The sequence below is a fragment of the Canis lupus genome, chromosome 23 (genome assembly GCF_003254725.2).
Source record: "Canis lupus dingo isolate Sandy chromosome 23, ASM325472v2, whole genome shotgun sequence".
In the NCBI taxonomy this organism is placed as follows: domain Eukaryota; kingdom Metazoa; phylum Chordata; class Mammalia; order Carnivora; family Canidae; genus Canis; species Canis lupus.
In genome coordinates this window covers 5,732,273-6,020,630 of record NC_064265.1, presented here as the reverse complement: position 1 = coordinate 6,020,630, position 288,358 = coordinate 5,732,273, and the positions used below count along the sequence as shown (strand labels likewise).

The 288,358-nt window shown below is 37.9% G+C and overlaps 1 protein-coding gene and 1 long non-coding RNA gene across 29 annotated transcripts; one reads left to right on the top strand and one right to left on the bottom strand.

Annotated features, from left to right (window-relative positions):
- Positions 1-71,435: 71,435 nt before the first annotated feature.
- ARPP21 (cAMP regulated phosphoprotein 21) lies at positions 71,436-226,439 on the bottom strand. 28 transcript variants are annotated; one of them, XM_025461382.3, is made up of 21 exons: positions 226,301-226,439; positions 184,070-184,243; positions 182,117-182,283; positions 180,854-180,895; positions 180,005-180,094; positions 175,898-176,042; positions 174,364-174,442; positions 173,657-173,716; positions 172,790-172,930; positions 158,471-158,579; positions 156,507-156,608; positions 149,967-150,004; positions 148,006-148,065; positions 143,516-143,748; positions 136,149-136,379; positions 128,253-128,434; positions 127,264-127,368; positions 126,079-126,339; positions 121,774-121,900; positions 73,382-73,530; positions 71,436-72,240 (listed from the first exon to the last, which is right to left on the bottom strand). In XM_025461382.3, exons 3-21 carry the CDS (start codon positions 182,243-182,245, stop codon positions 71,983-71,985), a joined length of 2,541 nt encoding a protein of 846 aa, XP_025317167.1. In that variant the 5' UTR covers positions 182,246-182,283; positions 184,070-184,243; positions 226,301-226,439; the 3' UTR covers positions 71,436-71,982. The 28 variants fall into 28 exon arrangements, with proteins under 28 accessions (XP_025317167.1, XP_025317169.1, XP_035561215.1 ...); XM_025461384.3 differs by having other exon boundaries at positions 226,231-226,354; XM_035705322.2 differs by lacking the exon at positions 226,301-226,439 and adding an exon at positions 226,262-226,285.
- LOC112668790 (uncharacterized) lies at positions 109,067-125,231 on the top strand. Its single transcript, XR_003141872.3, has 5 exons — positions 109,067-109,438; positions 110,152-110,293; positions 120,309-120,356; positions 124,042-124,231; positions 125,072-125,231. It is a non-coding gene; the product is annotated as an uncharacterized LOC112668790 (long non-coding RNA).
- Positions 226,440-288,358: the final 61,919 nt, after the last annotated feature.

The window sequence follows — 288,358 nt, the reverse complement described above, 5'->3', positions numbered from 1 at the left end:
CTAGTATTTTTTAATGATTTTTCATCTATGTTCATCAGGGATATTGGCCTGCAGTTCTCATTTTTAGTGGTGTCTTTATCTCATTTTGGTATCAGGGTAATCCTGGCCTCATAGAATGAATTTGGAAGTTTTCCTTCTTTTCTATTCTTTGGAATAGTTTGAGAAGAATAGATATTAATTCTTCTTTAAATGTTTAGTAGAATTTACCCATGAAGCCACCTGGTCCTGAAACTTTATTGGGAGTTTTTTGATCTGCTTCAATTTCTTTGCAGATTATTGGTCTGTCCAATTTCTCTATTTTTTTTCCAGTTTTAGTTTTGAAGGCTTATATCTGTATAGAAATTGGTTTATCTATTTCTTCCAGGTAGCCCGGTTTTATTTATAGGCATATATTTTTTCATAATATTGTTTTGTAATTATTTGTATTTCTGTGGTGTTGGTTGTTATTTCTCCTCTCTCACTTGTCACTTTATTTTTTTGAAATTTTTTCTTGATGATTTGGACTAGAGGTTTATCAATTTTATTGATTTTTTTTCAAAGAACCACCTCCTGGTTTCATTTGTTCTATTTCTTTTTTGTTTGTTTCTGTATCATTTATTTTTAATCTAATCTTCATCATTTGCTCCCTTCTGCTGGTTTTTGGTTTTGTTTATTGTTCTTTTTCCAACTCCATTAAGGTAAGGTAAGGTTGTTTATTTGAGAGTTTTCTTGCTTCTTGAAGCAGGCTTTTACTGCTATAAACTTCTGTCTTTGGACCACTTTTGCTTCATCCCAAAGATATTTGACTGTTTTGCTTTCATTTTCACTTGTTTCATGTACTTTTTAACTTCTTCTTTGATTTCTTAGTTGAAGTAGTCATAGTTTAGTCATGTTATTGAGCCTCCATGTATTTGTGATCTTTCCAGGTTTTTTCTTCTGGTTGACTTCTAGCTTCATAGTGTTGTGGTTGGAAGAGATGCATGGTTTGACTTTGATCTGAATTTTTTGAGGCCCCTTTTGTGGGCTAATATGTTATCTATTCTGGAGAATGTACTGTGTGCACTTCAAAAGAATGGCATTCTGCTATTGTAGGATAGAATGTGCTGAATATATTTGTTACATCCATCTGTTCCAGTTGTCATTCAAAGCAATTATTTCTTGTTTATTTTTTGTTTAGATTATCTTTCCATTGATGTAAGTGGGGTATTAAGTTCCTCTACTAGTATTGTATTATCATCAATTAGTTCCTTTATGTTTGTTATTAGCTGTTTATGTACATGGGTGCTCCTATATTAGGTGCATAAATATTTACAATTGTTATATGTTCTTGTTGGACCATCTCCTTTATTATGATACAATGTCCTTCTTTGTCTATTGTTACAAACTTTGTTATAAAGTCCATTTTGTCCAAAATAGCTATAGCTATGGAACTTCATTTTGACCTCCATTGATTGATAGCTATTTATCCATGCCCTCACTCTCAATCTGTAGGTCTCTTTAGGTTCAAAATGAGTCTCTTGTAAGAAGCATATGGCTTGGTCTTGTTTGTTGTTGTTGTTGTTGTTATTGTTTTTAATCCATTCTCTTACCTTCTGTCTTTTGTTTAGAGTATGTAGCTCATTTACATTCAGATTATTTATTGATAGATATGTATTTATTGCCACTTTATTTTTGCTTTGGGTTGTTTCTGAAGATTTTCTCTGATCTTTCCTTGTCTTTCTTTCATGTTTTACAGATTTCCTGTAGTGATATATTTAGATTTCTTTCTCTTTACTCTTTACATGTTTATTGGTAGTTTTTGACATGTGGTTACCATTAGGTTTGTATATAACCTGCCTCTGTGCATAGCAGTCTATATTAAGTTGGTGATTGTCCAAATTTAACCCCATTCCTTACTTCTTTCCTCCCCACACCTATGTATATGTTGTTATATATTATATACTTTGAGAGTTCCCTGTTTTTTTTACAGAAATATTCATTTTTATTGCTTTTGTGTTTCCCACCTTATACTGTCACTTTTGATGTCTCCTCCTCTCTCAACGAGTACCTTTCATCTTTCTTGCAGGGCTGGTTTAGTGGTCATGAACTGAAGTTTTTATTTCTTTGGGAAACTCTTTGTCTCCTTGTATTCTGAATGACAGCCTTGCACAGAGAGTGTTCTTGGCTGCAGATTTTTCCTACTTAGGCAGTCTGAATAAAACATACCCCTCCCTTCTGTCTTTCAAAGTTTCTGTTGAAAACTCTCCTACTGGCCTTATGGATTTTCCCTTGTAAGTTCCTGTCCTTTTTTGTCTTGTTGCTATTAAACATTTTCTTTTTTTCCAGCTTATTTGCACTATGTCTTGGTGTGAATCTGCTTTTGTTGATTTTGATGGGACGTCTCTGTGCCTCCTGGATCTGGGTGTTTGTTTCCTTCTCTAGATTAGGGAAGTTTTCAGCTATAATCTCTTGAAATACATTTTCTGCCCCTTTCCTCTCTGCTCTCCCTCTGAGACTCCTGTAATAGAAATGCTATTATGTTTGATGGAGTCACTGAGTTCCCTAAATCTACTCTCATTTTGCATAATTCATTTTCTTTCCTTTGTTCAGTTTGAATACTTTCCATTATTCTGTCTTCTAGGTCACTAATTCATCCCTCTGCTCTTCCATCCTGCTGCTCATTCCATCAAGTATGTTTCTCCTTTCATTTATTGGCCCCTTTATCTCCACTATGTTATTGCTTATGTCTGTGGTAAGGGTCTCACTCATGTCTTCTACTCTTTTCTCAAGTCCTTGTGATCATTGCTTTAAATTCTCTATCAGGCATGTTGTTTATGCCAGCTTTTCTTAGATCTCTGGCAGTGGCTTTGTCCTGTTCTTTCATTTGGGACAGATTTCTCTGTTTCCTCATTTTGTCTGCCTGTCTGTGCCTGTTCCTCTGTGTTAAGAAAGTCAGCTGTGTCTTCTGCTCTTGACCGTAGTGACTTTAGGAAGAAGAGTTCCTGGAGTGCCCTGTAGTTCAGTGTCCCCTGTTCTCTAGAACCTGGCACTCCAGGAGAGCTTGCCATGTGTGTTGCTTATGCCCTGCTGTTGTGTCTGAGTCATCTTTCCTTTCAGTGTAGTTGTCTGCACTGACTCTCTGCCTGTTATGGTCTTTGCTTGGTCTCTGTGGTGTGAGTGGGGCCCAGACAGGCCAGCTCTGAGGGGGAGTGCTGAAGTAGTTTGATGTAGGGTGGCAAGGTTAGCAAAATTTGTGCTGAGTCACTGGTTCTATGAGAGATCCCCTGAAGTGCCATGGTGGCTAGGGACTGCACTGGGGTTGGCTGGGGATGTGAGGCAGGCATGGAGCAACAGTGGCTGTGTATGTTAGCTGAGCATGGCTCAGTGGCTAGATGTAGCATGGTGATAGCTGTGTACTCAGTGGCTAGGCAGGGCCTGTACATGCCTTTAATAAAATTTTCCCTAGACCCAGGGCAAAGACTAGGGGACTGGAGTGGGAGTCCACAGGAAAACTCATAGGCATTGTGTACTCTTAGTGCATTATGTAAGAAATGTCTTTGCAGTGTAGCCTCCAATAGATGACCCTGTGTTTAGGCTGGGTGGGAGGGAATGGCATCTACCAGCTCCCTCCTTTTCAGAGAAGTCCCCCCAACAAGGTCTGAAATCAGTATGAACAGATCTGTCTCTTGTTTGCCCCCTGGCAATGTGTAAACTGCCATTTTTATATTGCCTCTCTACACAAGCCATTTACTGTCTCTTTAAGGGCAGTTACCCAGCTATCACTTATTCTCCTGGCTTGCCCAGTGCTGAGCCTGCTGCCTTATAATGCTCCAGGCTCCAAATTAAACTTGCTTTACAAACTCATTGAATTCTGGTATTAGTGAGTATTAGTCTTCCTGGTGTGAGCTCCCTGATCTGAGGGCCTATTTCTCTGCCCTCTCTGTGTGCACAGACTACCTCATGCCCACCCCCTCACCTCCTGTGGGTAGTCTCTCTGTCTTTCAGACTTTTTATAATTTTTCAGATGCAGCTTTTTCTCTCATTTTAGTTTTAGAATTTGTCTTTCCAATATTCAGATCACTCTCCGATTCATGTACTCTGGATATGGATGATGTCTTATTGAATATGTGGGATGGTGTGAGCTCAGGGTCCTCCTATTATCCCATCTTCCCAAGTTCCCACACTTTGAACATATTGTGCCACTATCTTCTGACCTCCAAAAGTTTCTTCTGAAAAATCTGATAGTCTTAGGGAGTTTCCTTGTAGGTAACAAGATGCTTTCCTCTTGCTGCTTTGAAGGTTATCTCTTTTAACTTTTCAAAATTTAATTATAATGGGTCTTGGTGTGAGTTTCTTTGTATTTATCTTTTTTGAAATTCTCTGGGTTCTTGAATCCTGATATTTGTTTCTTTCTCCCAGTTAGGGAAATGTTTAGTCATTACTTCTTCATATAAGCTTTCTGTTTCTTTGTCTTCTCTTTCTGAGACCTCTATAACATAAATGTTAGTTCTCTTGATGTCTTTAGGCTGTCTTCACTTTTTTTCATTTTGCATTCTGCGGATGAATTCCATTGCCCATAGTACACAGCTATCATGTCTTGGAGTTCACCAATCCTTTCTTCCACTTTATCTAGACTTATGTTGAACCTTTCTGATGAATTTTTCAATTCAATTTTCTTCATCTCTGTATTCTGTTTGGTATTTTCTTATATTTTCTATCTGTTGAAACTCTCACTTTGTTAATACATTGTTTTCTAATTTTGTTGAATGTCTTTATGACCATTAGTTTGAACTCTTCATTATTAGATCCTTAAGATCTTTTTCTGGGATTTTATGTTATTCTTTTGTTTGGAGCATATTTTTCTGTTTCTTCATTTTCCTTGGCTCCGTGTTAGTTTTGTGCATTTGATAAACAGCATCTCTCCCAGTCTTGAAGAAGTGGTCTTCTGTAAGCTTATCTTTCAAACTTGTCCTCTCCCTCGGTTGTTTCACAAAACTTTGTGATTTCCAAACAGCCTTCTTTGTTCTTACTGGCTCCTGGTAGTTGAGGGTGTGACAAAATGTGTCACTGTCCAAAAGGGGAGGGTCTCAGTCAGTACCTAGATGCAGGCTGATTGGAAGCTGGACCCTTGGACAGCAGCTTTTAAAGTATGCAAATATATCTTTTAGGAAATGACTTGGAGATGGACATTTCTATCTTTCCCCTCTGTTCTGAGCCCTGTGGGGATAGTCAGTAAAGAACATTTTTATTTGCTGCAATTCCACTGAACCTGTGAACACATGCCCTACTGGTCACCAGAGTCAGGCTATCAAGAGATGTGTCTTCTGGGTACAAGTCCTTTCTGTCCTTTCACAGAGTACACTAGTGATTTGGAGTAAGGCAGAGGAAAAATGTGAAGATGGCTTCTGCTGGCCTCCCTTGTTTCTGGAGAGAATTAGAGTTGGCTACTAGATATGAGTTAACTTAGAAGCCTGTCCCTCAGGCTGTAGCTTTTAAAATCTACAGATAAGCCTCTTTCATAGGAAGATTGGACATTTCAGTCTGCTGCCTCTGCACTGAGCCCTAGGAAGATAGCCATGGTGAGTCCTTGTGAGCCCACTAGGAAATGTTTCTTTAGTTGCTATAGCCTTGTCTCATGGACAGAAGCCCTACTGGCTTTCAGAGTGAAATGTTTTGGAGGCCCATCTCTCAGGTGGAAATCATAAAATTTGGTACACTAGATGTTAGGTACAAACCCTTGGCTCCTCAAGAAGTGGCTGGGAGTGGTGAATTCCTTCCCAATTGTGTGTTACTGTTCTAGGGGTTAGGGTCTATGGCAAGATGGTGTCTTAGCTTCTTTTACCTGCACTTGATGTGCAGGGATCACTCAATGAGGTTCCAGATTTCTTGGTCTTGAGCATTACTCTGTTCCAACCCATGCTGGAAACTAAAGAAAATTAAAAGAAAAATTTGACTAAAACACTAAGTTGAAGAATGAAGAAAACATTTCTCCCCTCCTACTCATCTTCATTCCTTCAGGTAAACTTAGACCTCTGTGCTGTCAAGGTAGAAGGATCTGTCATATTTTCCCCCCCAACCAAAGACAGGGGTTCCTCCGAGGTTGCTTCTTAGAAGTAGTGGTTTCAGGTTCCAGCTCTAAGCCAAAGAAGATTTTTAAAAATATTTTGCTTATTTATGCTATCCACAGCCTTGTCAGTGGAAGATATAATGTGCTATATTCTTTGCTTTTGATTCCCCCTTGCATCTCCTACTTTTCATCTCAGATTATATCCTTTCTGCACTGTCAATGAGTATTTAATTTCAATTATTTTATTTCACTAATTCTAGAGATATTTACAAATTTATAATATGTCTGTGCTTCTTATTCATATTTTCAAGCCTCAGTGAATTTCTTAAAAAAGACTAAGCATTTTATTTTTGAATTGTATAATTCCAGTATCTGTAATTTTTAGGTTCTGATCATGATGTGTTTTGTTTCTGATGACTATATTATGAGCTTTGTTTTTCTGTGCATTCTGTGATCCACTGCCACCTCCACTGCTACTATATGAGCTGCTACTATAAGCACAAAAATTCTTTGAGGCTTGAGATAATGTGGGTTTTTCAACAGAGAATTTTCATCTGCTTCTGCAAGGTGTCTTTAAGGACTCTGAATCAAAAGTGACTGTAAATTAAGTTCTTGGTTTCATTACTTTTGGACAACTCTGGAAGTTCATTTGAGTTTCCTGTTCTGTGAAGTTGCTGCTTAAGTCATTTAAATCAATTTTCTACTGGATTTCTTGTCTTTTTTCATACTGAGAATCTATTTTAGATAAGAATACTATTTTAGTTGAACATGGCACAAATATCTTTTTTCCCAGTACGTATCTTCTCATTTTCTTGATGATAGTTTTTCAGAAATAAGGGTCGTTCATTTAAATATACTCACATTTATTGAGGATGTCTCCATTTTGTTTAATGACTGCTTCATTACTCTTATAAATATAATTCATACTTTTTCCAAGTATTGTATAGTTGCCCTGCATATTTAAGCAGCCCTTCCCACAAAAAAAAAAAAAAAAAAAAAAAAGGGATCTCTGGGTGGCGCAGCGGTTTAGCACCAGCCATTGGCCCAGGGCACGATCCTGGAGACCCGGGATCGAATCCCACATCAGGCTCCCGGTGCATGGAGCCTGCTTCTCCCTCTGCCTATGTCTCTGCCTCTCTCTCTCTCTCTCTCTGTGACTATCATAAAAGAAAATTCTACAAAAGTTAGGAATTGCAATTTTTCCTCACATGTATAACTGATGGAGATAACACTATTTTTTGAGTACTCCATCTTCTCCCCATTAAGCTACAATACCAGAATTGACAATCACTAAGTTTCTATATTGTCATTAGACTCTTTCTGGACTTTTTCTCTGTTTCATTTGGCATTAGGTAAAAATCACACTGCTTGTTTTGGTTTTTTTTTTTAGATTTATTGATTGATTGATATATGTATTTACTTACGCATGAAAGACACAGAGAGAAAGAGGCAGAGACACAGGCAGAGGGAGAAGCAGGCTCCATGCTTCTCTCCCTCATCAGGGATCCTGATGTGGGACTCGATCCCAGGTCTCCAGGATCACACCGTGGGCTAAAGGTGGCGCTAAAGCACTGAGCCACCAGGGCTGCCCAGATTCACACTATTTTAATCAAGAAGTCTTTCTATCTTTTTATTCTTTTTCTTATTCCCCCATATTATTATTTTGTAAACAAATTTAAACTCAAATTGTCAAGTTCTATTAGTCATCTGTTGGCTTTCCTATTAGAATTAAAAAACCAAATCTTGGGTTAATTTTTGGAGTGCCTATATCTTTACTTGAGTCTTCTTATCATTAACATAGTGTATTTCCTCCTTTTTAGGTCTACACTACTGTTTTCCAAAATATATAAACTTATTTCATAAAGCATTATATACCTTGTATTAGTTTTATCCATAGACATCTCACATTGCCTGGTTTTATTTGTAACAACTTTTGTCCCTAATATTTAAGATATAACCACATTCCTTTGCTTATCATTTGTCAAGTTGTTAATAGCTTTGATCTTATTATCTATTATTGAAGACTTATGGCATTTTAATTTCTAATGATTTCATGTACTTTTTACCCAAAGACTTAGACTTTTTTCTACAGAATATTTCAGGAATTAGGCCGAATAGGATAGTAACTTAGATAACCATGGAATAAAAACATGGTTTTTTGAATAGTAGGGCAAGAGAATCTTATAGTCCAACAAATCTGAATACCCCTTCTTCAGTGATGTTTAAAACACCAATTGTTCTATGACAGTCCCTATGAAGAAATAGGAGAAACCTGGATCTGAAACTTACTATAGAAAAATTCTAAACCCAGAGTGAAAACAAATACTTAAAAATTCAACCATTTTTTCGTCTTAGCCTCGTGATTCTATATCATCCATTGGCTATCTATGTAGTAAAATCAAACATAGAAAGAAACCGAAAGATAGATATCCATATTGTAGAGTTGTCTACTTTTTGTTCAATTGTGTGAAGTTGGTGCCTTTGGAACCCAGGATGCAGAACCAGTATAATATTGTGCTATTTTCTTCAGCACTTTCCAAAATTGTACATTTGGGAATTTAAAAGAGTTAATACAAAGCTATCTTTTTTTGGCACATGTTTTTTCATTCTCATTTTAAAATACAAAATAAAATTAAACCATATACCAGGAATTTCACATAATGTCTTTACTTACTTTTCCATCATGTTTTCCTTTCCTGTCTCTAGTTCTTGGTCCTTCCATGTACCAATGGCATTCATGAATATAATTCTCCTGGATCAGGAGTTTCTATTTGTCTATAAGTAGATGCTCTTAACTGATAATTCTGTCTTCTCCTTCCTTCCTATACCTGATCTTAAATTATTGACATTTATGGCTAAAACATTTAAGTCCATTTAATGTTGAGGACCCTTATCAGCAAGGACTTAAGAATAAAACTTTATATGAGGATGGAAATTAGATTATGTGACTGGCTTGCATTAAAGGAGTCTTCCCTAGGAATATTGAGGGAACCTACCACTTCTCTGAGACTGAATCTTGCTAAAAAAATGAACCCCAATTTATTATTCCCAGACTTGGTTTCCTGGATGCTAAGTTGAGTTACTAGATAGCTAAGAATAGCAATACATCAAAAACCTAAAGCCAATCTCACAGTTTCTATTTCAGGAATTTAGAGTAGAGGGAAACTAGTATAAGGATATACAGCAAATATTCAATCTCTTAGGGAATTAAAGGAAGCATTTTTACCAAAAACAGCTTAACTTTAAGTTGAAAATTTTAAACTTATTTCAGTAGCTCAGTTCATCTTAGAACACTGATTCATCCCTCACACCCCTTCTATTTGTAGTATTATAAATACTAAATTTTTTAAAGTCAAATGTAATGACTCAATTTTATAAAATGGTACCCGGTTTAATCCTCTAATCCTACCCATATTTTCAACCAATATTTAGAGTGCCTCTTCTGCATCAGGCCCCTCTATAGGTGCCAACCTTAAAGAATTCAGACATAATTTCAGACTCTTAAGAGGATGTAGCCTAATAGATGAAGAAAGGGAGACAGAACATGAGAGACTCCTAACTCTGGGAAACGAACAAGGGGTGGTGGAAAGGGAGGTGGACGGGGGGTGGGGGTGATTGGGTGACAGGCACTGAGGGGGGCACTTGATGGGATGAGCACTGGGTGTTATGCTATATGTTGGCAAATTGAACTCCAATTAAAAAAAATATGTAAAGAAAAATTAAAAAATCAAGCTGTGGTCCTTACATATTCAGAATTTATTTTGTGAGGAAAAATTGTCTTGACATCATAAAACAATGACCAGCATCTGAGATATTGAATTCAGTGTGCACCTAAAATTATTTTAAATATTCTTCAGAAATGAACCTTTTCCACAGTTCCAGGTTCTGAAGAAATTCTGAAATTTCAGTGGAAATTCAGTTATGATCCCAAAGTATACTGGGAGGGATGAATATCTAAACAGATTGTTATAGCATATGGTAAAGGGATGCCCTTAACAGCTTAGGATGGACCAAGTAAGATTTCAGAGTACGTATCATCTGAACTGACAGAATGAGAGTATATAGTGAGTTCAGCAAATGTGAACATTTGGACAGGGGGGAAGGTGGGATATCAACTGGTAAGGTCACATGAGCCAAACCAAAGTTTTCTAATGAGTTGCATTAGAGTCTACTGAATGATGTAGAGTGAATGTTTATAGTAGGTATTTCTTTTTTTTTTTAAATAAAAATATGTTCCTCTCCACAGATGAATACCTCAAACAGTACTTGAATCACAGAAACATACTGGAACGTTCTGTCTCTGATGAAGGAGAAACTAACTTTTAAACCACTTAAAATGTCAAGTAACATAGTGAAACTCTCTACTAGTGTGTATGAACTGTCAACACTCATTCATGTTTCCTTGAACCTTGGAGTCTCTCTTTTTTTAGGTACTATAATCCTACAATCAGTGGACTCATCCTGAGGGATATGAAGATCATGTGCCAACTGAAGAATGCTTAAATCCCTTTGCTGTCAATTTCCTGTTGATTTTATTTAAATAAAAGCTTCCTAGTAAAAGGTAGAAAGTTTTGGTCACTTAAGTCCCCAGAAAGACTAAAAATGGCACTGGAGTTGTTTTTATGTGAAGATAATAAATGTAATTGGCCCAGTCGTGAAGAGTATGCCTATGATAGTAGAGCACCTGGTTAGCTATGCAGAGATCCAGCTGACCCTCATACCCCACTTTATGAATTAACTTTTTATGAAAAAAGAAATGAGAGTGACAAGAAAAGCCAATAAATCAAAAAGTAATGAGCAAAAACAGAGAGATTTAGAAGATACTTACCAAAATTACAGCTGGAGGAAGAATCAAATTTAGTATGGGTCAATTGACAAGTCTAAATAGAACCAATTTGTATCAAGACTTTTACACCCTAGATTTACTCTTTTTTTTCCTGTGCCAATTATTGACATGTTTTGCACAACAGTCAAGAATAGCAATTATTAATATACTGATCAAGCAAAAACTCAGCATTTTAAAATGATTAACTCATTCAATACAGAGAATCTCCTACATCCCATTAATTACAGATAAATAAAGCAAGTCCCATACTTCAATAGGCATAAGGGATACTCATTCATTTATTTGGCAAGCATTTTTATACCTAAAGACTCTTTTAAGTAGGGAGAATATAGCAGGGAATAAAAACAATAGGTTTTCTGCATGTAAGGAATTTTAATTTAAGGCATCTCTATATTCTTTCATAGCAGCTGTGCCAACTTACATTCCCACTAACAGTGCACCAGGGTTTCCTTTTCTCCACATCCTTACCAGCATTTATGTCCTATGCCTTGTTTATAATAACTATTCTAACAGGTGTGCAGTGATACCAGTTTTCCCTACTATCCAAAAGTTGGCTTTATGTCTCTGCTTTTATAAAAGACTTACATTAATACCTGTTTTCACTAACTGAAAGAAATCCAAAGAGGATTTTGCCCTCACAAAATAATTGCTTATTTGCTTTATGCCTTTTTGGCTTATGAAACACTTCATAGGAATGCTCTACTTTTGGATACTGCAGGAAATCTCTATCTCAGTTTGGTTTTGATTTGAATTTCCTTGATGACTAGTGAGGTGGAGCACCATTTCATGTACTTTTTGGCCATTTGTATGTTTTCTTTGAAGAAATGTCTGTTCAAGGCCCCTACTCATTTTAAAATTATGTTGTTTTGTTCTTTGCTTTTATGTTGTAGAGGTTCCTTATATGTTGTGGATATTAATCCCTTATTACATATATGATTTGCAAATACTTTCTCCCATTCTATAACTTGGTTTTTCACTTTGTTTATTTCCCTTTTGTTGTGCAGAAGCTTTTTAGTTTGATATAGTTCCACATGTTGACTTCTGTTTTTATTTCTTTTGCTTTAGGTGTCATATCCAAAAAATTATTACAGAACCTGATGTCAAGGATTGATTTATTTTTTCTAGGAGTTTAATTTTAGGTCTTAAATTTAAGTCTATTCCATTTCAAGTTAATTTTTCTGAGTAGTGTAAGATAAGGGTCTAATTTCATTTTTCTGCATGCAGTTATCAAATTTTCCCAACATCATTTATTAAAAAATTATTCTCTCTCTACTGAGTATTCTGTGAAATACTAGTTGACCTGAAATAAAGGGGTTTATTTTTGGCCTCTCAATTATGCTTCATATTGGTCTATGTGTCTGATTTTAGTGCTAGTATTATAATGTTTGATTCTTCTAGCTTTGTACTATAGCTTAAAAATCAGAAAGTGGAATTCCTCCGCTTTGTTTTCAAGATTGCTTTGGCAATCTTGGGGGGCTTTTATGACTCCATATGTATTTTAGCATTATTTTTATATTTCTGTGAAAAATATCATTGGAATTTTTATAAAGATTGCAAAGAATCTATAAATGTCTTTGGTAGTATTGACACTTTAATAATGTTAACTCTTCTGATTCGTAAACACGGGATAAACTTCCATTTATTTGTATCTTCAATTTCTTTCATTTTATAATTTTTGGTGTATAGATTTTTCCTTTTCTTGGTTAAATTTATTTCTAAGTATTGTGTTTAGTGTTATCGTAAATGAGATTGTTTTATTTCTCTTTTTTCATATAGTTGATTGTTAGTGTATTGAAACACAACTTATTTATTTATTATATATTTTAAATATTTTATTTATTTATTTGAGAGAGAAAGAGAACAAGCAGGAGGTGGGGTGGGGTAGAGGGAGAATCAGACTCCCCACCGGGCAAGGGCCCATCTCAGGGCTTGATCCCAAGACCTGAGCCAAAGAAAATTGTTCAACTGAGCCATCCAGGCTTATTTATGTATGTATGTATGGGTATGTATGTATGTAGAAGTGGGCTCTATGACCAATGTTGTACTTGAAGTCAAGACCCCAAGATCAAGAGTCATATGCTATACTGACTGATAGGAGCCTAGAAAACACAACTAACTTTGCACATTGATTTTGTTTCCTGAAGCTTTACTAAATTTATTTATTCTAACAGGGTTTTTTGTAGATTATTTAGGATTACTTTTGCATTTTTGTGAAAAATGTCATTCGAATTTTTGTAGAGACTACATTGAATCTATAGATGCAGTAGGTTTTGGTGGAAACTTTAGGCCTCATATAGTTGTGTTTTATTATTTTTTTATCCACTTATCCATTCTGTGCCTTTGGGGGGGTATTTAATCCATTTACATTTAAAGTAAATACTGATAGGTAAGTACTTGTAATTGACATCTTGTTGTTTTCTGGCAGTTTTGTAGTTCTTTTGTTTCTATCATTCTTTCTTGCTATCTTTCATTGTGAACTGATGATTTCCCAAAGTAGTATACTTTGTTACCCTTATTTTTCTCTTATGTGTATATACTGTATGTTTTTGTTTTGTGATTACCCATTTTATTGATATTTAATTTTAAGCTGATAACAACTTACCTTGGATCACTTTTATGAACTTTAACATTTTACTCCCCGCCCCATCTTAGCATTTTATGCATTGATGTCATGATTTACAATATTTTGCAAATGTACCCATTAACAGATTAATGTACATATAGCTATTTTAATATTTTGACTTTTTACCTTTATATTAAAGTTAAGTGGTTAACAAACCATAGTATTATAGTATTACTCTAAATCTGATTTACCTTTACTCTTTTATGTTTTCATATTGTGTGATGCTACTATTAATTTGTATCTTTTCCTTTCATCTTGAGCTCTTTAAAAAAAAGAGATTGACTTATTTATTTGAGAGAGAGAGAGAGCGTGCATAAAAGGAGGGGTAGGGCAGAGGGGGAGAATCATAAGCAGACCTTTACCCCTCCCACTGCTGAGCACAGAACCTGATGCAGGGCTTGATCCCACTACCCAAGATCATGACCTGACCTGAAACCAAGAGTTGACATTCAACCTATGATGCCAGGCAGGGAGCAGCCCTGGTGGCTCAGTGGTTTGGCCCTGCCTTCAGCCCAGGGTGTGATCCTAGAGACCTGGGATTGAGTCCCATGTTGGGCTCCCTGCATGGAGTCTGCTTCTCCCTCTGCCTGTGTCTCTGCCTCTTCCTCTCAATCTCTCTCTCACTCTGTGCCTCTCATGAATAAATAAATAAAATCTTTTTTAAAAAAAAAATGATGCCAGGTAGGCACCCTGAGCTTGAACTCTTTAAGCTTTTTTTTTTTTTTTTTTTTTTTTTGTACATCAGAACTTATGGTGATGAATTCCCTCAGGTTTTATTTGTTTGAGGAAAGTTTTTATCTCCTTGAATTCTGAAGACAGCTTTCTTAGGTAAAGTATTATTGGTTGGCAGGTTGTTGTTGTTTTTTTTCTTTCAGCCTTTTGAATAGATCATGCTATTCTCTACTGGCTTGCAAATTTTTGCTGAGAAATCTGCTCATAGCCTTATGGGGGGGTCTCTTATTTGAGATAATTTTTTTTCCTCTCACCACTTTTAAAATTTCTCATGCTTAAATTTTAGATCGTTTTATTATAATGTGTATTAGAGAAGACAATTTTAGATTGAAATTATTTGGTGAACTATTGGCTTCTTAAATGTGAATGTACAAATATCTCCCCAGGGTTGGTAAGTTCTCATTAATTATTTCTTAAACTTTTATCCTCTTTTCCTCTCTCTTCTTGTGAGACTCCAAACATGTATAGATTGTTTTCCTAAATGGTGTTACACAGGCATTCTTCATTTTTCTTCATTCCTTTCTCTTTTTGTTCTTCTGGATGATTTCTAATGATCTGTCTTCAAAGTCACTGATTCTTTCTACTGCTTAATCCAGTCTGTTGTTGAAGTTCACTATTGAATTATTTAGTCATTGTCTTATTTTGTTGGCAGCAGACTTAAAAATAGGGTAATAATTACTATTGAAATTAGATTTCATAGCAAAGAAAATTATTAGTGACAAAGTAGGATATTATAAAGTGATAAAAGGATCAATCCACCAGAAAGGTGTGATAATCTTACACATGTACACAAAAACAACAAAGCTTCATAATACATGACACAAAGTCTAACAGAGCTGAAAGAAATAGTCTCACAATTATGGCTAAAGATCTCAACGACTTACAATCAGTAATTTATAGAAATATGAGAGCATTAGCAATAATATAGAACTAAAACCATCAACTGAAGGGTCTAATGAATTTATGCAGAACATTTCACCCAGCACCAACCAAATATATATTCTGTTCAAGTACCTATGGAATATTCACCAATACATACCATATCCTGAGTGATAAAACAAATCTTAAATTTCAAAAATTTGAAATCATGTATAGTACATATTTTCATTATAATGGAATCAAACTAGAAATTAATAACACAACTACAATAGGAAAATGTCTAAACACTTGGAAATTAAATAAGATACTTCTAAGTAATCCACGGATGAAAGAAATTATTGAAGGGAATAAATATAATAAATAAAATTTTGAAACAGGTCAAAATTATGTGAGATGCAGCTAAGTCAGGGTTGCAAGGGAAACTTACAGCACTGAGTAATTATATTAGAAAGAACTTAACCCAATAATCTAGGGTTTTATCTCAAGAAACTAGAAAAAAGAACAAAATAAACCAAAAGTGAATAGAAAGAAGGAGATAGCATAGAGCAGAACTCAATAAAACTGAAAACAAGAAAATAATAGTGAAAAATAATAAAACAAAAACTGGCTTCTCTATAACAATAAAATCAAAACCTTTAGTAAGACTGAGAAAAATGAAAAGCAAAGATACATCAGGAATAAAACAGACGATATCACGACAGATCCCGAAATCACTGAGAAGATAGTAAGTGAAGACTACAAACTACTTTATGTTCCTAAATTTGACAATTTTGAAGAATCTGATTAATTCTTCAAAAACTACCGACTATGAGAAGTCAGCCAAATGAAATTGATAACCCAAATTATTCTATAACTATTAAAGAAACTAAATTTGCAACTAAAATGTCCAAAAAATGATGTATCCAGGCCCAGTTTCATTGGAGCATAATTTTACCAAGCATTTAAATAATAATTAATGCCATTCTACACAATTTCTTCCAGAAAATTGAAGAGGATAGAGTACTTCCTAACTGATACCATGAGGGCAGAATTTTTCTTATATCAAAACCAAAACAGCATAAAAAAAGAAAACTACACATGAATATATCTAATGACCTTAGATGTACAAATCCTCAAAAAACATTAGCAAATCAAGTTCAATAATGTATACCCCAAGGCCAAGTGGGATTTATGCCAGTTATGCAAGGCTGGCTCAAAATTCAAAAATCATGCAAGGGTTAGGGAGAGGGATGGAAGGGCAAATGAGGCTATAAAAGAATATCAAAGGAGCCTTATAATAGTACATGCAAGGATCTTGCTTGTGGTGATGCTTATAGGAAGCTACACATGAAATTGTACAGACACACATAGGAATGCATATAAAACTGATGAATTTGGAGGGGCACCTGGTAGTTCAGTCAGTTAGGTGTCTGCCTTCTGCTCAGGTCATGATTTCAGGGTCCTGGGATCGAGCCCCACATTGGGCTCCCTGCTTAGCCAGGAACCTACTTCTCCCTCTATTTCTGCCCCTCCCCCTACTTAGGCTTTCTCACTTATTTGCTCTTTCTCTCAAATTAAATTCTTAAACCTAATGAAATTAGAATAAGCTGTATTTGATCAGCAAATTATAATAGAATACAACAGGTAATATATTAAGAGAGTAGCAAAGATTGTTCAAAAATTGAAGCCAAAAATTTCATATTAAGAAAGCATAAGAAATCTCAACCATGATAAAGAAGAAATCCACACGTAGACACAATAGTAAACTGTGTGCAACAAGGGAAAAAGAGAAAAAAATTCTCAGCAGTCAGTTAAAAGATTGTCTAAAGAGAAATAAAAACAGAACTCAAAAGTTAAGTCAGTAGTATCATAAAAGTGCTGAAAGAATCTAAAGTTGTTTCAAGAGGATAATATAAAGAAGTGTCAGAGAAAAAAAAATTTTTTTAAATTTTTTTATCCAGAGAACTTCATTGACAGGATTTCAAAATAAAGGAAAATAATTCTAAACTTACTCTGTGATGCATCAGGAATAGTAAGCAAAGAAAACCATGGGCTAAATTTTAGCAATTTCTGAAAATATAGAATGTTTTTAATGTCTGACTTACAAAGTTACAAAAATACATATTCTTAAAGTCTAATTCCTAGGTAACCAAAAATAACACAAAATTAAAAATGCAAGGCAACGTTTGAAGTTAAAACTGCCTAAGTTTCTTGTATATTTAAGAAGAATATATGTACACTGATTTGGTTTTTTTTTAGTTATGTATGTTAAAAATTTTAAAGTAACTACTAAAGAAATTTAGGATGAATTTAAAATTTTAAAACCAGTGAAGAAGAAAAAGTGGAAAAAGAATTAAAACCTCAATAAATTAAAGGAAAGAAAAATATAAAAATTGAAGGGAAAAAGGAAAATTATAGAAGAAAATGTAAATGTCACATTAATAAAAGATCATTAAAATATCAAATTAAAAGTCATAGATTATCAGACTAGGTAACAAAAGATGTATAGCAATATGCAATATAGAGATGTGTGTAAAACATAAGGACAATGAAAGAACCATCCCAAAAGGGGAGAAGGGGTATAAAGATGGTCTGGGCACACCATCAAAGAGATGATGATTGGAAAAGTTTGGAAGACTTCTGATTTCTGGCATGATGGAGTGAGAAGGATGAAAAGTCACTTCCCCAGAATGCAACTAAAGACCTGGAAAAAGTAGTCCAGAACAACCATTATAATGCTCAGAAATTTAACCAAGAAGCATACAGCAAACTGATATAGTTAGTAGTTAAAAACTACTGAAGGTGGATACAAAGCGTATGAGTATGCTATTCTTTGGGAGAGTTGCCTCCAAGCTCAATGAAATGGTTTTCAGCTAAGGTGGGGCAGGCTGTGTAACAATAAGCTTCACTGCCACTACCAGATGAGGTACATTTGAATCAAAGCATTGTCAATTAAAGGGACAATATAAGCAGCAAGTGGGCAGGAGGCCAGATGCTCATCTTTTGGGAGCAAACAACAGACAAGTGGACTAACTAGGGATTTTACCAGGAGTTCCTGTATATGAAAAACCCAAAGGGGACTTGATATTCTCATCCCATTTCCTGGGATGACTGGAGGCTGTGTCAGAGCCCATCACCTGCATTTTCCTGATTGATAGAGCCCAAGCTTGTACAGAGTAGATGTGAGAGTCTAGTACACAGTAAAAGCCATAGAAGCCTTGGGGATAACCTGAATTTTTTTTAAATTTTATTTACTTATTCATGAGAGACACAGAGACACAGGCAGAGGAAGAAGCAGGCTCCATGCAGGGAGCCTGATGTGGGACTCGATCCTGGGTCTCCAGGACCCAGGCTGGGCTGAAGGCAGCGCTAAACCACTGAGCCACCCTGCCACGCTGCCCTGGATTTTGAATGTACCTTCTAGCTTACAAACAAATCCATTAACAGAGGGTGGGAGCCTTAGTGACTTGAAATATTTGAATGCAACTTCTGACCAAAGTTTGAGCACTAAACTATGTGGCCACAGGGCCAATGATTAGAAAGCCAGAGTTAAACATGAAGAGAAGAAATTTTTAAAAATGAGCAAATATGTTAGCAGCCACACATTGTGAGGGAGACAGACATTACAAATTCTATCTGAGCAAGTTACTACAATATCAAAACAGCAAACACCCTCAGACAGGGGAAGAACCCAGAATTGGTACAACATTTTATCTAAAATGCCTAATATTTAAGAAAATATTGCAAGACATTCAAAAATATATATGACTCATACTTAGGAAAAAAACAAGAGTTGGTTGGAACTATATCTGCACATTCTCAGATGTTAGATTTTACAGATGAATAATTCAAAGAAGACATAAATTAGACATATTAATGAGGCAAAATAAACTACTTTTAAAATAAAGTGTAATCACATTCAATCAGCAAATAGAAAATCTCAGGGCAGCCCAGGTGGCTCAGTGGTTTAGTGCCACCTTTAGCCCAGGGCCTGATCCTGGAGTCCCGGGATAGAGTCCCATGTCAGGCTCCCTGCATGGAGCCTGCTTTTCTCTCTGCCTGTGTCTCTGCCTCTCTCTCTCTCTCTCTCTCTCTCTCTCTCTCTGTCTTTTATGAATAAATAAATAAAATCTTTTAAAAAAAATAGAAAATCTCAAAATGAGGTAAGTCCTAGAATTGCAAATAAAAAGGTTGAAATGTGATAACTGAGATGAGAAATTTAATACAGGGGCTCACCAGCAGATTGGAAATGGCAAGGGAATCAGTGAATTTTAAGATAGATTTAACAGAAATCATCTAATCTGACAAATTCATAGGAAAAAAGATTGAAGTATGGACAGAGCCCTAAAGACTGTTGGGGCAAAATCAAACATGCCAACATATGGGGAATGGGAGTCCTAGAAACACAGGAGGGAGGAAAAGAGGCAAATAAATCTTCAAAAATAACTAAAAACTTCTCAAATTTATGATAAATATTTGGCCATAATGCTAAGAATATAAATGAACCCCAAGCAGAATAAAATTTAAAAAAAATTATACTTAGACCAATCAAACTGTTGAAAACCAAAGATGAGATCATTTTGAAGGTAGCAAGAGAGAAATGACTCATCAGATGGAAAAACAGATGATTAATGGCTGACTTTTTATCAAAGACAATGGCGTTCATAAGACCAAGTAATAAGATATTCAGTTTTGAAAGAAAAAAAACATACTTCAATAATGAAGACAAAATGAAGACATATTCTAAAAATGGAATTAATTGTTACTAGAAGACCTGCACCCCACCTCCATCCTCCAAAAATGTAGAAATGGTCCTTTAGTCCTTTCTCTATAACCTTAGATGGTAACTTGTATCCATAGGAAGTAATGAAGAAAGCTGAAAAATTGAATATATGTGGATAATTATAATGCTATATATTTTCTTATAATTCTTCTACTTTCCTTAAAAGATATAAGATGGTATAAAGCAAAAATTATAATATTGCATTATTGTTGTTATATAACTTATAGATTTAAAACACATGACAGCAAAAGGACAAAATGTGGGGAAGAAAAAATGCCTTGGAGTGAAATTTCTAATATTACAGCTGGATTGTAACTGTAATTCTGAAGTCAATTGTAATAGATAAAAATGTACATTTTCACCTAGAACAACCATTAAGAAAATAGATGAAAATAATATAGTAAAAACAGAATAAAAGTGTCATGAAAAAAAGTTTATGAAAAATGGATGGTAAGAGAGGAACACAAAAGACAGGAGACAAATAGAAAACAAATTGCAAGATGGTAAATACAACCACAGTAACAAATACATTCAGTGTCCATGTAATCCTCTGCAAAAGGGATTGTTACTGAGGATGAAAAAATAAGTTGCAACTGTATGCTGTCCAAAAGACACACACCCTAGACTTAAAAACATGAATAGATTGCAAGAAAAAGGATGGAAAAAGATATGTCATGAAATGTGTTAACCGTTAGACAAAACAAAAAACAAAAAAAAACTGTTATACAGCTGGAGTGTCTATGCTATCACCTTTCCAACGTATAGAAACAGCAAAAATGCATGCATATCTTCACACACATATACTAAATGTTCACAGCAACTTTATTTGTAACAACAAAAAAAGAAATAATGAAAACAGAAACAGAAAAAAGACACATCGATCAACAAAAGAATGGGTGAGCAATTGTAGAATGGTCAATCAAATAATATATAATGTAAAGCAAATGAACCACAACTACTTGCTACAATGCTAATAATCCTATAAACATAATCTTAGCTTATAAAGGAAATGGGCACAAAGGACATATCTAATGATTCCATTTATGAAATTTCAGGAAACACAAAATTAAGTTACTGTTAAATTTTGATAGTGTTAACCTTTGGATATCGGTGGGAAGCATGATGGAAATATGGAAGACTGAAATGTTCTTTTTCTTGATCAGGATGGTGCTTGGTATATGTGTATGTGTACATGTATGTGTGTTTTATGATTACCTACTAAACTTTACAATATACTGTATATATTTTATGTATCTACAATATACTGTAAAAATATATAGTAACAACATTTAACAGTGCTTAAAAACCTAAAAGGCTTTATGGTTTGCTTTTATATTTTCATCCATAAGTATTCTAAGTACATTTGTTCAAACACATATACAATTATACATCATATATATATAATTATATATCACACAACTGTAAATCTTTATAAAACACAACTGTAAATCTTTTTTGTCTTCCCACAAAACTAATAATCAAGTTGTAGTTCTTTGGTCAAGGCTCTCTGTAGTTCAAAATACAGAAAACCAATTTTTAATTTAATTTATGCAAAATAGGGAATTTACTATGCAAGTGTGGTATGTGAAAAAAGAGAATGGTGAAATATTTTTGCTGTGTCAAGGACAGGGGTACAGATGGGGCTCAGGAACAACTGTTTGTGGGTTACTATATTAAGTCAGTCTGGGTCAGGTAGATTAATATACTTTGTCTAAGTGAAGTGTCATGTTCCCACTGGAGTCATGAAAGAATGTGGTACGAGTGAGGAGTTCCCTAGTGAATGTGGAAATGGGAGGGCTCTGAAAATTGTGGAAACCCACAAGAAGGAAAGAGAGAAAGAGAATACACCTCCCCCCCCACCAGCTTTATTGAGATATAATTGATAAATCAAAATTGTAATATATTTAAGTATAAATGTGTTAATCCAATTGATGTATACATTATGAAATGATTACCATCCCTCATCTCAGATAGTTACTGTTTTTGTGTGTATGTATGAACACCTAAGATCTCTCTTAGCAAATTTCAGTATACAATAAAATTAACTATAATCAGTTAATATTTTTTTAAAGATTTTTTTTAATTTAATTTATTCAGAAGAGACAGAGAGAGAGGCAGAGACACAGGCAGAGGGAGAAGCAGGCTCCATGCAGGAAGCCTGACATGGGACATGATCCTGGCTCTCCAGGATCACATCCTGGGCCAAAGGTGGCGCTAAACCGCTGAGCCACCTGGGCTGCCCTAATCAGTTAATATTATTATAACAATTAATTATAATCACCACACTGTACATTACATTCTCAGAACATAACTCATAACTGAAAGTTGGAACTATGTTGTGCCCAACATGTCCCTATTTTTCCCATCCCTCCTGTAGCCCCTCTCTGATACTGTGAGTTTGACTTTTTATTGATTCCATATCTAAGTGAGATCATATAGTATTTGTTTGTCTCTGTCTGGCTTATTTCAATTAGTGTAACATTCATCCATGTTGTCACAAATTGTAAGATTTCCTTTTGATGGCTGAATAATATTTTAATACATATACTAAATTTTCCTTATCCGTTCATCTGTCAACAGATATGTAGGTTGTTTCCATATCTTGGTTATTCTGAATAATGTTGCAATGAACATAATAGTGAAGATATCTCTTTGAGACACTGATTTCATTTCCTTTGAATATATACCCAGAAGTGCTGGATCATATGGTACTTTTATTTTTTTTTATTTTTATTTTTTTTCATATGGTACTTTTAATTTTTAATTTTGTAAAGATACTCCTTACCACTTTCCATAATGGCTGCACCAATTTATATTCCCATTAACAGTGCACAAGAATTCCATTTGTCCACATGTATGCCAGCATTTCTTATCTTTTGTATTTTTGACTGAAGCCATTATAACAGGTGTGAAGTGATCTCTCATGGTTTTGATTAGCATTTCCCTGATGATTAGTGATGTTAAGCATCTTTTCACATATTGTTAGCTAGCTGTATGTTGTCTTTGAAAAAATATATCTATTCAGGTCCTTTGCCCATTTTTAAAACTGGGTGTTTTGTTTTGTATTGAGTTGTAGGAGTTCTTTATAGTTTTGATATTAAACCTTATTTGAAGCATAGTTTGCAAATATTTCCTCCCGTTTTATAGGCTGCCTTTTCATTTTGTTGATTATTCCTTTCTGTGCAGAAACTTTTTAGTCTCATGTAGTCCGATTCATTCATTTTTGCTTTTTGTTGTCTATGCTTTGGTGTCAGATAAAACAAAAACAAAAACAAAAACAAAAAACATTGCCAAGACCAATATCAAGGAACTTTCATTCTTATGTTTTCTTCTAGGAGCTTTATGATTTCTGATATTACATTTAAATTTTTTATCTATACTGAGTTGGTTTTTGTCTTTGGTATGAGAGAAGGGTCCAATTTCATTATATTTGTATGTGGATATCCAATTTCCCAGAACCATTTATTGACAAGACTACTATTTCCTGCTTGTATATTCCTGGTATCTTTGTTGAAAATTAGATGACCATATATGTATAGGCTCTTTGTTCAGTTTGATTTGATCAATTTCTTTTAGCAATATTTTACAGTTTGCAGTGTTTGAATGTGTTCCTAAGCAGTATCTTTTATGCTATTATAAATGGGATAATTTTTAAATCAATTTTTTTGGTTAGAAATGTATACAAGGGCCATTAGAATCATGGAAGGGCATAAGGAAAATATGACCTATATTTTCCAAGCGTGTCTAGTAGAGGAGCAGAAGTTTAAATCAAACTTAAAATGAAGACCAGAATTAGATCACTGAGTGGGAAGATAGTTGTATTTGGCAAGGAAGGGAGCACAATTCTTTTGGAGAGAGCTCCCTAACTAAAGAGAAGAGGGAAAAAAAATTCCTTGCATGACTGTAGCAAGAGCTGCATTTTGAGAAGGAATAAAGACATGTAAGATGAGGTTTAATTTCCAAATTAAAATATTACATCAATGCAAAGCATTCATTTCTTTCATACTGATTCTTAGAGAGGAGGAAGAAGTACATGCCAGAAGGAACTTTCCACCAACTGGAGACTTTTGGAAACTTTTTATGTTTCACAACTTGTAGAAGTATCAGCAAATATGAGATTCTTCCTTCTACATCTAGCTTAGCTGGAAGGAGATGGCAAAGTTTCAAAGAAACATTTGTCTTCTAGTGGAAAATATACTGCTATATCAAATTGCAATTGGAAGAGTGGAAGATGGCTGCACCCAGGGCAATGAGCCTCCTGGACCCTTTGCTAGGTTAAAAGAGTTCCTGGTAGGTGCTTTTGCACTAGTTAAATGAAGAAACTAATGCAAAAACTTGACAAATATCTCCCTGTGGGAAAGACTTCCAGTTGAATATCAGGTTTTTGTTTTGTTTTGTTTCTTTGTTTTTGTTTTTGTTTTTTTTTTGCCAAGTTCACATTATAAGAGAATAGCATCAGCTTGGAGTCCAAGGAGGCAAGTTGGGGTTTTGTTTTATGTTTACATTTTTTGAAGTTTTAGAAAGTCTAAGTTTAAAGAACTGAGTTAAACATATGCCATGTTCAGTGGGAAAAAAAAAAAAAACTAAATTATAATCAGTGACCTGTGCAGAGCTCCTCTCCTTTAATATTTTTTTCCTATATCCTATTGATCATTCCTTGTATCCTCCCTACATAGGTGACCCATTCTAATATATCCTTACATAAAAATGCATTTGTATAATGCATTGCATTTTGCTGTAAGTTTTAATTTACAAAAACCTTATTCTTATACTTTATTCTGTTCTTATTTTTCTGCTCAATGTGTATTTAATTTATGTTTATATATAGAATACGAATTTATCCACTGCATTTTAATCTATTTTTTATCTTAATGATGAACTCCTAATTTGCCTCCATTTCTAAGGAGGGCACTTGTGATGAGCACTGGGTGTTGTATGTAAAGTGATGAATCACTAAATTCTACTTCTGAATCTAATGTTACATTATATGTTAACTAACTAGAATTTAAATAAAAACTTGAAGCATTAATTAGTTAATTAAAAATATCAATGGAAAAAACAAATGCTTTCTTTTTAAAATATCTTCATTCTTGTAACATATGCTTGGGTCACAGGATGTACAAATATGCTAGGCTGATTTTTTTTTAAGATTTTATTTATTTATTTGAGATAGAGCACAAAGAGGAGGGAGGGGCAGAAGAGAGGGATAAGCAGACTCCCTGTTGAGAAGGGAGCCCACTGTGGGACTCAATCCCAGGACCCTGAGATAATGACCTGAGCTGAAGGAAGATGCTTAACCGACTGAGCCACCAGGCACCCTTAAATGATTTTTGATAAAGATGCAAAAACAATTCAATGAAGGAAAGACAATCTTTTCAACAAATGGTCCTAGCACAATTTGATATCCATAGACAAAAACAACAACAACAACAAAAAAAAAAACGACAACAAGAACAAAAAAACAACCTTGACCTAACTTGCTTACCTTATACAAAAATTTACTCAAAATGATCACAGAGTGAATGTAAAATGTAATTTTACATTAACTTTAAATCTTTCAGAAAAATGGTCAGGAGAAAATCTTTAGGGCCCAGAAAAAAAGTTCTTAGACTGGAGGTAAAAAGCAAGTTCTATAAGAGGAGAATAAATAATAAATTGTACCAAATCAACTTTTAAAATGTTGTTCTGAGAAAGACTTCATGAGGAGGATGAGAAAAAAATGCTATAGGGATGCCTGGGTGGCTCAGCAGTTGAGCATCTGCCTTTGGCTCAGGGCGTGATCCTGGAACCCTGGGATCAAGTCCTGCATCCAGCTCCCTACATGGAGCCTGTTTCTCCCTCTGCCTATGTCTCTGCCTCTCTATTTGTGTCTCTCATGAATAAATAAATAAAATCTTTCAAAAAAAAAAAAAGAAAAAAAACAAGCTGTAGATTGGAAGAAAATATTTGCAGACTATATCTCCAACAAAGAACTAATATCTAGAATATATAAAGAGCCCTCAAAATTTGACAGTAAAAGTAACAAGCTTTCCAGTTGGAAATGGGCAAGAGATATGAACAGATACCTACTGAAGAGCCTATCCTCTCACAAATGAGAAGCACCTGAAATGATGCTAAATATTATTAGTCATTAGGGGAATACAAATAGAAACTAAAGGGGGGGCACTGCATACTAATCAGAATTACAAAATTAAGCACAGTAAAAAAAAATTGGTGAGTTTATGGAGAAACTGGATCATTCAGACATTAGGAATATATATTTGATATAACCACTTTGGAAAAGATATGGCAATTTCTTACTAAAACTAACAAAATGTGTTTCTTAAAGCCAAACAGGTGCTTACCACAAACTTAGCAATTGCACTATTCAGTGTATATCACAGACAAATAAAAGTTTATGCTTACACAAAGACATTCAAAAGTGTTCATAGCAGCTTCATTTGTAATAGTCTCAAGCTGTAAACAATCAAGTATCTTTCAACAGGTGAATAGTTAGAAAACTATAGTATATTCATACTAATAAATACTACTCATCAAAACAAAAAAAGAACAGATTATTGATCATAAAACAATTTGGATGGCTCTCAATGTCACTATGTTACATGAAAAAGTCAAAAGATTACTGTTATGGGCTGAATTATATCCTCGAAATTCATGTGTTAAAGTTTCAACTCTGTACTTCAGAATTTAGCTGCATTTGGAAATAAGGTATTTACAGATATGATTAAGTTAAATGGGGCTATTGGAGTGGGGCTTTCATCCAATGTGACTGGTGTTCTTATAAGAATTGGAAGAGAGAACAAAAGTTTGTGAGCACAGAGGGATGACCAGATGAGGACACAGTGAGAAGGTGACATCTACAAGCCAAGGAGAGAGGCCTCAGGAAGAACTAAACCTGCCCACACCTTGGCATTGAATTTCTAGCCTCCAGAAGTGTGATCAAATACATTTCTGTTATTTTAGTCACTCTGTCTACAGTATTTTGTTATGGCAGAGCGAGCAAACTCATATAATTATATGCTATATAATTCTACTCATACAACATTTTTGAAATGACAAAATTGTAGAGCTGGAGAACATATTAGTGATTGCCAGAAATTAAGGAAGGGTGAGAGAATGAGTAGGTTTTGCCCACAAAAGCCTAACATGGGGTATCCTTGTGAAGGAACTTTTCTGTGTCTTGACTACGGTGGTGGCCACATGTGTCTGCACATGTGATAAAGTTGCAGTGAGCTACATATACACACACAATAAATGCATGTAAAACTGACAAAATATCAATAAGATGGATGGATTCTATCAATTTCACTTTCCTGGGTGTGATATTTATTGTACTATAATGTGTAAGATGTTACTGGGGGAGAAATTATAATCTATTATTTCTTACACTACATATGAATATACAGCTATTTCAATATAGAGAGTTTAAAAAGTATAGAAATATGCTAAAGCCTTGCACAATGTTATCTTTCTCTAGAGATAGTTTGAATTTGTTTCTGGAAGGTGCCTAGGATCATTGTAATCCATGATTGCCTTAGTCTAAATGTAGGAATTGATCTCAGTTCAGGTGGAGATATAGCCTACGTGAAAGCTCTTCTATTTCCAGTTCACCTTTCCGAGAGTATATAATCAGGGATTGGCAAGAAGCCTCAGTGCCTGGTTTTGTAATCAAGTTTTACTGAGACACAGACACACTCATTTAAGAATTGTCTGCAGCCACTTTCATGCTACAACAGCAGAGCTGAGTGCTTACAACATAAATGGTATGGCCAATAAAGCTAAAAATATTTGCTATCTGGTCTTTGCTGAGAAAGTCTGCCTGCTTCCAGTCTAACAATCTTTCTCTCTCTCTCTTCTCACTTTTTTTTTTTTAATTTTTATTTATTTATGATAGTCACAGAGAGAGAGAGAGAGGCAGAGACACAGGCAGAGGGAGAAGCAGGCTCCATGCACCGGGAGCCTGACGTGGGATTCGATCCCGGGTCTCCAGGATCGCGCCCTGGGCCAAAGGCAGGCGCTAAACCGCTGCGCCACCCAGGGATCCCTCTCTCTCTCTTCTGAATCCAGCAGAGGACTTTGGAGGAAAAGCAGCCTCAAATGACAGTCTTACCTTTTTGCATTTTTTCCTAGATTTCTTTTCCTAGTAATGCTTCACAGCTTTGTTATCAATCCAATGTCTTTAAGCAGGCTTTATTTGCAATGATTCTAATTGTTCCCAGCAGGAGGGTTGGTCTACTTTGCCTAGTCTGCCATCACCAGAAGCCAAAGTCTCAAATGCCCCCAGCTACTATTTTCAGAACATCTGATCAAAATGAAACTTCTCTATTAACCACACAAGCATGACTTTTCAAGATCAGAACATTTGGGTCATATCCATCTGAAACATCAAATTGTGAGTTTCACCATTTACTTGGGTTTCAGTCATCTTCATGGTGAGTCCCTAGTGAATTCATAAGACTGCCTGGCCATGTGAATAATTTGAGAATCATTAAACTAGAAATAGTCATTGGAATATCTATTATCTACAGGAACCACTTCAGAGTAACTAGAAAGAACAAGGTCAGGAACCTTCAGGTTTGGAGGCTATTTAAGAGGGTACAACTTAAAAGGCTGTGAGAGAAGTGGCTTTGATAAGCTTCAAAGAGGCACTTGAAAGAAATGGAAGCATGCTGAATACTGGGTGAGTAGAGATGTCATGGTCACGAAGGGCAGCAGTGAGAAAATTCAGGAATATGTAACTCCAGCAGAGAGACAGGAGTAAAAGGAGCAAAGGTATCCAATGGGATGCATAGAATTTGTTATATATATATATATATATATATATATATATATATATATATATATTTCCTTCCATTGACTGGTGGTCAAACACTGACCTCTTTGTAATAGCACCTTCAGATGTTTTTCACTCTTTTGGGATAGGCTTTCGTGTCAGAATGTGTTGCCATGAGAACATGAATTCAGACAGACTTTTTTTTGTATTTACAATGAGATGAAAGTATTTTCCATTCAGAACATGTGATAAAACCCTCAAAATCCCCCCACTGTGAAGTTCCAACCCCTGATTCATTTATAGTTTGAAAACAGTAGCAAAGATTTTGTAGATACAGAGATCAGACATAACAGTGTGACATTGTTGTTAATCATTAGGAATGTGATAGCATCTACAATAACAAGCATCACTCTGCCCATTGATATTGTTCAGTCTTATCCAATCCATTGTGCCTCAAAAACCTCCAAAAGGCAAATTATTTAGAAATAATGAAGAAAATTCTAATCATATTCTTAAATTCCTATACTTGAAATGTATTTTTATTATTACCTAGAATGTTAATTTCAAAAAGGTAATCTCAGGTAGATTGCAGTACTGACTGTACTTCATTCGAGAATGGCAGGTCCAGAGTCCACAGTGGAGAATCCAAAACAGCTGTGGTCATCACTAGCCCACATGGCACCTCTGTGAGAGTTTGAAATAACATTCTTTCCCTTTAGGGAGACACAGGTGCATTGATGTATGGCTTGGGTGAATGGACAGAGGATGTTTGTAGATTAGAAAAAGGAGCTATGGTTGGTAAGGGGAGATTGGACTTGATTTCATCTGTTCCTTACCATCTTGGCCAGATGTCTTTTTGTGAAGTGAATTAAGTCCATGATGTCCCTGAAAGCAATCTTATATAAATTTTAGGAGTTGCGCACATCACTTACCTGGCATCTGGCTCTAGCAAAGTCATTTATCTTTGCTGCTATAAAATCATTTGAGGTCCAATTATGGGCTAAATGATTACATTTCAGAAGAATTGGTAATTTTCACTATGTATGTGTAATTTTATACATTAGTATTAATATACTAGTATTAGAATGCCTACTATTAATACAACTGCCATTGTTACTACTAATGATAATAGCTAACATTTATTTATCATAATAATTGCTCAGACCAGAGTGGAAAGCACATGATGTATCAACACTCCAGGCAAAATATGATAACAGAAATTTGATTTTCTTAGTTGAAGCATTCTGAACAAAATAACTTACCCACATATATGTTTTCAGTAATTGTTGCTGCATGAATGAATGAGTGAGCGAATACCAGAGCAGGACAAGTACCTCTGCCACATGGCCAACATAATACTCACTGTCTTTGGCCAAATTATTAAAATCACAACTGCTTTGAGGTCAGGCAAATCTGAGTTTGGAATCTGAAATGATCCTTTTTAATTAGATGATTTCAGAACCGTTGACCAGTCTTGCTAAGCTCTAGTGTCTTTCCCTGTAAAATTAGTAAAGAAATGACCCCCCACAAGGTTGTTCAAGAATTAAATAAAATTAGGTATGTAAAATGCATTACATACTGTCTGATACCCAACACTCTCTTTGATCTTTGGTATAATTTTTATTTTTAACTTTAAAAAAAATTAGGTTTTCCCTCTTTATTGATGGAGTAATCATGCATTCACTGTTGAAGGCCAGAAATCTAGAATCCATTACCATGCTTTTCTCCATATTCAACCCAAATCAACCCCTCAAAAATGTTACACAGACCAATATAGACATCTTCCTGAATTCTATCTTAACCATACCACTCTTCTGTTTGTATCTTTAAGCTGCCTCCTATCCCAATCCATTTCCAGATATGTGAGCTGGAGGTCCAGATGTTGGCCATCTTTAGTTGCAACACAGTGCTTCTGACAGCAAGAATACTGCCCCTTTAGGCAGCCCAGGTGGCTCAGCAGTTTAGTGCCACCTTCAGCCCAGGGTGTGATCCTGGAGACCCGGGATTGAGTCCCACGTCGGGCTCCCTACATGGAGCCTGCTTCTCCCTCTGCCTGGGTCTCTGCCTCTCTCTCTCTCTCTGTCTCTCATGAATAAATAAATAAAAATCTTTAAAAAAAAGAATACTGTCCCTTCCACATGTGGGCTAAATCTGAGCATGTATCTTGCACTGCTTACATTGAGTGAGATACCAGTCCAAGACTGCAATGGGTTTTTCCAGTCTTTCCAGACATTTCACAACTGTATCTATGTCTTCGCATTTCTAGGAAAGAATTTTTCTACAGAGTAGCTGCTTTTTACCTTTCAGAAGGCATGAAGTTAGGAATGTTTGAGAAGCCAGGTCCGGGCTCTTTCAGTCTACCATTTTGGCCTCCCAGACATATTGGCAACATCAAGACATTAGGGTTCTGAGGTGCTTTATTTGAATCCATGCATGCCTTCCTAAGTGGGTTAATTTTGCATATTTTTCTGTCTCCTAGGCAAGATGGATTCTGTTGGGTACAATGCCAAGCAGGGCATAAAGATTTGGTGATGTGTCATTTCTAGACCTCGGCAAAAAACATATTTCATGGTAATGTGGCTCCTTTAAATGAGAACTCTCGGGAAGAACCAGTAGTTTTACACATTGCTGCTGAGCATCCTAATCAATGAATATGTTACTTTCTCACATCCTTATTTGAATGCTCACTTCATCCACACAGCCCACAAATTAAGAAAACTGGTTGTTCCTCCTGATCAAAGTATAACTATCCTCTTACAGTTTCTGTCATCCACCTGTAATTTCTGTAGAGCATTATGTCAGGTGGTGAACAAATATGCTTGTATTATTTTTTCTGATCACAACCCAAAGATCCAGAATGAGTGGAATCAAGAAGGCCTCCATTGAAAATAGTGGAGTTGGCATTTGAATTTATCTCCGTACCAAGATCCATCTAAAATGACAGTGAAATATTATATCAACTCTGCAGAGCAAAGATGGGCACCCACCCAAAGTTTGATTCAGGTGTTGACACTGATGATGTCATACACACACACACACACACCAGGAGGAAATGAAAAAAAATTTTTTTACCCACATAATGAGACATTCTGAGGAGGTCAAGGTGGCTCTCAAGTGATTTGCAAATGGCTTGAGAAGTCAAGAAAAAGAAACAGCCTTTGAGTTTTCATTATGGTCTTTGAGTGCAGCTGAGTCAAGATTTCTGCATATGACTTGAACTCCTCCCCAGTGGTAAAGAAGGGAGCACCCAGGCTTTCTCATCAGCTTCCCGGATTGGGGCAGAAGAGAAAGAGAGAAGACTGAACCTTACAAGCTGCCAGGAAACAATTTTTAAAATTGAGTCTTTATTTCATTAAATTTAAAAGGTATAGCATGTATGTATAAAAATAACCCAAGTGGGAACATCAGTGGGTGAAAATTTCAATGAGATGTTGAAAAATAAAAGCAGTGGAGATGCTGGCTAGAGGGTAGGGACAGAGGCTAAAGGATGTATACAAGTGGGCAAGGATGTGGAGAGAGTCCGTTTACCCTTCAGAATCCCAGTGTACCACTTTTCTAAGGCTCCCAATGCCAGAAATGGGAGATAAGGTTCAAGGATGGAAATGGACATTGGTTGAATTATTAAGTGCTGATGTCCCTTAGGGAAACTGCTCTTCTCATAGACTTTTTTTTTGCTTGAACCACCTGAGGACATTTTTATGACTTCAAGTGTCAATTACGTGTTGACAACTCACAGTCTTATAGCTTCAGTTCTGATTCTCTCCTGACCTCCAACCTAGACTGTGATTGTGCTATCCATCTCGTCAGAAAATGACTCCTCCCATCTCATACACACATTTGACAGTGACAAAATCCTGCTGCTTCCATGTAGCTCTCCCTTTTTTCTTACTGCCACTGTTTTGTTTCAGGCTCTCATCATATATTACCTCAACTATTATTATGACCCAAATTCCCATTTTCTGAATTCCCTTTTCTGAACTCATCAAAATTGATCTTCCTAAATTTAAATTCTGATCACTTCTAGGCTTAAAATCTTAAATAGCTCCCTGTACATTCTAGGTATTTTAATATAGCAGTTAAGTTCACTAAAATTTGCTATTATTTCTTTCTCCCTTTCAATCCACCCCACCCACTCAGGGCATTAGAACATAGGCAATGCAAAGACAGTGTTTTATTTATATATCTGAATCATCAGCACCAATACTTAACAGCTTAACATGAAAGCTAATTAAAAAGTATGTGGTATGAATAAATGTATTCCACAAGTGTTAGTACTGTCTTGAAACACTGACTTGATTCTCTCTGAATTCATTGTTCTTCCCAAACGATGCAACTCTTTCCACACAGTTTTTAATTCAACAGGGCTCAGAGAATAGACCCAATAGGTACTGAACTAAATGTTAAGAACTCATAATTTATAGTTTTAATATATGTAGTAAATCAGTGTCTAAAGTTGGTTTAAAATAGCATTCTCTAATTCCAAGCTTTCTACATGCATAAATTTTACTGATAATACTGATTTTTTTCGCATGAATAGGATTGCTTTACTGAAGTATAATTCAGATGCAAACTTGTGTCTCCCAATGATTAAGCTCAGCAAAACCAAATTCTACCATCTGAGAGTGTCCAAAGCCTCTTGAAGATTGCTGGACCTACCATCTGTTATCTTAACCCCTCTCCTCTGGGCTACTGTATTCATACATATGAAAACCTATACATACACATATAAGTCAAGTAACCAAAACCTTTACACAAGATACACACAACTTTAAAATTTAGACCTTTCATTAATTTCCTCAAGAAATTCAATTATACCCTTCTACTTTCCCAATGATTCCTTCTCCCTTCTTTCCCATCTCTTCCCTTCACATTCTAATTTCTTACATCCCCTCTTTCCGGCTTCCTTAAAATTCTTCTCTTCTTATTTAACTGAGGAATTAATATTCCCTTCTTATCACAAAACACTTACATAAGCATACTATTTGATGTACTCAGCAGAAAAAAACAAATCTGATCATGTGACTGGACCCCCCCTTCCTTTAGAAAACAGCATTATAAGTAATATTTTATTTCTAATGTATTAGGAACAGTATAGGCTTTTTTTTTTTTTAAAGGAACTTTATTTCTCTTACAAACTTCTTTGGGATCTTTTTAGAAAAAGTCCTTAATTAAAATTTGCCTTATAAAAACTGTATGTAAGCTAGCATTTGTTCTGAGTATATGGTCTTCCAGGAGAAAAACTTCCTTTGTGGTATTCTGTTCCAACCTCAATCTGAATTCCTGACACATACATCTTCCTGCATACTAGGTCTTTCCAACCAGAAAACCCAGAGACTCCTCAAATTCAACGGGTCAGTAACCAAACTCACTTTCTTGTCCACAACCACCCCTGTGTTTCGTATTTCAGTCATCAAGGTGAGAAACTCAGGCCCTCTTCTTCTCTTTTTAAGCAGTATTTATCAAATTTATACTTTGTGCCAGGTAAGATGCCAGTTTCCAGCAATAGAACCACAAACATGATTGAGTTGTTTCTCAGCCATATTGATTTCATATCCCAGATTTTCCATATCCATTTCTACCTCTCCATTTAGTTTAGGTCCCTGCCAATCCTTATCTGAACTTCTGAAATTCTCTAATCATTCCTCTCTTCCTCCCCACCTTTATCAACATGTTTTTCCACTTGCAGAGCTGACCATGTTGCTTTGCTGCCTGAAAACACATAGTCAATAATATTGCATAACTTTGTCTGGTGACCATTCATAACAAGACCTATTATGATCATTTTCTAATTTATAAGACTACTGAATCACTGTTATACACCTGAAACTAATACAATACTGTATGCCAATTTTATTCAATTACAAAAAGAAGAAAGGCTCCACATGAATCCTGTGGTCATCAAAAATAGCAGACCCCTCTTGGCTGGCAAGGCCTTTCAGGATCTAATTCCTGCTCACCCCACCAGTTTTATCTTTCTTCCTAATTATTGACCTTTAAAGTTCCAAAAATCTATGCAAGAATTCATGAAGTGCATTAACAATCTTTGTGTCCTATGTAAAATAGCATTCTGCCTATTTTCCATTGATCAAGGTCTTACTCCTCATTCAAGATCTCATATTACTTCACCCGAGAAGTCTTCCCTTCCCCACCTGTCTCCGGCTCATTCCATTGCTCTTTCGACTGACCACTGTTTTTTTGTTTTTTGTTTTTTTTTTGACCACTGTTTTATTAGTGACCAAATAACCCAACATTGCAATTTATAATTCATCTCCCAAAATACCTTAAGCTCCTGTATTGAAAGACAGCATTTAATTTATAGTTTTACTCTTATAAATCTGCCTGAATGAAAAATACATGCTGTAACTGCTATAAATTTTTCTCCCAAATCTCAGGTGTGAAAAATATCACATTCCTTCATCTTATTAAATCATATAAAGCAGTTCTAAGATCCCTGTATGACTCAGCTGGTGGCAAATTCAATCTCAGTCATGAGTTGTGGCAGCTCTTTCTCTATTCAGAAATATTCAAACTTTATGGGCTCTTTGCATTCCAGAATGCATGACAAAGGCCTTTCTAATTTCATTCCATGCTTAAGGCCATTGATAAACTCAAAATCCTAGTCTTTAAAATCCATTCAGGAAGGAAGTTAAGCTTTTTTGAACCAATGTCAGCCTTAGGGAATTTTGACTCCATATTCCAGGGCCTTAGCCATTTCTTTCATTTGACTTCCTTTCTCCAAACTTTGGGTTCTCTCACTCTCTAAATGATCCTGTCCTTTGAAGGATCTCTGCAGTGGAGCTGGTTGGATGTTTTCTATTCACAGAAAAAGCATTAAATTTGTTCCTTTCCCAGTCTAAGAGAAGTCATCAAGAATATTTCCCCACTATGGTTGGCCCTCCTTTTGCTCCCCACCTGAAGATTTCATTTCTTTCTCCTACCAAATAAAAGCTTTCATTTGATGTTTTATTTTGGGGATCTGAAAATGACTTCTTTGATTCTTACAATATTGTTGTAAGGAGTGAAAATCTCTTCTACAAAGTTTGAAGGAATTTGAGGGGGATTGATTCTTCCTATTATGCTCAACCTACTATAATAAGGAAAACAAAGCATAAATACCTTAATAGATTATACTATTGTTTATTGGAATAAATGGTAAGCTCTACTTATGAGCTGTAAAGTGAAAACTCATATAAATTAACACAATGTTTACTAATATTATCCTTACATTGTTTACAGATTTGTATTATCTGAAATAAGACAAATGTCTTTGAGGTCCTTGGATGAAGTGCCCTAAAGCTGACCTCCTTACTTAGCTCAATGACCATTAGGGGGCAGCCAAGAACCTATGCTTTTGTTACATTACAATCCTGGAACATTTTCAAATAGATCTTTCTTGGGACTTAAACTAGGCAGATATTCCTACCAAAAAAAAAATCTATATACTATCATAATGTGAAGTACTCTTTCGTATTATCGGTCTGATATCTTATGTCCACTAATCTCTCTCACTCATATAGCCACAGAGACCCCTCACAACCACATACCACAGCTACCACTAAGGGCTATTTTTATTTCCAAAATTACATCCTCACAACAGTCTTTTCCCCCTTGAATAGCTGAATTTTTTTTTTAAAAAAGAAAGACATAGGAATTTAACAACATCTAGAAAAGAACAAGAGGTGACATTAATTCATGAAACACATCTGTACTAAACAAAGACCAAACTAGCCAACATTTATGTAATGTATTATGTAATGTATTCAGATGAGCCTAATTCTAGCTCCTTTGCAATGCTCACATTTGAACAAACAAAATGGCAGTGTGGTTGGATTAAATTTCCTGTGTTTTATCCTTGCCCCTATAAAGGCAAAAGGAAAATATTTCTTTTAAGAATATTTTCTTGTCATGTTGATGTAATCATAACTGGTTTTTAACACACAGCTAAATTATATATATGCATGTGTGTGTTTATGTGCCTATGTATATATTAATCCTAATCCTCTCTTTTGTATATTATTTATTTTCTTCTTCTATCCTTGAATATGTTCCTCTCTTTCTTCATACACCCCAATTAACATACATGCATGCACACAGATGTGAATGAATTACATACATATGTGACAAACTGATTAGAGTGAGGTTGACAGAGAATTCTTTGGTTTCCAAATTCTACCAAAGTAATGCCCATCTAGAATACTGTGACCCTGATTTTCCAGAGAGAACAATGAAGCTCAAAAAGAATTACCCATGATAACATAAGAGATGTTGAGATCACAGCACCCACTGCATTCCATAATATGCTTTGAGGGAAGAATTGCAAATAGTAAGAATTCTTGACTTTCAAGATAAAGGACAAGATATTAGACTATAATAAATCTTAGAGAAATTAGGGCAAAATGGAAACACCGTAGCTTCTCTTTATCAAGAGGATGGTGAAAGTCATCATTAGTTGGCCTTTTAAAAAGTATTGGATCTGAAACACCATGTTTTTGTTTTCTTTCATTGTTGTTTTTTTTTTTCTAGTCTGTACTTATTATCTGTCTTTTGTTCACTCTAGAAGCAATGATCCCAATGGAAAAATTCTTTCCTCTTTGATCTGTCTTGACAAATTGGTTTGGGATTTTTTTTTTTTTTTAAGATTTATTTATTTATTCATGAGAGACACAGATTGAGAGGAGAGGCGGAGACATAGGCAGAGAGAGAAGCAGGCTCCTCGCACGGAGCCGGATGAGGGACTTGATCCCAGATCCAGGGATCACGACCTGAGCCAAAGGCAGGCACCCAACTGCTGAGCCACCCAGGAGTCCCTGGTTTGGGATTTCTAAAACAGAGAAATGATATGTATGACAGAAGAGTCAAATCTTAAAGCTATATTTGATTTTTATCACCAAGACTACAGCATTTGAAACTATTCTTCCTGGTTTTTTCAAGCTGTTGAATAGACTTAAATATCTTTCTTGGATAATCTTATTTCAGTTACAGTCAAACACCAGTGTTAGAAGAAAAAGGGGGAAAGAAGGAGGGAGAAGATGAAGAAAGGGGAGGGAAAAGGGGTAGGGATGGGGAAAGTGGGAAGGAGAGGATCAAAAGGAAGCCATTTACTTTTGAAGAACTTGTTTTTAATGAGTTGCCCAGATTGATTTTTTGCTAAAATACATCGGGCTGGGCCTTGTTATTCTTTTTAGCAAAACAGAATGGAGTGAGAAGATATGGTAATACTATAAGAATGCAAACAAAATAGAAATCCTACTTCTTTTGTCTGTGGGATCTCACATGAAAAATGTAGAGAAATGGATGAAGTGCCCTCAACTGTTTATAACTTAGGAAATTGCTAATGTTTGGGTTCTAAAACCATCCTTCTTCAAGACAAATAGAAAATTGCTATAGTTAAGGATAAATAAGATGCAAAGATAAGCAATAAAGGGCTTGTTGATCTGATTCTCAGTGATTAGGATTGCGAAGTTGTTCTATTCAGATTTACTCAGAATATTGAATGTTAGTTAATTTACCAAAAGAGTAAAACAAAGAAGTCTGATTTAATTTCATTATCTATTCAGAAGAGAATAGGCTACAAATTTGAAAGAAAAAAATGTATGTGTGTGTTTTTTTCCCCATCACTCAGGGGAGCATTTTTTAACTATGCTATAATTGATTTTAAGATTATCAATTTCTATTATTCTTCATTATAATCTCGACTTCCAAGAACTTGTTTTAGACTGCAGAGAAGAAAGACAATGTTTGAGGATAAGTCCTAGAAAATCCCACATATCAAGAGACCCAGCCAGGGAGAACATGCGCCTTCATTGCTTCTCTAAATAAATAAATGAATAAATAAATAAATAAACAAACAAACAAATAAAAATAAATAATTAATTAAAAAATAAATTAAGGTTGGGACAACATTTTCATTCAATCAGCAGAGCTGGGGACATGAAAACAAATTCTGAAGTAGTCCATTGCTACATAAAACTAACATTTCCAGTCAGATAAATGTTTTAGAAATTTAAAATTAACAGTCCTGAGGATAAAGGAAGCAACAAGCAAGGAGGGATTGGGAAGGGTCAGCGAACGGTGAGTCAGAGGCCTCACTGTGGTCCTTTTCAGTTATGAAGATCTTTATGGAGATTATGTTTGCACTTTGGCCTTATGGAAAACCACTGAAGGTTTTTTTTCTTTCCACTTGGGAGATGAGGTTTTCCCAATTTTCATGTATTGCTAAGGCTGAAAATGGGCCCCTGGCTCCAAATCCTATAAGGAATAATAGTGTTTCCTCCAAAAGAGCCTTTGTTATCTTGCTTTTCTGATGAAACTCATGAGGAGTCAGTCTCTGCCTGATTCTACAGGAGATGTCCCCAAAATCATACTACATTCATGAGGGTTCCACTAACCAATGAGCTTGGAAGCTCCCCTAAAACGAGTCAATTCCAAGGTACAAAGTGGAGGGAACTCTTCTCCCTAGAATTCAACTTCTCTTTGGTCTGCTCTTGGCTTCTCAGAGAATCTCAGAGAATGTTTGAGAATTACAGATTGAAGTTATAGAAACATTCTCAGTTAAACATGTTAATGTACACAAATAATCCACCTTACTTCCTCTTAAACTCTAATACAGTGGAAGTAAAAGAAGGAAGGTATGAGATATGAGAATCAGTGGGAGACAACAGCCCATTTAAAAGGTTAACTCCATTAATTTGGGGGGCTGGGAAGAACATGGACACATGATTCCTGACTCCATATATCAGACAGAGTTGAAAGTATGTACTGAGGATGTTTTTAGGAAGCAAATTGATTCATGCCGCTGGATCCCAGAAAGAGTGCAAAACTAAAGGTAGGATCTGAAGTTGGTGTGTTGGATGGAGGGGCAGAGAGAAGGATGGACAGTTTGTTCAAGGAGTAGTTAGACCCATTACATCATTCTCCAAATCCTTACACCCAGATGACAGCCCTCCACAACCCCAGGACATATTAGATTTACTTTTCTGGGGAGCTATAATTATGGATTGTGTGGTTATTAGGCATAGGTAGTAAATGAAATTCCCATCTGAAAATAGGTGAATGATGAGGACCTCTGATCTCTTTCCCTGCTTCAGCCACCAGACTTACCTACCCCAGGCAGGAGGTTAGGTTAGAGGATTCCTCAGTCCAAGGACCATAGCTACAAAGAATAACATTAGGGATATCTTAATAAAAATTCATTTAATTCCTTATCACTCTATATTCAAAACCACCTGTCAGTTTGTCTTCCTTATGTACTGTCCATTTCAGGCAGAATTTTAGGAACTCACTTGCAAACTTGAACAGACAGCCAAGAATCAGAGGAAAGCTTAAGGCAAGAGCATATTCATGAATTAATGGCAGGTACATAGAAAATGAAGCAAAACAACAAAAGAGCTGTAAAGTTTCCTCTTGAAAAGAAACAGTTGCAGAATATAACCATATAAAAATATTTAGATGGTTAGAGTAATATGAACACTAAATATTGATTAAATCAAAATTTGTGATATTATAATAGCAGAGAGAAAGAGGAGAGAATGCCTCTGTAATCCCTATAAGTACCATCTTCTTATGGGATAGGTAGATAGATAGATAGATAAATAGATACAGGTATATATATAGATATAATCACATATATATGATTCAACTGTGCTTGACACAATTCTCTGTTTCAAGGTCAAGTTAATTTTAAATAGATCTTGGCCATGTGTATCTCTGATAGGGGTTTATACTGTCTTTATTATTCTACATTTACATAAAAAATACAATTTTCTCCTAATTATAAACATAATTTGTTGAGTAGTTACTATGTACCATTCCCTATAGTATGTGTCATAGAAGAACCAATGACAAAGCTATGATTGCTATCTAATTTTATAAATAGTAAGACTAGGTCTCAGAAAGTGTGTACAACTTCCCCTAATGGGTATTGAGATAACATTCACTAGAAATATGGAAGCAATTTCCAAAAGAAATAGCAAAACAAGTTTTAAATAGCTGCTTCTAAGAGTAGGAATTAGGAATGGAGAGGATTGGGGTATATAAGTAATCATTTGTCATACAAGAAATCACCCCATAAGACTTAAAAAGAAAACACTTAGTTTTTTTTTTTTTTTTTTTTTCTTTTTTTCTCTGGAGTATCTTTAGTTTGGGCAGGGCTTGAAGGAAACAGCTCTGCTCTTTACAGCATCAGCTGTGTGGCTTAAATGGAGTTGGAGAATCCTTTGTTGTGGCAAATTTTAGAAAATATTGGAAGGTAGAAACATTGAAGTGTGAAAAATTTTAGAAAGCATATTTACGTGTGTGCTGTTTATTTGCATTTAAACAGTAATATATGCTTTTCATCCAAATATTCATCTGATTCAGAATGGGACCACATGGCCAGAATTGGCCACCATATTCCAGGGCTAACGTCTGCCTGTCCTAGAGGATCCCAGCCTTGAATTCCTGTTACGTTGGAATTCAGAACTATAAAAAGTTTTCAACTGTTGTAGATAAATAAAGAATGAATATGAAATTGAATATCAGAGCCAAGTGCAGCAGTGTTACATGTTCACCCTTAATGATACATCCAAACAGGTGCTAGCAGAGCTGACTATGAACATCAATCAGCAGGACACATAGCTGTGCCCTCAGGATCCCTGACACCAGCCTGACATATAGACAAGATTCTGCAGGTGTCAAAATATCGGTGCTTGGAGCTGCATTCCATGGCTTTTCCCCAATTGACAGGTCTCTTCGAGATACCTTGGGATTTTGTTACCAGCTGGCAGTGTTCCATATCCCTTATCTTCTCAGTGTTTTATGATGCTTGACTGGTTTAACTTCAGAAAAAAAAAAAACAGCACAGAGTAGACCGGAGCAAGTAGCAACCACTTCCTTTCAGCTAGAGATCAAGAAGTACCGAAGCACTGGGAAGTTAGGTGACTCATACAAGATCATAATGTCATAGATTCTGATGCCAGATCATATGCTCATTTATAGCATGAGTGTGAATTTGCCCGAATGGTGACTATGTTCATTTGTGTAGGATGGGAACGGGAGGAGGAAAAGCAGCATCTAGGGTCTAGAATGTTCAAGAAGCTCATACAAAAAAAGCACAGGGTCATGACATAGCACTTGCTCATGTTTTCATTTTCTTTTGACCACAAAGTGGTCTGTATAGCTGGGCATTATCACAATTATAATTTGCATTATCTGAACTACATGTGCTAGAACAAAGTCTTCTTAAAGCATTTAGGCAACAAGAACACCAAATAAATACGGCAATTGATTAAACATGGGTATGTTATCTTTAAAACACATGGCACACTTTTTGCTAAAAAACTTATCCTGAATAAGAAGAGAAAATGAATTGGGAAAATTCAATGCTAAGAGGCACATAATCAAAATATTTAGTGATGGACCTCTGGACATTGGTCTTCTGCCGTTTAGACCAAACTGTGTGAGGGAAAGTTCTTTAAAGAGCTTCAAGTTAAAATTGGTAATGATCAATTATTCCTCAGCCATTGGCTCCTTTCTACAAGCACACAACTTACCCTGGTCTGGAAACAATCAAACCTGACAAATCCAATCTATACCTTGTTGTTAGCAGGTTAACTTCTGTACTTTATGCTAAATTCCTAATCTCAATAGTCTTTGCCTTCTTCCTCCACTCATGTCTGTCTTAATCCAGCATAATCTAGCCCACTGCCCCCCTCCCTATGTTTGTCCCCAGATCCCAGCACTCATACATGAATACTTAAATTGTATCAATTCTCCATTGTCGTGTAATAAGAAGTCCCAAACTTGGTAAAATAAAACAAAAACTATTAATTATCACAATTCTGAAGGTCAGGAACTGGGAAAAGGTTCAGCTAGGTAGTTCTTTTGTTCTCTGAAATGTTGACTGGGATCACTTGAGTGAGTATAATCAACTAAGAGTTCAGATAGAACTGGAATATCAAGATGAACTTTCCTCATTTAGGGTCTCCCCCCAGGTGTTTTATAATCACTTAGTAGTTTAGCCTAGACTTCCTTGCGGTATGGAGGCTGGCCTCCAAAAAAAGAAGCAAGCAGAAGCTGTCATCCTAAGGCCTGGGTTTAGAAGTCCCAGAATGCCAACCTCTGTATTCTATTGATCAAAGAAAGGCAACACTGTAGCCTCTACCCCTTACTATGAGGAATGTAGTTTGCTTATAAGGATGGGAGGAACTGTGGTAACTCTCTGGAGATGATCTACTGAACACTCTAATAAAACTGCTCTCAAGGACCACAAACAGCATGCTTCCAAATAAATTATAAACCTCTTTTCTCATGTATCTGAGGTTCATTTTTTTATAATGCATTAAAGCACCACAAACTGAGTGACTTAAAACAGCATACAATTATACTCTCACAGACTTGGAAGCTGAAAAACCCAAAATCAAGGTGTTGGTAGTATTGGTTCCTTCTGAGGGCTCTGAGGGAGAATGTGTCCCATGCCTCTCTCCTAGCTTCTGGTAGTTGCTATAATCCTTGGCATTGCTTGGCTGATGGATGCATCACCCTAACTCTGCTTTTGTTTTCACATGGCATTTTCCCTGTGTCTCTGTCTAAATTTCTGTCTTCTTAGAAAGAGATCAGTCATATTGGATTAGGGTTCCCCACCCCATGACCACATCTTAACTTGATTACATTTGAAAAGACCCTATTTCCAAATAAGGTCTAGATACTAGGAATTAGAACTTCAGCACATCATTTGAGGGGCATAATACAATCCATCATACCTATCACCAAGAGAAGTGGCACTGGGATGTTAACATCATCAGTAAGTGAAACTACTTAACAGTGGTCAGTGCCATCATGTGCAACATTCTGAGTTTTTCTTTTTAAACATACTCTTGAGAATCTTGATTGTGGTATCTCAATTTGTGTTTCACAGCTCCTATCTTGCTGCTAAGCAAATTCCAAACACCTATTGCATGTAGTTGGTTTGATTATGAGACCTCCAGGTTTCATGTGCAACAAGAATGGAATCATGCCCATACAGCAGGATAAATATACACATAAAATCCTACATGGTTCAAACTGTCTGACAAAGAGTGGTTACACACAGAGCTTTAAGCTCAAAAGTACACTACGCTTCTAAAAGTGAAGCCTTGCACTTGAAATCCCACGTTGTCCAAATAGTCTTGTTGGTAGTATTTTATAGCAATATTTTAATCTCAGGTTAGAATCTTCTTGCTATTCCAAGGGTCAAATAATACATAAATATCAAATGTTGTTTTTTACATCTTCATTTTGGAGGTAGTGTATACTCATTTGAGACATTATGTAAAATACAAAAATGTACACTAAATAAAACAATCACACATAATTCAACTACTTAAATGCCACCTAATTTAAATTCTGGGACATTTCCTTCTAGTCTTTGTATACACAATATTTTACAAATCATCTATGTCTATTTTTATGCTAAAGTGGCAGAATTGAGTAGTTTGTAACAAAAATTACGTATCTCACAGAGCTTAAAATATTTACTAATTGGTCCTTTCAGGCCAAGTTTGCTGGCCTCTAAGCTAAAACATGCTAGCTTGGGCACCTGGGTGCCTCAGTGGTTGAGTCTGCCTTCTACTCAAGCCTTGATCCTGGGGTCCTGGGATCGAGTCCTACATCAGGGTCCCTGCTGAAAGGCTGTTTCTCCCTCTGCCTATGTCTGCCTCTGTCTGTGTGTCTCTCATCAATCAATCAATCAATCAATAAATCTTTTTAAAAAAATGTGCAAGCTCCATCAGAAGAGTCCAAGTCTGTTTCATTAGTTTCCTGAAGTCTTTATATAGTGTCTAATATGTAGTAGGTGATAACACATTTGTCAACTGCTTTATATTGTACTTATAATACTGACTCTGCTTTTTAGTTAACACTGCATTGCAAAGATCTTTGAATTTTACTCAGTAGTTGGTATGCATGATCTTATTGTCTACATAGTATCTTGGTGGGTGTAAGGGAAGGAGCAGCGTGGATATTAACATTAAAAAGGTACTGAGTAAGCACTTTGCAGACATTTGTTCTATAATCTTAACAACTTTCTTAGGTAAGAATTATTAAATGTTATCTTATTGTTGCATTTGGGGAAACTGAGTTTCACAGTGATTAAATAATTTGCATAAATTCACATTCCCCTATACTTAGACATTTTGTACTTCTTGGGTTACCACTATCTCAAGAAGACAATGAGGATCATTACCACACTGAACATGGACTTCTCTCATCTGTAAATTCATTTCTATAAACTGAATCTCCAGAAGTGAAGTTATAGTGTCAAATTGCTTAGTTCATATGGCCAAATTATTTTTCAAGAGGACATTTAAAGTCATTTTAGGGTCCCTGAGTGACTCAGTCAGTTAAGCATCTGCCTTCAGCTCAGGTCATGATTTCAGGGTCTAGGGATTGAGCCCCTCGTTGGAGTACCCCCTCAGCAAGGAGTCTGCTTCTCCCTCTGCCTGCTGCTCCCCCTGCTTGTGCTCTTTCTCTCTCAAATAGATGAATAAATAAATGAATAAATAAATAAGTAAAAAAATAAAATCTTTAAAAAAATAAGGTCATTTTATTATTGATCTAATTACTTTCATAAGAATAATCTAGTTCATTTGTAAAGCACATACACATGCATCACACATATCACATAGCATGCCTGAGTTATTAATATGAATCTCTTGAATAAATCCTGAGAATCAGCAGTTTAACACATTTTTCCAGTTGATGATGATTACGAGTGACCATTAGTATTTGAGGAATCCTGTTTTTGTCTGAACAAATTTGACATTTGAATAGCCTGGTATCTAGAAATTTAAACCATTAATCTGCCAGTAGGACAGATAAGGAAGAGTTTGCATTTTACAATGAGTGCAGCTTGAAATAATGTAGCTATTTCTTGATGGTCTCCTAAAAACATTTCCCTCTAATACAATATTTTGAAATAACTCTAAAGCCAGACTCCTACTTTGGATAAAACAGCTATATTCAGAGCACACATTTGTACCTCAAAGGGTTCAATAAAATAAGTGATAGCTGAACACAAATACAATCCCAATGACTTTGGCAAACACTTCCTTTGATTTCTCATTATGAAAAAAAAAATTCTATTACTTTTAAATTTTGATTCGCATGCTAAATTGGGCATGTTTGTCAAAAGTAGAAAGGAGGGAAATGACAGGTTCATATTTTGTGGGTTTTAGGTAACAGACCTAATGTAGTGGTGGTGGATGAGTGTACTGGGAGATAAGGGAAAACCACTATCCAGAGGAGCAATATAGAATCAGGATAATGTTCTTGACTCAACGCTGGAGTTGGCTCTCTAAAATTAACTGAGGTCATTTGTGCAATGGTTCCTAGCCCAATATGTGGCATAGGCTGCCCCCCACAAAAGATCTGAAAATGAGGTGGGTGGAAAGAACATGGACTTTGGTCTGATTCTCCAACTAACTTGGATTGGGCCTATTTCAATCCATTTTACATGGAGGCTGTTGTAGGTGAGGTTAAGTTACAGTTCCTCAAAACACAGCAAGGTATGAAAAAATAGAACATATTCTTTTGAGCAGGAGTGGCATTCAAGCAGGAAATTCAGTACTGCTCCTTGAAAGTTCTACTTGCTGCCTTGGGGTAGACAAGGCATTTTCAAGATTGGAGAAGTTACACACTTTTCTACTTGGTTTACATATACAATTTTTCACACCAGAGTGAAACTTCTTTCTCACCCCCAATGCCCCAGGTCCACTGAAAGGGAGTACTTTACCTGGGACATTTCCCCAGCCTGGCTTATATGAAAACTACTTGACTCTTCCTTCCATCCTAGTATCTCAGCAAGTTGTCTCCTCCTGCTATTTTATGTCTTCCACTGCTGACCCAAATCATATTACATTATTCATAACTAAAACTGTAATCAATGCCTGGGATTCCAAAAGTCATCAACAAAACCAGTCTCAGAACACTAGTATTTGAGGGAGGAAACACAAATATTGCCTTATTTTGACTCTTTTGGGCACTGTCATTGCCCCTAGCCATTCACTTCATCCCTCTAAAGTTATTTATTATTCATACCTGAGAGCTATATCCTGGAAGGCAAAGGACATTCAATGTCTGTGTGTTAATGCTGGCAAAAGCAGCCCCCTCTGCCAAGAATAAATACAGACTATGTGGGAAAATACTCTGGATCCCTTGCTTCTAAGTGGGGTCATGCTGAGGCCTATCCTGCAGTGTCTCTCAGAGTCTCCCAGCAGGGCTGAGATCTACTTTTCCATAGTAGCCCCTGTTTAACAACACATCCACTATTGGTTTCCTTCTCTTCTCTGCCTCACCTCCCCAATCCCTTAACTTGGTTTCCTGGGATCACACCCAGCTTTAAATATTTGCACTTGAATCATTGTCTCAGAGTCTGATTTCAGAAAGAACTCAAGTCAGTACAGAAGCTCCCAGCAGAGCTGGACAGATGACCTGCACTCTCTCAAAGGGCTCACTGCATTTTCTTCTAACCAGCTTCAATTCTACTGAGAATTTGGTTCTTACTTCTATTACCTCTCTTGAGACCTTTGTTCCCAAGCATGCAACTGGCACTCAACTGATATTTATTGAATTAATATTAATATCACCCTTAGAAATAATTATAGTAGTAGATGTCATTTATTGAGAAGTTTTCCTGCACCAGATAACATGCTTAGTACTTTATTCATATCAATTCACTAATCATTCCATAAGCTTTGAATAACATCCTATTATTATTTATTATCCTTGTTTTGGAGAATGAGAATACTAGTTTGGTTAAGGTAAGTGATGGCACAAGATGAGTCTAGCTTCAGCCACACTCTTAACCACTGTACCTTCCTTGGGCATTTCAAACTGCCTATGACAATTCAGTAATTGGCAATTTTTGTTTGAAAAGAAAAGACACAGCAGGCTTAAGTGCCTCAACTGATTTTTCCTTTCCCATTGGTTGGGGGTATTTGAGATTTTTTATAGTTTGGGAGCTCTTTCTCAGACATTGACATTTGATGATCCTGTTCTCTGAGAGTTGCTCAAGAGATAAAGAAGAGGGCCCATCTCTCAATGCCTCCTCTGTTTGGACGGCCACCAGCCTGTGTGATAACCCTGTGTGGCAGAGACTTAAGAAAGCACCTTTCCCTAAGGAACCCAGAAATAGTAGCCTGGACACTTGGAGCCTAGTTGAATAAATGATATTGAATAAATTATATGATCCTTTCAGGGTTTTCATTATTGTAAATTAAGGGAGTTGAAAAAGTTGGTCCTTCACAGTTTGATAAATCTATGAATCCACAACCATTGCTCATCATGAGTCAAGAAGAGAATCATTGATTTCACACTTCTTTCTCAAGTTATTGAAGACACATGCCTTGGGAGGCCTGGGTGGCTCAGCGGTTGAGCTCCTGCCTTTGGCCCATGGCATGATCCTGGGGTCCCGGAATCAAGTCCCACATGGAGCTCCCTGCATGGAGCCTGCTTCTCTCTCTCTGCCTGTGTCTGTGCCTCTCTCTCTCTCTCTCTCTCTCTCTATTTCTCTCTCTCTCTCTCTGTGTCTCTCATGAATAAATAAATAAAATCTTTTAAAAAATGAAGACACACGTCTTCATTGATTTTTCATTCTCTTCAGTCCTTGTGATACCCCTTGACATGGTTTCATATAATTGTCAATCTGTAACTTCCTAGAATATTACAGTTCAAAATACAATGTTCCAACTATTACAAATGATCTGTTGTTCCTTGACCACTGCATTCACTTTTATGTGTCTTTGTTACAGTGCTTTTTAACAATGTGACCTTGATTGTTATAAGTAGGAGCCTTTGGAGCCTTTTTTTTTTTTCTAAGTATGCTTGAACTTGAGGATTGGATCTAATACATCACCCTTCATTTAGTGCTTATACATACCTCATGTTTAGTGGGAATCAATATATGTTCATGAATTCCATTTAGCAGCCAATGTGTCCTTTCATTACCATATTACAAGACTTCATGCTCTGCTATTCAGTGTAGAAAATACCGCTGCTGTGGGTGGGTAATTTCTACAATAAACCCTACCCTCGTCATCCCATTTCTTGCAAAAAACAATTAATATATTCTAGTCTCAGATGTAAGGACTTCTCTTCCTAAAGGTTCTGAGTGGTGATATGTTAGAGGATTAAGATGGCAATTTCAGGAGAGCTGACATTGAATCCAGGCTCTATTACTTATAAGCTATTTACCCTGTAGACTCACTGAGCCTGAACTGCCTCATTGCCAACATGGGAATTGTTATTGCAGAGGAAGAATGGATGGGTTAAATTAGATACTGTGCATTGAGTGCTTGGAGCCAAGGCTGGTACGTAGTAAATGCCAAACAAGGCAATTATTATTATTATTATTATTATTATTATTATTATTATCATCATCATCATCATCATCACTACTACTACTACTACCATTACTGCTGCTACTACTATAAACTGTTGAGTCCATTCTAAATAGAGAATCTTGACCTGTAGTTGTTGCCTCAGTCGCTAAAAGTATGTTAGAGGATGGTCTGACCCAGAAATGAAGTCTCTATGCCCACAGAAACAAGAATGATAATGCACATTTCAGATTAGCTCAAGAAACAGAAGAAGAGGAAATTATATTTTTACAAACAAAGTTAGCTCTTGCTCCCAAAGATCTCTAGTGTTATCTTTTTTTGTCTGGACAAACTCAATTAGCTTGCAAAGGCAGATTTTATTATCATTTTTCAATTTGATTCAGATGGAGAAAGTAGGAAGGGAGATGAAGGGAAGTGAGAGAGAGAGAGAGAGAGAATTAGGTAACTGACCTGTCGCTTATGCCATGCAGGATACAGATTTACAAAATCTATATTGCCTTGCATCTTGCTCTGTACCAAATACATCAGGATTATTGTAGGCATTTGGTAATCTCTCTCTCTCTCTCTCTCTCTCTCTCTCTCTCTCACACACACACACACACACACACAGTACATCGTATTTGACACAAAGGAAGAAAAAGCACTCTCTAGAGCTTCAGAGACATGGACAGCTTCATCTAAGAACTTAGAGATAGAATGGAAATTTCAATTTTTGGTGAGCTACTTGTTTGTTCAGCCTCACAAAGTCCATTTTTCTCCCTGACTGATCCCATTTTCAGATAGAATCATCACATGTCTAAATGCAATTGCCTAAATTGAATACATATGACTCACAGCCGTGTTTACAGAGTATTCTTCAAACCTAGAGGCCAAGCTAGTGATTTTGTCATCATCACGGGAACTCAGTCACCCTCAGTCAAACATCCAGGACTCATTTGTTCTCATTAAGAAATAAAATTACTAGCCCCCTGTGTCACTGACACATATGACTAGGGGAAAGGTGTAAAAACTGCAGAGTTGGGGAAGGTGGTTCCTTCAGAAATAATGGTTGCTGAGTCTTACCAACCTGGAGTCTCCCTTTTATGTCTTTATCTTGCAGTTATTCTGCACACTGATGACAGAGTAATTTCCCCAAAGCACAGTTCAGATCCAGCTCTACCCAAGCCAAAAGTCATCTCTAGCATTTTGACTTTCAGGAAGTGATTTTAGGAGAAGCTAGTATTCGAACTGGTGCAATATTGGCAGGATTTCTCTAGGGTGAGGCCTGGTGGAGATAATCCAAGAGAAGAGAAACAGTAAGAATAAACAGAGAAGGCAGAAGGAGTTTGGAAAATAGCAAATAATTCTAGCTTGTTGAAGCCTAAAGTTTCTCCAGTATCTCTAGCATTGCCAATGCTGCAAATGCTAACATTTACCTTTGGAGGTCCTTGAATTCGATCAGATTAGAGATGATAGATAGATAGCTCGATTTAAAGAGGGAGGAGGGAAATAGGGAGGGAGGACAAAAAGTAGGAGGAAGTGAGAGAGAAAAAGAGGGTAGGAGGAGAGATATAAGAAAAGATTGCTAAGAAGTTTAACGAGAGACTGTACATAAATCCAAGATCATGAAGTATGTCCCAGATTACATGGACACTTATTGCTTACATTTTAACCTATCTTCTACAAGTGAAGCAGGTGTATATGGTTACTGGAAACTCTGTTTCATCTTGGAAAGTACAGATCTCTAAATTCTTTCTTTTCACATTTTCTAGCCTGCCTTTATAGCTGCTACAAAGGTACATAAGAGTGGGAAAAAATTTGAACGAAGTGCAAAGAATTCTCTGTTGAATGTGAATTTCAGTCAAGTCTAAGGGTGCCTCCCTGGGTTCTGTCAAACAATTGTCCAGAGTCACTCTAACTTCATCCCTCTCTAAAAACTCTGTCTGTAATGCCCACCAGCATCTATATGTTCTAAATCCTTGCTAGTGTTCCAACTTCATTCCACTGCATCTCTTAGAGCTTTCTCCCCAGCTTACTTGGAAGCAATCATATTGACCTTCTTGGAGTTGCTAAAACAAAGCAAACTGAACCTTGCTCAAAGCCCTTCACTGCTCTTCAATCTCTTCCCTGAAGATCAGTGTTCTTGAACTTGACAAGACTCACTCTTTCCCTTCATTGTTATCTCAAATGACAGTCCTTGAGGAGGACTTCCCTAATCCCACTGGCAAAATTAGCTCCCTACTCACTCTCTTATACATACCACTACCACTTACCTCCACAACTTTATTTATTTATTTTTTAAAGATTTTATTTATTTATTCATGATAGTCACAGAGAGAGAGAGAGAGAGAGAGAGAGAGGCAGAGCGAGAAGCAGGCTCCATGCACCGGGAGCCCGACGTGGGATTCGATCCCGGGTCTCCAGGATCACGCCCTGGGCCAAAGGCAGGCGCCAAACTGCTGCGCCACCCAGGGATCCCCCTCCACAACTTTAAATTGCCTTATTCATTCTCTAGTCTACATGTTTATTATCTATTTTGTAGGTAATTATAATGAATTGTAAAGGTTAATGAGACAGCGGAAGACTGAATAAACATCAAAACACTGAAGAAGGAAGGGCAAAGATGGAAGGCACCATTGATATCAAGATTTCTTATATGACTGCAGTGATCAGGACAGCATGGTATTGTTGATAGAATTCTGTTCTATCTACATAGATCCATGGAGCAGAATGCTATGCCTGCCAGTGGGCTCACACAAATATAGTTAACTGTAGACCCTCTGCTTTTAAGGAGGTGGAACACAGCTCCTTACTCCAGAAGTGTTGGCTAAATGTAGTCACTTCCTCCAAAGAGTATGGAAACTAGGGGAAAAGTAAAATAACTTTACTCTGGAGACCCCTGACAAACAAGACCTCAGCCAGGGAATCAAGGTCAACATCAGCAGTGATAAGCCATGTTGGTACTATGTACACTTGATATGGTGTGATGAATATGGCACTTTACCTCGTGCTCTTCTCCCAAAACCCATAGCTCCAATATAACTATGGGGAAAATATCAGACAAATCTAATTTAAGGGACATTATACAAACTACCTGAGCATCAACCTTCAAAACTGTTGAGGCCATCAAAAGCAAGAAAAGTCTGAGAGACTGGCACAACCAAGAGAATCTTCAGGAGTCAAGACTAGTAAATTTACTGTGGTCACCTTAATGGCATCCTGGAATAAAAAATGGCAGATTAAAAACTAAGGAAATCTGAATAAAGTATGGAGTTTAGATAAGAATAACATATAAATATATATCATTATAATAATATAATAATACATCAATATACTTTATTGTGATAAATGTACCATATTAATATAAGATACCAACAATTGGGAAACTGGATGTCATATACACAGAATCTTTTGCAATAATTCTGTAAATCCAAAACTGTTTCAAAGTTAAATTTTACTTAAAAACAACAAACTCTTCAGCATCTTCCTTTTTGAGAATTAGTATGAACATAAAAATATTAAAATCTTTAGAATCCCTCCAAAAATAAATGCACAAACCAACCAACAAGGTAACAATGGAAAGCTTTAATACAACCTAAGGAATTAAAACTTTTTGTCTCTCTCTCTGTTGCAGTTCTCATTCCATGATGTGTTTCAGAACCACATACTCTAGAACCTGGAGAGGCTCATTCTCTGTAAAAATTTTCATATATGCCTACAATTCATTGCCTCCATGACTTTATGCAAGTTGCTTATTGTACCTGAAATGGCCTTCCCCATTAATGGTAAGCAGTCAAATGCTACATCTTAAAACCCAACAAGAAGGGTGCATCATCTGTCAATTTGTCCTAATCCATCCAGTCTTCCCAAGTGGGAATAAAACTTTTGGATTTACAATAAGCTTAAGCATTTTTCACAGTACTTTTCGCATGGCATGACTTATCTTATTTTTTTTTTCTGTTTCTCATCTATCTCTGCAAAGTATATATAATTTTGATTGCAGGACCAAAGGTTGATTCATCTTTGTATTCATATAAACCTTTGCACAAAGTAGAGGGTTGCTCATAGGTTGGGTGCTTGTTAGATTACTTGCTCAATTTCTAAAGGAAAAAGCACGTTTCAATTCTATTAGATTATACAGACATTCTCATTTGTGTCTTAATTTCTAACCATATAGGATAGGTGGACCCTGTGAAATTAATTTTACATGAGCAAGGCGATTGATGTCAAAGGAGTAAAAAAAATCAACATGGGCTTCACTTCTGATTTTGACACATATATTTTCTTGGGCCTCTGGGCATCAAAGTCTCCCCTGCAAGCTTTGATGCATCACTTCATCACTAATGAAGATCTTCCTCAAACTCCTCTTGTTCACACATCCAGCTTTCCTTGAAAGATCTGAACAAATGTCAATTGCTTCCTGTTCTAGTTCATCACTCAAGATGCCTGACAGCATCTGATTTTAATGAATGCCACCAGGGCACCCAGTCCCCATAACACTACCTTCTCCCCTTGTTGGCTCACAGCCACAATAGCACTGCTTTGATGATGTGGGTACAACAGTCTGTCAAACAGATGTAATCACAAGCTACCCTCCATTTAACAATCAATTTAGCTGACATGATGTCCTTTTGGCTAGGTGTTTATATACTTATAATTGTTCTTGACTGCCTGTAAAATTCTACATCAGATTGAGCTGTTTTTCTAAACATGTGCAGTGGTTATGTTCCTTGTTAAACCACCCAGGATTTTAGAAAATGCTTTGTTATCTATCTAAATCAAATTAAATTTAATCCTGAGCCTGTACCCCTCTGAATGACAAGAAATTCAAGCACAGTCATGTTTGAGGACTTTTTTTTTATTTTATTTTTTATTTTTTAGCTGCAAACATTTTCTGAGTCTTCTGTAGCATTCAGGTGAGAAAAAGGGATGGGATAGATGGGCTTAGAGAGAAGTTCATTGTGATTGCCTCTTAAATGCTCCTTATCTGAACTCAGGAGTTAACCTCAAAGATGGGTGGCTCCCTTGCTTCTTGTCAAATGGGCATCCTTTGAAGTAATTCTCACTGATACTCAGAAACAGCTACGTAATGCGTGGGATTCAGTGAAGAAAAAAAGAGAAAACTCAGAATCTCTCATTCAAATTTATTAAGAATTTCAACATGGTGAGAGCAGAGCTTTAAACCAAGAGCAGGTCCTTGTAAGTATGGGCCTGTGGAACTACAAAGATGGCATGTCCATGAAGCCTGATCTCCTATTACATTCTTTATGTCAGAAAATCTAGGTCACCTTGAATCACCTTATCAGAATTCTGGGAGGCTGGCTCTTTAAGGAAACAGATCCTTGTTAATTAGGGAAGCCACAAAACCTTAGCTCTTGGCTTCATTCTGGCCAGATTCTCCACCCCATTCTTTAAATGGCAATCTGTTCTCCTGCTGGACAAAGCAGCTCTTTGTCTCCTTGGACTTTGAGTAGAGAAAACAAAGCCTTAAACCCTGCCCTGGAGCTTATGGAGGCTGCACTGCCTACAATATTGCTGCTCAAAGTGAGGTCCAGCAGCAAAGCATCAACCTGGAAGTTTGTTTATCAATGCAGAATCTCAGACCACAGCCAGATCTCCTGCAACCCAATCAACATTTTTACAAGATCCACAACTCTAGGACTCTGTGCATCACTAATTCTTCTTAGGTTAGAGGGCAGGGAGGAAAAGATAAGTTCTTCTCATGTTTCATTCTTCTATGCTAAGAAAAATTTAGCTCATAAATTAATTAATGACAGAATTGAATTCCTGGCAAAGAGATGGGAGTCACAAATCCAAATGCATCTAAAGGCCAGGAGGGTAACTGCTTGTGGAATGGAAGGATCTGCTTGTGGGTATGGTGGTGGCAGGGATGCTGGAGCTGGGGAAGATGGGGAAAAACATTCTCTTACATGGTTGCTGAAATGAAGCAGAATGGATTCTGTGCTATGGATCTTCTGATCTCAAGAGGAAGTTGGATTTGGGACTTGAAACCTTCAGCAACTAGTGAAAACAATTTAATGACCAAATAAAGCACATTTTAAGACATGTTTAATTGGCAGGGTGATCACTCTTGTAATACTTTGAACAGGCATTTGAGAGGCAACATCTTATAAAAGAGTGAATGACCTATCTACCGCTCATTATAATCTTAAACAGATTATGTGACGTCCTTTTTCTTTGAATTTTCTCATTCACAAAACCTAACCCAGACTGGTTGTGAATTACAAGAAATTGTATGTATATGCAAGAGCCCTGGGTTTCCTGCATAAGCATTAGTAGATTATTACAAAATTGTCTGCAGTTACTCTTCCATCTGTATTCATATTCCATGTGATGTGACTTTACAGCTCATCCATCAAAAAGTGGAGACTATTTCTCCTGTCCTTGAGTCTGATCTGGCTTTGTATTTTGCTTTGGCTCATAGAATGTGGTAGAAGAGTCATGTGTCAGTTCTGGGCCTTATTTCTTCCTCATTAGAATCCCCTTGCTGCCTTGAGCATAAGCAGGTTGGCCTCTTGGAGGAGGAGCCACTGTGTGGAGCCAGTACAGTTCCTCCTAGATAGGGCCATCCCACACCATTCAGCCCCAGGCAACCCAGCCTCTGACCATGCAGATCCATGAACTTGGCCCAAATCACTCAAAACATTGTGTAATTTTCTTCGGATTAATCTTTAGTTTTTGCTGAGCTTATTGAATCTATGTGTCAACCATTTTCGGGATGTTAGGAAACATCTTGACCTGTTTGATTACTGTATCTCTCTGTCCTTTTATGGACTACTTTCACCTATTTGTTAGACCATCTGTGTCCTACACATTTCCTGTGCTGTTCTAAACTTTCCATCATTCCTGTGCCTTTTTGCTTTAATTTTAGTATATTATTTTTTTAATTTAAATTCAATTTTCCAATATATAGTATAACACCCAGTGCTCATCTCATCATGTGCCCTCCTTAATATATTCTGTCTATCTTTGAGTGCACAAATTCTGGCTTCTGCTGAATGTCCCATTGCTCCAACCTAGTAGTTCCCAGTTGTAGACATTGTGCTTTTTTTTTTTTTTTCCTAGAATGCCCATTTGATCCTTTTTTGGTAAATCCCAAGTCTCAAATTAAATTTATTTTAAAAAATCTATTTTCTCTAACTTATTTATGATCATCATTTTCAACTTCCCCAGTTACTGCAATATCTTACTTAACTTTGGATTTGCTTCTATTATCTGATTCTTTTCTTTTTATTCTCCTTACAATGTCTTTTGATTCTTTTTATTTAAGTTAGGCAATGTGAATAAAAAATATTGAGACTGATAGATGATATCATATTACTTTTTTCCCAAAGAGGGAAAATAATGAAGTGAATTCATTTTAGAATGAATAAATACTAAGATGGAAACTAGAACATCTGGCTTGTAGTCCTGACACTCACTATAAGCTATCAAAATTTACCCTGAGGGGCTTCTGGTAGCATTAAATGCTCTCTACAGTCTTGTTATGTGCAAGAGTTTACAATTCAATGATTTCCTACTGCTATAGTGATGTAGGAAGTCTTGTGGAAAGGAGAAGAATAAACAGAGTTTAAGTTTAATGATACCTTTCTGAGATGAGGAAACTCAGGCCCAAAACATGGGCAATGAGGGGGGCACTTGGCGGGATGAGCAATGGGTGTTATGCTATATGTTGGCAAATTGAACTCCAATAAAAAAAAATTAAAAAAAAAACAAAAAAAAAAACAAAACATGGGTTAACTTGCTTATAGCTGTAGAAATTGCTTAGGACTTTCAAATCAGCTTTACTCATGGACATTTGAGCATCCCCAGAAAAGTAAACAGGAACCCTGAAGAAGCATATTTATTTTCAGATCTTTAAAAATATGGTTAATTCACTTTTTCAGTTAGCCATTAGTGTCAGTATTCAATGAGTAGCTAGTAGATGGTGTTTATGTATTTTACAATAAAAATAGAAATGATGTTATTTGAATTCAACTGAACACAAAAGTACCAACAATAGCCAAATGCCCAGAAAGTTTTGGGCAATTGAATTCTACTCATTTTAGCAAATAATCCACATAATCTGAGGCCACACATGTGCACGCACATTCTTTTCTTCTATTAACATAATGTTAGTTCTGCTTTCTTTGCTGAGAATGTCACAATATTTAAATAGGCAGCCAGTATCCAGATGCCCATGTGAAGTAGCACTTCTCCTGACACAGGCCAAAGATAAAATGCTGGTAGTACTCTAGGTGAGCTATCAAACCTCCAAAATGTATTCTTTTATACACTATACTGCTTATAAGAAGAAATGCAAGATATTTCTAAGTTGTGAACACTCACCAAACTCAAAGATAAAGCAATAAAATAAAATGCACAACAACAAAACCTCTTTACCTGTGTGTCTTAAAATTATTTTTACTTTTATTGTCAAACTTTTAGGAAAATGTAAGAATAAATTGTGCAAACAATCAGATGTTTAAACACTTGTTTTTGTGAAATAACTGTTTTTATATTTATTTCACATTTTAAACTTCCGATCTAGTTGAAGCTTCTTAGGTAAATCTGCCCTTTCCATTCTTTATCCTCTTTTCCCCCAAATTAACCACTAGACTGAACTTAATATTATTCATGTGCATATTTTATTGCATATTTTAAATCATACTTTATCCATATTCATAAACCATACCTTGATTTATTTTGAATGTTTTCACATTTATTTAAAATTATATTTTGGGATCCCTGGGTGGCTCAGCGATTTAGCACCTGCCTTCAGCCCAGGGTGTAATCCTGGAGACCTGGGATCAAGTCCCACGTCGGGCTCCCTGCATGGAGCCTGCTTCTCCCTCTGCCTGTGTCTCTGTCTTTCTTTCTCTCTGTGCCTCTCATGAATAAATAAGTAAAATCTTTTTAAAAATTTTTAAAAATTATATTTTAAGTATTTATTTATATATTTATCGGAAATTTATATTTGGAGGACTTTTCCATGCTGATAGATGCAGCTCTGTTTCATTCATTATTACCGCTGCTTTATATTTCATTGTATGAATGTATTAACTTATCCATTCTCCTACTTGGATAATTTTGGCATTTAGATTAATTTTAATTTTTCTCTTCTAGAAACATTGTCATTAATCATTTTTGTAAGCATGTTCTTGACCACCTGTGCAAAGGATACTCTAGTGTATTTCCCTACAAGTAGAATTGCTGGATGCTGGATGTGCTTATTTTCAATGTTACTAGATATTGCTACTTTCTTTTCCAAAGTGATGGTACCAATTTATTGCCCATATTCCCTGTTGTGGCTGAAAGCTCCCATCACTTCACAAAAAAAGAGAGCAAGAGCTGCATTGCTTCACATTTTCACCTAATACTTTTTTGTTATCAAATTTGTTATTTATTACTATTGTGAGAGTAATGTGTCTGGAATTTTAAATTTGTCATTTCCCTGACCACTAGTGATATTGAACTTTTATTTAAATAAGTTTATGAACCATTAAGGTTTACACTTCTGTGAATTGATTGCTTGATTTTTCTATTGAGTGGTATCTTTTTAAAATTGATATATGAGTAAGTGTTCTTTATATATTTTGAATATATTTAATATTTTCTAGTCAATGGCTTTTCTCTTCACCTTGCCATGATGACATTTCTTTAGAGAGGTTTTAATTTTTATAGTAACCAAAATGTAGTAATAATTTTTCTTTATGTGGTTATTGTGTCTTCTATAAAAATTCAATACATTAAATAAATAAAAATTAAAAAAAAAAAAAAGATTTTAAAAAAAATTCAATACATAACTTGAGGAAATGCTATTCTTTTATAGTTTCTCCTAACATATTATGTATTTTTTTGCATTTAGGATTTTCTTCTTTTTTCAGCTCTATTGAGGTATAATTGACAAATAAAGCTGTACGATACATAAAGTATACACTATAATGACTTGATATATGTACACATTGTGAAAGGATTTCCTTTTGAGTTAATCATCACATCCATCACCTACTTCACTTATTTAGGATTGTCATCCACTTCTATGTTATTTCTGTAGATTTTTGTGTGATACAGCTTCTGATCTCATTTTTTCATTGAGATTACAAATATTTCATTCCCATTTCTGGACAAAATATCATTTTCCCAGTTTGCATCGCATTATTTTCACCTGTGGATTATCTGTTTCTGGGTTCTTTATCTTATTGCTATGGATATATTAGTCTATTGTTGTGTTAATACCATGTATCTTTAATTATATACCTTTAGAAAATGTCTTGATATTTGATAGAGCAATGTCATCATCTTGAGTCTCAATATTCACATGATGTTCTTAGCTACTTGCTTTGACATAGGGTATTTAGAATACAATTTTGAAGGTTTTTAAAAATATGTAGAAACTCAGTTTAGAATTGATTTCAATTCATAGTTTAACATGTGGAAAACTGATGTATTATTTTACCAGTGTTTCCATAAAACAATACCACAGAATGAGTGGCTTAAACAACCGAAATTTATTTCTCGCTATTCTGGAGGCTTAAAGACTATGATGTGTGTAGGTTTTGTGTCTTCTGATGTGATCACAGAAATACATAGATATTGTTAGGTTGCATTTGTTAATGTTGTATCCCAAATTTTTGCATGTATTTTCATGAATGAGTTTGGCCTATAATTTGTCTTATTCTTCCCCTGTTTTGTGTAAATTTCAGAGTTTTAGTAGATTCAATTGTTAGGTTGCATTTGTTAATGTTGTATCCCAAATTTTTGCATGTATTTTCATGAATGAGTTTGGCCTATAATTTGTCTTATTCTTCCCCTGTTTTGTGTAAATTTCAGAGTTTTAGTAGATTCATACAGTGTTTTAGAGATAGTCTTTACAAAAACAAAAACAAAAAAACTCTGGAAAATGTATGTAAGATTTTTCATGCAACCCACTGTAAACATTTCTGGGACTGGTGTTTGGGGACTGGAATATCTTTAACTATACATTATTTTTTATGTTACCATATCATTCAGCTTTTGTATTTAGTCCTCATTTTTTGCTAATTAATATTGTGCAAATATTTTATCTATTTTTCAAATTTATTGGCATAGTTGTTGAGAGTATTAACACTATTTTTATTTATGCTGTCCTTATATTTAAGCCCCATTTTCCCTTTCTAATATTATTTTTTCTTTTTTATCAATCCCATTAGAATAACAACACTTTTATTAATCTTTTCACCCACTTTTATTTATTCTAAGTAACAGGAAGGACCCCATCCAACAAAGGTTTGCATTTCTTTTCTATATTGTAGACTTCTTGCTGCTAAGTGACCTCCTAATTAGGAACACAGTTTTCAGGCCCTTTTCCAGGAAGTGCATCTATGTGATTGATCTTCAATGTGAACAGAGGTCTGTGTGTCACCTCTCACCTTTCCTATGCACTGGTTGAATACTGAGGACTTTGGGACTATAAAGAAGGATGAATCTTTAAGATGGAAGGACTCTGGGTCCATGTCCCTGGCAGCCATGGGACTGCACCTCTCAAACCTCAAACCTCAGGGAGATTGAGTGAGGACCCCAGCCACTATCCTCTGAAAACCATCTCTGTCTTCACAGCAGTATCAGTTATTGCACATGCTGTCCAAAGGCAGTGACTGCATTCAGCAGAGATGCTAAGGTGGGCTCATTCCTGAGACAGGCAGGTCTCCTCTGACAGTTACTTTGACTTGAAGACTCCCCATTGATCTTGATGAAACTTTCTTGAATTGCATGGCATTCTGAGACTTGTCCTACCCAGACTTTTTCTCCTCCCCTCTCTCCTCTGTGGGGGTCAGACTTGCATGAGTGTCAGATGAATCTCCTCCTCCAGCTCCCTTGGCATTTTTCCTTCCTCCTAAATCTCTAAAAAGTCTAATCCTATCTTGGCATATGCTTTTCAGAGGACCTAAACTAACACAAGTGGTGACAAGTGTGGTATAAATAATGGGCAGTAAGATGGAGTTCAGGATTGGCAAAGAAGACATCATCCATTATTCCCTGGCACATAGCTCAGTGGCTAAATATTGCAATGGCATTGATGGGGAAAGTATGTCTGTGGAGAAAAATGACCTTCTAGATTCAATGATTCAAGCATATAAGAGATATAAGGGGAAAAATGCCCACAAAAGTAGAAGAGTGGTGGTTAAGGTTATTGATAAGTTGTGTTGACACTTTGCAGAAAGCTAATGAAGAACCAAAGACCATTAACAAACAGTTACAGTCTTAATGGCTAGAGGCAGAGGTGACTTTGGGAGCTTACAAATTGCTTTTAACTTCTGCAGTGGAAGAGGGGAGAGAGCTGAGCATCAAACAACAAATATAAAATCTACTAGAATTTCAGATCTACAGAGATATCAAATGCTCATCTGGGAAAGTCTGCAATGCTAAATTAAGGCCATAGTTGAGGAAAATAGAGACCCTGAAACATGGAATGAGAATATCTTAATTGATATCCATCCAGGGGATGTTGGTTCTGCAGGTCCCTCTGAAACTTCAGAGCTCCCAGAGGAAGCAGGTTATATGGGAGACACCATGGAAGTAGTGCTACCCTCAGCAGATGCCCTTTCTTCCTCTTATGGCTGCTAGCCTGGTAACCAGTGTTAAATCCCTGCATAAAATGATTGGACAACTGTTGGGCCTGGTAAGAGAGAAATAGGTTAATAAAGGATGGAACAGTAATAGAACATTACTGTTCTATTAGAGAACATGTACCAACAGGACCCAGAGGAATATTTTGGAGGTTAGATTCTGAGAGTGCTCAGAATGGGAGTTAGGATGTAAGACTTTCTCAGGACATGGAGTTTAACATTCTGGCAAGGACCCTGGGGATGGTTTTACTGTCCTGAAAAAAATGATGCTCAGTCCTGAGAGAAGTAGAAAACCCCAAGATCTACTGGTAGATGATGGAGAAGGAAATGATAAGCGTTGAGGAGGTGGGCTTGATGGGCGGATATGTTTTGAAAAGTCAGAAGATCTGCTAGAAATCTTAGGAGAGCTGGAGGACACATGATTCATCAAAATCATCATACATGTATTCATAAGAACACCAGCATTATTAAGATTAGCAGTGGCCTGCTCTCAAGACCAGGCTGATGGTAGGAGATGTGGTCACAGAGCTAGGCACACTATTATCTATAGGAATCATGGCACCTCAAAATGACAGTCACCGTAAGCTAAAGCCACAATTACTACAATGACAGGTAAGTTTGGGGTGGTATTTTGGGATGAAATAGAAAGGCAGACAACATCTACCACCAGAAAGGCAAGAGTGGAAGAGGAGAAGGCTGAAGGTGGCTGTTCCAACAAAAAGTTATTTCAGTAATGTTATTTTTTAAAATAAATTATAAAGGAGGACTAGGTTTTTGCCACCCCCGCCCTCACAAAATTCTATTCTTGAAAGCTCTATGATTGACTTATTTCACTCAGCATAATACCCTCCAGTTCCATCCACGTTGAAGCAAATGGTGCGTTTCTAATGGCTGAGTAATATTCCATTGTATACATAAACTACATCTTCTTTGGGGAATATAAGTAATAGTGAAAGGGAATAGAGGGGAGGGGAGAAGAAATGGGTAGGAAATATCAGAAAGGGAGACAGAACATAAAGACTCCTAACTCTGGGAAACGAACTACGGGTGGTGGAAGGGGAGGAGGGTGGGGAGTGGGGTGACTGGGTTGCGGGCACTGAGGGGGGCACTTGATGGGATGAGCACTGGGTGTTATTCTGTATGTTGGCAAATTGAACACCAACAAAAAATAAATTTATTATTAAAAAAAAAGAAAGCTCTGTGCTTTCCACCCATGGCCTTGAGTTGTCTCCTTTTTAACACTCAGAGAATTACCCTAAACACTCTCACAGTCCTGAATAATTCAGATGGAAGTTATGCCTTAAGATCATGACCTAGACTTTCTAACATAGGTCTTCAGAGTCTCTTAGATATGTCAGGGATTTCAAAGTCACCTAGTCCAAATCTCACTGATCAGCAAAGCCTTTGGCAAATATTTCCAAATAGATGAGACCCTGAAATCCTATTCTCCACCACCTACCCCTCTTGTTGGCCATAAGTCTCCCAAACTTCATAAACACTCAGACTACCTAAGGACAATGACACCACAATGGGCACTGCAGTGATGGGCATATGGACAGCACTTCCAGCAGTGTTGGAGGCTTGGAGAGACTTCCTATATAAAGTCTCTTCCTTGTCCTTCAAGTTGTTAAGTGAAGGAGAAGTCATATGTCTCTATTTTGGAGATTGGTAAATAAAGATTCAGTGATTGAATAATTTATCTAAGGAGAGAAGATGGACCCCACAGTCAGGAAGAGGGAGTTTTAATGCAATTATATGAAACTTAATGAAAATAGCATGGAGAAAGGGAAATCTACTGGGTCTTATTAGGGGATTGGGAAGTTAAGACAAAGTGTCCAAAAGAAGAAATGCTTGAAGAAACGAAAGCTTGTCCAATGTTGCCCAAGTAATATATATCAGGACTTGAAACCTGATTTTTTTTTTTTTTTTACCCAAAGCCTGATTGTGCTCTATGAAACACAACCAACCATTGCAGGGCTGATGATGGACCATAGCAGACAGCATAGACTGAGGTTTGACTATACCTTGAGACCTGCAGGCTGCGGGTCTGTTATAGGTTAAACTGTGTACCCCAAAAAGATATGTTCAAGTCCTAATTCCCAGAAATCATGAGTGTAAACTTATTTGGAAATAGGATCTTTGCAGTTGTAATCAAGTTAAGATGGGTCATGAAGCGGGCCTTAAGCCTCTGATAGGTGTCCTGAGGAGAGGAGAAAAGAGAGACCCTGAGACAGAGACACAAATGACAGACAGCCATGTGAAGAAGACAGAGGCAGAGGTTGGAGCCATGCTGCCACATGCCAAGGGACACCTGAGGACATGAAAACCTGAAAGAAATGAGGAAGCATTCTCCCTAAGATGCTTTGGAGGGAACACGGTCCTACCAGCACCTTGGTTTTGGACTTCTATCCTCTAAAACTGTACAAGAATATATTTTTGTTATTTGAAGCTAGTTAGTTTGTGGTATTTTGTTACAACGACCATAAGAAACTGATACAGAGTTTGAGGACAAGGGGAAAAAAAGAACTGTGCACATTCTCAATGCCTAGAGGCATTGTGGGTCCTCTGCCCTTATGACTTGATCCTTCCATATGAAGCTGAGCCCACACTTGGGCAGCCACGGTGTGTGTCCATCTCTACTGGTAGTGTAGTACTTGCACACAGACATGTTACGTGAGGCTGGATATGAGCACTGGATTTTGAGATTGTCCCAAGGGGAGCCCAATGCAAACAAGGACTGGGCATGGTTTAGGTGTAGTGTACTGTGATGGGAGCTGAGTGAGGGTGTCATGTGCCCCTTTTCCTGAATGAGTAGAGGACAGCAAGGTCAGAAAAGGAGTCTCCAGTGCTGGATTCTCTCAGAGAGTGTAAGAGAAAATTTTAAATATCACAAAAAATGTGTAGGTTTCCAAAAAGTACTTTAGTAGTGAGAATTTCAAGAAAAATTTTCAAGTGAATGTGGCAGCATCAGCATCCTGCTCGTTTAGAATTACATGCAAAGATGCACTAAAACTTGGCTTAACCTCTACACATGAACGTCGTTCAACCAATATGGCATTTTGCACTTGTGTTTACAAATGTAGCCTGTGTGAAACTGAGGGAGGCTAAGGGGTTTGCACAAATCCCAGGGAGCTTGTGTATGTTGTGGCAGGCTGGGCAGTTTGGGGGCATTGCTGGGATTCAAACTTGAGACTTCAGACATCAAGTAAAGGAAGCTTTTTATATCTTACACCACAGGTATGGCAATAGGTTGGTGTGAAGGAGTAACCATGTCATGCATCCTTATGTCAAGTAACACCAACTGATGAACAGCCACCAATTTGAACAAATAGATCTATTAGTTGCTTAGGTTTGAATAAGATTCGATCGACAGATAGATGATAGATAGATAATAGATGTAGATACGTGTGAAGGGGTGTGGGTGTGTGTCAACAAATATCCGGGGATACTGTTGGACACAAAGCAGATTTTGAGCAACTAGAAGCTCCTGTGCTTTCCATGCCTCTTTTACCAGTATTCCATAGAGCTTTATATTTTCACATAAAGAAAAACAGAATACAGTCACCATCATCTTCTGGTACAGTGGGGATCCTTCCCTGATGGAAAGGAAGCTAACCAAGCCTGGTAGTCCCCAGTGAGGATGACATACAGGCAAAGTAAAGCAATAAATCATCAAATGATCTGCCAGCAGACTCAGCTGCAAGTGTGTTTATCTACTGTCTTTTAAACAATTCTTTTAATGGCATCTCACTGTTTCTCCCTTAGGAAATTATTTCATTGCATAATTGCCCTGGCTTTGAGTGAAATTTCCTTAATGTCCAATTTAAATTGTTGCTTTTTTTCCATCTCAAGCCATTGCTCTCTATTATATTACTATTAAGCACCATAACTCCTTTCTTTTTTGAAGAGGATGAAATTGGCTTGTACATTTCATTTAGAAATGTGACCTCATTCTTGTAGATCAAAAATTTGAAACACTTGAAAAGGACAGGTGAGCATCCTGTTTCTTGGAAAAACAGATGTTTTTGTTTTTGTTTTTTGTTTTGTTTTGTTTTTTGTTTTGCTTCTGAGGTTTTCACCAGCTTAGAAACTGATACAATGACCCAGATGGCACTATACACCTGGTGTTTCTTGTAGCATCCCTATAATGGAGAGGTAAACACACCCATTTCTTCAAGGAAATGGGAGCCTAGCATTAGCTGAGGCATTTTACACAAAGGAGGAGAACATATCTGCAGAGATTGAGGTGTCCATTGACTTACTTGCTCAAGAACCCAGAAGAATCAACTGCAGACTCCATGTGCAAAAGAGACAGAGCTATAAGAGGGTGGGGAGTCTTATGATAGCACTCTGGCAAGGCAAATATTGATAGTTTCAAAGCTATTAGCACAGTAAAAACTTTCAGGATACAGATGGAACAATATGGCCCTTAGTTGTACTCAGAACCCTCTCTTTTCTTGGGCCATTCTTATGGGGGTGCTGTGATAAGAAACACGATTCAAAATTTCACAAAAAATAGTGTCCTATTTTGATTTTGAATACCAGGAATTTTATATCTCTGTGCCTCACCTTCTCCTTCTCCACCTTTGCATCCCCTACCCCCTCCATCCCCTGTGTATCCCAGGCACTGAAGGAGTGAGACCTTGAGTATTCAAAAGGTGACTCTCCTCCAACAAGATGCTATCCAGCTGTATCAGTGGGTCTGGGCCTGTGCATCATCTGCACGCACACCATCATGATTGCCTGCTGGGTTTGCTTCTTGATTGTCTATCAAATCCAGTTTCAGTGTTCACCCCTATTGAGATTTATGTCTCTTCCTGTTTGCTCAATATCTGACCTCTCCTGACTCTTTTATGCCAACACTGGGAGTAAAATGGAATAAAGCAGTAAAACAAAACAAATCAAATCATGAACACAAACATGAAAGCATTCCCTGAGCTTCCACAGTCAGGGAGTTGGTTAATATGAGAATGCAGCCTCATGCCCAGAAGAGGAATCAGTTCTTTGTTAGGACATCACTTGGGAAATGATTTTCCTTTACGGAAGAGTAGCAGATGTCTGCACCCTCACTGTGTCCACAATGTTGAAGCAGTAGAGCACCCAGCTCAGAGTGAGCCTTCCTTGCCATTGGTGACATAGAATAGTGGTATATCTTTTTGTAGAGAAGAGTGGAGGCTGCAAAACCCCACAGAAAGTGGATGATAAATGTTTGAACTTGAAACAAGCACTAAAGCTGAGAACTATTGGAAAATAATCTCAAAGCTCTAATGAGGACAACTTCCTTAAAAAGCAGAATTTGGGGGAGAAAAATAATATGGAAAGAAGCAAAGATTTTTGGTCTTGTGTAGAAGAACTGTCATCCATAAGGGTACAGAAAACAACTGTTTTTTTCTGAGCTCTAATGGAAAAATGTTCTCACGATTTATTTAGACAAGGGGGTATATAGAGGAAATTGATACCAGATTTCACTGTGCATTGTGTATTGATACTGAATACTTGGCAGCGCTCCCATGCTGTCTCCAATCTCAACTCAGACTCCCTTTCTTTTACCCTGACAGGTATAGTAACGGTGTCAGATGATGCAGCTGAAGACAGGGCATGTACATGTACAAGTTTCTAAGAAGGAAAAACAAGATCTATACTGCTATAAAAAGCTTGTCTGTGCCTGCAACAAAATTGCTAAGGGTTAAGAACCAAGGATCATTTCTGATTTCTCCCAACAAGGCTGCTGGCAGCTGTAGCTCAATGACAAACCTTAACTATAATTGTGTTCATCTCCACTTGATGAATGAAGAGCCATTTTGAGTCTAACCCATCCAACTTTCAAGGTTGATGCTTCTTTATGAGCCATGGCTGGATCATATCACCTTTGATTCAAAACTCTTCAGAAGCCCCTGTTAACTCTACCTGGCTGTCAAGGTCATGCTAACCAGGCCCACTATAAACCTCAAAGTCCTCCTCCTGTCCTCTTCCTCTGTCTAGCTACCTCCCACTTCAACTAACCTGAATGAGAATATCCATGGGTTCCTGTGCTTATTTATTATTATTATTATTTTTTTTTTTTTGCTTTCAGGTATTTCTCTAGCCGGGGTTATGACTCACCCTCCTCTTGCCTGCATTTTCAAATTCCATCTAACCAGCATGGCCCAGGTCAAAAGCCTCATAAAACTATAGGCAGAAAATATCTGCTGCTTCTCTAAAATTTTTATGTGTGTTTTTCATTTGAGGCCTATGACTAATTTCCTATATCTTTAGTCATTTGTACACTGGTATAATTTATTCTGAAAACTCATAAACTTCATAAAGGCAGGGGTTCTAAAGACTGGCACAAAGTGTGGAAACTAGCAAGTACACATTAAAAGGTCGTGGAATAAAAAAATGCATAAATCACTCTTGTTCTCTTTTACATTCATAGAGAGGTATGCAGAATCATTAGAGATAACTTCATCTATATATCTATATAACTGATACTATAATTTTAGATATAAATTCTTTCAACATTAAGGATTAAAAAAGAAAAGCCCAGAAATATTGTCAATATGGCATCGCCTTCAAGGCTCACACACTCATGGAGGAAAGCATGCTCACTAGAGCAGTTACCCAAAGATGACATAGTTGGAAGTAGGGTTGTGATACTACATGTTGATATATTATGTAGTTTCTATAGTGATAAATGAACTATATTTGTATTCTTTCCTTAGGAGTCTCTAACATAATGTTTTAAAATATATGTTCCTCATAATGTTAGTATTTTGATACATCTGTGAAGAAATGTTATTGAGCTCAACTAGGTTTGAGAAACTGCAAATTATGTCACCCACTTGGAAACTCATAATCTATAGTGATATATTAAAAAGTTTGCAGAAATTGGAATCTTTAAAAAGAATGCTTAATCTTCATTAACCTATTTCCCAACCATTATTATCCTTGGAATAGTCTTTTTCAGATAACAGCTCTCTGTATCTCTCTCTTTTTTTAAAAAGATTTTATTTATTTATTCATGAGAGATACACAGAGAGACTGACAGAGACACAGGCAGAGGGAGAAGCAGGCTCCACACAGGGAGCCCAATATGGGACTCCATCCCGGGACTCCAGAATCACGCCCTGAGCCAAAGTCAGAGGCTCAACTGCTGAGCCACCCAGGCATCCCCAGCTATTTGTATCTCAAAACAAAAGGGTCTACTATGGAAAATATTTTAGAAACTACTGATCTAAGGTATTACTTGGGAACAAAACCCAAATTATTTGTTTTAACTCTTCTCTTAGGGTAAGATATTTATAATGCTTTCCTTTTTAGCCTGTAAGTGATCAAGTGACCTGCAATGACAAGTGCCAGAGTAGAGATGAGGGGTGGGCCTATACTTCTACAAACAGTGTATACCTGTGTGCACAGAATACAGGTAGTGCAGGATGGTGGTTTAAAACTTCCCACCACACTCTAGCTGCTGGTGAAAGTGGAAGGGGAGTCAGAAAGTGCATTTGTTAGACCTCAAAGCCATTTCTGCTGTAATGTTCTTCCTTCCCTGATTGTATTTGCTCTGTACTTCAAATCTCTCTTATAAAGCTGCTCTGGATCATGTGTACAACACTTATTTTTGTTATCATGATTTATAACTTTATTTTAAATCCTCCAACCACACTTATAATTAATTACGTAATTCCATTTCCATAACGTTATATAACATGCTTTCCTATCCCACCCCACATCCTGTGAAACTATATTAAAGCAATAAAATAATTATGGCTGGAATTCATTGGCATCCTAGTTAGAACATTTAGTTCCAACTATTGCAGAATAACAAAGTGTATGATCAAACTTACAAGAATAAATCTAGTGCTTTAAATTTATTTGTACTCGTTTGGAATGGTGCCACGTAATTAGGATATAATCAAGTATGCAATAAAAGTTTGCTGAATAAATGAATGCATAAGTCACTCTTGTTCTCATTTTTGCTTACACAGAGGATCATTAGGGATGACTATCTAAATATCTATAGTTACCTATATATGTATCCATGGCTCTCTCTATAAGCTTATGAACTGAATAACATGTAATTACAAAATGTGATTGTGATAAAATTATTATCTAACATGAAAAAATGGAATGTTCTGAAGATAACTTAAATCCTGGAAATGCTTCACTGATAAAGCCATCTTTCTATGCAGTCTTCTCAAATATCATAGTGTAAAAGACAGTAAGTATAACGTAAGAGCTGGAATAATATAATGCTGGGTGTCAATATTTAGAGAAAGTAGAGAAAAAAGGCTCGGCCTGAGACAGTGTCCAAAGGGCTTTATGCAGGAAAAGTCAACCATCAAGTGGAAAAGAGTGTGGCACTTTTGCAGGAAGGTGACCAAAGACAGAGAAGGCCTGTCTTTACCACAGCATGATGTATGTTTCAGAAAAAGAAGGCTGAGTCATGCCAGGAATCAATAAAAAAAAAAAAAAGGTAAAAGTTTCTCAGAATTCTGTGAAAAGAGGATAAATATTCAGACTCATTTGGATCTTTGAGTTTGGAATCACTGCCAACATGAGAGAGTTAAATGGAGATTATATTTCTCAAGTGACTCTCTAGTGATTGGTCAGCCCCTCCTTCCAGTAGAGGAAGGTATTAATTAGGCAAACACATGGCTGCTTCTCAGAGTAGCTATTGGTTTAATAGCTACTCAGCCTACTGGCTTAATGGCTCAATTAAAAAAAAAAAAAAGCAACATCCTCTTTTTATAACATTTTTTCATGGGTAGGGCTTATTTACAATGAAGAATTCAGGATACTGACATTTGGGGAAATGGGACAGATGTCACAAGGAATGAAGCTAATGAGAGAATATGTAAAAGTTCCATTTTAAAAGAAAAAGAAAATGAGAGTATAAAATTGAGAAAGGGTAATTCTACATGGAGTTTTTAACTAGTAGTTTAATGCTACCTCCAACTAAGCCACATGAAAATGGAAAGATCTAATATGGAGAATGTGATAACATGAAGAATAATGGGAATTATCCAAATTACTTTCCAAACCCCCTCTCATTAATAATAATGATTTTTAGGCCGAGAGTATAAAAGAGAAAACCATTAGTCATTGTACTGTGATAGCAAAGTGGAAGCTGTGGGGTTATGTTCTCCCCATTAAATACCTCCCAGAAGGACCAAAGCTGATATTTGGAATTCTGTTATTATTTTCCAAAGGTGTCATAAACCAACCTTATTGAAGAATCTACAGGGGATTTAGATAAACATTTAAGGATTAGGAACAGGCTTCTTCTAAATTTTTTTTCAATGTTCTGAATCTTTGCGACTACATTGTTGATATATTTTACCTTCTTTTCAGTTACTTGAATAAACATTAGCACTTTTGAGTTGTTGACTACCCTCAAAGCACTTTACATTGTATGACTCAATATATTCGACAGAATTAGACCATGTCTCTTCCAATTTCCCTCTAAACAAAGAAAACTTGTTTTCCAGATAGGTGGTGGATTTCACCAACTTCACCAACTTCAAAGAAGTTGGAACAGGTTTTGGTAGAGGTCTGCTATTATAAGTCACTCAGGTTTTCCAAACTGGGAAAGTACAGCTACATGCATTCAATACCCCTAAAACTAAAATCAAGGTATATATTTCAAAAATGTGAAGTTGATGAATGTTTGAAACGGAAGCCACCTTATTCCCAGGACCTCTGTAGTGTTAGGACAAGAAACTACAGTTGGTTAAGTGTTTGCCTCCCACATCTCCTGATGTGATCCCAGTTCACTTATACCTGGAACATCATTACTGTGCATTGCTCATGAAATAGTGTTCAAAGGGATAACAGTGACATATACAAAAACACATATTGAAAGAGAGAGTAAACCAAACTGGTGGTAAAAACATGACCTTCCTCCATAAGGTCAAATAGTTTTATTTTGATTAAACACTACAATACAGTATATATCCATTAAAAAAGAAAACTCTATAGTGTATATAAATTATTCCTTCCATTCATCAATTCTTTTCTTTTCTATTACAGCTTTGGTACAATGTGATTTCAGTATATAATTTTTAAATACTTTTAGCATCACAAACTCAACACAAAGTACAAAACTAATAATCCAAATTAGGGATATTATAATCTACACAGTGGTATTCAGTGGTAGGAGAAAATCTTACCTTGATGAAATCATGTCACTAGCTAAGCTATAAAGGCATACCTAGCAGACATGACAAAAATATGCACCATTAACCAGCTAATGTGTGTATTAGTCTTTGTGGTTTTTTTGTTTGTTTTTTGTTTTTTGTTTTTTTACAGAATACCAGCAGCAATCATTTGAGTGTTGAGTGAATACTTAAGTCCTCAGCCAGTTTCACACCTTGCTCTTCCCTTAAAGGCCACGAGTACTCAACAAATGTACCACAGCCAGAGCACTCAGAATTTGACCTGCCACCCAGTGTTGCTCATACTTGCACAGTTTGTCCTGCAGCTAGCCGACATCACAGGGACAGTGCTGGAAGGGCAGTGTGGACCAATCAGCCTAAGGTTGTTCTGAGGGGTCGGTGGTGTGACGTTACAGTAAACAGGCATTCCAGTGGCTGGGAGTGATCCTTGACCTGCCTGGTTAGGTAGTATAATTGGCTGTTGGTATGACTGCTGGGGCAGTCCTTGAGAACCCTGGGTCATTGGCACCTGTAGGAAGACATAAGAGACAGCCCTTCATAAAGAGGTTGTGTTTGCATGTCCAGTGAGCTACTGTGGTGTCAGGAAAAACACACAAGCATTTGGGTTAGACCTAACTGGTCACCTACCCCAGCACTATCTTTTATCTTTTATCGACTGTTTGGCATTGGGCAACTCACTTACTCTCTCTGATTGCCTAGACCATTTGCACTTCTTCAAAGTGCCACTGAAAAGATTACAGGGATGATGTACAGTGCTGGGATAAGCCTAGGGATTGCTCAAAAGGTGTTCTGAGTTTCCTTCCTTCCTTTCTCATTACCCTCCCTCAGGGGACCCCAGTTTGGATCACCTGCCAGTGTTTTCTCTGTTTGGAAAGAGACACTCCCATTCTTGTTTCATGCAAATAAAGTGGCCTGGAGCCATAGAGCAAAAGAGGGTTTGTCCCAGGCACCTAACCCACTTTCAACCTGCAGCCTTAGAGGACAATCTAAAACAGAGCTGTAGGTAAAAACTGATGCAATGTGAATAGGACTGTCAAGTAAGAGGCCCAAGGATAGGTTTTGTTTTGTTTTGTTTTGTTTTAAGGGCCAGAAGTAGCTGGTGCAGCAAATTTAACAGTCAAAGCATGTCATTAACCCTTCACTTCTACTTCCAGTGTATGTTAGGATATAAATCACAAAAGGATGCATGACATTTTTTAAATACCCAGTATGGTTTAGTCTAGAAAATGAGGTTGGTAAAGCCCTACCCATGCCCTTTGAATGAATCTGAGATGCCATTCAAAAATCTCTTTTAACTTAAAATGGTGAAATTTTGGAGGCTGTGTGCAAAAATGACTACAAATTTGTCATGAGGCTTCTTTCAGAATAAGCAAAATTATGGTGGAATAGCCAAAGGTCTTCATGAATAAAACTTTAGAACACAGACTTTTCTTCCAAGAAGTTTGTATAGAATCACATTTAGCAGGACATTCAAAAGCCACAGTAGTTAGAGGAGCATACATGTCCCATTTTCTACTTATAATCTTAACAGGGTGATGGGCATAGCACCCATCACCCCACTAACCAAACAATGAGAAACATACCCACAGCCTCTACTTTGGCAAGTGCTACTTTATTAAACCACAATTTTCCAAGCTGCTGATGTGCACCTGATAAGAAGACATTGTTGGGTAGGAGACCATCACGCTTTGCACCGGAGCTCCTGGTTGGTTGCTCATCACGCTCTGACTTTGAGGCTGCTGCTGTACTCCTATTAGGCCTTGGAACCCCTGCTGACCAGACAAGACTGGCTGGTAACCTGCAAAGAAAAACCACCTTTTGAACTGGTTGTGCCAGGAAGAACACAAGTTTCATAGGGTTTAAGAGCACTTGTTCACAAGGCACCCTTCAGACATTTCAGTCTCTCCATCGGCAATATGTTATTCAAATGCTTATTTCCTAAGAATGTGTTTTTTTTTTTTTTTTCTCGAAGAACGGACAAGAGTATGAAGCCAAAATAGTCACGGATACTTCATCGTTATGCAGAGTAGCCCAATGAGTATGTTATGACAATGGTAGATTTTTTTACAGCACAAACATGGTAATCTCTATTGGCATCTTTTGATAGCTATAAATTACACTTCTCACATCTGTTGCTTGCTTTGTTTCAATGATATTTGAAGTATTCACAAATTATCAAGTGTTTTTCTTCTAAAGGACTCATTCTCTTACTATCTCACCTTTCTACACAAACTCATTTCACCCAGAGATCAAACTGCCTAATAACTTTCTATTTTCCACCTTTTAGTGAATGATTCACTACCCTAGTTCAACGTCCACTGCCTTAAACAAAAGGCAGCAACAAGAGAAAAATATGATATCCTTTTGTTTTGTTCTTTTGTTCTTCTGTTCTTTTGTTCTCTAGCTCCCAGGAGAATATTCTGGTAAAACACTAAGTCACCATATACATATAACAGATAATATAGAATTCAGCACTTAAAAATTTTTATCCATTGCATCCTTCTGAGTGGGTCAGTTGTGTGGGTTTCTTTTTTTTTTTTTTTGAAATGGATCATAATTTATTTGTAATTATTTTAATCCCCACCACAAGTGGTTTAAAATGCATTCTTAAAGGAAGTGAACTATTTGTATAAATTCTGGGAAGAAGGTTATAATTTAGGTGAAAATGATGTGGTGTTAGAAAAATGAAACAATTCACTTCATAAGGTCCTTCTAGAGCTCGTATTATTAACCATACTGACTTCTTTTTTTTTTTTTTTTTAATTTTTTTTATTTTATTTATTTATGATAGTCACATCAGAGAGAGAGAGAGAGAGGCAGAGACACAGGCAGAGAGAGAAGCAGGCAGGCTCCATGCACCGGGAGCCCGACGTGGGATTCGATCCCAGGTCTCCAGGATCGCGCCCTGGGCCAAAGGCAGGCGCCAAACCGCTGCGCCACCCAGGGATCCCCATACTGACTTCTTGAGAGAAAGTAGAACTGCTGTTTTAATACAATTCTCTGAGAGGAAAATTTTAAAATCCTAGATTTTGTAAAAGATATATTTATTTGAGAGAGAGAGTGAGAGAGAGCGCATAAGAGGAGGAAGGAGCAGACAGAGAGGGAGAAGCAGACTCCCCACTGAGCAGGGAGCTCTACATGGGGCTCTATCCCAAGGTGCTGGGATCATGGCCTGACCCAAAAGCAGAGGCTTAAAGGACTGACCCACCCAGGCACTCCTAAAATCCTAGATTTTTTTTTAACACAAACGGTAAACTGTGTTTTACAATCAGATTTTAAAAATTGAAAAAAAGGATTAAAAATTCCTAATCAATATATTTATAAAGATTTGTATTTATTTATTTGAGAGAGGGAGAGAGCATGAGCAGGAGGGAGAGTGAATCTGAAGCAGACTGTGCTGAGCCACAGAGCCCAATTTGCTGCTCAATTTCACAGCCTTGAGATCATGACCTGAGCTGAAACGAAGAGTCAGACTTTTGACTGACTGAGCTACCCAGGTACTCCTCAATATGCATTCTTAATAAATATCCTGTGTTTTGAGGGCATGTGAGAGTGCATAATCTCTGCAGGGGAAAATATGTTGCTATTCTTTGGAATACATAAAATTACCTTATCTTAGAAATATTGTGGAAACAGTGGTTTGCAAATAGTCACTAAGTTAGGAGAATAGTTCAGTTCATCAAACTAGATAGAAATAAGGTGTAGTCAGTCTGGAACACCCAAGAGAGGAAGCCCGGGGAAAAACCACATGGGGGGGGGGGGTGCTGACCTGTGCCTGCCACTGGGCGAGGCAAATGTAGAATTAGAAAATCATCCTCTGATCTTCCTTTCACACCCCATTGATTTGTGTTCACATTAGTCACCTTACTAATGACCTCATAGTGGTTTTAACTTATTGAGTCATTTTAAATTCTTGTAAGGACACCACCACATATTAAGAATATAATTAAGAGTAATGACCATGTACTTTGTGCCCATGGTACATAGTCAAATCCTTCTCTGGACATGCTCTGGAGGCCTATGTAAAGACTAAGAAGTGCAGCTCAGGGTGCTGCATACTTAGCAGGTTTACAGGTTATACAATAAGGAAAACCTACCAGACAGGGAGCTGGGATGAAGGCCATGTCATGGTCCTCACTATCTCCCAGAATGCCTTGCATGCAGAAGCACTTGGGAGAAATTTATTTTAACATGCAGACATATCTCTTTTTATTGAGCTTTCTTGAACATGCTTTGCAGATACTGTATTTTTTTATAAATTGAAGGTTTGCAGCAACCCTGCTTTGAACAAGTCTATTAGTGCCATTTTTCCAACATTATTGCTCACTTCATGTCTCTGTGTCACATTCTGTAATTCTCACAGCATTTCAAATGTTCTCATTATTATGTTTCTTATGGTGATCTGTGATCAGTGTTTATAAGTTGTAGAAACTCAGATGATGGCTAGCATATTTTAGCAATATAGATATAGATATATTTTTTAAAGTAGGCTTCATGCTCAACATGGAGCCCAAATGGGCCTCAAGAGACTTGACCTGAGATTAAGAGTCAGATGCTCACTCAATTCAATCATCCAGACATCCCATCAATAGTATTTTTTAATTAAGGTACACACATTATATTTTTAGACATAATTCTGTGCTATACTTAATAGACCATAGTGTAAACATAACTTTTTTTAAAGATTTTATTTATTTATTCATGAGACACAGAGAGAGAGAGAGACGGGGGGAGGGGGTGGGGGGTGGGGGCAGAGACATAAGCAGAGGGAGAAGCAGGCTCCATGCAGAGAGCCTGACATGAGACTCGATCCCGGGTCTTCAGGATCAGGCCCTGGGCTGAAGGCAGCGCTAAACCGCTGAGCCACCTGGGCTGCCCTAAGCATAACTTTTATATGCACTGGGAAGCCAAAAAATTCATTTGATTCGCTTTATTATGATATTTACTTCATTACAGTGATCTGGAACTGAACCCACAGCATCTCCAAGGTATGCTTGTCATTGTTTTCTATTATATCCATTGTCTGGATCTTCCACTCTAATTCATGTATCTATTGGCCCTAAAAAATTCTCTTGCTATTGTGTTATTTTATTATGACATTATCCCTAGCCATATCAAATTAATGCTAGCAAGAACTGTTACACATGTAAGAAAGTAACTTGGTATGAATGTAGAAAATTCATCACCAACAGTCTTCCTTACCATTGAATTCCACAGCAAAGAATAGGCAATGCGTGAACACTGTTTATAGTCCATGTGATCATAAACGTAATAGAGCCTCTTTTCTGGTGGAAGATTCAAAGCACAGGTTGAAAAAGTGAGGGATGTCTTTTAAAATTCTGACTTACACCTGGTCACATGGTGAAAGCCCTGTTGGTGTCAATGGACTTTTTGCAGAACACGCATAACTAAGATGGGAACAAAAGGAGAGGAATCATGGAAGGGAGTGGGGGACAAGGAGAAGTGCAAGGGCCTTGCTTCTAAAGGTTATATATTTGCCTATTGAACCATTCTTCACAGAGTCATCTTCAAAATATTCAAAACTACATTGAGGTGGCCTATGAGAGATTCATTTATTGCACCAGCTCAAACCAAATTGAGGCTAAAGGGAATGTCTTATGATAATAGAGCTGTTTAGACAGAAACAGAAATGTCTTGATAGGAAGAGAAAGTGCACGTCAAATAATATTCAAGAAGACAAAAGGCCTAAGGAGGCTGTGTGGCCTCATCACAGGGCAGGTGCAGACCTGAGGGTGTGGTGCATCTGTCGGAGAGCACTGATGCAGTGCACTGCAGTGGCTCCCTTCCCGGGCTGCCTCTGCCTCAGGATTTGTGAATATAAATACTCAGGAATGCAGAGCCACGACTTACCAGCTCAGCGCGGGGTTCCTGTAGTAAACACACTTAGGGCACATGAAGATTTCTGTGGGGTGTAAATGATGCTCTACAATTTCAAAACGAAAACTTAAGTGTAAAGAAAGCCCAATTAATATTCATGAATCCCATTCATGTCTCAATTCACTCCTCAGGCAAGAAATTTACACCTGGAATGGTTTAATTGGAGGTGCCCATTTCTTTAAATTACAGCAGGTAGCAGAAAGGTCCTTAAGACAGGAGGCTTTTTGGAATGTGAAGCTGAGCCCTGGTCCAGAAATAGACAAATAGAAATGTGAGAGCAGTGACCTAAGAATGAACTAACACTGTCTGCCCAGGACGCAGCCTACCGGACGGCAGCGATGACAGAGCTAGTGGCAACCTGCTTATCTCGTCTATTCAAACGAGAAATGTGTTCCAGTTTGTCAATTCTGAGCTGTGAAATGATCAGTTTTTCATATTTATTGAGGATTAGCAAGATATAATGCATCTTACAAAACAGAAACAGCAACAGTATCTGCCCTGTAGGCTTGCTATGGAAATCATAAAGACATTAGCTATTTTTATTTCTTTTTCAGTGAAGATTAATTCAATTTTAAAGTCACATGCATTATTTGTTTTCTGAAGGTAAAAAGGTTAGGAATGGACAAATGTCTCTTGCAAATAAAAGAATGCACTCTTTTAAGATTGAGGGGTTATAAAATTTAAAGTGTCTGGATTTTACCAATCTGAAAATTTAATAGTATTTCTACTAAAATACAACAGTTATTGAAGACTTTGTAACTTGAGGATTATTCATCAATATTCTGTCAAGGAAACATTTCTCTGGATGTACCGCAATTATGAAAAATCAGAATGTACATTGATTAGGGATTATAAATTGGCATGATTGCGACTGACCTTATTTTAACCAGTATTTGAATATTTTGTTACAGATACAACATTGTGAAATGAATGTAATGACAAAGTAGCAAACTGCATTTTCAGGTTTTTGTTGCCTCAGCTGCTGTTGGTTACAGAGGTGATGATGAAGAAATGAGTAGTTAAGAGAGTAAATATCTCTAGAACAAATTAATGAGAAGCCAGCCACTTCTTACTGACTTCTGCAACCCACCCGACTGGTGTAATTTACATGTTGCATTTATTAAATAAAATATTCTTAATGTGCTGGAATGTCTTTTCAAATATTAAAATTAATAATTTTTAATACAAAAATTGCTTATCTTGGATAAACGAAGATACAAACATTTCTCTAAGTTCCTAGGGAACATGCTAGCTGTGTATGAATCCAAATTCTGCTCTTTGTACATAGTTTTGAGATGGAATTTCAGTAACTCGGCTGTGGCATGGCTGGTGAAGAATCAGAAGAAAAATGCTTATTCAGAACTGGCCTCTCCCTTTGCTGAATTTTTACATTTTGTGTATTTGGACCATTTTCCAGTATCTTCCCAGCTCTGTTTCTTGGTTTCCTATCAATTCCTTTACACTTTCCATTTGGAAATGGAAATGAAGATTTTCCATTATAAACTAGCTAACTAGTTAGATTTGTTGATAACTTAGTCTAATCCAAACAGTGAATTAAATGCTTTTACCTCTCACCATGATAACCTGGGACATAGTCACTATTCTTAAACTCCTTTTACAAAAGAGAAATCTGACTTAGGGGTAGTGTTTTGTCAAGGTCACACAATTACTAGGAGGGAAAGCCTGAATTTTAGTAGTGGTTTTCTGACATCAGCATCCTTGCCTATACTTGCTAAACTGTGATATAAACTGTGATACTCTTTATTATACATTCTTCTGATTCTCATACCCTAACACTTCCTTCAGTGTGGCAGGTATTCAATGGTCATTTATTGAATTAATTGTTTCTCAATAATTGACAAAATTAAAAGAAAAGACTTTTGATCTACAGTTTGTCAAGAAGATCTTATTAGTATCAAAGAAAAAAATCAAAGGCAGAGCATAACTGTCCTGTCAAAACCAACTCATACCACTCAATAACAATTTTAATATCTTTTCACTCAGATTAGGGGACACTAGATGGGCAGATGGTTTAGAGTAGGGTAGGGGTGAGCCATATAGACTCCAGTCCCGTCATTCACTTCATTCGTTTCTAATAAGCTGATACTATAGTTTTCAATTATTAGGACTATTTCAAATAATGGCTGTCTTTACAATCTTTGAAGACCTGTATATTTACTCTGGGCTGTTTCCTCAAAAATGATCTTAAAATATAAGGTAAAAGTAACTTGTGCCTACATTAAATACAAGATTAATCATTTGATTGTTTGAGGTAGCTGGTTGCCTCTAGGAAAGTCACTTGGCCTTTGTAAACAAACTAGCATTAATAATTTTGAGAGACAGAAATAAAGAGGAGAAAGGAGATACACAGAGACCCTGTAAAATGACCTAGGATGTCAGATGAAGGCCTGGAGAAATCAAGATCCCCCAGGCCACTTAGAGATGGCTGTACTTTTGGAGCTTATAGACTGCCATCATTATATTTTCTAGTTCTATGAATACTATGACTTTTGTACCAAGTTTTACTTGCTACTGGGACACTGTCACTACGATAGGGGGTCTTTTTCAGCTTCATCTACCTATAGCACCTTGATGTTACAGGTGGCCTTGGGTAGAGGGGATGGATAGGTAGCATGATATCTCTATGGTTTTCTGAAAGAGGAACCACTATCTTATGTGTTAGAGAGGTAGATCTGGGGTGATGCATGTCCCTTGCCTGTCACCCCACCCTCATCTAAAGTGGAATATCACTTCAACATCTTACCTTCAGGCCTCCCAGAACCAGAAGGTCTTCAGATATTAAGGCAGACACCTGATTCTGGCCTTTGCAGATGTTGGCCTGTTCTAGTACAATAGTCGGACAATAAATCCCAGGTGTCACAGTGTAGGCCAAGTGGGCTCAACTTTGACAAGTAAGGTGTTAACCTTTTGAAGCACTTGCCTCTATGCCATACTCCTAGTTTACATGACCTAAACCTATGTAAGACTTTTAAAATAGGAGAGCAGTATAGACTAGATTGGAAGACATTTTTTTTTATCTTTCAATATATCAACAAATTAAGATATAGGACAAGAATACCTAGTCTAGAAATCATAATCAGATACTCTAATGTTCTTATATATGAAGTGAAATGGCAGAAAATGGTCCCAAACCTTCAAAAAGAGCAGTGCAAGTAGTTGTGTGTTTTTTTCCCCTGTTAAAGCCCATCAGGACTTCTTTCATCTTTGTGTATATGTCTGCCTCCACCTTATTTGTTGACTGTTTCTGCACCCAGCCTCTTTTCCTTGCCATTTATTATTCTGTGGTATTAATTTCATAGGAACATGATGCAGAATGACCTGCAGGGAGTCTGCACGGGAACAGAGGAAATGCAGTACACGCCCGTGCAAAGACCAGTTCATCCTAATGAATTTGAGGAAGGCTGTCACAGGCTCTAAGTGGAACTATGCTTCATGAAGCAGTAGTTTTTCTTCACACTTGTTCTTTTGCTCATTAGCTTTCATAGTGCACAGAGCGTAATTCTTAAAAGCCTCTTTCCTGTCCCCCGAGAACATTCACACATGGGTCATTTTCTAATGGCAGGACACATCAGATGAACCAGCCTATTACTGCCAGCTTGGGGGCCTCTTCACTGCAATTATACTATCCTGATCCATGTTATCGCAACTACAAAGCTCGTTTTCTTTCTCTCTCTCTCTCTCTCTCTTTTTTAAATCAGGGCAAACATGAGAGACATTGTTGAATGACTAGAGGAATGAATCATGCATGGACTTTCAATGAACGCCTCTGAGAGAAGCTGAGCTAAATCCCATTTTAAATGGAAGAGGCTGTCATATTATTGAAGTAATTCTCTGAACTTTCCCGGCCCAGAGTGCTATGCTGACAGCCAGAGAGCTTCAACAAGCCAGAGAGAGAAAAGCTGCATAAAAGACTCAAAAACGTTTTACTTTCCTAATAGGGCTGCTGCAAGGCTGCATGTCTTAGAAGATAAAGTGGCGTTCTTGCATCCCTGAACCTCTGCCAGAATTAACTGTGGGCATAACACAGCCAGCATGGGCAATAGCCAACCGCTGCTGAGGCAACTTGAGGACCTCTTTCCCTAGACTAGGCTTGGGGCAAAGTCAAGTTTGGAAATAGCTCTGATCACAGTCCGTATAATATCATCCCCCTTGGTAGATATCTTCGCTGATGAATTGCTGTTGATCAGCTGGCTCAAACAGGAAAATTGTGAGGTCAAGTGTCATGGGGTTAACATCACTGTGATCAAATGACCGTCACTGTCATAGGGCTACTGGGTATAACCTGGCCCTGGCCAACTATTTTGAAAATAAGTGCTGTGAACATAGATACAATATGTAGAAATCTGCCCATCACTGTAACTAGAAAAACTAGTTCCAGGCAACTAATGGTGAATCAAAAGTACACCCCTTTATAAAAGAAAGCATTATGCATTATTTTTCCCAAGTCATCAAACATAATTATCTTCTTTTCTTCAATTCCAGACTGGCAGGGTTCTTATCCAAACCTTATTCTAGTGGTACATTTAACAATAATATTGGTCTAGTGGCAATCTTCTGGGAAGCAATAGCACTGACCTAGGGCAGAGACCATGAAAGCATCTAGGAGTTTCAGTGGTATCACATGCTTGATGGACATGAACATGGATTAATTGACTATACCACCACCATTACCATGATGAATAACAGTCATCCACTGGAAAACTGATTCTATGAAAAACAAAGGTCCTTATTTGTAGTTCTTCCTGGTTTCCCTAGCATAAATATTCCCAACATGGCCTATTTCAAGCTACAAACACCTTAGGAACTAGCTGGAAAGATTCCTTGATTTTTTTCAACAGTTCTTCTGAGCCAGAATGAGATGGTTGGGCATAGTGGCATACCACTAACCTAAATTCATTGGCAAGCAATGAAATTTTTAGTTCAGTTCAGTTTCATTTTCTTATCCTTACTTTTCAAATCTTATTTACTATTTGCTCTTTGACATTTGGCATAAGAATGATTATAAGAGCCATTCACAGAGCTTAGGCAAGTGGTGGCAACCAGCTATGAATAGAAATTTGGATGGCCCTGGAATAGAAGCATGTCTCAGACTCTAGGATCACTGAGAGGCAGATTTACTTGTGGTGAGAGTGACGAAATGGGAAACATATGATAGGAGGCTTCTAGGAGATCATTTGAACCTAGTATTAGAAAATAGTAGGTAACTTCTAATGGGGTGGGATGAAGTGGGAATAATCAGGATAAACGAGGTAAAACATATGGAGTGATTTATGAAAAGCCCACAGATTTATGAAAATCCCACAGCCCAAATATGTTCAAGAATTTTAAGTATTTAGGGGTGGCAGCAGGTTAGAAGTGGGGAGAGGCAGTACAAGGGGAGAGAAAAGGAGTTGTCTTCAAATCCTAGGATCTTGAGCACTATCTATAAAACTGGAACTTAATGTTGAAAAATTTAGGGTGCCATGTAAGGCTAATAAGCTGAACAGTAAAATGATGGATGGCCATTTCATGAATATTCTTCAGGAGTCACTTGGGGGTGACATTCCTAGAGGTAGGGAATCTCCTCCTGGGAGGCCATGGCAATCATCTAGGGCAGAGACAATGAAGACATGCATTGGATTGGTAGGGGTGGAGTGAATGGACACCTCAAAGACATACTTGGCCTGTGAACCATCAGACACTGGCATCTAGGAACTGCAGGGTGGAGTGATGGAAAGGAAAAACCCAAGAATCAATCTCAAGTCCTGGTCTGCTTAGGGGAGTTGACTATAGTGGCTTAGCAGTAAATATAAGAGGGACAAGTAAATGGAGAGGAGCAGGAAACACATGAATGAAAGAGGTGTAGAGTTCAGGCCATCAGACTGTTCTTAGGGGCACAGATTCAGAAGTCATCAGGACATAGTTGCTCTTGAAGACAATATATTTATGAGTGGGTACAGACTGGGAAGACAAACAAGATGGGGCCTTAAGGCATAATATTCAAATACTGATTTGAGAGAATGCAACACTTGAATAGAAGAGTGATGAGTGATGGGAAAATTAGAATAACCAGAAGGGAATGGTGTCATCAAAAAAGGGAGAGGAATATTTCAAGAAAGAGAAATATGCTCATGACTAAAGCTGTAGAATTGCCAACAAAGAGAAGAAATGAGATCTTCAGTTCAAAAATATGCTGGTCATCTTGACACAAGCAAAGGCAGTGATGGGCAAAGCAGACAAATAGGAAGGAAAAGGAAGAAAGGAGAATCCTTTGAGAAGGCTGACAGTGAGACCAAGTTGTGGGCAGAGAAAAGAGCAAAGAGCTACAAAGGGACATAGAGTGAACAGGATTCTGTGAGTTTGGTTTTACTGTTTTAATATGTGATGAATGTAAGGGTTTTTATCTTTTAGAAAATGAAATAAAGAGAAAAAGATTAACAATCTGGAAGAGAATAAGAAAATCTACGAGCTTGTCATGATTCATAGCACATTATGCATCAAGGGATGCACATAACCAAGAAGGCTGGGACCGGAGTGACAGGGAGTCTGTATTTTCTTTCCCACCCATCCCAGTTTCCCGTGTGACCTCCTTACAATTATATACCTCATTTGACCCAGTAGTAATATATCTCCGGTCTTTCCTCTCTGCTAAATTGGTTGAAGACACAAGACAGCTCAGAGAACTTAGGAGGAGACATGACAAGATACTGTGACGTTATTTTAAGAAGGCCTAACTTTGTTAAAGTTAGGCCTTCTTAAAATACTTAAAATAACCAAGATAACTTCTGACAAGAATCTGAAGGAAAGAGGCCCTTATTCACTTTATTTTTTTTTTCACTTTATGAATCTGATCAGTGTTTGATTCACATGGAATTACAGGAAGGAAGTCTTAATTAGAGGTGAATGAGAAGCCCATGTTATCACAAACTCTCCATTCAAAATCAATCCAAGGATCCACTGAGGTGATGACAAGCTCTACATTATCTACTGCAGTAGATAATCAAGTGTAATTTCCATCAACACAAAACTGAAACAGGCATGAGGAAGAGATTTTCTGTTACACATTGGACACATATTCTTTGAACATATGTGCAAAAATGCCAAGAGCTAATGTTTTCAAGATCTAGTTTTTCTGATTTTTCCTTAAAGTCTGAATAGATCAATCAGTTTTGAACTTCAGGATGCCAAAAGAGTTAAAAGTTCAATTTATTTACATTTAATTACAATCCAAGAGTGATTGACTGATTCTAGATTATGCACTGTATAGCTAAAATGAATCAAAACAAAATTCACCACGGAACTTGATATAAATGTATGCATTCTACCTACAGCTGTTTTCCAAGAACAATCTGGAGATAAACCTTTGTATTGGTCTGTTTATAGATAGAATTTGGGAAACATGATTTCTGATTCCTTTATGGTCCTAATACTCTTTATCAATATTCAACAGATGACCCCAAAATAAAGCCTCTGGTACCAGATGGGGACAATAAAGAGGCACGTTCTGTTCATTTACATAATCAATTGTGGTAATCCTTGATAACAGTATAAGAAATACCTTTAATCTCCCTATGTAGGAGACTGTTATTTAAAAGCATTGTTTTCATCTGAATTGATACAGCAATCAGAGATCTTCAGCCTTGTCCACACAAATACAAATGTGCTTATCTCTTCAGCTGACTGGAATTGCAGCCTATGGTCAACATTTAAATCTGATTTTACAATAATTAAAGTGAAAATGAAATTGCAGGACAAATGGTGTGTCCTGAAGATTCTTTCAATCATCCCTCTAGGGCAGGCTGTCTCCCCCATGACAGAGCAGTTTCATTTTTTTAGTGGCTTGCTCCAGGGCAGGAAGAGAAATGATTCAGATCATTCACTTGTTAATTTTTCCCTTCAACCTAAGGCATTCAGGGGTGATATTCACATTTCACATGGTTAAATGCTTTAAAGCACCCAAATGGAGTACGAGCATTTTAAAATAGTCACAACCTTTCTTGCTTGATGATCCCTTTCTGGCCTCAGAGGAACCCCCAACATGGCACAGGCCAGCGGTCCAAACCTTAGGCAGAGGGAGCCCTCTGGGCCAAATGACCACTGCTCTCTTCAGTGCAGTGAGATGATGCCAACACACTGGGTAAGGCAGAGCCGGCAAAGGCCTCAGGTTTTATCCTTGGCAGGATACCAGGCTACTCCCAGAAGTACCTCTGAGAAAGTACTGTACAAGGCCCATCCTTACCCAGCAAGGTTTGCAGGGTGGCATCTCAGAGCTTTGGGCACTCAATCCTGCCTCATCAACCTGCTTCCATTTCCAACTGCCTGCTCCATCCAGCTGGAGCTCTTCTCTGGGTCCGTGGTTCTCAGTGATAGCCTGTCTCTGAATAACTAAGAGGGCCATTTAAAACATGAATCACTGGTCCCCAGTTCAGTAGGTTTGGTAACAATAATTTGCATTTTTGACAAGTTCTCAAGTGATGCTAATACTGCTGGTCGGAGGGCCATACTTTGAGAAGCACTGCTGGGCCTTGGCTCTCAAAAAATACCTTTGCCTTGAATTCCTATTGTTTAACCCTTACAGAGTGGGTGATGGGATCAGGCAAATCACACTCTGTGGGAGGCCATCTCTTCTCTTTGACTTGTATCTATAAAATGGGGACAATCTTATTCTTAGTGGATGTTAGGATGGACTATGAGCCCTCTTGTGTGACACACCCCAGTAACTGAGCACCTGGCAATGACCAGCATGTGTGACCTCCTGCCTCCCTGATATTTTTTTTTCTTTTTAAAGATTGTTATGTATTTATTCATGAGAGACACACAGAGAGAGGCAGAGACACAGGCAGAGGGAGCTGCCCTGCCAGGAGCCTGATGTGGAACTCGATCCCAAGATCCCAGGATCATGACCTGAACCAAAGGCATATGTTCAGGTGTCCCACCTTCCCCTGCTCTTTGTACTTTCCATCTTGTATGGACTTGGATTATATTATATTACTTCTTTAGGTCCTGCTTCCCAGGGAGATTACAATCCTCAGGAAGAGAAAGTGTATTATGCATCTCCGCCTAGCCCACATTCAGGATTCTACATTCAGGATTTCAAGAGCACTTACTGACAGTACCAATGGAAAAACTACTGTTACTACAATCACTGCACAAGAATCCTGCAATGTGACATAATAGAAAATAAGCCAACAAACAAAAATTTGAAAGAAAAGAATGAAGAAGTGATATACTTAGAACAGAGAACCCAAAGTTCTGTCTGTGCATGAGGGGTGGCAGGAGACAAAGGATTTGTCTACTCCACAGAAGACTGAAAAGCTGACTAGATCTTAACTACTTTCTCTTATTCCCTTTGCCTCTGGACAAGTTCCTTCTAATGGCAAATCAAGAGGGCATAGCACTGTTTTCTAAATTCACCTCTTGCTGTTGAGATGGAGGCAGAAATAGGCCCAGAAAAGCAAAAGAGTGGGACATCTGGGTAGGAGCTGACAAAGGGGGTGGGGGAGAGAAGGACAAATGCATCTGAAACAGATTATGCTTGTCATTCTCAACTCTGTTAGCATTTGGTGAGGCATTTGGGAAACCAAAGGAGATGTAGCCTCAGGAGGTCACTGTGAGTTTGCTAACCAATGGTTATGTGCCTTGTGGCTATGCCTCAACCTTCCTTTGTCCTAAAAGAAAAGCAGACAAGAATCCTAGACCTCACTCTCATTCCCTGGTATAATTCAAACTGATTTTCCTTCTTTTTCTAATTCTTCTGTCGGCCCCCACGAAGCCTGCAGGCATTCAACTTACTGTGGACGTGGACCGTGGATCTGGACTTGCCTGATCCAACCAGCTTGAGGGGGTGAAGCTGAGGTTTATAGGTAAAGAAAGCACTTGCACAGGATCACAGATAGAATTTCTTATAAACTGGGAACTAAATCTCATTTTCTTATTAGTCATTGTAGGAGCATACCTCCTACAATACTTCCTCCAAACAGGGTAGCCTGCACTGCTTGGAATGTTTCTGTTTCCTAAATGTTCACACTAAAGATTTGTCTTGTGTCATATTGGAAATAATCCATGTGTGTTTCATAATTGAACGAGAATGCCACTTCCTTTCCACATATGTGAAAACTCTACTATTATGATATTATTACTAAGAGCTTGGAGAAAAACATCTTGTGTACCTGACCTGAAGCTCACAGAGCTTGTCTACAATAGCTACCAACACACTTTTCTAAGATAACACACAGTAGGGCCTTAGGGAGGAAAAAAATAAGAGTTTTGGAGACTCAGGGAACTTAAGAGTCACAAAAACCAGAATCGAACCCTCTTTTTTGAAACTCATCAGCCAGGGCACCTGGCTGGCTTAGTGGTTTAGCATTTGCCTTTGGCTCAGGTCATGATCCTTGGGTCCTGGGATCAAGTCCCACATCAGGCTTCCCGCAGGGAGCCTACTTCTCCCTCTGCCTGTCTCTGCCTCCCTCTCTGTGTCTCTCATGAAAAATAAATAAAATCTTGAAAGAAAAAAAAGAAAGAAAGAAAGAAAGAAAGAAAGAAAGAAAGAAGAAAGAAAGAAAGAAAGAAAGGAACTCATCAGTGCAATGGTATCCCAAAGTTTAAAAAGAAAGAAAGAGAAAGAAAGAAAGAAAGAAAGAAAGAAAGAAAGAAAGAAAGCAAGCAAGCTCATTAGCGCAATGGTACCCTAAAGTTTAGATACAGGTATTAGCAGTTATTTTCCAATAGGCAACATTCCCAGAGGTCACACTATGGATCAGTATAGACTACCCTTGCACTAACTCAATCTAGGAAAAGCAAGCATTCGCCCTACATCATCAAAGATGGTAGTAATACTTACTGATGTACCTATCTGTATTCACTGAGCTAATCATTTATAAGTGGGTACATTTATTATTCTCATTTTACAGAGGATGAAATGAAGCACAAGGAATTTTGAGTAGATTGGTTAGGGCCATGTAGCACTGAAGCAACAGACTGAAGCAGGGGCATATACTACTGTTTTATCTACCTCAGGGGCCTGGCAGGCAACAGTATTCCACTCAAAGGATCAATCTGAAGGAACATTAATAAAGACAGCAGCACCCATGAATAGGCAAGTTAACAGAACAAGTGAGGGAAGAACCCAGAGCCTAACAACAGAGGGGGCACTGTTGTCACTCTTTGGCTTGAAAGTCTTAGGGGAGGAGCCAGTATCATCAGAAGCCTTAAGAGCTGGAGGTGTCCAGGGAGAATGGTGAAAATTAACAAGACAGGAAACCACAAATGGAGAGGATGTGGAGAAAGGGGAACCCTCTTACACTGTTGGTGGGAATGTGAAATGGTGCAGCCACTCTGGAAAACTGTGTGGAGGTTCCTCAAAGAGTTAAAAATAGACCTGCCCTACGACCCAGCAATTGCACTGTTAGGGATTTACCCCAAAGATACAGATGCAGTGAAATGCCGGGACACCTGCACCCCGATGTTCCTAGCCCCAATGGCCACAATAGCCAAACTGTGGAAGGAGCCTCGGTGTCCATCGAAAGATGATGGATAAAGAAGATGTGGTCTATGTATACAATGGAATATTCCTCGGCCATTAGAAACGACAAATACCCACCATTTACTTCAACATGGATGGACCTGGAGGGTATTATGCTGAGCGAAGTAAGTCAATCGGAGAAGGACAAACATTATATGGTCGCATTCATTTGGGGAATATAAAAATTAGTGAAAGGGAATAAACAGAAAGGAGAGAAAATGAGTGAAAATATCAGTGAGGGTGACAAAACATGAGAGACACCTAACGGAAATGAACAAGGGGTAGTGGAAGGGGAGGTGGGTGGGGGGTTGAGGTGACTGGGTGATGGGCACTGAGGGGGGCATTTGGTGGGATGAGCACTGGATGTTATGCTATATGTTGGCAAATTGTACTCCAATAATAATAATAAAAAAAGAGCTGGAGTTGTCTTACTGAGAACCAACTGTGTCCCTCGTCCTGCCTCCTGCATTCCGTGGCAGGCAGGGAGCCACTGAGCATTCCTGCCGCTGATGCCTTTTATTACGGAATCCACCTGGAAGCCCAAGGGCAAAATAACCTGGGAGATCCAGTCTGTGGAGTCAGAATAGATAGAAAGAAAACAGCTATAGGATGGGGGGAGAGCCCAACAGAAAATAAGCCCACACCCCTGTACCTCAAAGACTACAAGGAGTACACTCCTAGGTCATGCACCAATTCCCAAACTACCATACTGACCTGCTCAAATAAAGATTCCAAAGAGAGTGGATAATGATTTTAGCAGTCTTGTCTTGTGGTTTCATAGATCTCTTTTTTCCTTTCAGAAATTATCCTTTCTAACACCTGATAATATGTCAGACTGTGCACTTAGCATGACTGCTTTGGCAATTAAGTAAATGTTAACTCTCAAAGTTATATATCATTAGATATTAGAGCAGACTATTTGACTCTTTACTCTGATTCTTGCCTTTCCATTTTGAGGAAATGGCAATGTTTGTAGGGAATTGATAATAACTTAGGAAGTACTATTAAGTAATGTCACTGTTTAAATATCTGTAGGGCAAAGGAAAAGAAAAAGTTAAATTATGTTTCAACTCAAGCAGTACTACTCATTTTGTTGAACCTGACATTTTCCTTCACTGGCAGCAGAACCCAATGGCTAGATCAAATGGATAACAATGGGCAGAAAATATTTCAGGGGAAATTGAGAAAGGAAAAAGGAGGATCTAGTTTATTTCTACAATGCCCCTAACTGACCCGTGCATTCCCAAAGCATATTTGGTTTAGAAAAAGCTCTGCTATAAATTGGTCTTCAATTTAGTACATGTAGCCATATTTTTGTTCAAACATTTAAAGCAACTATTGGTAAGGTGAAATGATTTGAAGGAATACTTAAATGAGACTTTAAGTAAGGCTTCTGGTGTTAAATCTAAGGAGTTTCTGTTCCCTAATGGAAAAATCACAGGCTCTGTCATCACAGACAAGGAGCAAAAGGCTACCTCTTCTATCCACTGGCTCTGTGAGTGGGGAAAGTTACCTAATATCATCAAGCTTTGTTTCTTGTTTCGCTTGCTTATTAACTGGGAGCTAATAATTCCCAATTTCCTAGCGCTTTTGTGAAAGTCGAGTAGTAATGAAAGTAATGTGACTAGCATGTTCTTCAGTGCATGGCATTTACTACATGGTGGTTGACATGTGTTTCCACCAAATGATGCTATGTAAATAAACGTATTCTCACTCCCTCCAAAATTATATCTTAAATGAAGAACAAACTGGGTGTTGATAGACCAGGACAGATTCCACCTGCCAAAAACCCGAAACAAAATAAAAGTACCTGGTACTGCTCCTTCTAGCTGACAGTATGGAGCCTTTGGTACCCCAAATCTCCTTATCAGCCAAAGCCCTGTCATTCAGTCCAGTTTACATGGACCTAACAATGGATAATGCAGTGATTATGCTTCTCTGCCCTTGGATATGGACGTGTCACCTCTAGTAGCAAACCAAACCAAACCAAACCAAACAAACAAACAAACAAAAAACCAGCAGAAGCAGTTCTGAATGTGAAGGTTGGCCAAATACCCAGTACAGCAGTGGATGGAAAAGGCAAGCTGGTCAAAGCTGGGGAGCAGATGTCCATGCGGGAATCATTTGGCAAGTCATCCAGGCACTGGTCGAACACCAATCTCTAGATTGTAGCTTTAGGGCAGCCAGGGTACTATGTATGCCCTTTCGTTCCAGGCTCTACTCCTGTGTTTGTTACCAAAGATTCAGCAGAACGTGAGGTCTCCTTTTGTTTCCGTGTAAGAAACAAACCAGTTCTCCTCTGCCTCTGGTCTCCTAATCAGAGCTATGCTTGCGGCTCCCAGAGGCTTCGTGTGCTCCCCTTGATCAGAGTACTCAGAGAAAGGAGCGCTCTCCTTCATCTAAAGCTATCTCAGAGCAAAAGGGTACTGAGTGCATCCTGGGCTCCGGCAGGCGCCTTTCAATCTTTTTCTGGTGACTTTAATAAGCCCATTTAACGGAGACTCTGTTATCACATCAAAGACAAGACATAAAGCAGTGGCCCCCTCATCTGCTTCCCCAGGCCAGCTGCTTTCACCAAAGGCCATCTCCTAACTTGTTCGACTATTACAGTGCTTCCCTACATCTAGAACCCCTGCGACGTTTGCAGAGGGACAGAGAATCTTCCACTTTCCAAATAGTTCTAAACTAATCATCTTGTACTGTTTTTTGTGCTAGATGATTAAGCAAGTGATTTTTGAGAAAAATTATCTTCTCAATTAATATATTGTTGATTATATTATAGTATTCTTTTAAATGCAATATTTAATAATATTCATAATATATATGGGATGATTTTACTTCCTCCCATTCAACAAGTGACACGAAGTTTCATTTGTTTTCTTTTTAACTATGTAAGGGAAAAAAAGTCATGATTTGTGAACATATACCTTTTGAAATTTTGGGCCTGGAAACCAACTGAATAAAAAATAAAATGAGCACTTTGGTTAAAGACATATTAAAGTACCAAGAAAGATTTGAAACATGAACTTTAACTTGATGTTTGGAAATGTTAAACTTTACGCATTAAAAATCAACAGGCTGGTTTTGAGGATTTTTGTGTTTTGTTTCTAATTGATAAGACACAAGGATTCACGCTGGTCACTGAAAGCACTTAGCTGCAAAAAGACACATGGTAGATCATAGGTAGCCTTTATTCCTTCTAAACAAGAGGCCAAATTGGATATAAATGTCATCATTTTCCTCTTTTAAACTTTGGAATGTATTTATTTTTTACTTTTCATCACTAGTTTTTATTTAATATATATTGTCTTAAAGGAGCACAAAATGAAGATTAAAATCTATAACTTTTTTTCTTTAAATCCTAGAGGCAAATTTTGCAGTTATATGTAGGTGGCCCATATGCATCTATTAATGCCTGTTGCTCTAGTGCAATTATTAATAGCCTTCCTTTTCATTCTCAAACATGTAAGGGTTTAGATGATAAACGGTTCTGTTACTATATATGTGTGTGTGCATAGTAACTGTGCAATATATAAGTAGGTACATGTACACATGCACATCGATAAATACACACATATGTACTTTTACATAAAGATGCATGTGTGCTTTTGCATGTATATGCATATGTACATGTAAATAAACTTTGATGAAGATAGTGATGATTTTATTGCAATGAAGTTCGAGGAATACTACTTTGTGTGCTGCTCACAAATTCCATTACAACATTTGTTGTCCTTTTTCTTCCTGTCCTTAACCAATGGGCCATAATGCATACAAGTTAAACAATGTATAGCTTAGAATCAAAGCTATTTGAAACAGTTTGGCAGATAATTGGGTTCAGAATAGTGCCAAAGGCATGTGTGACTGAGTGAAGAAGGCCTGCTCATCTAATCTACTAATAGCCTCCCACCCAGAGCACATCTTCAGAGTTATTTTTCTCAGGGGCAGGGAGGGGCAGGAGGTGGTTATATTAACATGATGTATTATTCTTCCTTAAATTTGGCACATTTACTGGTTTCGACAGCAAGGACTCCCAGAAGCCCTGAAAGCCCAGTTTGAGAATTGCTGTTTAAATGCTTTGCAAATCTTTGAAAGAATGAGCACTACAACAGTAGACACCACTGACTCTTCATTGGACAAGGACGCTGGCATTTAACAATCACAGGGGAGGATGGATCATACTGGGAATGTGATAAAGTCTTGAACTCTTTTTCTAGTCTGCTGTACTCAGGCACATACAAAAAAAGTTTGCCTAAAGCTTCTCTGGTTTTAGGAACTCCAGAAATCCAATCACAGAACCCAGAATTTAAAACTCTTGATCTAGCCAGAGAGATGAGCAATTCTCATTCTTCACCATTCAAATATAACACAATTCGAATGGAGTCCCCTTCTCAGTCCTCCCTGCAAGATCCTAAGTGTTAAAAGCAGTGGAAGAGAGGGAGGCAGGGCTTGAGGAACATAGTGGAACACATCGCATTGATGAAGAGTAATTTAATGTCACTTAGACAAGTTCAAGTGTCTATGACTGATCCAAGGGAGACTGCCGACGAAAGTAACATGCTCCTTTGAGAGACCTTTGTGAATTGACTATGGGAGGGAATTTGTCCTGTTGTGCACCTCCCTAAGTATAAAGCCTATCAGTTAAATGCCTCTCATTCAGTCTTATTTATGGCCATGATTTTTTAAATTGTATGTCACATGGGAAATCCTTTCTAAGCTATTATTAATCGGTAAGCACATTTTAGAGGGACGTTCTCCATTGTACCTCCACTCCATAGACAAAGAACATTTAACTACTAGGCTTTTGTACCTGGCCATCGATAGGATGGCTGCAAAGACAGGACACAGACACTGTCTTACCAAAGTGAGTAAAACGGAGTCGGCACAACCTCCCAACAAAAAACGTCAGCCTAGCTGACCCTGTGCCTCCACAGTGCTGCTGGGGAACACAAAGCTACAAATGCCCGTATTTAAGTAGATGTAGCTGAAGATGCAGTGCAGCACAATAATTAGCTCCATTATTAACTTGCCGAAAAACACATAGAGCTGTTTCTTTTGAGAATACAATTTTAATTAAGGAAAGCTGTATTTCAGCAGGTGAGGGCCCTTGGAAAGCTTATATGATGAAATCTCAGGACCCTTAGGTCCTAAGCGGCCTGGCATTATTAACAAGATCATGATGAAGGACATAGTTGAGCAGTTTAAAAATAGATGATTACAACTCTTTTACCTAGGTGTGAAAGTGCTGTTATTTGATATCTAATACCCATAACCACACATCTAATGACGTCTCAGTGGATGCACACCTCTCATCCTAAGATCAGTAAATCATTTCTCTGGGAGGAAGCAAGGATGGTTACTGTTTTATTTTGTAGGCACAAACTGTCAAGTCATGAGAGGCAGTGTATTATGGTAAAGATCCAGCTTTGGGAGACAGGCCTCGTGTGTCCCCAAGAGCAGTTCCCTCCCATTGCCAAACCTTGATTTCCATCATCTGTAAATGAGGAAGGAGATACAATGATGATATCTGTCTCAGAGGACTGGGGTGAGGATTAAGTAGCATAACACCTCTAAGCCTGCTGTCTGGCATATGGAAAGTTGCTTTTATTTAGAACTTTAAAAAATTATTTGAAGTTAAAAATTCACTTGCTGCTAAGAGCACGCCACCCCCAGGGTTGCCCAAAAGGCATCACACTCTAATAATATGCTTTATCCTCAAGATGACATACTTTTATTCATTTTTCAAGACACAGTTTTGAGTCTTATGAATAGTAAGAAACTCAATGCTGAGGCAGGAGATATGGCTAAAAACCCATTTCTTAAAGTACAAAATCCTTTTGATCTCGCTTCAATAAAAAGTAAAATATCTATGAGGAACAGCCTGCTGAAGGCAAAAATAATTGCAATCTAATAATGCCAGGCTCTGTTACAGAAGTGCAATTCTGGAAGAACAGCTGATCCAGGTTCCGGCTCACACCCTACGCTGGGAAGCTGACATCAATACATCAACCCGGGAAGAGCCGGGCAGCTGTTCTCAGGCATCCTAAGCCCTTTAATTTCTCTGCAGCTAAGAAATCTGTGATCACCACCCAGATGATTGCCGAAAATAAAGTGGAATAAAAAGGAGGATTACGTCTAGTAGAAGTAGATTCACTGGGCCACAAAGAAAGCAGGTTGGCTTTGAAAAGGCATAAAGGAGATGTGATGGAGAATCTGAGATCGTGGGGACCACCTAGGAGGACGGGACCTCACCTCTGAATGCAAAAAACATGCCCCATCTCTGCAATAAGGATGGCCTTACTGATTGATCACTGCCTGACTGCTTGGCAGTCTGAAAGTCAGCTCACAGCTGGACTCCCTCGTGTGGCTCTGAGCAAGTGCCTTTCTCACCTTTGGTCTTTGTTTTCCTGCCGGCAGTAGGACCCTAAAGTTGGGGTACTGAGCTAAACTGGCTCTTCTAAGATCTCTCCAGAGCCTGACATTTCTAAAAATTAAACAGGATTGCTCTATGGAGAACAATTAAGTAAATGATTTTCTGATGCAAACTTTTTAAGCTCTGGAAGAGGTTTCTCATTTAAATATCCTTTCTTTTGATCCCACTTCCAAGAATAGCTGATACTAATACTACTTTAACAGATGTCCCCAAATGCTTCAGATCTTAAACCTGTCCAATTCATCAAAGGGTACATTTCTGACTGGGCACAGTAACCAGCTGCAACCAAAATTAGAACTAAAATGGCTTCAAAGAACAGCTACATTTGTTACTTAAAAAGATAATATTGAGCCTGCACCAAATCTGATAGTAAGTTTGTTTAAAGAAAAAAAAATGGATCTTGCCTGATGTGAAGTGGATCTTTATGGAGCCTGTTAAGGTCAATCTAATCTATTTCTTTGGCAGAAAACAAACAAAACAACCAAAAAAAAAAAAAAATCCTCTTGATCTGAAGAAAGGATAGTTCAAAAGGCCTTTAAAAATAGTTTGTTCATGTATATGACTATGCAATGATTTTAAGTCACTTTTCTTTTCCTTCTTGAGGGTAATAGCTTTGTGTTATTTATCTCTGTCTCATTTTTCCCACTTTGCTTTCCCCACACCCTCCATGTGGTTGCAAAGCCTGCATACATAGCAGATGCTCAATAAATTCATTGTTACTGTTGAATAAATGTCCATAGATTTAAACAAAAAGGCATTGCCACCTGATATTACATAACATTTCACCTAAACATCTTGTTTCTAAAGAGTAGAACTCAGAGGTCAACAAGCAGAATAGACAAAGGACAGGAATGTGCCCCTGGGCCCCGGGAACCAAGCTGGGAGGAACTCTGATAGCCTGTCTACTCTACTGACTTCCCATCCTGCCAAGTGTGACTTTAACTACCAAGGAAAGACATTTCATTTTTTTTTAAAGATTTTATTTATTTATTCATGAGAGACACACAGATAGAGGCAGAGACACAGCCAGGGGGAGAAGTAAGCTCCCTGTGGGGAGCCTGATGCAGGACTCAATCCCAGGACCCCAGATCACAACCTGAGCCAAAGGCAATGCTCAAACATTGAGCCACCCAGGTGCCCCATGGAGAGACATTTCCAACAAAATAAAGAGAAAGGGAATTCTCTCCCAGTGGAACCACAGGTCACACACAGAGGAATGCTGTGATTTGGGCAAAGCATGTAACTATCCCTGTTTCTCAAGTGAAAAATGAGAAAACTGGATGATTCCTCCAGCTCCGAGAATTCATGCCCTTAATGTTTCACCCATATTGACAGGCATTCTTTTCTCTACTTTGAAAACACTGGGTTCCTTATTGACAATTAATTCATTCTATTTGTCACACCAAATAACCATCCACTGACCAAAATAATATATCGCAGCAGTGATCTCCCACATATCCTCCTTATTGTTACATAAATCACCTAAGTGATACAAAATATCTATTAGGGCATATAGAATCCTGGTGTGGGAATACAATCAGCAAACTACTGGTCCTGATTTTAACAATTCATATTTAATTCTTCTGCAGGGTATCTACCAGGCTCAAAAATGATGCTCAGCAAGTGTGGCATCAATACAAGTTGGCAAAGTCACTGACCACCAGTGAAGACTCATAATCAAATATGTTCTCACTTCAGAAGGCTGAGGCGGGGGGGGGGGGGGTAGTCCAGGCCATCCTTTAAGAGTCTTCAAAAATGTGGCAGTGACTGTTTTACCACAAACAGTAAAGGCTGCTTGGGATAACAAGAACGACATGAATGTCATTCAGAATGTTCCGTCTCCAAATCACCAAGATAAAAAGCTGCAATTCTAAGAGGTAGCCTGAGCTGTCCAAACTTCAAATGGCTCTCAAGACCAAGGATGATAAGTCATTTTTCTAACCCTACTAACACATACCCTTAAAGAAACTGTCATTACAAAATCCAAGCTATTCTTTCCTCGGCCAAGCTAGTGAAAAGAAAAGAAATGAATAAAAAGAATAATTTCAGACATCATAAAAAGAATAATTTCAGACATCTAAAACATCGAAGTGCCTTCTTCAAGAGAATTTAGGAGCCCAGCCAGGGCTCTGCTGGGAAGAAGGGCATCATACAAAACAGGTTTGGTTTTAATCGCAGAGACGATGAAAAATCAGCATATTTTAGATGAGTATTTTGCTCATAAATGGGGCAGTTGAGAAACTTTCTAGCCACCTTTAGACTTTCACTGATGCAATGGTTTCTTTTAACTGTGACAACACAGCAAATTACAGTGAGTCCCTGGAATTGTGAAACCTCTCTTCAGTAGGATACATACCCCACACTCCCACAGACTTGTATACTTTTTATTTTTGTAGTTAGGGGTGAGCTTTTGTGAATTTTTAACCCAAACCACTCCATGCCCTTCTAAGCAAGGCCTTTACTCACACACTATGTTTCCATGTCCAACTGCCTTTTCTGTTTCTTAATTAGGATGTACTTATTTGGCTACAGGAATGCATACTTTTCTAGGCAGGTAGCAAAGAAAGTTTGCCCTAAATTACTATCAAAGGGGCTGGATAGATAGATAAAGATTGTTCTAGGACAGTCTGCCTGACTACCAAGAATAAAGCTGTAATCTGACAAATTATTACTCATTACAGTGAGGAAGGCCCTACAGCAGAGGAACAATGGGGTGTCTCACCAACAAAGGATAGAGGAAAATAGAGTTATCAGAGGGAGTTTATCAGAAGCAAAGCAAGGCTGTGTCAAGGAGTCAATATCCTGTCTGGGTTGCATAGTAGATCCAGGGTCCTATCTCCTTGGGAACCACAAAGTAGTGGTAGATTCTGGAGTGTCATATCCAGAAGCTCCTATCTGAAACCCTGCATGTGGGCTCTGAATTGAGGCTGTTCTTTATGTTACAATGACTGAGGTCTTCCAAGCGAGAGTGGGAATTACTATTCTCAATGGATATAACTTCAAAGAACAAAGTTTGGTAGTCTATAATTTTAGGGGACAAGATTTCCCAGTGAATAAGAGGACAGTAGTCATTATTCAGATAAGGGGGTTATTATGACTACAGCTCATACAACAGGTCCTGGGGAGACACATTTCCCATTAACATTGCACCTGCTGCTGTCTGTTTCTGATATTCCAGCCTGATGAATGGCTGCACAGATTTTTACTTTCTCAGACTGAGCTAGTTTTCACTTTCACAAGATACAGATACATACAGAGAAAGAGATGGAGAGATAGAGAGGAGGGAGAGAGAGAGAGAGAAAGCATAGTGTCTTCAAGGATTATCAATCTTCATTTCCCTTTACCTTCTTCCCAGGTTTCCCACAGATGGAGCACCCCGCAAGCAAAATTCCTTCAATTCTAACTCTTTTTCATTTCCATAACATTTTAATTCTATAGTAAACTATGCCTTTGAAGCAAACTTAGGATACTGAAAAATATCCTGCCCGTGTTTAAGGGACAATATGACAATAAATTGCAAGCATTTAATGATAAAACAATTATAGTAATAATATCATCATACTGTAATAATTTGGAAAAGAATGCAGATGGCCTTTCAGTGAAAAGACAAATAAATGAGAGTGAGTCATGCTCAGTTAAGCACTTAAAAAAATGTAAAACTCAACATGCTACAATGGAACTTTTAGTATAAAAAGCAAATCTGTGAATGGGATTCTGCGTGGACGAGTTGCCAATTAAGTGTGCAAATGACCATCCATGAAGGATTGCTCTTTTATTATTATATAGCTCTTTTCTTTAAAAAATATACTGCTATTAAAATCAATGATATTACCATAAACTATCAGTTGTTTTTTCTTTTTTTGAATGGATATTTACACAATAGCAGTAGTCCCATAAATTATTGCTCTTCTAGAAAAGGAATCGCTAAATACATGTTAGGCAATGTCTCATATTTTGGGAAAATGAGTAAATCTTCCAAAAAATGATGATAATCTTTTACTTAAACTGTTTGGAGTGGAATTTGTCAACTGAATCCATCTGGGGTGCAGGAGGGCAAGAAACCAGCTCCCTTCCATGGTGTCAAGGAGAGAAGGGAATGGAATGCCTAGGAAAAAGAAATGGGAAGAGGCAGAACTCTACCTACTTAAAAGAGTTGAGAATCTGAGTGTCCATCTCCAACCCTAGCCTTTCCTCCATCCTTTTTTCATCCCACACCCATACACACACCCACACCCACACACAATAGACACATGCACACATTCAGAGGAACACATAGGCAAGGAGCAGGGTGTGACCCTGGAGCTGGGGTGGGTTTTCCTGGGTTTGCCATCAGAGAGGCATGGAGGTGGAGGCCAGAAACCAGGAAACTAGGGGTAATGAGGGGATGAAAATCCTGGGGCGCGTCCTGATTCACCTGTTGTGATGCTTGATTTAGACGTTGATGTGCAAGTACTGTTTCATGGGCAGGATGGGCCCACCCCCCAGAAGCTGTAAAACACTGGTTTGAAGTTATCAGGCATGAAGGAAGGGTTTATGAAGTTCTCAATAGCAGCTAGCGGGTAGTTGGATATCAAGATGAAGAACATGGCAACTCGCAAGAGAAGGGTAGAAGAATCTGAAATTCCATGATAGGACATGTAAGTCCCCTCTTGATAATAAAGACAGAAAGAATGAACGCTTATTCAAATATTGCAGTGCACATGGGAGAACCCTTGGCTATGAAACAAATAAATTAGTTTCTAATTATAAAACCTGGCTCCTTTATAGACACTGTTTTCTCTGCTTGGAATGAACTATTGAGGCGATTACAGACAAAAGTATTTTCCTACCATGTAAGAAGTGATGGCAAATTAGTTTATAAATATTTAGCAGTTTTTCAGTTAAGCCAATAAAAGAACACCACACTTTATTGTCCATCATGCTGAACAGAGTCCTGAAATACTATTAAAATTAGATTATGTTGTCCTCATTGGGAACTGCAGACACAATATCATTATATAATACATTTTCCCTCTCAGGAGTCTAAAGGGTTCAAATCAGGTTTGAATTCATGTTTGGTCATTGCGAAATAAAAGGAAAATTGGAAGTCAATCCCAGAGATCAGTATGGGCAAAAATGTAATCCTGCAGCCTGATTAATTGGAATGACTGTCTTTAGAGCTGTCAGTAGAGACACATACTTGCTAAACATCTGGTTTCTTCACCTCTTGCATAGCAGACCCAACAGGAACGATTTGTACGGAGTCTTATTTGTTTGTGGACTGGTTTCACTGAGACACTGGAGCAGTAAAGAGCTAAATGAAGTTTAACCCCAATTGCAAGCATTTAATGCCCGCATTATTACAGTAATCATAAAGGAATAAAGTGCTACTAAATAATGAGCAGGATAAAAACTGCTGCATTTCTCAGTGAGCTTACAGGACTTCCTTGGAATGTTTCCTTGCATCTTAAAAAATATATTATGAGCTTCCTAATTTCATTTTAGGAAATGGGTTATGATACATTACAATTTACACAAATAAAAGTCTTGGATAGCATTGCATCTATAAAGCATGGAGATAACTTATTGTTCTGGCAAATGATAAAACTGCTTACAGTGGCAGCTGTGATTTATTGAAGCAATTCAAATACACTTGGAAAGTATATTAGCTTTGCCTCTACCCACAAAGGGTGCGTTTGTGCAGGGTAGGACACACCAATGATAAATTACAGACCAGATTCAAGTGGAGGCAATTGGCTCATCAAATACCTAAAGGCTCCAAATTACAGCAAGAATGTGTTTTCCATGATAATTCCTCATATGCAGTGGCATCTAGGGTAGGCAAAGAAACAAATTAGCACCTGATGGTTTTATTTTGCGATAGTGTTTTTATTATTTGTTTAATAATAAAGCTTCTCTTGTTTTCATCAATAAAGAGATTGGCACCTCCATACTGCATTCAACATTACCTTAAGCATGTGTGCCATTAAAACTATAATTGGTGGAGATTTACAAATTGGTTCCAGAACAAAACTGGGCAAAGACACATTTTGTCCAAAGACAATTCTTTGGATTTTACCAAAGAATCCAAAATGCCCAGTTTCTTCTTGAAAGAATAAAAACATGACTCTAACATGGGACAAGCACTGAAAATTCAGAAAGTTTAATTTCTAGCAGAAGACCACCGAATGGAGCATTTTACTGCATTGGCTCTTAGCCTGCCTAAGTAGAAAAGAGGTGCCTTGGAAGAGTAAATCTCCAGTATTGCTGCTCATGTCCTCTGCAGGCTCTATGAGGTTCCCAAAGCTACATTACTCACCAGACCTGGCTGTCTATGCATCAGGCACTTACTAAGCGCCAACAATGGAAACAGTCTAGTCTCATTACTGCATTGGTGACTGATGAGTTAGGTCTAGGAGTATCTTCGTTTTACAGAACAGAACACTGAGGCAGTGGTTAATGTGCCCAAAGTCAGCCATACGAGGCAGAGATCTGAAGCCAGTTAATCTAACTTCTTAGTTCTTATTACGAACCATTCCATTATATACAATAAATTGTTTATGTGCAATAATTATTGAAGCCAATATATTTAAAAGGACTGATTTTTATCTTTTTCATCTTACTCAGTTTTGATCTCAGTAAGAAGAAATTACTTACATTCAATTAATTTACTAAGCATTCAGCATTCTCCTCTCATTACACTTTTATGTCACCTCTTTGTTTATTGGGATGGCTGAGCTTTGTTCCTTGGAGAGAAAGCATGGAAAATTGTATTCTGGCTATGCCTGGTTGATAAGAAGGATTGCTGACTGACTTTCTGTACACTGATGCTTCACTTACATAATAAGCTAAAGGACTCAGGGCAAAGAGATGACCCTGTAAACTACATGTCAGTGTCTCTGTACTAAACCCCATGCTTTTCATTCTTACTTAAGAAGCTTATCTTCAGAATCAATCTCCGACATGTTTCTAACAAACTTTGTTATCATACTCTCAATCCTAACCAGAGAAGAGGTAAAAAAAAAAAAAAAAAAAAAAAAAAAAAAGGAAGTCAAGGCAATTCTGCTTAGAATTTGGCATTTTGACATATGTAAACCAGGAAAAACAAGTATAGGCTTGGGATATTTAGGGTAAGAACAAACAATCTTATGTTCAGTGTATACTTTGTTTAGTAAGGTGGGAAAGTACACTTCTGGATTTAAGTCCAATTACTTAAAAAATAATTTTAAAAAAATTCACCTAAGCAGAATTTTCTCTTTCAGCAATAGCACCTACATGAGAGAACAATGTATTTCTCATAATTTAATTCTGATGTGGTGACTTTGTATTTAATCAATAGAACATAAGAGAACTACTTCAGATCCTGAGTAGTGAAGAGGTTTTGAAAATATTCAGTATTAAACTCCTTGCCATAACTCAATAAGTAGTTAAATATCCTCTATAGACTCTGTATATCTATATGTGTGTGTATATAATGAATATTTCTATTTTTCACATAGAAGCAACAGAACTATAATTTTTTAGTAAAAGTGGTAGACTTACATGTACCCCTCTATAAACAACTAGAAAAACAAACTGAGTATATATGCAAACAGAAAACTAAAACTCCCACAAAACACTATCCAGATTTCCCTCTTTTGCTGAGTAATTCTGTGTTCTTACTGACCTCTTTTGTGACCAAAGAAAACTGTACTTGAGTGGGTCACCTGGAATTAGGGATGTAGGTGTGACAGTGAGGTCAATTCCTGACTTCCACCCATTATGTCCTAAGCTGCTATCCCCACAGGGCTAATGCAGGAAAGCACATAACAATCCAAATTTAGTCTTGAAGACCAGGGGCATACATCAGCCATTGGAGAGAAAAAATAAAAAAAGAACACACAGAGGAAAAAAAATACTGAAATCTGTTGCCACACAACTTTATGTTAGTTAAGTGTTATACGTCTAGTGCAAGCTCTCAGGTTTGAAAATCAAAGGCACAGTATTAAAAGCAAACATTTCTAAAAATGCTATTATTTATCATTCAAAAGTATGGAGACAATACAGCTATAATTTTTCTTGACTAAGAGACTTCACAAGAACTAAACTATTATTTCTATCACTCTTACATTTTTTAAAACTTACCAACAAAAGTTAAAACTTTTGCCATACTCTTCAATGGGACAAGAAGAGATGCTAACAATTGCCTAAAGCAAGTAAAAATCTTTTCAATGCATTTTCAAATTCTTGTCAGCCTCAGTAATTCTACCCCATCTGAAAATCATATTTGGAATATAAAACTGTCATTTGCAAAATTTTACTGTTTATGAACAATTTCTGAATATTTCTGCAAGTATCAAAAGGCAATGAAAAATTTGGAAATAACATCACTTAACACTAGATTCCTATACTGGAACTGTGGAATGCCCCTCTCTAGGCCTCTAATTTGTCATTAAAGTCAGTTATGACTTCAAACTCAAAATCAATATACTATATTCACTTATGTAGAATCTATAAGATTTTACAGTGATCTCTAAAAGACTTTTGACTGTCCAAAAGAAAACCACCAGGTTACCATTTGGTGACTGTCCAAGACCCATATGGATCCATGGCATTAGGTAATAAATAGTTCTTTTCCTTACTGAGTGTAACTGCATGGTAAAAAGTAAGGTGAGGCAGGCAGCCACTGCCTGTTTCCATGCCCTCCATGACAAGTGGATGTTACACACACATCAAGACTTAAATAACATTATCAGATGCACAAAATTCTAGGCAGTCCTCCACAGATGTCAACCCACACACAAGGTTGTGTTGACTCTCTTACGAGTTGTCCTAAGGCTGCATGAGAATCCCACCTTCTTCTACCAAGACCCAGTTTGGAAGGGAGATTTCCAAGAGGAGCAGAAATGAGATAAGTGGGGGAACTCTTCATCAGAAGCATTGGGAGCTCAATGAACCCAAAGTATGCCATTTAATTTTATTAGAGAACTTTGGATAGTTTCCTCAACCCCAGTTGTGTAATCAATCATAATCTTAAAAAGACACACGGAATCACTAATCTTAGACCTATGTCCAAGGGGCTTTCCTTTATTCTGTCTAATTGTTTGGTCCTATGTTTGTATCCCTTACTAAGGCCCCCTGATTCAGTTCTCCTGTGGTTATTTCAAGTCTGAAGTATTTCAGAGAACCTAGACTGCCTGAGCATCAGAATCAGAAACATTCAGTAAAAAGAATCACTGAGGGACAGTGGAGAGATGACCCCTTCCCAGAAGGACTGGGTAATCTTGTGAATGATGGTGCTTTATAGTTTACTTGGCTCCAAAGGCCCCATCTGGTTTTAAACTTATGGCCGTCAATACGATGCTAAATGAAGCCTTAACAAAACCCCAACATAGGCAAGTCTTTGAATCAGGATTCAATCATACACTTACAAGCATCTTTTCCAGCATTTGGTCTTATTATTTTAGGGAATTGTGGCATCTGCCATTTGTTCATTTAAGAAATCCTGCCTGTGGGCCTGCTACATGAGGTTTATATTAACACAGTTGGTATCAACTGGTCGTAAGTAGTCAAGGATACTTTCCTTTGCCCACCTTTTAGCCCCCATGAATCCAATATTCATCAGAAATTAGGAGACATTATAATGAGAGGAAATACATGAGGACCTGCAAGTCTTAGGCTGAGGGTCCAATATGCTAATGACTTGAATAGTATCACACCTGTTGCCAATATTGTTGACTGTACATTGAAAAGCAAATACATTGAAACTGAGAAATTATATTAGCATTTCCCTAATCGCATCACAAATATCATTTTTACAGTTGTCAAAGTAAAGTATAGTCTATCTTGTTTACAAACACAAATAAGAATATTTTCCATGACAGAAGATCTCTGCCATTTTGGTTTAAAATATATATGAAGAAATATCAACTAACTTTTGGGGAATCATTTTTTATGTGTAAGAATAATGATACACATTCCATATGTGTATGTGAGTGTGCATGTGTGTGTCTATGTGTGTGTGGTTATTACAAAGTTTTTGACTTTGGTCTTGAGGGCTCTGTATTTGGAAAAAGCTCTTTGTTACTTAAACATGTTATAAAATCACAACAGATTGGAGTGGGTTTGTGATGAATAGTGCAAATGGCTTCAACATGGGAGACACCAGGTCTGTATCTCCAGATATCATTGGATTTCTGCCCGGTCCTTCTATGAGGGACTCAATAAACACTTGTGGAATAAATACCTGGTTACAAAATTGATGTCTGGCTTTCACTTGGAAATTCAACCTGTAGAAACAGAACTCATGATATACCCTGGAGAAATCTCCTTGCTCACAAGGCATTAAAATCACTGGTGGCTATAACGGCTAATCTTTCCAGTCTCTACCTTCTGGGAATCCATATCTTAGCTCCCACTTTCCACCATTTAATAATATAGAATCACATTGGTTCCACTCAGATTATTTTTCCTTCAGAGAAGATTAGAATATTCCTTTTAAAAACAGAGTGACGGGCACTGAGGAGGGCACTTGATGGGATGAGCACTGGGTGTTGTACTGTATGTTGGCAAATCAAACTTCAATAAAAACAAATGAAAGAGAAAATAACAGAGTAGAACACCAACTTTGCTGACTGTTTCAATGGGATACCTCCATCCGCTTCAAAGCACAGAGGAGAAGGTAATGCAGGAAGGCTATTCTCCAACACAAAGTTCCTGTCTTCATGTGAGCAGTTACTCTATAAATTCATCATGTTATTGCATAAAGAAGAAATTCTTATGAAGGCAATGAGGTCATATGAGCAGTTTAGAAGTCGCTTTGCCTTATAAGTCATCAAACTTGCTGGCCAGATGCCACTTTTTTCGTGTACCTTGCCTCCATCAAAACACTCGGCCACCTTCTAGTCAGAATCATCTCTGAACACATCCCCAAATCTAGAGAAAAAAAACATTTGCTTATCAGATGGTATTCCTGGCAACATACACACCTTGAAAAATGTGGAAGGAAATGTGCATCCAGTTTGACCCTGACACTATCCTTCCCATGGATATTTTAGAACATAGGGAAGGAAATAAAAATCAGAACTCTCAAAGTAGATTTGTTTGGACTGAGAAATGAAATCATCTTTGACCACCTGAATATTAATGCATGTTAATTCCTTGAGAAAAGCTGATCTCTCTGAGCATTAGAATCAGTTACACCTAGTTTAAAAAGAAAAAAAAAAAAGCTTTTACAGAGACTGGAGAAACACAGCCTCCCCATAAAAAATGAGTAATCCCTGGAGGGAGGTGGTACCCAACCCTCAGAAACTCAGGAAAATCCAGTTATCTGTCTTTTTAATAAGTTCCCTTCCTCATCCTAATGTGGGTGGAACATCTCTTGGAAAACAATGACTTAGGAACTATGCAAGTGCATTCTTCCCATGGCTGATTTCTATCACATCATCACGCTCCTAAAGAAAAAGTCTAGCATCTACTGTTACATGATGGGGTCTTTAACTGAAGTCTTCAATGTTTCAATTCGTTTTCACTATGCCTCCAAATTCTTCCAGGTACATAATAAAGTTCTAATAAATCGATGAAATTCATCTCAAATCCCTTGAAGGACAGCAGACATTAAACTCCCAGTTGATTTATTTTTCCACTTTCTACTTCTACTTCCATGCCTGTTAGCTCCCCAAATTAAGCCATCTGTGGTGATTTCACAGAGGTTCTGGCTTCCCTGGAGACTCTCACATTCCCCAAACCCAAGAGAGACTTCTGCTACAAATCTAGCAGAAAGAGCCAGATGGCAGTTGTCCTATAAGTGCTGGCTGTCACCACCAGGCAAATGTACAGAATTGCATAGCCAGTCTTCGCAACAAAACTGCAGACCCAGAGGGCCACCAGTGTGAGCTGGAGAAGGAAGAGAGCTCCCAGGGTGCTGAGAGCTGGCATTACTGATTCACATAATTTATAGTCAGTTACTGTCACCACAAACCAACAACAAAGACAACAACAACAAAGGGAGAAAAAAAGAAAAAGAAAGAAAGCTTTCGGTGTCTTTTTACTCTGTTTTTTCACAGCCTCTTGAATAAACCCTGGCATGTCCTTTTTAGGTTTTTAATCTCCAATTATAAACACACACAGATACAATGGGATGTTTAATATATGCCATCTAGTTCCTGAAGGTATAATGTAATTCCTACAACAATAGAGTGGCTCAAAATGAGAAGGAACACAGAAATGCTGTTTCTGTTCTGGTTAATTCTAGCTGGTGGTGAAACAATCCAACGTGCTAGTGTTTGTTGACAACATTATAAGAACGCTTTGGCAAAGCACATCAGTTTTCCACCTTAATATCTTTCCTCCCCTCTTCAGTTTGAAAAGAAAAGGTAGACTTACACAAGGCAAGGCAAGAAAACCAAACCAGCTGACAACTTGACCTACGACTGCTAGATCTCATAAGTGTCAGGAAAAAAAAAATGTCAGTTGTTTACACCACTACCTCCCCCCATATACAAACAAAGCAGATACTAATTATCTGAACTTTGTTACTTGAGCTGAAGTCTCATTCCTGAATAAGAGACTAAACTCCTGGCAAACTAGCTGAGCAGGTGGCTCAATTACCCAGAAAAGGAAGCAAAAGCCTACAGTACCCTAAATATCCTTCAATAACTGACAAGCTCAGCAGCCGAATAATTCAGAAATCAACTGTACAGTCTTCATATTCTCTTTCATTGTTCTGAGGAGGAAAAAATACAGATAAGATGGATAAAGTGGATGGGGAAGATATAGAGCTTTGGCTCCCAGTACGGTTTTATTGATACCCTGGAGCACAGTGAGAGCCCAGGACTAAGAATCATATGAGTTATTCCCCATGCTTGCTAAATGACACCTCTGAAATTCGACTTCATAGATACCTATCTATAAATTCACATGCCTATATTTGCCTGTTTTCAATAGGAGGAAGAAAGTCATTTTGGGCTTATGGGAGCTTATTTAGAAGTATCCTTAATAAGTACGTCATGAGTTTTGCCAAATTAATACATTAATTTTCACAGCAGTCACCAAACATGCCATTATGTCCTGCCAGAAATTTAAAAATACTTTTGATGCAAATTTCAGAAACTGAAAGTAAATGTAAAAGTAAGTGCTACCAACCATCTAAATTCCCTTCATTAGGGCAATCACATTCACACACACACACACACACACACACACACACACACACACGGATTAAAGCCCAGTTTCCTCTTTCTCTATTTTTAAATGTCTAAAAAAGACCAGCTAAAGGCCATGATGAGAGAAGGCCCATTTCACAGCTGAACTGTTTTCATTGATGGGGAAATAGAGCAAGAGGTTGGTAGTGGTGCCTCACACTCAATGGCTAGCTGATCAAGAGCAGGGATTCTTGTCTGAATGGTAGTTTCTGTGCCTGGCAAACAGCAGTGCAGAGGGGCAGTAGGAAGGAGGGAGGGAGCACATTTTTTTTTGCCACATTCCTGTTACCAAGGAAACCGTCTCCTTTGTGTAGTGTTCACAGAGGCACTTGAAGTAGACTCCAACTCAAAGAGTGTGAGCTCCTTGAATTGCATCAGTTTTAACAACGGAAAATTAAAAAGACAAAAGCACCTGACAGAAGGTGGAAAAATACCCTGAAGCTTCTGTGGTGTCTTCCTCGCTTGGAGAGCACTGGGAAGCCAATAACAACAGTTTATTATGAAATATTTGTTGGATATGGAAATTAGATAGGGTAGATAAATGAGAGATTTGAAAGATTGAAAGCTCCCCCCTCCACCCATTATATACTTTTCCTTTGAAGGAGAAACCAGGAATGTAAAGACTGCTTTGGGAATATTTCATGCTGTAATTGCTGTCATTCTAGAAGACTCTGTGGGGTGTTTGGGGCTAACTGTGAGTAGTTCCCAATGACTGAGGCAATGCCATGGGCCTCTTGGACCTACAAGGTTGGGAGCCGGGTGACTGCCATCATTGTTATTAAAATTGTCACACATACTATTCCAAACTGAATCTTTAAATTTTCCATTTGTTTTCTGCCAGTATATAAAAATATTGTATGTTAAATAGTGATTCCTGTATATTGTTCTTATATTCTGCAGTATTGTTAAATTCCCTAACGAGTTCTAGTAGTTGTTTTGTATACTATTTAGAATTTTTTATGTAACTATGTGTGTCATCTGCAAATACAATTTTTACTTCTAAAAAAGACAATGCCACAGAAATGTTGGAAGAATCAGTTTACATGCAAGTATAAAATGAGTTTCGAGTGAGTAAAAATGCTATATTAATAAGGAAGTGGCATGACCCATGATTGCAATACACATGTGTGTCTATCATGTGTACATATATAGGCTCAAAGGCAGAAAAAGAGGACACAAAATAATTCATTATTGTATTGGCATGGAGTTTTTGTGTCTTTTAAAACATTCTTTACTGCAAGTACTGTGCTGTTTGGACAGTCTATAAAAATTACATATGCAGAAGAAAACAAGAATTACCCATTAGAACCTTCTCTTCCTCCTAATTTTTGCCACAATTTTCAGCAAGGCAGGATCTTTTCTCTCAGATTCATACTTTGTATTGTTCTTTTTGATTCACCTCCACAGTAGAAGCTGAGCCTTTCAGACCAGAGAGATCTAGTTAGTCTCAACTGGGGAAATCAAGGTGTCCATCAAGATTCGCGGAAGAGGGCCTCAAGCTTTCTGATCGTCTCAATGTAATACCACACACTCTGGCTAACACTCATAGGTGAGTAATTAGAGTGATATTTGTTGATAAGTTGCTACTGTTGGAAAACAATGCATGCAATGCCTGCATGGAGCTGGCTCAGCAAATTCTACTGCGTGCTCTTAAAATACCTTGGAATGTGTGCTGCACTGCACTATCCTGCATTCGGCAAAGTGTGTTTGGGGCTCTATTCTGGCTCCTCTTTCTGCCATGAATTTCTTATTCTCAAAGCAATTATGACCCACATGGCTCATGAAAAGTGCAATGGTGCTGGACCTAATACAAAAATAAGAATAAAACACAAGAGTAAGAGCATCTGGGAGAATGTTGAAAATTCAATTATGAGTCTCTAGGTGCCTTCAAGGAAATAGTGAGGAATCAGGAAGATGTCAGCAGGCAATTAGGGATTGGTGCCAGTCCTTGAAGGGCATCAAAACCATCATGGCAGCCAGGGAGGGTCAGCAGGCAACTGGGAATAGCACCTGGGAGAGACCCCAGAGGGAGGTCTGTGGCAGCTTCAAGGATTTGGATGAGAGTGTAAGTGTGAAGGCTATTGCATGCTGCTGACATGCTCTTCCAAAGAACAGATGTGCAGAAATGCCTGTGCCATGGAATCATGTTGTAACAGCTGAATCAATTAGTGACCCTACTTGTAAGCATACAAACCACCCTCCCCGCCCCCCCCCCCCCCGCCCCAACCCACCGGCTCTAAAGAGGGTGTGTGAGGTGGCAGTCACTGTGCTTCTTCTAGAATTATACTACTTCTAGACTCACACAATCCTCTAGCCTTCTTGGGCTATAGAGATTACTCCTTAGTTCTGAACTATAATGTTTATGAACCACTCATATGGACAGCCCCACATTTCGGGGCTGTAGGGGGTGATTAGAATTTGTTCTTATGCTGATGGTCTGGGGAAGTGGCAAATGAGCATGTGTGAGTCCAAGCAGACTGGTTTTACTGAATATACATTTACATCCTCACAAAAAGCAGCATCTGAAGGTAGTGGAAAGAAGAAAGAATTTCAGAAACAGTACATTTCAGGGCTTCTGACTTCTGAGGTCGTGTCCTTTAAATTTAATGATGTGTACGCTGCTTTCTGTTCAAAGAAAGAACACCAAAATATCTAAGTGATAGTGAACCCCTTGGAAATGACAAATTTAAACATCATCTGACAATTTCCTGTAGGCACCACTGCATCATTGAACTTGGGAAACAAAATAAAAATAACATTCTTGTGTTGTTTTCCCTTTTTCTATCACTACAAATTTCTGAGTTTTAAGTCACCAACCCTGAGGGTAACTTTATATTGGCTCTCAGGACAATAGGGTGGAGAGATGACGGGTTGGAACTCTTGATGCCACCTCATCAGAAGCTGGGGAAAACCCAGCATCTTCTTTTTAATCATTGGAATGTTGCATCATGTATATCTCTGGAGGAATGAGGTGAGGTGTCCTATCTCATAATGGAAAGGAGTGTGTGGGATGGAAATAAGTTTAATAAATTAAAATGAGGAGAAATTCAGACAACTAAAGCATGATATGAAAATCACCCAGTTCAGAGTGAAAAGCATATTTATTATAAGGAAAAGAAACAAAAAAAAAAAGAGAGAGAGAGGTCCAGAGAATTAAAGATAGAAAGTTAATAAAATGAGAAGATAGATTTGGAGATAGGGAAGCAGAGAATGCGGAGAAGAACTGAAAGAACAAAGTGCTTCCAAAGAAAGGAGGGGCTGAAAAATAAGGCAATTTATCCACGGAGGCATAGCTCTCTGTAGAAATTAATAAGAAATTGGCAACATATTAACAGAAAAGAAAAGGAGGTGAAAATTAAAAGGTTGGGCCAAGACTGCATATCTTAACTTCTCTTCATTTAAGTCTGTGAAACCACCAGGTAAACCTGACCACTTGGAACTAGTAGTTTGGGTTTAGATTTTTTTTTTCTAGAGTTCAGATTCTCTCTTAGGAAAGCTGCACAGAAATGTCAGAATTTTGAAAAAAAAAAAAAAAACCATAATGTGTATGCTTTTCTTGCCACCTTTCTTTCCTTTCCATCTCTAATCCAAATCTTTCTTTTTTTTTTTTTTTCTAACAAACCACTGCTTCCACTTTTGGTTAAATAATACAAGAAAAAAATAAGATACTGCTATGATATGTCTTATTCCCCATCTTTATAGGAAAACAGAAATCCTAACCACATCAGTAGTGCTTAACTGAAAAACAAATGAGTGTGTAAACACCAAAAGGTACATAAAATGCAAAGTGCCAAGCAACTCTTAGAAACATGTTGAATAAGTCCCTTTTACTATAACCGCCTAAGGGACAGAGGGGACCTGACCATCTATATCGTTTTGTTAACCTACAAGACTTTCAGATCTAAAAATAGCATGATTCCTATTATTGCTCTAATAATGTTAACCTTTCTCATAACCCCAGCTTAATACTTCTCATTCCCATTTTTGTAAATGGAATACATAGACCAATTAATGAAAGAAACACACGAACATTTCCATAGAAACCTTTTCCAGACTTGTATTTTCAGAACAGCATGTTCCACAAGGATTTATCCATGTGACTTCCACTGATGTTAACAGAAATCAGACAATTAAATCCCGTGTAACTCTTTGATAATCGACCCCCTCTGCTTTTAGTAACATAATAAAGCAGACACCCAAGGTAAGAATGGAGAATGGTTTCCTCAAGGTGGTCAAGTATAACAATTTCTCCGTAGCTTCTTTGAGTGATTACTGGTTATATGTTTTTTAAAAATGTATTTAAAATACATAAATTAATAAGATTTTAAACATTAACATGCAATGTAAATCATACATAGGATAATTAGACAAAATTTTTTTAAAACTTTCAAATTTGGAGAAGGTGATTTACGATTAAAAAAGAAAATCCCACTGTCTAGAAATTAATGTATCTTATTGATCACACTGGTTTTCCAAATTCTTTCTTTAGCTCTGATGGTCCCTCTATCCATCTCTCTCCATCCCCAAGGGGAAAAAAGTCAAGGGGAGGAATATCATAAGAACAAAGAAAGAGAAGCGCTTTTTCAAAGATAAAACTCCTCTCAGCCGCACTGGCACTCCTTAATAAGTCACACTAAAAATACTGGATTCACTGTCAACCTCACGCAAGTGCTCTGGTTAAATAAATTTATAGACTCCATTAAGGTACATTTTGCCCCATCCCAAATGTGTTTCAGGAACATTAAAGAGACAATAATCCTTTTTCCTACTAGGAGATGTTATTATGAACAATATTCTATCACAACAAAAATAGTACTACTACAAGAAGAAAAAAGCTAAACATACGCTGTTTATTGAACTTCAATGCAGGCCTATCAGGAAAGGAACTGTGGCTTTGGTCTATTTTCAAATATACATGTGTCACAGAAAATGACATCTTCCTGCCAGAGATGCCACCGAGTCCATTCCTTTGTTAAACACTCAAAAGAGAACTAACTGAAGGAAAGAGCTGCCTTGAACACAGGGTGCTCTGAGTAACATTCAGGGTCTGGTTATTCCCTGCCATCTGAACACTTTCAAAACTAGTCAGCTGAAATGAGTGTTGATGGGAACATTATTCCTTTAAATTTATAGAAATCTCTAAATCAAAAAGAAAAAAAATGAGAGAAATAAAAGGAAAAAGAGATTCCTAAATTTCTCAGCACACACAAAAAAACTAACCATACTATCCCCTTGCAAGTGGCCCAAAGGATCTGTGACCTATTTCTCGGGCAAATGTCTGAACTTTGAAAAATGTGTGTATTTGTTTGTTGCTGTGATTATTTTGTTAGGCTGTCTCTCTATCTGATTTCATAACATTTAACTACAGTTTTGCTTTTATCAATATTTGAGATGGCTAAGATATTTCCATTTAGCCTTTTACATCTTCCCAAATTCTCATCTCTCTCTCACACACATCAACACATACACACAGCCACCTAACTTGCTGTGTTCATGCTAACTTGAAAAGAGGTACACACATTATTCATTCTTTCAACATTTCTGAGTGCTGCTGTGTAGTGCAATCATGTTATATTTACTGTCTATCTCAAAATTTGGATCTGTAAACATGAATACACTAATTCTAATATTTACTAGCTATAATTCATAAGAGTCATATGCTAACTGTGAAGTATTAATTTTTGCCTGAAATGTAAACGATGTTAAATCAAAGAGTGAATTTAGGTAGGTTTTTTTTCCCTTTGAAACACCTTATGCACAGGCCAGTCATGATTAAAAATTTGTTATGACATTGCTCTCCAGATGGCAGACCATTAGCATCCACATCCCCTAGGAGTGTGCTCGAAAAGTTAAATCTCAGGACTTACCCCAGAACTACTGTGTCAAAATATGCATTTGATCAAGATCCTGGGTGGTGTATATGCTCACTGAAGTTGGGGCAGCACTGGCTACAGTAACCCTCCCTCATAAACCCACAACATGTGAGGTGGTGAGAATGGCATTTATAAGCTGTTCTCAAGAATCCAGAGAGGCATGGAAAAATCCAGTGGCTTGTTATATAGTTAGTATTTCTGACAGGCTGAACCCTCCAATTCTATGATTCTTCAGTGAAGAACTCCCTATACATAAAAGGTTTTCTGCATATGTAGAATGGAGGTTTGAATCAATGCAATCTATATCCTAAAGGTCTATGTGTCCCTAAAGATTCCTGGATTATTCTGTTATCCCATCATCAGTTAGCAAAATAACAAACAGGATCTAACATTCTCTTCCCTGGTTTTCTCTTCCCTGGGTGTTCTTCCGTAAGCTTTTAATTGACATATATTTTGAATTCATGGCAAAAATTCTTTATCTGCATCCATCATTCTTCTCTCTGATTAACGGGACAATGGGAAGCCTGTTGCAAGGCTTTGTCTCTCCTCTTTAATAGGACAGAGAAAGACAATACTCTAAGAGGTGGGGATACTCTGATTTCTGTCTTATGAAGTGGAAGGGGTGATAACACATCTCCAAATATTCTGGATATTGTTTTACTCTTGTTTGCATGCTCTCCTTATAACCTGCATGTGGTACTAAGTTCAAATACCCAAGGGCAGAATTTCACAATCAGACTTTGTCACACGGAGTAAGTCTGCTGGGTTTCTGAAACCTACATTTGTCACTGAATCTATAAAGATGGAGGTAGTAGAAGCCCCCTTTCTGGCTCTGACAAGAAAGACTCCACTGAGCAGGAGGCCGACCTTCCACAGTTTCCTCATTTAACCAAACGAACATTTAAATTCTGTCTCTACTATTCATACCTCATGATGGCTGTTCAGCAGAGTGTAAGAGAAAATCCAAGTGAGGCTTATGTTAAATACTAGTGAAAGAGTTAGTAAAGCAGCTCAAACAATTTTGAAGACCTCTGTCACTGTCTCCTGCAAGGATTCCAACTCTGCTTTGCAAGGTGGGTTGGCTCGTCATTGACCCAACACAGAGCCCTGACGGAACCAGAGCAGGAGTAAATTAAATAGGTCTAAGGAAGCCCTACAAAAGCTGCACAGGTTTTTGCAATATGATGCAATATTTAAGACTTATTTTTCATGGTTTCCTTCTGAGCTATAATTTGAAAAGTAAAACATATTCATGGAAATTGCTCTATGAAACTGATTTTTACCCAAATGAAGGATCCAGCAGATGGTTGGGAGTGGGAGAATGGCCAGGAAAGGGATTTAAAAAGCAGAGGTAAGAGGCATCTCCAGAGTTTTCATAATCTACACCAAAGGATTTGCTGCAGTTATAAACTAATCGAATTAAGGGTTCCCTCAAGTATTGTGTTTCCCCCCTTCCTGCTCTGCTGACAGTCTATCTTCCTATTACTCTACTTTCATGACATTTAAGAATCCAAGCTCTCCTGGTCTACAAGAAAATCAGCAGTTTTGGACTGCCTGTTGTAAACAGTATTCCATATTATTCTTCTACCTAAACCTAAAGTAACATTATTGGCATTAAGAAAAGTGCTAAAGCCTGGCACGTGAGGGATGTAGACAACAGTGTCTAGGAACAGCTTACCCATACCTCATTGGTCATAGGGTCTTACCTTCCAGATATTTTCATGGAATGTTTCTTTTTTTTAGGGAATCAAACATGTCTTAATTATTTGAGGAAAAAAATGATAACATGCTTTGAATAACTTCAAAGTCTCCCCTGCATCCTTGGACTTCAGAGAAACTGGAGGTAACCTTTGCCTTGAGATTCATGTCAGGACTGGAGGAAGTCTTAGAGCTGGAGTCGTGACTATCACCTTTCAGCCACAGATAGAACTAGTAAGCAGAACATCAGCAAAAATACAGAAGATCTGAACAACAAAATAAACTGACAGGATTTTAATTGACAAGTCTAAAACATTCCACCAAACAACAGCAGAATACCCAATTGTTTTCAGGAGTTTAGATCATATCCTGGTCCGTGAAACCAACCTCAACAATCTTTTAAGAGTTAAAATCATACAGAGCATATTCTTTGACTGTAATGGAATCAGTCTAGAATCAATAACAGAAATACAACAGGAAAACCTCCAAATGCTTGAGTATTAAACAAAACACCTCTAAATAATCCATAGATCAAGGAGGAAATCTCACAGGAAATAAAAAATATATATACAGATGAATGAAAATAGAAATAAAGCACATAAAAATATGTGGCACACTCTTAAAGCAGGGCTATCGCACAAAATGCTGGCATTAGAAAAGAGAAAAAGTCTTAAAACAATGATCTCACCTCCTACCTCAAGAAATTACATAAAGCAATATAAAATAAAGCTAAAGTGTGCAGAAGCAGGAAAATAGAAAAGGCAAGAACAGAAATCAATGAAATCAAAACAATAAAACAATGGAGAAAATCAATGAAATATAGTGGTAGGTCTTTGAAAAGATCAGTGAAATTGATAAACCTAGTGAGACTTACAAAACTAAGAAATGAGAATTTAAAAATCACCAACAGTAAGAATAAAACAGGATATCTCAACATATCCTGCAGCCATTCAAAGTATAATAAAGAAATAACCACTAATAACTCTTCCACTTATAAATCCCACAACTTAGAAGAAATGAACCAATTCCTCAATGACCACAGAGGACCAAAACTCAGCAAAAGTGAGACAGATCACCTGAATACTCTTATAACCATAACAATTTCATAATTAAAGGCTCTAGGAATTATATTCACATGAAAAGTAAAAAATAATGCTTCTGAAAATCCCCAGGCTCAGACAGGGTCACTGGAGGATTTAACATTTAAGGAAGAGTCAGCACCATTTTTACACAATTCTTTCCAAAAAACAGAAGAGGAGGGAATGCTCCCCAACTTATTTTCTGAGGCCATTATTATCCTGACACCCAAACCAGGACTTATTCATCTCTACATGCCCACTTAGGCAAGTGTATAGGGCCCTACAAGCCCATTTTTGTGGCTTTTAGGAAACGTGCAGGATTGTGGAGAATGGAGAATGAAGCTACCTATACTTCTTTTTTAGTCAAACTGAGAAGGGAATTTGGACTTGGAGACGAGATTCAAGACAAATTCTTTTTTTTTTTTTTCTCTCTCTCTCTCTCTCCCTCTTTTCAATATGTGATCCGCACATAAATGTTTCAGCTGTGCTCTGTCATTTGCTGTCAGTGACCAGCTCTGCACAGGAATAGGAAAGCCTGTGGTGGGTTGGGAGCCAAAGTCCAGAGTTCCCCCATTTGTTCTGCTATTAGTCAAACTGCGTACTTGGGTAATTAATTAAATGCTATCTACCTCCGAAACATGGGCCTGCTGGTTTAGTGCCAACGTGCTCATTTCTCTGTGATTGTCCATGACAGGAAATAAAGGCAACACTAGTAACTCTGTTCATAGGATTATGATAAAGTGGTTAATGTGCAAGTTTAAAACCAGGCCAGCCTGGATTGTCCTCCCAATCTGATCAACCCTGGGACCCTAAGTAACTTATTTCTGAACAGGGGTGTTCACAGCTACTATTTCCCTTGTAAATTTGTGGTGGGGATGAGGCAATGCAGTGTTTATAAAGACTTAGCATAGCAACTAGCACATTAGAGACCTAACTGACGATGGCTAGAATTACTACTAACATGTTTGTGACCTTAAAAATGTTTTTAAACCAGGATAAAGGCATAGCAACATAGGTATTAAGTAAAAGTGATATGCTAACTAAGAAAGCCTAAAACATTATGAAATGAAAGGCTTGCTCATCAGCACTTTATTTTGGTATTTGACCCCTGGGACAGCCACCTGTTCTCAGGTGGGACACCCTTGCTTCTAAGTCTTTCAAAGCTGGAAGGATTTGAAAACCACAGCCTTTTTAGCTCTAACCCGATAAGTGTCTTTTTATGCAATTTCCAGTCATCAACAACTGCCTTGTAAAGAAAATGATCTACCTTCACTGTGTGGGTACCTGATAACGTTAAGTTGACAACACATCTTTTTTTCCATTAGAGACACTTCTCTATTAATGGTTTTTATTTACCTTGTATGCACAGCTACAAAATTCAAAGATTACTGTTCAAATCTATCACTTAATGCCTTCAAAATTTTGTTTATAAAGAAGTGTAGGCTTCTTCTTCCAGATGCTTAGCACCTTGATCACCCACTGTTAGTGTAAAGAGTCCAAAATCACCAGGAGGAAGAATTTATATACCCCTATTGAGCCTCAGGGTAATGCAGGTGTCCTATTTAGTCAGTTGTGGAGTATCTGATTTTCTTTATAAAAATTCACTGTGTGTAATCTTAGGGCCTAGGAAAGGTGTTGTGACTCATGGAGATTTCAATTTGGTCAAGAATGTAGGACAAAGGGATGCTTTTCACTACAATTAAATAAAGACTAAGAACAGTGTTGAGAAGCAAACTCTCATTTGGTTATAACTGAGACAAATTTGCTCCATGCTAACACCTAACCACATGATGTGGAGCTTACTGTAAGCAGGCTAATCAGTACCAGATGAAGGTGGGAGAAGGTCAGATCACAGAGGAAAGAGAGCAGGAGGTGGAAGGAAGGGCAAGAGCAAGTCAGGGCATCACTGTGGGATGGTGCCAGCCCAACCCTGGTCCCAAGATCGATTTACAGAGAGAGAGGGCCTTTCCTCAAGCTCCTCCAGGAAATGTGGCTCCCCCAGGTATCCATCATGTTCCTTTGGGAAGTCTCTGTTAGTGTCACTAAACTCAGCAAAAGGCCTCCTAGCTATAGTCATGTACTGTCAAGGAGCCATTGAATTAAGCTGGATTACCAGGATTTTGTTAGCAGAGGTGATTCTTAGTGATGCCAGGGGACACCATCTGTCTTCCCAAACCTTTAGTAAATTCGACAGTGTGGTGGAAACTGTATTGAGATCTTAGGCTGATATCGGTGTCGTGGTCTCAAATGCCAAGAGCTTGAAGGTCTCATGTGTATGTTGATGCTGCCACTTTCAGGAGGACATCATTCACACATGATCTCCCCAGTCCGTACTGACCACCTTAGCTCCACTCACCTCCTTGCCACCTGAAGCACTTCTATTTTGGATATGATATTACTTTAAAATGCACCCTTCTAATTACAGTGTCATTACAGCGCCGTGGAGGGGGCATTTCCATGGTGAGGTGGGAGCACAGGATAAGTCAATGCCTCCAGGCTGCCATGGAATGTAGCTGGGGCCAGTTAGGTCTCTGTAGATTGGTTAGATTGGGGGGAGCTTCTGCATCCCCAAATTCTCCCACCACGTTTTAAAAAAGATAAAAAATGTCACAATGTTCTCACTAGTGTTGACACTCACTAACAAAGTTAGTGGAGAAGGATCAAGAGGAGCATGAGGCTTGTCCTAAGTCTACTTCTGTTGCCCAGTGAACATAGTCATCCAACTTTCTCAGCCCCTCACACAGACCTGGTGTATCCAGGTTTAGTAAGTTCCAGAATGTTTGTAACCGTACGCCTGCATAGGAACTATACCCTAACACAACCCTGAAATAGCTCTTTAGGAAACTCAAATAATGGCAGTAAACTAAAATTTAGTCAGTCATTATCATTAGACATCTGCATCTTTCTTCTACAGGCATTGGTAGCCAAAAGGAAAACTTCACAGTGGACTCTGGACCAGCAGGTAGGAGTCTTAAATTCACTCTGGCAAACATTAGCAGGAGGAATGCAAGCAGCCACATTACTAGAGTACATACCTAACCTCATGGCATAGTTACCACCAAGTGATAGAAGTATAATATTTTCTAACAATCAGAGAAAATATTACCAACTCTTTTCTTCAAGTAACTATTTTAAACCCTTTTGTCTTCTTATTGCTATAAAAATGTAAAGTCAATTCAGAAGTCAATATGTATTTTCCCCCCAAACTATTACAGTGTTGAAACAAAAGGGCATCTGGCTGGTTGCTCTACATTTCTTTAATTCTTCTCCCACAGACTTTAAATAGGCCATGAGATGAACTAAAGAGTATTTACCTATCTATGATACAGAAAAATTGAGGCATTTCCCCAATCTGATAAGATGCTAGTCGTGTCTGCATTCATACTTTTGGGGTGTCTGCTCTTGGTGTTAGCCCTTGGCAAGGACTGTGCTTATTATTAGCTCATAAAAATTGCACACCTCCTGTACACCACACATGTCTGTACATATCATATGCATATACATATAATCAGCATAGAGATCAGATGGCCGAACAGCCAGCCGTTCAGGAGCAGCATTGGGAGCACGTGCTGTAGTAAAACCTACTTACGGAAGGCAGAGTCTCCCAGTCAGGCGGTCTTCGGCATGGCAATTAGTGGTTTCCCCTGCAGGGTGGTCATCAGGAAGGACACAAGCCTCTCCCTAGCACAAGTCACTCAGCCCTGCTGGGTTCCTGCTGCTCTCTGGGCACTGGCATGCCATTAGGAGTGTGACACAGTAGGGAAAGAGACCGGTTCACTGTGAGACCTGCTACTCACTCTCGTACAGTGTATCGGCCCCCCTTCCCACTGCACAGTGGCTGCCAAGCTCTGGGCGGGAGGCGTGTGGCCCTCGAGAAAGTGAGCCATGGAGTCAGAGTTCCACCGGGACATGGGCTGCAGTGTCAGGGGCCTTCTTCTAAAGACAGGACTTTTTAGGATGGTATAGAAACAACCTAACTTGGTCCCCTCTAGCCTTAGGAACAGGGGAAGGATTTTCTTCAAGTTGAAAACAAAAGCGAAAAGAAAAGAGAAAAGAAAAGAAAGAAAAGGTATGAACTAGGAAGATAAGGATGCGGTCAGCACTCTGGTTTAAAAGAAACTAAGAAGATCCAAAAATAATTTATGGAAGCTGTATTTAGCATGCATGTCTGGGGTGCCAGAGTGACGAGGGCTTCACCTTCTTGTACCTGTTACTTTTCCACACAGCATTAATCCAATGCTCGGTTATCTTCTCTGGGTAAGGGAAATGAGGCAATTTAAATTGCCAAGCTTGGATACTCATCCAAAGAGGACAGCTGAGAGATTTACATGCAAAAATCACTGGGTTAGGGGAGGACATGGAAAACGGATTCTAAGTACCTGCTTGCTGTGCTGTTTGTGGCATCTGCTGACTCCTCTGAGCACTGTACTGAACTGAGGCCAGGGGCCGGTACTGCTGCGTGGTTGAGGTAGGGTACTGACCAGATGGATAATAATACACAGACATCTGTGGAAGAGAGGAAAACCAGAGGGGATGAGAAATGTATGTATAAAAAGTAACATTTTTAAACAGAAATATATGGTCATGTTATGATGTACCATGACTGCAGTACATTGTAAAGATGGCAATGACCACCAAACATGTCACCCTGCTCTATGTGCGCATGCATGCATATTACCCTTCTCATGAAGATGTGAAATCTAGCCCCCAAGCTCTTGCCATCTGGGCTGATTCTGTGACTCTCTTTGACCAATGTCCTGAGGCAGAAATAGTGACTTCTGAGACTTGCAAGCCAGGTGCTTAAAGAAGACTTGCACTTCTGCTCACACACAAGAGGAGCACCCAGTCATCAGAAAAAGAAGTTTAGGCCATCCTGCTAGAGAAAGAGGCCATGTGGAGAAGACAGGCATCCAGTGGATGGCCTACACTGATGTTCTGGCCATGTGAGCAAGGCCATCCCCAGTCACGCTGCTGGAGCCATTACCACACGAAGCAGAGCTGAACCAGCCTTGCTGAGTCCTGCTCTAATTGCTGACCTAGTCGTGAGCAGCATAATGGTTGTTATCTTAAAACAGTGGATTTTGTGTTTTCAAAATGAAACAAGAGTGAATAGAAACAGTCATCTACAACAACAAAAAGTTTATGGTAGTTTTAAATATTCTATCTAATGTGAATTATTTTTCTAATGGATACACAAGTGAGATGTGAAAATTGCGAATCTCTAGCCAGCAAGGAGCAGGGGGTTGGAATTACAAAATATGGTCAAGTCTGTCAAAGCACTTGGCGGAGTAATTGCACATAGCCAGTATCCAAAAGAATTTATGTTCAATCTGATAAAAGGAAATGATGTATAAAATATTGTTTATGTCACCTGCTGTCACTTTCTAGTGACTGGGAATGTCTGATAATATTCTAATTACTTCGAATAAGATTCCAATCAAATGTTTCTTGAAAGGCTTTCTTGCCTGCCTCAGTTCATTTATATTAAGGCTGATCTCTTATTAATCTTAAAGGTTTTTTTCATCTCTGGGCTTCTGACCATTCTTCTACCATCTTCTTTAAAGTGTAGACAGATGTATATCAGGACACATCCTACAAGTATCATGCGCACAAAATAAAATTACCAGCCATCTCTACTTGACACCTGTGATTTTAATGGGTATTTTATTTTCTGATTTGAGCATGTCAAATAGGAAACACTTTTATTCAATCTTGCAATTGAAACACACATACTGTTTTCCTGCCTTACCATAAAGTAGGAACAAAAGATAACTTAGTTTGTGTTGAGCTGTGGTTCTGCAAACCCATGAAATTGTCATGAATTCTTTTTAAAGATTTTATTTATTCATGAGAGACACCCAGACAGAGGCAGAGACACAGGCAGAGGGAAAAGCAGGCTCCCTGCAGGAAGCCTGATGCAGGGCTCCATCCCAGGACCCTGGGATCATGACCTGAGCCAAAGGCAAACACTTAACCACTGAGCCACCCAAGTCCAGGTGCCCCAGAATTTTTATGAATTATAATTCTGACTGGCAATATGGATATCCAAGGGTAAGAGACTGAACGAGTCTCCATCAAACATGGGTCAGTATCTGGCAACTAATTGATTGTACATTTTATTTATAGTGATTTTTTCCTTCCTATTCCTCCCTTTCTTTGTAAGGCAGTTAACAATAAAAACCCAAATAATCCTAGAGTATTAACAGGTTTTAGTTATGCTTTGGTAAATCATGGTGCTAGTAAAGATTACTACCATTATGCATCAGATCCTTCCTCAAATTAAGAACAACTATTATGGAATTTATTCATGTACCTATATTTCTATGTTCTTTGGGAAGAATAAAAGTTTGTTCCTTTAGGAAAGGAACTTGTTTCCTTGCTTATGGAATCCTTTCTTGACTTGGTTCAATATAAGCTCATAAATATGTTACCCAATCCTAGGGCTCTTCTCTCACATTCAATATGAAACATGAAAATACCTTCACGGATGAGGGCCAGAGTTCAAACACTTGAAAAAGTCCTGATGAGCACTAATGGTTTAGATGAAAGTATGATGTCTTGAGGGAAGCCTCAATTTTTAGTACGTAGTTGTCCTGTTTTGTTCTTGGTTTTTTCCTCCCACCCTATCTTCTTTGAAACCCTGACAGGCTGTGCTAGAGGTTTGATCACCTCCATCCAGTTCCTCCCCCAAGTAGAGCATTGGTCAGCTCTGAGGAGTTAGAGCTCCCAATTATATGAAGCAAATGGGACATGGACACGTGGCTCACCCTCATCCTCCTCCATGGAGCAAGCTGTTGAGTGGGACCAAGAGGAGTCATCAAAGGATCCAAATGAAAGGTTGGAAGGGATAAAACAGTAAAGATAGCTTCCAAAAGGAGAAAATGTATATTTTCAACAACTATGTATACTTTAAAACACATGGAGAACCAAATTATGAGTAGATTAGGAGAGGAAGGAAATAAATGAGAAAGAAGAAGGAGCCTTATTTAAAACGAAGAAAGCCTCTTCTCCCCACCTTCTTCAAGTCCCTCTTTGCCTTCTCCATGTGTTTCTTCCTTAACCTTCCAGGGGGTGCTCAGAAGGCCTACATAACACGGCAGACAAAACTGACTTCAAGGTTATTAAGTAGGTTCACTCTCTGCATGCATTTCATGTATTTCCATATGCTTGAGGATTATACCTCGAGTTCTTTTCATTGTTCCATAGTTGAGTAAGCAAGCTTTAAAATGTTTACTAAATTGAAACTCACAATGGATTATATCCTGTACCTAAGAAGTTCATGGATGTCCAGACTGACCATGAAACATGAACATCTGTTTTGGGTTTTTTTTCTACTCCCCTCCCTTTCTATTTCTAAATCTTTTGAAGAAGAGATGAAAGCATTTCTGTTGCAGACACACCAGGGGTTCTGAGTTGTCTTTGCTCCTGTGGTGCACTAATATTGAAATTCATTCATCAAGGATTTTTTTTTTAAAGCCTTTTAAAAAGTCTCCAATTAAATATCTTCCAGCTCTTCTCCTTGATAGCAGAAATGGGTAAGAACACTTAGATGCTGTTTAGGATAAAAGAGCTACAATATTTTTCCCATTAATTAAACTGAAAGTATTTAATTTATTACTAAAATAATTAATATATTAATGAGGCCCTTTCTCCTGTAACTTAAAATTATTTTTTCAGATCTCCTTAAATCCTCCTAGTAAAGAGATACTGCAGAGAAGACAACTGAAGATGAACAATTAATTAATCATCCAAAACAAAATGAACAACTGAATGAAAGCCATTTCATGGTGAAGGGTTCTGCATGGCTTGAAAATAAAATAATTTATTCAATATGTTAAGGCAGTGAAACAAATAATACAAAGGTGACACTGTACTTTAAACAGCTCATCCAATGCAGTATTTCTTAATTAGGATGGGATTTGCTTGGGATATATGTGCCTTGAAAATGGACCAGAAAATGCCTCTGTGCATTTTACATCTTGACAGTAATCACTTGCAATATTCTGCAAGGGATACCCAGGAGAGCACCAGAGATGTTTGGTGGTGAACAGTAACAGATAATCAGTCTTCAAAAAGACAGTAAAAATCAGTGATCTGTGGTGTCTTACATGCTCAAGTCAATTAAATATGATTAATGACTACCTGTGAGAGCACGTAGGAGCTCTGCCTCCCCCTTGGGAGAGGAAAGGACAGTGGATGTCCACTTTAGCTTCCTCTTTTTTATTCATAGGGGAGCTCCTGCCTGGAGCACCAGATTAGCTCCAGAAAATGCCTAAGGAAAAACCACATTTCTAGAGAGCATCAGGGGAGAGTTGAAAGTCCCTGAGGAGCAGGTTCTCTTCTTCCTTCGTGCTTTCAATTCCTAGGTAATCCAGTGAGCAAGACATTGCACAGGAGGGAATGCTTTCCTGCGGCTCCCATACCCACAACCTGGAAAATGGGACATTCCCTCATTGTATCACGGGCAGCTGGGTCAGTTTCACTAAACTTACTTTCTGAGCACCACAGCTTGGCACAACTGCTGAATAAGACAGACTAGGTCCGATACGTGGGAGATATCAATATGGACCAGAAAGAGCAACACAGGCTGATCTGGTGATAATCCATGTGGAAGTGGACATGTAGATGTCAAAATACCCAACAGATAAGCTGTAAGTCACAGGTGCAAGAAAAAGCATGCTTACCTGTGCTGGTGGAGGCTGTTGCACAAATCCCTGTGGTGAGGGAGGGGCCTGGAGGACTTGCTGGGAGATGGGAGGTCCAGAGCCTGAGAACCCCCCTGTAGGGAGCTGCTGGCCTGTAGAGGCAATGACGTAGCTTGTCTGTTGGGTTGGCTGTGCCATGAGGGACGGCGGATAGACAGGACCAGGTGGGGGCTCAGGAGTCTCTCCTGAGGATTGCCGGCTCAGGTTCATCTGGGTGAACTGTGTCGCCACATCGTCTCTCTGCACAGAAACAAAGAGGAAATTGGCAAGACCAGCTCAGTAATGGGAGAGGCACATGAACCACATGCTTGTCACTGTGGGTGAGGGAGGGTGTACAAATTGAAAACAATAACAGAAAGGAATTCTCTGCCCAGAACAAGAGAACATAACAAGGGACAACAGATTTTAATCATCCAGAGGATCAGAGATGGTAAACATTTGGCAAAATCTCCCTCCTTCAATGGGAAAAATAAATCATTATTTTTTAACTAAGGGTTCAAGCTCCTCTGGATGGCCCTGAGGCAAAGAGGGCTTGGTGTCCTGTCCTGAAGGGTTGGCTAGGCTTCACAGGAGTAACCACATCCTCAGCTTTCTGGAGAGAGGCAGAAGGGATTGTATTCACCATTACCCATGGCTGCTGCAGAGACGGAGCCACCACGGTGTCATCACTTATCAGGGAGTATTTTTTACTGGCCTGGCCTGAAATTTAGTGCCAATGCTCATTCTCGGTGTCCAAAGGGACTTAGTGCATTGAGGTGAAAGGAAGGGAGAGTGGGGGGTCAGGGAGCCAGGGGAATCGCCCGCATCAGTAGCACAGAGTGACAACCACCCCAACTGACTTTAGGCTGTTTCCCAAGCCATCACACAGAGTTCATGTGTCTCTCTACTTCTGGCTTCTAACTCCCAGGGCATTCAATTCCTGCTCAGCTGGTAAATTCTTAAAAGGGTACCCAATTGCAGAAGCAGCAAACATGGGGCAGACGACAGAATGGAAACCATTATTTTGGAGATGGGTTGCAGTGTTCTGGAATGAGACACTCACTCACGCCCTGTCGCAGTCAGCCCAGGGCACCCACCCAGCATCAGCCAGCCCTGCACAGGAGCGGAAGAAAGCCCATGAACATGCTGTCTCAGGGGAAAGGTCACAAGCAGGTAATACGGTACCATGGGGAACTGCTGCGTTGGAGACACAGGCAGGAGGTGCTGGGGAGGAAAAGAGACCGCTGGGTATTGCACTGACTGGGAGGAAGCCTGCAGCCCCTGCACCGACTGGAGGAAAGAAAAAGCTTGATCAGGTAATGGGGAAGCACTGGGGGTGGAAATCCCACAGGAAGTCTGTCTTATCGGAAACACACCACCCACACCACCCTACAGATCCTCTTGGCTCAGTGCACTCCAGAGAGGAAAACCAGCCACCAGTGGAAAGTCAAAGCCATGCAGACCAGCCAGCCAGCCTTGCAGGAGGCATGTTTTCTCGGAGTGAACACCACTTTAAGAAGTTACTGCCATACTTTTCATGTCATTGTTGTTAGTGAAATCTATTTGGTCTAAGAATATTGCCCAGGGACAAGAAAGAAGGGAAAAAATTACAAACGAAGTTCACTCTAGCAATCTACTCTGATTTCTGTGGCAATTTCCATGTGTGGCTCTAGGGAGGGAGGGCCACTCTGCATGTCCTGAAGAACAGGCAGGCCACCTCAGAATTAACTGGTCTCTGTCCTTCCCATTGTAAAGCATTTAATATCATCCCTTTGCAGACATGAGCACTTGGTCTAGGTTGGGAATGAATGAGCAAGGTAATACAAAGGCCTGGTTGGGGTTATGACTTCAGTCTCCAAGATAGGCTCGTGATGCATAAAAATAGCATCTAGACCTAAAAGAAAACTTGGCATTCATTTTCGCCACTGCAGCGTGCTCACCATGCAAATCATTGGATGGGGCATTCATGTCTATCTAAACCTAAGGATCCAGATGAAATCTTATCAACCTGCTATCAAGGGCCCTAGGCTGCTAGGATTTATCTATCTATGAGTGGGTGGAGGTGGCCCCAATGGAAAGTATCACCTCTTTCTAAGGCACCTTTTACTGCTCTGAGGACCACACAGCCTTTGTCTTGGAACACTTCCCCTCCCCACCTTCCAGCCTGCTCCTACCTGAGTGACCAGTGGGCCTCCCATGTGTGGCTGGGGTGGTTGCACCTGCTGCTGTGGCTGAGGAGAAGGCTGTTGCTGTGGCGGCTGCTGGGACTGCCCCATCATTGCCCCTCGCAGGGGCTGCTGGCTGGTGGGGGGGTTGTATATTGCAGGGGTTCCATCAGGATTCACGAAGGGCTGGCCTGCAAAGGAATTGTAGCTGGGTTCAGGCGAGCTTCTCAGTCTCGCCTTTTGCAGGAAAAACCATGCTGATAAGATACTCAGCAAGTAACCTAAAGTAAAGGGGCAGGGCAGTGGAAATCCAGGGCACCAGAACCCTCACCAATGTGAAGACTTTCCTGTTTATGACCTGTTCGATTAAGCTAGCTAACAGCGTAAGCCCAGAGAAATTTAAGAAGCAACAACTAAATCCACTGCCTTCAGAAAGATCTGCCAAGGCTGAGTGCATGTGTGTACAGTGGCGCCTAGTGGAGAGGGCCTATGGAGAAGCAATCTTCATGAAGCCATGTGTTTGCTGCCTGCACTTCATCGTTATCAGCAAGATTGCACACACTGAGAGATAGGGTCGCTTTCCCTCTACCCATCCCCACTACATTGGGTTACACATTATTTACTAATACATTTGTTTTGCTTCCACTGGCCTTGCACCAACTCAGAACTGTGGTCGGTTCTACTGATACATACACAACAGAATATGCCACATCCACACACTCGCTCCTCTAAACAGACTCAACAATGAGCAGACAGGGGTTTAGATTTTAAAGGTTATGCATAATAAAAGTATCACAACATCATCTCCTGATGGTGAAGCAAATATGCATTGTTTCGCTTTTTGAAATAATGGAATGGCTCACTATTATTATTACTATTATTTGAGGAGTATTTCATGGTTTGCAAAATAGCATCATTGGATCCTCAGCATGACTCTGGGAGGAAGGACAGTATCATCTCCCTATTCTGCGGCTGAGATAGTGAAGGCCTACTGGAAAGGAAAGGAAGCAGGCGAAAGGAAGGAGCAGAAGGGAGGAGAACAAGAGCAGTAGATGGATGGAAGCAAGGAAAAGGAGAGGGAAAGGAAGGGAGAACAAATCAAGCTCCAGTGTGGCACGCACAGGGACAGGCACCCTGTACACACTGTCTCAGCTCTTCTGGTGACCCACAGATGTGCGATCTCATTCCACTTTAGAGACCAAAAAGAAAAAAAAAAAAAAAAAAAACAACAGGGTTCACGTGGACTAAGCAGCTCACTCAGAAATGCCAAACCAGTACATGAGAGTCAGGAAAAGGCCCGGGTCAGAATGACTCTGAAATCCATTCACTTCCCATTGCACCAAATAACTTCAGTGGATTATCCAAGTTTACATAACATGTACACGCTCCAATGAGGTACAATGAGAAACATCCAATCATAAATGAAAATCCTCCCAAGCAGATAGGTTAGAGCCAATTGTTCTGGGATGTGGGCACCATATGATGGCTAAGGAAGGCAGTCTTTTTCATTAACAATACATATTGTTATTAATGATATATTAATCACCAGTGATGTGAGTAAAATTAGCAACAAAACAGGTCAGAGAGTGAAAACATAAAAACTGACCCAAACAAAACAGTGCTTTAGTGGAGAAAAAAATATGTAGAATCCAACAAGAATAGACTGTTATAAAATGGGAGCTAATTAGCTACTGAACACTAAGTGAAAGAAGCAGGTCCCCAAAGGGCAGCTTTTAGGGAAATATACAACTGCATTTCTTCTTTTTTAAAAGATTTTATTAATTTATTCAAGAGAGACACACACACAGATAGAGAGAGAGGTAGAGACATAGGTAGAGGGAGAAGCAGGCTCCCTGTGGGGAACCTGATGTGGGGCTCCATCCCAGGACTCCAGATTACCACCTGAGCCAAAGGTAGACGCTCAACCACCAAGCCACCCAGGTGCTCCTACAACTACATTTCTAATACATTCACGGTCAGGCGGAAGTTAATGGTAATGGGAGTCTGAAGAATGAGACCTCTCGGGGCAGGAGGGAGTCTACCAGAAGATGTCTCCTTCCAGGTAGTATTCGCACAGGGGTTCATATATATAAATACCTGCCAATGCTACATGTCAGGTATGTGCGTTTTATAAATAACAGTGAGAAGATATTTTGAAGGAGGTTTGGAAGGCAAATGGTAAGGTTGTAGTGAAGTCAAACAAATTGACCCCAAACTTGATTTAAGCCCAGTTAGGAACTGGGAGCCTCAGGTTCCCATCATTACCTCATATTTTCAGCCCAAATGTACTTGCATGTGTGTAACATGAAACCCTTAAATGCTCCATACCTGCCAGAACTAAGGAAGTTCTGATAACAGTTTCATAACCAACTATAATGTGCCATGATGGAAGAGCAAATGTGCCAGAATTATAGTCACAGAACGACTAAATTTAGAGATATTTTTTAAAAAGTTCCTGTTCTTCATAGGTGCATGTTTTCTTACCACTGTCATTTAATTTTAGCTACTTTTAATTATTTTAAATACTTTTTTCCCAAAAATAACTTTCTATTAGATTTAAAATCTGCAACTCATTTTTTTCTCCCCAAAGCATCAACTTGGGATAGAATGAAAAAATGGTTCAATTTACAAAATCCCATCAGCCCATTTAGTGTTCTAATTCTTAATCCTCCTCCCTTTTTTATGGTAAAAAGAAGAAAATTTTAGATACCTAGCATTAAAAAAAAAGCTTCACAGCAACTTTATAAGAAATCATTTCAAAATCAGTCTCATTCTGTGCTCACACACACACACACTCAAACACACAGAAATGGAAAGTAAAAATAAAATGATATTTACTATATTTTCTATGACTTCCAATTTACCCCGGTGAGAAGAAAGGTAGTGTGAAAAAAGGACCATAATTAGGGTGAAAAACATGATCACAAATTATTAAGATGTCCTTTTGGTTTTTTTTTTAAAGATTTTTTATTTATTTATTCATGAGAGAGAGAGAGAGAGAGAGAGAGGCAGAGACACAGGCAGAGGGAGAAGCAGGCTCCATGCAGGGACCCTGACGTGGGACTTGATCCCGGGACTCCAGGATCACGCCCTGCGCTGAAGGCAGTGCTAAACTGCTGAACCACCCGGGCTGTCCCAGATGTCCTTTTGATAAATTTTAGATCATCTGTGTGAAATATTACTAATGGGCTATGAAATAGGCGAAAGAAACATTTCCAGATAACTGCATATGAAAAGTACTCAGAACTTGGGTACTCTAACTTGGGTACTCTACACCTTGGGTGGAGATAGGTGGCAGGTTCTTCTGGAAGAGAAGAGAAAATATAAAGTACTGCTTTTATGCTCAGTAAGGAGAGGTGGAAAGAAGTGAGAAAGTCCCAAGAAAGATAGATGGCATGGAAGGGAACAGACACAATTTCCCAAGAGAATTAGGACAGGTGACTATTGGTTTTCAAGTCAGGCATGATTCTGGTGGCCTCTCTTAGAATCTGCTACTTTGGCCAATCCAGATGTAATTATAACCGAATATAGGCTAGTAGTTTGAATGACAGCTTCTAAAGACCAGAGGGGAAAGAAAGACTAGTTGGCCCTAAGACCATCCAGCTTAGAAGAGGTTTTCATGTCAGGAATGGCTCAAGCATGCCTGGCAGGCCCTGGCATGTGTGTTGGCACAGGTAAAGGGTGTAGAAGCAGAGGTAAATTGGGGTGCCATGAGCTGGCCAATTGCTCATTACCCTTAATATGTGGCCTTTGATGGAAAGCTTCTCCACTAACATGAATAATGTGCAGTAGATATTATTTTTTTAATATTTTATTTATTTATTTGAGAGAGAGAGAGTGAGTGGCAAGGAGGAGCAAAGGGAGAGGGATAGTCTTTAGCAGACTCCTTGCTGAGGTCACAGCCTGACGTGGGGCTTGATCTTAGGACCCTGAGATCACAACCTGAGCTGAAACCGAGAGTCGGATGCTTAAGCCACTGTACCACCCAGGCATCCTGTGCTGGACTATGTAATTATCAAGTATACTAATATATGATTATTGAGTATCTGCATGAGGACCAAGACTTGGTTATCCATTCTAGGGATGCAGAAACAAAAACAAAACCAAAAAAAAAAAAAAAACTGAGTCTGATCCCTCCCCACAAAGTGCTTATAAATATATAAATACGCTGGTAGTGAGGAAGTGAACCCAATGGCAATTCATACTAGAAGCAAAGTAATAAAATGCTCTTGATTTCTAACACCAAAGCATTTCTGCCACATACTTGGCAGAAGGGTATTTATTTAAAAAGATAGAGAGGGTGTGAGAAAAAGACTTTTCCTTTCCTAGTCCTTAGGAGGTGATCAATCAAATGATAAGGATGCTGCTGTTAACAGATAGGCAAAGGTTAACTCAGATCTCTTAAAGATACATTTACAGACATGTCACATACAAGAACTTCATGGTACATTTAAGAAAGAGGTGGAAAATAATAGAAAGAGGTGGAATCAGTTTGGATAAATAGTTGCCAGAAGTCCTGTGACAACTACAAAGTGGAGTGCTGTGAGAGACCATCAGGAGCATTTGAAAGAGATGAGCCCTAAAAGGCAGTTCAAAGCAAAGTCCCAGCCAATGGCATGCCCTTACATCACACACTCGTGAATTTGTGCCAGATGAAGGCAAAGTGAAATGGCAAAACCACATATATGGGCACTAATGAGTACGTGGGGGATGTAATCCCTGTTGGCATCTCTGGATAGCTCTGAATTAAAAGAAAATTGCCAAAGATGAGCTTTCTGCTAAAAATCTCTAAAAGGATACCAAGTCTAAGACATCAGGAAGATCAAACTGGAGAGTCAAACCCAGGTCTGCCTTATAAGGAGGAATACATTATACGGGGATGACTTTGAGAAAGAACCTCTGCAGCAACTCACTCATCCAGATGCCGGAAGAGCCAGGAAAGAAGAGGCCAGAGGTCCTGAGTTAGAAGCAGACCTGCTGAAAGCTGAGTCTAAGGCCAGACAAAATAAAAAGTTGTGATTGCGTTTGAGGAACTACCAAGATTTATGCGGGTGGGTAGGTTTCAGGTTGCCAAATATTCAGTACTTAGGAAGAGCCAAATCAATTGTGCTGATAAAGGAAGTTTCATTTTGTTTCATTTAGTAGACACGACTGGAAGTCATCGTGGTGTTCTCAGATTATTGCTTGTCCTATGCCTGCTTAAGATAGATACTTTAGGAATAAACAGAAAGCAGAATCAGACCTGTAAATACAGAGAACAAACTGGTGGTTGCCAGAGGGGAGGGGAAAGAAGGGATGAGCACAATGGGGGAAGGAGAGTGGGAGGTACAGGCTTCCAGCTATGGAATCAATAAATTATGGGAATAAAAGACACAGCATAGGGAATGATAGATATTATTTCAATACTATGTAAATTGAGCACATGTTAAGACTACTTTGTTATCCACTCCAGTGAAGTGAAAAAAATAGCCAAGGATGGCCCCTTCCTACAAGGAGCTTATAAATGTGCTGGTGACAGGGTAATGAATCCAAGGGCTATTCACACAAGAAGTAAAGTAGTCATACGCTGTTGGTTCCTAACACTAAAGAATTTCTATCATGCATTTGGCAGAAGAGTATTTAAGGAAGGGTGATAAGTGTGGATTTAAGGAGTTTACAGCAATGACAGAGAAGGATGAGTTCCAGTCCAAAGAAGGCAAATTTCCAGTTTCCATAGCAGAGTCAAATGAGACTAAATATATAGATGGATGAATGGATAGACAGACATGCACACATATACACCATAGACATATATACATGTATATGTGTATATGATACATGATGGATCTGTACACATATACACATTTGCATATTTTCAATTTACAAAAATAAACACATTCTAGGAAAAAAGAAACATCATCCACCTTACATCCCACCACTCAGTCATGGTATACAGAATATTAATACATTTTCCTTCTGATCTTGGGATATTTTATTTTTCAAATCAGAGATACGTGTATAGAGAAGCTGTTCAACAATGTTCTTAGATCCTTTTCCTCAGTTAGGATCTTGCTTCAAAAGAGATATTTTGATAACAGCTCTAAGTGAGTGGATCTAATAAATAAGAATTAGGACTGGGTACCAGAAAGCACTTTATTTCTTTTTCTATTATAAGCAAGATTATGCATGATAATATACACATAACACACACACAACCATTATATCATTACAAATAATATTTCTTCATTATGCCCTAAAAAATACTATTAAGCTTTTCTGAAACACAGCAATTTTGCTTAAAACAAATGACTCAAAACTAATGCTTGTGTGTGCTCTTGTCTGCAAGCCCTCTGTCTCAATTAAAAGTGAAGGGATTTAAGCCAACAGAGTCAGACCATACTTCTATCAGTGCCCAGAGTAATGACTATAATCCTGGTTTTCTTTTAATTTCCTTTTAGTGCTTACAATGATCCAAATAAAATAAAAGCAATCTAATATTCTCCTTAGAAGTATCTATTTTGAAAGCTTTCAAATGGTTTTCAATAAAATGATTATGCCTTCTTTTCCCTCAAGCTTACGGCATTTTCAAAATGTCTCAATCAAACACCATGCCTTGAGAATGTGCCATATGTTTTCATGAAAATGTAGCAATTATTCAAGTAACTATTTTACTATCATTCTCATGTTTCTCTGAATTTCCTAATTACTAGTAGTGCTATATACGTGAGAAGATTGAGTCAGATTGCTTTTACGAGATTCTCATTCACTTTTGCATTTTCAAGTTTAGCTAATCACAGAAATACCCTGGAATCATCAAAACCAAACCTTAGACATATTTTGAGACAATTCAATTTTTTTTCCAATTACTTATAAGGGCTTCCAAAGAGGTGACTAGTCAATGTCAAGCCTTATAACCCTAGGTTTCCCACCACGGCACTACTGATATTTTGGGCTGGATAATTCCTGTTGCAAGGGGCTGCCCTGTGCATAGTAGGATGTTTAGCAGCATCTCTGGCCTCTACTTTCTTAGATGCCATTAGCAGCACCCTCCTCCCTCAGTCATGATAGTAAAAATGTTGGTAGATATTGCCAAATAGCCTTGGAGGTGTGGGCACAATTGCCCCTGGTTGAGAAGTTTCCCCCATGAGGCAGACGCTTATTAGTCTATTTACCCCCTATTTACTGATTCTTTGGAATCAGTGTGGAAGTTAACTGACCACTGGAGAAATGAAAAAATGAAGAACCATTCATCATCAAAAAATGATCATCATGAAGTCACCATTTTCTAAAACCTCCAATTTTCCAAACCTCACCAAAAAAGTCTAGTCTTAGAATCCCTAAAATAAGTAAAAAATTTGCTCCCTATGTCCTATTTGTCACTGTCATTCCTTATTCCCCAGCTAGAACTGGGTGAAGCAAGAAAGCAACTTCAATAGGTAAGAATCTGCTGTGAAAAAAAAAAAAAAAAAAAAAGAATCTGCTTGTGTGTCCCAATCGATATCTCAAGTTTGTGAAATATTGGATGCAAAAACCACTTTTGACATAATAACAGGCTAATCTGGGATTTAGTCTGAGAAACACAGTATTTTAATTAGTATTTCCCAGATCATCACTGTATGTCTCCGGTCTTAGCTCCGAGGAATACATGAGACACACCATGGTCAAGACAAAGAGGACAGAGAGAAGAGTGGATATTTCTGGGAAGAATCTATACTAATAACTACATATCAATATTGATATCATTATAGAGATAGAGATTACAGCAATAGATATGCTCTTCCTAAATCAAGACCCTATACACTGGTTCATGCACCTAGCTCTTTTGCTCAGGAACTTAAAGAAAATTTGCTGATGAATTTATAAGCTCAAACAGAAAAACAGAACTCTGATCTTGAGTCCCTGCCATAGCAGAGGTAAAGAACTAACCTGTATGCGGATTCAGAAGGATGCTTCCGGGTGGGATGCCTGTTGCAGCCTCAAGTGGAAGGAGGATGTAGCTGGTGCTGGGGGCTGCTTGGCCCCCTGCTCCACTCTCCGGATAGGGCACACAGCTAGGAGAGCCAGTGGCCACGCTGGCAGCCAGGGGTGTGCTCTGCAGGGGGGCGTGGGTGCGGGGCAGAGACCCCGAAGAGCCCGTGCTGCTGTTAGACTCAGAGCCTGCCACAGAGAAAAGGAACAGAAAATCATCCAACACAGAGAGCTTCCGATCTAAATGCTTAGTTTACATAATCCATCCTTAAAGAATGAGAGGTGAATACAGCAGGACCAGGGCAACATTTGGGGCTCACATTTTGAGATATCTGCAACATATGTTTCTGATGTGTTGATTTCCTAGGAAAAGGGATGTTAAGAATGAGCACTCTCCTTCAGCCTCTCACGTGTCCCTAGGATGGTCCTTTGGTACCCTAAAGGTGCCGACCCAGTGCCTGGAGATGCCCAGGAGTTATTAAAGCCAGGGGGCTGTCTCATTGGAGTTAGGAGAATAAAATGCGAGGTGGGTGTTAAAGAGATTGTAGTTTAAGAAAGAGTCCAAGAATGTGCTGATCATGGGCATAGCTCTAAGGTGCTGGTCCTATAACATCCATAAAGCTGCATTTTAAAGGGGCATGGCCCAAAATAATCTTTTCCCCTCAGATGTGAGTAGAAGAACTGGGTCACTCCTGCTGAGGGTGTTTAAGGTATGTATTTCACATAAATCTTATGAATATGCCCAAAAGGCAGACCCTGAAAGGGCTTGGCCTTAACAAGAATGCTGCATCATTGTTTAGATGACACAGAAGAGTAAAATCATGGGGAGGTTTGTAGACTGTGTATTTTGTAAATATCCTAGGTAATTGGGTTCCAAGGTGGAATCTAACCCAACCGTCCCCTTCTCCCTCTACTGTGGACAAAGAAACACCTGTTATATCCCATGTCCATTAGGCTGTACCTGCCCTTCACCACCACCAGGGCCAAGCAGCTCCAGCACCGTTGACCACCGCTGTCCTGGGCACTGAATATTAACCAGAGCACTGGAGAGAAAATGCACCAAGTGACATTTTGCTATCAGTGAATTCTAACTAACAGATGATCTGGGTGATACCATAGGTTGCAATAGGAATTTTAAAAACTATGTTACCCTACAACCAACAATCGATGTCATTAAAAATGCATTCTTCTGTGTCATTAAAGGGAAATCATATATCAGAAAGAGTTAACATTGTTTTCAAGATCCTAAAATGTGTCCTTGAATTAAACTGGAGACCTTTAAAAATAAGTGATAGGAATGCAGTATGTAATTGCAAAGAAGAAGGGCCACTGGAGAGTTTAGAGGAGGACATAGTTTTCCAGGAGGAGGACAGTGATATTTATTAAGCACTTAGTATGTGTGAGCACCTGGACACACTGTGATAATAAGTACTATTACTGGCTACACAGATAGGGAAGTTGAAGGATAGAGAAATCCAATAACTAAAGCCAACTGTATAGCTATGGTCAGAGAGGGATGTGATCTGGGTAGGCTGATAGGTTTAACTGTGACCCAACACTGCCTCCTGAAAGCAATCACATGCATATGCTAGGTACTGCCATGAATGTTCTCAGCTGGGAATCTTCTCTGCTTTTCCCGAGACTTGATTATTAATAATGATAAAGCTTTAAGTTAATTCAGGATGTACCAATCTGGTTTAGAATGCTGGTGGGTTCTGAGTTATGTATGGGAGAAAAATAAAGAATCTAAAAAGAGATCTGAAAATGCTAAGAGTAGTTTTGAGAGTGTATTGCTGACACGATGCCCCCAACATGGAAGCCCCAGTGCAAATGGTAGAGTGTGTTCGTGGACTCACCCCATGTGATCTGATGCTACATACCAAGTCTGACACTAGTGTGGAGGGAAAAACAACAACAGTAATAAACTGATAACAAAACTTCCAGGCTGCAGACAATGAAGTTCATACAAAATAGGTTCAGCCCACCTCTGGGCTGAGGGGTCAGACAGCAGTGGGAAAGGGTTGGGACTAAGGAGGCATGTCCTGAGTAATTCGAGGTGTCAGCTGGTGCTGGCATGGGGTGTCAAGAGAGGGGACTGATGTACACAGCTGATGTGCCACTCTGGGAAAACCCAGAGTGTTTTTTTTCTTTTTGGCTTTCAGAAAATGGCTATGCATCACTGATGTGCAATGTCATGTCCTTCTATCAACTGGAGAAAAGCAGTACCTTCAACAGGAACAATGAGAAAGTGGGGTGCAAAGACAATGTAAAGAACCTTATTCCACAGGTTAAAAGGAAGAAAGGAGACAAATTTAGCTTAAACTCTCAACACTTGCAAAGATGGAGACAGTGAACCCTCATTAGAGGGGTGGCTCAGCAATCACCATGCAGCCAGGGTTAGTAACTGGCCTTTTTTGGCTGGCTTACAACCAACTTTGAACAGCCTGTAAGCATCAGTCTGTGTTCTACATATAGCCAGTGTTACTGAAGATCTTGATCAAAAAAATGGAGGCTAGCAATGGTGATGAAATGCACAGGATTAGAAGTGTTCAAAAAATAAAAAAATAAAGAAACTGATATTTGAGAACTTTACTGCTTTAGGTGTTGAGAGGCAAAGTGTGTCCAGTCTCCTTTTCTCAGGGACGGAAATGTTAACAATGGCAAATATTTAAACAGTATGTCTACATGACAAGCACTGTGCTCATCACTATGTGAATTACCTGGTCTCATTTTCACAGCAACCTCATTTTGAAAATGAGAACTGATCCTCAGAGATGTTAAGTAAATTTCCCAAATATACTTCACGTATGGCAGAGTCTGCATTCAGACCCAGGCAACAGGACCTCATGGACCACACCCTATGCCCAGAGTCACTTGAGTGACCTGCAGGTAGGGCCAGGGTCCTGACCAGGACTATTCCAAGTTCTAGGAGATACTGCTCAGAAGTGGAAGCTTGACTTTTAGGGGCAGCTGGTGGAAGGTGATGACTGATGGGGGACTCTGGTGAACACTCAAAAGAAAGATAGGAAAGGGAAAAGGGGAAAAATGGGGGGACAGTTGTATAAAAGATTGCAAGGCAAAGCAAAACTGATAACTGGTCAGAGAGGAAGGGTGTGGGCAGATTCCCTTGGAGTAGGGAGCACCCACTCCCCAGGGAGGAAGCATCCTTTTAGTTCTTGTTTGGCCACTGACTACCTTTTTTTTTGTTTTTGTTTTTGTTTTTTAAGATTTGTCTATTTATTTGAGAGAGAGAGAGATTGTGGAGGGGAGAAATAGGGAGAGGGAGAATGAAACTCAAGCAAACTCTGCACTGAGCCTGGAGCCCAATGTGGGGCTCCATCTCACAACTGAGATCACAACCTGAATCAAAACCAAGAGTCGGACGCTTAACTGACTGCATCCCCCAGGTGCCTGACTACTTCTTCAGACCTTTGTATCCTCTTTTGTAAAATATAAGTCACTGGACTAAACGGTGAGTAGCTATGAGGACATTGGCCTTAAAGTTCCTCTCAGCTTGACCAATCTTTGGATTGGCTTCTTTCAGAGGATTGTCCCTCTACCTCCCTTTTCTTAGAGCATTTCTGCCCCTTCAGGGTGTAAATCTTCCACTAGCCCCTTACCCATTTTACAATCAGGTATGTCTTTCTTACAGATTCAGGGGCCGTCTCTTTCAAATGTAATAATCAAGAGAGCAAGTGCTTTTGTCTGCCAGTTTCTGCGGGAGGGTAGAAAGAATCCTGACTTTGATACGTTCCAATTAGCAAGGATGATTTCATTGAACTTACCAACCCCTGTCTACCTTGCCCCAGTGCTTTTCCACTGGTTCACTCCAGCACTTAAAACTCCCCTACAATTCACTGTACGGGGTGGAGTTCAGTCTTTCTCTCCTTGCAATAGTTTTGACCCTGACTGCAATAGTCATGAATAGAGCCTTCTTTATCTGTTCCTTTGGTCCGATGCAATTCTTCTTTTATAAGGACCCTGAACTATAAGTAGTTTTCCCTGAATTAATAATTCAAGAAAATGTTTCTAGATTCAGGGGTCAGAGAATTCAGTAGCATGACTGAAAGCTTCTGAAATTTCAAGGAGAAAGAAATTGCATCCAGTCTGCATTAGCGCTGAATGAAACTAAATACGAAGAAGAGGACTTGATAGAGAGATGAGGTGTCTTGCACTGCCTCTAAAAGTACTCTGGAATGTAGATGAGGAAGGTGACAACAACAAGGATACACTAGGATCCTGAAAACAAAACACCACACCATGTAAAATTACTAAAACAAATCATAAGGATATCTTCTCTCTCCAGAGCAGTTGTTCTCAAAGTATGATTTGAAAACAAGCAATCTGTGCTTTCATAAGTCCTTCCGGTGATTCTGGTGCAGTTAAAGTCGAGAACCCCTGGTCTGGAGATCGAGAGAGAGCACTATAGTAAAGCAATGTCCTCTGGCCAGGGTGGAAAGAAATAGATGTCTACTCATTTTCTAACCTCATTGCTATGACCAAGAAGCAGCAGAGGGTACAGTACAAGCACTGTTTCTGTCCTCTCCACATCCAGGAGGATGTCATGACAAAATGACGCAGTCTACCTCTGTAGCTGTGCACTGGACATCTGGTAGGTGATTGTCACTAAGCTCAGTGTTGGGGATACATGAAGGGAAAGACAGCCCAGGCCTTCGGAGCATGTGCTTATACGTTCAGACTTCAGCAATAAGCTCTTTATAAAATGTAGGAAAACGTGTTCCCACCTGGAGAGAGTCTCATCATTATCTATTTAAAGCTTGAACCTATGTAATTAGAGGAGGAGAAGAGTAACTTAAATGTCACAACTCCAGGCTTGGTTTCTGAAAGGTCAAAAAAAAGTTTGCAATTCCAGTGTGAATAATGAGACAAAAAATTAAAAACTTGCGCTGTTCTGAAGATCCATGACAGCAAAACTGACAGCTTTGCTTCATAAAACCATCCTGGGAAATTGTAAGTTTGTTTTGACATTCTATCTTGATCGCCCTTAATTTTTTTTTTCTTTCAGTTCCTGCACCTTGACAAGCTTTCAAAAGGAGACACTTAGATTAAAAAGGAAAAAAAAAAAAAATGTCTGAGGCACTTACAATTTCTAATCATTCTTCAAAGAACATGGTATTTTAGCGTTCTTGAAGTGTTTTAAATGTTTCCAAAGAGCTTTTCTTTGGAAGTGATTGGGGGTGGTGTATGGAGAATGATGATTAGTTTAAAAATCTTAAGAGTTCTCTTGGTGTGCTGGAATTTTTAAGTGCACCGTTTAAGGTCCTTGGTTTTTGCATTTAAAGGAGATTTAAAACTATTTAACCTTTCTTAGTTTACAGGAGCTCAAGTGCACCACAGTGGGTTTTCTTGACTTCAGTTGCTGCAATAATGGGATATAAGAGCAATTAATTAGAGTAAGAAATCAAGAATTCAGCAAATGGTGATATAACAGAAGGCAGAAGGCAGTGTGAGCCCACCTGAATCTCTCCAAGGAGCAGGAAATATGTATATACAGTAGTGGCTGTGACTAAATGCTATTAATTTTCTGCCTGTGTAGGGAAACACGAGATAATTTCTTAGGAACATGTTCAGCAACACAATTATGTTAAACCATTAGCATAATGAGCCTAGATTTCAGAGTGCCCCCTAGTGTGAGTGTGAAGCTTGGCTAGGAAAGTATCCACAGTTAGGGCAACCCATGTCTAGTCTCTGGTTGGTGTTAGCCATTCACATTCCCCTCCCTGTCCTGCAACCCCCAGTATGTGCGACATCCAGGACATGTTGATGAATCACAGCTCTCAACCTCCACCCTAGGCAAAGCCAAAACCAAACAGAAACATTACAAATCATAATCACGAACCAAAGTTCATGGATAACTACTGAATGGTCACCTGTTACCTTCCTGGGATTCTAAGAGATATTTTGACTGAGACCATTTGCAAATAATTTGAAAACGATGGTGACAGATTCTTGGGAGACAGAGGAGCTAGGAATGGCAGACCATGTTGAGGATTTCTGGACTCATATGAACCCCATGATATTAATGCTTCCGTCAGTTTAAAGCTGTTTCTAGGTCATGGTCCTCATTGGGACCTCCCAAAGACTGTCCATGCAAACTTGAACTACCTCAAAAAGATCACTATTCACTTAGAAGAAAACACAAGGTAAAAAAGAAGAGAGAGAGAGAGATGCCTGCACCTGGCTACTTGGAACTCTAAGCCTTTCTGAGGCTCACGTTCCTTATCTGCAAAGCAGGGATGGAAGCACTGAGTAACAGTAATAAAGATAAACATGACCTCATGTTTATGGAGGGCTTACAACCTACTTTAATTGCTCTGTGTATATTAACTTCACAATAACCTTGCCTTATAGGGACTACAGTTATTCCCATTTCTCAGATGAGAAAACTGAGACACAAATAGGTTAAATAACTTGCCCATAATTATACTAACAGCATACCAAAGCAGCAACCCAAACTATTAATGTTGTAATTATCTTACAGTGTGGTTTTAAGAAACCAATCACAGTATTAAATTTTTTAAAAAATAGCTAACTTTTGTTAAAAAGTTATCATGTGCAGGTGCTTTTGTAACCATTTGTATATAAATAATTGAATCTAAACATATATAATAGTTTGTTGAGGGGGAGTAACGTCATATTGTATTATAACCTACATTTCATAGTATCAAAGTTGAAATGACATAGGGTCATTTATGTCAAGAAGTTTTTAAATGGAGTCAGGAGGCCATTGAGGAGACCGGCATTAGACTTGTCCTCACCTGTAGAACTGTGAGCTTTTGAACCGGACCAGACTGCAAATATGCCAAAGACCCAGCCCAAACACCTGCAACATGCTTCAGTAAGAGACAGCTTAGTGATAGCCTTTGAAAACAATTATATTCCATCAAGAACAGCATTGTGCCATTAACACCAACAAAAAAATTCTTTGTAAATAGCACATACAAGAGTTTTCTTTTTGCTTCAAAAACCTCTGACTTCTGCTCCCAGGTGGGACTATTTGGGTTGCTACCCGTATCTGTGTACCTTGAATTGTAATGCTTTCATTCCAAATAAATGCTCTTGCTCGGTTATTGACTCCTGACAATTTCAGATTGACAACAGATAAGGAAGCCGAAGATTAGAGACCTAGGCACACAGCTAGCAAAAGACAGGATTGGTATTTAAATTGCATGCCCTAACGCCCCCAAGTATCCCAGCAATTAATATCACCATCATTAATTAACTGGAAGCAAAGGGAATAATGACCATACCAGTTGGGTGGAATCTAGAAAATACAATAGGACATAAACCCATTCAGTACTAACTACCTGCTTTGGACAATTTCCCGGTACTCCTCGTACTGGATGTGCTGTCACCCCTGGTCAGCACCGTGATGCCCCCAAAACTTGCCGTCTTGGTCATGGTGGGCTTGAGATTGCGATTGGAGCTGTCAGAGTCTGTGCTGCTCCAGGCCCTCTGGTGGTCCGACCACTTTAGCTCATTCTCCGAGCTGCTCTGTCGACTCCCAGAGGTTCTCCCGGAGCCATCTCTGTTGCCTCTGGAGCACAGCCACCGGAAAGATGCACAGGGATAGTGTTACCTTCCATGAGCAGCATGAACATAGGGCGGGACCTTTCTTGGAAGAGCCATCTCCCCAAGACCCTTCTTGCAACCCTTCCCATGAAGCCTGTTGCCTTACAAACAGTGCCACATATACTTCATTGATGTGCAGATGGATAACATATCACATATAATATGCATGTTTATAAACAGAAAAACCAAACCTAGAAATATCACACCATCCCTCTGCCAGTGAAGGAGAAACAGGTAGGAAAAAACATGGTATAAAATACAGTGGTTAACTTCTCTTGTGGAGAGGAGAAGAGGATAAATTTTCCTGACCTAAGTCAACAATGAATCAATGTTTGGGAACAAATAGGATCTCAAATGATTCTAGGAGCAACTCCCACTGAAGACAAGCTTTGTCCCTTTAGCATTAAAGAATTGGGACCATGGGAAGATGCACACAGAACCAGTGAAGCCATTTGTTATTTTCTAACTTTATGAGATGTCTATCTGAATTCATTAGGGCTTTAACAGCACAGAAATCACAGAAATTATTCTGTTAGCCTAGGGTGAGAGTTTTGCCCAGTGAGTTTAACCTTCCTGGGCAGAGGAAAGCATCTTTTAATCCTTTTCACATAGTAAAACTTGTGATAATAACAAGACCAGTATAAACACTACACTGACATGACAATTTCTGAGAGGATCAATGGAAATGACAAAGCTCCACAGGTGAAAGAACACACTGGTTCAAAATTCAAATTGAAAAAGAGTGAATGTATTGGAAGAGATCCAATAAGCAGAAGTGAATTCTGAAGACACCAGAATATCTCCATGTTGGACACAAAAAATCACATGTGTTTTATAGAGAAAGTTGATGAAATTTGCATTTTCATTGGTTTCCAATCTGCTTAAAGAAGAACTTAGTGAATATTTTCAAAGCTTTTCCTGCAGTTAGAAATAAGACATGATGAAAATACTCTAAGATTATTCTCATGGCTTACAACTAAGTAAAGGGCAACATAAATCATGGGCAATAGATACAACCTCTAATTTCATGATCACTAAGCAATGTGGCATGCTCAAGTCTTGATCCAAATCTCACAGATGTGGTCAGTAGCTTTGTTAAAAATATTCTTCTAAAAAAAAAAAATATTCTTCTAAAGACAACAGTAGACTGTGGAGATGTTAGGAGTTCACACATGTGATTGAAATGCTCACCAACCAAATTATATGGAAGGTACACAGAAAATTTTAAGTTTTGTTTCAACTTTACTTAACGTTTTTTCTGTTTTATAAGAACTTAAGATGGTAAATAGATCCAAGAGACAATAAAAATGAAATGGCTCATCTGTGATAGGAACTTTGTAAAATGAGGGGAGGACAGCAAACTCACAAAACAAAAAGCACTCAGTGCCCTGCTGTCTTGCATCAATATTTTCTTATATTCTCTCTGTTAACACCTCAGGGCTTGCTGGGCTTAGAAAGAGGATCTAAAAAGAGACCACATTGTGAGTAGATAGAATCACACACTCACCAATGGCCAGGTGGCTTGAGTTCTTAAAACTTCTCTTAAATTCAATAAAGCCAGAGGAGGTAGGGTGGAGGGAAGAAACAGCCTTTTCTAGGGTGTGGTGTTCCATTCCTGATTATTTTCCTTTTTTTTTTTTTAAGATTTTATTTATTTGTTCATGAGAGACACAGAGAGAGAGAGAGAGAGGGAGAGAGAGAGAGAGCAGAGACAAAGGCAGAGCGAGACGAAAGCTCCATTCAGGGAGCCTGATGTGGAACTCAATCCCAGGACCCCGGGATCATGCCCTGGGCTGAAGGCAAAAAATGCTCAACTGCTGAGCCACCCAGGCATCCCTGATTGTTTTCCGTTCAAGTTCCAAATTCAACTTTATTCTTTTTGCATTTAATTCTGATTAATTTGACTTGTTTTTGATTAAAACCTGGCAAAAATCATTATTCAGCAACTATGAATGCACCAGGGATGTGACAATAGTCACACTTGTAGCTAATTTGGAATAATGCATATAGGAAAAGATTTGGGATAGTCCTTAGCCTCAGCATATAGGATGCCTCAGAAGGAGGCTCTCCATATGCAGGTGATGATCATGAACTATGCTTGAGTTTCCCTCTCCCTATGTACCTCTGTGGGAGGAAATGCCAGTGTGGCTGAGCCTGTCTGCAAAGGAGTATCTATCGCTATCCTTGGGTGCAAAGTAGTGTGCTGGAGTTGGCAGGCTTCACTCTGGCATTGGGTAACTCCTCTAGACTTGTGCCACATGCTAAGCCAATAAGGCAAACTAAGATTTCCTTAACTTTTTCTACCTCTACTCCACCAATTCAAAGCAGCATCCCAAATTAAGAGCTGTCAAAATTCCCAAAAGAGGGAATTTAGGTTGCTGCTTTAGAGTTAACATTAATGAGATTTATAATAATGCATCTAATTCTGATTTATGGATCCCCATTTATACACTGAAACAATACTTTACAGCTCCATCTACTGATTATTCACCTTAGCACTCACAAGATGAGGTCCAGAATTGAGTTTCATATCTATTTGGGAGTAGAAGCATAGACTTCATAGACAAGCATAACCACAAGTGCCTACCTATCTCCTAAGCCAAGTCTTGTTCTTTTCCTACTAGAAACCAGAAAGACAATAATAATGAAGTGTCTGCTCATCAGGAGAAGTTGGCCTTGGTGTATGTAATGAGAATTTGATCCCAGAGTAGTCATAAAGCATATATTCTCCAAGTTCTATTTCTCTGCTGATTAATATAAATAATATTTATTTTCCTTCATATCTGCACATGGTTTTGTTTTGTTTGCTTTTTACCAATTTAGATATGATGTATGCTTTGAGTTGCTTTTACCATTATGCACATGTCTTTGTGCTAACTCATCTTCCTGAGTTTCTGTGTTTGGTGACTTGGTGTGTGATGCACTCATATTAGAGTTGACTGATCTGAGTAGGTGGTAACTCTGGCTGGGGACCAGATTTGGGCCTGTGTAAAACCAAGTGGCCCACTATAGGGGCAAGAACTCACATTTCACATATTCATTGGCCTAAATAAACCAGGCTGTGGTGGGAGCATAGGAGTACTGGTAAATTCTTCTTGTTCTCTGGGTTTTGAGAAGAACAATGCCGTGTTATCTTTTTAATCTACAAATGTGATAATAAATGTTCCATTGATAACAAGGGGAAGGCAATTAGGCTATGTAATTCAATCTAGAAAAGTGAAGGAAATTTTTAAAAAGTATTTTTATTTCTGCCAAGCTGAAAAGGGAACAAATTAATTCAACTTTTCTAATGATGAGGTCCTAAATTCACATTTACTACAAAAATTTTCTGAGCACTCAATCCAATAATTTTTTTTTGGTCTTTTCTTCTTTCTAAGAGAGCAAGAGGTTTTGTTTGTAAACAAATAAGTTTTCTCTTTCCTACAACAGAGATGAATCCTAACATTCCTAAAAGCAGTAACATATTAAATATATAAAACATATTGAGTACATTGATAGCGTTATGTATTCTTTTTGCCCTATAGTGCATATTAGAGGTATATTTAATAGGATAGTAACAACATGGGCATGGTCCCTCTGTTTTCATGGAGCTTTCAGCCTAGTATAGAACTTAAAATATGCAATATTAATACATAATAAGTACATATATATCCATTCCCCTTATCTTACAAAGATCTTACCTTACCTTAAACTTATAAAGTTCATTATAATTGGAAGTAACCCTGTAATTTCCTTTAGAAATAAAATCTGTGCTTGAAAAATGCATTGTTTGAAGTATTATGATGGACAGTAGTAGCCAAAACTCAACTATCAAATGGCTTTGTCATTGGTTTCTTTTCCAGGATCAGGTATGTATATATAATTGGAGACTATCAAATAAATTTTAACTTGGTGTAATGTAATTCACCAAAGTTGAACTGAGAATGTTAAATCAGAGTGCTTCCAAAGTTAACCTTTGAGGGGAAAACAAAAACAAAACCCCACCAAAAATGGGAAATCAGAGGAAGAACTCAAGAGGATTATATACAAAGCAATAATTTCCTAGCCCTGTATCTCACATTATCCAATATGGCCTCAGCGCTAGCTATGTAACAAGCTTTACAAAGATGTAACCAAACATATTTATTTCATGAACAGATATTTTACACTAATACACTTATATTTAACATTGATTCTGCCACATAATCTGAAAACACATTTTAAAAAAGTAAACCATACCAACCGAAAGAGCTGTCTTTTCTTATAGGTCTCATTGCATATGTTACTGTCTTCCAAGAGCCTACTGGAAATGAAAAACATGGTTTTTATGATATTAATCCTACTGACACTAAATGCCCTATGTTAAAAGGATGTGTACTCCTTTGTAACCTACCTCTCTTGCAAGTCAACCCCACAGACTATTGTTTTGTGTATGATGTTGAGTTTTGCAATAATAAGTTAATGACAGCCTGCATTTTCCCTATCCTAGGATTAAGGTGCCAATACTAGATAAGAAAGAAAGGAAGAAAAAATAGAAGGAATGGAAGATGAGAGGAAAACAAAATAAGCTGATGTTTAATAGACATTTAATTAAATTTAATTTAATAGACATTTAATTAAATTTAATTTAATACTAGTTGTGATTTTTTTCCCTTGGTAATATAAAAGTTATCTTTTATTAGAGGATAATACTGACATTTCAAAGACAGGTATCCAAGAAATGTTTTTATTTTTGTAGAGAATCTACTCAATTATATTTCTGTTTTTGGAAATATCAAGACTTATTCATATATGCAATTCATGTACGTGACCAATTATTGTAATGAAGAATATAATTCAATTTGAATCTAAAAGACATGTAATGTGCATTAGCAGTCTTTTTCTGCAAAATCCAAGTAAATGAATAAAAATTCGGGTGTAAGGCAGGGGAAATGATTGGCTGGATGACTAGTGAATAATGTTTTTCTCTGAATTATAAGCACTCCCTTCATCCTTTTAGTTAGAATATAGAATTTTGGGATGCTTCAGAATCATCCCGATAATGTTAGTGCTTATGGATCCTTAATTTAACTATAAATAGAGAACATTCACTTAAATCTGTACAGATTTTTGAGGTTGTTTTTGAATGCCTTCTGTAGACATGTTATCAACTTTCACCCATTCTTCTAGAAGAGATTGTTCAATTGAGAGGGTTAGTTAGCAGTTAGAAAGATTTCTAACTAAAAAAAAAAAAAAAAAAAAAAAAAAAGAAAAAGAAAGATTTCTAACTGCTAAAATAAAAGTTCACTTTTTTCCCCAATCACCTCTAATGCCCAGTTTAAATTTTCTCTAAGTACTGGAATTTATCAAACAGCCTCCATTTAATCAGTTTTACAGGAGCACCCATTAAGCCAACATCTGAAATAAAGTTAAGTATTGCTTTCTGAAGTGATACTATATTTACATTCCAACTTGCCCACTCTGATGTACCTCAAATGTGATTAATACAGCTAAAGTAGAATTCTTTAATTCCCCTTGAAAAGCTGCAATTAAATCAATGGAACATTTGAATACCTATTTCAGTTTAGAATTATTTCTTAAAAGTATATGTTAAATTTGAAAACCTTTGGCTCATATGCTCAAGACTTTGTATAAGTTCTATAACTCATTCATCTCACAACAACCACCCTCCTACCAACTCCCAAGTTACTAAATCTAGATGAGCTTAGATAGATTTCCAAGTTAGACTAATAGGTTGTTTACAGTGAGAAACTTAAAACAATATTATTCCAATCTTTGTTTGCATGGCCATATATAAGTATGCGGCACAGGAAGTGGCTAATAATGCTCAATATACAAATACTGTTAACAGCCTAATCCATAAGCCAATGAAATTGCAAGTTCATTTATGCCTAGTAATGCCTGGTAAAGGTAGCAGGAATTAGACTTCCGGAAGGACTGGAAATTGAGACTTTAAATAAGGAAAATGGACAAACTTATGTTTGGAAGTAACAGAGAAATATTTCCTCAAATTAAATAGTCTTTTTTGGCATGCTAGATAACACATATGTGTATGCATATAAGTATGTACGCATAGATATATGTATTTACTTATACATATATTCAAGTACACACTTATATATGGGATATATACCTATGAATATACAGGACACACATAACAGACTTTGTTCCTCTAAAGACATGAAAAAACAAATTTCATTTTACCTGTTTTCCACAAAAAGGCTTTCCTGGGAGCAAACTGACTGAAAAATAAAAAAAGGCATTGTATCAGACGTTCTGGATGTGCTGAGCAATCCCAAATCCTTGCCTGATTTTAAAACTACTTTTCCCCTCTGAGAGGAGAAGAAATAAGAAAAATATGCACAATGTTTTGAATAAGTGGAAATAAAAAAGGGAAAAATTCGGTTAGAGTTAGAAGTGTAAACCATTCTCTTTCTCTTTCAGCACACGAGTACTTTTCCATGAGGGCATCTCCAGGTTACAGATAGATTTAGCCCATTCAGCATCAAGGTCAGAAGGAGAGAGAGGTGAATGACACTGTCGGAGAATCGGAGAACCATGTGACCACTGGATCCTGAGCTAGTGGTTTCTTCTGGGGCTGTGAAGATGCAGCCCCCAACAAGAGTCAAAGGACTGGTGCAAATCAAGGCAGAGTGCGTGCACTTAGCACAATCCACCTGAGGATGGGAGAGCCGTAGAACCACAACGCTGCAGTTATTACCTGGCAATGACAGACTTGTGAGATAACAGATTGACTGTAAGACTCTCAAAATTGAAGAGATGCCATCAATCAATGTGGAGAGTGGGAAGGGTGCGCAGAAGACAAGTGAGAACAAAATGAAGCTAATTAGAAAAAAAAAGTCAAGCCCATCTAAGTCAATAAAATGACTTTCTTCATAGCTTCCATTCCCCTAGCTATCACTTCTCTACTATCCTGTGTTTAATACACACATAGGGAAGAGAGAATCCCATTACCATTGCAAGCTGGGAAAAGGCAAATCAAATTAAATTTTACCTAGCAGAAAAAGAGAAGTCTAAACAAACTATGGTGCAATGGCCCTGTAACATAGTGGCTGTGTTTAGGAATTAACAAAAAAGTTCTCAAAGTACTGAGTTTCTAAACATAAATATATGTGCCATACTATATGTGTAGATTTTCTAAATGATGAATAAATGACCTGCTAAGCAGATAAATTGAGACCTAACAGGTCCATTTGAAGAGAAAATAAAACTAAAGTAAAAAAAGAATCTTTCAATATTGAATTCTTAAATTAAAAGATCAGCTAATGTAACCACTACTCAGAGAGGCAAGCAGGATATTGGTTTCTCTGTACATTTTGTTGTAGAAATCATTTCCTTCCACTAAACCAAAGGACTAGCTTTGGGCATAACGTGTTTTCCTCAGTGCTCTGAACGTTTCAGTGAGGGCATCTCTAGAACTATTTCTGTCTTAACCTTTGCATTTAACATGCATCCTGAGTATCAAGTGCACAAAAATCTTATTTAACAAAAAGAAAAAAGTCAATTAAGAGAAAAGCGTTTCAGAAAATCTTTTTTAATTTGACATTTGTGCTTATAAATAAATATAATTTATGTACCACTGATATTATTCCTGTGAAGATCTCTTCATAGTAAGCAAAAAATCCCACCACCTTCATTTCCTTTAGTTTGGTTTTACTCCTGGTTTGATTCAAATCATGGAATTAATTGTCTCAGGTATACATTAAGAGCTCAATACTTTGCTACTATTCAGCTCTTGTAGTCAGAAAGAGGTCAATTATGTTTATAATGTTCGGCTTGGTAGTGAAGTTACTGAAACTCTACTAAGTCTTTGAAAGAGTTGATCAAAGACACACTGACCTCTTCAGACTCATTAATCCACTGGTATTTGGGGGAAAGTTAAGCTGCCATAACTCTTTGAATGAAAAAATAAGGCACCTGCAAGTTCAAGATAACTTTCCCAAAAACATATCTCGAGAGTATTTTCCAATTTTTGTGCAAAGGTCCTAAAAATTTATCACATGATCCATCCAACACATTTTCATAAATAAGACAGATATGGTTATGGGCTGTGACTCAGTAGCTGATGAAAATAAACTTTTTAAAAATGTTATATTAATAACTTTCAAATTTTAATAGCAGAGAAAGATAAAATTGTCACAGTAATTAAGTGCAGCATTCAAAGCTGTCACTTATATGCATTCTCAGATATAAAGGGCTCTTTTTTTTCTTTCTTTTAAGGAGGAAATGATTTTGCCTAATGAGTTACAGAATTGTCTCCCACACCCCCAATCCAGGTGGCACTACATGCCCTTCTCATCGGTTGTCAAAGAAGAGGGATCCCGGTGCATGCTGGGGATACTGTGGAAGAGCTCCTCCCAGAATCCCTACTTATACATAAATATCCTTCAGAAACCATCCTCCAGGCAAAACATGTCTTTCTCAATTATATTGCTTTTTCAACGTAACCTTGCCAAAGCCTGCATCATTGCACTGAATTAATCATAAAATAAGCTGAAATTCTTGGTAAAGGAAACAAGAGTTGTATTTCAAATATTTCTGACTACAAAAATACACTCATTTTTTATTTGAGAACTAAATTGTTGTGTGACTTGACTTACAACAACTTCATTCTCAAATCATAAATGTGTCTTATCTCAGGCTACCCAAATTCTCAAACTATATTGAAGTTATTTCTCTAGAAAATTCCCAAATAATCTGCATATGTTGATTGTGGACTTAAATTAAAAAAACACACATGCACATACACACACACAAACACATACACCTTAGACACCAAGATACATTTGTAAAATATTCAAGAACACTACTAATTTTAAAATAAATTTCGATTTTGCTGAAGTGTAAATACCAGGAAGTATTTCTCTATAACTATTGTGACTTCAAGTAGAAAAATAAACCTGCAACATAAATATGTTGCTATTTGAACCTGTTTGAATGATTCCACTACTTAAATAATAAGTGGCAAGGGAGGCTGCTTTTATTACCTCAGTTTTTAAATTATGAAGACACTAAATTAAAGGTCAGCTAAGAAAGAGATTAGACACCTATAACTTAGTTTCCTTATGCTGGATTCTTTGCATTTATAATTGACTTACTCTACTTGAGTTATTATCTTGTGTACCTCAACAATCTGGGAAGTAGCAATGGTCATTAGGGAATTTGGAATTGCATAGATGAAGGCTCTCCAAAGTGTTCTTCTGTCTTTACTTGAGTGGTAAAGAAGATTTGTTATTATATGTATTGAAGGAAGTTCATACTGCTATGTTATGTCCCTGCATTTACATTAATAAAAGATCCAGTGATAAACTGTTAACACATGGTGGCCCCCAGTGATCCCTGCCTGTTGGTATTCACAACATTTTGTAGTACCTCCCACATCGTACCAAGTTTGGTCTGTGCCTCCAACCAAATACAGCAGAAGAGAAGATATGTCAACTCCAGGATTAGGTTATAAGAGCCTGTAGCTTTGGGCTCTCTTTCTTTCTCTCTTAGATCACTTGCTTTGGGGAAGCTAGTTGCCATGTCATAAAGACACTCAATAGCCTATGGAGAGGCCCACACAGTGAGAATTGAGATCTCTGTATAGCCAGTGAGGACCTGAGGCCTGCCAATAACCATGTAGATGAGTTTGGAAGCAGACAACCATTCCATCAAGCCTTCAGATGACTGCAGCCCCAGCTGACAGCTTGACTCTAACCTCATAAAAGACAGCGACCCAGAACTGGCCAGCTAAGCCACCCTCAGATTCCTGACCCACAGAAACTGAGGTAAAAGCATTTTGTTTGTTTGTTTTAAGCTGTCAAACATTGGGACAATTTGTTATGCAGCAGTTAATAGCTTTAACACGGGGAACACCAGCCTTATGACTGCATTGTTTCTACAGAGCTACAGGGCTAAGGAGAAAGGTGCTGGGCAACTTTTTTCCTTCTAAGATAGTGGCTCTTAGCCTTTTAAGGGTGATGACAATTTGTAAAACTACAATAAACAATAAAGATCATTTCCTTAGAAAAATGTACCTACAGTCATAGATGTAATATTTTGCAGATGATGTTGAGGACTTTAATCTTTGAAGCCTTTCTATGAGTATACTCCGGCTAAAGGATGCCAATTAAAAAACCCTGGCCCCAGGAGATCAAGTGGAAAAGGAGTGCCAGAAACAGGCAGGTGCCCTACTTGGATTATTAACCCCAGCAGTGCTGGTGCTGGCTTCCAGGAAGCCTTTCACAGGAGCTCACACCTCTACTCTACTCCTGGAGGGGGAAGAAGCCACAGCATTTCAGAGGTTGCCGATGATACCACAGATTGGAAAGGCTATGTCAGCATCTTGGCTTTTGAGCTTTCCCACACTTTAGCAGCCTGCTTTTACTCTCTTTTCTTTTCTCTTCTTTTCTTTTCTTTTCTTTTCTTTTCTTTTCTTTCCTTTTCTTTTCTTTTCTTTCTTTTCTTTTCTTTTCTTTTCTTTTCTTTTCTTCTTTTTTTAAAGTAGGCACCATATGCAGAGTGGAACCCAATTACGGACTCAGACTCATGACCCTAAGGTCAAGACCTGAGCTGAGATCAAGAGTCAACACTCAACCAGCTATTCCCCCAGGGGCCCCTCAGCCTGCTTTAACTTTTCAAAAAAATGTTAATTCAGCAGTTAGCTATAGAGGCTTGAAACCTCAGCACTTGCCTCTAATCTTTAACCTGGGACCCAGGTTCCTTGTGTTAATCTCCTTCATAGGGCTGTAGGGAAATGCAATGTGGACAGGGAGTCATACTGACCCCTCCTGCCTGTGACGACCTCCCTATGGATGTGGGGATGTCCACATGAAGGGCAGCAGCACAGGAATCATCCTCCTCACAGGTGGGCATCAGGGATACTTCTGCCACCTAGCCCTTGAGTGTTCAGCAGTGTGGCACTACTTTGAAAAAGAAAAAAACAACATACTATTTGTATATTATCTGGGTGATTAATATTTGCTTTTCAACACAACTCATTCATAAATTTTATGACTTGCTAGAATGAAAGTCAGAGGGAAATTTTGTGTCTTCATGTGTGTGCACATGTATGTGCATGCATGTGTGTAAGACAAGGGGAAGGGAGGATGGGTAGAGAGAAAGAAAGAAAAAGCATAAAAAGTAAACTAGCCTTCAGAAAACTCTCCCTTCATGAAGCTCATCAGATGGCACATGCCACCTCCCAGTCCAAGTCCACTGCAGGCATCCCTACACTATCATGACTACTATAACGGAGCCTCTCCTTACTTCATCCCTTTATCGAGGAAACACAATGAAAGGCCTACCATGTGTCAAGCTATGCTTTGCACCATCAATAACTCTGATCATAAGAAAAGTCTAAATAGCCCACACATATGCAAAATCTTCTAGAATTGCACATGGACACTATCCTTCTACAGCTACCTCTTTCATACTCTGCTAACTCCAGAGCTCTGAGCCACATTATTCAATCATGAAAGTTCTATTTTATTGTATCCAAGAAAGACAGCAAGAATCTAGAAGAGATAACAGAAACCTGTATAAACATGAAAGAATGCACTGCTGGTGGAATTTAAATTTCCTCTGGAGCTTTATACTGAAGGATCCAGCATGAGCTGGAGGACCAGAGAAACTGGCTTGGGCCTGAACCTCCAAGGTCAGAAGGCCTCCTCCATGCTAAGACAGACCTAGGTGGAGCCTAGGTCTCCAGTCTGGCTTGGTAATGGCCTACAGAGCAAATCACAACAGGAAGTAGGATGGCCCCCCTAACCCAGCAAAGCCATGGAAGATCTACACGAAGGAGCTCCCATCTCTACTTTTGCAAAGGGAAGAGCCCATGACATCTTAGGAGGCTAACACGTGATTTCACAGAATGGAAAAGCTTGCCCTTTTCACTTTCTTGCATTTAAATCCAACTGTTTTTAAAATCACTTTTTCTTTTTCTTTTTCTTTTTTTTTAAGATTTTATTTATTTATTCATGAGAGACACAGAGAGAGAGAGGCAGAGACACATGCAGAGGGAGAAGCAGGCCCATGGGACTCGATCCCTGGTCTCCAGGATCAGGCCCTGGGCTGAAGGCGGCGCTAAACCGCTGAGCCACCTGGGCTGCCCTTAAATCACTTTTTCATTTTTATTTAATTGCATTTGATTTTGGCCACAGTGGGTAAAAGGATAGAAAAATCCCCACCACATTTTCTTTGCTGGGATTTGAACAAAAGAAATCATTTTATGATTATTCCCTTGATAAACTGTTCACAGACCTAATTTGATGTGAAACTGAGGAGGATGATGAGTATTATCATTTCACTTTGATATAATAAAATGCCTGCGCTTCTAAGAATACAGAAAATTCTGTGTTTATGTATGTGATTAATAGAATCTCGTTCTTTTTTATAGGTCTTTCCTCTGCACAATATTAAAGCCAGAAAAGACAACAGTTGGCTGTCTGCAGGCTAACATAGATGTGAAGGCATTTTTTTTTTCCAATCTGGCAACCTCGCTGTGGACTTAGGGTCCATCTTACTGACCAAAATCACACCTCTGTTCCCTCTTAGGTCATATCCTGGGAACACACACAACCCTTGGCTACTTTTCCATCACTTCCCTGAACCAGGTCCTCTTCCAGAAACACCTCAGGTATGCTGCAGTTCGATTTGTCCCTGGCTCCAGCTTCCTGAGTCCTGCCAGCTCGCTGTCTGGGGAAGGACCACACTAAAGAGGCAATTAAAACAACTACTCACATCATGTGCAAATATTCTCTCCCTCACTCTCTGATATTCCTCTTCTCTCTCTTCAATTGATTTACTTCGTCTGTCATCTCTAAATGGATGCATTCTGTTTTGCTGAACAGAAAAAAGAAATCAGTACGGTTATCCAAGTTGAGCTGTTGGAAATCTGCAGTTAAGCAACTGTCAGCTGAGAATAATAAATGTTCACTTAAATAAATGGAGCATGAAGAGTCTCATTCCCTCTGGTCCCTAAGGCGGCTGTGCTGGTGTGTGTGTTGTGTGTGCATGACACACAGTGGCAGGTGTCTGCTGCTCCTGTTTGCTTCCCTACTGGATGCAGGTAGGACAGCTGTTTCCAGAATGAAGGCACCTGGATGTGCCTCAGGTGTTCAGCCAGTTCAGCTATGACGTGGGTCACAGTGATGGACTCTGTCTCCTTTGCTAACCTGTGTGCTTTGGGGTCCTCAGATGAAGGCATATCGTTGAGGAAGTAGCTGGCTAGTTCAAGGCGGTCCAGGGAAGAAATGGCTCTAAAAGCTTGGGTACTCGAGACACAGAACAAGGGAACAGAGAAATAAATGGGCAGAAAGGAAACTGGACATAATGTCTCCATGTCCCAATTTGTGTTTCTTCTTTACTCAGTGACTGACTGACCTTGTACTCTGTGTTTGGTGTAGAAAGCAGAAACTAAATTTGAAAAGCCTGTTTATTGTTCAGGGTCAGTATCAAGGTATCAAGGAACCTTAAAGTAACAATCCAAAGAACCCAGCATGAGGACTGCCTTGCATCTGCACCACTGCCTGCATCCCCCCACCCTCCGCATCGTCTTCTTGCCATTCCTCACAAGCTGCCCTGTGTTAACCAGGTTCATCCAACCATTCAACAAACGCCCACTAAGTACACGACACAGGCACATGGCTCAGAGTCAACAGGAGCTACCTGTAGCTGGATGGTGGTGGGGTGGGGGGGGTAGGGAGAAATGAGATACCAATGATGAAAGGTTTAAAAAAAAAAAAAGTGCGTCAGAGACGCATGTACTGGCTCCCAGTGACTCACTGAGAGTAATTAAAATAACTTGAGTGAGATGCATATGGTCTTACCTTTAAGAATTCTAAAGCAGAGTCTATTTTCAAAAGATCTATTTGGATTGTCAGAGACACAAAGTGTCATTGTAAAGGCATTATGTAACTCTCTACTGTTCTAATTATTGTTTGACCTTTGTTTCCCTTCGCCATTCACTCAGCTTTCCTCCTCATCACCCTGGGTCCCACACTACCCCCAGCCCCAACCTGGAGAAGAGGTTTAGCAAAGTCTCTCTGCCCTTGCCAAGGGACCATGAATAAGGCTCCCTAGCACAATGGAATGTTCCGTCACAAGCAGAATACACAGAAGGAGAAAGTTCTGCTACGGTTCATGCAAAACAAGCACACAGTTTACATGGACAGTAGAACATGGGAGGGGGAGGGGAGACGAAAACATGAACTCGATTCTTTTCTGTGAAGACTTATTTTAGGATAGTTGCAAAATCCACCTGTCCTCACCATAACAAGGTTTGTTGTTTACAGCTACACCGGTTGGTCATCGGTCCGTACTGAGAATCCAGCTCAATTTGTGCTGTAGGGGTGGAAGGGCTGCCATAGTTACACAGACATCTGGAAATGCGATGACAAAGCTTTTCCCGACAGCTCCGGCCGCTGGCATCCCAACCCGCCCAACACATGCAGCGGGAACTGCGCCAAGCACCACCCATGCAGCCCAACACAGAGCCATTGCTGAAGCAACCAGGACAGGTTTTCTTGGCTACCCACTGAATGCCAAAGGGGGAGGCCAGGGGGCAAAGAGGTTGGAAAGAGGACAGTTGTCTCAGAGGCAGGGGGAGTTGGGGGAGGGAGAAGGGGACCACAGAACGACAAGAACATAAGTCAGCCCACCTTCAAAAACAACAATGTCAGCCACTCTCAAACTTGAGAACCAACCTGATTGTCTTCTTTATCAATACTAGAGTTATCTCGCTTCAAGATAAACCGCTTCTGGGATTCTTCACCTTTTTCATCTTTTAAATGTTCACAAAACCTTTGCTCTGGTCTGCCAGCAAAGTAAAACATATCAATAAAAAAGTTTTCCCCCCATTTAAAGTTATTTTATTAGTGCTGTTCTTCCCCCATAGAGGCATTCAACTTAAAGAAAAAAAGAAAAAAAAGAAAGAAAGAAAAAGAAGTTACACGTGGTTTCGATGCTAGAATTGCTGGCATTATACAGGTAGGTTAATAATATGTCACTTTACAGGTCTTGTTAGAATACCTTTTGTTGTTTTGAATCCATTGTCTTGTTTGCTGAATGCTTGCTTCTCACCATGGCTGAAGTTAAAAAAACACTTTAAAGGCCTGAACACATATAGCATATAGATGTTTTCTTTCATTGCTTCGACCTCCATCGCTCCTGAATTCAATCAAGTTCCCAGCCACAATGTCAAACAGATACACATGTTTAGAACTTGGGCAGACCATATTAATTCACCAGTGTCTGCAGACTACGACAACTCCTGTCATATCCTCCCTTTCGAGAGCCATCAGAATCCATGATGAGAGAGGATCACCTATAAATTCTTTCCATCTTTGTCAAAGACAAATGCTCTGGCATCTGGCTCCAGTAGACTCTGACATCCTTGACCATGTCTTGTAAATCAGTTCAGTAATTGGGCAAACTGGACATATTTAGTTTAAATAACTTAATGGCTGATTAGCATGGGTAAAACGCTCCAAGCTGTTACACACTATTGATTAGTCAATTGATTTTTTTTTAGGTTCTCTTAATCATTCTGTATTATTACTGGAAAGGGCTCCACATTAGTGTTAATTTCCCACACTCGTCACTGCATGGCACAGAACTCAATGAATGGCTTGGGCATGGGTTCACCCCCAGCGGAAGTGCTAGAATGTGTGTCCCAGGTTTAGAAGAAGTTGTGATTGATGATTCTCATTAAAGCATCTCTGTCATGTCTGATGTATTACTTCTGAAGTCCAGTGGGTTTTCTATCCCTACTGGGTTCATTATGCATTCTGTTATTGGAAAGCCACTTCATAGTGTCTGTTGTTTAATATGGGTGACCAGTAATTAAGGGAATCTCATAGTTTCCTTCTAACTCCAAAACAAGCAAATGGCATGTTGAAAACAAAGGAGTTGTTTAGTGTATATAGTTGAATTCTTGATGAGATGCAACCTTTTCTTAGATACACGTACACAAATTACACGATATTGGTGGAAATTGGAATAATACCAGCTATAGCTTCCAGAACTCTGTATAATTTTTGAAAAATGGTATTGTCATCTTACTCAATCCTTACAATAAAACTCTGATGTAGCAGAAACAAATGTTTTATGCTTCTTTTACAGGTAAAGAAACCATCCCTCATGATCCTTCTGACTCGCAAGTTTCTAGATTCTCCTGGCAAGCCACAGGTATCAAACAGCCCATTCACATCCCTGCAGTGATGTGATTCAGCATCTCTGCTTACACAGCACACAGTGGGCTGGAGGCCCTCCAACCTCGCACTGAAGGACAAAACCCCTGCATGGTATCACCCGAAAGATCGATGGAAATGCTTTCCACAAAAATTAAAATGTAAAAGATGACACAACAATCTGGAGGTGCAAATATGACATTTTAAAGTCAGAACAACTGAGGGAAAAAAGTAAACTTGCACTTTACCGTGAAAAGGCCATTCACAGCGGAGAAGTGAAACATGCTTCACGTGCAGCATGGTCACAGAACACTTTCTACTCCCCTGGAAGGTCTTCTAATGTTCCTTGAGTACTGGGAGACCACTGTAAATGATGACAATCTCCAGGAAGTTTTTTAAAGCTTCCTGATATTTTCAGCCAATACTTAGCTGTTACCTTGTTTTTGAGGCGGCAAGTAAAATTGGGATGTCAGCTTAAATACAAATGCTGATGGCATCAATGCTAAGTAAGTCTCTCCTAAATGCACTTAAACTCCATAGTCTGGCGAATTCTAGTAGATAAAAATGCTTTGCTTGCTGCTAAGTTTACAGATCTATTTCTTGTATTTGTTGCTAATCGTCTGTAACTGTTCCTTTAGATAGAAAATCATCTCGAAATGTGAACTTTTTGACTCATGAGCATAAGATGAATGTGCTTTAGACTAAACTCTTCTTTAAGAAGAAAACCACTTTGAGATTTCAGCATACTAACCAGGGCAAGAATGTGAGGTTCATGTTGGTAGAAACCTTGTTTTTTAAATACTAAATTCTTAGTGCCTAGAACAGTGCCCAGAATATGGGAAGCATTTGGTTGAATAAATAAATTAATCATTGTATGAATGGATGAAAATTTAATAGAGATGCATATGAATCACTTTATTTCAGGGACAGATCCAAAGAGTCACTGAATAAGATATGCAGTCATAAATTTTTAAATTATAAAACAGAACTAGAGAGTTTGGTTAGTAGGATCATAAATTCAAATTTAGAACACAAGGAAAATCTTTAAAAATCAAATTTATGTTTTGGTTCAAACTGATACAAAAGAATCATGTTACTTTATAAAAGTTTTTATAATTTGAGGGTATTTTGGGAAAAGAGGTGGAAATAAGAATCTGTGGGTTTTTTCCTTTTTTAGTTTTAGAACTTCTCAGTTTAAAGTATCATAACTACAAGAGGTGTTCAAACATTATTTTTGAAATTTCATTTGCATTTCTTCATAGTGCTGGTTTATTTGTGTTTCATAGCAGGACATATTTAGGAAAATACATATAGCATATTAGAAAAGAATAAGGAGTTTGTTCTAATCAATACTGTGAACATGATTTGGAGCAAAAGCATTTCTTGTTCTGATACATACTATGCAAAGTGCATTCTCCACAATAGCTTTTCAAAAAATACCTTGTTTAAATTTTTTTTTAGATTTTAGAAGCTAATAGTCCAAATTATTAATTTGTTCATGACATTCCAAAAATATTTTGAAAATAACCATTTGAAGTTTGTTAAAAGGAAAAAAAAACTTATGAAGATTGTTCCAGGTTAATTTTTATCAAGAATTAACTATTATTCTAGAGCTAAAGGGCAATTTGCAGTTTAAACTCAAGCAAACTAAAGTATACAACTGAGTATTGCATGTGATTGAACTACAAATTACTGGTAATGCACCATTATATTAGAGTTTTTAAAAAATCCTTTTTACCACAAATTTAACATCATAGCAATATTATTTCTTAGCCATAAAATGAATGGAACTGAAGTAATATATTATGGACCTTTATTTAAAATGGGAATGAATAACTCTCAGTGTATCAATATGAAGATGTAACTCTAAGACAAACTTCTCCACGCTGCAAAATGTCATGGTATTTATTAAAATAATGATAACTAGAGTTGACTACATACATATCTCATAGTCATGTGTAACACATGCCTAATAGTTTTTTTTTTTGATGGACTTTAGTCCATGGTGTATTATTTCTAGCTTTCTCTATATCATCATCAAAAAGCAGAGGAAAAGGACCTAATATTTCTTCTTGATGAAAGGTAGTTTCTTTTTCTTAAGGCACAGTTTGTAGTAGGTATTTACTGTGAAACTCATTGTTCATGTGTGGTGAACAGTACTCGCGTTTCTAGTAGTGTCTTCGTATCTCCAATCAAACCTCTGAAAAATCAGAATGAAGTCTTCACTGTTCCTTATTAGACACAGCTCATGAACAGAGAGGCAATGTGGCTGAGTGAGAGACCCTGAGCAAGACATTCAAACTCTGTCTTCTAATCAGTCTGTTTCAATTTTAGGGTTTCTTCCCTTTGAGGCTTAAAATAAATGAACACTCATTATTATTTTTAAAATCTTTTTCATCTGGAAATATTTTCACTACCAAGTTCTTGAGACCAAATTTATTACTTTTCTTCCAAATAGTTAAACCTAATTCCCTGTCTCCCTCATATACACACAGATGAAGAATTCAATTCTACTGAATATGGACAGGCTCAAACGGGAGCCTTTGAATTTCATACCGAATAACTGAAAGACAGTCATCAATATGCATAAGTATCTTAACAAAGAAAGGTTTCTGTGCACAACAGGATAAAATATTTTGATGGTGTAAGACATCTATCAAAAATATTTTAGTAGATGAACATATTAGAGGAGTCTAGAACTGCTCCTTTAGTACTTTTATAAGTCTTCAATTAAAATATTTATAGCTGATGTCTTTTGTTTAAGAAATAAAGTCCTACATTCTTCAAGTATTTTGCAGCTTCCACTACCATTTTGTCATTTTATACCTTTTTGTTCTCTTTTAAATGAGACTACATCTTACAAAATCCATATATACAGTGCTAAGTATTTAGTTTCCTTTATTAGCATCTTTCAAACTCCCATTCTCAATTTTATCTTTGACAAATTTATTTTATTCTTCTCTGTCTCAATTGTACTGTACATATAAACAGAGACATGCAAGCTAACATGGGACCTGACCTGAGCCCTCCTTTAACATAAGGCTGTCTATCAGCAATGATAAAATTAAGCAGAATACTCCAAGACAACAATGGTACATAAGGCATCTCCTCTTATTGGCGCCAGCACCCTGAAAAGCAGGCTGGGTGCATTAAGAGACTTGAGAGTATCAGTCGGCCCTGACAAAGTGATTCCATTTCTAAGAACGAAGCCAAAGAAAACGATAACACATGCATATACAGTTTCATTTTTCAAGACAGCAAAGCAGTGGAAATCCCCAGGGGCCTGATTAAGTAGTAGCTGAAAATATCTCCATATGTAAAATGCGGCTATATAAAATGATATCTAAGGCTAAATGACTAACAGTAAAATGATGTCTGAAAGAATATACTATAATCACATTTATGCTGCAAGTATAATATCTATTAAGAATAATGATAGTAGTTGTCTCTGGATGTGAGGTAATGGGCAACTTTTACTTCTAACCTTTTATATATTTGTGATTATTATAATAAATAGCATTTTATAACAACAAATAATAAATGCTATTGGTTTAAAAAGATAGGAGACCAATTCAACAACCTACAAGTGGTTGGTATATAATCACTGGGTTGTGGACAAATAAAATATTCTTATCCTTTGAATATTTTCTTTCATGTCCTATACTATTCTATTACCTAAAATGAATATTTAGTTGTTTCATTTTTGTCAAAAACACTTTTACTGCTATGTCCTTGTTGATCAATATGTAGAGACATGCACTTACTAATGACACTCTAATGATAATAACCGATAGCGTTCAATCTCAAGACTTTTTTTTCCTCTTTAAAGAGAGAATCCAAATAGTAATGATACAGAAAAAAGATAAGATACAGAAAAAAATAAGAGGGATGAGAAAAAAAGGGAGAAATTATGAAATTTGAAAAAGAGAAAGGAATCTTATGCATTAAGACCTAGACGGTTATATACATATAACCTTCTAAATATACAGATACATATCTGTATATTTATGAATTTGGCTGTTTCTGAACAATACCGAGCATGGTATCACCAACAATACCAAAGTGGCACACACATCAGATGGGTATGCTTAACCTAACAAAACAAGCATGTTTCTGGAAGTTTATCTATAAATTGAGAATTTCCACAAATGAGAAAATTTTTTTCAAGGGCCAGATTGTCACTGAACTTTTCTGTCTTTAAGTTCTCCTCCATCCTTACATTTCACTATTACGTGAACAGTAAAAGGTAGTGGCATTAATATATGCAATGGCCAAAGCTCCATTCCCTTCAACGGAGCTTGAAACACAATGCCTTTGAATAATCCAATATTTTTATATAAAATGGATGTGAACTACCATACCTGACTTAACATAGCAGTACTTTTAATAATTAAACTAAGTTTTAAACAACTCACATGTAAATGCTGATAAGTGGGCCTAACAAAAGTTTATCTTTGCAAAACATGCATTGTTGGGCCTTTTCAGCTCTGCATCTTACTAAATGTGTTCTTTTTGCAATTTACTTGATTTCCTTAAGACAGAGGTGTTGTTTTGTTATAAAAATGGGAGGTAATAATTCTTATCTTAAAGTATTTGAGAGGATCAATGAGATATAAGATAATGCAAGTGTCAAGCCCAATGCCAGGCACTAGTACAGCACTCCTTAAATGTTATAAACCATCACTACCATTGTCCGTATCTTTCAGAGTAGTCAAAATCTAAAGGTACCATATCCCCAATGAATATTGAACCAGCATTTACATTAGTGTTAATTTTAATTAGGATAAATCCAATCTGTACTATGATATTCAAATAATGGTTTGAGTCATGAATTCCAAATGAAGCAGTAACAATTGTCTAAAAGTAATGTTTTCTTTGGAAACTGCTGAATGTGATTATTGTTTCTTGGCATGAAAAGCTTTTTGCTTACACATTACAATGCTGTGTATAAAAACATTCCATTTAAGCTTATATGCAAATATAGTATTTTACTTGCTGAGAAGGTACAGAGTGATCAGTGTGCTTTAACTGATAGAGAACGACTAAATATTTTTTGTATGTGTGAAGAAATGCTGTTTTTTCGTTTTCCTGGTTTAAAGGGCAGGTGAGTGGGAAGCAAGGGCTGTGCTCCTCTGGGAATAGTGTGGAATCTAGGAAGGCTAGGAGGGTGAAAGGAGGACAGCTGTGGGGTAAAATGTATCAGAAGCGCATCCACTTCTCGAGGTAGATACTAATTTATTGTTTGAAGATTGGTACTGATAATCTAGCATTTAAATATGAGATTCATTGGAAACCAAACACCTTCGACCAGTAAACCACAACTTCTCTTTCTACTGTATGGCCAATTCTATCTTTCCCAAAGTCATGATAATATGTTAATGACCTCTTGACTATCAGAAATCTTAACATCAACAGGACACAAGAACTACATCAAGAAGACCAGCTATTCATTATATATAGCCAGACTCAGATCTGTGAGTATGCCTAAAAACTTTCCCCAGGACACAAGTGCTGATGGGACTGTCAACCCTAAAGGGAGATCCAGAAGCAAGAAAGGGAGAGCTCTGGAACTGGGTATAATTCTGTGGCCTACAGCAAGCAAAGCTGCAGGTGGAAGATAAAACTCTTGCACATTTGGGATAATATTGTTTGTATATATATATGTACAGTGAACACCTCTCCAACTTTCCCAAACTGTATGACACAGATCATATATTTATGCACACACACAAGCATGCAGGCATGCAAACACACACAAGCCTGATCAAAATTATCTTGGTTCCTTAAATAAACTACAAACAGAAGATGGGCATATTATATAGCCTATATTTCTTTTGTTCAAAGCATGACGCTGAACATCGGAGAAACACTTTTCACTTGGCACAGTCTAGGAACATGGAATTGGGTTTTGTTTTACTTCTACATATGCGAGGACAGTTTTCTATCAAGTGTGTTCTGTGGTTCTGGAGTTTTGTTGGCACCACAGTTTTAACATCCATTTTAGTATTACTGTTGTTTCACTGAGTTTTCTGTTCAACTTTAAACATAATGAAATGTGGGGCACCTGGGTGGCTCAGTGGTTAAGCATCCGCTTCTGGCTCAGGTCATGATCCTGGGTTCCTGGGATCGAGTCCCGCAATGGGCTCCCTGCTGGAGGAGAGCCTGCTTCTCCCTCTGCCTGTGTCTCTGCCTCTCTCTCTGTATCTCTTATGAATAAATAAATAAAAACTTTAAAAAATAATGAAATGCAAATTAGGATTTTATAAGGAAACCAAGGGATAGCGTTTGGTTTTCTTCTTATGTTTTCATCATTTCAGAGTATTGCTTCTATTCACATTAGTTCTTGTTTCCCTGAACTTAGGAGAAGGGTCATGGCTGAGGCAGGAACAGCAGATTTCAGTCTTAGATCTTCTATGGATTGAGTAAGTAAGATCAAAACACAAATCTCAGTTTTTGCTCCTGTAAAATGGTCTAGCTTCATCTGCCTCGAATGTTGTGAACTAAATAAATATTTATTTATTTATTTAACATCATCACTCTGTGGAAAAGCTCTCTTAACAAAAAAGTTATATTAAAGATTCTGTTGTAGAAGGAGCATGCATATTTCATTTCCAAAATCAAGGGGTAAATCATTCATGCAACATTCCAAGCCTCATAAATAATTTTAAGTGGGGAAAGGAACGCAATAAACTTATTTTCTCTCCTCACGATATGAGACTTACCTATCTACAGGATTCATTCTCTGAGGTATTTGAGAATAATAATGTGAGAAAATATAATAGTTGAGAGAAATGATATGATGTTAACAAATTGGTCTTACTTTGAGCTTCGGTATTGATTAAAGGACTAGGTTATCAGTTCAGTAAATAAAGCTTCATCGCTTTCCTGAGATCAGTGTGATTCTTAGGTTTCTGATCTTTGGCTTCAAGTCAGATGCTTTTCAGGGCTAGTCCCATAAAAAGTGCAGAGTAAATTTATCAAAATTTAAAATAACAAGATGCCAACCAACCACTCACAGATTTACAAGAGCCACTTGATTAAATTGAGGTCTGATCTTCCGAGGATTTTTAAGCAGCAGTATCCGGATGCTACTTGGTTACTGACAGTGCCATTCACATGCCCGACCAAAAAAAAAAAAAAAAAAAAAAAAAAAAAAAAAAAAAAAAACACATGTAGGGGAGGGAAAACTTGGGGTTTTACTTAGTTTGTTTTGGTATAAGCCCTGGATCACCTGCAGGGAATGAAATGCTAAGGATCAAAAATCAAGGATTCCCATCTGAAATAGCCTCTTCAGGAAAGTGAGCAGAACAGACATCTGTTGCTGTTCTGACATCTCCTCTCTGTGTCTGCTGCTGGGCAGGTGGAAGGTTCCACAGTCCTCCCTCTTTAGTCAGATATATTCTGCACTTCAGGGATTCTTAACAAAGTCAACTGGGCTCAGCTGCTTCACCAAAGAGAAGCTTTATTTGTAACTTGAACAAGTTCATGGCTCTTGTGATTTACCAAATAGCTAGCCCAGGTAATTATCGTTTCTGAAAAAAATGAACAAGCAAACTATGGTCATCACTGCAGGTGATGGGACAGGTCCACGTGTCTCCGGAATTCAGGCCTTGTGCTCACTTAAGATGTAGGCCTATCTCTGCCTTTGGGTCACTACTCATATTTCATGGTTTCTGGAGCAGGGACCTCTCTCCTCCAGTGGAGGCGCCATTTCCTTCTTTGCTCTGCACTCTGGAAGTAGGGGATTTGAGGCAATGACAGTGGGCGGGTGCCAAGTCAAAAGAAAAAAATTCAAGAGATGACAACCTTTTAACATGACAATTATCTGGGACTAGTTAAACAGTTACTCTGACATATGCAAAAACATTCAGATACTCATGGGACTCTCTTTGCCTATGACTGATCTTGGCCCTTTGGAAAACACTAATGCAAGGAGATAGTTTCAAGCCTCCAAATGATAGAATCTGAGCTTATGTCCTTTCTCTAAGATGGAGGAAGGCAGACAGAGGTGAGGAAAATCATCTAATAAGAGAACAATGGGATGCTTTGGGCTAAACACTTAAAAGAATAAGCAAATGACAAAGTATAGATCAGAAAGGCAAACAAAGCAAAGGGTAAAGTTTCTCATATAAAAATAGACTCATATATTTATAGCACTTAAATATTTTTCAATAAAATCTTTGTTCATATTTTTAACCTCAATACTAAAAACAAACAAAAACAACAGTATAGAGAGTAAGTACGTTTTAAATATCATGTGTAGTACTAAAATAACAGAGGCCCTAACATTCCTACCTGAATTCCCAAGGGGCTCATTTGATGCTACCACTGACAGTTAACAAAGAATCCCAACAGGAAAAAAAAAAAAATTAAGTGCTAGAAAGTGAAACTTATTTCTGGCAACATATGGGGGGAAAGAGGGATAAACGAAAGGGACAGAATATGACAGGGTGAGTCTCAGCTCAAAACCACCATTCTTCATTTCAACAAAAGGCAGTAAATTCTAATGAGAGGCTCCCTCAGCTATTCAGACCCAATCTGTGGACCAATCAGTGTGCTGGGAGGCTTCAGGTTACATATACTCACCTACTCTTAACCTGGCTAGCTCAGAGAACCACCAAGGCCACTGTGCTATGAGGGTCGAGGGTCGGGTGACTTCCTTGTCAATTCTCTAAAGTACCCAGGTTTGCTCAAAGGAAGGCACTTTCCTGGAATGTCTCCCACATGAGCATGGCTCTCATTTCCTACTCTCTCTGGACTACTGCATCTGTCAGCCTCATCCCATGCTCTTGTGGCTCTGGCATGAAACCCTGGATTTGGACAATTGGGTTGATTGTTGCGGTAATTTTGTAATAATACAATAGGCAGGTTTACCTCCTACACTGACATTATTGATAAGTGTAGCTTTTTCATTTTTAAGGAGGGAAATGATTGGAGTAAAGCAAGGTTGAAATTGAATTGATATCATCCCCCTACCAAATATCATACCTTGTAATAGTGATAAACACAGAGGATGTAGCAAGAACTATCAAATTGTGGGAAGTATATGTTATTTACTGATACTACTGGGTTCATCTTCCAAAATATCTCCCCTTCCCCGCAGGCCCATTCATTATTTCTTATCAGACAGCAAAAGACTTAAAGAGGCAGAATTCCCAACCAATCTGGGGAATCTTGTTGAGGATTTTGCTCAAGATGTTCTGGGTGTTTTTGCTCTAAGACAGATTATTTAAGAAAATTGTTCTTGATATTTAACAAACTAACTTGGATCCCAGCCATGCTAATCATTGCCTCTCTGTGAGTCCAGATTTGAACTTGAGTGCGTGCCTCATTTTCTGCTTCTGTAAAATAAGACTCTAATTACTTAGGTTGTAAATATGTTTTCAGGATGAAATGAAATAATATATATGCAATAAGATTATCCAGTGCAATGAATAATTAGTAGGTAATGCTCTTATATCACATGTAACTGAAAAGTCAGTCCTTGGACAAATTTTTTTTCCATCATAAAGGACAGATATGTTTTACCTCAGGATCTTAGAAATACTAGATGTGAGTAAACTACATATACACACGTATGTAATCCTCACAGTACATTGTCATGAGTAAATGTTTTGAACTTCATATGAAACTATTCTATCTCTGAGAAAACTTAATATTCTCAAGTTACATTGTATAATCACTTGAACTATTTATAACCTAGGAAACAAGGATTCCAGGAAATAAACGCCAGCCATTTTGTTGCTGATAGGTATCGATGTCAGAGGATCAGTGTCATTGAGGAAGAAAAGTTAAAAATTATATTAAAACATGCTTTCTCTCTGTCAGTCCTTTAGTTCGCTTTTGTGTTCTCCATCTGCATTTTTCTGCATTTCTCCCAAGCTATGGTGCCATTTAAAAAATGCACTTTCATGTATTTGCACTAAAGTAGCATCAGACCGCCCCCCACCCTGAAAGGGTATTCCCCAAACACAAAACCCATGAGGAGTCATCTGAGGAATTTCCACCTCTGCTTCCCTCCTTCATATAAATGGAAAAAACATCTCCATCCAATAAGGCATCTATTATAATCCATCTGTTACTGTGGTCCCCACAACCAACACGTGCCAATTGCCCTGAGAGTGCGACTCTCGAAAGTTTCAGAGAACCAAAGCAAATAAAGACACCCAAGACTTAAAATGTTCTGAAAGGAATATTCCAGTTTAAACTTCAAATCCAAAAGAACATGGTAACAAACTTTTAAAATACTTTTAAACATACATCTTTCTACAGAACAACATTTCTCCTCTGCTAAAGCTGCCAACAGTGATTCATATTCTGGGGATGTGACTTATTACTATCTGAAAAATGACATTTAACTCATCCACTTCTCTTGTCCTGAAAGATATCAGCACTCCCTCCCCCTCACCCCCAAACAACAGCCACTCAAATAGAGGATCCTCAGTAAGATGGCCAGAAGAGAACAGCACGACTTGACAGCTCTGGATTGAACATTAGTAAGCTCGACCCTTCAGGAAATACCTTAACAGTCCATGATGTACAGTCATTTGTCTTTCTGTTTAGGCAAGGCCTGACTCAAGCGGGACTAGAAGGTGTGTACAAGAACAGGCACGAGGAAGAGCCAGTCCAGGCCTTGCATCACAGCAACTATACCTGAAGTGTTCTAGGCATGTACTCTCTTAGCTCCCCCTGAAGGCATAGACATGAGGCGTCTATTTCAAATTGGCCATTAGAAAACACACACACACACACAAACAGCCTAGTGTTCTCCCAGAAGTGAAGAAGTCCAATAACATGATAATATGATACCCATTAGCCAGAAAATAAAAGTTTTAAGGGATAAATTATATCCTCCAGTCATAGTTGGAAACTTGCAAGAATAACACAGGTTCAGACAAGAGCTACTCAACAGAACTTTCTGAAACAATGGCAATATGCTATATATGTTCTGTCTCATAGGAGCACTTGAAATGTGGCTAGCCTGACCAAGGAACTGAATTTTGAAGCTTAAATTTTATTTAAATTTAATTGATTTAAAACAAAACATACATAGCTATATGTAGTTAGGGGCTACCGTACTGGCATAGCAAGTTTAGAACCATCACTCAAAGCTCACGGAAAGTCTTCACATGGGGCTTAATTTTCTCAAAAACCACTCTACCCAGAAACAGGTCTCAAACACGTGTGCTAATATTGTAACCATGGGATTGCAAAAGTGACATGAATTAAAAATAAATGCACTATCTCTACTAGCTGAACCTGTATCAAACAATATACTTGATCATTGAGCTTTTCCATGTCTGTTATGGCCTAAATAGAAAAAGAAGAGAAAAACAAATGGAAAAAAAAGATTGTCCACTGCTGGCCTATTTCACAATCAGTGTGTCCCTGCACTTATGGTATGTGAAAGTCATAAGTGAAACCAGGATAGAGAATGAAAATCCACAACAGCAACAATGAGGGATGCTTGATGGAGAGGGGACATATAAAGGATGAAAGGACAGTGACTTTCATTCTTATGACAATTGAAAATGGGAGGTACATGTGCTAACAATCAGATAAAGTGGAACACTGATAAATTTAAAAATGTATTTTGCCAGCACAGTAGAACGCAACCATAGGACCCAATAATTCTGAAGCTTCGAGGACCCTTAAATATCATCCACTTTAAACTCTCCTGCAGATAAATAAGTAGTTGGAAGCCAAGAGAAGCGAAGTGCTTGGTGTCCCTGAGATAATAGCCCAGCTCCGTCCCAGATCTCTGTTTGTGTTCTCTCCACTGTGACCTTCACTCTTGTTCTGCGGAACACAGACTGAACCTTGAGTAGAGAAAGAGCCTCATCTCTAGCCCTACTTGTCCAGCCTCTGGGGAGCAGAAAATGGAGTGTCTAAAACACGCTGCTCTGCTTGACACAAAAGCTCCCTTCACTAACACAGCATTCCTAAAAACCATGCAATTTACACAATTTACTAAGCACACTGTGAAAAAAGAAATTACAAGGCACAAGTGTTTTAAGCGAATGCTTTGCATAGGGACCATTTTTCAAGTTAACACGTATCTGCTATAAAAGGGGCTTGCACTGTGCTCAAAACACACATGCTTTTAAGAGATCCAAGTGCAAATTTCCAAAGCAAATGACTACTCATCCTACACTTTTGGGGACTCAATGGGACCGTGAAGAGATATTAAGATAGAAGCAAATGATTATTTTAAGGAGGAAAAGCAAATAAACATCTTCCTTTTAGAGCTAGAACTGAGCTATTCAGCTCAAAATTCTCCTTTTACAGGTGAAAAAAAAAAAAACGAGATGGCAGATTTGAACTGACTTATTTCAAGTCACACAGCTATTAAGTAAAAGAATGGTGACTTTAGGCACAGGATTTCTGTCTCTGGGGGGCAAAGCTCTTTGTTAATCTAGAAACCACAGTAAGACAGATGTCTATGGACCAGAAAAAGAAAGAAAAGGACAATTATCCTGTATATGTCCTTGCTGTTTTAAAATGCCTGTTTTTTTACTTGAGTTATACTTTGACATAAAATGTTCTACGCTTTTCTCTGTAATCACATGGAGTATTGATGAAAGAAAGAAAATTATGTTTCAGGAGCTGTGTAAAAGATCCAAGAATAAACCCACTTTACTGTCTAAATTTTATAAACTTTCCTGGTCCTCAGATAATCTTTTACAGATAAATGCCACATACCGCTGATAAGTGCAAGAGATAAATAACACTGCACATTTTAAATGCCATGTATTTTGAATTTTATAACATGCTCTTATAAATGAATCCATAAGAGAAAAAGAAAATGCTAAATAAATACAGCAATGGGCTTACATTCTTGTGTTGCTGGTCTTGTTGATGATAACAGATTTCCCTGTTTGATCCACATTGTGATCCAACCCAAAGTAAGCTGCCACTCGATGAACAAGCATCCTCTGATAGGATGACATCTGAGGGAACTTTTTATAATGATTACTGAAAAGGAATATAAGAAACAGTGGAATCAGCACTTGCGTTTTGGGCCTGTAGGGCATTCTATAGGTACACATGTAAAACCATTCCTATTTCATCCAAACCACTAAGCTTAGTTCATCTCTGGCATCACTTCATGTCCTCATTTCCAGACAATTTTCCACTTACTATGGATTTATCGATTAAGCTACAATAAGCATCTTTTGTTTCATAGTTGCACATTTCTCTTAGCAAAGAGAACTTAATGTCTGTTGGAAAGTATTCTATTTTAGTTCATGATACCTTATCAACAGAGCCAGGCACGGGACAAATGATATGACATAGTATGTGACTGCAGATGCCTATCTGGAGATGTGTCATTACACGGTTTACACTGAAAGCAGCACAATTATGACCAGGCATAACTGACTGCAGCCAGCTGGAGCCCATTAAAAAACTATAATAAAAATGAAAAGGGTTGCTTCTTGTCACAGCTACTCTATGCTAATCAGCAGCCCCCTGTTTATAGTCATTTTGTCAGGAATTTAACAAGCAGGCACACACATGGTCCAAGCAACAATTCCCATCAATATATAGCTTCTAATCCTAATAGCATCTCCATTTAACAAATTGGCAAACATATTAAATAATGTTTTATCTATCCCTAAATCTTTCCAGAATGAATAATTAAATCCAAATACCAAACTAAGACACATCATATAAATTAATCAGCACTGCAATAAAACATACTTGTTGTCACCAATGAAATCAATAATTTCCTGCTCCATTTTCAAGAGTATCATCCTGTCCCTGCAAAAACAAATGTCAAAATGAAAAGGTTTGATGTACTTGCCATTCTCAAAGACCTAAAAAGTTCATTTGCATGTCTGAAAAAGATTGGTTGAACCCATGTGACTATAAATCTTTAATCTAGCTCTTCTCTGGAATATGCAGTCCATATACATGTGATTTCATCCTACTTAAGATTATTTCTCATCTTGTTTGTTAAGCATTTTGTAATATTGAAACTTCTGTAGTTTTAATGTTAATTAAGACATGTAAGGGATTAAGCCCATAAGACACATCAGATACGTTGTATATTTTAAATTAATAGGAAACTAGAGCAAAGCAAAGCCCAATAAGTCAGTAGGGCATAATTGGTTTCTTTAACATTGATTCTAATTCTCTTTTTTTCCTTAATCAGTATCTCTTTGTGACCAGAAAAGCAAAACTTGTGAACTATAATTTATTCTTTGAGTAACTACCCACGAATTAAGACTATCTGTAAACAATAAACATGCAAACTATTAGCAGAAAATAGAAAATATAAGAGACAGTTTAAGACATTAGAAAAGGTGCCTGCATTTTACAACTTTGTACTTGGAAGTGTTGGACAAATGACTTTGCAGTATTCTACTGGACTCTTCTAAAAATAAGAGGTTCATTTAATAATTTACCTGGAATTATTCTTTAATGTGTTAATCAGAAACTCATGTAAGTCTATGCCAGTAGAATCCGTGTATTCTTGGCTGCAATCTGAAACAAATAGCAGGATGGATTTGTCAGGAATGCTGATAAGGAAGAGGGGTGGAAAGGTTTCCCTCTTGCTGGGTATATTTTAGATAAAGCTATTGGCGTGAAGGTACAGGTTTCAAAACTAGCAAATCAGCAGTATAACACTAGAATGAAAACCAGATTTGAGATGGAGGAACCCAGTAGATCCTGAGTGTGGAAAGATCCAGCCGTCACAGGAGGGGCTGTGGGCACAGTAGGGTAGGAGGTGGGTGGGGTGAAATGTCACGTGTTCATTCCCTGCTGTCAATCAGCAAGGCCATGAGCTACACGTGACAGGTAGTACCAACCCACAGAGAGAGCTCTCAACAGCTTGAGATTCTGGGAAACCCTTTTTCTCTTAAAACAGAGAGGGCAAAAAGTGAAAGTTCTGTGATAAGACCGTCTAAATATTCATCAGTACAATAGGAGGGCACTGAATATTTCCAAGCCTTTCAAATCTTCTGATGCTGGCTAAAGCTTAATTTCTAAAGCCATTTTAGGAACCTGCACTTCTTTACTCCTGTCACACCTTGGGTTTTAGATATTCAGTAGCAGAAGTAATCATTATAAGCAGATACATGTTTACAGAGCATAATACAAGCAGACATCATTCCTCAGCTGATCAGATGCCTTGTTCTTTCTCTGTTATTAAAAAAAAAAAAAGTCTACTGCAAAGCTATTTATTATGGTATTCTTCATTTTAACATAACTTAGTTTTGTTTTAACCTTTGTTTCATTTTATTTTTTTGGGTTTGATTTTTGTACCACTGTATGTATGGCAACAATCTGAAAAGTCTGGACTATGGCTTTGGGGTTTGAGAAGGTATAGCTTTTTTATTTTCTTGGAAAAAATTTTATTGAAGTAGAAATGTATATTTTTTTTAGGTGAGACATGATGTGGTGGGTTATGTGGGTTGCAGAGACCAAATCCATTTGTGGCAGATACAACGTCAATCACATATTCCCACCCAGGACATTGACTTATTTACGTCTATGCTTTGGGGACAACATCACTTGTTGGCTGTGAATTGCTAATTCATTATCTGTTTTTTAAGATAAACATGGAAGTTAAGATATAAAACTGAATACCATTACTGTACATCAGCTCAGGTTAATCAGACTAATGAACCTGAGTTAAGAGCAGATTTATACTCAGTCTTTTGTACAAACTTATCATTGAAAACAGAAGACCCAAATGAAAATCCAAAGAAATAAGTGAGCCTAAAAATAACCTTTCTTGATACACAAATAATGACACCATTAACAGAAAGGAAATAGAGTTCACATCTTTTACACACACACACACACACACGCATACACATATAGAAGTATATGCAGAGTCTGGTGGCAGGTGAATATGTGTGTAAATCGAGGATGTACTCTGTGACTATTTATCTGTCCAAATTCAGTAAGTTAAGGAAACATGTTCACATTCACCTTTTGATAACATTCTGATCTTGGGTTTTTCAGAGGTTTTATCTTTGTTTTTATCCTTTTCTTTTTCTCTTTCTGAGTCATCTTTCCTAGATTTATCATCCTCTTGCAGGCTGGGAAAACTGGAAAGCTGTAAATGAATTGATTCCTGTTGGGGAAAAAATATAATAATTTAGGGCCAGATTTAAGACTCTCTGTCTGGTTCCATTTTGCATAGAGGTTATTAAATACAGGAAAATGAAAGCCAGGAGCAGATTTTTTTTTCTTAAATGGTAAAAAAAATTAAACCTGTCAGAAAAATAATTTCCCTTTAGGGTGAATTAAACTTCAGAAGTCAATGGGAGGTCATGAGAAACATCTAGTACTAAAACTTAGCCTCATGAATATTAACTTTAAGCAAGTTACTTTCCCCTGGATCATACCTCTTATTTCCTCTACAGGTTTATTTTTAAACACTTAGGAAACATTTCCTTATCAGTCAGCTTACGTCACAGCCACTGCCATGTCTCAAAAAAAGGAAAAAAAAGCCTTTTGAGTTCTTTTTTATAATTCCTTATAAGGAGAAATCTGCACAAACATAGACAGATATTACGAATCATAATTACAGATAGAACAGACATAAAGGCCTTAATAGCCAATTTACAGTAAAAAGTCTGTTTTAGAGCTACATCAACAATGATTTCTACTATTTACAAAAACCAAGCTAGGTGCAGGAATCCCAGGTATGGATGATTATCACACCTCGTTTACAAACGCCATTAGTAAGTCATCGTAATATACGGTTAGAATCAGCATTGCCTTTTAGAAAAGGTAGAAAGCAGAAATATATTTCCCATCAATTAAATATAAATAATATTTTAATTTTTGTATCAGTCAGTTCTTTCCAAAATGTAAAATCTCTTGAACTGATGCTTTGTACACTATTGACCATTTACAGTATTGGGACTGGATCCACTTTTATATTTATTTATTTTACACTGGAAACAGATCGCCTTGTTTTAATCCACATATCAGCCATTGGGCTGATAACATGTTCACTGTTTTGAAGAAGAATGAGCCAAATCATAGCTTTTAAAAAGTTTTATAAAAAGCCTATCCTATGATTAAAACTATGACAAATTAACCAACATTAAACCTGCTTTCTCTTATGTAAGAGATCATTTGATGGGAAAGCTTTTTTCTACCAGTAACATTAAAATTTATGATGTGAAAGAAAAATATTCCCAATGACTAATAGTGTTTCTAACTAAACTAATGCTCCTGTACACGTGACTAAAGCAATGCTTGTACCTCCTCAAATTACGGCCATCTTGGGATCCTTCGGGTTCTTGATAAACCTGGCTAATCTAACAAGCATAAAACAAGACCACCAAAACCAAGTTTGTGTTTTAGTTGGGGCTCCATTGTGAACTCCTAGCTGGAATAAAAAGGCACCACAGCTGGAAAGACATATGATAGAGAGGAGGAAATAAATATTTCCTTCTCATGATAAATATTTATCTTAGCTAGATTTCCTGACATCTACGTGTTTATCCTGGGGATGGACAGACACAAAATATGTAAAACTGAGTGTAACTTGATTATAGATTCTTTTGTCATGTGATTTGGGACAGAAATGTCTTAGTCTGCAAAGGTTCAGGCTGATTTTAAGGTTTTGATTTGCTTCTGCTTGCTAAGGAAACAGCTGGAACATTTCTGGTTCAGAAAACACAGTTGGGGGTTGGGGAAGAATCAACTCAATAATTGAACAGGAGGGGAAACTGAGGGCACCAGGCCATCAGAGTGGTTGGTCTCATTGCTTCTTCAAAACCTATTGCATCCCCCAGCCTCTGTCAGTTTGAGTCTACAATCAAAGAGGCCTGGAAGCATAACTACAAGAGCAGAGGCTAAAAGACATCTTCCACCAAAAAAAAAAAAAAAAAGGACAAACTCACGCCACGTGTGGACAAATACTATTCTCAGAAAAATACCTATCTTTTCTATACGTAAATATATATTCTGGTGTTGAAAGAACACACAAAAGTGCTATAGAGTTGGTAAAAAACAATCTGTTATTTTTTAATATTTTTATTGATATGCTCAATAATAAAATACAAGTGTTAATAAATACATTGGTACAGGATAAGTTTATATCCAACAACAATAAAAGAATGATTCAAGTCACAGTAATACACTGATAGGTAAAGAATATAACATTAGAAAAGCAAAACTCCTTTAACTGAAGGACAGACTGAACCATCAGCTATGGGTCTGAGATCAAGTAATACAGGTAGCAAGAGTTTTTCCCACACAGGAAAATGAAGGCAGTTTTCAAATACTGTGAATATACAAATATTAGGGAAGCAATACAATCCATATACTGTTACTGTATACGTCTGCCAGGGTTCTCTGGGATTCAGTTCCCACATTTTGTAAGTGCCGATGGTACCTAATGAAGGCATTTGCATATAAGCTCAAAGGTCTGCTTCTTTATTCCCTAAAAAGTAACACACCCACTGGCTACCATGTGTGTCTGGGTATTTTCTGTCGGCCGCCTGCTCCCGCCACCCCTGAGCCAGTCAAAAGAGAGGTGTGCGAGTTCTAATTCTTTCCTACACAGCTAGTCTTGGTCACTGAGCTTGAAACCAGCAGGAACAAAGCACCGATTGCATCTTATTTCTCTGTACCAACTGTATGGAGAAACTAGACTTAGGTCCAGAACGGGCACTACATACAGATGATCTCTTAAAAAATTTCCTCCTGGTACCTTGTCAAATGGCATGAGAAGCAGATTAAGTCTCTAAAGGCTGTCCTCCTCTGCCTGGTATTAGGAGTAGGGGACAACTGGGGCATGACTTCTCCCAGAGTCTGTCATTCTGCAGAGTTAACATATATTGTGTGCAGTACATTATAAGCCATCAATCAACATTTAAAAATATAAGCCATGATAGTCACATCATTCCCCCTTTTCAATCTCCATTAGAAATAGAAGCACAAATAAAATGCTGAAGAAAAGCCACACATTTCTCAGAGCCCAAGTAAAATAAAGCTTGTGTATGAAACATAGTGATGGCTAGAGAAAGATAGCTGGTCCATGCCTTACGACATGAGTGGCACGGTCAGAAAATGAAGCTAGGAAAAAAAAATACTCTTAGGACAAAATCTATAAGGTATTTATTTTTGGTCCTTTTAAAGAAAGTGCTCTCAATGCTGTCTGTATCCATGAGAAGAATTTAGAGTATTTCAATTAAAATAAAAAGAGGAAGGCAAACAAGACCAAACAAAAATAATGATATCTTAATCAATTTGCACTCCCCTGGGCTCAGATAAATCATTTTGCTGTTGTCTTGACTTCTCGGATAAAATAAGGAAAATTTCAGCTGCTAGACTATTTTTTATAAAAGCTAATACAATGCCTAAAAGGCAAACAAAAATAAATATGACATGAAGTTCCCATTTGGTCACGGGAGGGTTTTGACAGAATCTGAATTTTCAGGCCCTAATAGTGTTGCTATAAGGAGCAAAAATAAGTGGAAGAGCCCACAGTGATATATAATATTAAATTCATATAAATTTAATAATATGAAATCCACCATCACCTCAGATTTCATTTCTGGACAATTTTTCCAGCATTCGGAAATCTCTAACGAAAGCCCATAAAAACATGTCTCCAAAGATTAATGCACCTTAGTCACTATTTCCAAAGTTTCATAAGAGCCAAGAGTTGTGTTTCTTATAGGCAAGTGCATTTTGGGGAAGTGAGAGGTAAGAATCTCCAATAAGGAAGGAGATGGGATGCTTAGGACTATATTTGGTTCAGTCTTATCAAGAGAGAGCCTTTGAGGAAATTCGGCACTACCGTGCTTACTTTTTAAGTTTTTTTTTTTTTTTTAACTAAATTCTTTTGAATTCCTTTCCATTTGCAGTTTTCAGAGAGTCTGGAAAAAAACAAACGTAATACTCTGTGACAAACTGTTAAGCTAGTTTAGAATGTCTCATAAGCAGAGGATAAAGCCGGAAAACTCTCTTTATTTCTTCTCCCCCAAAACTCTGTGTGATGCCAGACTCAGACCCATGCACACGAAGACAGATCCCACTCATGCAGTTAGTGAAAGTGCCAGGGGGTAATACCTGATCCTGAAGACTTTCCCCTCCTGGTCTGGCTGAGGATTCTTCACAAACGGCAAGACTGCGAGTCAGTTTACCTTTCCCTGCTCCTGACTGGGGAGGGGAAAGAAGAGGCAAGGCAAGGCGAATAAAGACAACAAACAGAAAACATTCTCGGGGCTGTCAATTCCTCACCACCCTCCCAGGACCTCCCAAACCAGATTCCTAAAACGAGCTTCAAATTGGCTGCCCCGTGCTGTCTGTCTACACCGGCTTCAAGATTCAGAGCCCCGTGTTGGTGGTGATGCAGGTGGAGGCGATTGTGAATAACGTGGATTTAAGGGGCACCTGTCGCAAATTGGGCCCCTCACGTCGGAAACATGTAAGGAAGCAACTGCTGCCATTTTGTGAACATACAAGGAGAGAAGGATGACAGAAATTAATTTCTGCTAAGACTGAGTCTGGGACGGATCTGATTGAAAAGATGTTTAAGATGATGAGGGGAGGGACCTAAAACACACCGGCACCTGTTTACTCCAAGGGAGAAATCAACTGGCCAGACTAACACATCTGCCCCAGATTTTATTTAAAATGAAAACAAAAGAAGCTACTCATTTTGTGAAGCGCTGTCAAGTCCGCCATTGCGAAAACGGGATCAGACACATGCATCTGCGGCTATGGGAACCCTAAATGCTCTAACTGCAAAGCATACAGAGAGAGACAGAAAGACAAGTGTAGTGTCAACAGGACCTCGTTGAAAGCAGACAGGGCCAGTGGAGCCATCTGAACTGGCAACAAACCTGTTAACCCCCGTCTGAAATAAGCAACTGACAGCCATGATATCAGGTCAATGTGGCATCTCCAGAACCCTACCTTGGATTTTCTTCTTTCTTGGTTCTGAGCTGCCAACCGCCTCTGTATGTTAGAAACAAAGTCAAACAAACAAACAACAAACAAACAAACAGTAAACCAACAACCGGGGGGTGGGGGGAGAAGAGAGAGGGAGAGAGAAAAGAAGTGTCATTAGTCCAGAAATCAAGAACGTATTATAATCATTGTGGAAGGCTGCCCTGCCCTTTCTCCCTCAAACTTTTGACCTTTTAACTTTAGCTCCTTCTCCTTACAGCAGCAATTGGGTAGGGGGCGCAGGGAAGCCTGCCTTGAAGGCTTTGGACCATTTCGTGGTTATCTGCCTTTGTTCACTGATATACAAAAAGAGTTAACAGTTTGTAGTTGGTTCAAATAAATCAATACAGGCTATTTGCAAGTAGTTTGTTTTCCCTCTACCAAATCTCTTGCTCTTATAAATCATGGTGTACTTAATCATATCACTCTTTCAGTACCGTCAATCATCCCTCAACCCCCCCAGTACTCCCCCCAACCACCCTTTTCTAGGGCTCGCTCTGTCTCTCTCTCTCTCTCTCTCTCTCTGATTGTGAATTCTAAGGCTTAGGTTTGTTTGCTAATATGAAGTGGACCTTTGCCTGCCCTCAAAGGTCCACAGAGCTCACATCTTTGATTTTTCTTAGTCTATCATGAGCTAGGTCTTTGGCTTTCCCAGAAATAGCAAATCCATTTTTAAAACTCAGCTAGCCTAAAGCTGCCTCTGGGAGAAACCATTCACAAACTCGTTGAGGTGGTCTGGAAATCACTCTGGAGATGCTGTGCACACATTCAGTCATTAAATACGATCTCTGGTTATTTTATTTATTTATTTATTTCATTTCAAAGGGCATTTTATAGTACCTTTGGTCAGAAAAAAAAGTGATTAATATTTAGGAAAGGAGAGGAGTAGGTTTATGGATTTCCTATTCATTCACTAGTCAAACTCTTTTTTTAATATTGTATTTATTTATTTGTGAAGACACACAGAGAGAGGCAGAGACATAGGCAGAGGGAGAAGCAGGCCAGTGTGGGAGCCCAATGTGGGCCTCGATCCCCAGACCCCAGAATCATGCCCCGGGCTGAAGGCAGACACAACCATTGAGCCACCCAGGTGCCCCAATACTACTCAAACTCTTAAGTGAAAAAAAAAAAAACAAAAACAAATGAACAAACCTTCAAAGTATTCTGCATATGAAAGAAAGGAACTGCGCACAGTGGTGCCAGCCAAAGAGACCGGGTTTCCAAGCTTACCTGCAGTTCCAGCTTCTCCTCTTCATCCAGGCTCTCGGATTTCACAATGCCATTCTCTGGGGTGGCCGAATCCTGCTCAGTCCCGCCCTCCTCCACTACTGCCCGATTCAGGTCTCCTGGCTCAGACATTCTCCCAGACACAAATTAAAACAACAAGGTGTGATGCCCTACAAGGTTAAGAAGTCAGAACATAAAGTCAGTGCGTGGTGAAGCACTTCCTATTATTCTTGTGGTGTTTCATTTCTCCCTTTGTATTCAAATTCAAACGAGCAACTCAGGCATCTCTGCCAATTTTATACGAAAGGAGAATAATAAGGCAAGATCAAATCCAGTACCCAAGTCAGATGCACGAGGCAGATTCAGCCGCCCTGTCCACACCCCCTCTGCACCCGTACACACACACTTGTGAATACACCTTCCCAGGGAAATGGGTTGACAAGTCTTAAGTGGAGACACAGAACTCCCACACATCTACCAGGCCCTATGCCTCAGGACAAAGTAGAAGAAAAAGAAAAAGAGGGTACTGCTCCAAGTCTTGAAGAGATAACCCTCAGTGGCTGAGTCAAGAGGTGGTATTGGAGTTCTGCTGCATGTCTAAGATGATTCAAAAATTATTTGCAAGTTTCAACCCATAGACAAGCTTTCCTGGGCATACGGAATACTGTGTACTCTAGAAGTAGGGGCAAAATCAATTTAAGAGCTGATAATTCTGTATAAGTACAGGTTCTAAATTTGCAATAAACCTTTCGGGCCAACATTTTTCAGGCTTCAAACTGACAGCTACATTATTAAAAGCAAGAGTGCTCTCCTGAGCTCCTGCCAGTTGCTGGTGCTGCACAGAGCCTGTGGAAGGAAGTCTCTGGCAGGCAGCTCTAATGAAGCTATAGCCACTGAACCCCGCTACTATAGACTCACAGTGTACTACTACACAGACACTGGAAATGGCTTTTCAAAGTTAAAGCCTGTTATTATTTTTTTTCTCCCTACCTCCATACAACCCCTGACACTCCCCCTCCTGATATGCTGTCAAATAAGATTCATGAATAATTTAGCATTTACTTCCTCCTCAGTTTTTTTTTTTTTTTTAAGATGAGAGAGGGGAAAAAAGAGAAAGGAAAGAAATACAGAAGGAATGAAGGAAGGAAAAAGAAGAAAAAGAGAAAAGGGAATTGACATAGTGAAAGTCAGTTCTTCTGACCTAGAAAGTCAGTTCTTCCACAGAAATTCCCAAACAATGACTGTCCTCTTCCCAGTCATTACAACAGTAATGATTATTGGACAAATCAGGGCTATATGCGTTTGGGAGTGTTTAATCACCATTTACTAACTCAGTAACTTTATTTCCAACTGGATATAAGAAGCATAAGAAAAATCTAAACCACAGCAATTTCTGTTGCAAATTTAATAAGATCTACCATGACAGAACAGATGGTATCTAATGTTATCTTAAAAAAAAAAAAATGCAGGCTTACTTGGCAAAGGATTATGGGAACATAAAAGGAAGAGTTTTCTAAAGGATGGTGGCTGGAGTCTGTGAGTTACTGGTGAGCAATGCTTTTAAGTGTGGGGAAATTTGAGGATATTCCATTCAGTGCATTCAGATAGATTCCTCATATTTCGGTGACACTGGCTGGGTTATGTGTGTAGTTAACAAAGGTTCTGTTTCTCCATGGCTAACAGCCTGTTTCTCAATTTATTGGGTAGAGGGAGGAGATGGGACTTCTGTTGCCCTAACTCTGTCTTCAAAGCATTTCAGCACAAAAGCAGATTGTGACTAGATTTAAAATGAAATGAACAAATTGAGCTCTAATTTTATAAACTATAAGCCAGTTGAGTCCCTGCTATAGATCCGGTCTGTTTTGGTTACACTGAATGACCTCTTCTATGCAAACAGGCACATTTATATAATAACAAAATACAGATGAGATGACAGCCAGACAACAAGGCCTTTACCTTTCGTGCAGAATTCCTGCTGTAGGTCTTGGCGACTTACTAGCGGCTTCTGTCGTTCTACACCGGGAAAATCCACACAATCGATCAGAGACAACTGGAGTCCCATGTCCCCATTAACAGTTCAGAATGCCCATCTCCATGCGATTCCCTTACACAGTTTGACACATCATCAACCTGAAAAAAGATGAAAAGTCAATAACAATAATTGCAATAGTCATGGTAGGGTGAAGGACCAAATAAATAAGATCAGATTTTGAACACTAATGACCAGCTTCCAGCAAATCACGTTCACAGCTTGATCCAGCCCCACCTGTCTCGGGCTGCCTGCTTCTTCTCTAATGAAGGCTACAGCCCGGCTGTTCAAGTCAGAGCGGCACCCACGCAGGGAGCTAAAATTAACAATTGCATTATGCACTGAAGATTACTCACTTCAATTTTAACCTTTTTTAGTGAAATCTCGCACTTTGTAGTTAAAAAAAAAAAAAAAAAAAAACAAGCCTGTGTGTTTGCCTCAATGAGAATCCAGATCACCTATGCGCTAAAAAAGCCTTGCCTCCTTTTTTTTAACCAAAGTCTTTGTTTTCATTATAGATTAATATAATATACTTTAATGCTCTTTCTGAGACTCCTTTCTTTAGGAAAGTTATCCTAATGAGGCATATTTAAAGATTTCAATTTAACGGGCATTATCTATAAAAGTGAAAAAAAAAAAGAAAAAGAAAACTTTCACAAGGGCATGGCTGAGGGAGCATTTTCTTCCTCACTTACAGTTTGGAAAGAGTTCCTAATGTTCTCCCTGGGCAGTGAACGGGGTCCCCCCATTCCCCTCCCTCCCCATCAGGATTGTCACCACCAGCTGGGCATTCTGCTTGACAGCACAGAAAGACTGTCAGAGGGATTCAACAGATTTGCAAACTTTGAGCCTGTTGAGAAGAATCCATGCTATAATGTGCACTTTCTTTTTCTCACAACTCCTACCGGAGCAGCGGCAAAGACAGCTTGAATGCAGAGATGGATTCCTAATAATATTTGCCAAAACCAAGCGGTATCTCTCCCTTCTACTGCAACTCTAGGGCACACCTGCTAAATCCACCAGCATGCATACCTCTCCCATCACACACCCATCTTTGCAAACACTAAATGACTCTCAGTTATTTTGTCTCCAGTTGAAAAACACTCTCTGCCTCCCCCTTCTGCCCCCCTCCCTAGTTTAAATGAGCACAGCCGGTTCCTCACCGGATTTTACTGTGGTTATATTAACAACATATTGGATTACAACACCATTTGTTGTGCAAGAGAGAAACAACTGTTGAAGATGCGATCACTAATATAGTCAATAATTTCTAGCTATGACAGATAAGCGAACATGCATTGAGGACAAAAATGGATTGCTAATCAACAGTCATTTTAATTTTTCGATTTTGACCAGTTTCACCATGGCTACTATGACTAACACTTGATATTAAATAGAAGTCAACATGTCTTAAAATTACAATCTATTTAAGTAACCAGTCCATTATCTAATATGTCATAGAATAGGCACCAGTGATGAAATTACCACATGCTTTTTGGATTCTGTTTTCCTGTTCCCAAAGAAAATGAAGTTATCAAAGATCACCGAAATCTTTTTGTCTTCTTTCTCTGATCCTCATATTTGTACAGTGGCATTTAATCCAGCAGGCGAATGGCAATGCAGTTTTCAAATCTAAGCCTTAGATGCATTATTCCAGCCCCAGTAGGTGGATGCAAGATATAATTCTTTCCATGAAGAAAAAGGAAGAACAAACTGATATTCACGTAACCAACTCAGAGCGTGAACAGCCTGGATACATGTGTGTACGTAATTACCAGGACACGTTTTGAAATAGCACTGAGCTCTAAAGTCAGCGAGGTATTATTCTTGCATGCCTGAATCATAAAGTCATCATCTACCGAGATAAAAGGGAATATGGGCATATGGGAATGAGCAGAAAGGAACATATGGATCACAAATATTTTTGTAACTGATTAAAATTGTTCTCTTTGCTAAGAAAGCAGTGCCAGGAAATCAACCCTACTCCAGCTCTCTGTCCGCCAAACTACCCGACTCTTCCACTGCTATTTAATCTTAATCTGTTTAAATTTTTTCCCATGTTCACAAAAAGGCTAAATTATTTTTAACAAATATCTTTTATCCGACATTTGATTAATGGATATACTGGCCAATTTTTAATTGTTATAGTGGGAGGGGTGGAGGGAGCAAAAGGAGACCCTATACAAATGCACAAAATAAAAGTTACTGTAGTTCTTTCAGTGGAAACAATATTTTAATCATAATTTAAGGGATAAGTATTTCTTTAGCAAAGGCAGTCAATCGCTTGCAAACAAGCTATAGGAAATTGATCAGCAGCACTGTCAACTGTTTACGATGAGGAAAATAAGGAAAAGCACTACCACTTCTCATTATATTTATGTTATCTCTTCTCGAGGTTACTTTAGAGTTGAAAAAAGGAGCAATTGTGGGATCATGGGGATAAGAAAGCCAGTGAAAGGGGAGCAAGGCACAATGCTGGACTGTCACGTGGAGAAAACTCAGGATTAGGTTCAAATTCCAGGAGTGATTTAGTTCTCAGCGGATATCTAAAATGGGAAATTAAAGTTGAATTCTATTAGCAAGTTGGGAAGGTCACTTTATTAGTCACTTTCCTCATAATCCCTTCAGTAAAAATGAACACAGGATGACTAATCTTATACCAAGTCAATATAGGTAATGCATGATGAAATGCTACAATCAACATGTATTTATTTGAACAATTGAAATATTTCTCCCCTAATGTATTGCTCCTTCTTCTTTTTCTTTTTTCTTTTTTTTTTTAAGCTGGTCAAAGTTCTGCAAATGTATGCCACTTATAAATTGTGGTAATACAATTTGTCAAGCTGGCTGTGTGAGGTTTTACCGTGACACCTTAGAAACTAAAGGTACATTCTATTCTCAAAACAGTTACTCTGTTAATGCTTTAAAATATTCTGAGTATGTAAAATTAAGTTTAAAGAGTAAAAAAAAAATTGGAAGATGATCCTTTCAGAAATGAGATCCAATATGAGATGAACAGGGTATATATACTAACATCTTCAGCAAGTTGGAAATTTTCCCAGGGTAACAAAACCATCAATAACAAATTTTCACATAAGTTTCATTCCCCCCCCAAATTTTCTTTATCAATACAAGAAATGGTCAACCAGGAGGTCTATCCTTTAATTAAACTCTTTGGTCAACCCCATGCACAGGCATTCTATAAGATTCTTGAATTACTCTTGCAAATACCAAAATAACCAGACAATTGTTTTGTAGAAAGACCCTAAGGGCATGTTTAAGAAAAGGAATTTTCATACTAGGGTTTTAGGGGTAAAAATATTTTACTGAATATTCTTATTTGAATTTTTTAAAAAATTTATTTATTTATTCATGAGAGACAGAGAAAGAGGCAGAGACACAGGCAGAGGGAGAAGCAGGCTCCCCGATAAGCAGGGACTCGATCTCAGGACTCCGGGATCATGACCTGAGCCAAAGGCAGATGCTCAACCACTGAGTCACCTAGGTGCCCCTCGTATTTGAATTTTAAGAGCTTTGCAGCTTGTAAACATGTAGTAGATCATATGTAGAATATCACGTTTTCTTCTTTAACCGGTATAATAAACTAAATGCTAACATAACTTAGATCAACATTTAGCAAAATTCCAATAATGAGCATAACTGATGTCACAGTTTTGGACATAAGAACAGCCCTACAATAATCACAAGTGCCTTTAAAACAAGAGAGGTCTGATCTCCGTAAAAACAGCCAATGGAAAAAAGCCGATGTTTCCATTGTTCATTCTTATAACAAGTCTTATGGAACGTATACCATGTGCAAGGGTGTTCTACATTATGATAGGGTATTCAAGTCAAGTAATACAATCTCAACAAAACACTTTTTTTCTAAAAATACAAAAGAAAAGTTAAATACTTCTAATGGATCCACATGAGAAATTTTAAGTAATTAAGTAATTTTATTTTCACCATCCACTTTGTGATTATTCATGCAGTGGAAAAGAAAGATGATTTTTGCTTTTATAATTCTTAAATATTTCCTCAGTGTATCTCAAAGGCAAGAAATATAAATTTGGGAAAGGAGTCTAATGCACTGGATCTCAGAGTAAGTATTTGGAAATCCCCAAAGAATGAACAAATTGATGAAAGTAATGACATTAAATGTAGCTGGGGCTGATAGAAGATTTTACATTTGGGTTCCAGAAAAACAGGTTACATCACTTAGAATTTTTAGCTTAGACATGAGAAGACTTAGAAAGGACATCATAGCTATTTTCAAATGCTTAAGGAATATTCAGAGAAAGAGAAATTAGCCTTGGTCTTCCTCCAAAATTTAGAACTAGGAAAAAGAAAGAAAAAAATAGAACCTACCTTTTTAAACATAGAACTACCATATGACCCAGTACTTCAACTCCTAAATGTATATCCAAAAGGACTGACCAGATATATGTATTTGTATACCAGTATTCATGGCAAAATTACTTCTAACAGCCAAAGCGTTCAAAACAACCCAAGCGTCTATTGACAGATGAATGGATAAACAGAATGCACTATACACATGCAATGGGATATTACTCAGCCTTAGAAAGGAATAGAATCCAGATACATGCTACAACATGGATAGACTATGAAAACATTTTGACCCAGACACAGAACAAATATTGCATGATTCCACTTATATAAAGTATGTAGAATAGGCCAGTCCATAGAAACAGAGAGTAGATGTTTTTAGGGGATGGAGGTAAGGAGGAAAGGAGCTGCTGTTTAATTCGTACAGAGCTTTTTGAGGGATGATGAAAAAGTTGTGGGTATAGATGTGGTAATGGTTATGCAACACTGTGAATGCATTTAATGCCACTAAATTGTACATTTAGGAAAGGTTAAAATGACAAATATCATATTATGTATATTTTATTGCAATGAAAAAGAAACTACAAAACCTTTTTCTTCCTGAATATGATATAAATCACAAGTAAACAAATCAATATACATACAAAGGCATCAAAGGCAGAAAATGACAGTACAAGAGGAGGAACTATCATTCTACTTTACAAATTTCCTCTGATGTGTCGATAATATATACATGTAAAGATGGGTTCTGTGGATATAAGCCACCCAGGTTTGTACTTGTCTGACATAGATACCCAATAAAGGGGACCATCATCACCATATCACCATCTTAGCAGTCTTGTTTTTGGCAAGATAAGCTTTGCTATTTAATTTATTTTATCCAATGTGGACATTCCAAGAATAAAGAGGATAGGATGTTTCGTTCTGGTGGAAGGTTCTGCCAGAATCAGTGTGTGCGTGGCCAATGTGTTTTCACCCATACCAGGTAACAGACACTGCTTCTAACTGAAAAAAACAATTCTGGGCACATTCTTAGTGTAATGCAGACATGGGGCTGTCAATAATTTGGATGAGAGAGCTGGATGTAACAAAGCAGCTGGTCAGTAGGAGCTGGTCATGTCAGGGACTCATTTTTTGCTTATTTTTTATTGTAGAAAAGGAGAATTTTCTGACCAAAATCAATGCCTCAGAGAACAGCGCTAATAACCCTGCTGCCATAATTGAAAATAATCCAAGACTCTGAGAAAGCATTGAGGATGATATGGGCCTTACTCTGTGATCACTGGGACTGGGACTATTCTTGGAGATTTTAAATAGTCTCAACTTTCACAATCCATACCACCTTTATTTCCTATCCCATCTTAGAGCCTAGAATTTACATTTACAAGGTAATATCATCTATCTCTAGTCAGGTCCGATCTTAAAGAAAAAACAAATGTGCAAGTACCCAGAGACCCACAGCACTGCAAAGACTCTTGATATCAGCCAGTCTAGCCCACATTCCATCAGTGACCTGGGCAAGATCCACAAAAATATAGTGACCGGGTGGGGTTGAAAACACTGTCATTTTGATTGGGGATCAGAGCTCTTGTTAATACCATGTTCCTCTAGGGACGACTCTCTTAGAAATCTAGACCAGGCTCACCTAATCTATGCATTTAATTTTCAGGATAGTGCAAGAGAGACCAATAGATTGTTTTTCACTAGACCACTATCTTCCTCTCACAGGAGCCAGTAAATACTGCACAGAAATTGCACAAATACAGCGTCTGATGATGGTGTTTCTTCTGATTTTATCCCTAATATTACATGGACATATGTAGTTTTCTAGACATTTTTCTTAGTCTTTCTCTTTTAAAATCCTAAAAGCTCATAAACCATAATTATCAGAATGACCTAAAGTTATCTGCTAGCTATCTGCCCAATTTCCTCCTTCTACTTGTAGAACTCACAGTACCCATCTTTCCAGAAGCCATACAGGAAATCGCATGCCTGCAGGATTCTCAGATAAAGTGTGCTCAGGGTTTGCAGGAAGGCATTATAAATTTTTAATGTGGAACAATTAATTAGAATCTATACTGGTGCCAGAACACATGTAACCTTTAGAAATTAATGTCTCCCTCCCTGATCTTCAGGCAAAAAAATCAGGATCTTAGACTTGAGGAGTTGCCTTGTAATTCCAAGTATAACTAAAACACAATTTTTATGAACTTAAATAACACTGCTGGGATCTTGTTGATGGTGATACCATGTAACTTTGCCAAAACAAAAATGTTCCTAAATAATTAGATTTTCCAGAAATCCCACTGAGTTACACATTCATCCTACATATTTCTCTCAATATCCCTGTACTGTGATCTTCTACAACAAGCCATCCTATTTCAGGGATTGGGGGGTGATCAACTGAAATGGTACTCTTGCTTGGGTGTTATTCTTCTCACAGGTGCTCAAACATCCATATCCTAAATTCAGTCCAGTTCAATACAGTATTCAAAAATGTCCTCTTTTGGAGGATCTTGAAGCCAAGAAAATAATCCATTATCTATTCTCAGTTATTTGTACTGGAGACACCCTGTAATGGAGTGAGGATTTGTCATAAAATGCACATTCTCAACTCTGGCTTAACAGATTCAAAATTATAAAAATTCATCATGAAGCAAATAGGCACTTCAAAAAAAGAGAGGGGAGAAATATTAATTTTATTCAGCACATGTGACATGAACTCTTTGCCTTCATTCCTACAAGAAGTAAAAGAAGCATCTGTCACTTCAGAAACAATGAAACTTAACAAATGTGACGCAATGATAGGTGGCAGAGTGGGAGTCATTAAATGTTTGAGTCATTAAAATCTTTCTTGCAGAAGAGAAGAAAGGAAGAGACATGTAGATAAAATGAATAAAAGCAAAGATAAATTGATAAATTGTTACTCTGTCAGATGTTTGAAATGACCATAAAATTCATGTTTTTCCCAAATGTAAATTAGGAAAAATAAGAGGTTTTCACTGCAATGGTATCTTTGTTTTCCCTTATGTCAACATGTAGTGTTTGGTGCTATAGATTATGAATATTTCACACCTTAATGTTGCTTTTTCAGAATTATCATTAGCTAACATCGTTACCAAACCTAATCAAAAGGATTAACACAAGAGTTTAAATTACCCACCCATGATTTCACCTCTGCCTCCCCCGCACCCCCCAGCCCACAGCAGAAGAATAAAAAGGTTTTCCAAGGGAGGGAGGAAAGCAATCAAAGGGTGCTTCCCCAAAATAAAATGCTGAAATGTCCTAAGGTCTTTAGGGTCTCTGATTGCAGGACAGGCGTGCTCTACTCCCAAAAGGGAGGTAGAGAAGCAGGAGGGAGAGGTTTAGCAGAAATGGATGAATGCTGCCATCCTAAGTACAGCACGGGGAATTTCAGGAGACTCGGGCACAGAGGGAATTTCTACTTATGGAGGGTACCACCTCTCTGGGCTTCATTGTGTGTTAGCATCCTAACAGCAAGCTCTTTCAACAGAATCAACAACCCCACCAACAAATGTTTTTCTTGAGTATTTACTTTGACATGGATCATTTTGGCCTGTTTTCCCTAGATTATGACATTTTGTCCTCATATCAACCACCCCATTCACTGCCAGCCTATCACGGGGAAGACAGCAAGCTGCCTACTTGTCCTGTCTCTTAAGTGTGAAGTCTGCTGGTTGTTGACTCCTTCAATCACTGAATCTCCCAAGTCTTAGAAATGCAAATGAGTCATTTTTTAACAAGGCTCCCTATTTGAATCAAGTACTAAAAATCACTCTCCCCCCACTATTACATAAGTAGCACAGTGGTAGAGATTTCTGCTTAAGTCTACTTCTAGATTAACTTCAGTGCTATGAACAATGCCTGGCATGGAGTAGGGCTTGTTGCCTCAGTGAAGGAAAAGAAGCTCCAGATCTGTCTGCATTCTAATCAGTGACGACTGGGGGACTTTTCTGGGTTTCTGCTTTCTCCACCTAAAAGCCAAGGCATCTAATCACTCAGAGACCTACTTATCAATATGGTAAGGGTTAAGGTACTAAAAGGTAAAAGACAAAACCATGACATGTTTCTGAATGTATGGATCTCAAGACGGTTCCTGTCTGGCTTTGCTCTGATAGTGAGCCTATGCACTGGCGAGAGAGCATGGGAGCTTATTTATTGAGCATCTACTGCATGGGACATTCCATGACCTGCTGGATAGGATACCAGAGAAAGGAAAGAAATTATCCTGGACCCGAAGGAATTACCAATCTACCTAGAGAATTCGACAGACAAGAGATTCGAGAGCAAAGCAATCCAGACTAAAGCATTTAACACAAGCGACATACATGTACAAGGTTTTTTCAGTCTTCTGTTCTCAAAGGATGATTTTGACAGCAATCTTAAGGGAACCAGTAGATACAATTAACAGAAAACAGACAATCAAAGACATTTTTCCTAAAGATCAAAAGAAAATGTTGGTCCCCTGAATGGAAGATACACATGGCAGGCAAGTTTCTTCAGGTTGTTGGTAGTTTCTAAGTTTTCTTGAGAAGAGTGATGGCATCAATCAAATGCATACTTATCATAAGTCAGCTGGCCTTGCTCACATTTCCAGGCTAATGGGGTTATAGCAGTAGTGCCTCTCATCTCTTCTGAATCTACCTACCTCTTTGACTGATGACATGAGGTTTCCGTGAGTGCTCCCCCTACCGAGCTCCCACCCAAATATCAGGACGCCTCTCAGGATGAAGCGCTGTGCACTTCAGGTGCAGTGGCATTCACACCACAAAGAAGATGATCCATCTCCACCGCATGTGCCAGCTCTGCCCCCTTCTCCAATGCAAGAGCCTTTGACTTTTCCTGTTGTGTTTTTCCCTTCTCTATACCACCTAACATAGTTCTACACAAAATCACGCAGTGACAACCCTACAAACCCAGTCGTGAAAACTAAAAAGCCGCTGTGCTGAGGTCAACACATTTGCTAGCAAAGAATAGAAGTGCCCGATAAATATTTCCTGCTAGCCTCAGACTTCCATAAGATGATGCCCCTAAAAGACTGGGTAAATGAATGCCTTTGACACTGGCATGTTTTGGGTTCCAATGGGTGGCAACATTGTGTTAGAATTTTTCCTCACCACAATTAAATCTCTAGAAAGCCTATTTCAAAGGTCGATGTAGGAGAGCAACTGCAAAACCACCACAGGACAGGTGTGCGTTCAGCATCTCAAGTGCTGAAGAAGTGGTAAAAGTGCTTCAGATGATGCCTCCTCTTCTGGAGGACAGAAAAGCAGTCAGCAAGTGGAAGGAATGATTTATCTACATAGAAAGGCAGAGACTTGGGTGGAACAAATGTATAAGAAATGAAAACCAACATGCAAGGCAGTGTCTCCAAGCTTTTATTTCTAAGCCACCAAGAGTTTGGCTTGATCTAGATCCTGCTCTAAATATAAGCATTCTGAAGAAATGTTGTAGATGACTAATGTGGCCACTGGAATGTATCTTGGACTGGTGATGTGCTTAACTCACGGCAGAAATGTGATCCACACCAGTTTGTTTAAAGGAGAAGTGGGTATTTTCAGGAAACCTACAACCTAGAGTCTGCATTTTTGTGGCGCCCAGAGCAGCCAGGAGACGTATGAACTGGTGTGTGCCTGCTTGTGTTGGGTGGGACTCCAGCTCTAGGGCCATCTGTGACAATGCTTTTTGGACCCCAGATGCTACACTTGGAAAGTACATGTGGTTGGTCCTTTGAAAGAGACGGGCTGCAGTTTAAAGCTGGCTTGCCTGCGGCCACTCAATGTCAGAACTGCAATCACATGAAAGGCTAGTCAGACACGATGCTGTCTCCCTGCTTCTCCCTGTCCCAACCTCATGCAAAGTTTTTATTATTTTTTTAACAAAATGTTTTCACTTAAAGGGACAGTTAAAAGTTAAAGAGTTAGTTGCATTCATTCAAGACTACAAGCATTTGCAGGTGAATACCTTCTCCTTTGATGGACCCTCCTACCTTGGATGTTCCCTGTACAAACCTTCTGACAAGACCCTTTAACCCTGAGAAACCCACATCAAGGCAAATGGGCTTTTTGCTCTTTTAAATTCTCTATATTTTTAAATATCTAATAGATTTTGATAAACTTATAAAAATATGAGCTTTCACAAGCTCTGTGAGATATTACAGCCTGCTGGGGTTAGCCACTGATGAAGAAAGAGAACAAAATAGGTTCTCAAAGCACTCTGTGAAAGAACTGGCAGAAATGATCAATGCAATTCAAAAGACACATGAGCAGTCTCAACACAAGAGTTGAGAGATGTCAGCGTGTGGTCCCAGGGCTGACTGTTCCTGTGACTCTTGAGTTGTTTGCAGGAATTCCCAAGGCCATGGGGAGATTGAAGATTTGGGGTCATTTTATTTATGGATTCTATAATCCCTAAACTAAGAGCCTTGAGGGGGTTTATCCATGCTATACATGTGTCGAATCATTAAAATGAAATAGTCTTGAAGCTTACTTGCTTTCTAGGCACTTCAGTAGAAGAACACTGATAGGAACCTGACGCAAATTGACATTTCTATAAGGCATGAGGCCATCTCACCCACTTCAGTGTCTCTGCTAGGCAACCTTGCACTTAAAAAATCAAATGGATATAGCATCTCTACAACAAAGTAGGACAGCCTGATCCCTAGAATGAGGCTGGAAATTGATATCGCACCAAAGAACGAAAACATATGTGAATTCAGTTATTAAAAGTTTGCAAGAATGTACATCCGGGCTACAGATTGGAAATGCCAGGCTGAAATTGTCTGGGAAAGAAGCAAATTTGTGATTTGATATATCACAGAAATAAAATATTGGCCAATCTTATGTAACATGCAATACTCAGCTTTTGAGCTCCAGGCTTATATGTGATACCTTCAAGATTTTAAACATAAATAAAAAAGAAGTCAGTCATTTATTCATAATACATAGTAAGACATGCTCAGAAGTAGAATCTGTTTTGCTGGATATGGTCTCCTTCATAAAAAGTCCAAGACCTCAACACGGGGAAAAACTATACAGTGGGGAAAAATATCATAACCTTTCTTTACTCATAATGGTAAATTAGAAAGGAAGAGGAAGGAGGTGGGGATGGAATGAAAGGAAGAAGGCAGGCAGGCTGGCCCAACTGTCAGAAACAACATGTGAAATTTACCTGTGAAAATAGAACATGGACTATTTGGAGGAATGCATGATGAAGCCTGCAAAAAAAATAATTTTCACACATAGATTTAAACACAGAAAAACAAAAAGAGTCAATCATCCATTATTATTAACATTTAAACAGAGACAAGAGTGTTCATTAAATAAACAATGTGTTAGGGATAGCATTGCCCTGTATTTGCTAAAGTATGGTATATGGGAAAATATGCTCTATACTTCAAATGATTACATATTTTCTCTAAAAAATAAAAGAAGATATAAGGGAAGTAAAGAACACAAGGGGATCTTGTTACCTTCCAAAGTAATCTACATGAAGACAAGAAAAGTAATTTGATGTATAAGTGCCAATAAATTCTAATTATATTAACATAAATAACTAGCCTCACAAGGTTTACATACTAAGGAAGGATGAAAGTCTGTCTATCTATCTATCTATCTATCTATCTATCTATCTATCCATCCATCCATCCATCTATCTACTGAGGAAGAGAGAGTGAGGGATGAGGAAAGAATGAAGGAGGGAGGGAAAGAGGTGCAAGGAGGGAGAGACAGAGACAGAATGCATGTGTGCTTGTGCATATATAATTTGTCCAGGCATTTGAAACAATCCTCTGTGGTCTAAAACTATATTTATAACCTCCATTTTAATTCTGGAAATACAGGCTCTCTGTTGAAAACTCTACGGTCTAACTATTCCTATGAGGCTCGCACACACCCACAGATGCCAATTTCAGGTCAGGTCACAATTATTCTAATTCTCAGAGACCCCAGCATGAGCAAGAGGATAGTAACTCATGAGCAGAACATGTAGGCTCTTCCCTCTGCTGACAATCCACTGGACTCACCAAGATGCCAGACTTAAGGTGATTCTGCAAACCTCAAAAAAGTGCTGCCTATCTAGATGCTCCCTCGTGCTGTAGCATTTAGACATGAATTTAATCAGCCACATTTTGGAAGACTTTGTTCTTAAAAAAGTGCTGTGGTTACAAGTAAAAACCTTCCTCATTACCTGGCCTTCTCTGGGAGCAACCTGGTTGAATGGCCTGGGCTTTGTTGCCAGTTTTGTGACATGGCATCATTATTAAAAACTGGTTAGAAAATTTAGGAAGCTTTCTTTGAAAAGGTATTAGGATGCAGCATTTTCACATATTTTATCTTTTCAAAAGTTGTGCGAATGAGTCAGGAGTAAATTTATTGCTTTTTGTTTTTTCTTTTCTCCTTAAAGCGTTATGGCTGAATTATTTGGGCATGCCTCTTAGTGGATTTTCAAAAATAATTGCAGGGTTTTCTTGAAATAAGTATTGGAGCAAGTTTCTTTTACGACTAGCATTAATAAGTTACCGATATTATATTCACCATGGCCTATTTATTTATTTAAAGATTTATTTGCTTATTTATTCATGACAGACACAGAGAGAGAGAGAGAGAGAGGGGCAGAGAAACAGGCAGAGGGAGAAGCAGGCTCCATGCAGGGAGCCTGACATGGGACTCGATCTCGGGTCTCCAGGATCACTGCTCTGGGCGGAAGGCGGCGCTAAACTGCTGGGCCACCAGGGCTGCCCCACCATGGCCTATTTAAAGTGTACCCTCCAGCCTTCTTAATACAAACTCTATCTACACCTACACACACATGAACACACACACACCTGGGATATATGTACATAGAGAATGCAATAAATACAATATTTCTTAGAAGTAATATATACAGCTTTCCCCAAGAATTGTGGCTGCAATTTTTTTCTAGCCTTATTTTAATAGAGATATGTTCCCACAAAAATGAATACTTCAATATTTAGGACTACTCCTCCCCCCAAAATGGATAAAACAAAGTCATAGATGATACAGGGATATTCTAGTCACCATTCCTGGTACACCACTGCTGTAAGCCCAGTATATAAAGATATGCCTTTTTAAAATCAGTGTCTATTCAAGGATATATTTGGTGTCCAAATGCTGTCCCATTGCTGGCTCCCAGAGTGCATTATTTCAGAGAGCTGCTATATTGATATCATTCAAAATTTCATTACAAGTTAAGATACTGTACCCTCTAATTCCCCATTTCAAACTAGATTGTATTTCCCTTTAACTATAAGAATCTTACAGTGCCTCTTTCCTCTTTTCTTTTAATGCAGCACCTCTCCAGAATGTATTAAGAAGTAAGCCAAGCTTGCCATTTGCAACAATGTGGATGGAACTGGAGCGTATTATGCTGAGCAAAATATGTCAATCAGACAAAGACAATTATCATATGATCTCACTCATATGTGGAATTTAAGAAACAACACAGAGGATCATAGGGGAAGAGAGGAAAAAATAAAACAAGTCTAAATCAGAGAGGTAGACAAACCATAAGAAACTCTTAGTCATGGGAAACAAACTGAGGATCACTGTAGGGGAGGGTGATGGGAGATGGGGTAACTGACTGATGGACATTAAGGAGGGCACGTGATGTAATGAGCACTGGGTGTTACAGGAAACTGATGAATCTCTGAACTCTATCTCTGAAACTAATAATATATCATATGTTAATTAATTGAATTTAAATAAAACTTTTTAAAAAAAAAAAGAAGTGAGCCAAGCTACAGATGGAGCCCAGCTTTCAAAGAACATTGCAAAAAAGACTTGTTTCTTTAGGAAGAATCCATCAGTTACTTATCTCTCTTTTACATAAGTTATTTAAAAACAGGGACTATCCCTATTTTTATTGTACTGAAACACCAGACATTTAGTAATGGTTTGAGGAAGTACTAATTTAATAAATTAACACATAAATTTAACAAGTCATGAGATTACAGTGCCTTGTCATGATGCAAAACTGTGGAGGTCTCACTTTCAAATTAGCAATTATGTCCCCATTATCATTGCCATAAATCACATTGGTAAATAAAACTATTTTTACCGTGATAGAATTTAAGATTTTACATAAAAATGAAGTTAAATGCTAATATGAACAGAGTCAATTTGAAACAATTCCAATGCATCTATTGGATACTCACTCTGTGCCTGACATTATTTTGATGAAAAATATCATATAAATGGATTAATCCTTAAATATTTCATTTTGGAGTGGAGAAAGCTGAGTCAGAGAGACATGAAGTAACATAGCCAAGATTTTACGCTAGGAAAGGGTGGGGTTAGAGTTCAAATTCTGACACATGGGTTCCCAAACTTCAACTTTAACTGCAACACTTTGAAATGAGTGAGGATCACAGGTTCCACAGGCCAGATAATAAATAATAATGGGGTCCCAAAGTGATGCCAGGAGTGACTCATGAGATGGAGGGTATGTGCATGATGATACCTTTCTAAATATTCTCAAGTGAAATTTTTTTACTCTTATATTTAAAAAAGTAAACAAAAAGATAGAGAAGAAACCAAAAAAATAGTGAGTGAATAACACTGCAAGTAACTAATTTGCAGTGTTAATTGCACTGTCCAGCATGTTTGTGGGGCAATGTAATTATCTATTTAGTCAGAAAACACAGAAGTAAAGGTAATGAAGAAAATTGTTAATAAAAGCAGAAGTATAGAATAAGTACATCTAATCCAATGTGCAATAAAAGGAGCTAAGTCTATGAAAACACATTTTCATGGAGATCAAGACAAATGGATGTCAAAGACAAAACTGATGAAAAATACCCTACACACAAACCAATGTAATAAAAATTTTAAATCTACTTTTAAAATGCCAAAATAATAAACATTTAAATTATCGCAACATATCTTTTGCACTTGGAATAAATATCAAAATCAATACAACTCAATTGCATTTAAAAATCAAGTCATCTGGGCAGGCAGGGTGGCTCAGCGGTTTAGCACTCCTTCAGCCCAGAACATGATCCCGGAGATCTGGGATCAAGTCCCACATCAGGTTCCCTGCATGGAGCCTGCTTCTCTCTCTGCCTCTCTCTCTCTCTCTGTCTCTCTCCCTCTTTCTGTCTCTCATGAATAAATAAAATCTTTAAAAAAAAATCAAGTCAGCAACAACTGCAAGTGAGACTGCCCTCAAATTTCTTAAGAATTTGAAGATATTTTTATACAGAGCCACTGACTTGAATATTGTGTTTTAAACTGACTTCCCTCTATGAGAAATCAGCCAAAAAGTGCCAAGGAAAATTAATAGTATGTAGAGAGACCATGTAACTTCACTAAAAGAAATGTGATTCCCTTCTACATTGTTGATTTGGATTCAGAGAAAGGTACACGGGTGACATCTGTAATTGTATATAGCATTCTCCCTGTATACATCTATTCAACTCTTTTACTGAGCAGTCCCCATATAGGTTTGTCACTTTTAAACAGCTCCAGCCTGCAGCCACTGTTCTTTGAGGGCAAGGCTGGACCAAAGGTCTGAGAATTTGGAGAAAGACCAGTTGAGCCCTTATACCACGAGCAATGATCTGGGTATTTTCTAACATCACAACACACATCATTATGTTTTCCTTTCAAAGCCATAACAAACAGAATAAATTGAATACCACTCGTTTAATCTACATACTCTTAGTAAATACCTTGGTAGAAACAGGGGGAACAGAGACAACTAGAATATAACCCGCCTCTCCTGGAGGACTCGGACTTGAGGGGGGACTTGTATTAATTGTTTACAAAATTGGGTAGAGTCTGTTAGGTGGGCAAAAACGAGGGCGCTTCTCAGTAGGAGAGGATAGTTTCATGAACTCATGTCATGTTTACCCAGAGAATTTATTTCTGGTTTCTCAAATATAGGAAAGAACTTATCCTGAATATTTGATATGATCTCTTAACCTCCAAATGGATGTGTTTACATTACATAAAACGACTTGATTTTAAAAGACCCAGCAACTATTGCTCTGTAGAAATAGATACAGAGATGTGCATGGGTATCTCAATACAGTTTTGATTCTGTAGTTTCTTTAGAGTGCCCATATATAGCATTTTGCTTAGAACTTTCCAGTTACTTTAGCTTCCTTGCTTCTCCAAAAAACAAGCTCTCATCAACTGATCCTGGAGATTATCTTCACTTAACATATTAAACAAACAAATAAACCAAAAGCTTAGGCCAGGGTCAGTGATGATGTCCAAAATCATGCGTCTATCTTTGTAAAGGCCACATGACCACTAGGACTTAGTCCTTCTTCTCCTAGCGCACTATTCTTCCCAAGCTGCTTCAGTCCATATGTAGAAAGACATAAATTTAAACCAAATCATGTTTATGTTAACCATGTGCATTCTGACTTGGGATGGTACCCTCAACTTTATCTTTTACAATAATTCCTCAAATATCTGCAAATCCACCGACCTCAAAAGAGTGGAAGTCTTGCTTTCTTCACTGATCTAAAATTCTTCATGTAGTTTGAATGTCAGACAATTGTCCCCTAAATTAGGCCACACACACACACACACACACACACACACAGCAGGTGGGTTAAGCCACTCAGAATGTGCAAGTGACACTTCTCACAGGCCCCTCCCCAAATGCCAGATCAGGCCACATTGCAGCCTGGGGTTGGTTCCAGCTCAGAGAACAGAGTAGCAGCTGCTGGGAGCTGGCAGCAGCTCAAGTCTCAGCTGTATTCTTGGCCCCCTGCCTCCGCCAAGCACTTACTAGGGGCGCGTGACCAAGGAAACAGCTGAGCCCCCACCTCCAAGAGGAAATGCAACCGCCACAGCCCCCACTGCCACCTGCTCTGGGGCCAAACAAAGACCACGTTCCTGCTGGCTCTTGCAGGGGTAAGACGGACTGCTGAATCACTCCTGAGCATGCCAGAGCTGATCTGCTCAGGACAGGCAAGCAAAGGCATGGTCTGACAGGTTGAAGCATCAGTCTGAACACTTTGGCAGGCCACCTGCGGGCCTGAACTTGCACGGGAATCAGATACGGTTCGGATGTTCAAATCATGGGGTCCTAATAGGACTGCTTTGGATATTCTCTGTAGCATTTTCCTGAGATACCCCTTGCCTAAACAGAAATTTTGATTTTGGTCTTGAAAAATCAAAAAACAGTGGGTTGAAAAATTGCTGAGAGCACAGAAAACTGGCAAACCATTTCCAAGTTCACTGATTTCCAGGAGTCCTCTTAACACAAGTATGAAAATGAAGCAAATGCATTAAATGTCCTGTATCTTCCTTGGCCTGGGACTCACGGTGTGGCCTTCTTGGGTGCTGTGGAACGCAGACACAGGACAGTGAAAGTCCGTGGGGATGAGCCTGCCACTTCCCAGAACCAGGGCTCTGACAGCTTCAACTCACGTCAGCACTATTAAGAGACATCCATGACTTCAAACATTGTGAAATCTCACCCTCCTCTGAGGACATGTCTGTGTCCGTATCTGTCTCAGAACAACAAGAGAGGCTACGCTTTATGCTATTAAAAAATCTTCTGGAGATGGACAAAATGTTGAGCCTTTGTGATGTGCATGTGGGGGTCTCTCATTCAATTACTTCTGTTTTGTGTATGTTTTGAAATCTTTCATAATAAAAAGTTTGAAGTGTAACAGGTTCTTTGGGATTAAATAATCTTTGAGTACAAATACTATGCACTCAAAGAAGGCTTTAGTCGAGATGAGAGAGATTCTGATTTCTGGGAGATGATACTTGTTTCCAGGGAGAATGTGAGAGGTTTGAGGACCCATTACAGACTGTGGCTTCTTTGAAAAACTGACCCATGTCGAGTCAAGGTTTTTCTCACTAAGAGTGATACGAGACAGATTTTCTTCAACCCTGATGCATGCTTTGAAACAGACTAGCTCTAGGGCATCCTGGTGTTAATTTTTTACCTCTCTGGTCAACCTCAGGGGTAGACATAGATCCTCTTGGAGGACGGACCTCTTGGGGGATTATTTTAGCTGCAGAGAGTTGAGTGGCCCAATGGCACACTTTTTCTACAGTAATTTATATGCAATAACTGATCGAGGGGGAGTATATGATCTGGCTCTCTCAACCCTTGCAAGACAACCCGAAGGCCATTCTAGCCAGATAAAGAACACCTCACTGGAGTCGGTGTTCTTTGAGATCTGTTCTCATTCTTTGGCCTGAACTGTGGCTTGCCTTCTCCCTCTGCACACTCCTTCTCCCTCCCTGCCCCTCGTGGCACTGGTTGCAAGAACTCTCCCCAGTAAACATCTGGCACACCAAATTCCATCTCAGAGTCAGGCTCCCAGAAGCCTACCTGGGACACCTCAGGACATCCCTTTGGAAGGTGGGAATCACACTGTGGCAGTAATAAAATCCAGCTTCAGAATCATTGGTTGGCTTAAAACCCTTGTGAGTTTCTCCAACCCTTGACACTTCATTGTTGCTAATTCAAAGCTTTCAATATTTATAAAGGTACTAAAACATGTACATACAATTTGTGTTTGTATGCTGAACCGTAATTCTGAGTTACCAGTTCTTACATAACCACATATTTAGTTCTAGTCAATTAAAAAAAAATCTATGACTCTCCCCAAAGTTATAAATTCTCACTTATACATGAAATGTGATTCTATTTTTTACCTCCAATTCTCAGAGGCCACTACTCAGTTACATAATCCTGCAACCTCAAATCTAACATATGTCTCCTTGTAGGCACCTCCAAAAATTACTACCCTAAATGCAATTCCAAAACCACTGGCAATGAACATGTTGCTGCTACATAGGAGACATTAAAGGTGCCGTGATAACCTATGAGTTAATGCCAATGAAACATTAGGCAGTTTATGAAAAGTATTTCATTTGCTTCCCTACAATCATGAATAATTAGCTGCCACTGTTTCCACTCTGCAGATGGGATGACTGAAACTCAGCAGGGCCAAGAAACCTGCCCAAGATTACACAAGTTGAAAGACACTGACCAGCCCTCACTTTATCCCCAGGAGATATTTATTATTGTTGTCTATCTAATGTACTCTTTTAGAGAACAGGCAGGACACAATACGGTAAGAATTGAATATGCTGATTTTAAAAATATTACAGCCAGCTGTAAGAAATCTCTAAGTATTCTGATTTCTCTGTTCCTCCATGCAGTGTATATGCATTAGCACTTTCCGGATTCTAGGAACAGAGCAGCCTAAACAATCATAATAGCAGCTAACATTGGCATTGTGTTCCTACACTTTGAGTAGTATCCTTTGAACTTCAGTAAAGACTCACAGAGTCCCTTTATCTCTCTATCCATCTTTATGTCCCACCATTTTCCACTTCTCTTTCTGGATAGGCCTCGGAGGTGAAGTTTTAATAGCACGAATCATTATTCTCATGAGCATAGCTCAATAACTAATTTTCATACTCTGACAATGAATCAATAAGAGAATATTAAATTGTATTAGGTATTTGATGTTTTACAAGGCTGAGAAGATTTGTGTTTAAATTGGCCAAAGTAAAACATGTGGTCTCTTGGAGGACCTAGCTCTAATTGTGCAGATAATCCATGTGTGTGTGATCGTGTGTGTAATCAGGCCTGTTCATGTAATGGAGTCAATAAACAATTATTTAGTCAGCCCCTACTAGGTACACAACATCCCACTAGGAATTGTGAGAGGTACAATTTTTACAGTCCAGCATCTGCCTAGAAGAGATTTATAATGTGCTAAAAATGATGACTTACTCAACTCAGCTCTTCAAAGACTTCTCTTTTTTTCCATAAACATGCTAAACAGTGAATTCCAAATGAATCCTTATCAAGTATTACACTAATTTTCAAGGGAAAAAGTTAGATTAAACTAATTCATAATCCAAAGAAAACTCCTTTTCTTCCAATAGGATGAAGAGAGTGATATCCTGTAAGTAAGAAAGGAAATATTTACTCCAACTACTCAGTCAAGAATTAAGAATTGTCCTTTTGAGTCCAACAATTACTGATGAGAAGTGAACTTTAGGACTGTGGTTTCACATTATCTTAATCTGTTATTACACATATTGAAGAGATGGGAGCCACCTCCTTCTCTCCCTCCCAAGTATGGCTCTCTTTTTCTAAACCTTTCTCCATGGATGGGATGCAGAAATTGGAAAGAAGGGCACAGGTTCAGCCAGTGGTGAGGATGCTTCAAAGGGCAGAGAAGTGAGGTTGAAGCAAGAATACACACTTAGGGCAAATATGCAGGGAGAGTGGTTGGCAAAGTTTGCTGACATCTGGAAGGATCAAACCAGAATAAGAAGCTGGAGTCAGGAACAAGCACAGATGTGGGACGGCAAATGGTCCTCTGGTGGCTAGACCCACCTTTTACAGATGTCATTTTGCTCACTGCTCAGTGTGTGAATAGACCAGTCCCCTAGGCCCTGCTAAAGAAACTCAAAAGAACAATTTAATTGTGAACTTAAAATAATTTACAGTAATTTAGAAACAATTCCTTAAGATTGTTTATAAAACCATCTTTTGCCTTCAACCAGGTCAAAAAGAGTAAGAAGTCAAGGTCTGTTAACCTGAGGATCCCTGAGAAGAACGCCAGGAAGGCTTGTCAGGGCTAGAGCATGGATCTGGCCCGTGGCAGCATGTTTCATGCTCTCCCTGTGCCAGCAGATGGTGCAATGCACACCTGCGACACGTCACAAAACAGCTCTCTGAAGTTTTTATTACAAGAATTTACATGAATCTTTACACATCCAGGGTCCAGTGTACCCGTGTGTCTCTTGATTTAGCTGCTGCTGACCTACATAGTGTTTTTGTTATAAAACAGGAAGCCCCTCCACCAGTTGGGGCCACAGCCCAACCCCTCCAATCTCCAAAGATTTCCTTCTTTGGAGAAATCATTCTTACAATATGTGAGGGATTACGACTCTAAACCTATATATTAACCAACAAGATGAGATTAAGAAGTCACCTCTTCCCTTATCAAATCTCTATCTCCCCACTGCCTATGGTCAGTCTTTCTTTGTGCGCACACTGAGCTCTATCAGGGCAAACATCTCCATTTCAGTGCTCCTCACACAGGGTCCTAAAGTTGTCGGAAGCTCAGGCTGTATGTTCCCCCATGGACAGGGACTATGGCTTGCTTATTTATGGGTCCCTAGGAACCACCAAAGTATCTGGAACATAATAAGAAATTAGCAAATGTTTCTCAAAAGATCAATGTCTTCTGTGAATGTCCTCTAATCAACTGAACCAGGAGAGGTGGATTAGTTTTGCAATCGTTTAAAATATTAACTGTTTATAGTATATCAATAGTATCATATTATAAAATATTTTAAAAAATTAAAAAATAAAATAAAATAAAATATTTAGGCGGGGATCCCTGGGTGGCTCAGTGGTTTAGCGCCTGCCTTTGGCCCAGGGCGTGATCCTGGAGTCCCGGAATCGAGTCCTGCGTCGGGCTCCCAGCATGGAGCCTGCTTCTCCCTCCTCCTGTGTCTCTGCCTCTCTCTCTCTCTCTCTATGTGTGTGTATCATAAATAAATACATCTTTAAAAAATAAAATAAAATAAAATAAAAAATAAAATAAAATTAAATATTTAGGCATATGCCTTGGAAAAAACTGATCTTGGCTTTATGAAGAACACAACTAAGATCAGCACACATTTTCTAGAAATACATTGGCCACCTTATTTGAGAAGTCCCTCTTCTGGGAAAACTGGACATAGTTTACTAATGACTCACTTCATGATTTCTGAACTACTTCATCTGATTCATCTGTGAGTACCTATTGAGTGAGTAGGTTATTATTATTGTCTTCAAGGGGTACTAATTGGTATTTATTTACTTAGTAGACCAATATATTAAGATTACACATAGCTGAAGATCCAAAAGACACAGTAATGACAGATGCACTCCTTTCTACAAATTCTGGGACAGACGACAGAATCATTAAGTGGGGGCTCCTGGGTGGCTCAGTCAGTTGAGCGTCTGCCTTTGGGTCAGGTCAGGATCCCAGGATCCTCGGACTGGCCCGCATCTGGCTCCCTGCTCAGTGAGAAGTCTGCTTCTCCCTCTGCTTCTCCCCTGCTTGTGCTCTCTCTCTCTCTCAAATAAATAAAATCTTTAAAAAAAAGAAAAAAAGAATCATAAGTGAATTTGCATGTTGATCAATGTTTTTCAAACTTTAGGTTATGACCTGTGAGGAAATCATGAAGTTAAATCATTGGGTTCAATTTTTAAAATGAAATAAACAGAACACAGAATGGAATGGAGTGAAATGAACTAGACTAGAATAGGTAAGAATTAGAGTATATTGTTGCCCTTGGTAAGGCTAAGACTTCTTTTGTAAAATTTTATTTCACATATGTGTATGCAAGTGTGGGGTGTGTATCTGTGCACATATACCTATGTCTGTGTGATGGAGTTCACATAAAAACATTTTTAAAAATAAGTCTGTCAAAAAAGTTGCTGGAAGAGATCACATAATGTTTTCATGGCTGAGGAGTAAATTGAAATATATATGTAACTCATGTCTTGATTACCAAAGTCAGCGAGAGAAAATACTGGCTGTGATAGGGATCCTGCTGTGAAATCCAAACATTATTTGTGAGATGCAAAGACCTTATCATTTAAATATGACGATGGATGCCTCTGATGAAGATAGAACATCTTCGTTAAAACAAACAAATGATTATCTTGGACAACAGTGTAAACAAGTCCCTAATTCATGAAGCTGCTAATTGCTCTTCCCAGCTGCAGAATATTGGCCTGCACTCCATGTCTCACCACGTGTAAGTGTGCATAACACTCGCTCTTAAATTCAGCCTCACACGAGTCCAGCCAAACACACCAAGGTCTGGGGGCCAAAGAGGGTCAGTTCAGAAAGAACCTGTCTATAAGGTAGCTAATTAAGGCATCAAGTGCTTCATTTTATAGACATAGATTTTCCTCTATGGTTGTGATGGAATTAAACTTGTATTTAAAGTACTTTATTTCCTCACAAGACTTACTGATGTATCACCAGGAGAAGAGCTTTTGAAGCATCTTTTGTAGCCAAAGGAAATGGATACTTGCTATCCTTTTTTTTAAGTGAATCACAAAATTGGTATTGGAATAATGGTAATCACAAATTCCCCTAGTGGTTCATATTTAACTCACTTAAACACATCTGCCTTGACTCTTACTATAAAAAATAATAGTCACTATGTTTTCATATATTATATTATGTGCCAAATGCTACAAGGAATACTTTACATTAATCTCACGCACAATATTTAAGGAAGGGAGGGAGACACGGAGGGAAGAAGTGTTAAGTTTCAGAAAAGATGAGTCCCCGCCCAAGGTCAAATAACACTGATATTATTCAAATGTAGGTCTCAAGTACCCATGCCCTGTCAAATGCCTCCCCGCATGTTGTTCAACCTATGCATTTGGTATGTGTTCATTGAGAAGTGAATGCAATATCCATGTATACAATCATGAGTGTTTATTCCAGAGAGATGCCAAACCACATAATAACTACACCTTTTATTATAGCAAAGTATGAAAGTCAGAAACATGCAATTATTTTTTATTGGTAAAGCTGATTTGGATATCCCACTGAAATATAAGAAAAGCATACTCAGTACTTGATTCTTTTACTAATCTTAAAGCTGAGAAGCAAATGAGCTACAGAAGACTCATACTATAAAGTGGACGCGTGACCTCTGGTCCGAGCCAGAAAGCTACCCTGTCTGGAGAAGGGCTAGTTCTAAGGTTCATGAAATCTCATCTTGATCACCATGTTAGGATTCAGGTTTGGAAATTTCTTTGAGGAATGTGCCAGATCCTAAGATGGCGCAGTCTCAATCCACAGCTGTCTTTTGGGACTGGGTTCAAAGTAGAATCTGCACATCCTGCCTTGCTGGTGCAAGAAGGTCAATTCTGTTCAAGAGTTCATGAATAACCTCAGGGTCAGTAGGTCACATGTAGACTGAAATGCACTACTGACAATTGCAGTCTGCCTGAAAAGGAGAAAATATCACAAAAGAAAACACCACAAAAACCAGAGTGTTGTACATCTGTGAACTGCTTGGACTCTGAAGCTGGACTTCCAGAATGGAAGCCTGCTTCCTCTACTGACAGAGCAAGTTACTAATGGTCTCCATGCCTCAGTTTCCTTATGTGAAAATGGAAATAGGAAGAGCCTCTACCTCACAGATGATTGTGAGGATTAAACAAGTGAATTCATGTAAAGTACTCAGACAAGTACCTCACACATAGGGAGCATTCTATAGGTATTAGCAACTGACTCTCTCTTACTGGGACAAGCACATGCATCCATTCAACAGAGATTTATGGATATTACCTGATTAGAGCTCTGGCTGGAATTCAACTGCCAACACTTCTGGAGACCCAGACCTTCTAGACACTTCTAAAGACTTCAGTGTCTCTAAAAATTATAGACACTTCAAAATGATACTGGCTTCTGTCCAAGACTCTGAGGGAGCCATCACTGCACTGTTCAAGATGTGGGTAGATGGCAATTCCTGAGGCTTCACACATATATGTAGGAGGTATCTGGATGACAGTTCTAGCATCGTCTGTCTTTTCCAGCTAGTATAAATGATAAGAACAAACCTGCCCGTGAAATTCACATTGAAAGTGACAAAGCTTACAGAGAAAGACTCCAAGAAGAAGAGCAAAGGAGGAAATGGGATGACATTGCTAGAGATGACCAACTTCCAAATTTTTCCTAGGATTCCTGCCTGCAGCAAATGGCTTTAAGAACATTTATAAAGAATCCTTCTTACAGATATCATTTGTTTCCTTTTGCTTGAGATAAAGCACACTTATTTATTTAAATAAATTGATACTTTCACTTCATAAAATGGTGCAAATCCAGTTACTTAGTGAAACTAAAAACAGTACTATTCTTATTTTTATCTTTTTTAAATTGATAAATAATTTTCATACGATCATAAAATTGTCATATAGTAAACTTGGCCTGTTGTGAGTCGGGGCTATATAGTTCCATGGGTTTTAACACATGTATAAGTTTGTGTAAATAATCAGGCTACAGAAGAGTTCCAGCACCTGGAAGCTCCCTTGTGTCATCCCTTGCTAATCACACCTCCTCTCTGACATGTCTCTTGGCATTCATTAATTCATCCTCCTTTGTTGCTATATTTTTTTCCATTTTGAGGTGTTATATAAATGGGATCATGCAGTCTGTGACGTTTTGAGATTGGCTTCTTTCACTCAGCATTAAGCCCTTGAGAGCCAACCAAATTATTGCCTGTATTTGTAATTTGCTCCTTTTTATCACTGAGTAATATTCCACTATATGGATGCACCACAGTTTGCTCAGTCACCTTTGGAAGGACATTTCGATTGCTTCCAGTTTGAGGCAATTATGAATAAAGCTATTATAAACTGCTGTCTACACAATTTTTGCATTCACAGTTTTCATCTTTAGTGCTCACTAGTTTTTATTTCAAGGTTGTTTTTTTTTTTTTTTTTTTTTTTACCCCCAGAATAACCAGTTTTATAGATTAGGGATTATTCTGTCTCCATGGACTTAAAGTCCTACACTGGAGACTCTTAGAATACAAGCTTGGGAGAAACTTTCAACTCCCTATAATCATCCAGGCTCCTACTCCTTTTTCTAGTAGAATTTGCAATTCTTATCTCTTCTCTTAAGATGCTATATTTTTAAAAAATAATTTTTAAATCAAAGTAAATTGAGATAAATTTATTAAAATGTATTTGTTTTGAAATGTTACAGTGTTTCTTTAATGTTTCAGATTATGAAACACCAATCATGCAAAATCTACATTGACAAGTTTTATGTTTTAGATTGGTGGTTCCCATGTTATGGTCCACAGACCAGCAGCATCAGCACCACATAGAAACCTGTTAGAAATGCAACTACTCGGGACTCACCCCAGGTCCACTGAATCAGAAACTGCTGGTTGGTCCAGCGAACTGTACCTGAATAAAGCCTCCAACTGATTCTGATGCATGTGCAGGTTTAAGAGCCACTACTTTGGGGATGCCCTTGAGATGACATCCTTGGTACTCACCCACACTTCCTCCCTTCCATAATAGGATTCACTTAAGGAATAGGATGGCTCATTTGTGTTGAGATATGGGTCCTAGATCACCAACTGACATTTATAAGACAGATGGTATAGTTCATTTTGGTCACTGGGGAAGAGCCATGGAATCAAAACCTAAAGTCTACAGAGATCCCTAAGTCTTCATTTGAAAGGATAAATTTATCACCCTACCCTCTATTTCTATCTTATCATTTTATTGGTGCAGATGGGCAGAGAACAGGGATAGATGAAAGTTTCCTCTCTTTGCTGATACCATTCTATAACCCTATACTTAATTGGTATTATTCATTATCAGTGAAATAAGTGAATTCAGAAGGAAAATTAAGTAGAAAAGCAGCTAACTTAGTTCACACCATCACTGATCTCCCAATAAGAGGGAGTATTCTTTTTAAAATATAACCAGATCCCCAATTTATATATATATCACATCTAATATATATTAGGTGTATGTGTATAATTTTATAATATAACCAGATTTCAAATGTATACATATAAATATGTATAAAATAAATGATATCATATGTAATACATAGTATATAACATATGTGTGTATATTTATGTATTTTTCAACATATACACAAATGTGTATTATTAAAAAGTTTATATACATACTTATTTTCTGTTTTGTTTTCTCTTCAGAAAAAAATTCCCCAAAATAAAATTACAGAAATCCTCTAGTCCTAGGCCAATATTTATCCAAGTAAACCTAGCTAATGCATATGATAAATTATACAGGTTAAGAAATTTGGAGCGATACTCTCTAAGGTAAACACACTGCTATCAAATAAATCCTTATATTAACCTATAGATAGTATTTCTAATATTTTCCATTTCTTCAAGTTAGCTAAAAGGGGAAAATAAATATGATTATTTTGATTATTAGTTTCCTTCGGGCCACAAAATATGGTAGAAACATTAACTTACTAAAAGCATGCATTGTTCCCAAATTTCCCTGTCCAATAACTTAAAAAAGCAATTGCCTTGACAAATAATTAATTAATAGGTTTGTCATACCTACTACGCTTCACTATTATTTCAGGATAAGCTGAAATTTCTGTTAACCTCACCACTTCCTTTATCTGAGAAACTGACACCCTGAGGGTAGAAGGGTAAAAAGGCCACTTTGATCCTGTACATCTGCCAAAAGCAACTGTCACCCTCTGTGCCAAACACATGGAATGTACAGGCAAAAAAACGAGTGTGTGGTGCTCCAGGTGTCTGGGGTTCACTTGGTAGAAAACAAATTGGGGGCAAACACTCTATGAACAAAGCTCACACTGGCTAATTCTAACTCAAGTTTTCCTGAAGATAATTTCAGGGGGAACATATTAGTAAAAGCGGGTAATTCCATCCTCAATATCAGTAATTGCATAAATAGGTGTTGGCAGGTGGACTGACAATACGTTTATGCACCTGGAGTTGTCTCTTTCCCGTGGGACAGAAGGCAGAGTATAAATATACAACGTAGCACTTTCCCCAACTTAACAAGGGATAGCTCCAGAACCCTTATTTGCAGAGAAAGGTGAGCTGCCTTAACTACAAAGAATTGCAAAAGAGTGCCAACAGCATGCATTTAAAAGACCAAATCCTGTGAATCCATTAGGAAAAAAAAAAAAGAAAGAAAACAAGAAAAGAAAGACAATTCTTCTTTAAACTCCACCTACAGGGGCACCTGGGTGGCTCAGCTGGCTAGCTGAGGTCCTGATCCCAGCCAGGGTCCTGGGATGGACCCTGAGCAGGGAGCCTGCTCTCTCCCTCTCTTACCTCTTCCCCTGTTTGTGCTCTCTTGCTCTCTCTCAAATAAATAAATAAAATCTTAAAAAAAACTCCACCTATAACTTAGTATCTTCAAATCATTTTTTTCATTTATATGCTCAAAAAATTCTTAATATTTTCACTTAGTCACTTATTCCTGGTCATCTGTTTTTGTGTAAGTGTGAACCATTGGGTCCCTTAAATCAAGACATTGCTTCAGATTGTTGGGCAGTGAGTAAAGATACATGTGTAGATCTGCTGTCATTTTTTTTCTTTAAATTATTTTCCTTAACTATGTGATATGTGTTGTTAACATCTTATAAAAGCCAATGCAAAAGAATCCCACCATCCCAAAAATCATTTTATCTTTTTTTTTTCAGTAATCCATGGACACATAGAGTAGTTAATGACTCAAACTACAATTCTATACTATTTTCAAAACAAGCACGGATATATAATTTCATTACACATGTTCTTCTAGGTTTCCATGCTTTAATGGATAAACAGTCCCTATAGGAGAAAGCAGGGAGGAGATAGATAACATTTCCATTTTGTGGCAAACATTTTACATATGATAACTCATGAAGGGAGTATTGCTGCCCACAATATTGTAATAAGAAAATTGGGGGTGCCTGGGTGGCTCAGTCGGTTAGATGTCTGACTTCAGCTCAGGTCATGATCTTGGGGTCCTGGGATCGAGCCCCACATTCGGGCTCCCTGCTTGGTGGGGAGCCTGCTTCTCCCTCTCCCTCTGCCTGCCGTTTCCTCTGCTTGTGTGCTCTCTCTCGCTCACTCTTTCTGTCAAATAAATAAACAAATAATCTTTAAAAAAAAAAAAAAAAGGAAAGAAAATTGAAAACTTGCCTAGGCCAATGAGAGGCAGAGATGAAATTCAAATTTAGGTCACTTTGACCTTGAGCCTAGTGCCTTTCCATGACACCAGGTGAAAGTATGTCCCAAGCAGAGGTGAAATCCATTCTTGTCTCAAGGAGCAGCCACAAGTACAAATTTGAGATGCAGGCAGAAATATTTCCAGTCACTCTGTATCAGTTTTACAAGATAATTTCCATGTCTTTCTACGCCATGTCACCACCACAAATTCTTCCACTACACCTTGGTTCTCACTTCCTAATCTCTAGGTTAGCTCTAAATCCCTGTGTTTCCCATGGCTATCACATATGACAATGTAAATTACATTTCAAAGAAAAAAACTCAAGGAGGATGAAATACACGTTTTTCTTTTTCCTTAGATAAGAATTCCAAGTGCGCTAGGACAGAAGCTTTGCCACAGCTGTGTTCACAACCAAGGGTAGATTGGTGTGAACGTCACATAGGCACACAAGTCCCTTTCACACAAGAGGTGGCTCATAAATATCAGCTAATATTTACACTGCAAAACAATTGAGCAAATTATTTTTCCAAAACAACCACCCCACAAAGAGCTTTCGATCAAAAATGATCCAAAGGTAAAGTCAGAATTAATAGAGGAATGTTGATTCTTCTTATCACCATCTTTGTGGCTTCCGCAAATGATACAGGGAGAACTACCGAAATCTTGGATTTCTATGTTGATAAAGAGTTTTTGCCTGGAGAAACGAGGTAATTCACAGAGCAGGAGTAAGCCAAGTAAAGTAATTCCCTCAGAGGAAAACAAATGGCACTAATGACCTAATCAATACAGAAATAAGTACAGATTTCCTCCACAAATGGCCACTCACTAGCTTCCCTAAAAATACAGAAACATACAGCATTCCTTTCCTTTAGATTTCCTTAATGTTTATGATGTACTTTACCCGGAATACCCAAAAGTTGGCTTCCTATCAGTTCAGTACATTAGTTCAGCAAGACTTGAGGTAAAATATATAACCTCTTTCAAGTCTGCAGGTCTGGGTTCTTCTCACTGCTATGAATTCCTTGACTATCAGTGCAAACCATCTGATCCTCGCCTAAGCCCCAGGATCTAATCCATAAATGATAAAACAAGTGATATTCCCTCATTCTTTCCTAAAACATCAAAACCAATCTATTCTCACAGCTCGGTCAAAACAATGAAGTAATATTTTCTAGTGATTTTAGAAAAATTGATTTTAGAGCTCTTTTCTCTTGCCAGATCCATTGGGCAAATCTCTGATTATACACATGGCCTTCTGTTGGATATAGCTATTAGTTTTATCTGCTAAGTGTACAAATCACAAATATACCACAATTTCATTTGAGATCATTCCTAGTTCTTAGAAAAAGTCCCAAATTGCCCCTGGAAAGGTGCTAAGAGTAAACTCTCTATAGTATTTCTAGACAAATCCAGAAGGAGGCCTAGTTAACTTTCTTTGTAAAGAAGCATTGAGCCCATAATCTTATCCCAGGAGAGTCAGCAATGGCAAATAATAAAATACTACATGGGATTTTGTGTACACATGGAATTCTAAATCCTCCATGCCCCAAACTCTCTTTCCCATCATCAGGAAGAGAAGGGAGTTCCTCCTATGGTTTGGTTAGAGCTGCTCTGCTTCTGGCAGGAAGCAGGGACTGGAGGCCACCAGCTTGCCAGATTCTCTTCTCCCTCCCTTCCTCACTCCTGCCTTTTAATCCAACACAGCCTGCTCACTGAGCCTTCAGAGGAGTGAATTCTCTCCCCACATCCTGGATCACCTTCACTATGGTTAATCTCTCCACAGGCATCCGTCCAGTAAACATGAGTTGTCACTGGTTCTGTGTACCACTGATTTGGAAATTTCTTGTGAAACTGCCTTTGCCTCATCCCTTCTCTCAAGATCATATTAACTGCGTGTTGACCTTAGTTCCCTCCCATGCAGATGGACAAGTGATCTATGTATTCCGTTCAAGTGGACTGAAGTTTCAGGGGCCTTGTTATTCCTGTAGAAGCCCTAGCCAGAGCTGGAGATCTGACAAAGGGACTTCTTTATGGGAGCCCAAACAATTGTGCATGCAGTTAAAAATCCCACATACGAGAGCACCTCTTTATTCTCTTTTTCAGAAAGATGAAAGTCAAGTCCACTAAGCTGAAACTTTAGGGGGGAAAATACAATTAAAACTTTACTAGGGGCTGATTTTAAGTCCTGATTATTAGACACCATCAACAGTATAAAGATCAGGGATCCCTGGGTGGCGCAGCGGTTTGGCGCCTGCCTTTGGCCCAGGGCGCGATCCTGGAGACCTGGGATCGAATCCCACATCAGGCTCCCGGTGCATGGAGCCTGCTTCTCCCTCTGCCTATGTCTCTGCCTCTCTCTCTCTCTCTCTCTGTGACTATCATAAATAAATAAAAATTAAAAAAAAAAAACAGTATAAAGATCAATTTTTAATTCAACAGATTCTAATTAAATATCTGGTACATGCAAGCAAGGACTGCTAAGGACAGTGGAAAACATGTATTAGGAAATATGTTTTTAGGCCAAATTACTTTTTTTGCTTAAGGCAAGTTAATTAGACAACTCTAAGCATGTACAATATGCAGATTCTTGATATAGGTATAGATACAGATATATGATGATTTTGGATGTATACCATATATATGATAGATGAGATACATAAGATAAACCTTACATATAAGATATATATGATGGACAAGATATTTATATATATATATATATAGATAGAGTTATATAGAGTTATACAGATAGATCTCTCTATATAATATTATATATATATGTAAAATCTGTCTACCCTTTCCTTGTTTTTAGTTTGCTTTCCAGCAAATATCAGAATAGTGGAGGATTATAAACTTATTCTCAGATACCTTCTGAGAAGTTTCATTAGATAACTTTCTGATTGTGTTTTCCTTCAAAAAATGGCTGATATTCAAATTATAATAGAAAATTAAGCTCAATTACCTGATAAACTTATTGCTTTGCACAGCTCACCTTCTTCTGCACAGAACACTTACTTGCGTTTTCCCATTCCCTGATAGGTGAACCAACTGATTAAACCCCACTTATGAGGGCAGTTTCTCCCCTCCTCTGGCCACTTTCACACAAGTGCAGAAATGATTCATTTCAGCAACAGTAAGAACAGATGCTCCAGAATCAGAAACCAGATCAGCAACTCAGTCCAAACAGCTCACCCGGTGCTTAGAAACCAAAGCCTTCTGTGGGGAGCCAGGGAGCCTACCAGCAAGCCCATAGCGGCACTTGCTTTAATGTCTCAGAGGTAGTTGAGGATATTTCCATCTCCCAAGCCAGCCCCAATCTGCCACTTAAAAGCTTTCACCTATTAATGCAGGATTTAAGGTCATTCCTTCATGGATCCAGTCTAATTTCTTCTGGCTCAATGATTCTGATCTTCAGCCACCCCTTTTAGATGGTAAAAATGACACAATCGAACTGCTTTGGAGAAATAATATGTTCACCTTGTAGACAAATCTGATTGGGCTACCCCTTCCCTTAGACACTGACACAAGGTACTGGCCTTGTTAGACATCAGGATTCTTACTCAGTGTACACTCTGACAGTAGTTCCTACTTTAGCTTGGCCTTTCATATTTCATAGACACAGAAAAAGAGTAAAGCTATAGTCTCCAATTTTAACCATCAAAAATGTTATAGGGTAGAAAAAAAGAGAGCTGTACTTTAAATTACTAGCAACAACAGCAAGAACAAAATATTACAGGGAAATTTGTCTTGTTTATGTCATCAGGTTAAATCTCAAAAGGTTTTTATATGAAAAGATGATAGTGGGCAGTCCGGGTGGCGATTTAGCGCCGCCTTCGGCCCAGGGCGTGATCCTGGAGTCCCGGGATGGAGTCCCACGTCGGGCTCCCTGCATGGAACCTGCTTCTCCCTCTGCCTGTGTCTTTTCCTCTTTCTCTGTGTGTCTCTCATGAATAAATAAATAAAATCTTAAGAAAGAAAGAAGAAAGAAAGAAAGAAAGAAAGAAGAAAGAAAGAAAGAAAGGAAGAAAGAAAGAAAGAAAAGATGATAGCTTCTCTTTAGTGAATAATACCCATGTGCCTGTGCTAAGTACTTCATTTCTGCCTCATTCCTTCAAGGTATGCCTGATCTGACTTTATAAATGAGAAAATTGAAGCAATGAGGAATTCACTAAATCGCTAAAGCTGCATCACTAGTAATTTGTTTGTATTGGCCTGGTGTTGCTCACAATTTTATGTCGCTCACAATTTTACCTGCAGAAACTGTGACACATGGTGAGGTTTAGAGTCATGGCCATCGTCACACTGTTATTTACTCAGACCCAGAAGCCAGACATCAGGATTGGTTGTTCAGGTCCTAAATTGCATATTTATGGAGGTAAGTTGTGGAGTAGTAAGATGTGGATACAACACCACATTTACACCTTGCCACCCAAGACCTTTTATTTCAATCCAAGTTTTGCACATATCTGTAACCGCAGAACCCCATGAAGGCTCCGCGGGAAAGCCTGTCTTCATCACACACAGCCAGTCACCAGCTCCCTCTCAGGTAAGCCCAGAGAATACCTCTTAGGTTTAATCTGACTTTCCTTCGGAAGCTCCACTGAATTCAAAACACCTGTCTAGAGCTCCTGATATCCTATTCAACAACAAAAAAATGACTACGTGATATTATGGTCACATGTGGAAGAAAATAATCTCTCTTGGAGGGATATTTACATCCTTGTCCTAGAATATATAATTGTTTTAATATATAAACTCTCACATTTAACTATGTATACTCTCACATCTCTTGATGCTAAAAAACTCCACTAAAAACTAAGTCATCCTTTGTTGTCGATGAAGACAATAATCATAATTAAACACTAAGGTGTCCAGTTCGAGTATCTAACTGCGCTTAGGCAGAGAGCAATGGTACGTATGCATAACATGATACCACTCTCTATTATTTTATCTTTCCAGAACTCTGTTAGTGGTTATGTAAAATTTCAGGCTGGAAAAAGACTTTAATGTTCACAAAGGAATTAGATGCCATGACCAAAGTTAAATCATCACTGGAGTGAAAAAACAATTAAGAGTCATTAATACCAGCTAGCTGTGTTCAGTGGTTCTTTTTTTTTTTTAATTCATCTTTAGTGCTATGCCAGTTATTTAGTGGTTTCCTAAAATTCCATAATACCAATGTATCGAAGTAAGTTTAAAATAAACAAATATGAAACTATATAATTTAAAAGTATTACCTGATCATTTCCATAAGCCAGATAAAAGAAATAGGATCATAGATATGGCTGCAAAGTCCTGGAAATTAATAAATTTGGCAGAATTCAATAGCAATTTTAACTCTACTGTCTGCTGTGTTGGTTCTTTTTCTAAAAGAAAGAAAGAAAGAAAGAAAGAAAAAAGAAAGAAAGAAGGAAGGAAGGAAGGAAGGAAGGAAGGAAGGAAGGAAGGAAGGAAGGAAGGAAGGAAAGAAAGCCATATTTCTAGTAAAAGGTTTTTTTTTTTTTAACTCTCAATCTCATTTTTTAAAATAGTTTTTTTAAAGAACCAGTACTATGTGAAGCTTGCAAATGCTGCAGAAATCTTGATTCTGTCACATATTCACATAGAATCTACTCCCTTTCTGTCCAAAAGTTCTTTGGTGATTAAATTGAATCTAATGCCAGCAATGCTGGGATTTCCACCAAACTCACATTTTAACAAACAAAATGCTAAGAAAAACATATCAATGCAGAGTACAGCTATTTTCATATTTTCATTTCAAATTGAACTTTTCATAAAGTTCAAACTTTTAGAACTTCACGTGAGAATTTCAGCTTGTGTTTCTAGAAACATTTTAATATATAAGTTTTTATAAAAGCTACAAAAGCAATTTAATAGCTCTTTATTTTCCTATTGAGTTCATGAACAAATAACAGTTAAGCAATTATGGGTAGGCCCTGAATTCCAATGAGTTTCCATGCCTGCCTTCACTCTCTTTTGACCATGGCTTGATGCTTCTAGGCCTCTGTGACAGTGATGAGATCACCTGAAAGCAACTCAAGTTACTGAACAGTTAGAAGATAGCTAGGTCTTCCGATTTACATGTCCAGGGGTAGTATATATATGGACCTCTAGGATCTTAAAAGTTTTTGAAATTGATGTTCTATTTTGTTCTCCAAAGATGCTGCAACATTTTTACCTCAATTATTGGTATTGCTTCTTAAATTCAAGTAGATCAAAATATGTCAATATGCGTTTTTTCCCCCTCTTAAAGTATGATTCTAGGGATGAGAATGTTTTAAAGTGAGTATTGTATTTTAGCATTTAGAAAAAAAGCTGTTCATCTGGTTTCCACTTCCCTAGAGATGGTCCTCGTTCTTATCTCAAGTATTTAGTGTGTAATAAAAAATCAAGGGACGATCATACAAATATAAGGGAATGCATATCCATTATTAAGCATTCCTGCACTAAATCTAGTTAAGAATTCACCAAGTTCTTCTTTTGGTTGTCCCTATCACAAGGACTTATTTCCTAGCTTGTGTGGGTATTAGGAAGAGATTACTGGTTTATCTTGGTAGATAAGCTTTGTGAATATGTCTCAGAACTGCAGAAAAAAAGATTATGTATTACACAATGTGATTCTGGGTGGAAACATAAACCACAAAATGCCAAACAAATCTCAAACTTTGCCAAAATATTTGAAATAAAAAGTGACATAATTGTTTTCTTGTTAAAAATCCCAAATCTTTTTTCTCAATTAAAACTATATTTTTAAATTTTTAATTATCTTAAAATCAATGTTGTTATTTGCAGAAGTGATTTTGTTAACAAGATCCCAATATTTTGTGTATTATCCATTGTGGATTTCTAATTTAGGAACTGTTGTGTCATTCTGAAATAGTGTGAAATGTGAGAAGGTGGTTAAGAGGCCTGTTTTTAAAAGAGATAATTATGAGCAGATCCCCTTCCCCCTTCACCTGGAGAAAATGAAATTATTTCCTGTTGCTAGACAGAAGGAATAATTATAAACTATATTACTTTAAAAATGCATAAATTTATTATGTAAATGTGTCTTGAGTGAGAGAAATTTGGACTAATTTTTCAGCATTTTAATAAATTGAAATTGCAATTTTATCCTAATAGGCATCACTGGATTATAAAACTTAGAAAAACCTTATATAACATGTGGCATTGACATGTACATTAAGCAAGGGTATAAAAAAAACTGCCGGAAGAAATTTCCTTGGGAAAAGTGTGTGGAGGAATTCAAAATATTGATCTTCTGTGGCCATAGATAGTGATTAACACTCATTCCACCTGGCAGCACTAAGGTCTATGCTGGCAGCTAGAAAAGAGGAGCATAACATAATGCCAAAGATTCAGTTTGAAAATAGACAATTTGGTGTATTCAGGCCAATCCTTTTGTTTTTTTCAATACACTCTCCATTTTCCCTGTATAATCATTTTAATTCATTTTTTGGTTTACCTGCACAGCTATTTCCCGGGGTACAGAAATGCCCTAGTAGTATTAGACAAAAGTGTATTCAAAATGTTATATGGACATTTAATGCCTTAAGAAAATATCACCCGATGACAAAGGATTTTGAGACCAAAAGATAACAATGTTACCAAACATTAAAAGCTGCTGCATAAACATGATACTCCATCCCAAGCACTTTATTCTTTATCAAGAATATTATATTTACTTATACAATTTAAACACTTTGTGCCTCAGCTTATATCTGACCCTCATGGCAATGAAATGGTTGTGATGTAAACACAAGTAATAAATCCTGTGAACAACCAGGGCCAAGTTTAATCCAAAATGAGCAAAAATAATTTAGATAAGGCACTAAAAAAAAAAAAACAATTTATTAGGACTTGGCATAAATGTACCTTAAAGGAAACTAACACTTAGAAGCACAGATAGTCTGAAAAAAAAAAAAAAATCTAGTCACAGATACATCTTGCTACTATTCTTTACCTTCAATAGTCCTTCAGCACTTACTTATAGCACTGCTTGAAATTATTTATCATATGTAACTCTAAATGTTAGAATAAAACAAAACAAAACAAAACAAAGTCAGCAGAAACATAGAGCCTCTAGAACCATAGATTCCCTAAATATAAAAAAGATCCTTTGTCTAAAGAGAGGAAGTCTGTATTTTATAAGTTCATCACTCACTTAAAATGTGTCCAGAACTTTCCAGGTGACATAATGCATTTCCAAGGAAGCCAATTCATTTTCTGATTAGAATTCCACAAATTTCTAAGCACGCTACCACCGTGTGGTACCAGTTAGAACGATGCCAGTACTTACCATTTGAAGAGATGACTTTCACTGTCCACATCATCTAAGCCCCCTATTCTTTCCTAACCTTGTCACAAAGCAGATCTGCATGACATCAACTTAGATGCAAATGGTTCGTTTGCAATTTACACCCTTATGGACTTCAACTGTCTCCCATTTCCTAATGAGACCCCTCAGTCATATTCACTTCTGCCTACATTGTACATTGTGTCTTCAGTGGCTGACTCACTCCACACTCTACTCCTGTAGCTTATCATTATCTTGTCCACAGACAAATTTACATTGAATTCAGATGAGAATGCCCACTGACTTGAGAATCTTGAGAAAGGTATCGGCATTGTGGTCCCAATAGCATGACCACTAAAGACAATATGTATGACAGCCAGTCTGTAATTACTTTTCCCCCCTAGAAGTACAAAGTAGAAAACACAACGACAACAACAACAACAGCAACAACAAATTAGGGGAACTCCTTGCAGTGCATTTCTCTTAGTTTATTTGTGGGGGGATTATTCTCGGTATATACTGGCAAACTCTAGAACAACTCTGTTGGTTGCTCTAACAGGTTTATTTAACAATAATTACATAACTCACTTCCCCACGTAATAAAAACTTCTCACTTTCTCTTATGTTTATTAGTTTTGAAACTACTTAGGCATTTGTTTAATTAGCTTCACTTTGCACAAAGATATAACCTGATTACAGTATGTTGTTAATATGAAAATGAACAACAGAGACCTTTCCGATTGAGCGTTTTCAGTGCCTACCTCAAGACAGGTGTTCTGCATTACACAAACGCTGCAGACAGATGGCTTCGTATGTTTTACGCACTATGACATTAAGATATTCTCCCCTCATTATAACGTTCCAAAAATTATTAGTACTGCCTCTGCTATCTACATTTTAAAAATACTTAACCTTCAGTAAGATGATCTGTTGTGTTTATCTCAAAATAAGGAGAGAAAACAACTCAAATATTCTATCAAGTTCAACCAAAACTCCCCGCTTCACTTAGTTGCCACAATTCTGGACATAGACTCCCAAGTTTATAAAAGAAAGACAAAAATTCACAAGGCAGAGCTTCAAGTTGTAGCATCTTAGAAGGATGTTAGTTATTTCATGCCCAAAACATTTTACAAGCTCGAAACCCTTCCCTAGAACAGTATTTTAGGAATCTGAAATTATTTCTGTACTTCTCACCATCCAAGAATCTGACAGCTTGTACAAAAAAAATAGTATGTGTGCTGCAACTCCTTGGTATCTCCTTCAAGTTTTAATGCATTCAAATGATTAAGTCGTCTTTCTAAGAATTATTGAAGAGGTCTATGAAAACACATACCAGACTATTCATGTTTAATTCTCTCACTAAAATCAATTGACTCCTGTTAGTACAATACATTAGGACTAATTAAAATCACCATATCCCACAGCCAGTCTGTACCTTTTCATATATCCATCTCCAGTATCCAAAACCATGCACTGCTCTGTCTTCCATCACGCTTCTTTTATTGCTGAGTGAGGCGCTCGCTCCTTCATTAAATAGCATTAAAAATAGACAGCACAGAACTCCCCAGTGGAGCATGCTCTAACAGGGCTAATGCCACAGTTCTCAAGGTAACCACACTCAGCTGGGATCTAAGAGGGAAAGTCACTGGGAGATCGGCAATTTGCAAATCTAATAGCTCACACAAACCTGTCTCTGTCTGAGTTGAATACTGTAAAAGAGAAATCAGCGTGTAGTGAAATCAAGTCACTGAGAAGCTGAAAGTCCATTTCTGAAGCTGCAGAAGTTTCCGTAAATATGCCTTCCCTAAACCAAGTATTCTGTAGAGTAGGCATTCACCCATGGCAATTGAGTTAAATTATTATTTATCAAATAACATAAATCACATCCAGAGAGATGGAGCCATATATGCTTAGGATCTAAATGTCTTAAAAAACTACATCTAAACCAAATTATTTACAGCAAACAATCAATGTTGATAAGGAAGGGCAGTTAGCTTTTTGTATCTTTTGTGACAAAGTGTCTTCCTTAAAGAATATACTAAACTCATTCTCCAGGAAATCTAAGAATATTCTGTTAGTTGAAATGATAAAAAGAAGTAAAGGAACGTGGTAAGAGAGGAAATACAGGATCAAACACAAATACATACCTTACAAATCCATATAAACCTGAAATGAGCGCATATAGAATTTTTCACACGTGATCCGTATTAGGAGTGCAGCAGAAGCAATCACTGCCAAAATAGTATATTACTCGACTATTTGAACAGAACATAGCTAGAGCTATTGGCTTCCAAGTGACCGTCTTTTGTGAAAATGACATTAACTAAAATCCTATTAAGACATACAAGTCCCATGGTGACACAAATACAGAAGATCAAAGGAGTAGGTGCATCTATTTTAAAGTGTATGTCAAAGGTTTTCTAACTTTTACCAAATGAAAAATGATTTCCTGTCATCTACAGTTCTCTGTTTTCTTAAAACAGTCATAGTAATTTTGATCTCCAATGTAGGTGAGGAGGAGGTGGGAGTCCTTTGGAATTATAGCATTTGAGCAAAATCTTGTGCAGATTCATTCAATTTTGGGGAATGTCATTCTTTTTGGAGAAGCTAAAGTGTCATACCAGTAGCCTTTAAAAATCAGAACTCAAAGTGGAAATCTGCACTCGGAACACATTCCCAAGAAATGATTTCTACCAGCCTTGCACTGCGCTTACTAGCTTCCCTTCCCTTTGCAACTTTCAATGCCCCCTTTCCGTTTCCTTTTCGGCTTGGACTCTCTCTCGTCTCCTATCTCAAGGAGGTGACCAAGCACTGAGCCTGAGCAGCTGTCAGCAACCACATCCAGTCCAGTTCTGTTTCTATGCATAAACACTGACTGAGCCCATTTCTCTTCCTAAGAAACTTTCTGAATACATGTCAGTTCAACTCAATTCCACCACCGTATCTGCAACCTGAGTCAGAAAACATTAAATGTGGAGTTTGCGATGCAACACAGATTTCAAACATGTAAAAACCAAAGGTAACATGTGTCCACCGGGAAAGCCCTTGGGAGCAGGACCCTGAGTCCTGCAGGAACAACAAACTGATCACAACTTTTCTGCCCCTTGCATAGTGCCCTTTCAAATGAAATAAGAGGATCTCAAACTTTCTACCATGAAACCTGCATAAACCGCTGTAGATTTCTCTGAGGAAAAGAACGGCGCTTCTCGGTTCTCTTCCTGGTCTGCCTCATCTGGGGGAGGGCAGCCTACCCCTCCTTCGATGAAACATAAAAACATAAAACAGGTATAACATCAACAATTTTCCACAATACGAAGGAGAAATGCAGACGAGAAACAGACCTACAGGAAAACACAGATGGAAGACAGAGGAGGAGAAAACAGAAAAATCACAAAAGACGCGCAAGGTTCACGTCGGAAGACCTTGATCATTACCTTGACAGAACAGTGGGCATCCCCCCAGCGTCTCGGTGCCTTGATTGACTTAGTTTTTGGCTTTTATCAATATTGTTTCTCAATGATTGAATTGGCTGGATTGGTTTGGTTTGGCTTGGCTTTTTTGGCTGTTTTTGGTTTGGTTTGGTTTGGTTTTGGGTTTTGCTCGCTTTATTCAACTGCCAGCAAAAGGAGCCTCCTGCAGCGTCGGCGGCCGGGGCCGGGGTCCACGCGCGGGTGCGGCGGCCCGAGCGGCCAAGGCTGGCGACCCGGCTGCCCCCGCCGCCCGCCGGGCTCCCGACGAGCTCAGGGCGCCGCCGCCGCCGCCTTCCCGGCCCGGCTGGCCTCGCAGGCTGGGCGCACCCCCGCGCCCCGTCCGCCGGTCTGTCCGTCCCTCCGCGCGTCGGGCTGCCCGCCCGCCGGTCGCTCCGCCGGGCCGCTCCCGCGGATTCTCGCTGTGCCGCGCGGCCCCCCGAGCTGCGCTCCCGCCGGCCGCAGTCCGCGCGTGGGTCGGGCCGTGCGTCCCTCGGCGCTCCCGCAGCCCACTAGCCCCGCGGGGAGCCGGCCGCCGGCCGCCGCGCCCGCATCTCAGAGCCCGGCCGCCGCCTGCGGAGGGCGGAGGGCGGAGGGCGTCCGCAGGGAGGGCGCGCGGGGGGCTGCGCGCGCTCGCTCTTCCTCTCCGCGTCTCCTCTGCGCTCTGCTCTCCGCGGCTCGAGCTGTCTAACTGCTCCCGCCCGGCCGCTGCTGTCACTCTGCGTCCCGCCCCAGCCAGCCAGCCTCGGCCCGTCCCTCCGTCCCGCGCCCCTGCCTCCCCGCCTCCGCCGCCGGCCCCTCCGCGCGTCCCTGCCCTCCCACGCGCCCGGCTCCTCCCCGCAGCCCCGGCCGCGGCCCCCGGCCCCCGGGCCCGCCACGCCCGCCACGCCCGCCACGCCCCGGCGCCGCGGGGGGCTGGGGGCTGGGGGCTGGGCCCCCGGGCGCGGCCGCAGTTGGCGGGGCCGGAGCGCGGGCACCTGCCGGGAGCGCCCGGCGCGCGGGGTTCTCCGCCCGCCCCGAGGCTGGAGACAAAGCGCCGGAGCCACGCGCGGCGGCGCGAGCGTCATTCATCAGAGGGAAAGACTGGCGCCGGCCGCGTCCCCGTCCCCGTCCCCGTCCCCGTCCCGGTCCCCGTCCCGGTCCCCGTCCCCGACCCCGGCCCCGGCCCCGCGCCCCGCCCCGCGCCCCGCCCCTCGCCCCGCGCCCTCGCCCTCGCCCTCCGCGGTACCTCCCCGGGGCGCCCCCGGCCCTGCGGACACCTGCCCGGGCGCGGCTCACTCCCCTCCTCCGCGGCTCACCGTCGGCCAACTCTGCGGGGAACACCCCGCAACGGCCACACCTCACCCCACCCGGACGAAGCCGCAGCGCCGAGCTCTCCGAGACTGTCGGCGCCAAGCGAGGCCGAGAGTCCGGGCGTGCCGCGGCCCCTGCCCTCCCCGCGGCCGCCCGCGCACCCGCCCACCCGCCCAGACCGCGGCCCCCGAGCGCCGCCGCCCGCGAGTCGCCGAGGTGCCGCGGGCCCGGGCGGGGCAGGGCAGGGCAGCGCGGGGCAGGGCAGCGCGGGGCCGGGCAGCGCAGGGCGGGGGGCCGCGAACAGAGTTGACATCCGAAGAAATTAAAGCGCTGCATTTCCCATTTGTTCTGGAGATGGGCTATTTTTATTATCTGTAATTCATTTTTTTTTCATTGTCTCGGGGCACACACCACCCCAGGGGTGGGGGGAAGGAATCGCGGAGGAACGGGGCTGCGGATCCGGAACACCGCCCACCCCTCCTGAGTGAACGTGGAGCCTACTTTTCCAACATTATAGGTCACCAGCCAAGATAGATCACTCTGGCTTTCTGCCCCCAGCTGAGAGCAAGGCATTTGATTCTGGGCTTCTTTGCTAGGTTGTTATTAATGTGAAGCGAAATTATAGTTGTACACGCCTGCATGGAATTGCCAAAGCTCATTTTGACAGTATCCAGCATTTCAGTTTTTAAAACGTAGACGCTGAATAACTATAGATCTGGTGCAATGAATACTCCATCCCACAATAAATTGAAGAGGAGAAAATCAACTTTCACCAGCTGCAATTAGTAACCCTATGAATAGACAACAAATAAATCACTAGCATAAACCATGCCATGAACATTTCTGTGTCCTTTTAGTTTCATTTATTGGCATCCATTCCTAATGACAGAAATTATAAACAGATTTATTAAAGGATATGGCTTCTACTTTTTATAGGAATGTAATTTCAGCGACTGTATCCCTGTTCACATATACTAAGATATTGATTCTAAATATCACGCAGACGATATGTGTAGTTCTAGAAAACGCTATAAAAATCGGATAATGTCGTACTTGTCCTTCATGAACAGATAATTATTTTCCAAATACTGGAAACTGTCTCCCTTGGGAATCAGCTCTTGCTGGAATAAGAAGGAATCCGCCGTATAAGGTTTCAGCAAAGGAAGCCCGAAATATTTAAGACTGTTATGTTGATCTATTTTCTGAGGATTGCTCCTCAGTGCTCTCCAAAAGCGTTTTGACAGGCATTCCCTGTCCCCTCTCCAGCCAGCCAAATAGAATTCAAGGGAGAATTTCAAAAAAGGTATTTCTTATTAATTCTCTTTCCTTTCTTTCATCTGAAGTCATGTTCTTGATTATCTTTCTGGTAAGGGCTACACCTAAGCGTCTCTTGAATGGATAGATGGGTGGTCTACTAACAAGAAACCTTAACAGCTTACTCTTAATACAAAGTTTTCCTGGAATGAATCAGATTTCACTCTGAGAGTTGACCAAAACAAAAAACAAAACAAAACAATACCACACCTCTATCCCATAGACCAGATATAGAAATTTTAGAAATTGAGTAGAAGGATGGGGCACTCAATCAGTACTATTCATACTTATTACGTAAAAGAACAAGATGGAATATTTCAAGCACTTCAGTGCATACACAGACATGATGACACAATTTGTATTTTCTCATGAATTTTAGCCTTTATTTAAAAAAGAGAGCACCTGCATGGGTGGCTCAGTTGGTTGAACATCTGACTCTTGATTTAGGCTCAGGTCTTGATCTCAAGGTTCTGGGATGGAGCCCCATGTCAGGCTCCCCTCAGCAGGGTGTTCCCTTGAGGATTCTCTCCTCTCTTTCTCTCTCTCTCTCTCTCTCTCTCTGCCTCTGCCCCTCCCCTTCTCAAGCATGCCTCTGCAAGCTCTCTCTCACAAATAAATAAAACAAATCTTGAAAGAAAGAAAGAAAGGAAAGAAAGAAGAAAGAAAGAAAGAAAGAAAGAAAGAAAGAAAGAAAGAAAGAAAGAAAGAAGAAAGAACTCTAAGAAGAATAACATTAACTTGCTTCAACTAAAATTTTCTACCTGTGGCACCTGGGTTGCTCAGTCTGTTAAGTTCTGGACTCTTGATTTCTGCTTCAGTCATGATCTCAGAATAGCAAGAGGGAGCCTAGTGTGGCCTCCATACTCAGTGGGGAGTCTAGTTTAGATTCTCTCTCACTCTCCCTCTGCCTCTCCCCCTGCTTGCACTCACTGTGTCCCTAAAAATACATAAATAAAACTTTAAAAATTTTGTTTACCTGTCCTCAAAATATTTTGCCAACAAACTAGGAATTGGAGAAACCTCAAGTTTATTCAAGGCCATATAGATAATCAGCATTCAGCTCTCCGGTGTTAAATTTTCTGTCCCAAGGTGGGACTGAAATATACTTCTGGGAATATGGGGCAGGCAATGAGCAATAGGTGATTCTTCTAGATATTCAAAAAGTCTATTTCCTTAAACAAATTTGAAACAGTTGCTCTTCCTTGCAGTCCTTGGCCTGTCATTACATAGCTACTACTAGACTCATGAAAACTGCTGGGCACCTATTGGGCCTCTGGGTGACAGGTCCATAATGCTAGTTGCAGAAGCGTTTATGCATCGAAAGCATCCCAACTTTAGGGGAAGTAGTGGTAATGGGGAAGGAAGAGGTTGTGCTATTACTACCTTCGTCTGGATGCCTTTGAATTTATTTTGTATCAGATTGAAATGAAAGAGCATACATGTAACCAGGTAACCTCAGCTTGGGGAGTAGAGCTCACCTACACACTGGCAAACATTTAAGATTGTCGACAAGCTCCTTTAAACACATATTCCCCTAAGACACTAAATTAGTGCCCTTTAATGAAGCTTCCAAATTAGATTTTCAAAAGAAGGCAAATTGCTAAAATAGCCTACTACCTTTATAAGCACCTTTTCAGCTGAAGCGAGAAGTGGAATTTCCATGCTGTTGAACTTCCATCATTCCTCAACAATTAGGCTGGGAGGAACGCCCCTGTAGGGCATTCTCCCCACCACAGGAAAGGCCCACGGATCCCCTGGAGAGACTTCTCATTTGCCCTGTTTTTAACAAAACCGTCTAGGGTCTATTAAATACCGGTCTTGGGTTTAAAGCCATACAAATATGCGAGGTGTGGAAAGGCAGGGGAATCAGAAGGGGGGGCGGGGGGAGATTTGCATTTCAACCAGAAAAGTTTAGTTCCCCATTCTTATTTTGTGCTAAGCCAAAATAACTCTAAAACACATTTCAGAACATCAACAAAGAATGTTACATCACGTATGCATCTGAGCATGAAGAAATGTCACGATCAAAAACAAAGAGGATTTGGGAGACGAGAAACCAAATGTTCTGATGGCACAGATCCCTTGACGGGCAGCCACGTCTCCTCTGTAGTCTGCAGCGCACAGTGTAAGAAAATTAATCTTCACGAACCCTCGGTGTTCTCACAGGCAGACCATAAGTGAACACTGTCCTGCACACGCACACAGTGATGCTTTGCTGAGAATGCAAACCAAGAAATTTCCTCAAAAATGAATTTGTGTAGTATCTTCATGGCGATGCATCTAAATCAGAGGAGGGACAATGAGAAGGAAAGGAAGAGGCAAGTAAGGAGGTGTTTAGAAAAACTGTCGCTAAAAAATCTGAGCACCAGACGACTAGAAAGGCTGTTGCCTAAATTGTACTATTTCTTTTCCTCATCTCTTGGGACAGAAATGCGGCATTCAGACACTTCCTTAGTATTGGGGTGTTTTGTCCCCCTGGCCCCCAGAGCTGTGTGCGTCCTCATTCTCTACATTCTCTGCCCTGAGGGACCCGTGGCGTTGGCGTAGCTGAGGCTTGTGCAGCAGGCAGCAGAGTTCACAGATGCAGGAGCCCTTGCTGACTGCAGTGCAGGTGCATGCAGGCAGGATGTCTAGCAGGCCCTGTCTACGTGGCCAGCGTTAGCACTTCCCTCCAGGACCTGCTTCAGCAGGAAGTGCTCTCAACCTCCTGCGGAATCTACAAAAAGTGACTTTGATTTTTAAAAACTAAGCCCTGAAAAGAAGCAATGAGAGTATATATGAGGAGAATGGAGGTTAATGTTAGCTGCTGGAATGCAAGGAATGATACAGAGCATAACCTAACGTTTGCCAAAGCACTGTGTGTCATCTTGCCTCTATTCTCACACTCCTGTTTCTGAGATACAGTATTTTCCTCGTAATGAACACTCTTCTCCATTTCACTCAAAGGAAGACAAAGTTTACCAAGTTATTCAGAACTTGGAATAATATAGTTGGCTTCTTGACAATGAGATAATATTAAAAGGTCTATGAATTAGCCATTAGAATAAAGCAGCAACAATCCATTTCTAATGAAATACAGGACATTTGCATTTTAAAACTATGCTTCATGACTTAAAATGGTGTGTGTGTGTGGGGGGGGGGTGTGTTTAAAAGGTAAAATATATCCACCATGTTCATATTTCTTTTTTTTAAATATTTTATTTATTTATTTATTTATTTATTTATTTATTTATTTATTCATTCATGAGAGACATGGAGAGAGAGAGAGAGAGAGAGAGGCAGAGACACAGGGAGAGGGAGAAGCACGCTCCATGCAGGGAGCCTGACGTTGGACTCGATCCGGGGTCTCCAGGATCAGGCCCTGGGCTGAAGGCTGTGCTGAACCGCTGAGCCACCTGGGCTGCCCCCCATGTTCATATTTCAACAGTGCTAAGATCTTATTGGAAACTTGGTTGTAGGCCATACCTGGCATCTGAAGAAGAACATTATGGCGATTTGTAATTTTGCATGAATGTATAGCTTGTTCTCCAAAACTACTCTTTGAAGAAACCCCCCCCCCTTTTTTAAAAAAACAAATGTACATTTGCAAAATCTATAGAGTTTTATTGTGAGGAAAAAAAAAGAGGTTGAAAAAAAAAAAAGAGGTTGAGGGTCAAAATTTTAAAGGAACAAAATAAAAATATCTCAAAATACCACCACCCAAACAGCTATCACTTTGGTGCTTAGCCAATCTCTGTGCATATATATCCACAAATATAAAGCAATGTTTTACATAAATGGATTGCATAAATGCATGCTACTTTATAATCTGCTCCAGCTCCCTGCTTCTACTTTAGAATAAGTCATGGGAGTTCTTTCTGTGACATTGACTATTTCCATATATTAATGAGCACATAGTAGCATATTAAATACAAGATATGTGTGTATTATGCATAAGTGAAAGCTATTGGTGAACATGGCTTCCACATTGGAGGGTTATCCCCTCTGGGCAAATCTTCAACATCTGAGTTGATCATCAAGAGTACCTATACTTTACATTTTGGCATAACACTAGATTTAAAGATGATTTATAGCTTCAAAATATATTTTGTTTTAATAACTGATCTTTATTAAAGATATTTCCTTCCTGGTATAAATTTAAAAATAAACATAACATTAAAAACATATTAAGTGTTTTTCTATGCATATTTTTAATTAAATTGTATTAAATTAAGGAAAAAATATTTGTTATGGAAAGAGAATTAAATTAAAAAAACATGTAAGTTTACTAATTATCTTTTGGATTCATACTTTTCTCTTATCACAGATACCACTATTTTTTCTTCATAAGAAAGGTAAGTATTTGAGGAAGCTGTGTGAACCTTTACTGGCCAAGAAGCTATAATTTGGTGGACTGCAGATAGCTGTCTTTTTTCATTCCAGAAATAAAGCAAATCCCTAGCAACCATGGGAAAACCTCCAAACTATTGTTTTGGTCCTCTTTCTTTGCTTATCATTTTAATCATTTGGACTACACAGAGCCAAAGATCACTAATTTGACTTACAGTATTATATATTTATCCTTTAAATCTTAGGATAGGAGTGCAGACACAGATACACAGGAATACATTTAAAAACTAGAAGCCTCAGTAGAGAGAAAAAAAAATCAGATAGGACTCATCAGCCTAAAAATTCAAAGTCACTTTCATGTTACTACATGTCATTAAAATCCATGGTTCACAATATCCAGTTCTTCCCTTCCTAGACATACAAGACACATCACTCCCTCTTGCACTCAGGAAGGGCCATGTGATGTGTTCTCATCATGGCATGTGGACAGAACTGATATATACCACTTCTGGGCTGAGGCAATGAAAAGCCTCTGAAATTATTCAGATTCTCTTTGACTCCCATGGAAAGAAAAATACAAATGAAGGACCTCTCATACAGATGAGATCAAATGTCCAGACATTCTAGCTACATGATGATGTAGATTCCATCGGCCTGGATCACTGAGTGACTGCGTGGAGCAGACTTCAACACTGACCCATATCAGACATACAAATCAAGCAAGGAAAAAAATATATATTGTATTTTGAGCTACTGAGTTTTGGGGATTGTTTGTTACTGCAGCACAATCTCGATTGCCTGATTTATAAACTCTGTGTTAGTTTAACAGCATGTGAGAGAGTAACATTTACTGTAGTAAACTGAGGCCGGGACTGGGATTTAGGAGATCAGAATTTTGGTCTTACATTAGCCACTAAATTACCATGAGACTTGAATAAGTCATTTCTACCTTAAAGCCTCAGTTACTTTTCTTTCCTGATTTTGTAAAATTAGGCAGTAGCATTAAGTGTTCATCTAACAAATGTCACAATTCTAATTACTGTGTTATATTAGGGCTTGACATCTTCCAGGCGAGACCCTCTTCTTCTTTTTTTTTTTTTTTCAGTTTTACTGAGGTATAATTGACAAATAAAATTGTAAGATATTTGAAGTGTATTCATAGTAATTTGATATATGTACATTGAAAAAGGATTCCCACCACCCATCTAGTCAATTAATACATCCATTACCTTGCATATTCATCATTTTTCTTTTCTGAGAATTCTTTTTTATAAAAAAATTTATTTATTTAATTTAGAGAGAGAAAGGGAGTGATGGGGGGAGGGGCAGAGCGAGAGGGTGAGAGAGAATCTTGAGCAGACTACTCGCTGAACAGGGAGCCTGAGCCTATTGACCCCGAGATTATGACCTGAGCCAAAATCAAGAGTTGGATGCTAAATGACTGAGCCACCCAGTCACCTTGAGAATTCTTATTTTTAATAATTATTCTGGCTATATGTTTTTTACCTTTACTCTTTGTTTTTTATTTGAATCCTAGAAATAGCCTAAAACATTTTATAAAACATTTTCCTGGTAGTTTTATTGCTTTGAACTTATAAAGTGGTTGGAGAAGAACTAGCATCTTAGTTTTGACTTCCTAAGTATGAATGTAATCCGTGTCTTTTATTTACAGTCATTTTTTTAGTGTCCCTTGGTATTTATCTATATTATTTTGTTATAGCCTCATTAATTTCTAAAGCTGTTTAATTGTACCATCTCTTAACTATTTGTTGTTAATATTGCCAGAATTTTTGTATTACTTCTTCCAAATAAACAACTTTTTAAAAAAATCTGCAAATTCTATTTCATTAAGTCCTACATTTGTATTTTTCTTTCCATTATTTGAAGGTTTTTCAATTATTATTTTATAGCCTCTTAAACAGTAAGCTTAGTTCATTCAATTTTAATATTTATTTCCTATTATACACACTTAATATACATTTTTTATCACAGTACGTTTTAGCTGCATATGAAAAGATTTACCATTAGTACCTTCTTGTCATTTGACTGTATATTACAATTCCCATTACAAGTCATCCTGCAGACTATATAAATGATTTTTTTCTTTTTAATTTTAGTATATAAAGGTACAATTTTATAGGGCGTGCTCACTTTTTATTATTGGGCTTTAATTTTATTTCATTTTCATCAATGATTTTGAATTTGTTAAACCCTTAGTTAAGGTCTGAGATATGAACAATTTTTGTTAATAGTCTATGTGTTCTTGAGAACAATGCATGTTCTCTAATACAAGGTTCTATGTACATCTATTAGTTTGGATTTGTAAAATTAAACTGATTTGTATTTTTTTTAAAGATTTATTTATTTATTTGTGATAGACAGAGAGAGAGAGAGAGAGGCAGGGACACCGAAGGAGGGAGAAGCAGGCTCCATGCCGGGAGCCTGACGTGGGACTCGATCTCAAGACTCCAGGATCATGCCCTGGGCCAAAGGCAGGTGCTAAACCACTGAGCCACCCAGGGATCCCTTTGAAAAAATCTATTGTCCTTTCAATTCTGATAGTTTGATCTATCTGTTTCTGAGAGAATTGTGCTAACATATTTTATTTTTCTTATGGATTTGTTAATTTTTTTAGGTCATTTCAATTTTGCCTTATGTATTTTTATTGTGTTTGATTAAATGGATACAAATTTACAAATAATATGTTTTCTTGATAGATTGTTTTCAATATCAACTATGCTATTTATATCTTTTAATGATTTTACACTAGATTCTATTTTGTCTGCCATTAATATAGACATTAGAAGTCTTAGAATGTGCTAATATGTATTTGATTCGTTTCAAATTTTATGTATAATACATGTATATATATTCTCTATATTGTAGTTATGTGCCATTTAAAAACATAAAACTGATGTCCTCTACAAAATATAATCTCAGAGTTTGTTTTAGTTTGTTTGCATTAATCTTTCTAGGGACTTATCTCTCTGCACAGATTTCTGTATGATTTCCTCACATCTAACTTTGCCATTTTTCTTTACAGTGTGTTTAGTGTTCTTCTTTAAACATCTATTGATTTTTAAATTATTATTTCAACAACTGTATATATTATATTTTATTTTATTCTAAAATTTCTATTTTGTTCATTTTTCCAATACTCTATTACAGGTGCCTAAATTAGGTTGATCTATAGTTTTTTCTTCTTAGGCTTTCCTTATCTATTGCAAGTATCAGAGGAATAATTAGAATCACATAGTTAATGTACTAACTGACTTTCCATGATTTTCTGTCTTCCAGAAGACAGAAGTATGAATAAAAATAATTATCTGTATTAAAGTCTGATTTTGATGGCTTGGTAAAAAGTAGAATTTAAGGATACATTTCAATTTCAAGTGTGATTTCTGACATATTCTGGATTTGTAGTTTTTCTTGTATTAAAAATTTAACTTTATATTCTCCAAAAAAATTTCATTTTTTCCCCATATTCTCAGATTCTTGGTATACAGTTGTACATTTTATTCTTACACACATTAAAAAAAATTACCTCCTGTTATAGCGATGTACTTTTTATTTCTTTTCTCATACATCCTGATCAAAACAAGGGGTGCATGAATGGATGAATGGATAAGCTGGTATCAAACTAGGATCACCAACTGTGGTTCTGTGAACTGTCATCTCTGCAATTGCCACAGAGCTTCTGTTACTTCTAAAAAGCTACCACGTTTGGGAAAGAAACCCCTTCGAAGCCTCTTTTTGCAGTAAAGGTTTTGGATGACATTCTCAACTGAACCCCCCCTCTTCCATCTACATTTCCTTTTCCAAGATTACTAATGCACTATTGACACTCCTTTGTAATTTCCCTATGCAATTTTGTCCATTTTTATGGATTTAGGCCAGAAAGAAGTGGCTTCAGCATATAGCTAGCATGCCATGGTAAAATTAACTGCATATCTTTTCTTTTTTCTTAGGTTTTTATTAGAAAGGAGAGAAGCTCATAAATCACTCTTTCCCAAAAAGATGTGTAATACTATATTTACATTATAAAACACGTCATTTTTTTTTGTTTACCTTTGGAAAGCAATATTTGCTAGGTTGGTCTATGCCAAACAGGTCAAAAACAAATATTTATACAAATATATCATATATTGGCACATATGCACACATATATAACAGCATATATAATATTATAGCACATATGGTATATAGTATATATATAAAAACTTTCAGCATGTTTTCTGATAGCTGTATAGGCTTGTATCTAACTTCAAAATTTTTCTTTTTAGTTGTGCTAATCTGCTTCTAAAATTGCATCAGAATGTGTGTGTATATATTCACATATCACATAATATTATATATTATATATGCTGTGTATTATATATGTATATATATTTACATAATATATACATAATATTTACATAATGTATTTACATAGTGTATACATATATAATATTATATGTGTATATATTATGTAATATATAAATATATATTATGTAAATAAATATACATTTGTAATATATTACATATTTACATAATATATATGCACATACATTTATTCACACAATGAAAGTTTTAAATATATAACAGTTTGACATGTAATATATATTATATAAATATGATATGTTATAAGTTACATATTATGTATAATTAGCACACACATATAGATACACAAAAATATGCATTAACTTTTTTGGCAAGTTTCTTTGATGTCTAATATATATAAGCTAATTTTATCTAAGTCTTAAGTCCGTGTTCAAACTTCTTTCTTTTTTTTTTAAGATTTTATTTATTTATTCATGAGAGACACACAGAGAGAAAAACAGGCAGAGACACAGGCAGGGGGAGAAGCAGGCTCCATACAGGGAGCCTGACATGGGACTCGATCCCGGGTCCCCAGAACCAGGCTGGTCCCCTTAGCTGAAGGCAGTGCTAAACTGCTGAGCCACCCAGGCTGCCCCAAACTTATTTCTTACATAGCCTTAAACCCACCCAGAAACAAAATATATTCTCTTTGGCCTAATTAAGAGCAATTTTTATCCAGTAATTTAAAAAAATTCAGATAGTATAATTTTATTTTTTATTTTATTTTATTAAAATATTTATAAATACTTTTCATATTTTATGTTTTATATATTATAAACATATGAAATATATTTTATTTTTATATTTTATAAATATAATATTTGTTAAAATATTTTATTATTTTATATTTTATTCTTTTACACTTTTTATTTCTTTGCTAAGATTTCCTATCTATTCATTCATTACAAATATATTTTCACTTAGCTCATTTAGCTTGGTTAGGATCGCTGTTTTAATGTTATTTACTAATTCCAAAATCAGGACTATTTGGAAGTCAGCCTTCACTGATTTTTTTTTTTTCTCTTGGTAATGAGTAACAATGTTCTGCAGGGCTGAAGTTTGTATATCAAACAGTTTTGGGTTGTATCATGTATCATGTGAATGTTACATTGTAGAGATACTGTGTGGTTTTAGAGTTCAATAAGGAGTGTAGATATTTTTGCTTTAGCAGGTATTAACTTGATTGGGCTCCAACTGCACACTTGACAGTTAAGTCAAGCAGCTGAAGTCTCAGATTTTTATTTTTAAATTGGACTCCTTGCAAGCTACTTCTTGCAAGTGTGGCTCAGGTATCAACTAGAGATTTTAGAAGAGTTTATAGACAGAATTTGAGGCTCCTTCTTTCTGAGTCTGTCCTTTCCAGAAATCTCCCCTTAATATTCGAGTGGTCCTTCAGATTTTTTGTGCCAATGGGTCTGTTCAAATCATAGTCTTTGCCAAAATACAGTGCTAACTTTTGATTGCCCTCAATCTACAAGCCATATAAAATGTTTAATTCAACCATACTAGTCCTTTAATTTAAGGATAAGTTCCCTTCCAAAATTTGCTTTCTTTTATTCCCCAGAGTTTATTATTGTCATCTCAGGGAGATTTGGTCTGTTAGAAGTTTATTCAGCCATACAGGAAGCAGACCTGAATATTCCCCTGAGTTCTATAAGCTTTTTTTTTTTTTTTTAATACAGTCATCTGGAAGACAGCAAGAGGAATTAGAATTTATAAAGGTCATTCTAATAAAATAAACTTTAAATAAAAAATGTAGTAGGAAGGCTAATTAAGTGGTGAGACTCTTCATGGCATAGGAAAGAAAGAGGCAAATTAGAAGACAAAGAAAATACTATTCATGAAACTCTGCTTCTGAACACAAGGAAAAGATATCATACCCAGGTTCTCTTGCTTATGTTCTATTGTCAAAAGCTATGTCTCATTACCATGTCTTGATGTAAGGAAGCCTACACATTTCCAGGCTCCCTTGTCATCCTCTATAGTTGAGGAAGACTGGGTAAAGGAAGCTGAAATAGGTGTCAGGTAGATTGAAGTACATTACCTGCCACTGTCTCTACTTTGGTTTCTAAATTTTTTACACACTTCAACTTCCTTATGAAGTTTGAAGACTGGATCTTCCTCTCTGAAACACAGGCATACTTGTTTCAACCAATCTAGTTTGGATAGATTTTATGGAATAGAGTTCTTCAAGAATAGAAGAAAAGCATTTTATTTCATCAGCTCTCAGGCTTTGACGACAGCAGACACTTAAATCCTCTCACTATAAACAGGGGAATTATTTCACAGGACTTTTGGGTGTGTTTTTTACATCTTCCTGCTGGATATATTCACCACACTAGAGTAGATAAAATCCAAGCTGGTCTCTCAGATGAAGGTAAAATGTTTAAGGTTTCCTTCACTCTTCTTGTGCTTATTAACCTTAGTGCAATATAGCAGAATATTGCAAAAAGTTGTGAAGTGTGTATCAATTAGTTACAAATAATATTTAAATATCAACTATATTTAAATATCAAGTGTTGCCAGGTACTGTAAAAATACATTAAATTCAGTGTTATTTCTCTAACAATGTCATTCGGACTTCTCACATGCTTATATGCTTACTTGAAGAGAAGGTAAAGAAGGAAATCTAAATACTTTAAATTTTTACTTGGGAATGTTTCACCCCTATAAAAAATGTTTGGCATGTCACAGGAAAGAAAAAAATGTTTCAGAACAACTGGTCTTGCTTCTTAGAGAACACAAGGAGTTCCTATCATAAATGGAGGAGTTGTTAAATAAAATGAAGCTCAAAACAAGAGGTTCTGAGTAGATGGGAGATATCAGCACCAATGTCAATGAGGACAAAAATAGATGAACATTAGTGATAACCAAGAATGCTGTATTAGTAAATATGATGTCCCATGTGGCACTTCAGTATGCCTGAAAAAAAGGTCATGACAGGAAAAAAGCAGTGAAAGTGTGTAACTTGTCCAGAATCTACAAGTCTATTAGGAGAGGGGAAATAGTGTGATGAGTCAGAAAGATATACACACCTGCCACGTGGCTTTTGAACCAGGGTAGAGAACATTTAGGTGAAAATAAAGAGAGAAAAGGCAGTACAGTGGGATCATTGAGCGGAGGACCACTGGGCCAGATGGAGGCTGGGTTCCTTGCATTGGTCATAAAACTGGCACAAGGGGAAAATACAGCCACCGTGAGGGACCTCGAACACCTTTTCAATTGCTCGAAAGTCTGATTTGCCTAAAAGGTGTGAACCTGATAAATTCTTGATGTGCCTCTCTTGCAACTTCACCCCCGTAAGTAGCAGAAAAACCCTATTCCAGGCCCAGATCTACACACTAGAGAACAAGAAGGAGACCCAAAGGATGTTACAGCCACCTTGGAATATGGTGTCTAGGGCAGTGTCAGAAGCATTGTCTAGACTTCAAAGAAACAGACCTGTAAAAATTCAGGAATATCGTGGGTACTATCTCCATGTCCCAAGTCTCTAAAAAGAAATATTATTAAAGAAGTTTGGATTAACTTACAGGAAAAAAAAAACAAAAAACAAAACCTCTAAATTATTCTACTGCCAAATAAAATTTGGTAGAGATTAATGTGGCCACACCGGCAGCTCTCTAGTAGGGTCAGATCTAAAAGGCCATGACTTAGAAATGAAACAGAACGTTACCTGAAGCTTGTGGACAATGGCAGTGAGCACAGAGGTTTTATAAGCAACATATTAAAATCACATGGCTGCTGCTGTGTATGATGTGCTGGTGGCTCCACACTCAGCTTCTGTGGTGGTGTGGCCTGGTCCCATCATTCTGAGGAGCTGGTCATGAGGTGGCACTAGAATTAATATTCATCAGTGATTATTCTTGCTCTCAGTGTCATTGCCTTGCAGGTTGCTCAGTGTTCACTTCAGGTGCCCAGTCTTTGGAAATTGATTGTTCTGGAAGTTTGCTCCCTCAGATATATGTGAAATGTATTGAAATAATTTCTGCTTACCAGGAACAGGCTGCTCTCTTTAAACCGAGGACTCTGAAACTGTGGCTTTTCTTCCAGGCTATGCTCACCAGGATCTTGTGCCACCCTTTTTCAGTTAGGAAACTGAGAAAGTTGCATTAGAAAAATAGATGCCTTCAAATTTTCTATGTAGTATCTCTTCACATATCCCTCCTTGTTGACCTTAGCAGCTCCATGATGCTTTCTGTATGATGATTGTCTAATGCTTCCCAGGACATTAGTGCAAAGACGTAGCTGCTGTTCCACTGAATCAGGCCCAGTATGGCACTGGCAAAATTAAATTATTTTTTATGGAGTTCTTTTTCTTTCTCTCCTTAGTATTTATAAGTTCTCCTTTATTTTTTTTACATGGAGCTCAGGCACAATTATCTGTCAGTAAGAAAACAATGAAGTCTGATTTTTATCAAAGAACAAACAGTTGACTTGTAGAGTCAATATTTTCATTATATTTTAATTTCTAAAAATAAAAAAAAGATATATACAAAAGAACTTTGAAATAAGCATAAAATTTTAAAGCAAGATACTCAAACAGTTCTAAATCCATGGACTAGACATTATCTAGAATGTTATCTAGAATATTTTCAGTATTATTGAAACCTGCCCATGACCTCCTCCAAAGTCCTATCCCATTCCTTCACTGCTAAATATCATTACTATCTTGGTTTTTGTTTTATCACGTGCCTTTTTAAATGGCTTGACACCATATATGTATGTATTTCAAATCAATATATTGTTAATATTTCCTGTTTTATTTGTATGAAGAAAATTTAAAAATACACATATTCTATCTGTAGTTTATTGAACATGGTCTTTTAAAGTCAATACTATATTTCTAAGTTTGGCTATGCTTTCTATATAGCAGTAGTTCATTTCTTCACATTACTATGTAATATTCCATTGCATGATTAACCATTTTTTCATGACAAACATTTGCATCGCTTCTGGTTTTCAACAACTTCAGGTAATGATGCTTCGAACATGCTGGTACATAGTTCAGTGTACTAGCTGTGAAAGAGTTTCTTAAAGACATACATCTCAGAGTTTACTGGTCAAATCACCTAATTTGTTCATGTCTAACTTTTGAAGACTTAAATCTATGGTCTAGTCCAAAACAGAAATATATTTTAGTTAATACTACATGTATCTCCATGATTATGAATAAATATACTATTTTTTAAAGATTTTATTCATCCGTTCATGAGAGACACAGAGAGAGAGAGGCAGAGACATAGGTGGAGGGAGAAGCAGGGAGCCTGATGTAGGACTCGATCCCGGAACTCCAGGATCACTCTCTGAGCTGAAGGCAGATTCTCAACTGCTGAGCTACCCAGGTGTCCCTTAAATATGTTATTTTAAATACTTAACACCATTAATGTCTCTATACAGACTCCTGGATTAAAACAAACAAACACAAAAATTCTAATTTTGTTCAGGGTGGCCAGGCTTCAGATGATAAAATAAACTAATTGAACGAAGTCAATCATAGCAATCTTTTTTCCTTCTGTCAGGCATTTTTGAAATATATCTCAGCCAAGAGAGTGGTGGTCATAATCCCCTTTATAAACAATAAGACATAAAGAGAAGCTTGTTGGGGGAAACCTCTGAAAAATCTTTTCCTTCTTGATAAACATAGAGAAGGAATAGTGAAGAGAGAAAAATTACCAAGCACAGGAAAAGTCTCATTAATTTCAAAGAAACAAACAAACAAACAAAAAAAGAATCCAAGAATCAGAGGTAACGCAATATATTGCACGATTCTTCAATTACATATTAATTTTGTATCTTGTTCTGATATTTCTGGGTCTTAGATGTACAACTTCAGTGAAATGTGTAATTCAGTCCAGTAATAATGAAATGATGTCAAAATAATTAAAATTCCTTATCTGTATATCTTTAGTAACAAAATATGTAATCCATAGCAACACTCCTTAAAATCTCTCCTCAAACCCACTTCTCCTTCCTGAACAGCTACTTGTTACTTGGTCCCTCTCAGATCTTCCCCCAAATTTCTTTCCTCCTCCATTCCATTTCTATTTTTGTCTTTATTACCTTATTTTCCATATTTTTCTATTTCTATATCCCTAAGTATGAAGGCATTGGTATGGTTTGGTCAGCCCTGTCTTAGAATATAAGGGAAGGAAATCTTTTTATATTTATTGAGACATGTTTTATGACCCAGAATATTGTCTGTCTCAGTCAATCTTCCATGTGCACTTGGAAAGAACGTGTATTTTGCCATTGTTGGCTACAGTGTTTTATAAATGACAGTAAAGTGCATTGATACTGTTCAAGTTTTCCATATCCTTACTCATTTTTCTGCCCACTTGTTCTATCAATTACTAAGAGTGGATAATTGAAATTTTGCTAAGATTATGGATTTATTACTTATAGTTTCATCAGTTTTTAATTCATATATTATAAAGCTGTATTTAGGCACATATATGTTTGGAATTTTTATGTTTGCTTGATGAATTGATCTCTTCATTATTATGAAATAACATTATTTTTCTCTTGTCCTCTTTTTTTCTTAAGTTTGAATCTTTTTGACATGAGCTTAATGTAGCCATTCCAGATTTCTAAATCTAGCGGTAGCATGACATACGTTTTATCCTTTCATCTTTAACCTATTTGTGTCTTTATATTTAAAATACATGTGTTTCTTATAATGCACATAATTACTTCTTGCTTTTTCAATCAATCTTAAAATTTCTAAATATTGAATGGAGTATTAAGACCATTTGCATTCAGTGTGGCTCTTGACATGGTTGTGTTTAAGTCTGTCATCTTCCTATTTTTTTCTGTTTATCTTGTGTCTTTTTTCCTTCTCTTCTTTACATTTTCTGCCTATTAATTTCTGTATTAATTGACAGTTTTCTGATACAGTTTTCTTTTACAGACTTATTGCCTAAAACCCTTTTTAAAAAAATGTAAGTGCTTGATTTAGTGTGTATAGTACACATCTCTAAGTTATCATAGTCTGTCTACAAGTGAAATCATGTCCCTTTATGGATAGACTAACAAATTTATAATATTATACTTCCTTTCCCCCATTTCCACTTTTAATTTTACACTTTTACCAAGTGTTTAAATATGTAGGTAACTAGTAAGCTAGCTAGATAGGTAAAAGTATACATAGATGCTCTTTGTGGCATAATTTAAGAGTGAAAAGCAAGATGATCTCATTTCTAACACTTTAGCAGTATGTATACTATGTAAAGAGCTGTTAATCATAATGATATACAACAATATAAATTGACATGTAAAGATGAACACACAGACACAAAATGTGAACAGTAAAAGTATATTAAACATTAATGTGCATATATGATTCTTTTTTGCAGTTTTATAAAAATTAGAGACACAACATACAATTAGAGCCATATGAATTTCATATGTGAAATAAGTGCATAAATTCATAGATAAATTTTAAAAGAATAAAATGTGATGCAAAATTTTAATTAAAGAGAAAATGAATGCCTTATGGAGGAATTATAAAGATGGCTAAAAGAAGGCATAAAGAATAAAGCATCTTTTTTCTTCTCTTAATAGCAAACTAAGTGTAGACCAACTCTCTCACTAAATACAACTACCATCCCCATTACTATTTACCATTATTCTGGAGTTTCATCCATTGCAATAAAATGAACAAATTGGATATGGTAAGCTAAAATGCCTCCCCTACGAAGGGAAAAAAAATCCATGTCCTATAAATTGTGTCAATAAATTGTGTAAACCTGTAAATGCTACCTTATTTGGAAAATCAGGTTTGCAGATGTAATTATGAAACTTAAAATGAAAAGATCATTCTAGATTATACGAGTGAGTTCTAAATCTAATGCCAGTGTCCTTATAAAAGAACGGTACGAGGAGATTACACAGACAGAAGAAGAGAAGGCAGTGTGAAGAAAGAGGCACAGATTTATGAAAGATGGAGCAACCAAGCCGCCACCAGAAACAGTAAGAAGTAAGAACGGATTCTCCTCCCAGTGCCTGTTGAGGGAGGAGTAAGGTCAGGCTGACACTTGATTTCAGCCCATTGATACTGATTCTAGACCTCTGGCCTCCAGAATCTTGAGAGAATAAATTTCAGCTTTTTATGTCACCACGTTTGTGATGATTTGTTACAGTAGCCATAGGAGACTAATGCTCTAGAAAATAGGTATAAGCATTGGAAACAAGAAGACCAAAATGAAAATTATTTGCAAATGACTTTTATATAGATATCCTCCCAATGCAATTAATAAAACAGTTACTAAGATAATTCATTTACAAATAAAAAAGACAAAATTAAATAGCTTCTCCACATAAAAGTGATTACTCATTAAATGAATATCATAAAAAAGAAGCACAAAGATGTAACGACAATAGCACTAAAAATAAATCAACTACAACAACTAAAATAATACCTTAAGATAAAACTTAATATATACTGAAGATTTATGAGATTAGTATTATAAAATTAAAAATGTAGGAAAACAAAACAGATTTTGAATGACAGTATTCCCTATATCAGTCTATATGTATGTGAAATTCTACTTAATATCTCAGCTGGATCCCTTTGATTGAAAAGCGGAAGAGTCTAAATTTTTATCTAGAAGAAAAATGTTTCCAATTTACCACAGCAATTTAATAAATGGAATATGTTAGTAAAATAAATTTTCATATGACTATAAAATATCTTTCCAATTTTGAATCTTTATATCATCATTGCAGTGCAGCAAAACAAAACAAAACAAAACAATGGGAGAAACTAAGAAGTCTGGAGATAGGTGTATATTTGAATCATCTCCTATTCACGTCATTGGTGATGGAGAGATTTCTTTTTTTTTTTTTTAAGATTTTACTTATTTATTCATGATAGACATAGAGAGGGGCGGGGGCAGAGACATAGGCAGAGGGAGAAGCAGGCTCCATGCTGGGAGCCCGACGTGGGACTCGATCCGGGACTCCAGGATCGCGCCCTGAGCCAAAGGCAGGCGCCAAACCGCTGCGCCACCCAGGGATCCCCGATGGAGGGATTTCTACCCTGGGGTTGTGAGGTGGTTGAACACAGGACGCTTAGCAGTGGACATTTATTATGCTCAAAAATTTCTTCAGGAGAGAAAAAACATGTGGATCCACATGGGGGCTGCATGCAGGAAAAGAGTAAAGCACCAAAGGCTGTAGGAGGTAGACTGTGTGGTATTCAGTGGGTGGGGTTCTCCCTAAAGGTTATGCAGGAGGACAAGATCGGCGTGTTTGAATAATCCCATGGCTGTTGCATGATACACACTACTCAGGTATAAGCAGGGACTCTGCTTGGCACCCTTGATAAAGAGGGTTGTTTGACCTGGGGACTCTATTCCAGGGAGCACAGTGGGGAAGGGATCTTATGGTTTGTCCACTTGAGGCCCTCCTGGTTTTACTAGATGTCAAGAAAGCATGTCATATTAGACCTTTCACCATAGAGTCACAAGAATTTAGTGTAAAGGTTGACAAAATTTTTCTTTAAAGGTCCAGAGAGTAAAGATTTTAGGCTTTTTGGGAATGTGGTCTGGGTCACAGCTGCTCAATTCTGTTATAGCATAAAAGCAGCCATAGACAATGTATAAACAAATGAGCATGACTGCTTTTAATAAAACTTTATTTATAAAAAAAAAAAACAGGCAGCAGCTGGATTTGGCTTTCAGGACACAGTTTACGATCCTGATTCGGTGGATGACAGAAGTGTTATTGGAAATTATTGGGGAAATTGATTATGTAATAAATTCTATCTGGACAGTTTTGTAAAATAAAATCTTAAATATATACTAAATGTTATACTAAAATGTATTCTGCAGTGTCTAGGTGGCTCAGGGGCTGAATGGCAGCCTTCGGCCCAGGCTCTGATCTCGGGGTCCTGGGATCAAGTCCCATATCAGGTTTCTTGCAGGGAGCCTGCCTCTCCCTCTGCCTGTGTCTCTGCCTCTCTGTGTGTCTCTCACGAATAAACAAATAAAATATTTCAAAATAAAAAAAAATTTAAAAATTTTTAAATTTTTGATTTAAATTAACTATTTAATTTAAATAGTCTGATTAACTATTTAAATGTAAAGTACAAAGTGTGTGTGTATGTGTGTGTGTGTGTGTGTGTATATATATATATATATACACGAGATTTTAGTAAAGATTTTAGGCTTTTCGGGAATGTGGTCTGGGTCACAGCTGACCCATATGTAGTATATATTACATAGAGTATATATATATATGTAATATACCCACTCATAAGTGGGTATGTAATCTTAGAATGTGGAAAGCTATTTGAGTATAGAACTGCTATTATTCGGGTCATGCCAGGCTGTGCTTTGGTGGGAGGAAAACTCTCTAAAATCCTTCTGGCTTTCTCTAACAAATATTTATTTATTTATTTATTTATTTATTTATTTATTTATTTATTTATTTATGCGTGCTTTTGCATAATGTCTAATGTGGGTTGGAGGGGGCTTTTTTTTCACTTGGTCAAAAGTGGAGGCTCTAGAGTCTTGTGTTACTCTCTGGACACAGTCGCTGTAATTTGGGCCAGCCCAAGGATGCCACACCAGTTCTGAAATGGCATAGATATGGCATACAGTTCTGGTCACAGTCCTTGTCTAGAACTATACACGTGGCCTAAAGGGGGCCTACAAAGGGGACAGGGAAATTGTTGGAACATAGATACCTGAGAAAGAAGTGTATATCCACAGTTGAATTTATTCATGTTTACATCTGGGTATGAAGGGTGTCTACTCTGAGTCTTGTAGTTTCAAGAGCGCGGGAATTCTTGAGAACACATACACACACACACGCACCGAAGAATATAATGGGCCCCAATGTCTTTGGAAATGAAGGACTTTGCACTTCAGAGCACGACCCATAACTCTTAACCTCCACTCTCATGACTAACACCATTTCAGGTTTCAGGTCTCAAGGGGAAAACGCTACTCCAGGATTTCTGCCCTCTGACCTAGAGATAGAAGGCAACTGTGTTCAACTACCATGAAACTATTCTGTATTGCTAAATATAAACATGGGTGCTGCTTCAGAATGCAGGGGGAATTTGAGCAGTGGAAGCACTTAGTAAGAAAAAAGATAAATTAACATGTCAAATCTTTCCTCTGGATGTGAATTTAATGTTGTGTGTATATGTACATACATACATATGATTTATACATATGTAATATGTTCCCAGTATTGCCAAGTGTCTGCTTTGTTGCTACTTAGGTTTTCAATTAACCCCTCCCAAGGTATTTACTTATGTATCATCACACTATTCGCCTATTTGCAACAATTGGAACTAGTGGCTCTGGAACATGTTGCAATATTAAGCAAATTCTGTTATTTTAAAATTTATATATACATTAGGATTGCCCAATAAAATATAGTACAGCCAGTTACATTTGAATTTTAAATTTAAAAAGTGGATAACTTTTTAAGAATGAGACATCTTATATAGTATTTGGGACATACTTGTACTATAAACAATTGGTGTTTATCTGAAATTCAGATTTAATGGAGTGTCTTATATATTATTTTTAAGATTTATTTATTCATGAGAGACAGAGAGAGAGAGAGAGAGGCAGAGACATAGGCAGAGGGAGAAGCAGGTTCCATGCAGGGAGTCTGACATGAGACTTGATCCCAGGTCTCCAAGATCACACCTCAGGCCTAAGGTGGCGCTAAACCGCTGGGCCACCAGGGCTGCCCGTCTTATATTTTCATTTGATAAAATTGGCAATATGCCTGAAGGACAATATCGATTGTTCACACTAGCAACTAGATGATATTAAAGACTAGAATTGTGAATAGTGTTATGTCTAAAAACATACTGAGAGGGGGCGGGGGGGCTTAGTCATTTGGGTCTGTTTTCGGCTCAGGTAATGAACCTGACTCCTGGGATCGAGCCCTGTGTCGGGCTCCCTGCTCAGCTGGAAGCCTGCTTCTCTCTCTCCTTCTGCATTCCCCCACTTGTGCTCTCTGGCTATATCGTCCTGTCAAAAAAATAAATAAAAAATAAAAGCATACTGAATATGATTTACAAAAATTTCAAAATATAAATGCAAATTAATTTCATTAAATTTGTGTTCAAATTTGTGATATCATTTTTTACTTCTTAATAGAAAATAATACTTTAGAAGAAAACTAACATTCCTGAAAATATAGTTTTTTGATTGTTTACATTTGTTTCATATTCAAGTAGTCTACACTTTGAATAGATATCTACTTTATATTTTAATCTTTTATATCACTGCTGTCACTTGAACACAGATTAGAGGACAAACTTTGCATAACAACATAATTATTGATTTTACCTGAAGGGAAGGCAAGAAAAGTCAATTGTATAGAATACATATACATTGATTTTTATAGTATATATATTTTCATATTAGTCATTCATATACTGTTGAGCCATCAGTAGAACACCTAGACATGAACAGTGATTATTAAATTCAGCTGTCCTTGATATTTTTTACTTTCAGTCATATAAACTATAAAGACTGTAACTTTCCATACTAATGATCATCATATAGACCCTTTGTTATCTGCTTCCCACTAGTAAAAAACAAAAATTACTCATTTGTCCTGGGAGATAATCTCAAATATCCACAATCTCAAATATCCACTAACCAACACATTTATTTCTAAACCTAGGATCTCTCAATGATCTACTTATCATTAGTAGTAATTATTATATCAGATCCAGAAGGTGCTCCATACAATGTTCCAGAAATTCATAAGTTTAAAGGAATTACCTGCTGGCCCCTCCTCCATCCCACCCCAAAATGCAAGGTTGGACAAGGAGAGGATAGCCACAATAAACATATCCATTTGGAAAGTAGAAAAATGAGAGATACAGTCACAGGTTTGTAACATTTTGAAATCCTTCTGGGCAGACATTCTTCAAGACTTTCTACTCTCTGGGTACAGAGAATTCTTTATGTCTTGATTCTGCTCTTGGAGAGAAGCAACCTTATCTTTGCTCTTGAAGACTCTAGATGACGCCCTCTGGGAGGTTCTTCCTTTTTTATAATATTTGGGACATACTTGTACTTCTTTGACCCTTCTGGAACGTCATGCAGCTTTCTTGTTGTGCCTCCTGCCTGCAAAAATTTAAGAGTCAAAGGATCATTTTTAAGTCTCAAGTTCTTTGTGGTTTCTTTGGTAGTAACTATATTTCAAAACTTAGTAGGCTTCTTATATTTTGATTTCAGTAAATTCCACATGCTAACAACTGTACTTACAGTTCTCTTGCTCTTCTTCTTCTCTTCCTCTTTCTCCCTGTTTCCCTCCTCCTCCTTCTCCTCTTTGTCCTCTTCCTCTTCTTTCTTCTCTCTTTCTCTCTTCTGCTCCCAACAGGCTATCTATAATCATAGGTATGAAGGCTACACCCTTTGTCCAATCTTTGCCCTGAAGCACATTAATCCACTGAAAAAATTTGACAATAAGTATATAATCTACACTTGTTTTAATTTTTGCTTAGATCATTTTAATTGAATGATCAACTTTAGTGGGTATTTTTCCATTCAAAACCTCTTAACTTGGGATCCCTGGGTGGTACAGCAATTTGGCGCCTGCCTTTGGCCCAGGGTGCAATCCTGGAGACCCGGGATCGAATCCCACATCGGGCTCCCGGTGCATGGAGCCTGCTTCTCCCTCTGCCTGTGTCTCTGCCTTTCTCTCTCTCTCTCTCTGTGTGGCTATCATAAATAAATAAAAATTTTTTAAAAAACCTCTTAACTTGACTCTAGAAGCAGTCTGCTTTTTTAACATTAGAACTTCTACTTTTTTTTTTCATTTCTACTCACCACCTGCTGTCTGATTGCCAAGTCAAAGCCTCCTCAGCTAGGTTTTGGTTATAGTCGTTTCTCTCTTCTGGTATAAATTTATTATAAGTTATGGCAACACCACTCTATACTTTAGGTTCCTGTGTCCAAAAAGTATTAGGCAATATGATTTAACCCCACCTCCTATCAGATGAAGAAAATAAAAACTCAGCAGTTTTATGTCACTTCACTAATTCGCATTATTTATGATGTTAATTGTAGATGTCAGGAATGAAACCCACCACATCTCTCCATTTTGTTGGCTAGTGTTCTTTTAATTTTACTAGGGGGCTGCCTTGGACACTGTGTTTCTTCTTCCCATGTTAGTCAGGTGTGATATTGGATTTCTTTCTCCAGTCAAGGTGCTATTTTGAATAATGGAAAGTCTTCAAAGTTCCATATGTATGATGAAATGGATATCCTTGATTGATAGACTGGTTCCCTCTTCATGGGAGGCTTCCTCAGTTGCTCTAGGCAGTTACTGCCACCACCATCCAAGTCCGCAGAGCACTTTACACTGTGCTTATTCCTGTTAACACACTACACCTTTACTAAATTTTACTTTGGACTATAAACTCCTTGAAGGGAAAAGCCTCTACCTTTTTTCACTTTATTGGCACTTGAAAGAGTGCTTGGGGTAGAGTAAATACATATGCATATAGAAAAAATGGAGGTAGCATAGACAATCTAAAATATTGTATGAAGCATTAGATTGGAGATTAAATGTTATAACTGGGAATTCTGGGTACTGCATTTTAACCCTCCTTCCTCCCATCCTCTAGTGTTTCCAAAGGATTTTTTTTTTCCCACAAAGGATCATTTTGTTTCCTACTAAGGATCTGGCTAGTAATTTCTAGATAACTAAAAAACTGTTTATTGGGATCCCTTTCCTTTGTGGCTTTTTGCCCCGGTGCTTGGAAAGATGGAGGCGGGGTGTCTGGCCCTGCGTTCTGAGGAGGGCAGGCTCTCCTGGCAAGGCCACATCTCAGAGCAGATTACAGGAAATACGATGGGACTCCTGGGATCCTCTGTCCCCAGAGACATTTCTTTCCTCCAGAGGGACTAATAACCCTCACCTCTAAAAACCATTTCCCCCCACTCACAGTCCTAGATAAAAAGGAAACCCAGCAAGGGCATAGGTCCATCTGCTACCACTCCTGGGCTCCCTTTCCTGCTGACCAATTTATGTGCGCGGTAAAAATGCTTGTTTTCCCAAACCAGAAACAAACAAAAATAAAAACTGCCTCCCACCCCCCAACCATCAGCTTGGAAATTTCTGTGGATGAAATATCCCAAAGTCAGAGGCACTCTCCCGGCACAATCCCTGCTCTGAAGGAGTCTCTCCACCTCCCCTTTTATAAAAAGACAACAAAATGAAACAATCTTTTCAGTACTTTCCACAGGAGCAAACAAAAAAAAGACAGGAAGCTTCCAATTATAGGTCATTAACAATAATATTGTTATTGGTAGCTCAGCGATATAGAGCCTGTATTTGACCTAGGGCATGATACTGGGGTCCCAGGATCAAGTCTCGCACCCTGCATGGAGCCTGCTTCTCCCTCTGCCTGTGTCTCTGTCTCTGTCTCTGTCTCTCTCTCTCTCTGTGTCTCTCATAAATAAATAAATAAATATCTTAAAAAAATAAAAATAAAAAACCATTTATCGTTTTACCTATTATAAAGAATTCAAGATTAAATAATCTTTCTAATGTGTGCTTTCTTTTTAAAAAATATATAGGTAGGTAGGCAGGTCTATAGAGACAGAAAGTTTTTGAAGGATTTATGGGTATTATGATTTTAAGAGGAATTTATGGGAGTATGGTAAGGCTAATTTTAGTAACATTAATAATAATAATAGTAATAACTTACTGGATATTGAATGAGAAACAATAGGAGCAAAACAATATGATCTGTTAAATCTCAGACAAAATTTTTCACACTTTAAGAGATGGAGTTTCCTAAATATATAAAAATATTTTGGAAGACACAAAAATATTATGAAAAACATTAAAGATTGATATTAAAAAATTTTATTAGCTCCATGCTTCAATTTTGAGCAGTATTACTAGACTCTATGCTAAAACAGAAGTAGGCATTCTGTACTTCTGTCCATCTGTACATCTCCCAAATTTTTGTTATTCAACAGAGTTGACTGTCAAACACAAATCACACAAATCAATGATCTTTTCCAATATTAAGCTTTACTAATAATTTAAATATACAAGAATTAAGATATCCAAGCAACGCAAAAAGAAGCCCCAGAGATCTTGCATGGTTCCTCAGCTTCTTTCTTCCTTTAAAGGACAAAATGTCTTTAGGCCAAAGTAATATGTAAGCCTCTTATTGAAATTTGTCAAAGCCTTACACAATGGAAAATGTTTTAATCATAAACATATACTAACACATGTTTTAGTCGTATAGCTTACAGGATATTCCTTAGGAACCATGCTTCATAAATTCATTTATACTAGTCTTGTCCATCATAAGCAAATCTAACTAGGGATATTCCACTAAGAATATTCCATAGATAAGAACTCTTTCTTCTGGGGATCCCTGAGTAGCTAAGTGGTTTAGCTCCTGCCTTCAGCCCAGGGCCTGATCCTGGAGTCCCGGGATAGAGTCCCACGTCGGGCTCCCCGCATGGAGCCTGCTTCTGCCTCTCTCTCTCTCTCTCATGAATAAACAAATAAAATCTTTAAAAAAAGAGAGAACTCTTTCTTCTAACAAATATCACTAGTCTATTTACCAAGGCATTTAATTACCAATATGCTTAAAAGAAGTTTAGATAGATTTCACAGACTCTTTCCTTCCCCAACAATATCCTCCCAATAATCGTGGGTCAGCTGTTTTAACTTATTTCTCCTTAATACATTCTTCATTTCCACGGTCAAATATAAATTATGTACATTCTGTCCTTTAACTATAATTGGTTACTCTTATTCAATTTTTCATAGTTTCTTTAATGCAGGATTGCTTATTTTGATTCATCTCTTGGTTGTCTGGATTTTATCAAATAATTATTTGAAGAATTTCTCATAGATGCTTTTTACCTTGACATTTCCCAAGTTTAACAGTGTTGGCCAATTGCCTTGAAAAATAGCTTCCCAGATAGAGTATTAATTCAATGTTCTCCTCCAAACCTACTAGACATTGGTCAACTTTCTTTCTTATCTTGACTGATAATATTTTAAGCAAGGAGGGCAAATAGGTTTTAACTGAAGGGCAGACTGTAATCAGTTGGTAGCAACTGACTCAAGCAGTATATTCCAAGGTAGCATCTGGACTCTGCAGGTAGGAAGACCTTGATCAATTAGCCAAGTCTGGCAAAGGCCCAGGAGTGAAGAGAGATGGCGTAAATACCTTGTGATTGCTAGGCCAGCTGGAAGTATCACCTTTTCCAAGGCTGATGGCATTTCATTAGAACATTTTTTTAAAATAAAAATCTATTTGGATACAGAGTAATTCATTTCTAATGATAGAGTTCTGAAAATGCAAAAAGAGATTTTGCAATATAGAGAGCTTAAATGGGAGAATTCAAAGGAAAAACCTAGAAATATAAAAGAAGAGAAAAATAGCAAAAGTATCAGAGTTAAATGACACAATAAATATGATCAAATACCTCTCTAGAGTAGTTCATACCTTTCAAAGAAGACATGTGCATTCTTCACAAACATATGAAACATTATAAATACAGATTATGTGCTAGGCAAGAAGGAATTACCTTTCATTAAAAAAAAATAGACAACATATTTTCTAACCCTGGTGAAATGAAATTAGAAAGCAATAATACATTCGTGGCTAATACCTTTCAAAACATGTTGGGAATTTAAATTTCACGCTTTCAAATGATAAACTGAATAAAAATGCAATATAGAACTACTTAAAATAAATGACTTTTTTTTCCAAGCCAGTGGGAAGTAGCTAAAGCTGTTCTCAGAGGGTATTTCATAGCCCTACATATGATAGATATGGATAGATAGAATATTGAATAGTGATTATCTAAGTATCCATAGAAAAATATAGAAAAACAAGTACAGTTAAACCAAAATTTAAAATAATATAAAAGGATAAGACCAACTTACTATAATTTTATTATAACCAAAACAATTTTTTTTCAAAACAGTTTATTCTTTGAAAATCAGATAATTATCTAAGAAAAAAATAAAGAACATACAAATAAACACTCTTAGGAAGTAAAAAGTTAACAGTGCTATAAATATGAAGGGTTCCTTTTGTTTAATTCTAAAGTAAGCTACAAACAACAAATGATTTTTAAAAGTCTGATGAAATGGGTATCTTAAAGTATAAGGAAAAAAACCCCACAGAAAGTAATTGAAAAATGCCCCACCCACCTCAAAAAATCCCCCATTGCTCATTAGTTGAAAAGAATCTCTAGCCCCAAAATCTCTCTTCCTAAAGGAAACCCATGGGATGAGAAGCATGTTTAGCATTAGAACGTTTAAAAGACTAACATATATTTTTATTATTACATTAAATTCATGTATTGCTCATTTACTTTAAAGTGAATAAAAATGTAATTTAAAAACAAGGAAGCAATAGATGCCTAACTATAGAGAACATACTAATGATTACTAGAGGGGAGGTGAGTGACTAGGGGAGGGAAATTACAGAGTGCACTTGCTGTGATGAGCACTGGATGGTGTATGGAAGTATTGAATCATTATATTATACATCTGAAACTAATATTACACTGTATGTTAACTAACTGGAATTAAAATAAAAACCTAAGAAATATAAAAACAAGAAGCAAATAAGTAAAATGAAGCAAGTGTCTAGCTTCTGCCTCCACCTTCTCAGTTCCATTCTCATAACAGTTCATGTCCTGCTCTTTTGCATTCAGACTCACAAATCAGGCTCTTAAAATCAAGACACAAGCCTATTCTCCATATCTCCCCTCTCTATGACTCTTTCTTCGTCTTATCTGATGCCTTTGAGTTCTTTTTTTAAAGAATTTATTTATTTATTTATTTATTTATTTATTTATTTATTTATTTATTTATAGTACAAGCAGGGGGAAAGGCAGAGAGAGAAAATCCCAAGCTGACTCCCCGCTCAGGGCTCCATCTCATGACTCTGAGATCATCACCTGAGCCCCAATCAAGAGTCAGACACTTAAACAACTGAGCCAGCCAGGCATCCCTTGTCTGATGCCTTTAATGTTCATTTTAAAGAGGTTTCTTCTACACCAGAGCACCTACGTGAAGGAAGTTCAGCACATTGCTACTCACACAGCATCTTTTGCCTGGCAAACACCCTAGGGGTGAGCCTGGATGAGGGATGGCATCCCTTGGGGTGGGGTAGAGAAGTTAACTGAAATTCCACTGCCCTAAATGCCCTGCTCAGTGTTGATTTTAAGATGCGTGCAATCACCGTTTCTTCAAGCCACTCAGCTTTAGATTTAGTAATGTTTTCTGAAAATCTTTCACGTGCTCACAACTGTGCTCCTGGCTGAATAGGCTGATCTTCACAGAAATCTCTCTTTAACTACCATACTGGCTTCCTTTACAGATCCAAACTGTCTCCACTTGAGTTCCCCAGAAGCAGATTCTGAGCTAGAGTTTCATCTGTGGCATATTTATTAAAAAGAACACTTGGGATCTACTCCTATGGAGGGGTTGGAAAGGCCTGAGGATTGGAGACAGACATCGAATTGCCCTGCAGTCCTGCTGACAGCCTCAGCTGACCTTTATGCACATACCCATGAGGAGCCCTAGAGCTATGATGGCCCCTCAGAGCTGCTCCTGCTGAGTGGGATGCCTATGCTTTTATACTCCCATAGCCATCAGTCATCAAGCACGGCCTGTCTCAGGAAGAGCCATGACCTTGTACAACCGAAGTAATCTCTGAAAGGCTGACAAGACTGTCTGCTAATAGTCCTCCCAGTAACTGGGGTAGCTGTCCTTTCTGGAAGGGAACTCTGTGCACCATGTCTGCATGTGCACTATATATGTCCTACTGTGGACATCTAAGGGACTGTAGCAGAAATTGCAACCCAACTTTCTGCCTCCAGGATTGTAAGACTTTCTATTATTTCCCAGCTGTCTCTGTGGCCTTTTCACTACAGAACATTCATCTGTGGGGGTGTGGATATTTCCAAGTGAGTCATGTGCGAAGTAGCGTGGTGCAAATGAAATTAAAGAGAAAAGAGTTTAAATCTTGACTCTTCAGTGATTGGCTGTGTGACTTTGAGGGTACCAATCATAAGAGTGAACATTTGTTGAGCCTTTATTATATATTGGTGACTGTTTTACGTGTATTAATCTATCTGATCTTTGTGTCCTTGATTATAGGCAAAATACCTGCTGAACAGCTTTGTAATGTGAATTAAATGAGCTAACATATTATCTAAATCTCTGCATAGATTGGGCTTATAACAGATGTCAGTCTATTCCTCCCTCTTCCCCATAATGCATGAATGATCTAGATCCCTGACATGTATGGATTGTTCTATAAGCCTTGACATACAATAACATTTATAATAATGGTTACTATACCTGCCTTTTATTGAGAGTCACCATTTTCCAGTGTGCTACACCTTTTACACATAAGGACACATTGAGTCCTCATACCCTTCTCTGGCAAGGATTTGATCCCCTTGAGTCTTTTTTGCACTGAAAAGAAACCCAAGAGAAGAATATTTCTCTTCCCAAACTACTATCACTATTGTTATTCATTCCCTCCCCTTGAGCACACACACACACATACGCTTCATCTTAATTCTCTTTTTTTAATTGCCTTCTTTCTGTTTCTCTTTGCCTCCATCTCTAGACATATTTAATTTTTTTCTATTGTTTTATATTCTGAATTATTTCATGCTCAAAAATTACAGTCTTGGAGAGAAAGAAAAGAATCCTCCCCTTTGCAAAGCTCAGCACGAGTGGGAATCCTGCCATTGAACAGTCTGTCCGTGTTCAATTTTAGCATCATATAATTTCCTGCATAATTGTTTAAATGTCCTCGTTCTCATCCCTGTCGCTCTCCCCACACTTTGCTATTTTTTAAAGAAAGCATCCAAACTGCATGTCTGGTTCAGGAGGGAATTTTACAGGGGACAAATGCCAAGATGCATCATCTGCCTCGACTTACCGCAGTACCTAGGAAAACACTGGTGTGACCAGAAGAGAAGTCCTCCTGCCGCTGCTGCCTTTGGTGACCTCTCTTCTCTGCCAGCCGCTTCAAGGCCAGGCATGTGAAAATTCCTTGTGTGTTTGTGTCATTCGATTCCCAAATATCACATAACCAAAAATATTAAAATAAAACTGTTCATAACATTTTCCTGAATGCCATCTGGGCCCCACTGGAAGCTGACACTATCTGTCAAGCTCAAGAACCACATTTTTTCCTCCTTTGTATGTGTTAATGTTTGTCATAATGGATTTCACTTTAATGCCCCAATTACATTTATGACATTCTTTCAACCGAGTGGCACTAATGACTTTCATTATTATTTATGCTCCTCCTTAATTATAAGACTCTCACCTCTCTCATTACACACACTCCTTCATAACCCCCTCACTTGCATACATGTTCTCTGGTATGAGGCTAATGTGCCTTGGCTTCCAATTTCGGAAAACACAATGATTAATTACTCTTGTTAAATCACCCTACCCTAGGGTGATCAGATTGGCAAAATGAGAAGAAGGGCCAGATTGCTACTCCAGAAGGATTTCCCAGGACACCTGTCAAAAAGAAAAAAAAAAAAAAGGAGGAGCCCTCAACTCCCAAATAAATAAATGCATGGCATCCATGCTTATCTTAGCTCTGGATGAGTCACAAGGAGACGCAAGTTTAAATTAAAATAAAATAGCAAAGATTCGGTCCAAATGTCATGCTTTGTAGATGATGGTAGTAAAATCACAGTGAAATCACAATGAACTAAGCATTGTCTTGCAGTATAGTGCTCCTTCCATCAATTAAAAATAGTCTCCAGATCTCCTGCTGTGGGAGATTACAAACATTGCACCAATTCTTTCAGCTCCTCATCAAGGAAAGGAATTTCTTTTACACCCTTTAAATCTAGGCTGGGTTTATGATTTGATTTAGCCCAAAGAATGTGGCAGAAGCAACATTGTATTTGTCCCTAGCCTGGGTCTCAAGAGATCTTACAGATTCCACTCTGCTTTCTTGGTCTCTCCACTATTTCCATGGGAAGAAATCCCGGCTCTTCAAATGGATAAAGGGACATTGTTGCAGACAGCTTCAGTTGACTTACCAGCTAAATGCAGATGCATGGGCAAGCCCAGCCAAGAGAAGCCAAATTCCTAACACACCACCAGCTAAATCCAGCCCAAATTGCCAATCTGCAGAACTCTGACCTCAGGAAATTATTCTTGTTTCAAATGTTTTGGAGTGGTTCGTTACACAATGCAAGCTAACTGGTATACTTGTCAAAAGAAAGGCATCTGGGCATCAAATCTATGATGAAGTTTGAGGAGAAAACTAATTGCTTTGCAGCAAGTGCTGAAAAGAAAAAAATGAACTCAGCAGATCTGAGAAGGAGCTAGTGTTCTTATCTTCCTCATGTTGTAAAACTAAGGCCCAAAGGTGGCACACCATCAGACTGATGAAATAATTTGCATGAGATCTTAGATGTGAAAGCAAGGTTCTAGGACTCTTTGGATCCCAAGATGATACACATCCAAGCACCACACTTGTTGGCACACAGACCCAGACCATCCCACCATAGGAAGAAGCATTTCCTGTGTTCCTGTGCTTTCCCTACTGCTCTAACCATGGCTGGCAAGAAGAGATAGCTGGGGGCAGAGAGGGGGTAGGGCAGGTAGTAACACATAGCTTCCTGGTTCTGTCCTCATCAGCAGGCAGACTTGTCCCCTTCACATCTCTTTTGTAAACTGATGGAGTTAAGAAGAGTTGGGGACAGAGCTACCTAAGCCACAGCCATTGGCACATTCAGGCAGAACTATACATTTTATCAAATGCCAAATTTCAGTGAATAAAATGCATATGCTCAGAGGTATGAGTTACGGTTAAAGAGTGAATGTCTGCTTAATGGACTGAGCATTTTTTAGGACAGCCCCTAGAATCACTGTTATTAGCATGCTGGCCCTTTGATCCTTCTTTGTGGAAAATTTTCCATCTAAAATCACAGTGTCGGGATCCCTGGGTGGCGCAGCGGTTTAGCGCCTGCCTTCGGCCCAGGGCGCGATCCTGGAGACCCGGGATCGAATCCCACATCGAGCCTGATGCCACCTATGAATGGGCCCCACCTTAGCCCTAATCAGTCTCTATAAACTATAAACTGTTTGATTTTTGAGATCCCTTTGAAATCTGCAAAGCTCATTATTTTGTTTTAAAAAAAGGCATCTCTACTTCACCTACATTAGAAGTAGGCTGCAAATACATTTGGATATTGAGATTTTTCAAGAGATTTAGTGGCCTTAATTTTGGAGGCTAAATTTTTTTATATGTTTTTATTTCTTTTTAAAAAATGTTTATTTATTCATTTGAAAGAGAAGGCAAGAGAGAGCATAAGTGAGGGGGGCGGCAAGAGGGAGAGGGAGAAATGACTCCTCACTTAGCAGGGAGCCTGACCCTGAGATCATGACCTGAGCAGAAGGCAGATGCTTAACCAACTGAGCCACCTAGGTGCCCCTTTAAGTTTTTATTTTAATTCCAATTGGTTAACATATAGTGTTATATTAGTTTCAGATGTACAATATAATAATTCAACACTTCCATATATCACCCTGTGCTCATCAGGATAAGTGCACTCCCTAATCTTCATCACCTATTTTGACCCCTTCCCTTCCCCCTCTGGTAACCATGAGTTTGTTCTTTGTAATTAAGAGTCTATTTCTTGCTTTGTCTCTCTCTCTCTCTCCCTTATTTTCTTCCTTTTCCATATATGTTTTGTTTCTTAGATTCTACATATGAGTAAAATCATATGGTATTTATCTTTCTCTGACTTTTGTTTAGCAATATTCTCTCCAGCTCCATCCATATTGTTGCAAATGGCAGGATTTCACTCCTTTTTATGATTGAGTACTATTCCATTGTGGATATATACCACTTTTTTATCCATTCATCTATCGATGGACACTTGGGTGTTTCCATATCATGGCTACTGTCAATAATGCTATTAAACAGGGCTACCTATATCCCTTTGAATTAGTGTTTTTTGTATTCTTTGGGTAAATACCCAGCACTGTGCTTGCTGGATCACAAGGTAGTTCTATTTTCAACTTTCTGAGGAACATCTATGGTGTTTTCCAGAGTGGCTGCACCAGTTTGCATTTCCACCAACAGTGCACACGAGTATTCCTTTTTCTTCACATCTTAGCCAATGTATGTTGTTTCTTATATTGTTGATTTCAGCCATTCTGATAGAGATGACCCCTTATTGTAGTTTGATAATAAATGATGATGAGTATTTTTTCTGTGTCTGTTGGCCATCTGTATGTGTTCTTTGGAGGAATGTCTATTCATATCTTCTGCTCATTTTTTAATTGGGTCATTCATTTTGCGGGTGTTTAGTTTTATAAATTCTATACATGTCTACCCCTTTATCAGGTCATTTGCAAAGATCTTCTCCCATACTGTAAGCTGTATTTTAGTTTTGTTGTTTCCTTTAAAAAAAAAAGATTTTATTTATTTATTCATAAGAGACAGAGAGAGAGAGAGGCAGAGACACAGGCAGAGAGAGAAGCAGGCTCCGGGCAGGGAGCCCAACGTGGGACTCAATCCCCCGACTGCAGGATCACACCCTGGGCTAAAGGCAGGCACTAAACCACTGAACCACCCAGCCAATCCCATTGTTGATTGTTTCCTTTGTTGTGCAGAAGCTTTTTATTTTGATGTAGTCCCAATAGTTTATTTTTGTTTTTATTTCTCTTGCCTCAGGAGAATATACCCAGAAAAAAAGTTGCTATAGCTGATGTCAAAGAAGTTACTACCTGTGTTCTCTTCTAGGATTTATATGGTTTCAGGTCTCACATCTAGTTCTTTAATCCATTTGAATTTATTATTGTGTATAGTACCAGAAAGTATTCCAGTTTCATTCTTTTGCATGTTGCTGTCCAGTTTTCCCAACATCATTTGTTGAAAAGGCTTTTTCCCATTGAATATTCATTCCTGTTTTGTTGAAGATTGACTATATAATTTTGGATTTATTTCTGGATTTTCTATTCTGTTCTATTTCTCTCTGTGTCTATTTTTGTGCCAGTACCATACTGTTTTGATCACTACAATTTTGTAATATAACTTGAAGTCTGGAATTGTGATGCTTCCAGCTTTGCTTTTCTTTTTCAAGATGGCTTTGGCTATTTGGAGAGGTTCCATACAAATTTTAGGCTTGATTGTTCTAGTTCTGTGAAGAGTTTTGTGCATATTTTGATTGGGATTGCATTAAATGTGTAGGTTGATTTAGGTAGTATAAACATTTTAACAATGATTATTTTTCCAATCCATGAGATGGAATTTCTTTCCAATGTTTTGTGTCTTCTTAAATTTCTTTCATCAGTGTTTTATAGTTTTCAGAGTACAAATCTTTCACTTCTTTGATTAGGTTCATTCCTAGGTGTCTTATTATTTTGGGTGCAGTTATAAATGGGATTGTTTTCTTAATTTCTCTTTTCTTGCTTCATTTTTGGTGTATGTGCCAGATTCTGTACATTGTCTTGTATCCTGTGACTTTACTGAATTCACATATCAGCTCTAGAAGTTTTTTTGGTGAAAATTTTCAGGTTTTCTATATACAGATCATGTCACCCTCAAATAGTGAAAATTTTACTTCTTCTTTACTGACTTGGATTCCTTTTATTCCTTTTTGTCTTGCAATCCAGGAATAAGTCCCACTGGATTGTGGTGGATGATTTTTTTTAATGTATTGTTGAATTCAATCTGCTAGTATTTTATTACGAATTATAGCATCTATATTCATCAGGGATATTGGCTTATAGTTCTCTCTTTCAGTGGTATCTTTATCTTATTTTGGTATCAGGGTAATAATGACTTCACAGAATGAATTTGGAACTTTTCCTTCCTTTTCTTTTTTTTTTTTTCCTTTCTTTTCTATAGTTTGAAATAATTTAAGAAGAGTGGGTATAAACTCTTACTTAAATATTTGGTAGAATTGGCCTGTGAAGCCATCTGGTTCTGGACTTTTGTTTGTTTGAAGTTTTTTTTATTTTGTTTTGTTTTGTTTTATAGACTCAGTTTCTTTACTGGTTATCAGTCTGTTCAAATTTTCTATTTCCTCCTGTTTCAGTTTTGCTAGTTTGTATGTTTCTAGGAATTTATTCATTTTTTCCAGGTTATCCAACAATTTGCTGTCATAGTTTTACAAAATATTCTTCTATGATTGTATTTCTGTGGTATTGGTTGTTATTTTTCCTTTCTTATTCATGGTTTATTTGAGTTTTCTCTTTTTTCTTGATAAGTCTGGCTAGATACTTATCAATTTTATTGATTAAAAAAAAAATAAAACTAGCGGGATCCCTGGGTGGCGCAGCGCTTTGGCGCCTGCCTTTGGCCCAGGGCGCGATCCTGGAGACCTGGGATCGAATCCCACATCGGGCTCCCTGCATGGAGCCTGTTTCTCCCTCTGCCTGTGTCTCTGCCTCTCTGTCTCTCTCTGTGTGACTATCATGAATAAATAAATAAAATCTTTTAAAAAATAATAAATAAAAAATAAATAAAAAATAAATTAAAAAAACTAGCCCTTAGTTCCATTGATCTGTTCTTTTTTTTTTTCTATATCGTTTATTTATGCTCTAATCTTTATTGTTTCCTTCCTTCAGCTGGCTTTAGGTTTTATTCATGGTTCTTTTCTAGCTCATTTAGGTGAAAGGTTAGGTTATTTCAGATTGTTCTTGCTTCTTGAGGTAGGCCTGTATTGCTATAAACTTCCCCCTCACTTTTGCTGAGTCCCAGAGGTTTCAGACCATGGTGTTTTCATTTTCATTTGTTTCCATGTACTTTTTTATTTTTGTTTTTTTGATTATTTAATTGATTTCCATTGTTTAGCAGCATGTTATTTAACCTCCACATATTTGTGGTCTTTCTAGATTTTTTCTTATGGTGAAGTTCTAGTTTCATGGTGTTGTGGTCAGAAAAGATACATGGAATGACTTCTATCTTCTTGAATTTGTTGAGGTTTGTGTGCTAATATGTGTTATATTCTGAAGGATATTCTGCTATTTGAGGCCTGAATGTTCTGAATATATCTGTTAAGTCCATCTGTTCCAGTGTCATTCAGCCACTATTTTCTTGTTTATTTTGTTTTGATGATCTGTCCATTGATGTCAGCGGGGTGTTAAGGTACCCAGCTATTATTGTGTTATTATCAATTAGTCCCTTTATGTTTATTATTAACTTTTTAATGTATTTGGGTCCTCCTATAATGGGTGCATAAATATTTATATCATCTTGTTGCATTATCAATTGTTGATACATTGATAGCATCTTGTTGCATTATCCCCTTTATTACTATCTAGTGTCCTTCTTTGTCTATTGTTATAGTCTTTGCTTTAAAGTCTATGTTCCCCAACAGAAGTATTGCTACTCTGGGTTTCTTTTGCATGATAAATCTTACTCCATTCTCTCACTTTTAACCTGTAGGTGTCTTTAGGTCTAAAATGGGTCTCTGGTAGGCAGCATATAGATAGGTCTTGTCATTTGATCCATTCTGTCATCCTTAGTCTTTTGATTGGAGCATTGCTCCATTTACATTCAAAGTAATTATTGATAGATACATATTTATTTTCATTTTATTACTTGTTTTGTGGTAATTTCTGAAAATTTTCTCTGCTCCTTGTCTTTCTTTCATGTTTTATTGATTTTCATTAGTGATATATTTGGATTTCTTCTCTTTATTCTTTGCATATTTATTGTGGTTTTTAATATATGGTTACCATTAGCTTTGTATATAACTTCTACATATGACAGTCTATTTTAGGTTGATCATCATTTAAGTTGGAACCATTCTTCTCTGCTCTCTTCTCCACATTTTAGGTACTTGTTACTGTATTTTATATCTTTTTTTTGTGAATTCCTTGACTGATATTTTTAAAGATTTTATTTATTTATTCATGACAGGCACAGAAAGAGAGAGAGGCAGAGACACAGGCAGAGGGAGAAGCAGGCTCCATGCAAGGAGCCTGACATGGGACTCAATCCTGGGTCTCCAGGATCACACCTGGGGCTGAAAGTGGCGCTAAACTGCTGGGCCACCGGGGCTGCCCCCTTGACTGATTTTTTACGGAAAGATTCACTTTGACTGTTTTTATGTTTCCTACATCTATACTGAAGCTCTTTATTTTGGAGGCTGAAGTTTTACTTGAGCATATCCTTACTATCAGATCGTTACATATAGAGAGATAACTAAGTGAAAGTATTAATGTGATTCCTGTAGCCTTCCGCATTGGACTTTGTAGTCATGTGATAATGTACATGTCAATTAGTTTTATGCAGAAATCTACACAATGCGACTGGTGGGAATGCCCACAGCTCACCCAAACTAGAGTTGTTGATGAGCTCTCTATGGAATTCTTCCATGGGTGAAATTATCTTGTCCTGCTGTAAGTTTAATATCACTCACATATTCTTCTATACTTGCACTTCTAAGTGCCAAAGTTTTATAAGTCACAACTTACCTAGAATAAGAAGTCCAGTGACAAATCCTGACTGTTGCCTGGTGGGCTACATCAGAATCACCTGGATGACCTTGTAAAATATCTGACCTCATGTTCTGACCTAGAAAATTTTAACTTATTAATTCCAAAATGGGGCCAAGAATTCTGTGTTGTTAACAAGTTTTTGAGACATTTTCTGTTTGATTATTTCATGTGAGGAGATGAAAGAAAGAAATGAGCTTTATTCTAAGTGGCAGAAATGTTATCCTTCTCTTTGTGCCCAACCTCTGATATTTGTTACTAAGGAGACCTGGGACATTAACCATGGTAGACTAGAAGGTGACATGAATGTGGGGTTGTTATCACAAATCTTTGCTGTGTGACCTCAAGTAATCACTTCACTTTTCTGGGTATCAATTTCCTCCCCTGTAAAAAACAAGGTTTTAGATAAGACTGCAATCACTATTTTTGATCAGGTGACAGGGAGCTTCTTTCAGGGTCACTGCAGCTGTGAGTCTGAGCAGTGGTTGAACAGATTAGATCATACAAGAAATCCTTAAGTTGAGTACTCCTCTTTGATTTGTTTACAATGTTAAATGGGATTGTGTCTAGAGAAAGGGCTCCAATGATAAAAGTCTGGACAAGATGTCTCCAAGGGCCATTGTGGTTCTGCCATTCTGTACAAATAGCCATTAAAAGGAGAATTACACCCGAACAGGATCACTTGAGAAGTAAGGTTGATAACAGAGTCAGACTCACAGTTACAGAGCAATTAGTAGCAGATCTGTCTGAAAGACTTACAGAAAGCATGGTCACTCATTGATTTCTGCAGCTATTAGAAACTAACTCCCTAAGCTAAGGAAACAAGCTTGGTAATCATGATTAGAACTCAATAATTGTGATCCTTTACTTGTCATGCTGTGCCTCTGTTGTTATACAAGGCAGAGTACTAACTACAGTTGCTTCATAATAACCTCTCATACTACATTTTCAGTGTTCAGAGAAGGTAGCTTAGCATATTTTTCACACTCCTACTCATTCTTCAAGATCTTGCTCACATGCCACCCCATCAGTGAAACCACTTCTCATCCTGCACATCTCCACTTAGGGAAGAATTAATCATTCCCAAACATGAGTTTTCTCAGCATCTAATGTGAATAGTAAATAAAACAACAATAATGACTATCATTTATTCTCTTCACTAGGCTTTCTTTCTTATCTCAGGAATTGCCTATGTTTTATCCAAATAATAGTAATAATTTCACTTTAATCAGATTTTCTCCATCATCAAACTGAGTGCTGCCTGTTGTTTAGCAGTCTTTTTGGTTGATGAATGAATGAATGCTTTCTTTATTCCTTCTATATTTTCATTCTCCCAATCCTCCTAAACTATCTTGGTTCCAAATCAAGGCTCTTAGTCCTGATTCAGTGACTCAGCTAGGCTGTGATCTAATGAAAAAAAAAAAAAAAAAAACACTGAGGTATGGCTGACCAGTGGACTAACTCATCAGATCTTTACTTCCCCCAAGAGAGACACGTTAGCTTCCCTAACATCCAAGTCGTGTTACGTGTAAATGCAATATTTTGGAGCTCAGCTTTCTTGCTTCCTGGAATGACTGTATGATCCTTTGTCCTCTAAAATCCAAAGCACAAAGTTTCAGTTTCACACTGTCCTTTTCTAAATGTTCCCGCTATTTGGTTCCCAAGGAATTTAAGCCTTCATATGCTGTCAGCTCTATGATGTCATGGACTTTGAACCCTTTTTGCATAAAGCGCTTAGCAAAGTAAACCTTCATCATACTCACTAGAAAATATGATTTGCTTCTTAAAGATTGTACACTGTGAGTGGAGAGAGGAGACTGGGGAAGTATAGAGAAACCCTTTTATTGGTCCTATCATCATTGGGGTTCTGTGCTTTTGAGTTAAGATGATTTTACTTTGTAAGTAGTATTTTAGTCCCTATCTGCTAATTCCCGTGTGACTCTGGACAAGTGCCTTATAACATCTAAGACTCAGTTTCTTACTTACAAACTATGTGACATTAGCATTGATCTCTTTGTGTTTTTGTTACAATTTAAATGAGGCAATGGATATAAACATTGTATTCAACCTTGTATCAAGAATGACAAAGGAAATGTTCTAAGCATAGAACAATTACAATTAGATATTAAACATTACCCTTTGTTAATACACTGAATTCTAAATATAGATTTTTAATGTTAAAACATCTTGTCATTTCTGGGGTAGTTCCTGATTTCCAAAATTAATTTGTGATTTATCTTGGATTTGACATGTAATGGTGGAGAACCCTAAAAGCAGTATCAGAAAACAATAAAGACGATAAAGTGGATTGTTTATAAAAATGACTGCAATAATTCGGCTCCAGGCATCAGACATCTTTTCTAATATTATTTTGGACTTCCTCCCATCTGGTGGTGGACTTCTTGAATCTGGGCTGCGCTTGTGACTTACTTTAGACAGTAGGCTGTACCAAACAGAAGTGTCAGTTTCAAGCCTAGGCCTTAAAGTTTTCAATGCTGATGTTTGCTCTTTCAGAAGCCTGCCTGATCACCATGAGAAATTCTACAGCAATGATGCTGGAGGATGAGCAAAGATGCACGACACTGTTACCTCTATATCACCCCACCAATAGTAGGCAACTTTCAGACACACAGTTCTGCAGAACTGAGGCTAACGATATATTCAGGGGAGAGACCTACTGAGACCAAAGGATCACTCAGCCAAGTCCAGGCTAAATTGCCAACACACAGACTTGTGAGCTGCATAAATGGTTGCTATTTTAAGCCACTGGGTTTGAGAGTGTATTATTATGTAACAGTAGTTAAACTAAAACACAAGGCTTGGGCTTTGAGATCTGCCAGTCAGATATTTAATAAGGTTTTCTACACCACAGAAATGTAACTGATGGCATGTTGTTTGATACTGTCATATGCGTATTGAACTGGATTTTCCCCAATTGTAGGATACCCATACTTCTCCTATGAGTAGGAAAAGGCCAAGAGGGGTCAGATAGTTTGGGCTTGACTACTTACATAGTTCAAACTTTATTCCAACTTAAAAATGCAACCTCAAACACAGAAATACACCCTCATGTTTGACTTTTTCATAAACTCCTAGAGACCTTCCTTGCTAGATCTGTAAGGTTGCAAGGTGAGACTTTATAATTATGATATGTAATAGTAGAATAGCTAGAGAGTAAGGAAAATATGATTTAGGCCTTGCTCTCATTCTGTGAATCACAATTCCACTCTATCCCAAATTTGTTCATTGTTCTCAATTTACTGAATGCCAACAAGTTCAATCAGATAATGTACACAAAGCATAGTTTAATCCCCAGAGAAAGGCTCTCTTTTTAGAAGATGTTTTATACAAAGAGGGTTGTATTCACTCTCCCCTATACCTGTTGTCTCCCTTCTTTCCTTCCCTTCTTCCTCTCTCCTTTCTTTCTGCCTCTTTTTTAAATTTCCCTCTTCAATGTAGATTGCCCACTGTGGTTGTAAATGAATAGATTTGTTGATCACCCATGCTCCTTTGTTTTGAGTAAAGTTACACTTCTTGTGATGTCTGATTTTCTTAATTAGTGCATAATCAGAAAGGTAGAACATAAAAGTCAAGGGCAGTATCTTCCCATCAGCAATTCTATATGTAATCAAAAAACCACTGAGTGAGATGAAGGTCAGAGGAAAAAAACAACAACAAACAAACAAACTCAAAGACCAGAAGAATTAGAGGAAGCTATAAAAAAATCAAGTCTGCTTTCTGAAACAGTGAAAATCCTAAAGGACATCAAACTTACATCAAAGATAATCCCAAAAGTATAAATGAGAAGAATCTGAGGACTATAGAAAGTTATTAACTTTAAAATAAATTTTATATTTGATATTGAAGAAAACTATAAGTTTTTTTGAGCTTTGCTTTGAAAAATCACTGTAAAAGTAATACTGGTATTAAATACTAATTTGATCTGTGCTAATGGAGTTAAATAAAAATTAAGCTTGCCTCCATTCCCTCCCAAACTAGTTTACTCCCTAGGAGTGAACATAACCATTTCAGGTGATCAACACTATACTTCAACGTGTGAGCTCTTTCTGAGATCCCTGACTGGGATCTGCCATATTCCCTCCTCCCTCTCCTTCTTTGTTTTACTTGTTTTTCTTTGTTGTTGTTGTTGTTTGTTTGTTTTTGTTTGTTTGATTTTGCCAGAGTTCACTTTTTTTCCCCATGAAAGTTAATAGAAATTAAATTTGTGCATCCATTTCTGAGTAAGTCTTTATTTTGCCTTCACACTTTATTTTGTTCAGTGTTTGTAATTGAGGCTGATCCTTGAAGAATGTTCTCTCTGGGAAGTCAGTCATCATGTTACAAAGCATCTCAATAGAAATGATGAAAAATAGGCCACCATTTTAAGTCACTATAATTTAGAGGTATTTGCTCTGGAGCCAGTTGTCCACCGTTAGACTAGGACCCTTCATTTCCTCCAGAAAGATTATTTTATTTTTATTTCTTCACAGAGGATCACTCTGGTTTCATTATGGAGGTTGAATGAGCCATATCATTGACTCTTGATAAAGGATAGGAAAAAGAAAAGATGTGATTGACACATTTATTCCATAAGTAGTTTTTAAATTGATCATTTTGGTTTTTATCCCTCTCATCCCCATTGTCTGACCCTCACTTCTCCAAGTTTGAATTTCTCTATTCATAGAAGAGCATTTCTCATCTTCTTCAGCCACTTCCAAAGGGCACTAGTAGCTGTTTCTCTCTGCTCTAGTTTGTCCATCAATCCATTTCCAATCACTTGTTATTGTCCACAAATTTGTCTAAATTTTCAGAGCTGACAGGGACATGGCCTTTCTCTCTCATCAGTGTTGTTTTCACTCTTTCATCTTAAGAAGACATAGACTTTGACTACACATATATAATCATTGTTATTTATCATATCTCTACCATTGAAATTGCATAGAGAGTGCCTGATTGTAGCACAGTTTAATGTCCTAACCAGGCAGTTACATCCAGAATAACAAATATATGGCTGTGGTATCTTTTCAGATCTTGAATTATGATTTGTTCTCTTGTCCGCTGCATGACTGCATGAGCATGCTGAAGAATTTAAAATTCCTATCACGGGTATCTTTTGTCATTTTCTACCATGGTTTTGTAGATATACTTTAAGAGGATTCATGATCCAAGGCTTTTCTCAGTTACTTTTTTATACAGTAAAAAAGTTTTTTTTTTTTGGCTTTTTGAAGATTATCCCCAATGCCTTCCTCTAGTCACCTGTATAATTGGGTTAAGAATCTTCTGGATGACTAGAGTAGTTAAGAGTTGCCTAGATGATAGGTTGTATTTAGTTTTAAATTGGAAAAGTAGTTAAGGCTTCAGGAGCAGGAAAAATGATGACAAGAGTAATGTCCATCTCATCATCACAGAGCCTAACATTTGAAATACATCACTGGTCTTATCCCTAACCCTCCCTTTCATATATCCAATTCACCAAATCAGACTATATATGTCTGATAACATATAACATATGTTATATGTTTTCACTTATAACAGATACCTAAAGCTACAGGCCTCATGTCATTATTTAGGAGATTTTTCCCATCTGAAAGGCATTGCCAATTCTATATTTCCCTGTAAAAATATTCCTAGGTCAACTTAAATGTTGCCACATTCAGAAAGCCTACGCCATTCTGCCAGCTGAATTTTCTATCTCTTCTAAATAAGCTGTCATAACATAACATCTATCACTTTTTCTAGTTTTCTGTTATTTGCAAATATTTTAAGATATTCTTTATGTATTAAATTGTATGTGATAACTCCAGTATATAAAGTCTTTGCTGGTCTGTTTCCCTTGCCTTAGTTCTTCCTCATGGTATCTTTTTACTTTGTTTGCTTGGTTGCCTTCACAGTGGGATGCTTGTTATATTTGTAAAACTATTTTAGGAATATCAGGTCATGGGTGAAGGCGTGCTGTTCTAAAGAGGATATGCACCTTCTTTTCCCAAGTAGCTGAAGGCACTCACTGTCTTAGACCACCTTAAATCAAATTCAAATCATGAAGTCCATATGAACCAGGCTACAAAAATGCCCATGATAATTTGATTCAATCTTATCCCAAGGCTGTAGTGTTTTAGGAGACAAGATATTTGTGGGTTTATGTTCCCCTCATTGTGTGAATTCTGATCTTTAATTATTTTCTGTCACTCAGGGTAAGATATCAAAAGTAAAGTTCAAATGCCCAGGATCAAATGCCCTCCAGGAAAAGCTAAATTGCTTACCTCTGAGTTCCCATTTTCCTTTCAAATTTTCTGATTGTATAATACATTATTATTTTGTTAGTTTTTGCTGCCAAATTTTTGAAATACTTTTATTTAGCATTTTATGTTTATCATCAGTTGGTCTGAAAAAACTTAGGACATCAGAAGTGCTCAAAGTAGAATATCTACATAGCTCCAATTCCCTATTTTACTTTATCTCTTATTATAGATTTATGTCCATTAATTAGTCTACCAGATTGCAAAGTCCTTCAAACAAAAGGCAAATTTTAATCACTTTTGTATCCTTTCCTTACTTCTTTATTTCATAGACACTAGAAAAAGAGATTGAAAATTGTGTCAATTTTTATGTTTTCCTATAATTTATGCATTTTGTATAATTTCCATATATCATTGACATAAAGTTTTTCAGAATATCCTACTATTTGTTTATAAATGTAGGATCTGTAGTGATGTAACTTTTTGTTTTGATTTGTTATTGAGCCTTGTCTTTTATTTTTCCTTAATTAGTTTTGCCAAAGCTTTTCGATTTTATTATTTATTTATTTATTTAGTAAAGATATATTTATTTATTTTAGAGAGAGCAAGAACATGAGCAAGAGAGACAGAGGGAGAGTGAGAGAGAATCTGAAGCAGACTCCATGCTGAGTGTGGAGCCCAATGCAGGGCTTGATCTCAGGACACTGAGCCAAAACCAAGAATCAGATGCTTAACCAACTACATCACTCATGTGTCCCAGTGCTTGTCAATTTTAATGTCTTTTCAAAGAACTGAACTTTGACTTTGTAGATGACCTTTATTGCATGTTTTTCCTATTTCACCATATTCTAAATTTATCTTTATTATTTTTTCCTGAAATTAAGTTTATTCTTTTTCTAAATTCTTAATATAAATGCTAAGAATATTGATTTATGTTTGAGTGTTCCTCTTTTCTAATATATGCATCTTAGGCCATAAATTCAACTGTAAAAATGACCTTAATGACATCTCATTTCCATTAAGGTATATTCTTTTTCGTATGGGTTATTTAGAAGTGCATTTAAAATCCACAAATACTGGGGATCCCTGGGTGGCTCAGCAGTTTAGCGCCTGCCTCCAGCCCAGGGCGCGATCCTGGAGACCTGAGATTGAGTCCTGCATCAGGCTCCCTGCAGGGGGCCTGCTTCTCCTTCTGCCTGTGTCTCTGCCTCTCTCTCTCTCTATGTCTATCATGAATAAATAAATAAAATCTTTAAAAAAATAAATAAAATAAAATCCACAAATACAAAAAATAAGCTATAATTCCATCAATACTAGAATGGATAGATGGTGAAATATTCATAGGATGAAATGCTACTTGCAAATACATTGAAAGAACTCTGTTACATAAGGTGACATGGAATAATTATATCTGTAACAACAGAAAACAAAAAAATAATAAACACTCTTATCTATGAATATGTATTACACATAGAAAGATACAAATAGTTAAACATAGACATAACTAAAATACTGCAGGGTGTTAAATGCTGGGATAGAGATCATCAGTATAAGAGTTGATAGATATAATTGGCAGGCTTTGAGAAGTGGCTTTCCAGGTACTGGTGATACACTAATAATATGTTATTTAACCTTAGTGATGGAATATATTCACTTTACATCATCTTACCATCCTATACAACTACAATTTGTGCAATTTAATGTTTGTAAGTAAAATGCTTGAAAGAGTGTTGGATTTATTCAATCAATGTTTTTGAGTCATTATTACCAGCAAGATATTATACTGGACATCAATGGGTATAAATGGTGAATAAGATACAGCTTCAACCTTTACAACATTATAAGTTAAATGGGAAAAAATGATATAACATTTCTATGACACCTATTTAAATAAGTGTCATAAAAAGGACAAATATGGGACCTATACACAAATGGGAGAAGGAAGGAAAACTTCTATCAAGATAATTTAGTCTGATGGGAGAAATACCAGTAGATTTGGCTGTGGACACCCAACCTGGAGGGTTGGGAAGTTGGCAAGTAACAATAATCTTAACAAGAGACATTTACTTTTTACCTTTACAACAATCTTGAACAGGTACTACTATCCTCATCTTACAATTAAGGAAGCTAAAGTACTCATAAATGGAATAACTTTTACACAAGTAGCCTTTAAAAAGAGAGTCAGGAATCAAATCCAGGCATGTTTGCTGTAAAGCTTAGGTTTATAGGCAGTCCTCTTTACTGTGCCTTATGAAACAACATGTCAACAATACGTAAGAGTTAGCAAAGTGTTGCATAGGAAAGCAAATACAAGGCATAATTCAAGGAAACAAACATTTCAACTTATTATTTTGTACTTATAAGGAAAAAGCATTCCTCTGAGCACCTCTCTCCAGCCTATTCCGTTCCATGTAGTGAGGCTTGATTAAGGACAAGCTACTTCAGAGGCTTGTGGTTCATCTCTATGTTTTTGAGTTTTACTGCCTTAGACTTAAGGAGCTGACATCCCACCAATTAAAGTGGATTCTTGAATTTGTTTTGCAAAATGCATCGGGGAAAAAAGAAAAGTATGAGTAGAGGACAGAGAGAAGAGCCAAGCTCTGTAGGCTTTAGCACCCATTTCTTTTTTCCTAGTTGATGCAAGTGTTAATTGAAAATGATCCACTTATTTCTCAGGAGAAAAAAAAAATGTCTAGTTTTCTGGGTCTGACTTCCCTCAAAGCCCTTGAACTTGACCCCCTCTTTGGTAGGCTTTCAATGGGCAAGCTGTGTTGAATCTGTCTTTAACTAGTAAATTTTTTTTTTGACTAGTAAATGTTTTTAAATTTAAAAGAGCAAAGCAAAGCAAATTAAAATTAAGCCTTTCTAAGGAATGAATATAGGTTGTATCTCCTCCATAGGCACCATTCCTGGTTTTTTACACTCAACTTACATCACTTCACTTTCATCCTGTCTAGGTGCCACTGAGCATTCGAGTCTCCCATTTCTGCATGAGGGTAGAATTAATGCACCTAAACTTTGGTGCCAGAATACATGCAATAGAATCCTTGCTTTCTGTGATCTTAGGTAAGTTACATGTGCTACTGAATCTCTTTTCCCATCTGTATAGTGAAATAATATCTCTTTTGATTTTCTGTGTATAGAGTTCTTAGCACAGTGCCTTGCATAAAGTAAGCTCCCAATAATTGTCACTCCATGTTGCTTAGGTTGCTTCTATAATTACAGATAGTCTAGGGCCCCGTTTATCAAAGCTTTTTCCTCTCTCGTGATGCCACTATTCCCAGGGCCTTTCCACACTGGCCTCCTATATTTATTAAGGCTCAAATATCCAAGCAAAGTTAACTTTCTCTAACTTGAGGTCTGGCCCTTGAGAGTTTTCAGTGTGCTGAATTTGCTTCTATAATAAACTCACTCTTGCTAACTAGGGAAAGATAGAGACCATGTATGGACCAATCACACCCATTTTCCCATGTAGCCTTCTGACATCAAGTTTCTTTATTATTATTAGCTTACCCAAAGCAATGACTGATGTTTCAAAGTCCCACCTGTAATAACATTAATCCTGTAGTTAAAATATAATTACATGATTCCTAGCTTACCAGAATATTGCCTAGCTTTTATTTTAGCTATTTAAATAACATAGAAGTGTAAACCAATTCTGATTTTTCTTAGGTTGCAGAGAGATACACAATCCAATGACAATTCCTATATTAAAATGCAGTAGAAAACTCTGAGGTCTTAAAAATTATGAGGTTTTAAGCTGAAGATTTCTCTTGATGAAAAAAAAAAAGCATAGAGGTCTTGAAGTCTTTCATCTCTTTTATAAATACCTTAAAGTTTAATTCCTTATTAAAAACTTAATAATAAGCCTTATAATCAGGTCACTAGATTTATAGTATTTAATGTTGCTTTCATGATGATGATTTTCAAAGGAAGTTCTTACTTATATTGTATGTAAAATCAAATGTTATGTAAAAAAAAACCCTTTCATTTAATTCAACAGAGGGTAAAGCACAGTGAATTAACTTGTCATTGTATCTTTGCCCAGTTATGCTAGATTGTTTGCTAAATAAAATAAAAATAACTGAATCTTACTTAGAACTGACAAAATAATTCATAATTTTGCCAGATCATTATTCACAGTACCCATGGTATAGAAACAATCTAAGTACCCATCAATGGATGAATGATTAAAGAAAATTATGTATATATATATATATATATATATATATATATACATATATACATACAGAATATAATTCGGCTTTAAAAAAGATACAAATCCTGCCATTTGCAAGAACTTGGATAAACCTAAAGGGTATTATGCTAAATGAAATAAGCCAGACAGAGAAAGACAAATACTGCATAGTATCATTTATATGTGGAATCTCAAAAAAGAAAACAAAATACACAGAATAGGATGGTTGCCTTGTCAGGGGTTGAGAGATGGGAGCAATAAGGAGAAATTGTTAAAAGGTACAAATCTTCAGTTATAAGATGAATAAAGTATGGGAATATAATGGATTATATGGTGACTATCATTGATAATATTATATTGTATAATTGATTTTTGGTGAAAAAGTAGAACTTAAGTGATCTCACCGAAACAAAATAACATCAACAACAACAAAGAAAGGTAAGTGTGTAGAGTGACAGATGTGTTAATTAACTTGATTGTGGGAATCCATTTACACATATTCATATATCATCATGTACACTTTAAATATATTATAATTTTGTCAACTATATCTCAAACTAAGAATGTATATTTAATGTACAGATTATATAGAATATGGATTATTTTATAGATAATATATTCTTTCATATTTTATTTTGTTTAAAATGTATATTTTATTTTACACCTTGTTTTATATTTTATACCTTAAGAATACATATTGTATGTATAAAAATATATACATTCTTTTATGTTTTATGGTATATGTCATTGAAACCACCGTTGCTGAATTTTTCCCTATGGATATCTTTTTGATTACTAATTCAATTTCTTGTTATACATTTATTCACATTTCTATTTCTTACTGATTCACTTTGTAGTATGTGCCTTTCTCAAAATTTATACCTGTATAACTGTATCCATGCTATCTAATTTGTTGGCATGTGATTGTTCATAGTTTTTATGATTTTTTTTCATTTCTATATGGGCAGTATTAATATTCCCTCTTTAATTCTTGGTTTTAAATTTTTTTAAATTTTTATTTATTTATGATAGTCACAGAGAGAGAGAGAGAGAGAGAGAGAGAGGCAGAGACATAGGCAGAGGGAGAAGCAGGCTCCATGCACCGGGAGCCTGATGTGGGATTCGATCCTGGGTCTCCAGGATCGCGCCCTGGGCCAAAGGCAGGCGCCAAACTGCTGCGCCACCCAGGGATCCCAATTCTTGGTTTTAGTAATTTGAATCTCCTCTTTCTTTTCTTGGCTAATAGCTAAAGTTTTGTCAATTTTGTTGACTTATCTGAAGATTCAAGTTTTGGTTTTTCTTTTTCTTATTCTCTCACAAATTTCCAATGAAATCTTTACCATTTCTTTTCTTCTGCTTTTGTTAGGTATATCTTGATCTCTTTTTCCAGTGGATTAGAGTGAAAGGTTAGGTTATTGACTTGTGATGTTTCTCTTTAATATGGGTGTTTCAAGCTATAAATTTCCCCATAATCATTGCTATGTCCCATACATTTTGTTATACTGTGTCTTTATTGTCATTCATCACCAAGTATTTTCTGATTCCCCTTCTGTTTCTTGAGTCTTTGGTTATATAGAGTATATTATTTTATTTCCAATTTCTAACTTGGTTTTTGTTATTGATTTATCATTTTATTCCATTGTGGTTAAAGTAGATACACTACATGTTTTCAAACTTTTTAAATCTATTGAGGTTTGTCTTGAAAAATATGATCTATTCTGGAGAATGTTCAATGTTCACTTGAGAAGAATGTACGTTCTGTTGGTGGTGGGTAGTATGTTCTAAAGATGGCTTTTAGGTCAAGTTGACTTCTAGTATTGCTCAAGTCTTCTGTTTCCTTGTTGATTTTCTGTCAAGTTGTTTTGTTTATTATTGAGAGTAAGGTATTGAAATATCCAACTATTATTTTAAGACTTTATTTATTCATGAGAGACACAGAGAGGCAGAGACACATAGGCAGAGGGAGAAGCATCAACTATGATTTTTTAATTGCCTGTTTTCACTTCAATTCTATCAGTTTTTGCTTCATGTATTTTGGGGGCTCTGTTATTAGGTGCATATATGTTTATAATTGTCATATCCTCCTGAAGATTGACATTTTTATCATTATATAAAATCCTCCTTTTTATCTCCTGCAACATTTAATTTTATTTTAAAGTCTATTTCGTTTGATATTACTGTAGCTATTCCAGCTTTCCTATGGCTTCTATTTGCATTGTGTATCTTTTTCCATTCATTTACATTCAACCTATTTGTATCTTTGAATATAAAGTGTGGGCCTGATAGTCATCAAATAGTTGGATCTTCTTTTAGGATCCATTCTGATAATCTCTGCCTTTTGGGTGTTTAATCGGGTCACATTTAATGTTACTATTGATATAATTGGATTTATGTTCTCCGTTTTACTTTTTGTTTTGTTTCCTATCTTTTTGTTTCTGTATTCCTCTTTTATTGCTTTCTTTTGCATTAAGAAAATTAATTCTAATATAACATTTCAATTCCTTTCAATTTTTACAATTTTTTCAGTGTATTATTTGGAACTATTTTTAGAAAATGTTTTCTAGGGCTTATTCTGTTTATTTCTTGAGGAAAAAAAAATTTCTGCAATTCCTCAACTGCATATGCATGCTAACTCTCCTTATTCTTACAGTGGTGCTGATGCTGAAAGACAATGGACTGTGGGTGTTTGCCAAACCATCACTATTCGTGTGTGTGTGTGCCCTTGCACCCATCTGCTTATAAGCAAACATGCTAACATGGTGGAAACAGGTTGGTGATGTAATAAGGAGGTATGCACTCAGAAGTCTTTTAATTAGTCCCCCTTTCCATGGGTGTTTGACAGAGACCTAGTTGAAACCTGCTATCATCTCAACTTACATATAATTAATTCTTCTGCAGCCAGTGGGAATGACCAGTTGCAGGAAGCAGTCTGTGAACAGCACACTACCAGCAAACTATCATTGCTTTCTCTTGCTCTCCCTGCAAAGCATGGGCAAATTAATGAAGGGCTTTATCTTTATCATAAAACAACAGTCTCCACAGCACTGAGAATGCAAACAGTAACATAACAGAAGCATGCTGTAAAGATTAGTAGCAGAGAAAAGTAATGAATAATGTAACAAGATCTTAAACTAGATTATCACACCAAGGTAGCTTGTCAGAGCGCTGGGTAGCTTATTTGACAATCCATCTTCCTCAGCAGTAGCTGAGCATGTGTTGGCCAGCCTCATTAGAACTCTTCCATGCAGCTCCTGTCCAGTATTCTTATATATTAAATTCATGCCACAGAAAAAGCAGTGATGTATCAATGGTTGAAGCCACAAATTACATGGCACACTGTACCCATATCCACATAAGCCAAGAGATATTGACTTGGGGGTCACCAAAAATAAATAAAAACATAAAATAAAACAAAACAAAACAAAACTGTTTTTCCATTATAAGCATTTCACCAAAGAAGCATCTTAAGTACTCATAAAAATTTCCACTAAATATTCAAACAACAGAAAACTGTTTTGGAGCAATTAAGACAGCAGCTGTCTAGGCCCATGCTAAATTAGTGGAAACAAATAAACAAAACTATGCAGTTAGACTAGCCATTTTATTAGCTGGTTCTAAAACTTAAGGTATCACTATCATGGTATGCAAATGTTTTCTGAAATATTTATATTCCCAGTAATATTTTGTCAGAATAAATACCACCTAGTTATGCCAGAGTCCTCTGTTAAGTATGCTAAGTGCTACGCAGGAAAAGGAATAGAAAGTAATAAACTTTACATTAGAAAAGTATAACCTGAACAGAATTCAGTCCAAGGTCAAGAGGCTTAAGTTTCATTTGGTTGGCTCTTTCCAAACCAGAATATCTAAGTCTGATTCACAAACAAAACTCATTCCAGTTGAGCACGGCTATATCATGCAATTCCATCCTGCTAAGCTTTGTATCATCCTAGTAGACAGACACGGGTGGCCAGAAGACAGAGCCATAGTACAGTGGTTAGGCCAGGAAGTGGCATAAATCAGTCTCCACTGAACTATGATTGGGAGCCAAGAGTGCAGTTTGTTTGTTTGTTTATAACAAATTCTTCAGATTCTAAAAAAATATATATATATATTGTGTGTTTCCCAGAAAGGCTTATATTTACTGTCCAGGGTGAATCATAACAGCAGGTTTAGCATTCATCAGCTAAGAGAATGTAGAAGCACAAAAATCTCTTAACAATCAGGTGTGGACAATTTCTCTTCTGTGGATCAGAAGCTGATCTAAGTTTTATAGAATCTAGAACATTCACCATCCTGAATCTGTTAACACCATTATTATAATATTTCTAATGAATTATTTAAAATTGAATTTTTTCTGAAGTTATATACTTATAACTGTCAACCTTTGCTAACAAATTTCTTATAATGGCCATCTTTGAGATGGAATCAAGTGAATTTTACTTCAGAACTTTTCCCAAATTGGAGATATCTTAATTTACTGAATTTCCTTTTGAAACTCAATCTCAGCTGTTAAGGATTGGAAACCTCAGTTTAATATCTTTCTTAAGAAGTATAACAATTAGAGCTTAACCAGAGAAGTAGAACCAGTAAGATCTACATCTGTATTTCTATCAATGTCTTTATTAATGTATCTTATCTCCTGAATAGGAGATTTGTTATAGGGATTTGACCTTGCACAATTGGCTTCTGCCCTAATGCTGAGTCTAAAGTGAGCAAAGCAGGCAAATAACAGTTCTCAAATATTCACAATTGTTAGCTGGGTACCAGCTGCACTTGGAATATGAGCGTAAAGTAGGTGAGAACAAGAACAAACTGGAAGCAGTGAAAATGTGCTGACATTTGTGAGGACAAGCTGGAGCCCCTGTCAGTCTTTGCTTTGAAGTGACCAACTTTGATGATGCAGGTGGCTTGCACTACGGAATTAAGCACACAATTGGCACGGGAGTGGAGATGCCAAAGGAGGAAAAATAATGATTGCTGGAAGAGAGGGGGACCCCACTGTTGAGCCTCACTTGGCCAATAAAGGTGAGCCAGCAGGTGTATGGTATGTGCATGAATAGCAACAGTGCCAGACATCACAGACATCACACTGACTTGCCAAGTATAACCATGGCTGCTGTTTTGCTTCCACCTTCCAAATCTTGAATTTCTCTTCTGGTCAGTTCTTATCCATAACCGTACAGACAGAGGAATTCTGGAAGACATCATTCTGAATTAGCTAAACTGACACAGTAGAAAGTCACAATAGTAAGAAACATGTTTAGCTCAAATACTCCACTAATGAGTTGTCCCATTTATGTGTCACAATTTAGTTAGTTTTTTTTTTTTTTTTTAGTGATGGAACAGATACTTATCCACTAACAGGAATATGACAAAATGGAATAAGTAGCCATAAAATACTATTGATATAGAAAGTAGACCAAACCGTATATCATCTATCTATCTATCTATCTATCTATCTATCTATCCACACACACATGTGTATGTATATATATATATATGTGTGTGTGTATACCATATATATATGTATGTAGTAGATATATATATACTCACACATATAAGGTATATATACATATAAGGTACCATATATATGTGTATATATATATGGTGTATATATATATACACACACACACATATAAGGTATTTTAAGAAAAAAATTTATGAAAAGGTCCAAAACGATCCTACTTGTGTTAAAATAGCAATAGAAACTTATACATAGAAAAAAATTAGATTAGTTGATATTAACATACCTTTTTTGAGCAGGTTAATTTTCTTGTTTACTTTTGTAGTTTTCTGTTAGAAAAAATCCTATCATTTCCTATATTTTGTAATGGCTCCAAATGGTTTTCTAAATTAACATAAGTAACAATGGATGCATTTGAAATTAAGTCAGGAGATTAGTGTTAATTCAGTGCATACAAGGCACTGGGCATTTCTTGGAGATTATATCATTTGCTCTATGGTTTAAGAGCAATAAAACTATATTTGTTTACAAAAGGCAGTGCACCTTAGTAGCTAAGACTGGACATTCAAGTGAGATTTCTAGAATTTCACACCCTTCACCTTCCACTTACTAGATGGGTAATGCTGGACAAATCATTTAACTGTGTTCTTCTTTTAAAATAGTGGAAATAATAGAAACCGCAAAGGTTGCTGTGTGGCTTCAGGGAGTTCCTATATACACACGAAGCATTTAAATGAAGCATTAAATGAAGACAGGCATTTATTTATTTATTTGTTTGTTTGTTTTTAAAGATTTTATTTATTTTTTCATGAGAGACACAGAGAAAGAGAGAGAGAAAGAAAGACACAGGCAGAGGGAGAAGCAGGCTCCATGCAGGGAGCCCAACGTGGGACTGGATTCCGGGTCTCCAGGATCAGGCTTTGGGCTGAAGGCGGCGCTAAACCGCTGAGCCACCCAGGCTGCCCCCAGGCCTTTATTTAAATACAAGGAAGTTTCACACAAGTGCTACTATTTAGTGCTCTTATTGTTATGTGGGATAAAAAGATATACTAATTCACATTTTCTCTTTAATTTTGGATTAATGAGATTGTTCTGCAGAATTTTACACATATATTAAGTACTATTTGGCAAGTTCCAACAGTTTCTTTTTTTTTTTTTCCAACAGTTTCTTTAAAAAAGTGTACAAATATGTATTTAGGGACTCCTGGGTGGCTCAGTTGGTTAGGCATCTGCTGTTGGCTCAGGTCCTAGTCCCGGGTCCTGGGATCAAGCCCTGCAGCAGTATCCTTGGGCTCCCTGCATGGGTAGTCTGCTTCTCCCTCCCCCGTTGCCCCTCCCCCAACTCCTGTGAGTTCTCGCTCTCTCTCTCAAATAAGTAAATACATCTCTTAAAAAAAATGTATTCACATTTATCCAACATTCTTAACTCATAAATACCAGATTATAAGCAATAGAAAATAGGACAAATTCAGAATTATGTTACAGTCATATGTTTTCTAAACCAAGCTTTGCCAGCAAATAACAGGACTAATTCTTTCTCATTCCCTTTCTCTGCTGATGTGCTTTGTAATCAAGAGCAATTTCAAACTAATATCTTGCTTACTAATTCTTTTCCACCGGCTCCAAGAAAGGAGAAGGAGAAATCCAAGATACTATTGGTTTAAGAGCTGACTGTTAGTCCCACTGCCTCATGGAGACAGTGGGAACATATTGTGTGGTCATAGTCTCAAACGTCCTCATTCGATGGCTGAAATGTCCATACCTAATTAGAACTAATAAGCAATGAGACCCGCTCAGTGAAAATGAACATAGCCCTAAGGCAGACCAGAAAAAAAGAAAAAGATGCAATAGTAAGCACAGGTTGCCCACCCCCAACCACTGGATTGTTTTTGGACATCCTTCATTGGTAGATTCACCTTCAAATCTCTACTTGCAACAGTTCTTCCAGAAGCCCACAAGTCCTTTTCAGATGAGTCTAGGAAAGGGGGGTAAACAGTTATCTACCAGTTTATTTTGTAAGAGTGCAAGGCCTATAAAGCAAAGCAGTGCACATTAATAATAAAAGACATACAGGGCAGGATCTGTTCTGCTCACTATTATTTTTCTGCCATGCTTTTTTGAAGTTTTCTTCAGCAGCATCAGGTTTACAAAGCCATAAGGGAATAGTATTTTTTTTATGGAAGATTTTTTTGAGAAAAGTTTTGGAAGAGTATTAGAAGTTTGAATACAATGGTATAAAGGCATAAATTTTAACTCAGGCTTCATCATTTATTAGCAATTATGAACTAGCTTGAACTTGCTAAACATCAATCTATTCATATGTACACTGAGGGAAATAGTGCCTTTCCCATGGAGTTGTTAAGAAAATGAAATTAACTTAACTTTGTAAACACCTAACATATTCAGCAGTTACCCAGTTGATGCTAGGTCCCTCTATTTAGCTTAAATATACTATTAATATCTATATTAATACTTGGGAATCCTCATTTTTCTTTCTTTAGCCCTCTAAGACTAGAGCACTTATTTTTTGTACATCTGTCCTCTGTTTTCTTTTGCTGGACTAATATAGTGGATGTTCACCCTCATGCATACATCCTCTACTTTTCTTTTGAATTTTCTCTTATTTTCTAACTTTGTATTTTATACAGTATTTTAGATTTCTTCAAATTCTTCTAACTCTTGTCTTGATTATTTGAAATTTTGCTACTGTGTATTTTTTATTGTGTATTTATTTATCTCTTTTTTGTACTCCGACTGTTTTCTTTACTTTGGTATTTTTGTTTCCTATTCTGGTTGCATGGCTGCAGCCCCTTTTCTTACCTTTCTGGAAATATTTATGATAAAGTCATATTTTGGACATTTTATTCTGCTTCCTGTATTCTTTTTTTCTCTTTTCACTTTCATTTCCTTTGTTATATTTGATTATATTTTTCTCTAGCTCTTGTGTTTGAGACATCCACCAAATAAATGTCTTTGATTATTGGTTGCCCCTTTTGTTAAAGAAGGCACTAAGCTATCTATTGGAAGCTCTGTGTCTGTATGGGAAAGGGAGGACTGACTGAGCTCCTCAAGCAGTGATAAGGTAGGGATGAAACATTTTGCTATTCCCTTAACTGAGGAGATATTAGGCCACTTGCCTAATTTCAGGAGCCATCATTTGCAATTCAGCACCCTGTTTGCCCTCTCTGCATTCCTGGTTGTTCTGTTTCTTTATAGAATTATACTCTTGCCCTTCTGGGTTAGACCTGGTTATTGGAGTTTGGAGCAGAGCCAGGGATCTAACTACTCTTCATAGAAACTTCCAATAGTCCTCTAGGTTCATAGCTGTAATAACGCTATTAACTCATTGATTCCCAATAATTCTGCATCTTTCAAAAATTAGCCACTATTTCCCATCGGCTATCTGCTGTCTTTTCCTCTTTGTCTTGCCATCATTTTAGTGGGAAAAAGATAAACATGTGTGTTTCACCTATAATCTTCATCTGGAAATATTCTGCTGAGGCTTTTCTACCACTGCATATTGCAGAGGAAATATCTAGGCAAATCAGAGTTGTAAACAAATCAAATGGTTTATGTTTATGAAAGTTCAGGTGGAATAGAATTAGGTGGCACTCCCTCTCTCTCCCTTTATCACTAGGGCAAAATTGAGGTTATTCATTAATTCTAACCAGTCCATGATATATGTTATCTGTGACAATTAAATGCTACTGTGGCTTGCAGCCTTCAGGGATGAGAGAATTTGGTAATTCCTCAAACATTTTGTAGCAAGTGATCAAGATAGACAAGAAAACTAAATAAGCCAAGATTAAATTTTGACATGGCTCATATGAGGTCTGAAAGCACTTGAGGCCACAGAATCACAGTGAGGAGCCATTCAGCCCACACAGGGGCAAACATCATAGCTACAGGAAAATGTTGTATCAGTTATCTGCATAACAAATGGTTCCAAAACTTAGTGCTTAAAAGAACAGTAAATGTGTATTGTCTTTCACAGTTTCTGGACCAGGAATTCAGGAGTGGTTTGGCTGGGCAGAGCTAACTCAACATTTATTCTGAGTTCAGTTAGATGTTGATGAGTGCTGCAATCATCTGAAGGCTTGACTATGGCTGGAGGATTGGCTTTCAAGGTAACTCACATGGCTGCCAAATTATCCAGGCTGTGAGCAGGAGGCCTCAGCTCTTCTCTCTCTGGGCCTCTTGAGTGACCTTACAACATGGTATCTATTACTCCTCAGGGCAAACAATCTAAGAGAACAGAACAGAGGCCCCAGGGGCCTTAACTGACTAGTCCTAGAACTTGTTCATTGTCAGGCCTGACCAGCCCTGATTCAGTGTGTAGGGAGACTTGCAGGGGGTATAAATACTATAAGATAAGATCATTAGAAGCTAATTAACAACAGATGTCAAATCATTCTATAAATGTGGAGAGGTGAGCTGGAGCTAATGGGAGGTGGTTAGGGGTTGGTTATAAACACAATCAAGTAAAAGAAAGAGGCAGGTAGGAATTGCAGCAGGAAGTGAATCTATAAAGGTTGACAAAGAGAGGTTGTGAAGTTTTCAGCTCCCACAGGCCAATCAGAAGGGTGTCCTCAGCTTGAGAAAACTATGATGACCTGAAAGACATAGGGCATTTTAAAGGCAGGAAGATGATAGGAAGTGGAACAAACTTTAGAAAATGTGTGCATCTTTCTCTGTGCTACCTTCACTTTTGCTTCCTTTTGGTATTATTGAAAGTTGCTGACCGTGTTCTGAGGTTATACGAATCTTTGAAGAAATATCATATGAAATATTCAAGAACCGCTTAAACCTTAAGAAATCAGTCTGTAGGAATGTCACGATGCTGTTTAACAGGTGTGAACACATTTTATTAAAGGTGAACTGGGGAACCTCTGTTCCTCCAGCAGAGCCAGTATTTATTTTTTGCTTATTAGTTATCTCAGTTACTGCTCTGAAAAATGAAAGGGCCATCTGGCTTGGAATAGAGACCAGAATGGAAAGGCTCTGAAGTTCATGGGATCTGCTTTTATTATTATAATGAGATTTAGAATGCTGACAGTATCCACATGGAGGGATTGGGGACAGGAAAATGTATGGCCTCAGCCTCAGTGTCTCCTGTTTGTCTGTCTCTTATCTCTATTTCTCGCTATCTCTCTGTCTTTGTTTCTCTCTGTTTTTCGAAGTATCTTATAAGAATCAGCTTACAATATATTTTCCAAGTTGATGTGTGTCTCAAAGTAAAGTAAATTAGAAAAAAGCCTGATCTGTTCCAGTCCATTCTGTGAATGGGGCAGAGAACCCTTGCTTCTTCCAGCATATCAATGCTTCCCCCATATACAAATCACTATTTCCATTGTTTTCTAGCAAATCCTGTTTTTATAAATGGACCAGAGGAGAGAGAAGTACAGTCAACCAAGGGTGTGCAGCTCTGCCACTTGCTAATGACCAGGTCATGTGACCTCTTGCAGCTAGCTTTTTCATTTTAAGTTCCCCTTCAGCCACTCTGTCATCTGTATCTACAGAGACTTTCTCAGGTATTTGGGAATGAGGTGGTAATACTTTCCTCTGTAAGAAAATGCATGTGTAAAGGTATACGATATAGATGGTCATTGTCTATTTGCTGATAATTAAATTATCTACTATAAATTTTACAAGACCAGATTATGGTGTTAGGGAATGCAGGGAACAGGGTTCCCTAGAGATTATAGAACAGATCATTTTTGATAAGAGTTGAAGGAAGTAAGAAACAGTTTTTGAGACACTGCTCAAGAATAAAACTGAGGGGTAGTGAATTGATTAAGGGAGGTGTGAGCTCCTGGAAACACAATGACATTATTAAGTGAAAAAGTAGAGAACCACTAATAACGAACTTTGATTACTTTATAATTTTGCTTTGAGCGGTCCAATAATATGAACACTAAAGCTGGCTGAAGTGGCTGACAGCTTGACAACTTACTCTGACCCTACCTGGCATTGGTTTTATAGCAGTACTGTCAAGACATAAAATTTTTTAATGTATATGATATTCAGAGATGTCACTTATGACAGGATGAACAGTTAATAAAACAACAACAAAATTAAAGACAGACTAGAAAAGCTTTCAAAAAGTCATGTCTGAGAGTATGGATTATTTTTAATTTAGTCAGAGGTAGAATGAACACTGTGAAGAAAGATTTTCAGATTCGTGACAATCACTTTATACAATCTGAGTCCACAAAAAAGTCTACCTAAGGCTTCAGAAAAGACATTTTAGAGAGCCAGTCCCATCAAAATATTAACTATAAAAGTCAGGAATGTACAGTTGAATGTTAAAAATAAAAGCTCTTTATTATTTCATGAATATAAAGACATGTAGTCATCTGGAATGATTTATAGCAGAATAGCACACACACAAAAAAATCTCTAAGAAGAGGCAGGTTTTTGGAAATCTAATCAAAGAAGTTTTTAATGGATTTTTTCCTAATTATATTAGATATTAATACATGTTATTAATAACTTGAAAATATGAAGAATATAGAGAGAAAAATAAAAATTACCACCTACTACTATCAACACTATGGGTCTTCTTTTCCCTGCAGAATTATAAATTTGACTATATTAGGCATGAGGGATTAAGCCATTTGTGTTTTGTGAATTATTCATATTTTCATAAGTTTCATAAATATACATTTCTTTTTTTCATTAAAATGTTTAAAACTGCAGTTGACTATGGGAACAGTAATTTTCTATAATGTTATTCTGTCAACTTGAACAACAAATTCTTGTTTACTAAATTATTTATTTTAATCTATTTTAAATATAAATTATATGTATTAAAGGTGTGTAGCATGATTATTTGATATACATAGTGAAATGATTACTACAGACAAACTAATTAACATCTTATCTCTTTACATGGTTACCATTTGTGGGTGTGTGTTGTGAGAGCACTTGTAACCTACTCTTTTAGCAAATTTCCAGTATTTGATGCAGAAATATGAAGTATAGTCATCACATTGTAAATTAGATCTGTTGACTTATTTATCTTATATAACTGCAAATTCTTTTTTTTTTTTTTTAATTTATTCATGAGAGACACAGGGAAAGAGGCAGAAATATAGGCAGAGGGAGAAAGAAGCAGGCTTCCTGTGGGGAGCCGGATGTGGGACTCGATTCTGGGATCAAGCCCTGAACCAAAGGCAGATGTTCAACCGCTGAGCCACCAGTTGCCCCTGCAAATTCTTGTTTAAAGTATTCTAGATACTATTATTAGGGCCTTCCATGTGCAGCATGATTAATGTTACCTAAAAGATTTTTGATATTTATGATGGATTTCTTAGTAAGGAATACATGATAGTAAGAAATACATTTCTGATATTTATAATACATTCCTTAAAAAGGAAAGCACATATAGGCCCTTATACACTGGGAAGTTTGATATGAATGTATGAACTAACTTTAAGGCTATCTGTTTAGTTCTTCCAAGGTCAGCTTTTTCTCAGCTCTTCTCTCAAGTCAAAAACTAAACTGTAGGATCTTAGCAAAACAGAGCTGCACCTGAGTCCAACTGTGGAAGTATAAACAGGGGGTTTTAACATCCAATTGCTTTCCCTTCACCCCTAACCTCATTCCTGGCCTCTAATATGCCATCTTTTAATTCCAGAGCCTTTGGTCAAGGCTATGCCCTCGAGTCATGTCTTCTTTT

What these genes read in the sequence shown, in the direction of transcription:
- ARPP21 (XM_025461382.3), bottom strand. Translation starts at nt 182,245, where the DNA reads ATGTCTGAGCCAGGAGACCTGAATCGGGCAGTAGTGGAGGAGGGCGGG. An exon ending in ACATTAAAGAATAATTCCAG is followed by an intron (nt 173,717 to 174,363) that starts GTAAATTATTAA and finishes TTGTTTTTGCAG; the next exon opens with GGACAGGATGATACTCTTGA. An exon ending in CCTTCTGAATCCGCATACAG is followed by an intron (nt 128,435 to 136,148) that starts GTTAGTTCTTTA and finishes ATTCCTTTGCAG; the next exon opens with GCCAGCCCTTCGTGAATCCT.